This window comes from Eublepharis macularius, chromosome 11 (genome assembly GCF_028583425.1).
Source record: "Eublepharis macularius isolate TG4126 chromosome 11, MPM_Emac_v1.0, whole genome shotgun sequence".
In the NCBI taxonomy this organism is placed as follows: domain Eukaryota; kingdom Metazoa; phylum Chordata; class Lepidosauria; order Squamata; family Eublepharidae; genus Eublepharis; species Eublepharis macularius.
The window spans coordinates 65,228,287-65,516,644 of record NC_072800.1 but is presented as its reverse complement, the minus strand read 5'-3'; the positions used below and the strand labels follow the sequence as shown (position 1 = coordinate 65,516,644).

Sequence of the window (288,358 nt, the reverse complement as noted above, 5' to 3'; positions counted from 1 at the left end):
GCAGCAATAATTTTTTTCCTCTATAGAAAGCACTTGCAAACCTTTCTCGTTTCACACCACAAACTGGATAATTATATTGGCTACCCCTGCATCCATGCAATCCATGCACTCACCTGTATACTCACCTTGTGTTATTTTCATTTAGCCCACATTCCTTGAGCTAAGAAGATGTAGGGTCAGTGGGATATGCTCAAAATCCTACAGAAAGAGTCTGTTCACTCACCCCCAACCCTTTGTCTGGAGGATGTTTTTCCCTTTCATCTTAACTTTCTCAATTGATTCAGGCACTACGCATTCAGATGGTTTCCAAACCTTTCCTGTCAGCTATTTCAGGATTCTCCTCGTCCTATATAGTGAAATATTATGATTGTTGCAAAGCATTTTATAGCCCCAGCTTGATCAAATGGCTGATATATCATATACCTAATTCCCAAGTGGCAGATGCTTAAACCTGCCAATCATGGCCACTTAGGTACAAACTACATGCTTCTGCAACCTTGGAGAACCATCCAGGGTTGCAAAAAACCTTAAAAGTTACAAAACTACATTGGGGAGATTGACCCTCCCCCCTCAAGCACCCATGGTATGTACACATGCACCTCAGAGCAGTGACAAGCTGGGATAGTAAAGTAAGTGACTACCAGAGGGCTGCGTGGATGCCCTCAGGTTGCTCCTGCTGGCCCAGCCAGAAAAGAAGAAAGCGGGGTCCAGCCAGTGCTGTGCATAGGGAGCCCACACAGACAGGGCTGGGAAGCAACAAAAAGTACGTAACAGGGTAGAGGGAGGGAGAGCATCAGTGAAAGTCTGGGTGGCTGGGTTGGTGGCTCTCTGGAATCCCATCCATGATTTTCATGGGGCTCCTGCTTATATTTTTTCTAAAACCCTTCAATGATGCCAATATATGTTTGATATCATTGCCTGGCAGAACAAGATCAGATGCAATTCTGAAGTTTAGACTCCATGTGAGCCTCTATAGTGTAGCAAGTATTGGGTATATTAGTTAATGCAGAGTTGCACAGACAGGAAAGCATGGAGTCATATGTGGTGAAATACTCTTCTAACCAGTATATTGCATCAGATAAAACTTACTTTTATTGAAGTTCACATACACATTCACTTGCACTTTTGCAGAAAAAAATAGAAACTTAATCTAAATAACAGTATCCCTATTACAAGTGGCCAGCCAATCCAGCTACATTTGAATCAGAGTATGAGTGTGCCTCCTGCAAATTTGCACAGGAGAGCTCTGCAGAACCGTTTTGCTTCTTGCAAGACCAGCAAGAGAGAGAGAAGAAAAGAGCATTGAAAAGAAAGAGTCAGAAGCTTCCAGATCAGACAAAAAATAGGCACAAAACACAGTCTGCCTCTAATGTAAAGGGGACATATAGCATCCCTCCAATGCCCGGGCTTACTGGGTCACCTCTTTTCGGACAGCCAGGTTGACAAAGACCAGTGCACCCTCAAACTTTTGGGCCTCAACAGGGTTCAGTCCTGAGAGGAGAAGGGGTCAGATCACTTATACTCTTCTCTCTCTCTCTCCACTGCTTTCCTCTTCAGCCAGCTACAGACAAGAAGAGCTGGGACCAGTCCTCCTTGGCCTGAATCTCTAGCCTTTATGAAGCAGGTCTAATTGGCTAGGCCCATTCCTTCACCTGTCCTTACTTCCTGTGGAATTATCCTCACCCACAGGAAGTGAAGAAAGGGCATGACTGCTAGTTAGTGTTTGTTATGGCCATCTCTGCCTGTCTGTTCTGGTTCATTCCTACCCCCTTGGTAGTTTGCCCCGCCCAGCTAAGTTGGATTGATGCTGGACCACCGGGAGGGGCAAAAACATGGCATAGAGGTTTTAGGGGCCACTCAGATCACAGCTGGCCAATAGTGCCAGCAATGGGTGTCAGTTAGGGTTGCCAGCTTCCAGGTGGGGCCCTGAAATCTCCCAGAATTACAAATAATCTCCAGACAACAGCGATCAGCTCCCCTGGAGAAACTGGCTGCTCTGGAGGTGGAGTCCATGACATTATACCTCACTGAGGTCACTTTCCTTTTTTTAAAAAATATTTTTTAATTTTTTCTTTTTTTTCTTTTTTAATTATTTTTTTAATTTTTTTTAATTTTTTTTTATTTTTCAATATCTAACATACAAAACTACTACATACATACATACCCTACAAAACAGTAACTACAAAAGACTACAATAGCACAAGGGATGGGAAGGAAAGGAGAAAAAAGAGAAAGGGAAGGGGAGGGTGGGGAAAAAGGGGAAGGTAATCTACAAACACTAAACACTACGTTTCATGTTTTCCCTTCATACTGCCATTATTCAAAAGTTAAAGCTTTATATTATATTGATGGAGTGGTTGACCTTACTAAATGCAAATTACAATTTAAATTCAAATTAAATTTTTCTTCCCCTCCTGGGTCCCGGACGCAATTCTCTCTGAGCAGCTGCAGCCGCAGTGCTCATTTCTTCCCCCTCCCCCTCAGACTTCTCCTTTTCGTCTTGCTTGGTGCACTGAAATTCTGGATTTTTATCCTCAAAATCCCTTAGTTGATCTTCTGATAATAACTTGAAAGCTTGATCTTTGTGACTGAACCAGATTCCTTCCGGAAATAACCATTTGTACTTTATTCCACGTTCTCTCAGAAGAGCTGCGAACTTTTTATACTTAAAACGTCTTTTCCGAACTAGAAATGGGACGTCTTTCAATATCTTAACTTTATTACCCAAAAAGTCCAAATCCGCATTGTATGAATTATATAGGATAGTGTCCCAGATCCTCTTAGATGAAAAATCAATGATGATCTCGCGAGGCAACTGACACTTCATTGCATATTTTGAAGTAGCCCGACGGACTTCCAAAATGGCGCTTTTTACTTCTTCTTTAGTTGCCCTCGCGGGTGTCGCCAATAGTTCCGAGACCAGACCCCGTAAATCCTCATTTTCCTCCTCTTTCACATTCTGGAGACGCAAAATTGTCTGTGTTCGTTCCACTTGTAGCCCGATCAGCTGATTCTCCACCAGTTTGAGCTCTTTATTTGTAGCCTTCACGAGTGACGCACTTTCCCGAGCAGACTTCTCTGCCCCCCCCCGCTGCTTCCTTAATGGTTTTCACTTCGCTCTCAATTAAGCCCACCCTTTGATCTGTTTCATTCAGCTTGTCAACAAAGGGTTTTATAGCTTCACCAACCGCCCTCCGCACTACCTCCTCCAACGACTCTCCCTTTAGGGCAGCCGAAACTGACTTGCCCAGGGCAGGACTTTGTTTTTTTGTTGCCATTTTAGGGGGGGGGGAACCGCCAGCCGGATTCTGAAACTCAGCAAAGGGGAAGAACAAGCCTTCTTAGCTTCAGATCCCACCACTCCTTCACGTACGCTTGTAGTATCAGAAGGGATTCGCTTACTTGCAGGCTCTCGCCTAATTCTGCTCTTTGCCGTTTTCCATTGCCCGGCAGCACGTCCGCCGGCCTCCGTAGGGACAAACGGGCAATTAACCCCCCGCATTGATTCCGGGGGGCTCTTCCCGCAGCGTCCCGGACCCAGCCTCCCTCACTGGGAGTTTTGGGGGCTAATCTTCGCAGATCAGCCGCCCGGACAGGGTGCTCGGGCGCTTCCTCTCGAGCCCGCGAAGAGGAGCGTCCGACATGGCTGAGAAAACGAAATCGAATCACTGAGGTCACTTTCCTATTGAAACACCACCCTCTACAGGAATTTCCCGACCTGTATTAGTGTAGTTGCCAGCCCCACTATAGGCAGCCTTTCTGTCACATTTAGATGGGGCTGTGTCAGGTCTAGAACTGTGCCTGCCCATGTCTTCTGCCTGCCTTGTATTATTCTGCTGCCCTGGCCCTCTCTCGGAGCTGACGAGCTGGAGTGGAGCTATTCCATATACTGAATTCTCAGCAAGTTCAGGGATGTATGGACTGACCCTGGGCATCCCACCAACAGGTCTCTGAACTTACCTGTAGTGCTGTATGTGCATTTAATACTGCAATGCGTTACTATTATGGCAATGGATTAAAATTTCCACAAAATAATGGCATAAATCTGTCAAAACTGGGACAAATGCATTTTCCAATGCTGAGTTAGTCATTGAGGCCCAATACACCAATATGCAGAGCAATGTGTTCAGAATAAAATTTTAAAACCCATTGAAGTTCATCAGTCCACAGCCCAGTTTGCTCCTGCAGCCCCATTTCTCCCTCCCAATGTTCATTCACTGAAGACATCATCTACATCACTGAATATACAAACTTAGTGAAAGGACATTGGTCAGGGCATGTCACACGCATAATCCGAGACATGCTTAATTGCTTGAAAAATATGACAATGAGATATTTTTACAAGAAAGATTCAAAACAGGACATGAAAATTACCCCGCAACAGATGCCAGAATTGCAGCACAGATCAAGCAAACCTGGGTGGAATGTTGACTTCGGGAGTTTCATTGCCTCTTCTGACCTGGATTGGGCAGAAGGGACACCACCGGTAGCAGCCATTTGTGCTTGCAGAATACAAGCTTCATTTACTGGTATGGGGAAAGGCCATTTTCGGTATGGTTGCTAAAATAATGAATGGTCTCTCCCCCTCTCTCACTAGGTCCATTATCAAATATAGTCACTATTACCTGCAGAGTCTTCTGCCTTGGGCACCTTAAATGGCACCTTGTAATATCATAATAACTCCTGCAAATCAGGTGATACTGCGCATTCCGTCCCGGTGATGCTAGGATTTCATATTTTTCCAATGACAGCTATTGGGCTATGATTTTTCATGCCTTCTAACATCCCGAGATTGTAGATATTTTTATGTCAGTTCATTCTCTGACTTCTTATCTCTCTCTCAGGTTGTATTTCCTTACCATTATCCCATGTCCTGCTCCCTTCTTGTCTTTCTCTCTTTCTCCCTTGCTATCCCTTTTGCCTAGAACAGCCTAGCAGAACATCTGTGTAATACCACTGCCCTTACATCAGGGTTGCCAACTCTGGGCTGAGCAATTCCTGAAGATTTAATGATGGAGCCTGAGGAAGGGAGAGTTTGTGGAGGGGAGGGACCTCTGTGGGTATTATGCCATATAATGTCCACCCTCCCAAGCAGCCATTCTCTCCAGAGGAACTAATCTCTTTCATCTGGAGACCAACTGGAATTCCTGGAGATCTCCAGACCACATCCAGATACCGGAACTCTCCATTTCATCCTTCAAAACTCTTCAGAAACCCACCTTTTCCATGAAGTGTTAGGTGTGGTCTAAACAAAACATGTTGATCTTACAAATGATAATATTGATGGTATCGTGCAAAGGATTAAAAAAATTCACTGTGATGCATTTCCCTCCCTCCCACCTTATAGAGTCTGAAAGTTCAATATCCCATGAAACGTTGCTAATTTTCTAAGGAAAAAGATCAAGATGGGTAGCCATATTAGTCTGTCTGTAGCAGTGGAAAACAACAAGAGTCCAGTAGCACCTATAAGACGAACAAAATTAGTGGTAAGTATGAACTTTCGTGAGCCACATCTCACTTCTTCAGAGACAGCTAGAATGTGAGTCCATCTGTCCTTATATCTTGGAGAGTGGAGTGATTATAGAAGTTGACATTCAGTTGCTGACCTAAAAGAAGCAGTTCTCCTGCAGAGGAATTTTAAAGGGAGATTTGAAAGAGAGACAGCTGAATTGCAATTGATAATGAAACTCAAGAAGACTATGCATCCACCTGGACTGAATCAAGACAAAGGCTTCCTGTTGTATTACCAATGCTAATTTCTCCACACCCACTACCCCTCTGCATACCCCACCCTATTCAATCATGGCTATCATTCGTCTTCTGTACTCTTTTCCATTTCTAAGGAATGTTATAGAAGCTATATCCAAAGCCAGTACTATGAAGGAGAATCATGGTGGGTACACAAAAGTTTCCAGATGTTTTGGAAACAGAACACAATTGCCTATAGATACATGATGTCACTCAAAGCCTTGTCCCACATTATTATGATGAAACTATGCAAAATGCCACAGGTTAAAAATATCATACTAAATCATCACAGAATTTCTGAGGTGGCAAGCTGAGTTACCAGCATGCTAAATGCATGTGGTATCCTTTACAAATACATTACTTGAAAACAGAAAACTGCCTGTGGTAAATGCATTGTTTAGACCAGGCCAGAGCCCTATTCCTCTGCTTGACCTAAGTAAATGTAACTGAAATGAATGTCTATTCTTCTCCTGTTTATCCAGTGTTGCTAGGTTCCTATACCCTCCTGGGAGGGCGGGGCTAATACTTACCTGCACGATGATCCTTGCACATGTGCAAAGCATACACTCTGTACTGGAGCCAACATAATGATGTCGCTTCTGGAAGTTACGTCATTGTGCCATCTGTTGGAGTGTCCCCGTGCTTTGCGTGAGGCCAGAGTAATGACATCACTTCTGGAAGTGCCAGGAAAGCGCATGCTGCACTTGTGCCCAGGGTGCCTGTCAGTGGCGGGTGATCACCAGGTGGCTTGAAGCCTCCTAACAGTCACCAGGAACCAGCGGGCGAGCGGGCGAGCGGCCAGGAGGTTGGCCACCACCGGCAGGCCCCTAGGATCCCTATGTTTATCCTCACTTACTATGTTATCACAGAGACCTGTCTTCTTCTGCTTTTTTTAAAGTTATATATTTTTTATTTTAAAAGAGAAAGCAAAATAATAGTATAAAGGAGATATAGAAAGGGACAAAAGGGATTGTATAGCATATTGTATAAATCAGAAATAATTATATGTAACAATATAAAAAACAGGAAATATGTCTCCCCAATATCCCCTTCATTAAAGTTTTCAGGTAAGACACTATCTAAATACAATGGTACTTACTTATGTTAGGGTATATTTATGTTCAACATTTTAAATTTTGAGTTTCATAGCTAATCTGTTTTACAACTGCATTATTGGTTTCAACATTACAACATATTCAATATTACATACTTTCACCAGTTCTACATAACTACTATAACTTTTAACAAATAGATAATATATCAAAATACAAAAAGGTCAATTATACATCTCATAATATGACTCTAAATTTGTCTCCTGCTTTCATAATACACATTCTATCTCTCCTCAAACTTCGTGATAGACCTATTTCGCAAATAGGTTGTAATTGTGATAGATCTATTTTGCTACCGCTGCATATTCAGCAAATTTATTTTCCCATTCATCTAAACTTGGACAAATATCTGATTTCCATTTTACTGTGTAAATGATTCTAGCCACTGTCACCATATTTTCAAATATCTCTGCCAAAACTTCTGGTAGTTTATTAGGCAATATTCCTAATAACATATTCTTGGCTTCCATAGGAAAATTAAATTTTAAGATATTCTTCATTTTTCCACGTCTTTCCTTTTGCTTTTGCTTTTGCTTTTTCACAAGTCCACCACATACGGCAAAAGGTTGCTGCTATATCTTGACATTTCCAACATTTTCCTTTGTAGTTTTCACCTACTTTCTCAATATCATTTGGAGTGATATACCATCTTAAAAACATTTTGTACCAATTTTCTCTTAATGCCTGGCTGTAAACTTAATTCCTTTTTCCCATAAGCTTTCCCATTGGTGCATATATATTTGCTCTCTAAAGTTCTGCATCCATTTAATCATACATTTTTTCACTTGTTCTTCTGTTTCTAACTGAAGTAATAGCTTATATATCCATTGTAGTAAATGATCTTTTTGTTTTGTAATCAGCTGTTCAAACTCAGTCATCTCCCTTAAAGCTCCACCTTCCGGTTCAAGGTGTTAACCTTGGTGTTTAAAGCCCTTCATGGACTGGGACCTGCATACCTGCGGGATTGCCTCTTCTATTACATCCCCTGCAGGGTGTTGCGCTCTGCAGACAAGCAACTCCTGGTGGTCCCCGGCCTGAAGGACATCCATCTGGCCTCAACCAGGGCCAGGGCTTTTTCTGCCCTGGCCCCAGCCTGGTGGAACGCTCTCCCGTTGGAGATCTGTTACAGTTTCGCAGGGCCTGTAAAACGGAGATGTTCTGCCGGGTCTTTGGCTGAGTGCCAGCAGGTGTCCTCCTTCTTCCATCTAAGACCACCACTTCTTCTGGGGTTGCCCTCGGCTATCTGCTATGCCTGTATACGGACTCCCAATATTTGTTTAAATAGTCTGCTCCTGGACGATTTTAATAACTTTTTAAAAATTATTATTGATTTTATGTTTTTGTGACTTTTAATGTATTTTTGAATGTTGTTAGCCACCCTGAGCCCATCTGTGGGGAGGGCGGGGTATAAATCAAATCAAATCAAATCAAATCAAATCAAATCAAATCAAATAAATAAATAAATAAATAAATAAATAAATAAATAAATAAATAAATAAATAAATAATCTTCTTTAATCTTGAAATTGATTGGTAATATGGTACAGGGAACTGTCTTCTTCTTTTTTTAATAAAGAAATTTATTGGGTAGGTTAACATACATTTCATAGATTACATATTACATCCATTTCTTTTTCAACTAGTACTTATTGTCTTACTTTTATCAATTCAAATACACATTTCCCACCCTCCCTCCCCCTTTTACCCTAGACCCCCAACAGCACTAAAACCTTTTTAAGTCGTATCATTTCCTTTTATTTTAATATTTGTCCCAATTTTCAAAGGTAAAGTTCTTACATAGTTTTTAGTTCTATTATCATATACGTATTAATAACTATCTATAGACCATAGTTGTCCTTTTACATCCCACTTATTCTCCAAATAGTCTTTAAATTTTTCCCAGTCCTTTAAAAATTCATTTGAGCATTGTTCTTTTACTTTTCTTGTCAATTTGTCCATCTCCACCATGTACAACAGTTTTTGTATCCAATCCTCAATTTCTGGTATCTCCTCTTGCTTCCAGTATTGTGCATATAATAATCTTGCTGCCACCAACATGTAATACAATAATGTCCTGTACAGAACATTGACTTTTTCCATATTAAGCCCTAACAGAAACATTTCAGGGCATTTTGACAGATTACCTTTCATAATTATCAACATTTCCGCATATATCTTAGACCAAAATTGCTTAGCTTTATCACAAGTCCACCACATATGATAGAAAGAGCCTTCATGTTGTTTACCTTTCCAACATTTGTTTGACATAACGTTACTCATATTTACTAATTTTTTCGGTGTTAAATACCATCTATACATCATCTTATATCCATTCTCTTTTAAATTAACACATGGAGATATTTTCATAGTATTTTTCCACAAGTATTCCCATGCCTCCATTGTAATCTCTTTATTAAAATTTAATGCCCATTTCACCATTTGTCTTAACCATTTCATCTTCTGTGTACCATTTCAGTAACAATTTGTAAAGCTTAGAAATTATTTTTGTTCCCTCTCCAAGTAAAAGTTCTTCTAACTCTGAATTTCTAGTTCTGAAACCTACTTTTCTTTTTTTTTTTTTTGAAAAATTTTTATTGGGTTAGAATCCATTATTTTCACATTTACATTCAATTTTCCCCAATTTTTTCATCTCTAACCCCCTCCCTTTCCCCCCCCTTTTTGTTGACTTCCAACAGCTTTCCAACCCTTTGTCCCCTTTCCCTTACTTTTATTAGCTTCCTCTATCTAAAACAAATATATATTCTCCATTATTCTAAGCAGTACATCCTTAACTATTTTTAACATTATATGCCCAAACTGTAAGCCTTTGTTTCCATCTTAGATAAACAATTTATCCCAATTTTTCAATTTCAGGTATTTCTATATATCATAAACCATATAGATCATACATTCGTTTATATCAAACAATTTGACTTATTCTCTATATATATTACTCATTCTATCTTTTTATAATAGTTCTATATATCTCTCCTCACGTAGTCAATCAATTTGACCCATCTATATCTTCAGACATTCAGTTTGGTACAAAACTTGTCAGAAAAAAAAGAAAATATTGTTAGTTAATCGCTCCTTATATTTAGTCCTTATAATTAATTATTTTCTCTATGTTCTGTTTGTTAACCTATATATATCTATATATATGTCAATCTATTAATCTGACTGCTTATTAATTCACATTTATCTCTTCTCCCCCCGGTAAAGTCTCCCCCCTCTACTTCAATACTTCAGTAGTTCTCAAACTGCCACAGTTTTCCTCCCACCTCCCATTTCTTCTCCAGGTATTGTTTCAGCTTCTCCCAGTCTGTGTTGAACTGCCCTGAGTCCAGATCTCTCAATTTTCTTGTCATCTTGTCCATTTCAGCCATATACAGCAATTTGTAAGTCCAATCTTCAATAGTTGGCACTTCTTGTACTTTCCATTTTTGCGCATACAAAAGTCTAGCTGCTGCTGTCATATAAAATATCAACGTCCTGTGTTAGGCTGGAATTCCCTCCATTCCCAAGTTCAGTAGCAGGAGTTCTGGGTTCTTATTAATTTGAAATTGTAAAATTTCACTCATTTCTCTTATTATTTCACCCCAGTACTGCCTGGCTACCTCACACGACCACCACATATGATAGAGGGAGCCCTCATGCTTCTTACATTTCCAGCATTTATTAGAAGTATTCAAATTCCCTAGCGCAATCTTCTTTGGTGTCATGTACCAACGATAGATCATTTTATAAATGTTCTCTTTGATATTAATACATGTCGTTGTCTTCATTGTAGTTTTCCACAAGTATTCCCATGCCTCCATTGTTATTTCTTTATTAAAGTTTATAGCCCATTTCACCATTTGTGTTTTAACTATCTCATCCTCGGTATACCACTTCAACAGTACTTGGTATACCTTGGATATTCTTTTCTTATCTTCTTTAAGAAGGGTCTGCTCTAGTTCCGAATTCTCTATTCGTATACCTCCCTTTACAGAGTCCGAATTATATAAGTCTCTGATCTGTCTATACTGGAACCAATCGTAGTTAGGTGATAGTTCCTCTTGTGTCTTTATTCTAAGTTTGGATGCTTCAGTTTTAGTTATTTCTTTATACGTTAAACATTGTTGTTCATTATCAACAGCTCTCGGGTCTATCACCTCATATGGAACCACCCACAAAGGGGTTCCTTCTTGTAGATAAATTCTGTACTTCTTCCAGATTATGTATAAACTTCTCCGAACAAAGTGATGCAGGAACATCGAGTTGACCTTTACTTTGTCATGCCATAAATATGCGTGCCATCCAAATATTTTTTTATATCCCTCTAGGGCTAATAGTTTCTTGTTCTTTAATGTCATCCATTCTTTCAACCAAGCTAGGCAGATTGCATCATGATAAAGTCTCAGATTGGGCAGTTGCATTCCGCCTCTTTCCTTTGCATCTTGTAAAACTTTCACTTTCACTCGAGGCTTCTTGCCTGCCCAAACAAAATCTGATATTTTCCTCTGCCATTTTTCAAATTGTTTGGAGTCCCTGATGATTGGTATTGTCTGTAGCAAAAACATTACTCTTGGTAACACATTCATCTTAACTGCTGCAATCCTGCCCAACCATGACAAATTCAATCTATTCCATTTAATCAAGTCTCTCTCTATCTGAGTCCATAGTTTTTCATAATTGTTTTTGAATAGATCTATGTTCTTTGCAGTTAATTCGACTCCCAAATATTTCACTTTACTTGTTACTTCACAATCCGTTGTTTCCATTAACAATTGTTGTTTCTGCTTAGTCATATTTTTGCATAATATCTTTGACTTCTTTTTGTTAATGAAGAAACCTGCCAAGTCTCCAAACTCCTTGATCTTATCTATCACTCTTGGCATGTTCTCCAATGGGTCCTCTACAATTAACATTATGTCATCCGCAAATGCTCTGACCTTGTATGAATAGTCCTTTATTTTTATTCCACGAATTTCATCATCTTGACGTATTTGTATCATCAGAATCTCCAATACTAAAATGAACAACAATGGAGATAACGGGCAACCTTGTCTTGTTCCTTTACTTATCGTCAATTTCTTGGTCAATTCATCATTCACCACAATTGCTGCAGTCTGGTCTCTATAAATTTCCTTAATTGCTCTGATGAATCTTTCTCCCAATTGTAGCTTTTCCATAGTGGCAAACATAAAGTCCCAGTTTAAATTGTCAAACGCTTTTTCAGCGTCAACAAAGAAGAAACCAACCTCTTTGTCACAACGCTTGTCATAATATTCAATAGCATTGATCACTGTCCTTAAGTTGTCTCTTATTTGTCTGTCTGGCAAAAAGCCTGCTTGTTCCTCCTCTATGACTTCCGAGAGCCACCCCTTCAATCTCTCCGCCAATATCTTCGCAAAAATTTTATAGTCATTGTTGAGTAGCGATATAGGTCTATAATTTTTCACATTAGTCAGGTCTTGGCCCTCTTTTGGGATCAATGATATATTCGCTTCACTCCAAGTTTCTGGAATCCTTTGATCCCTTAAAACCCCATTCATCACCTCTTTTAGGAATGGTGCCAGTTCATTAGCCATTGTCTTATAGAATTTAGCCGTAAGTCCATCTGGCCTTGGCGCCTTTCCTAGATTTGCAGATTGTATTGCCTTACTTATTTCCTCGTCAGTTACTTCACTATTCAACTTATTTCTCCAAGCTTCCGAGATTTCTGGAAGTTTGGTTTTCTCCAAATATGACGCTATTGATTCTTTGTTTACTTCTTTTTTATTATACAGCTTAGCGTAAAATTTATAAAAGGCTCTACTAATGGTAGCCTGCTCCAAATACGTTTTGTTATCTTCGCAAATTTTATTTATTATCTTCTTTTCCCTTTTCTTCTTCAATTGCCATGCCAGGTACTTCCCAGGTTTATTAGCACCCTCAAACGCTTTTTGATTCAGTCTTTTGAGATTCCACTCCAATTCTTTATTGCTCATTGCTGTTAGCTGTTCTTGAAGTATTTTAATTTCCTGGTATACCTTCTTTTTCCCTGGTCTCTTTTTTAGCTGTATTTCTTTGGTTTTTATTTTCTCCTCAATCTCTTGTCTTTTCTCCTCTTTCTTCTTTCTTGCTCTACCATTTAAGTCCATTAGTATACCCCTTACAACCGCCTTGTAAGCATCCCAAACTTTATTGGTTGGTACTTCTTTATTCACGTTATATTGTATAAAAAACTTTGTCTCTCTTCTCAGTATTTCCATATTCTCTCTTTCCTGTAACAAGTCCTCATTTATTCTCCATGCTTTCCTTTTTCTCTTTTTTCCAAATTTCCACATAATTGGGTTGTGATCTGAGCCTACCATAGGCATTATTTCTACCTCCTTAGTCCATAATGCTAAGTCTTTTGAGGCCCAGATCATATCAATTCTTGATAATGTAGAATGCCTTGCAGAATAAAAAGTAAACTGTCTGCTTTTAGGATATTCTCTCCTCAATACATCTTCAAGAGTCTCTTGTTGAATCAACTCAAAAAAAAGCTTTGGTAATAGTCCTCTTTTCTTTTGTGCCGTTGTAGTCTTTTTGTCTAGTTCCAAGTCTGTCACTCCATTGAAGTCTCCAGCAAGAATTATCTGGTCGTATACAAGATCGTCTAAATGCTTCCTTAAATCCTCAAAGAAGCTTTCTTTTGCACCGTTAGGTGCATAAAGTCCGACTACCAACACTCTCTTTAAATTCCAAATACATTCCACTGCTACAAATCTAGCTTCCACATCTCTCATAACAAATTTTGGCTGTAGCTCCTCTTTTATGTACAACACCACTCCTCTTTTTTTCTTGTTGGAGGCCGCTACATATTCTTTGCCCAATTTTCCAGATTTTAAATATTTTACATCCTGCTTTCTGATATGGGTCTCTTGCAAACAAACAATGTCACATTTTTGTTTTAGTAGCCAGTGAAAAGTATTTTTCCTCTTATTCGGTGAGTTTAGTCCATTTACATTCCAAGATAATACTTTACACTCCATACTCATGATCTTGTTGGTAAGTCTTTTTCATTGTCCTTAATAAATCGCTCCATCTCTCGCTCAGATCTGATGCGTTTTTTGGCCCCTCCAAACTCAAAGGACACTCCTTCCGGTAACTCCCATCTGTACCTGATTTTCATGTCCTTCAAAATCTGAATTAGCACTTTATATTTTTTCCGGTCCAGTAACACTGATTTGGGCAGTTCCTTCATTATAATAATCGTCTCGCCATCAATCTCCAATGGATCTTGAAACTGTTTTGTCACAATCCTCTCTTTCATATTTCGTGTTGTAAACTGCACAATCACATCTCTTGGTAGTTTCCTCTGGGTTGCTATTCTCGAATTCACACGGTATGCCACATCTAGGATAGCCACAACTTCCTCCTCCTCCTTCCCCAGGTACTCAGCCAACACCTCAGTCATCTGTTCTTGCGCTGACTTTCCTTCCACTTCTGGCAAGCCACGAAAACGTAGCTGCTTCTCCATATGTTTAGTTTCTGCAATTGACATTCTCCCCTTCACCAATCTCATCTCTGTTTGTTGCGTGTCTGCTAAATTCTCCATCGCGTCTTCTACTGTTTTAACTCTCTGCTGCGTTCCTTGTAATTCACTTCGTATTGTTTCCATACCTTTTTTCACTTCTGACAGCTCCGATTTTACTGTCTGTGTAACCTCTTTAACCTCTTTTATCAGCTCCAATTTCGTGTCCTTAAGTTCTTTAATCATATCTAAAAGTTTTTTGTCCAGGTTTTTATCCAGGTTTTCTATTGCCGATTGCCACTCTTTTTTTGACATCGTGGGGCTTGCTTTAGCTCGCTCCCACGAATCCGCTCTCTTCCTTAACTCCGTGGCGTAAAATTTAACGTTTTTCTATTTTAAATGTCCCGGTCTTCTTATAGAAATTAAATTTTAAAGAGTCCAAAATGTCGGGCGTCTTTTCTCTATGGTTTCTCTATGATTTTGTAATCCAAGATGGCCTACTTCCTCTTCCGCTGAAGCCGCGACCCTTCCCCTTTCAAAAATGGCGATTCCCTACTTCCTGCCCTCCAGCAAGGGCCGCTTCTCTCCAGCCACTCTATTGTTATTACGCACTTCCTGTCTCCCGTCTTCCCACAGCAGATCTCGCGATGGTGTCTTTTTCTCACAGCTCCAAAGCCACAGGTATTCAAAACAATAGTCCCATTTCTTTAATAACTTCTTTAAACTTAGTCTCTTTTTAAATTCGATTCCTGCCGAGTCTTCCCCTCCTTTTCACTAGTCTGTTGCAGTTTAAAAATCTACTTTTTTTCCTCTCTGTTTTTATCAATCTGTCCCGTCTCAGAAGATAATGATCTTTACCTTCTCTTCACTTTTCTCGGGTTGTAATCGCTGTTTCGATTTTAAGTTCTCCTCTCAGCTTCTTCCCCCAATCGATGCTTGGGTATGTAGGTCTTATGCCAGCCGAATTGGCCCCAAAACTGCCGCAGAGATTATAGCCGACCCGTCGCAAGGTGGGACCTCAAGGATCGGGGGGAGACTCGTTGTGTAGAGCCCCCCCTCGTCCGAGATCTAGCTCACCCTAGGGTCTTGAGCGTTCTTTGCCTGCTCCCCGCCTGAGAGCAGTCGGCCGCGGGCTATTTTCACCCCGCCGGCCGGTTAAAACGGCAGTCCGGTCAGCTCCGCAAGTGGAGCTGCGTTAGACCTCCATGGATCCCAAACAGGAAGTCTGAAACCTACTTTTCTTTTATCTACTTCAAATAAGTCTTTAATTTGTCAGTATTGTAACCATCCATATTTAAAAGGTAAGTTTTCTTCTTTCTTCATTTTTACAATGTCTCTTTCTATCAACAATAATTCCTTATATGTTATCCAGTCTTCTCCTTGATAGTCTCTATGTGGTTTTATCACTTCTGTCGGCACAATCCACATAGGCCTTTTCTCCTCTATACATTTTTTGTATTTTTGCCAAACCAAAAAAATATTTCTCCTTACAAAGTGGTGTTGAAACAGGGAACTGTCTTCTTGAACTCTGTACAGCACCATGAAAACCAGTGGCACTAAATTAATAAATAATTAATAATATCCCTCTCTATCCCCAATGTCCAAAGTATTAAAGTTCTTTGCTTTTCTTATTGCCTCAGTAGTTTTTCCAGTGCAAATAGGCAAGATCTGTTTCTCATGAGCACCTGGATAAAAAAAATAAATCTGTTTTTATTATGTTGATTCTGTGAGGTTTCTTGCAAAGAAATACTACTAACTCTGATGGATTCTAGAACTCCATCTAGTGGTGTTCTTGCTGATATGACAAAGCTGTGGAAAATATCAACGGCTGTTAATAACAGGTCTTCATTTGTGTTGGGGTTGTTTTCAATGACTGGGTTCAACCTTGGTGCAAAGTAAGACTATATGAAATGCCTTTAAGCCAGTGCAGAGTACATAACCCTCATCACTGAATAGATTAGGGAGAACAGCTTCCAAACCAGAGAGTGTTGATCGATACAAACTTAAACCCTGGCATTTCTTTTTGGAGAAATGAAGCACCCTTGATAATCTACTTGAAGCGAACTGGCCTTCAGATTGCCATACTTAGAGCCCAGTTCAGCCACTGAGAGGTCCCCTGGGAGTGGAGTCCACTGCCTACCTGTCTGTTGTGATGCTGCTGCAGTCCTTGGCCCCTTAGGTCAGCTCCGTCCAGACACTGGCTGCCTGGTCAGCCCCCACTCCAAGGAACCTTCACCCAGTCAATGGATTCCCCGAGTGGCCTCAGAACCTGGGGATGCCCACCGTGTCTAACTTGGCCCTAAGTCACCCCATTGACATGACCCACTCAAGCATTGTTCCATATGCATCAGTATGTCATTTTAAGGCATTGGAAACATCCACTATATCAATGAAGGCGTGTTCTTACCAGTTCAACTAGAGGACAGCTGGGCTTTTTTCTCCTGTTGAAGTTACCTCCTAAGTATATTTCTTTGAGGAAAGCATATAAAGATGAGTGGGAAAGCACCCCACAGTTGGACAATTTGTATAATTGTTTCAGTCTTTGCAGAAAATACGTAAGGTGGTGTCAGAGTGCTTCCAGGGTGGCTTTTCATACTATTTTCACAGCAGCTGTACAAAACCCACTGTTATAACTCCCATGTCTGGAAAAATCCTGAGAGGGAGATGCAAAAAAAAAAGCCAGGAGCTCATGCGAATGAAGCCTGTATGCCCCTCTGCATCACGGCTACAACATAGCGATCGCCTTAACTTGCTCAGTTTCCTGGGACGGAATAGCCCTTTGCAGGCATTCATTCAATGTATGAAGGGAGGAGCAGGATGGTGCACGTCTGCTCTCCCAACCTCTTCACAGAGCTCGCTTGCATACTGGTGTATGTGCAAAGGAGATTCTCTCCGCCCTAGTGATGTGAAGTGAGCCCTCCACATGTGTACTCTGTGCAGACCTTTACATCAACAAACGTAGACTGGAGCAAGGAGAACATGCGTGATCTTGCCCACCCCTTCCGGGCACTTAAATAACATTTGCAAGGCACTTGGGTATTTTCAGATTCAGTTATGTTCCCTGTATAGTGGCATAGCTTTAAAAGAGTTTCAGATCGGTGGTCCTGTGGTCTGCAATAGAACAGCACGATTTGAGTCCAGTGGCACCTTAGAGACTAACAAGATGTTCACAGTATAAGCTTTTGAAAGTTCATTCACAGAACAATGGATTTTCCCACCCCAACCCCTCCAGGGGCTGAATAGAGACAAAGGATTCTTATCTCACTACAGATGTTAATTTCTGCTCTAATCAAGCTGCTTTGTACCTTTACAGCCTGACTTCCTTCTTTACTTCACCCCTCTCATCTCCTGACTGGGATATAAAGGTTCAGATATCTCCAGTATATCTTGTATCTGAAGAAGGCAGCGTTGACCCTTGAAAACTTATACCATGAAAATCTTGTTGGTCTCTAAGATGCCACTGGACTCAAGTACAGCTTTAAGAGAGTTCAGAATCACTTTAATGCAGTTACCAAAGACTTTGGAACCAGGACATTATATAAGAGAATAGAAGAAACCCTATAATATTAATAGAGCTAGTTAATGGTTATATACTACTTGTACCTCCCTACATTTAGCATCACTTACTGCTAAACAACACACTCAGTCCTTTGTTCCTTACCTACAGATTCTCCCAAGACCTCATTTGAGTGGCAGATACTCTGTCACAGAGTATTGCAACAATCCATGTTACAACGCATGTGATCACAAAGTGTTCATTGATTATTAAACCCTTTAATACATTCAGTGACCCTGAGTGAACCAAGACAAAAGCTGTAGCTCGTATATGCCTTAATGAGAGCGACGAGGCAAAAGAATTGCACATCATACCTAGTATGTCTTGTGTTTATCTGCTAGAATTCAGACAAACTCTTCAGAGGATAGTTGCCTGTCAGAGCTGATTTTGAATGACAAAGTCTTCACATAACCTTCAAACAAAGCTGGAGTTCAGGTGGATCAAAGCCATTCATGTGAGTCCCAGAGAACCAATAAATGTCTTCTATTTATCTTTCACTTCACAGCCATTCAGAACTACAGCCTACACACACATGCGCGCACCCACACACGTACATCTATAAAACTGAAACTAATAACGGCGTCTTACTTACATGCATATTTTGTGTTTAAATATGTTTGATGCATATCATTAGCGTATGAAAAGAAACTTAAAATCTTCGGACCCAGACCTCTGAACTGAGATTGAATATTCTATTGTTATCTTCTTAAATTAGATTGTTAAAATCTAGATTATGCAGTACTTCTTGATTTATAGTTCAAAATGAAGGGAGCCAGTGCAGCGTAATGGTTTAAGTGTTGGACTAGGATCTGGGGGATCCAGGTTTGAATCCCTCCCTTGCTATGGAAACTCACTGGATGATCTTGAGCCAGTCACACTCTTTCAGTCTAACCTACCTCACAGGGTTGTTGGAGGAGATAAGAATAGGGTTGCCAGGTCCCTCTGTCCTCTCGGCGGGAGGTGGGGGACCCGGCACCTACCTACTCTGCTGTTCTTCACACATGCACTCCTGGGCATCACTTCCAGGAAGTGACATCATTGCTTGGGCCTTGACCTCCCTGGGAGCACTCCATGGGGAACTGAATAGGGCCTGAATTGGCCCAGATCAGACCACTGTGGAGTGAGAGAGTGCTCCCCTGCTCTGCATCAGCCCAATCTGGCCCAATTTGGGCCTGATCCGGGCAGATTCCAGGCCGATTCCAGGCCAGATCTGGTTGGATCGGTCTGCAGGAGTGTGCCAAACCTCCCAGGAGCACACCCCTGGGAGGCCTGTACCTCCCCCACCAGCCAGGTAAGAGGGGGCAGGGGGTGGAGGGTGGAAATGGGGGGAATCCCCTGCCCCCAGTGGGGGACTGGCAACCCTAGACAAGAATGATATAAATTGCTTTGGGTTCCTGTTGGGGAGAAAGGCAGGGTAGAAATTAAGTACATTTTAAAATAAAATGGGTTATACATTATTCTATTTCCTTGTCTATTTACCAAGAATTGCAATATAAAAGTTTGCCAGAAATGCACACTTTTTTAAATGAACTCATGGCCTGTGCTTAGGTAACACTTTTGCATAAGTCACAAATTGGAGGTTCTGCCCCACTTAAAGCTGAAGATTTGGGGTCCTTAGTTTTATGGGTTTTTTTTAATGAGAGAAAAAATAATACTTAAAGAATTTTTTTCCAAGAACAAAAGAAGAGAATGTGTTATGAAACAGATAATCTATACAAACAATGTGATCCTTTCATTGAATAATAAAATGGCCGCTCCCCAAGCTGATCATAAAAGCAACAAAATCAGGTCACCACCAGCGTGGCAGAGTCATTACATACTCAGGAGAATTTGGGTGAGATTGAATATGCTTGAGGAGGCAAATAATGTTGAAAGTGGATGAAAATCAGTTAAAGGTGTGAAGAGAAAGAAGTATATGAGGAGCTTGGCCTGCTTAATTGCTTGAGAATGTATAGCATCCCAGACGGAGAAATTTGTGTGGTTGGGTTTAGGGTGTATGTATGTTTCCAAATCATTTATCTACATGCCCACTCCACACCTATGATTCCTAGAGGGTCTTCAGTTTAACAACAAATTATGTCTGACACATGGAAGAAAGGGGAAATAAAGGTAAGAATATACTAGAAGTCTGAAAGCTGGAAAAACGCAAAGGGAAACCATTTTGCTTTGAATTATGGCCCTATAGGAGCTCTATTACACCCAGAAAGCCCTTATACAACTAAGTTTCTCCATTCACTTCAGGAAAAACAGACAGATCTGTACATATAAATGGCCTGCTTTGTGTCAATGAAGTGAACCGGAACTTGTGTATGTGTATGTGTGTGCACAAGTACGTGCACTTGCTTTCCTTCTTGCTTTCTTGCTTACTTGCTTGTATAAGCTCCACAAACCCATCAAAGCCTCTGGTAGTAGTCTTGGAATTCATGCAAATGTTATTCAGTAAGCACATATAATTAGTTCAAGATCTCTCAAGTCCTCCATTTTTTTATTACTGGACTAGTTATCCCTACATTCGGAAAATGAAATCCAAAGTTAAATTAATAGCAAACAGATGTATAGGTAGAAATTGAAGACAACAGGCAATTATATGGAAGTCGCTAATTAGCTTTTATATATAGCCAAGAGACACCTAGCTTACCCTAGAAGAAAGTGCTTCACTAAAGTGGATTAATATTAATTGCAAACTAAGTGACATTTCTTCTGTACTTTCCATATACCTCTTGTAGAGTACAGAAACAGAATAAGTAGGCATTGAAGCTCTTTCCAGATAATCAGTTCTAAGGGGGAATGAAAGCCAGTGTGGTACATGAAATTCACTAAGGGTCTCACCACACGAGACAAAATACACTCAAATTACACGGGTAATTCAAGTGTATTTTGTAATTCAAATGTATTTGATTGTAATTCGAGAGTAATTCAAGTGTATTTTGTCTTGTGTGGTTTGACTAAGTGTATTTTGTAATTCAAATGTATTTGATTGTAATTCGAGTGTAATTCAAGTGTATTTTGTCTCATGTGGTTTGACTCTAAGAGCCAAGCTACAAGTGACGGATTACACTTGCCTGGCAAGTGAACAGAGTCACGTGTATTCCTCCCTGTTCACTTGCCATTCACTTGCGCTCCACTGGATCAAGTGGAGCGCAAGTGAATGGCAAGTGAACAGGGAGGAATACACGTGACTCTGTTCACTTGCCAGACAAGTGTAATTCGTCACTTGTAGCTTGGCTCTAAGTTAGTCACTTTCTTGCAACCTAACCTACTTCATAGGTTTGTTATGAGGAGAGGACAGAAGACCCATATACTTCCTCTGGAGGAAAAGTGGGATAAAAATGTTGCAGTAATGAGGGAACAGAACATATGTATAGGTTCGAGTGAAAGCAGGATCACGGCGGCACCAGATTCTGCCCCTGGGATAGACTATGTGAAAAGACCGTTTGTGCCAAGCAGGGTCCCCAGTGGGCTGTGTTCTCGGCCCTTTCATCATTTTAGTGAGCACACCCAGGATGGGTCTAGGGTCTGCTGCTACATCCCCCTACCCCATACTGCCTATCTCAAAAGGGCTTTGGTCTTCAGTTAAGGACATAGCACAGACTGGACATAAGGTAAACATCCTGAGACCCACACAACAGAGAAATGTCAGCAAATCTCAACCGTTTTTCAAAAGCATTATTAAATCTATAGCAAACCAAACTATATCAGATTTCAGAAAATGAGACCTTGCATACTTACGTTGGCAAAGAAGATCTAAAACAAATTCAGCATCAGAAATTGAAAGCCAGAAACAGCACTACGATATAGTTCTCCACATCCCAAACAGCAGGTCGAATACTTTCATTTACTACCCTTGCCGTAGAATCTGAAGCCTCATCCATGAGGTCTATGAAAGTAAAAATATCTCCCGGGTCAGATCTCTGGGGCGTTTTCCATTGTAGTGTGTGAAAATAACTGCATTTACCATTCCATTGCTGTGTGACACTTAGGTAGATTCAACATTGGCTGACAAATCATATTAATCAAAGGACTTTGGAATGCTTAGTCATTTTGAAATGGGGCAGCTGCTGAGTTTTATGCTGTGATGTTAAAGCCAGAAATGACTTCTATGGACAGGGTTACTGCAGATGGTTAGAAATGATGCTTGAAAGAGTTTAAATGGGACTAGATAACATTAGTTCTTTCTACACCACCATCTTGTTTTAAATGTGCTGTTTTTTAATGAATATGAATTTTTAACTGTATTTTAATTGTATTTGAATATGTTGTTATCCGCCCTGAGCCCGCTTGCAGGGAGGGCGGAATACAAATTTGAAACAAACAAACAAACAAACAAACAAACAAACAAACAAACAAACAAACAAACAAACAAACAAACAAACAAACAAACAAACAAACAAACAAACACGTTTGGATAGCAATGCAACAAGAAATCAAGTTATAGCACAACAGTCACATGGCACAACCGCGATGGCTCGGTGGTAGAGCATCTGCTTGGTGCTCAGAAGGCCCCTGACATCTGCAAATAAAAGAATCAGGTAGTAGATGATGTGAAAAACCCCTGCTTAGGACTTTGGAGAGCTGCTGCCGGTCTGGGTAGACAATTCTGGCCTTGGTGGACTGGTGGTCGGATTTAGCAGGGGGCAGCTTCATGTGTTTGTGTAACGAGAGGAAGCTTATTTTGCCCTCGCTGCAGTATCTCCCCACCCCCAAAACACAGACACAGCATTTTACTCTTCTTTCCCCATAGGAATGAATGGCATTTGTTTTTATAAAATAAAGGCAAAGGCACACTGTTGAGGAACCTGCTCCTGCTGAAACTTCTGGTCTCAGAGGTAGATTTTTTTGCCCTCTCTCAACTGTGTCCCAGGCTTGAATCCGTTTGCGTTGTCCAATGATATTCACCAGAAGCCACCGAGAACAATATTAGTCTACATTTCCAAAGTACGATCTCTTCATGTACCTATCTGTGTACCACGTTGCGATTCCTGGTGTGCTGCTAGAATGCAATGCAGCCTTCTGCTTTTGTGAGGAAGGGAACGTGAGGCCCAGAATGTTGTGCTGGTCAGAGTGGCTGACCAGGACTTGAGACACACATTCCAATCCCTATTCCATCACAAAGATCATCAGCAATCCAGTCCTAAGAATATTTCCATGGGGATAAGCCCCACTGAATGACCTGAGTAGATCTGCTTAGGATTGCTCTCTGAGTGATGCTGAGCCGGACCATCTCTCTCAGTCTAACCTAACCTACTTCATGAGGTTTTTGTGAGGATAAAATGGGGGCTATCTGTGCCATCCAGAGCTCCTTGGAAGAAGGGTGGAATAAAGGGTGGTAGATGGCATGGGGGCAAGCCATGGCATCCCTGAGTCTTGAACTGGAACAAAGAAATTAGTTTCCATCTAATTCCCTGTCTCAAGCTCTTGGTTCCCTCTTTGCTCCTTTCGCGTTAGCCTACCTCTAATATTTAATCTCTAGGCTCCCAGCCCTGCCCATTTCCTGCCTTCTTTACCTGACTCTTGAATAAACCTTTATCTTCTTGCAAGGCTTCATTCATAGGTAGGCTACCATTCAGTGCTGTGCCCAAGAATACAACCTGTGTGTAAGAAATGAATGCCTCTCTCTTCCACATCTGCATTGCTGCCCTGCCCCCACCAGATGATCTTTCCCATCCTCTTCACCTCCCCTGGAGGCTTTGAAAAGTGTTTTCCCCTGAACTCCCACAATTTTCAAGAGTGTGAGGAATGGTGAGAACTGGAGATAAAGTACATAGATAACACAATCAATGCCAAATATGCTCAGGCACCTACAATCTCTGCTTCTATCAATATCCATTTCAAGTTTGCCTCCTTGCAGTAATTCCGTCCTTTAATATTCTGAAGAAAACTGCAGTTCCATTAAGAAGCTTCTCATCCCTCCCCCCTCCATTTCTTCTGGCAACTCCACATTGCTGGACTGAACAGCTGAGAAACTCTTCCGCAAGGATTTCACAATCACAGATTAATGGAAAACCAAAATGGGATAATACAGATATGCTGGGACAAAACATTCTTAGAAATGTTGATGGGATTAAATTTCTAGAACTGTGAGAATCGATCTATCAGAATGATACCCTGGAATTCAATTTTGTAAATATTATTTAAGATATTCTCCATATAAAAAGAGTGAGGGGGAGCAAGCAGAATTGCTTGCATTAAACCATGCCCAAGTGCCTGAACCAAGTGCCTGAACCAGACATCAGACTTCTGGACCCATCACGTGGTTGCAAAGAAATTTGGAGGCAACTAAAGAGGAATCTTCCTCCTTATCTAGACCAAATGAGGACAAAGGGGAGAATTGCCCAGAGTACAAAGGATGACCTGTAAGATTAAAAAGAAGTCTCTCCATTGGAATTTTATCATCACTTGTATGTGACAAAGCACCAAAAGACAGGTTTCTGGCAGGAGCAATATATTTTCTTCAGGGCAGTAAAATCATCAGCAAGATGTCTGTATGTGTGTGGTGCTGCTTGAATATGAAAGCAATTTTCTGAAGCCGGGTGACTTAATTCTGCTGTTTTCGTCCCGAACGAATATTCTGGATCCCCATTTTCACTGACTGATAGTAATGAGCATGGGCTTGGGAAATGGATGAGCAGGCTCCCTGAATGATTGCCGGACCTAGCTCCGATACCATTGATAGCAATATTTGCATCTATCTAAAAAGAGATTAAATGTTAACAGGGCCTTCAGTACATTTGTCTGCCTGGCATCTTGTGACTGGTTTTCCTATTAAATTAAAGAAGGGGAAAGGGCAGAAAGGGAAAGGGAATGGGGGGGGAAGCAGAGGGGAGCAAAAAGGCACACAGCGTACATACAGAACGAAACTCTTCAACACTGCAGCTTCAGTGGCTACTCAATGTGGAGCAATACCAGAAAGAGGAGAATGTGTAGGTATCTAGATCATCAAATGGTGTGCATTTAATAAAAGGCAGGGCTAATACTCAGAAATACCAGGTGGGTAATTATGTCAATCTGTTAACAAACAGTCCTACAGAACCTTTAAGACTAAAATATATTACTGATTGATGAAAATGTTGCACAGTAATCTCTAGGATGGACTTCTGCTGTTCATATATAACCCATTTCAGTCTCACTGAGATTGTATTGAAATCTCTAGAGTTTCTCAAGGGTGACCAAGTTTGATTACTGAAGTTTGAGCATCCTGTTTTTGGCATGATGACAAAATCCACAGATGTTGGGCTGTGTGTACATTTGTTAAGACCAGTCAAAATCTTTTGCAGTGTGAGTCTGTGAAGCAACAAGAGTGTGATTCAGTGGCAGAGGACAAAATTTGCATACAGGAGGTCTCAGTCTGTGGCATCTCCAGTTAGAAGGATCAGGTAGCAGTGGCCAAAATATGTCATACTGCAAATCACTATGTTTCATAGTATTTCTGTAATATATAAGAGGATAATTACAGAGTAGAGGTTTGATCCTGAATCCATTGGTCCATCCAAAGTCTTTGACAAACATTTGTTAACTCTAATAGGGTACAACTAACCGGGATGGCCCAAACTAGCTCAGTCCTATTAGATCTTGACTGCTAAGCAGGATCAATCCTGATTATTTCTTGGATGGGAGCAAAAGAAGTCCAGGGCTGTTACGCAGAGGCAGGCAATAGCAAACCATCTCTGAATGTCTCTTTTCTTAAAAACCCTACAGGGTCACCGTAAATCACCTGGGAATTGATGGAACTTTCCACTACCAATATGGATAAAATTATAATACCTGTATTTGTCATGTTAATTGTTTTTCAAAATTATTATTCTGATCCCTTTAAGCAAACTATTTTATATATTTATTTGCTTTATTTGTATCCTGCCTTACTCCTCGATAGGGGCCCAAAGCAGCAACCATCATTCTCTTTTCTTCCATTTTATCCTCACAACAACCCTGTCAGGTAGATTATACTAAGAAGGTGTGACTGGCCCATGGTTATTCAGTGAGCTTCCATGGCAGAGTGGGGATTTCAGCCTGGGTCTCCCAGAACCATACTTGTAAGAATAATTACAGACTTGAAGAAAACATCCACGACCCTTATGGTACTTCTCAGTTCTTGGAACAAGGCTTAAGAAATGCAACATAATTTGTTACCAAATCCTCCTTCTCCAGTCTCCCACTATCATTGTCTTTTGAAAATATTCCAAAGCAAGTAATCTTATTCCCAATTTATAAATGGGAGCAGAGGCAATGAGACTAAGGCCAAATAGTGATTTACAGTGAGGCCTTATATCCAGACTGCAATCAGTGTCTGGACACTACTGGCTCCAAACACAATTGGCATCAAGAACACAGCCTCTGCAGATTGAGATAAATGAATGGCAACTTGCCACCTTCTGAGCTCATAGGAAGAACTCCTGATTGAAACAGAGCAGTCAGAAAGAGAGCACACCACCTGGGGAGTGTTCTTTCTCTCCTAATAGTATGGCTTCCTTCCTACAGATCAGAAATTGGGAGGGGGGGTCAACAATAGGATGCTATGTTATAGTAAAGCAAAAAAAAAGTGTAATCTGTGATAAGTTTGTGGCTTAGTTTGTGGCTTACCCTGGTTATCTTCAGCTACTGTTGTCCTTTATACATATTTCACTTTCTCACACTGAGTTCGATGGTAAAGTTATATATTTAGAGAGAGCCCAAAACACATTACTGGATCATCCAGTCTGGTTTCATTAGAACTAGGAGTTTGAGGATGAAAGTCCAGAAAGATCAGACTATAAACAAGAAAAATAAGCCCATTATTCACCAAGATATTGGCATTCTGTCTCTCCTTTCTACTACTCCAAGCATTGCACATGAAAATTACAGAAGTGAAAATATACTGCCATATAAGATCTATGAACAATTTGTCCCTCCTGTCATTGTCAGAAAAACCTCACTAGAGAGCACAAAGAGGCTTTCTAAAATGATCTTCACTAAGATACCAAGTAAAGCAAGTGTTATTCCATCTCACAACAATTTTCTGTATTATAAATTCTTAAATGTTGACTGTTTTCAAAATTGTGCACCTAACGTCATCCACATACTTGTTTCATTCATCAACTTTTGTTGGGTTTCTTTTGACATAGTGCTTCTCCTATTGTCTGGCCATATACTTTATTTCTAACTCACTGTAGAACTGGCCAGATCTTTAGAATCCATAAATGACTTTGGCTATTCACCTTGTTCACCTTTGGCTATTCACCTTGTAAATACCAGCTGTTTTCTGGTTTTGTTCAGTATGGCTTTAAATGGAACTTCTAGGCCATGTAGCCCCTTCCTGAGCTGCTTCCTGAGCCACCCAAAACCTATATAACTGCAACTGAAAGTTTAAAATGTCCAGGAATCTTGGACATTCACCACCCAGAGAATTGTTTCTGAGGTAGCTATCGCTGTAGCAACCATGCAAATTCTGTGACACACTTGAGGACAAAACAGTGCAAAGAGCCACTTTTGTCTGGTGTGTTGAATCCATTAGAAAGAAGGTTTGGGCAACAGAATTTTCCAGGGGACAAAGTATGCTGCATGGCCAAGGGAAAGGACTATATGTGTATATTATTCAGGAACAGAAACAAGTTTATGGTCATTTACCTGGGCTTTTGTTATGAGCGATTCTGGTCATTTATGGGTTGGCCACACTGGAAGATAATTACTGCATCTTTTGACTAGGAGTAAAGTTCAGTTTTGGATACTATGTATATTTGGTGTTTGTTGGGCAGCCTCAGGGATCATTTCGTAGAAAAAGAGCTGGAGGAACTCATTAGCACAACTCATTAACATAACTCATTAGTATATGCCACGCCCCTTGCCATCGCTGGAAGTGGTTCATTAACATAACCGATTTGCATATACCACCCCCCTTGACATCACCTATCCTGGCTGTTTTGGACCCAATCCTGGCCATTCAGCGCCGAAATTGGGCCCAAAATGGCAAAAAGGGGCTGAAAATGGCCAAAAAGGGGCCCAAAATGGTCAGGCTCAGGCTGCTGCTGAGTGGAAGAGTGATACACCACCCATCAGAGGCCAGATCCAGGCTGTTTCAGCCCCAATCCAGGCTGAAACAAGCCCAAAATGGCCGAGAGTCAGGTGGGTGGGGCCACCTGACATGTAACCTCTTTGGGGAACTGCATTCCTGCGTGTTCCCCCTCGAAATGAGCCCTGGGCAGGCTTATTCCAATTACCTCTTATATAAAATAACTCTTCTTCCCTGTTCTTAACAAAGAAACCTCTTTAATCTACAACAATTACTCATAGGACACTTGCCACTGGCAACCCTTTCTTCCCATGATAATTCAGAGTGGTGGCAGTAGAAAAATAAACAACAACAAAAAATCACCTTTGGGCCAGTGGCTTGACATTACTTCCAGGGAAACCTTGGAAGTGATGTCTGTCCTTTTGAGGAATCTACTATAGAGTTCCCAGTGATTCTTAGACAGGTGTGATGCCACTTCCAAGTTTCCCCCGAAAACAATGTATCTCCATTGCTGAGACTTGCTCCCATGTCCCCCCACCTCAGATTGGTAACCCTATCAATTAGGCAGAAAAACTGGAAGTTTATTGAGTGGGAACTAAGCTTAGGGTTTGGGTCAACTTTGAGGCACTGACCCTACCTTGAATTTTTTTTTACACAGCTCAGAGAGTAATCTGTTTTGGGGCAAACACAGCTGCAATTTGCTAGTCAATAAACACATGGCTGAAAAGTTTTGTTGTTGCTCAAGAGCAGCTAGAAGCAAAGTCCATATGATTAGCTGAAAGCAACTGGGAGTTCACATCTTCTGATTTTGGGGAGCAGGAGGGCTGGACCTGGCATACCAAGTCTGTAATCACATAAATTGATGTGTATCTTTTTACTTCATCAGATCAGCTCTAATCTGAAATAGCTGAAGATCTGATCCTCAAATGACTTATGTTCCATGCAGTTGGGCTGTGCCACAGACCATCAGCTCTCTCGAATATTCTCATTAATACTCTGAAAAATGCCTAGGTTAAGGCTGCTAGCTCCAGTAGAGGTAGCCAGGGCTGGCACCAGGATTTCTGGTTCCTGAGGCGGGGGGCAGCTTCAAGTCTGCTCCTGCCCCCTCATGTACATACACATGCAAAGCGTGTGCATCCACCCGGACTGTGGGGCAGTGGGCAGCTGGGCACAAGGGCTGCCTGCTCAGACTGCCCTGCACTGCTGCTGGTGGCGTCCACTCCCAGCCAGGCACGGTGGGTGGCTGGGGAGGCACATATGCATCCTCCCAGCCCTCCTGCTTCGTTGCTCCACACGCCACCCCAAGCGCCTGCCATTCCTGGCCCACGGCTGCTGCTCCCAGTCCAGCAGCAGTGTGGGAGGGCTGGGAGGCTGCAGTAGCTGTAGGCCAGGCATGGCAGGTGGCCATGGTCACGTGCGCGTGGCTTCCCATCCCTCCTGCTCAGCTGCCAGTGCACTGCTGCCACCAGCTCTGCAGTGTGCACCCTCGCCCCTGGCACCCCCTCCTGCACCTCAGCACTGGAGGCAGTTGCCGGCCTTGCCTCAATGGAGGCGCCGGCCCTGGAGGTGGCTAGGGAAAGAATTGGAGAGGAAGGAAAGCACTTAGGAAGACAGGCCAGGAAAAGTAAAAGAAAGCTTCACTTTAAAAACATATTTTGTCTCTGTTTTGAAATGACATCTACTTGCAGCATCTGAGAAACTGTTTTCTGTCTGTTGTAACCTCAAATGACACAGGCCCCTAAACTGGCCATTTTTAAATGGCAGTTTTGGCAAATTACAGGACGTGTATTATTTCAGATGCTGGAGGGATACTTGAGTTCCAAAGTTGCATCTTAACCTTTCAATCTGCTTCTTTAATACCCATGTCAAGGCTCTTGCTGAGAAAGAAGCTTAGTGTCACTGTCTTCAATCAGTGTCCTTTCATTCCCTTTCATTAAGAACCATGTTTTCCTGACAAAGGATAACAAATGGACACCGTTGGTCCCTAATGTGCTTTTTGACTACAGAGCCTGTTCCATGCCTCTGCAAAGCAATTGCAATTATTTGTCATTTTAATATGACTTGGCAAGGAGATCCAAAAACACGGGGCCATTATTCATCAAAATGTATATTTTTTTCTCCTTGCATTAATATTAGAATATCTGTATTATTACCCTGACATTGTATGAGCTAGATATAATGACATCATACAACACACACACAGATTAAATTATGTTCAGCCACAATCATACTACAAGGCAAAAGCAATTCAAAGAACGTTACCATTTCTTTTCGGAATGCTGCAATTTATTATCATTAGTGCCAGCATACCTTTTATACTTTCCTACTAATGGAAGCTGTATTTTCCCACCATTAATTAAGAATAGTAAAGTTGTTACACAGTCACTGTCATATAATGCATGTAATACAATTTTCTGACATTTTATGCTTCTGTCATATAAAGCTTATATTGCAATGTTTTTTGAAAGCTCATCTTTATCCTTTGAGTGGGCACTTCAACATTTCACATGCTTGCTACTCATCTGGTGTCTTTGAAAGATATTTATCAATAGTATGGCAAGTGAATGCTATTTCGGTTCAGGAGCAATATACTAAGCACTCTGTTTTAATGGTGAGGTCTGAGGGTATTTTACCTGTTGGTTACTGCCTCTGAGAACTTAACTCAGAGCAGAACCTGTTTAGTATCTTGTCAAATGGAAGAAGAATACTACGTGATGTCCAGGAAGTAACGTCATCATGTGGGCCACATGGTGTGCCTGGGAGCCTTCCCGCGCTCTGCAGTGGGCCCTGGAGTGCTCCTGTGCTCTGCAACGGGCTGATTTTGGAACAGGAGCATCGCCAGGGCGGCACAGTGGGCCCTGGAGTTCTCCTGTGCTGCTGTGCAGAGGGCTGATTTTGGCCCATTTCAAGCCAAATTGCCCAAATCAAGCCTGTTTCAGGCTGAAATTGGCCAACTGCAGTGCGCTCCTGCACACTGTGCAGCCCAGGAGCATGCCCCAAGAGGCATGTTTCCCTGTCTTTCCTCCCACCTGTCAGGTATGCAGGGGTGGTGGATGGAGGGTGGGAGCAGGAGATTTCCCGCCCCCAGCAGGGGACTGCCAACCCTAATAAAACCCCTAATCAAAAGCCTGGGTTAGAAGATGGTTTTAGCCTAGTGCTTAAAAGAAAATAAAGTAGGCACCAAGTGAGCTTCAATGGGGAGGGTGTTCCAAAGACAAAGTGCCACCACAGAAAATCCTCTTTCTGTAGTCACCACCCACTTCAACTATCTGTAGGCAGAGGCACAGAGAGAAAGGCTTGAAAGGCAAATCTTAATTGGCAGGCTGGATAGTAGGGCTGGATAGTATGGCCTTTAAGTAGGGCTGCCAATCGGCCGCCAGGGGCAGGGGAACCTCCTCCCCCCGACCCCACTTATCTGGCCAGTGGGTGGGTGCACTCCCCATGGCACCCCCCCAGCGGCGTGGCACAGCGCGCCCACAGGTCCTGCAACGGGCCCATTGCAGGCTGAATCAGGCCCATGGGGGGTGATTCAGCCCTTCAGTGAGCAAGGGAGCGCACGCCGGGCCACCTTTTGACCACGAGATGATGCCACTTCACGGAAGTGACATCATCACGCATGCCGGGAGCACACGCGTGCGCATAGTGCATCCACAAGAAGGGACACCAATCACTACGGAAGGTGAGTGCCAGGTTTCTAGTCCCCCGCTGGGGGACTAAAGAAACCTGGCAACCCTACCTTTAAGGTAGGAGTCAGCACTTAGAATTGTGTCCAGGAACAGATGGGGAACTAGTACAAATCTTTCAGCACAGAGAAACTATCTCTGTAACCAATCCCTGACAATAGCCTAGGGAAAACCATAGAGTTTCTGGCAATTCCTAGAGAGGAGTGACATCACTCTCACTGCCACCCTACCTGGTCTCCTATTGTTTGCCATGATGCGCCTGACAATCCTAGTTACAGTAAGCCCTCTTTTCTTATCCCACAAGTGGAATCATTGATTTTTGTTTATAGCAGTGTTTTTTTTAAAAAAAAAGAACTCACAACAATAAATAGTGTAGTAGGCTGTTTTTATGTAATTTCCCCTCCTAAGAGACTGGCAGAATCTACCACTCAAGAAACCCCAACCTTCAACACACACACCAGCTATCAATGATTGTATGGAGAACTGTTTCATATACACCTCTCCAAATTTTTTTCCACTAGATTTGACCTCTGAAAGCCTCAAGACAGACAGAAATGTTTATGTTTTGGGTTTGGTACCAAGTAACATGGGCTAATCAAGTCCAGTGATACTTCTCTTTGGAGTCTCATGATGAAGACGGTTGCCCGCTGGGAGTTAAAACTAAATCAAAGATATTTCCCACAGGATCTCTGATTGTGTGGCAAAGACCAGCTCAAGAGCAAACTTTATAATAGTTTAGTTGATCAGTGTTCTCTCAAATCACTGTGAGATCAACTCGGTCAGATTTTACTGTACAGAGCATAGCATGATATTGCCTCTGTGAGGGTTTGTTCTCATGCTACATTTCTCTTCTGGTAATTTCCCTGTGGTTTCTCACGTCCTGACTCCTGACCCTGAGAGCTGAGGTAGATGAAATAATTGTTTTGCAGGAATGTTCATAGGAAGGGGCGGGGGAGGATTCCCAAACAAATTATTTGGATTTTCAAAACACTACCCTCCACTCCACAAATTTCTGACTTGCTTTCTGATTTAGGTTGTTTTTAAGTTAAAAAAATATTAAATTTGGTAGGATACATTATCATCTCAAAATTCATCAGTAATACTAAATTACTGCTTACTAATCAGTTGTTATTTCTTAATAATAGTTATTTTCAGCCATAGTTCACAAAATCAATTTCTGAAAGGTATCCTAAACAGTGAATTTTAGTTGCATTTATATGTCAAAAAAGGCAGGATATGCATCTTTTAAATAAATAACTTTTAAACAAATGTTTTAGTATCTAAATAGTGATATAAAATTTTGTTTCAGCAGTCATATATGAAAATATTAACCCTGAGCCAGAGATAGGTAGATGCAGTTGCAAAACTTCCCCGTGCTGTGGAACTTGCATATTAGATTGAACCGATCTTCCAGTCACATGATTGATAATATATTGGGGAGCACAGGCAAGGGTTTGAATTCTGTCCTTCCTACCTCTAAAGAGACAATTGATACTATCCAATGCTTTTTCTCTTTTATAAAATAAGGAGGTGCCAATGCACATGTTCACCGCCACCAAACCTGCCGGCTGAAAGAGATGCCAGTACTGCCGAAAGACGTGCCAGTACTGCATGCATGTGGGTACCACCAGAGAAAAAGCCCTGATGCTATCACAGAAGGCAGTGCTAATCACCTGCATCTTGTTAATGTGAGACACATTAACGAGAGCCATCCATGCAGCTCCAGGGTGATTAAACATTAAGAATGAAATGTGCCTCATCCTTTTATGTGCATGGAAATCTGCATGCTTTCACATACACCACCATTTCCTGTTTGAAATGGTTATGTGCAGGGAAAAAATGAGTGAAATCAAGTAGGTGTATTGATGACCCAAGATGACTTTGTTAACTCTTAAATCACTTGGTCTGGGCTGGATACTCAGCAGCTGCTCATGTTTCCCTAAGCAGTCACTGAATATAAATTTAAAACTTTGGAAAAGTTTAAGAATTTCAACTTTTAAATGCTAGGGGAAAAATTAGTTTTGTTTTTAGATTCAAGTTTGATAGATAGTTTATCATAAAGCCTTTTAATTAATTTTAGGGAAAGAATGTTAACTATCAATCTGTGTAAAATCAAACTGTGTAAAATTAAAACATTAAAAAGAATTTTCATGTGTTATTGATTGTTCACTAGGAAGCATTTCCACTCAAGTGTAAAATTGATCCTAACTGATAGGAGTTTCAATGTTGCAAGTGCTCGTAGCAAAATCAGCAAAAATAATATCTTGTTTTCAACACATCATTTGGCACTAAAGACAGCTGCAAGGGCTTAATCTAGATTAGTGCAGTCAAGAGAGAGGTTTAATCCTTCTCCTTGAACCATTACTTTACTTTAAGCCCTCTACAGGAAAAAGACATTACCTAATTATGCCTGTCTTTTTTAACTTCTGGATCTTATCGCACTGTGATATATGCTGGTATAATATGTGTTTGCAGACTCACATATATTACAGTAATCTTGAGGAATATATCTTAAAACGTAACATGTAAGGTCACTCAGAAGTGCCCTAAATCCAAGATTTTAACACCTTTTGCTCTCTTAATATTCAGCATTGCTTTAAGAAACATTGTGCTATACAAAAGGGCAAAGTCTTCCTTTACAAAGAAATTGCCATTTCTTTCTACAATGAATCATAAAACCAACAGAGGGCCTCCTTTCAATCCTCATGAGTATACTTTGGTCGTCCTTGGAAAAATATATCGAATGCACCTTTCAAAATGATTTATTATGTGTTATTGTTACAGTGTTCAATATTGTTCAATACTGAACTACTGTACTGATTACCACTCTCCACTCTGCTTTAGTTCTATCATGTGTTTTTATTTACCTCCTGAGGCAAAAACATTTTAATTGGTTTAGTAGAGCTTGAACTCTCTTTTATCAATGACAGGTTTCATCAGAATGGAACCAAACCAGAAAATATCCACCGATCGTTTTGCTACCCTTTCCCCTAAACAGTGGGAAATTCCTGTTCAGGGTCTATTTCCTTTGGAGAAAAGAAAGCATTAGAGACTTATGTGTCTCTTTGTGAAAATATGTTGGTAGGTCAAGAAAGACTGAAAAGCAGCAGGAAAACACATTAAGGGCTAGCCCAAGTACCTAAAGCCAGTACAGCTTAGCTAGATGAGATGGCCAGAGACATTTTAAGCTTTCAGTTGCAGTTATACAGAGCCCTGATTCAGTCCAGGGTTAGGACATGGGCAGATTTCACTCAGTTTTTGTAAATATACAAATATATCCCTTTAGGACTATTTGTCCCACATGGAGAGTGTAGGTACCACAGATGCTTCACTGAACCCACCAGTAAGTTCTTTCCAGACTGTTCATAAAACAGGAGTTCAGTGGCACCTTAAAGACTTACAAAATTTATTCTAGCATAAGACTTCATCAGCCAAAGCTCATTTCACCAAATGATGGAATTTTCACCCACAGATAGATACTTTTATATTACAAGCTGCAGACAGTGCACACATGGCCAGGGATGGGGGCTTGTGCCTTTCTGATGGTTTCTTGTTGGTTGAGTGGCCAACAGTTATAGCCCCAAGCAGCCACAACCACCTGCTTTCTGCTTCAGTGAAGGAAGAGAAGAAAATGGGGTGGTGGAGGAGGACTAGGTGGTGGTGATGGTAATGCTTAGTGGTGCTTGGAGGGTATTTTGCTCAGGATCATGCCGGGAGAACTTACTTTGTGTGCACGCTCCAAATCACTTCTGTGTCATGCCAGGAAGGATGTCATTGCTACTGTGTCCCAGTGTGACACAGAAGCACTCCAGGGGGATTTCAACCTGTTTCAATGCCTTTCCCCTGCTGGCCAGGTGAGCAGTGGGGGGTGGGGTGGGTCAGAGGCTGGGAGTGGGGGATCCCTTCCCCTCTTGGAGGAGATCCCTAAGAGGAGGACCAAGTCAGGAGGGAGTGAAATAGATGGGAATGAGGTCAGGAAGGGTGTAAGAAATCCCACCAACCCAGGCTAAGGAGGAGACGCTCCTTGCGACTCAGGCTGACCATGTGGGAGGAGGGGAGATGAAAAAGGTGATACAAACTCCTCCCCTTAGTCTGAGACATTGGGGGGGGGCTCATGGGGCAGACTAGCAGGCACAATGGGCCACTAAGAGGCAGGTGTTCTTCTATACTCCCTTTCACCAGCAGCAACTCTACAAAAGTATTCTCTGGGGATAGATTCCCACACACAGACCCTCATAGACAACTGGAAGATACTGTCCATTTCCTAGATAACAATTACAGTGACATTTATTAATATTTTATATTTTAATGATCCTTTTTATTTATAGGAGAAAAAAAAGAAAATCTGATAAGCATGGAAGACAAATGTCTTTATTCCAAACGACAGAACCAATGCATTTCAGGTAGAGATGTATGAATACGATTTTCACTTTTTTAAAAAGACATTTGAGAATTTGTTATGAGAATTTTCATTTCGCCCATTTCCAGTGCTGGTGTTCCCAATTCATTTGCTTCTTTTATACCATATAAACATTACAAAATTTCATTTATACAACAAGAGGGGTGGGGGAGAAGTGTACATTGCTTCATGGGCGAAATATTGACATGAGGAAATAGCATAGGACATAAAAATTAAGATCCACAAATTTGATCTGTATAAGAGAGGAACAAAATGGAAATATAAAAATTGTGACACCTGGTTAAGCTACACCACATTTGCTGTTCACATTTTATTTGTTATTTTCATATGAAGATGAGGTAGCTTAATAAGGTATCACTATTTATGTATATTGTTTTGTGACCATCTCCTGAAGAAGAACTAATCACTCCAAGATGTTTTCTGGACCTGTTAGATTCTGGAAGGGGGAGGGTCTCCTGTTTTGTTGCACTGCCCCTGTGGGGTGTCTTTTGGACCTTAGGAGGTTTTATACCCTGCACAGAACAGCAGTGGGATCTCCTGGCAACCGGTTGTTCAGCAGTTGGGTGGGTTTGTTTTGTGTTTTGATGCATTTCTTTTACTTCTAAAAATCTGAATTTTATTATTGCACACAATTAAAAACTGCAGAAATAAATGATGAAATAAAGCTGTTTCAAATTGGCTTCCATTCAAGAAACATTATATTCTCTGCTTTTCATGCCAACAATTTTTTTGAACTAGCTACCCTTCTTTTCTGTACTGAATAAATGAAAACTATTCTAGCAAACTCAAGATTTGTATTCTAGGCAGATTCTCTGAATCACTACATAAGTAATGGCATTGTTTTGATTTTATATACAATAAAGAGAGATTAACGGAGATTTAAAACATTTTATGCCCCGCTTTGGGCTTTGTATGTTTTTGGTATCTGCTAAAATGTATGAAGTTGTTGAGTTATTTCTTCAACTACTTTTCCCCCTCCCATTTTCGCTTTTGTTTATTGCCAACAATAAATTCCTATTCTTTCCTTGGTTTATAGGGTAAAAATTGCACATAATGCCCTATCTAATGGATGTAAAGTTGGAAGTTGATGGAGTAGTTTGCTCATGATTTATGTCTTTGCACTGCACTGTTTGTTTTTCAGTCCCTTAGTGAGACTATAATATTTTATAACTAACATTTACATCTGAATAAAATTAAATAGGGAAATATGACATTGGCAAGGGAAAAAGTTATCCTACTAAAAAACCTGGAAACTTCCAATGTTTTCATCCCATTTTGGAAAGGTTACCTTACCATCCTGTCAAAAATCTATATGTAGCTTGGAATATTCAGATTGATTGACATGATCAAACCTAGATGTCCATCCTATCTTAACTGATCAGAAGGGGTGAGTATTATTTTTGCTGATTTTGTTGAGAGAACTTGCACTGGAACTCCCTATTAGTTAGGATCAATTTTACATTTGAGTGGAAATGATGTCATTCCTAGTATGACAACGAAGTGGAGCACGCATGCACTTTGCCCATGCACATGTTGAGTACACGCCCAGCACCCCCCCCCCCCCAAGATACCACCTGTCCCCTGGTTTGGAGCCCGGGAACCTGGCAACTCTAACAAAATAAGTTCATCCAGTAAATCAATCATCATCAAGTAATAAATAACATTAAACATCTATAAAACAAGAAAAAAACAACAAAGCAATTTACAAAAAGTCCCTCCTAAAAAGTTCAGTTTTATGAAGTCTATACAAGGACAGAAATGAGGAGCTTCCTTTGGTAAATTGTTCTGTCTTGTAGGAGCTACAAAGGTCTGAGCATGGCTGTAGCAGATTGCACTTGTCTAAAAGACAGGGACTTTAAGAGACCCTGCTCAGATTAACAGAGGTGACACAGTGGAGCTTAATGGGGGAATTGTATAATACAAAGTAGGAGCAACTTGTATATAAACCTAAATATCTGTACAGGCTTCTTCTTCTTATGTATCAAACAAAGAGGCTCTCTGTGGGAGAAGATGTTCCTATACTTCTAGAAAAAAATCCCTCACTCTCTCTATATAAAATTTTTAAATTTGTTAAGGAACTTTTTAGAACATTTTTATACACAGTGTAGAAAGTGCTGTGTGCTTTGAATAAATAGGACAAAATACAGTTAATAAATAATATCTATACAATAAATATCTACAGCCATCAAACCACTCTTCAGTAAATCAATTGCATAATAGCCAAATATAAACCAGTACAATCCGTGTAAATTTAAATCTTCCTCTATGCCAGTGGAACACCACAGCAAACCTGGTCTAGCATCCTGTTATGTGACATGCCAGCGCAGCATATCCTAATTCCTTATCTGTTGGCATTTTAGGGCTTAATCACACACATGTCATGAGCCATTAAGCGAAACCTCTGATTCTCATGGTAACGCTACAAAAAAAAAATAAGCAAAAAGTGGTATGCCACAGGAATCAAACCTTGGATGGAAGTTTGTGCTGGAAAAGGCCAGAAGCTTTGCTTGTAAAAATTGTAGATTGGTAGTTTACAGGGAAGAAGCATTAAAGTTATTTAGGATACGTTAATGCCGTTTCCCTTGTTTCTAATTCTGGTAAGGTTCAGAACACCTGAATACTCAAAGCTGCCTATACTGAGTCAGACCATTGATCTATCAAAGTCAGTGACCACTCTGGCTGGCAGGCAGCTGCTCTCCAGGGTCTCAGGGGAAGGACTACCCACAGCATGTACCTCCAGATCTTTTTAATTCTAGGTGCTAAGAACTGAGCCTGGGACCTTCTTAATGCAGAACAGATGCTCCACCACTGAACCACAGCCACAGCCCTTCCCCAATGAACCACCGAGAACCTTGTGGCACTGCAGAAAAATCAGACCACATAGAGTTTGAAACACAGTTAAAAAACCAGTTTGCAATTCAGCACCATGCTCTCAATTGTATACTAAAGTTGAATAATATTATGCTCGTGTACACCTTAAGGCAAGATAACAGTATAAGCTGCGATACTCTTCACTGGCATTGAGCGGAAACTCTTGCTATTCAATAGTACGCATTTCATTCCAACTATTTCCCATCACCCAATGGACTATCTGAATGTCAGACTTTTTTCATCCATTCTCCAAAGAATACCCAGGACATCTCAAGACAAGCTCAGCCATAATGCAACTGTACCCCCTATTCACTCTTGTCCTTTCGCATCATGGTAATAAGAGATTTGCAGAGCTCTTCTGCACTTAGGGGGCATATAGATACTTTTCCTATACACCTCAGTTCTCATTTGCTGGCACATTTCTTGCTGGTGCGTATGTGGGGGGGACTCCAGGATGAAATTTCTTCTGGCTGCCCTCAGTACAATCTCTTTTTTAAAATAAAATTTTGTCTTAAACACTTTAAAGATCAGCAAGCACTTTAGTCTCTAAAACTCGTAAAGGAAAATAGTGTATTTCGAGTTTTTAAAAGGGACACAGAATTTTAAGTTTCATCCCCTATGGTTTTGCAAATTAAAGCCTGAAATGATTTACAAATGTCATTTGAGCTATGAATTTGGTAGCATTGTGGATGACAGATTTTGTACACAGTATTTATTGCATGTATTTATTAATTGATTGATGTATTTACTGCACAATTTCGCTCTTGGCACTTTACATAGCATTAAATACTAAAAGTTGTTTATGATACAGTATTGATTCCCCGGTTGTGTGTTAGCAAGTTGTTTCTCTTTACCGGTGGAACTCCCTGGTTACTTCAGCCTCCAGGTAGTGGCTGGAGATCTCCCGGAATTACAACTGGTCTCCAGGCCACAGAGTCCAGCTCACCTGGAGAAAATGGCTATTTTGGGGGGTGGACTGTATGGAATTATGCCATGCCAAGGTCCTTTCCCTCCCCAAATCCCACTTTCACCAGGTTTCTCCAGGTTTCACCCCCCAGATCTCCAGGAATTTCCCAACTTGCAGCTGGCAACCCTAGCTGAGACTCGAGTAATTTTTCATAGGATTGCACTTTTGGGAGCCCAATAAAACAACATAATATGCATAGATTCTCACCTAACTCAAAGATGTGCATATTTTTCCAACAATCAATTGGTACAATAGAAGAAATCACAACAGTTCTGTATTTCTGTTTCTGAAGGCCAAGCCCACCCATGATGGTGGGATCTACTGTAGAAGTCTCTTATTCAAAATCCAGAGGAATTGGCAGTGTTAGTTTGTGGTAGCAAAATAGCAAAGAGTCCAGTAGCACCTTTAAGTCTAACCAACTTTATTGTAGCATAAGCTTTGGAGAGCCATAGCTCTCTTCGTCAGCTCTCTTTGTCTCTTATTCAAAATGAATCTCTTAGTTTTAGAGAAGGTAAAATAGAGCTTTCAAAAGTTCACAAAAGGGCCATAGCTCAGTGGTAGAATACATAAAGTCTGAAGGCTCAGTTGCCAACAGCTGAAGTAGAGTAGCAGAGCTGGGACCAACTTCTGACTGATGGCCCAGCTAGGCAAGAAAGCAGGAGATCTATAACTGGGTAGCTACATGTTTTCCCCTGGAGACTAAATAGCAACTTTGGGGAATTGTTTAGACTGGGGAAATGGTTTGACTGAAAGGGTTAAGCCCCTCCTCACCAATGCCATAACCCTAAATACATTTGAGTCTCTCATGGCTGTTTTTTTAAATGTTTTTTTTTTAATTTTTAAAAAAGAGAAAAAGGTGTTATCAGTCTTTGTGAGATCAAAATAACTACCCATGCCTAAATGATTTGGAAAGTTCAGTAATTTTTTTTACTTAGCAACAAAACATGGTGTTTCACAATTTAATCTGATTTTTGATGTCATTGAGATACTGCAATAAAGAAAAACAGCATTTAAAAAAGTTAAGAACTGAGACAATCCACCTCATTTCTCCCCTCTACTGTAAATTGAAGATGAGAATTTCAATTTTTGATTGACAGGAATTTCTTCTTCTGCCTTACAGTTTCTTTATTTAACATATTTATTCACTGCTTTCTTCCTCAAAGGGTAGCAAATCAGCTTACAACGTTAATACAACAGAAAAGGGCACGCCATTTAAACAGAAAGTATTAACTAACTATTAAGCTGAGCCACCCTTGAATCCAGAGGTCCAGTTCATCCTAGGGTATGAGCCAAAGGTTAAACGTCCTTTGTCCTCTGGCTGCACCCAGATTTATATCTGGAGGAAGAAAGAACATAAAAAGAAAACATATCTTACATGTTGCAGCTGGCACAATGCTATTGCTCTCACTCTGCCCTCCCTGCTCCATTTCTCCCTAGTGCTGAATATCGGAAAGGTTGACATTCAGTAGCTTGTTGTCAGACTCTCTTTGCAATATGGTGCAGTCAGAATTGCTGTGAAAAGTCATAGCTGAGATATTTAACTTTGTTTGTACATTTCAAACCAGGTCCTCAGCCCACATAAATTAGTGTCTCTCACCGATACTTAAATTCTTGTCTATAGATGGTTTTAGCGCACACTTTTGCAGACAACTTAACAAATTAAAGGGCCCTGTTGCTCAGTGAATGTTAAGAGCTACAGTGCCCTCTGCTGGGCAGAAACATCTGACTGAATGGTTCATAAAGGACAGCTTATTTCTGAATTACACTTTAAAATAATAGGACTGTACCTAAAGATGCTTACAAATCTACTTTGCACACTGTCACATGCACAGAATCCAGGACAGGGTCTATGTTTTTCTGTCCACGGAGGCCCAGTCTCTGCAGGATCAGTTATCTTTTCACCAGGCCCGTAAGACTAAGATGTCCCACCAGGCTTATGGTGGTTAAGACGGGCAGATCACCCAACTAGCCTCCTGATGGGGGGGGGATGTGGGGATATGTGCCCCCCACCCCGTATTAACTAGTTCTTGGCCACCCTGCCTTGCAGACCCTGATGATGTCTGAGATCTGAGATGTGGGACGCAATGTGTGCTGCTCTGAAATGTTTATTACAGTATGTATATGATGTTACTAGTGTTTTATTGTATGTTTTATTATATGTATTTATTATGTTGTTTAGCCACTCTGAGCCTGCTTGTGGGGAAAGCAGACTATAAATCAAATCAAGCAATCAAGCAATCAAAAGGATGTCACACATACAAACCCCTTCCCATGTTACATAGTCAGACTCGAGTGATTTGGCGGGGGCAGCAGCATTTATAAACATCATTTCATTCATTTTATAGATACACCTGGCCAAAGTATTCCCATAGAATACTTTGTCCAAAAAGAGAGACACTTATCTGCAAGGGTCATTTTGTAGAAAAAGAGCTGGAGGACCTTATTAGCATAACTAATTAGCATATGCCACACCCCTTGACATCACCAGAAGTGTGTCATTAGCATAACTGATTTGCATGTGCCACTCCCCATGACATCACCTATCCTGGCTGTTTTGGACCCAATCCTGACCATTCAGGGCCGAAATTGGGCCCAAAATGGCAAAAAGAACCTGAAAATGGCTGGAAAAGGGCCCAAAATGGTCAGGACTGGGCTGCTGATGAGCGGGAGATTGATCCACCACTTGTCAGAGGCCCAATCCAGGCTGTTGTGGCCCCAATCCAGGCCGAAATGGGCCCAAAATGGCTGAGAGTCAGGTGGGCAGAGCCACCTGACATGTGACCTCTATGGGGAACTGCCAGAACTGCGTTCCTGCGCGTTCCCCCTCAAAATGAGCCCTGCTTATCTGGTTTTGAATCTGTTACCCACCTTGGGTCCCAGTTGTCTGGGAGAAAGACAGTCTTCTGAATGCTTTAAACAAACTAAAAAATACTGGCAGTTCATTTTGTGTATGGCGATGAAGATTCCTAGGGCATGGTCTAAAGGTAAAGGAAGAAGCTGCGTTCCTGACGATAAGTAGAATCTGGATCTGGTTGTGTGTGTGTGTGTTATATGTGCCGTCAAGTCGTCTCCGACCTATGGTGACCCTATGAATGAAAGACCACCAAAACATCCTATCATTAACAGACTGGCTCAGATCCTGCAAACTGGAGGACGTCGCTTCTTTTATTGAGTCAAGCCATCTTGTTTTAGGTCTTCCTCTTTTCCTGCGGCCTTCTACTTTTCCTAGCATTATTGACTTTTCCAGAGAATCTTGTCTTCTCATGATGTTAGACCTCCTGAAAGCCCCATGCATGTCATACAAGTTCTGTGGGAGACTGGTGAAACGTTAAGGAAACCAGTAAACGCACTAAAGTTCAAGGCTGTGTTGAATCAGCTACAAAATACCCTTTCCAAGGACAAATATACAAGCCAAAACATATTCTACAAATCACAGATACTGCTTCATTGAAAGAATATGACCAGAAGGACTATTGTCCCCTCTTTTATCATAAGTTTTTGAGCAACTAACATCAGCACCTGGGTCACCTGGGCATTCTTCTCATTCACACACTGTTTCCTCCATATAAATCTGAGTAGGAGCATGAGGTTATCTTGAGCAGGAACTTCTGGGGCATGTCTGAACCAGCCTCTGAGTCCCTGCAAGCAGACAAGTGTTGGATACTGAGTCACACAGGGAGCATCTAGTGCTAATGCTGTCTACAGCAACATTGTACACAGCCACTAAAGGCAGTAAGCGACTTAATGCTTTGACAGAGCTTACCTAGGACAAGCCCTGTTTGATTGCTATACTCATAGTGAGGCTTTAATAGGCATAGGCCTTGGCATTGGGATTGCTCTGTACTTTCTAGCAATGCTTATGAAGCATTTCTTGAGTAAATCTAAACCTCCAGCAAAGGAACTACAAAATACCAAATAAGCACCCCGCCCAAGTGAGTATTGACTCTTACTTCTTGGCAATTCATTCGTTCATAGCTTTCAAAGTGTTTCATATTGATTATTTATTACGTATTGATTAACATATAGAAGTATTTGTTCCAAACAGGCCCCGGAATTTTAACACAGTCATGGCAGCCGATGAAGCAGCTTCCCTTCCTCTGAAATCAATAGCAACATTCCCATTGATTATTATAGATCAGAATTGTACACAATAATTCTTGACATACTTAGCGACTGGAAACTCTTGTCATTTTTAACACTTCCTCAGCACTGTAAAAAAACCACAAATTTCTACCCCAAGCCTCATTCCTATGTATCTTTGCATAAAAAATGTCTCCTGCATTTTTTAAAAATTGTTTCTGGGGGCAGAAAACATTATGGTTGACAATTCCTAAACTCACAGAGCTTGAAGACACTCTTTCATATGAAGTGGAAAATAATTGCATTAATAACAATAATAAAAACTGTATGTGTTATGTCGATCCAAGGTCTTTTTCTACCCCAAGAATGTCTCTGAGATGTTCTTCAGATTATCAGGAGAGGCTGACAGCCCTTAAAACACAAAAATGCTTCCTTGGAGCAGTGATTTTGGGGGAGGGGGGAGCTCACGGGGTATTTTTTACCCTGCATTGAATGGGCTGAGATAAAGAAAAACACCCCCAAAGTCAAAATTAGTATATTTCTGGGAGTGTTTTGTATTGACCTGGCGAAAGATTTATGCAATCTGAAGAGAAATCAGTGCTGAGGCCCAGATTATACTCCTAGATAAGAAAAAATGTTATAAAAGAATTATACCACAGAAAAAGAAAGAACATGCTAGGAAGTCATTGAAGGCTCTTATTAAGGCAGTGAGACAAAGAAACTCTACTCTTTTTTGGAGGCTTACCATGACAGAAAACCTAAATTCTCCTCACTTTTAGATTTGCATATTTCTCCTGACAGATGGCCCTCTTTTTTTCAGAGGTTGTACAAATATCACAACCAGAATACTGTTCCTGAGAATCATTTCCTACACGGCCCCTGGTTACTCCACGGGAAATAAAAGCACATATTGAGAGACTGAAAAATGGGAAGACTTCAGGGTCAGATGGCATCCCACCTGAAGCTCTAAAAGAAAATTTGGATTGATTGGCCCAATTTGGAGCTGTGCTCCATGTACATTGATAATTCTGGTCACATTACAAAGCAATGGAGAACCGCAATCATAGTTCCTATCTATAAAAAGGGACAAAAAATTATGATCCTATTAATTATAGACCCATCAGCTTTTTAAACATTATCAGCAAATTATATACAAGGAACTTATTAGATAAGCTAGAGATATGGTTGAAGCAAAAAGAGCTTATACCAAAAGAACAAGCTGGCTTTAGAGCAGAAAGGTCAATGAAAGAGCATTGTTTGATTTTTCCGACACTTAATTGAAAAATACTCTGCTAGAGGCTGTACCTCCTTATATGCTGGCTTTATCGATTTAAAGGCGGCTTTTGACTCTATATCGAGACAAAGATTATGGGAAACATTAGAGAGTAGTACTAAGAGACAAAAGGCAGCTTTTTCTTATCTGTGCTCTACATAACGATTCCACCCTAAGGGTGAGATACTGTGCTTTAGGACTCCTTACAGAACCTATTAAAACAGACAGGGTTGTCTTTTAGCACCTATTTTATTTAATCTTTACTTGAGTAATGTGGTTAACCATATGACAAATACTGACTTTCATCCTCCCAAACTTGGCTTGCACATATCGATTTTATTATATGTAAACGATGTGCTCATTTTATCAAGGGTGCCACCGGGTCTCCCAAGGGCACTTAACAGTTTTGCCACTTATTGTGAAAAAACCCACCTTACCATTAAATATGATAAGACCAAAGTTATGGTATTTGGTAGGTGCCCAAAAAAGAGAATATGGTTGATGAAAGGAACTAGAATCAAGGAAGTTAATAGATTTATCTACTTTAGGGTGGCATTTTAGGAGACCAGATTTAATGCTGCACATTGTAACCTGAGAGCAGAGACCACCCAGAGAATTATGCATGCAATACTGAGATGTTTCCATTCCAAGGGGGGTCTTTATGTACCTGCCACATTGAAACTTTTTCAGGCCAAAGTAATAGACCAACTCCTGTATGTCACTTTTATTGGTTTCTCAGCAACAAGTTTGAAATCTTTAGAAAAGACACAATCTAAATTTCTACTTGCCATTTTACAGGTCCCCCCAAATGTCTCTAACTCCCTTCTTCATTTAGAAATGGGATTAATGGGGACTGGGGCAAGGATTTTGTTGGCATCTACTTTTAAATGGTTTAACATTCACATGAATCCAAAAGGCCTTCTTCCCCTTGTAATGCAAGACTCTTACCAACCAAGATGGCTACATTTGGTTGAGGAAGGCCTTGAAAGAATGGGCCTTTCATCTGGCGCTGTTTTGTCACAGACCATTGAGTGGGCAAAATTTACACTTAAGCAAAGGATTTGTGACATCAAATGTCAACAAGATCTAATGAAGTTTCCTGGGTTCAGGGCCCCTGAGGAGACGAGATACAGAATGAAAATGGCCTAATATCTTAAAACTTTAGATTTTCCCCCTCACAGGAGGGCTTTTACACTGGCCAGATGCGATGCCATACCGTCAATGATTTTGGAAGGGAGATACAAAAAAGATTGCATACTCTGAGAGGATTTGCTTCTGCCCTCTAGCCGAAGTGGAAACCATTGGACATGTTCTTTTACGCTGTCCCCTCTATTAAGAAATTCAAGTTAAGACAATTCTTTCCCATATGGATAGATCTGTTATAGAGATGGACAGAGTTTGCCTAGATAAACTATTAACAGATGAAATTTCAGCTATTACCAAGGTAACATATGAATTCTGTGCTCAGAATTAAACTAAACTGTGCAATAAATTTCAGTCCTGTTCACTTGAGCCCTGATTTAGATCATATTGTTGTTTTTAGGTCTCCAAATTTTAAAATGGCTATCCAGGATGCTATTTTATATTTTATACTCTATGATGCAATTTTAACTAGGTATCCTGATGTCTGTATATTTTTAACCAAAGTTTCTTTTAACCTGTATATTATAAACCAGATAAAGTTTTGTTTTATAAGCTTGAATCTGGTCATGGACCATAATAAAGTTACTACTACTAGATATCAGACCTGAAAGAAATGGTAAGTGGCAAGTGACTATACACTTGGGACATTGAGAGTAATCTACTCAGAAGTAAGTCCCATTTTATTCAGTGGAAAGGAAAGAGGTTTTAGGATTGCAGCCATTATTTAGTAATATGCAGGTGACAATGAGTGAAATCTAAGCAGACTTATTCCAGTCTAAGTCCATTGATTTCAGTGGGCTTAGACTGGAGTAACTCTACTTAGGATTTCACTGAATGTCCTAAGATGAAAAGTAGTAAGCCCAGTTCTCTTCACATTCTGCCAATAAAGTTGCAGCTGGGATGGGAATTTAACATAGACCATAGAGCCAAGGATGATGTAGATATATGTTCTACTACTTTCCATAGTATATCACTCTACATTTTTGAAGCAACTAGGTTATTTTTCTATGCCTAATTCACTATTCTTTATTACATCTTCTTAATAATGAAGGGTTGGGTCATTTAAATATATGTTTTCTCTCGTGTTCTAAGCATGGAATTTAAGTCCATTTAGAGTATGTTCCACGCCTTACAAATACATAGTTTTTATGTGGTTACACTGCTGTTAGGGAATAGTCTGAGGAAAATTTCATCGTCAAAGAGCAAGTGATGTAGGGTTGGATCCAGAAGTAGCTTTCTGATAACGGAAGAGGTAGTGGTTTTTGCCAACTTCCCCCTCCCACTGCATACCTCCAACTTATCTCTTGTCCCCCTGAAACAGCATTTGGGGAGTTTTTCTGGCTGCAGCAGGACTAGGATGCCAAATTCTATTCAGACTGGTAGAAGTTCTCCAGGATCTCAGGGAAAGGCCTTTCACATCACCTGCTCCCCCATCCTCTTAACTGAAGATGCTAGGGAGTGAACCTGCTTCATTCTGCATGAAAAGCAGAAGTTCTACCACTGTCCCATGACCATTTGCAGTCAACAACAGTCCTCACCTGAGGTGCACCTGAAGTCCATCATAGCACCTCAGGACATCAACTCCTTCTTGCTGTACATAACGCTGCCAACCTCCAGTGGGGTCTGGATAAAGTTGCCACCCCCATTAGGGGTTGGGGATCTCCTGTACCCATCTGCCACTCCTCACTAAACCCCACCTGGCGGGCAGGAGGGGGGATATGTAGAAAGGCTGGCAGGAGCACGTGGCAAGATGGCATACACTAAATGGAGCTTCCAATAGTGTCACTTCCTGTTCAAACTGGAAGCAAAGAGGTCTCTGCAGGGCTGATTCTTTTGGAATTGTCCCTACACATAGGGACAAAAAAATTTGTCTTTTATCTTATGTTCATAGCATGAAAGAGAAGGAGCAGCATCTTCCCACCAGCCCAGCACTCCCCTACCCTGTAAGGTAGGGGAATCTGGCAGTCCTGGGCCTAGAAATCTCCTGGAATTATGACTGATCTCCATATTACAGAGATCAGTTTCCCTGGAGAAAATGGCTGCTTTGGTGGGTGGACTGTATGGCATTATTCCTTCCTGAGGTCACTCCCTTCCTCAAACCCCATACTTCCCAGGCTCCACCTCTAAGCCTCCCAGTATTTCCCAGCCTGATGTTGGCAACCAGGCATTAGAGGGGTTCAGAAAGAGACTATATAGGAAAATGGCAATGCTCGTTTACTCAAAAACAGCTTTCCTGAATATCTTGTTTTTTCAAAGTATATAACTGGACTTTGGTAACCCAAGGGTTAATTCCCTGCTCTGCAGAAAATATACCAGACTGCTGGGAGTGGGGTTAAAACATTAAATTTGGTTCCTACTAGAAGACTATGGGCCAAGCTACACGTGACGAATGACACTTGAACGGCAAGTGGATTGAGTGGAGCGCAAGTGAACAGAGAGAAATACACTTGCTGTTCAAGTGTCATTCGTCACTTGTAGCTTCGCCCTGTGTCTGGTCTCTGTTACAAATACTCAGCTAGACCCAGCTTACAACATTTGTTTGTTTGTTTAATACAATTTATATCCCATCTTTCTGCCCTCATAGGAGCCATCAAGGCAGCTAGCATGGTCACACTTTACATGCCTGCAACCTGCATAAAAACAGTGGTATCCTGTATTAAACTTAGGCTGTTCTGTTCTGCAACCTGTGTACTCAACGAACTTGAAGAGGTCCTGGCAGGCATTAATGAAGTAAACTTAGCGAAGGCGATCACACAAAGTTGTCCAATTTCATTTGTTTTTGTTTTCATTGTTGGTGTTCAGTTCAACCTACTAAACTATTGGGTAATTGTTCCATTTGGCACATATTTCCTGGACTAGTCTCTTGCTCCCAGATTAATTATTTTTATTTCTCTATACTGAATTCCACTTGTTATATACAAGGTATCTACATGTGGGAAAAAACTCTTGACTTTCTTTCTCTCTCTCTCTCTCTCTCTCTCTCTGTCTCACACACACACACACATTATTGGCTCAGCATTCAGATTTAATATTGCCTGAATCTTTTATAGTTGTCATTGCTTCAAATCCATTTGCACTCCATTAATATCTAGAGCTGTTCAACCTTGAAGTTGCCTTAGAGTTTAATCGAGTCGTCAGAGGCCACACACACGAGCAATGAGGCAGTGTTCTTCTGACACAGTACATGGAGAAGCAGCAATGTTATAACTAAAATTGCTGAACACTGATGATTGTGGGACTCTGACTCTATTTGTTACATGGAGTTTGCCACGCAAGAACTTTACCACTGCTTTTGTGGGCACTCATGCCCTGCACAGCCACAAAGCAAAACCCTTTCCTGCTTATGTACCCAACTTGCTGGCAGATTGCGCAGATACAGAAAATGTGTGCCTCATCAATAAGGTCAGTCAAGTCCTTTTTGTAACCCTCTACAGTAGCAGGAGAGCAGCCACAAGCACATTGGCTTCATCCCACCTTTATCTACAACGGCTTGCCTATGAACATGGAATCTATGTGCATAGGGAGAGACACCAATAGGCCCCCTCCTCATGGCTGGGAACATTCGGGGGGGAATCCTTAATGTGGACTGAGGACAATGCTGCATTTTAATATTTAATAATCTACACCCGCCAATTTTAATGGTTTTTTATACAATGTTTTAATGTTTTTATAATGTTTTTACTGTTTTTAATTTGTTGTCAAACCGCCCTGAGCCCGTCTGACGGGGAGGGCGGTCTAAAAATGTAATTAAATAAATAAATATGTGCATACACTTCCTCCATGCGTAGACTGGACATGTAGAGAAATGGAGCTAGCTATCACTGCAAGTAGGAAAATAGTAGAGTCCAGTGGTACCTTTAAGATTGACCAACTTTATTGTAGCATAAGATTTTGAGAACCACAGTTCTCTTTGTCAGATGCTGATGAAGAGAGCTGTGGTTCTCGAAAGCTTATGCTACAATAAAGTTGGTTAGTCTTAAATGTGCCACTGGACTCTTTACTATTTTGCGACTACAGACTAACACGGCTAACTCCTCTAGATCTATGAGCAGAACCACAAGTGACAAAAGGCACAGATTGGACACTTGTCTGCTTCCCTCAAGTTTTGATGGGAAATGTAGGCAGCTTGGCGGAATGTTGGACAAGTGACAGTTGAAAAGTCCATTGGACAGCAGTCAGAGAGCGAAGCTGCGAGACCAGGATGCCTACATTTCCCATCAAAACTTGAGGGAAGCAGACAAGTGTCCAATCTGTGCCTTTTGTCACTTGTGGTTCTGCTCTCTGTAGGTGGAGATGGTGCTAGTGCTCTCGTGTCCATTCCCCCTCTATGCACATTAATTTCAACATGTGTGTAATGTCACAGAGAGCTTCTGACTCCAAGATGTCTAGGGGGAGAGCTGGATGCCCATCTGAGTCCTTCCTTCCTTCTTATTGCACCTTTTGTCAATGTCATTTTCCCCAGCTGGCACAGAGTACAAAGGCATATAAAAAGGATTTCTGTTTTAACAACACACTGTAATACAGCACGTTAAGATTTTATGTCTCCAAAACTTCACTACAGAGCTGCTTTGCAGATGGGATCTTCACAAATGATATCAGTTGTTTAATCAGGGGGATGGGTTCTGAAAATAGAAGTCAGGAACACCACCTGCCAGGAACTTGAACTCTGCATCCAGGCTATCAGCCAAGAGATTAGTCCTCCCAAGACTTGTGGTCAAGAACAGAAATGAACTCAGTCCGTTAAGTGTACTGATAAAGCAGGACAATAAGAACTCCAGACAGGTAGGAGCTCAAAAGGTTCCTGCCCCCAGCCACTTTTCTGTTGATTCCACCACTCGCTATCCAGTTGGAGCACCGAGTCCCATGAGAGTTAGGGACTCTTGTTGTACGGGGCTTAAAGACGGCTGGGAAACTAGGAGTGAAGGAATGTGTGATGCTCTAGTTGGGGTGAGGAGGCGCCTCCTCAGGATACAGTGATGCCTCCCTCCATTAACGTTCCACACCCTGGGAAACTCCTACAGGATGACTCAGCCCAAACCCACTTTCCTGAGTAGATATAAATTACCTGCCAACACCTTTTCCACACTGTGACACTGAGAGATCTCTGTCTTTTGGTGCTACACCTCTGAAGATGCCAGCCACAGCTGCTGGTGAAACGTCAGAAACTACAATGCCAAGACCACAGCTATACAGCCCAGAAAATCCACAACAACCATTGAAACATAATATTGTTGGTACAGCTCTACTCTAGGCGCTGGATCTAACCCAATTGTCTCCCATTTAAAGGGGGTGGTGCCCCAGCATCAGTTCAGATTTTGAAAACCTGATAATTATTTGCAAAAAACAATGAAAGTGATACATTATTGCCCTGGATTAAGACCGACAAGTAGGATCTATGGTACCACAGATATTACATAAGATCATTAGCTGCACTCTATAAGGCTGGGCGACGTCAGACAGCAGCTGCAGAATTCCTACAAGTCTTTTAAATCTTATTTTTATAGGTAACCAATGTTTGGCACCTTAAGCCCTCTGTTTTCTAGAGCATCTCAGATTTTGTTAGGTGTTAGGTGGAAGCTATAGAGGGGGGTGGAACTTCCAAACAGCAGAAGTTCTAAATGCCCCACCCACCCTGCCAAGCCACTCCCACTGGTGGGTCAAGAAGAGGCGGACCCTGCTACACTGAAGGTGAGTCACAATGCAATCCACAGGAAATATTCTGTGTATCTAAGGTGTGATGTTATTATACAGGTTTACAAAGCACATGTAACTAAACAATAGCACGGACACATGATATTCTCATGGATCAACAATATCACAGGAAACTGTTGTTAACCCACAGGCAGAGCAGGTATCTCAAGGAAGTAATTAGTTTATTTTTTTTTATTCTATCCTTCCTGAAGCTCAAGATAACATACGACTACTACTACTACTACTACTACTACTACTACTACTACTACTACTACTACTACTACTACTACTATTATTATTATTATTATTATATTTCTAGCCTGCCCTCCCTGCAAGTGGGCTTTGTGCTTACAACAATAATAAAAATACAAGGAATAAAACAATAAAATCAGAAGTCTTAAACGAGCATAACTTTTAGTAATTGAAAATCTCAACAGATATAAATTCCGACATCCCAAGGTGGGGCCTCCTTCACTCTTCCCTGCTCTCTAGACATAAAAAGGGGGAGGTGCGAGTTGATATCACTCTGTAACATGGCGTTACACCTTTTCAAGTGCTGAAACAACTGCAGAGGGGGCAAGAGCATCTCAGGCTACTACATATTTTTAAATCACGTTAAAATGGTGGAGGTGTCCCCATGGCAACACATCTAGTTTGACCATGAGTGAGAGTCGTTGGCCCAAGTCAGTCAGCAATTTTCATGGTAGAGTGGAGATCTGAACTTGGATTTCCCTGGTGCTAGTTTGGTACTCTAGCCACTATATCATGCTGGCTTTTTGTACAGCCCATTAGAAGTTGCCCAGGGACTTGGAAATGAAATGCTCAGCTACATAGAGACTTGCCCAAGCCAACAAATTGGGTTGGATCCAATAAGCTTTTCTGCTGGTGAAAATAGAAGGAGGGGGGTCCCCTTTGACCACCAAAGACGACTGCACTGGGATCATAGAACCTGCATTGACAACAGTCATGTGGGATGAGGGCTGTAGAAAGGAAGGGAATTAAATGAGATTTTGAAAAAAACTGACAGGAAAATGTTCTGTCATTTTATAGTGGCTTAATGTGTGGAAATGGACAGCTGAAACTTTTCATGGAGGTAACGAATATCACTTGATAAATAATATCCTATTAAGTCTCTGTTAGAGGAACAGTCCTTTTTTTCCCCTTCAGACTGAGGGCACCTCTAGAAGTAGATCTGACTAAAAGCCAACTGAGATTTGTTGCTATCAATTTCTTTATTACATTTTTAATCCAACCCATTTGGTCAGGATAGCACACCTGATTCTCTCTTTCCCATTGTAGCCTCACAACTGTCCTGTGAGTCAGGATAAACTAAGAGAAAGAGAGGAGTGGCAGCCAAGGTCATCCAGAGATTTCCATTGCAGGAAGGAGAGCTATACTCAGGTCTCCCTAGTTTTGGTCCAGCGCCGTAACTACTACGTCATGCTCGATCTCAGTCTTAGTCTCTCTCTTTCCAAACACACTCTACGAATGTTTCATATACGTAACACAGAAATAAAAATTTGAGCAAACGAGAAATTTTAAGCCATTCTAGATGTAAACTTCTGCTGACTCCCCCTCCTTTACATGGTTGTAATTCAGTTAACCTCTGCTGTTCATTTTTAAAAGTCTTAGTCAGATTGTGTGCATTTGCTAGGAACCCTGGCGTAAGCAAATTCAGAGCAGCATTTAATGCATTTCCTCTATAAAATATTGATAGAGTCAATAGAAAATGGCAGCTAATGGACCCAAACCAGATACAAAGGAAGTGAGTACGATACTCACTAAATAGCTCTTTGCATAAAAGTGGACAAATTACGAGGATAATGGAAGTGCAGCACTGGCATCTGGTGTTAAATAAGCAGTACTGCTTTTAAAACCAAAAGGCCTTTTAAAAACAGTATCATAGCAGCGGCCGATTCTCAACCACATTAGCTGCCGGTGAGTTTCTGAGTCCTATTCAAAGAAGTGATTATGGCCTTTAAAGTCATTTGTGGCCTAAGACTCATTCATCTAAAGGACCATCTCCTCCCCGTATGTCCCTGTATGTCAACTACAGTCCTCAGACTGCTAACTACAAGCTCTTTCACCACTTATAGTAGATTTTTTCCTTTGGTGTACCTACTTGGTATAACAGGTTCCCTGAGGAGATGAGAGGGGTGCTATTGTTAGAAATTGCCAGGAGATGCTTCAGGATCATTTTATTTTCCAGGATTTCTAATGGTGGTATAACAGACATCTTTTGGGGGAGCGAAGATTATCTGGAAATAATATGGCTGGTACTACATTGTTGGAAGGTACCTTTAGGAAAGGTGGGATATAAATATTTTAATAAATAATTAAGGTGCACCACTTCTTTCAGTAATGAATGCTGTCCTGAGCAGAATGAGGCACTTCTAAACCCCTTGATTCAATTGACTTAAAAGGGTCCTCTTCTTAGGATGATACTGGCATGGTGCAGCTAGAGCTCAGCGACAGTGAGGACTCCTCAGAGGAGGGGCCCTGTGTAGCCAGCCCAGAGTCAACGGGAACTCCAAGTGATTAAAGCAGCCTTCAAAGCTTGGCACCACCACCTGGAGGGGGCTCGACACCCAGGACAGGTGCAAACGGATCACCACAACCTGGAATACCTACAAATGGCACCCTGACTGAAGCAAAGGCAGATCCTGTGGTCCCTTTTCTTTTCCACATTTCATTTCACAGTGGCATATATCCCTAGCTCCCAGAACAAGGGGGCAGATGTCCTATTCAGAAAGTCAGAATTCTCTGCTTCCCCAGCCTCGGATCACGCCACAATCCTGCCATCAGAAGTTTTCGCCATATAGCACCTCAGATGTTATATGAATCACAAATAGGATGACAGGATGGACTTGCTGCCCTTGGCTGAATTCTTGTATAACAATGCAATGTATGCTTCCGTGTACACCCTTTATGGCCAGCCATGGATACCATTCATGGTTCCTGCCTCAGGTCCTGCCAGCTTCAGTGGTCCCTGCTGCCAATGACTTTGTAGGTGAGATCCAGACCCTCCACACCATCCTCTGGGAACAACTGCGACAGGCAAAGCAAGCGTATAAAGCAGGCGCAGACCGGAGACGTTGGGCCGGTGAGGACCTTAAAGTTGGAGACACAGTGTGGCTTTCCACACAGTACCTCCAGACTCAGCGTCCCTCCCAGAAGTTAGATGCTCGGTTCATCGGACATTTCCCAGTCACAGAGCAAGTAAAACCTGTGGCTGGTTAGCCCTCCTACCCACCCTCTGAATGCATCCAGTTTTTCATCATTCTCTCCTGGCTCCCGCAGCGCTTCTGGATCCACTTCGACCTCCAACCCAGGCTTCTCCACTCATTTTGGAGGATGGGCATGAAGAGTACAAAGTGACCTAGATCCTGGACTCCCAGAAATGACATGAGCATCTCTAGTACCTGGTTGACTGGAAAGGTTACAGGATGGAAGATTGGACTTGGGAACCTACAGACAATGTCCAAGCACCCGTTTTGGTGTGATGATTCCACACAACGTAGCCTTGAAAATCTGGGCCAGTCCTGCCTCAGGAGGGGGACCATGGGGATGGTGCTGTCATGGTGCAGCGATATGGAGGGTTCCTGAGGAGGGGACCTGAGTAGCCAGCCCAGAGTTGACAAGAGCCAACCAGCAGGAAAATGAGGCATACATACACTATGGGGAGTTCAGTGGTTCCCAAAGTGGGCAGTACCAACCTCCCTGGGGGGGGGGGGTAAGTGGAACTACCTAGGGGGGCGGTAAAAGGCAAGGGGGTAGCAGGGACACTGGATGTGGGCCCCTCCAGGTGCACTGGTTGCTTATTTGTGATCAACCAGGCTACAGCCTAGAGTGAAACACCTTCCTCATTGAAGTTTCTGCCTCTGCATGGTGCTGAAATCATTTGGAAACTATCAGAATTTTTAGTAAACATGCCACTAGAGCCTAGTTCAGACTAGTTGAGTAAACTAAAAAGCTGTAATTGGATTTTGAATAAATGTGCAGTTAATTGTTACTGCTTTGGATTTTGTTTTAATGCGTCTTGTAAACCACTATTCTGAATAATGCTTTATATAGGGCACTGAAGATGAGTTTATGGAACGGGGGGGGGACCTGAAAAGGTATGGGAACCGCTGCTCTATCCAGAACAAATGGAACAGCAGCATGATATGCCAATGAGGAGAGATATCAGAGGGTTTTGGACTCTAACGCTGAGGTCTATGTTCTTTTCTCCATGTTTAAGATTGTAGATGCCTCAGAAGTGATAGAAGTAATAGAAACTAATATTTTAATCAAAAGTGGAAGCAACAGAATGATAGAACGAATCAAAGGGGCGCGTAAAAGGGGATGTAGTAAAACGAATGACAGGATTGCCCATTGAAAATAATGAAAGAGGCTTGAATGCCCATTGGAAATAATGGGAACCTGGAATGCCCATTGACTTGCATGGGCTCCATTGAAACACGTTAGAGCAAATGACAGAAGGGCCCTTCTGTCACACCCAGGGGCTGTCATTCCAGTTAGGGGCCTGTCAATCCTGTCCCAGAACAGTCTATCTGGGCCCAGAGACTTTCCTTCAAAATCCATTCCACGTTTTCGTTGCACCTCTTTTTTTGCTCTAATGTGTTTCAATGGAGCCCATGCAAGTCAATGGGCATTCCAGGTTCCCATTATTTCCAATGGGCATTCAAGCCTCTCCCATTATTTTCAGTGGGCAATCCTTTTATTCGTTTTAGTACATCCCACGTAAAAGTAAGCTATTGCAGGCATCAGTAGCAGAGAACTGAAGTTTAGGGCAGTGAGAACTTTGACTTCCTTTAACAGCTGCATAAAATTGATCTTATGTTCTGGGCCACCACCGTGAGGCATTATTTTATGAAGAACGCAACTGCAAATATTACAACCCAGGCTATTTCATGTCCTATTTTATTTATTTTTTTGCCTTTTTACTTTGGTGCCTATGCGCTTTCATCAGGCATGCAGGCAAGTCCCATCGAAACCGGAAGAGACGGCTGTACACGCATTTTGATCCCACCTCTTTGATTCCACGTTCTTCAACCGTTTACAACTTGTAACAACTAGCCTTTCTCCGGCCTCCCCCTTCCTCCCCCGATTGGTTCAGTGGCGTGCTTGTCAAGCCCTGGCGGTGGCCCAATCAGAATCAGCCCAGCCCTGTTGTTGGTAGGTGTGTCGGCTCTAAACCGGTCCCTCTCCCCACCACTCCCAGTCGAGAGAGGCCGGGTGGAGTAGTGTTAGAGCTGCCTCTGATTCGACCAGAGCCTTGCCTGTTAGCTGGCTAGTCCAATCAGGGCCTTCCGTAGTGTCCCTCCTCCGCCATTCACTCTTACTACAGAGACTGAGGGAAGGGAGAGGAAGGCCGGCGAGGGAGCGCACGGTTGTGTCAGTGGCGAATCATGTAAATAAACAGGCGTAGCAGCCCCGGCAGTGCATGAAAGAATGGCAGGGTAGCCGGGGCAGGGGCTGACGGGGGCCCTTCGGGCTTCACCTGACGCCCCTCCGCTTCTGTTCCCCCTCAGGCTCAGAGCTTGCCGCTGGAGCTGCCTTCGCCGCCGCCGCCTGAGTCCACCTCGCCCTGCTTCGCTGGTCTTCGCCTCCTGCCCATGTTCAGGGAACGCGGGCTGGCAGCCGACCCTCCTCAGCCGCCTCCTTTCCTTGCCGCCGCCCCTGGGAGCTGACTGGCCTGAGAGCCGCCCCTGCTGCCGCTCCTTTTGCCTCCACCATGGCTGAGCTGGGGCAGGAGGTCGTCCACTTAGTGTGGGGCAAGAAGTCCGGCGCGCACAGCCTGGCAGACACCATCTTCTGCCGCTGGGCACAAGGTATCCGGCCCCTCTCCTCCTCCTCTTTGGCCACCCGTCACAGCCTTTTCCCTCGCCTCAGGACCCCCCCCACCCCGTCTCTGCTTCTCTAATCTCCCTCCCCAGCCAGTTTTCCAAAAAAGCTTTTAGTACAATGTTTCCCTTGGGCCCCCAAGTTCTTAAAACGTTCCTTCGTGTATATGGTTTATGTAAAGGGCGAGGCAGTACTGCAGTTTATTTATTTGAAGACTTGAAGCCGAATCAAACCTATCTATCAAGGAAAGTATCGTCTGCTCTGGCTGGCAGCTGCTGTCCAGGGTTTCAGAAATCTTTCATGTCACTTGCTACCTGAAGTTGGTCTGCAGTTGAAGAGGAAGATCTGGGTCCAATAGCACTTTAAAGACCAACTAGATCTCCAAAAGCAGAAATTAGATCTCCAAGAGCAGAAATTAGCATCTGTAGTGAGATAATAATCCTAAATCTCTGTTAATCCCTGGTGAGGGGGAGGGGAATCCCTTATACTGAATTTGTGAATAAACTCTATTTCTGCAATCTCAGATTTCCAAGGCATGAGCTTTTGAGAATCAAAGCTCCATTTTATTTTACCTGGAGATGTTGAGGACTGAACCTGGGACCTTCTGTATCCCAGGACCAGGTGTCCTACCACTGAGTCATAGCCCATCCCCTGTTATATTTTTATCCTGCCCTTCCAACAAAGCACTCTTGGTGGTGTATGCAATTCTCCTCTTTCTTCCATTTTATCCTTACAACAATCCTGGGAGGTAAGTTAGACTGAGAGAGACAGGCCCAAGGTCACCCAGCAGGCTTTCATTGCAGAACAGGGATTTGAAATGGGGTCTGCAAGGTCCTAATTTAGGATTCTAGCCTCTATACCACACTAGCTCTATACCAAAGATACAGATGCTTAAACACACAAACATAAGTGAAGATACAACTCCATTTTACACTGAGTCATATTTAAACCAGTGTTACTTACTCTGGCATACAGTGGCTTGCCAGCATCTTGAGTAGAGGTCTTTCACATAGCCCACTACCTGATGCTTTAAATATAGATGCTAAGGCTTTGATCTGGGATCTTTTGCAAGCAAAGCAGATATTCCGTAACTGTGCCACAACTGTTTCCTTCTTGTGGTGTCTTTTTACACCATGTAGATAGCTCATATTTTGGTTTGCAATAAACACTTTTATTATTATGAAATAATTTCTGTTCCTGCTTATAATGGCCCTTGAAGAATAAGAGATTCCCCCCACCTCCATTTCTGCACTGCAGGTTAAGATTAAATGTATCATCTCCTTCACATGCTGTCTGTGCTTGGGAACTCACTGTTTCTCTGTCGAGGGAAGTGTGTACCCAGTTTATAGTAGTGATAAATGTTAAAAGATTATTCTGTCTACCCCCATCCCCCCAGTTGGGAAAGCCTTTTACAGCATATAGTTATGAAGCTCATCTTTGGTTTGCAAGAGTCAGGCACTCTGTAACATGTATTTTTCTCCTTTAGATGGAGCTCTGATGTATTTGTCTCTGGTCCCATGATAAATTGAGTCATTCCTACCAAAGATGTTTTATTGTTTTTGAAAGTAATGATGATTATTATAATTTTACTCATTAATATTATTTATAATGATAGTTTGCTGTAGTTGCTATTTGTAATAAAGCTATTCACAATTGTTTATAAGACTCCTTTATGATGAATGTTTCAATTGTTACTTGCTCCTGCTGGGTTGTAACAATTCCTGCTGGGTTGTTACAATTCTTTGCTACATGTTATACTGTTTCTCTGCTTTGACAGGACTGGGGAAGTCCCCAGTACCTAGTTACGCAGGCAATTAGGAAATTGCTGCATATTTTTTCCATTTCTTAGAAACCAGCCTCACTAAGAACTTTGTCAGGCTTGGGATCTGGATATACTTTAGTGTTATTTCAGACAGAAAGTATGCTGGGGAAAAACTATAATATTAATAGCTTGTTTATGAATAATAAATGTAGAAACTACAAGCTGAGATGGTTTTTCTGATCTAATAGTTTATATGCTATGTTCTTGGAAGAAGGAAATTGTGCTAATGTCCTTAGTACTGATTCCCAAAACATAAAACGCAAGAAGCCAGTGATGTACTTGATGTTATAAAATTCAAATCCCTATCAATTGAGTGATGTCTCTGTTGAGGACAGAAAAAGTGACACACACACACATGTGAAATTTTGTGTTGGTCCATGTGACAAATACTGTGGTTTGTCTTTAGTGTTTCACTCAGTTCTGATCATGCCCTTAGGAGTTGTTCATAGGCATCTTGTGGATAGAAAGTGCTACTCTTCTGTATTTGCCTTGTCCCAACATACCTACGGGACCGCCTCCCTCCCTATGTCCCTCCACAGCAGCTTCACTCATCCAAACAGGGTCTCTTGCAGGAGCCAGCCTGCACATGGGCAAAATCAACTACAGCCCATACACGGGCATTCTCTGTGGTTGCCCCTACCCTATGGAACAGCCTGCCTGAGGAGGTCAGGAGAGCTCCCATGCTCTTGGCTTTCCACAAACAATGCAAAACTGAATTATTCAAAAAGGCTTTTTTACTCAGATAGGAGGTTGGTTTTGTAGGGAGGGGTCTCGGATGTTTTGCCAATGAGTTGGGAACCATGGGCTCCACCATTATGTTGCTTTACACATTACCTGTTTTGAATATGTACTCGTATATACTGCTTGTGCTTCATGTTGTCTAATGTCTATCCTAGAATGGATTATGTTCTGTTTCAGCAATCCTTCAACCCAGTATTGGATCCTTGCTAATGCTATGTCTCTGTAAACTTGTATTCATATACCCTATGACACTGTTTTATGGCAATGTCCTTGACACTATCTGGAAATGCCTACCCTTGTCCTTGCTACTGATCGTACTGATCTCACGCTATGTAATCTGCCTTCAGTCTCAGTGAGAAAGGTGGACTATAAATGACATAAATAAATAAGTAAAATTTTTAAAAAATCTATATTTACTAAGCCAAAGGTAAGGTTAAGATAGCCTAACCATAAATGCATCAGTGCTCCAGGCTCAGTCCAGTGACATCTGAACATAGAAATGATTTTAAACACTTTACAAGAGCAACTGCTTAAAATCACCAAACATACCTAGATAACTCTCTGGCAGTTCTACAGGAGAATCGCCACTAATGTTGTTGTTGCTGTTCTGACCGATCTTCAGCCATTCCATCTCTTTTACCTACAGAAAGCTGTCATACATGGCAGCTACCATTAGCAAAATAACTGTTCTGCAATGGAAAGGTTAGTAAAGAAAGGGCCCAAGAATAAAGTCAACCGCTGGCCAGTCAAGAATACTGCCTTGTCAAGCTAGAGACACCGATTCACTTCCTTGGTCTGAGTGGGTGCTGCAGCTTTGTCCCGTTAGTGCAAGCCCACTCATGGTTGATGTATTTCAGCAAATGCAAAAGACGCACTTGTAGTTTTGATCAATTACAAACCTATTTGGAAAATGTTCATATTCCACATGCATAGTAACTGTGGGGAAACTGAGGACATGTGTGTTATATGCGTAGTCTTCATTTCTGTCTATGTGAACCTAGCTTCTATGCTTTTGCATCTTTGCTCCCCTTTGTGAGGTTTGTCTCCACCATTGTTACTACTGTTGTCATTGTGTTGTTTTCTCCTTAACTTCCTCTGCGTTATACAGGTATGAATGTTATGATGGCATATGCTTCAATTTTGTCATTAGATGTTCTTTAGTTACATCATCATTGATCAGCAGTGTCTTTTACAGTACTACTTTGTTTGTACTCTCTGTGCTTCTCCTGTGAGTTCTGTTTGTTCTGTCTCTCTTTTAGGGAACCTCTAACTGTGTTGTGGACTGTCTGTAAGGAAAGAATAGGCTGTGTGTCCAGAATACTTTGTTTTGTGGACCTGAATAGGGTGGTATATGTCTCTTGTACACTGGGGTTATGCTGATTTCTATGAGAGGGCATCATAGAGGGCATACAGGGGTAGTTTTTTCATATTTAGGTGTGCATTCGGTTATATACTATGTGCGCGCATTCATGCTGAGGGCAGCCTTTTGGTATATGGTAAGATTGCTGTCTTGGATCTGTACAAAAACACTTAATTTCTGCCTTGTCTAAGCCAGATGGCCTTGAGAGTGGAAAGAACCGTGGCCTTGATGGTATTTGAAATGGTCTCAAATAATAGCAAATAAATGAAAGACAAAAAAGATGAGACAGTGATGGTTTGTTTTACTTTCACTTTGGCTGACAAGATTCCACACAATTTATTTCAAAGTACTGACTATATACAAGTATTTTGCTTGCAAATGGAAGTAGACGTGTTTCTAATTTAAAACTCTTAGGAATATATTGCATATCATGTAGGTAAATTATGTAACCTCAATAGGATCAGTATTGCAACTTATTTGCTTAGTGTTAGACGGGACAGTGACTAGTCTATGGAAGATGATAGTAGTGAGGCTGAGACATGTATACTGTTAATTGAAGGGGAAATATTTTATGGAAAAGGAGATTGACAAACTCAGTCAAATGCCACCCTGGTTTCCTAAGTGTTCTAAATTAAAACCACATCTGCTTCCACTTGCAACCAAACTACTTCTCAATATAGTCAGTACTTTGAATTACAACTTAGGGTTAATGTTGTGTGTTGTAGACAGTGATGTGGGTGTTCCAGGAAAAAAAATGATGCCCAGAATAATGTGTGATCTGCGCTAACATGTTTATTTTGTCTTATGCTTAATAAACAAAATTTCAAGAGTGCACCATGGAATTAGGAAAAATTACTTGAATGGAAAAATACTCGATTTGGTGGGGGGAAAAAAACCAAATCAAACATGGCTTCAAATGTTGTAAAAAGCTCAGTATATCATATACTTCTCTTCTATTAAGAGAAAAAAACCCATAAGCTGTCACAGTAATTTTTGGAGACCCAAAGAACTGTACATAATATGCTGTAGACGTGGTTATTTGCTAATGTATGACCTCAGTTTCACTGTTACTGTTGCATTACTTGTATGCTCCAATCTGATATGGAATTAATATCCCTTCCACCATGTGAGAGGAAGCAGGTAAACGAGAACTTTAGCTTTGATTTTTGACTTGCAGAGATGAATTCAGGCTTGGTTTTTATAAGCCTTATTATATGTATTTGTGGTTTATCCTTTCCTCTGTTTACAAATCAACAATATATATATATATATATATATATATATATATATATATATATATATATATATATATATATATATATATATATATATATATATATATATATATATTATATTTCATGCTTCCTAGGAACAAACACCTAAAAAAAATATTATTTGCAGCTTTGAAACTGCCAAGCTTGTCTAATAGTGTATTGGCAGTGACTTCCATTTGCTGTTAATTTTATGAAACAATAAATGGAAATGGAAGATTTTCTTTGGAAAATAAATCAAGATGGGTAGCCACGTTAGCCTGTCTGTAGCAGTAGAAAAGAGCAAGAGCTCAGTAGCACCTATAAGACTAACAAAATTTGTGGTAGGGTATGAGCTTTTGTGAGTCACAGCTCACTTCTTCAGATACAGCTAGAATGTGAGTCCATCTGTTCTTATATCTTGGAGAGTGGAGTGATTTTAGATGCTGAATGACAATAGCCAGTGAATGACAATGGCAGATATGATTGGATAGGGTGGGGGTATTCAGAGGAGTAGTGGGGGTGGAGAAATCAACATTGGTAAAGAGACAGGAAGCCCAGGTCTCCATTCAATCCAGGTGGATGCTTTGTCTTGAGCTTTATTATCAGTTGCTATTTAGCCAGTCTAAGGATAGCTGGTGTTTTTCACATGAGGTGAAATAGTGGGAGGCAAAATTGATTTGTTACATATATGTGCCATGTACAATTTTAAGTATACTGTTCTTGTTCTTTTATTAGTGGAATGTTTACTCTTCACTTCTTAACCTTACACTTCAGTGTCTCATTGTTCTTTCATTTTTGGTTTCAAACTCAGATTTCTCTGTTTTGAGGCAACTCCAGTGAAATAGGAACTCTTAAAATCTGTGCTTCTTCTTCCTTAATACAACAGATAACTGAAATATCGATCACAGTCTTGGCCCTATTTAATATTTGTGTCATTTGCTGCCTCTTCTGTATTGCTGTTTGAGAGCTGTTGCTGTTGAGCTTGTTACAACTTTGAATCAGGATTGTGACCCATAATTAAGAAAGAAAATCTTTCCTTATACTGGTAAAAAATGCATGGAGTCATTCAAGAACATACATCAGTCTTTCTTAAGCATTTATAATATTAGTTTGTCCTGAGCCTTTAGAATAGTGCCAGTGTTTGTTTTCTGCTTCCATGCAGCAGTCTCCTAAAGATTTTTTATATTTTATAAAACAGCTTCACACATAAGAGACTGAAATGGCGCATGAACTTTGTGTCAGTTTTGCTCTAGGTTGGTTTCATGGCCCTGTTAAGTTAAGCAAATGTGACACTTGAGTACACTCTGCTCACTCTGGTCCCCCCCTTGTGTCAAAACAGTCTTCTGTTCTGAACTGCAAATGACCTATGAAATACAGAGTTAAGCACAAAAATGTAGAACAGAGCTGGTTACAGTTGAGAGGAACGCTTCACAGGAGAGTTTAGGGTATCAATGTAAAGATGTCACTTTTTCAGCCCACTCGAGAATCTGCCTTTTGTTGCCTAAAAACACTTCATGTACACTTTTGCCATTGATTGCATCTTTCATTTTCTCATACTTGTCTCTTAAATCTAGTCCATGTAATCTAGTGATAGTGACTGTTGCAACATCAGACCATAAGGACTTGTGGGTAGGATGACTTTAAGAAGAAAGGTGGGATGTCAGCTTTAAAAATAAAAGATTTGCCTCTGGATTTGTTACTTGCATGGCATAAAGTTTGGGTAAGGCCAAAGGGCCTTTCAAGGCAGATTCTAGGGAGTTGTGTTTGTTCAGGAAGACTTGAGAAACTAATAAAACTTACAGAAAGATTCCAGAATAGTGGTGTAGAAAATGGGAAAGACATTTTGGTTGTGCAGCTGCATGGAGTGTTTGCCATTGGGCTTACATACTACCAAAAGGAGTGGTACTGAAATGAAACCTGTCATTCTCCAGCCTCTTGTCATTGTGCTGTTACTACTTAACAGAAGGTAGGTGCAGAAAGATGGACTCTCTGGAGGCAAAAATTAGCTACTGTCAACCTGGAAAAGGGTCTGGAGTGGCTTCCTGAGAGCATCAGTGCTATGCAGTGACACTGTAAAAAGAACTAAATTGAGTGCTGAGGGTTATTGGTTAGAGAGGGAATAGTGAAAAGAGTACACTGCAATGTTATCTGATTATGAGGGGGCTTTTGATGGTAATAGGTTCTTGGACTCAACTAATCGTTTTGCTTCCCATTCCTAGGGTTTGTGTTCAGTGAGTCAGAATCTACTGCATTAGAACAATTTGAAGGAGGCCCTTGTGCTGTTATAGCACCTGTTCAGGTAATGGCTGTTTCCCCCCTCACTTTTATGCTATTATGATTTGTCAAGTTTTACTTTGTGAGGTGCCTCAAACATGTTCTCTGGAGAAGCACATAAATTTTCTAAATAAATGAATGCAACTACACCTTGTAGAAACTATGTATATCTTTTGATTGCATGTGTTTGCCTTTACTTCTTGGCTTACTTGATAACCTAAAGTGCACGAGGCAGAGGGATGGTTGGGTGGAATTATATTCATCATATTTATACTGAGTAGCCCTGTATAAACAGTTCTAGCTTCAAAGCTGCCAATGCTAATATTTCTGAGCTATGGCAGCCTGAAATGTTCATTTAATACCATATGCATAATTTCTCAGAATCACTTGTAGATATAGACTATCTATTCTACAGCACTGAAATCATGGTAGAAGTAGTGAGTATTTAAAACCCTTGGGCAAGATACAGGTATGCAATCCACAGTTAGCTGCCAGTTGCTTCATATGTTGGAAATGTGGTCTACAAGCATGTGTCATTCTTATATGTACTATTGTAGTGCCAGTTACAGTCGAGCATGTTATAAGCTATTCAGCAATTGATAGGAAGGGCAAAAAATACCATTTAATTTTCAGTAATTGGGTTTTGTTTTTAAAAAGTGTTGGGGGGAAAGTGTTTTTTAAAAATGAAGGAATTTTTTTCCTGATTTTTCATATGGTTTTTTTAATATAAGGCATTCCTTCTAAAGAAGCTTTTTACTTGTGAAAAATCTACCTGGAGACAATGTCAAGGTAAGCCTGTTTCCCCAAGAAAACTTCATTATGGTGCTTGTCAGCAAATTTTGCTATGCAGAGCTACAGCTCACTCTTCCTACTGAGTAATTCTGTATAATGCTTTTTTAAAAGTAATTAAATAATGTATTTTTATACTACTTGCAGCATTTGCTAATGACTTCACAAATGGAGGATATGAAATCTAGCACTAAAAGTCTTATACTAAGCAATAACGTGACATGAATTAAGCAGTTTGCAGAAGTGTTATTTGTACGGGTTGTTCTGCTTGGACAATTTCTCCCCGCTCATGGAACTGATGAGAGCGAGTGTGCTATAGTGGCTAGAGTTTCGGACTAGGATAAATGAGTGTTTCTTGTCCTGGGACTTGATAAAGTAGGGTGGGGCTCATGGAACCCTATAGTCTATATGGATAAGAGGGAAGAAATTGAAGTAACCTTGCCTACCACCTTTGCGAGTCCAGAGCTTCAGCAGAAACGATCCACATGTGTATAGTTCTCCCTTGAAAGGCAGAAGAAAAGAGACACCCAGGTATCAACCAAAGCTGCCAGATTCTAAACCGAAGTAATTCATATGTAACAAACATAAGCTGTAAATATGCTACTGTATAGACTTTAAATATTCTGTTTTCAACAGCATATTTAACATGGGCTGTAGTAAGCTTCAAGTGACGCATTCTGAACATCATTCTACTGAAGCCGATAGGAATGTTCTTGACTTACAGCCAAAAACATCTTTGCAGCTATTTTGTGTATTTCCCATTTCCCACCCATATATTTTGTGTCATGCACCTTTTGATGCTCATGCAGATAATTCTTTCCTCGTTTCCTTGCCACAAGAAACTGGAGGGGCCAGTAGGTATGAAGGCAGAGCAAGAGAAACCTGAGTGAAGGAAGGAGAAGGCTGACTTATCTACCTTCTTCTTAGTACATGTACCTTGCTTTCTCATTGCCCTAGAAATGTCTGTCTCAAAGTAGGCAACTTGGATTGAAAGGTGGCCTCTCAAGTAGTTAGATTGGGGCAAAGGACACCACTTTTTGACCTGTGTTCTAAGCTGCCTCAGACCTTCCAGGGAGTTCCACTGGAGAACTTTGGGTTGGATGGAATAATAGTGCATATTACTAGATGATTTCCCTACCTATCCTGTCAAAACTGTTGTTCTGACTTTTGAACATTTCAGAAGAAGAGCAGAAGACTCTCCTCTGCCATACACTGTGTGATATTTTGGAACTGGCTTGCTCTGATCATTCAGAATCATACTGTTTGGCAACATGGCATAGAGGAAAAACTGCTGAAGAAACTGCTAGTATTTCTGAGAGTCCAGCTGAAACAAGCCGACAAGAGGAGCAGCCCTGTAAGCTATCTTTTCTAACATGATTCCAAGAAGCACTTTACATTTTTGCAAAGTGCTTGTTGAAAAACATTACTTTTTCTTGTATGTTGGGCAGTCTTCTGTCTCATTGGTTTGTTGTACTTCAAAAATTAAGCTCCACTTTAGTATAGTTACTGCTCATTTTATTTGAATGGCTCATATTGAATGCTCTCTGGCTTAGTATTACATCCCATTTTATGAAACTGGGCATGTCATGACTCCCTTTCTATCATGTGTTTAGATTTGGTGCCTTAAACCATCTTGTTATTTCACCCTCTGGGTAGGAAATGCTGCTATCAGCAATACAGTTCCTATCTGGTTAACTAATTTTTTCCTGAATATTATGCCCAAGCATTAGGCTCCTTCATGGGACTATGTGGCTGTGAGGATGAAACCGGTATACAGAAATCACATGTAACTCTGGAGTGAAAAGAAAACCCTTTATTAGTATATGAAGTATTTTGATTTCAAGTTGTTGGATAGTTTTTCTTCAGAAAATAAAACTGGATATGTTATTCTTCTGACTTAGATGTCACAATCCTCTCTCTCTCTCCTTTCACTCAGATTTCTGTTATTCATTTCAGTCTCCCATGATACTCTGGCTATATCAAGATCTGACTCTCTCTAGTCCTCAATATGCCCTCTCTGAGTATTTATTTTCCTCCTAGAATCCTAATGTCTTTCACAGCGCTATTTTGGATTCCAATTGGAAGGCACTGTTAACTCCTGACTAGAGATGGGTATGAAACGAACCACGGAACAAAACTCTGTACGGAATGGCTGGTTTGTCTGCATCGAAACAAGCGTTCTGTGAGAACACGTTTTTACGGAACAAACAAATTTTTCCAGCTGTTCTGTGGCCTGTTCAGAGTTTCACAGACTCCGCACCAGCTGAAACCGGCGCAGGGTCTGTGAAACTGACAGCTCCTGCACAGGAGAAAGGGGCTGTCAGTTTCACAGACCCCGTGCTGAGTTCAGCTGATGGGCTGAAACCAGCATGGGGTCTGTGAAACTGACAGCCTCTTTTCCTGCTGCCCAGGCTGTCAGTTTCACAGACCCCATGTTGGAACCGATGCAGGGTCTATAAAACTGGCAGTCTGGGAAGCAGGTGAAAGGGGCTGTCAGTTTCACAGACCCCGCACCGGCTCCAGCATAGGGTCTGTGAAACTGACAGCCCCTTTCTCCTGTCGCTCTGACAGCAGGAGAAAGAGGCTGTCAGTTTCACAGATCCCGTGCTGGAACTGGTGTGGAGTCTGTGAAACTGAGAGCCCTTTCTCCTGCTGCCTGGGCTGTCAGTTTTACAGACCCCGCATCGGTTCCAGCGCAGGGTCTGTGAAACTGACAGCCTGGGCAGCAAGAAAAGAGGCTTTCAGTTTCACAGACCCCGTGGCTGGACCCACTTTTAAAATAATTAACAATATGTAAAATATAAGAACTGGAAGAAACTGTAGTTGGGATGCATCATTTTAGCAGAGATACTCTAACACATGAAATGTCTGAGATGTCACAGCAGCCCTTTGTGCTCTATCTAAAAATGATGTGCTTTTAAAATTGAATTTAATCAATTTAATTGTTGGTTAACTATATGTCCATAAAATCTTTTCCACTGGAAAACGTATTAAAGATGTATTTTATTGACGGAGGCCAGATGGGGACAGCTTGCAGGCAACATGTAGCTGTTGAGGTGTTTTTACTGACTTTGTATATGTCTGTATGATTAATATAAGGATATTTTCCTTAACATTTCTTTTAAACTTCACCTGCAGCCCAGCCCATTCTGCAGTGTGATATCAGATCATGCTGAATCGTCAGGGACTAATTTGTTCCAAGGAAAGATAACGTGAAAAGCTATTTTCAATGTGATTAGTATTAACATGTTGGATGCTCTTGTCAAAACAGTATCTTCTCAATAAGCAAACACAACTTTTATTTCTGTAGCCTGAATAATTAAACCCTTCTCCTGCTCAAATAGAATATCAGTGCAGATAATATTCTTACCCTTGACTTGCAGTTGCTTGTGGTGAGTGTGTACTAGAAAATCTGATTTCATCGATTTATTTTCCAAGTATCATTATTGGTAACTTTTGGTAAAAGGTCTAACAGAGCCATTTAACCAGCTATTGCACATTTTTGGTATCATCTTGTATAGATGTGCATAGCAGTTCAGTCTCTGTTTTCCCTGATCCTTACTCATCTATTCTAGCATAGTTGCAGGATTTAAATGATAGCAATAATGTGAAAGGAGTAGTGATTTATGTAAAGGAGGCTGTAGAATCAAAATTAATTTTCCAGGATCAAGATGGAAGATATGTGGCCGTGGAAATAAATATAAATGCGAAAAAAAATATTGGTAATAGCTCTCTATGTGCCAAATGGAGCAAAAGACCAATTTTTTAAAGACTTATTGAATAAATTAGATCAGGATGTATTTGATCAGATGATATTGGTTGGAGATTTCAATGGTGTGGTGGACTTGCAATTAGATAAGAAATCAAAAACAACCGTTAAAAAATCAGGGAAGCTACCAAAACCTTTTTTTGAACTAGTTCAACAAGAACATTTGGAGGACGTATGGAGAAAAGAAAATCCAAAAAGTACTGAATGTACATACTACTACGCAAGGCACTTAACATTTTCACGTATTGATATGATTTGGGCAACAAAAGATTTGACTCTATTGACAAAAAAAGTGGAAATTTTACCGAAGGTGAGTGCAGACCACAATCCAATGTTATGGAAATGGACAATGGGTCGAAGAAAATTTAGATGGAGAATAAATGGGAATTTATTACAAAATCAGGAAAATTTGAAGTATTTGAAAGAAGAAACTAAGCAATTTTTTGTAACAAATAACAACAATGAAGTCTCAACACAGATGGTATGGGATACCTATAAGGCTGTAATGAGAGGAAATTTAACCCTACTTAACAGTAAGGATAAGAAAAGAAAGCAGGAGAAATTGCAAGAAATTCAAGAAAAAATATATAAAAAAGAACAACAATTGAAGAAAAGACCAGGAAAAAAGTCGATTATACAGGAAATTAAAATATTGCAGGATGTGGGAGAACTTCTTAACATCCCAGTTACAAATCCATTATGTGGATCAAAGTTCCATTAATTTTTGATGCAGCTTAATTCCATATGATACCTTTAAGGCTGAGACTAAAGGCCCTGAAAAGGATTGTAGGAAGGCCATGTAAGTTATTTATTATAACCCTCAGCCCTAAACACATTGCACAGGTGTCTGTGAGCCTCCCAAACTACTGAAAAAGGAAATACATAATTAACTCAAAGGTAATATGGAGGGGGGGCAGGTTTACTCTTTGAATTCCAGACTGCTTATGTTCTTGTTCAGCACATGTTTCTAATATCTTAGATGTACCTGGTAACTCATCGTACATGTGCAGCTGCTCATATGCATGAGTACTTGGGAGTAGGTCCTCTGAACTGAGTGGATCCTGTTTCTGAGCATGAATAGCTAGTGTTGCGATCTTAAGAGTACAAGATTCATCACAGGTTAAACATTAATATAGTATAAAGGATCTAGATAACAAGGATTATCGAAGGACCAACACCAATTCAAAGTCTTACAAAACTGGAAAGAACTGTACTTCTAATATCTTTTAATGTTATAAGTATATATGCAGCTGTCATTTCATATGAAGTGACCAGATTGATTATGGAGTATATGTATCCTTTGGTAAAATAATTCTTAATGGTGAGTTCCTATTTACATGGAATGACCCTGTAAAAAAGCAACATAGAAGTTATGTCCAAGTACATAAAATGGGATGCAGTGGAACTTCACTAGGCAATTTTTTGGGGTATTAAGTAAGGATAAGCAACTGTACTGATTGGAGCTATTAATAGGAAAATGGCGGCATCAGACAAGGGGCATGTCATCCATATGCATTTTGTCATTTGGGCAGTTTGACTTTAATGCAAAGATTTTGTTCTCGTCCATTAACACATACTAACCTGGAAAACCCTGCAGCTTATTGTACAATTACTAGGAAGCAAGGCCTGTATGTTGAAAAGCAGATGTTGTGCATAATGAGTAAAGCAAGGGATTAAATGGGGTGCTAGTGTCCCAAGTGCCCTATGCAGTATTCCAGCTGTGCCTAGACTTCAGTTTCCCCCTTCTGCTATTATTGGTCCTTTGTGTACTTCCAAAAGTGATAGTGGGGCAGCTCTGAGCAGAACTCACAAGGTGCAACCACTACCACCCATCATATAGATGCATCGCTCTGGGTTATGGCTGGAGTCTTCTGTAGTTGATATTTTATAAGTGATAAGATGCTACTTTATATTTTGTGTCACTTTGGGAATGGGAAAAAGGACATAAGTATCAAAACTGTTAAACTGAGAGTGAGGGATTTAGACGTTTAAAATAAATGCAAAAGGTATAGGGTGTAGAAATAGCTTTCTCCTTTTACATAGAGCAAATATGGAACTGAGGTCCTTAATCTAGTACTAACTGCAGCTCTAAAATGTTTTTGTAATGTATGTTGGCAGTTGGAGAAATGCCAAAGTTGAGACTTCAATCAGTCATCATTTTTGTCCATATCTGAATTGATACTACATTTTTCTCCTTGATATTTTTGTCAAATGCCGAATTTGGCTGCTGTAGCTTAATTTATACCCCTCCTTTTTCACAAGCAGCCTTCTTCTTTCAATAGTGTTTGTTCCTATGGCCATAATTGACCACTAACATATTGTTTTTGCCATTCCACTTGGTTTAGCAGTGTCATCATGATATTGGCAACAATAACTGACCCACACATTGCCAATGTGAAATCTACTTGTTTCATCTGCTTCATATTTGTTTTCACCATCCAATGATAAGAGTGCATGTTTGCAGTTTCAGAGATTTTTATATCATTGTTCTCTCGTGCTATTTTCTTAATTTTTAATTCATTTTTGATGCAGTGGGCATTAATCAAATGCAGAAACACCCTTTATTAAGGTTTACAGTTCATACCAGTTTACTTTTCCAAAATAAATGTCTGTTGTACTAAACTTTCATTTAGCAGTTCTTGTGCCTTCAGCCTCCTAAAATGTGATTTTAATGGGCATACTTTTTCTTAGTACAATTTTAAGTTTTCTCTCTAAAGATTTAACCAAATTAAACTAGTTTCTGAGGGGATGCTTTTCTCTCTGTGTAATCTGAAGTGTACAAAATTGCAGCTACGATTTTTCCTCACTAAAGTTAATTGTGGCACTGATTTCTTAGATATTTACTTTTGGGGCCTAAATCACTTTTATAGAAGGCCAGCAAGCTTAAAGTGGGTATCTTCACTTATCGTTGTTAAGCTGAGTAATCAACAAGTAGTTATGCATTTCCATTTTGCTTATTCCCTGAAGAACAGTAGCTACTCTCCGGATTTTACATGAAGAAAAAACTCATTTTTACTCAAAGTGTGAGGAAAGGGTGATATAATGTCTGTTGAACCTGGGAACTAAATGCTGTATTTTCCCCCCGCCTCTTGGTTTACTTAATGGTCTTAAGGGGGATCATTAAAAATTCCAGAAGGGAAGAAAAAGGGTTGTCTAAACAACAATTTTTTCTGATTCATTATATTGTATTCATTGTATTCATATACTGTTAGAAAATACAGCTTTCTAACATTGGTTCTGCTCATACCCTGGTCCCTATAACCATGCTCACTTGTCTTGTAGAAAATCTGATTAGCACAATTATGTGTTTGGTATGCTTATGCTTGGTGACTTTTTTTATAGCGACTTATATATGGCTAAAAATACCCTGAAAGTTCTCAAGGCTATTGAACTGTAGAGGTTTACTAGTCTTGGCAATATTCTGGTACTGTGTGATTGCATATGCATACAGATCACTGTATGGTGGAGTCCTAAATGAGTTGCATTAACCCAGTGTCTGCCACATACCTTTGCAAAGGGAGCTTGCCCAAAAGAGGGGTAGGATGGGGAGGAGTTAATACATGCGAGGCTTGAAAGTATTCTAGCTTGCTATGTGTTTCTTGTGTCACTTTTTGCCGTGTGTAGTGCTGAAAAGTGTCTCTTGTATATAGCTGCCTTGGCTGTCGAAGAGCTTGGCTTTGAGCGATTTCATGCATTAATTCAGTAAGTAACATGTTGGAACACTAAAAATACACTATGCACAACAAACAGCTTCTTGAAGGTATAAGCCTAATGCAGTTAATCTTAAACTTCATGTTTAACTCAAGTTAAAAATTTACCTTTAATTAGACTCTAGCAAGCCACTGCTTTAAAGCTGAAAAAGTGACAACTAGAGGTGAGCATGGTCCAGAAAATGGACCAAAATTTTTCATGGTCTGACCCAGTCCGTGGTTCACAAACACACAGTTCATGGGACTCAACTTTTTCATGAATTTTGGTCTATTTGGGCTGGTCCGTTGGTCTGTGTGTCCAGACATCCTGGCGCCGATCTATCAATTCCCTAGGCAATGGAGAGGACGTCCATAGACCTTTTGCAGACCTTAAAAACTTAACAGGCGGCTCTGCCTGCCAAGCAGAGAGCTCCCATTCTGCTCTATGTGAGCAAGGAGGAAGAATGAATTCCCTAGGCAACGAAAGGGTAGACATTCTGCAGCCATGGTAACACCAATCTTAGTCCTCCAAACGCTTGATGGAGGCTGTGAACTGGGGAGGCCTGGCCGGACTCCCCAGGAAGAGTCAACCTCCCGCTCAGAGGAGCAAAACTTTTGCAGGTGCTGAATGGAGTGAGAGGGAGCTGGGGAGGACTTCTCACTAATGCCAGCTTAGTGTATGGGCTTCTGCCACACAGAATTTGCAGTGGGCCTTGATAGGCAGCTCTGCCTGCCAAGCAGACAGCTCCCATTCTGCTCTATGCAAGCAAGAAGAAAGAATGAATGCTCTAGGCAATGGAGGGGTGGACGTAATGCAGCCATGGCAACACCAATCTTAGCCCTCAAAACCTTGATAGGTAGCTCTACCTGCCAAGCAGAGAGCTCCCATTCTGCAAGGGAGGGGTGGATGTTCTGTAGCCAATCTTAGCCCTCACATCCTTGATAGGCAGCTCTGCCTGCCAACCAGAGAGGTCCCGTTCTTCTCTATGCAAGCAAGGAGCAAGAATTAATTTTCTAGGCCACGGCTGGGAAGGTGTCCATGTGGTAAGTGAGGGGGCTCTTTCCCCACCCTTTTCTGTTTGATTTTGCCTCATTGCAACTTTTTGGTGCTGCTACCCAATGCAAGTCAATTGGCATTTGTGACTCCGGTATTTACTGGAAGTTTCCTGGGGGCAGCTGCTTTGGGAGTCTGTCACTAGGACATCCAAAATGCAATGTTGACCAAGCTTGGAGGGTGGCTGGAGGAGAGGCTGCTGAAGATTCTCTGAGTTTGGGCTCTCTGGGTGTGAAGGAGGTGGAGCCAAGGCTGCCGGAAGTGATGGACCATGGACCAATGAACTGGTCCATGAACAGGGCTGGTCCATGAAAAGTTCATGGTCCGTGAAAATCGATGGACCATGGGCCAGTCTTCCATGGGGTTTTCCTGGTCTGTGCCCACCTATAGTGACAACTTAACTTAACTTGATATTTGTAGAGATCATAATATGCCCCGTCCCCCATAGTTCCAGCCCTAGTTACCTGGTTTATCGCCGAGTTATGAATGTGGTCCAGAATAGAATATTAATCATTGGACCACATATTTAAGGGAAAATACATTATTTGGTCAAGCCAGGTGCTCATTCAGTCATGAGTAAGGGTGTGTGCTTCGGGTTTCTGATCTGGGTTTTTAACCCTAACCAGGCCAGATTTGGAAAGATTCCGGATTCGGCTCCAACATTGCTGAGCCAATTCAAGAATACCAAAGCAAAGCTTCCTGAAGTGATTCGTCCCACTTCGGGAAGCTTCAAGAAAAGAGCAGCACTTTTCTTGTTGCATGCAAGTGGCAAGAAAAGTGTTGCTTTCAAATCTCTACAGAGCGTACCAAAACGTTTAAACATCTGGATCCTGAAGCGGCTTGCTGCCCCAGAATTCAGGTTATCCCGAAGCAGGAAACGCAAATATTTTTTAAGTGCACACCTCTAGTCATGAGCAACATCTGATTGTGCATGAGAACATTTCCACACCTGTATCTGACTTCATGATGCACAAAATCCATCTTCTAATCATGTCTATACTGCAAGAGGTTTCTGGATGAAGCCTTATAGCACCATCCACTCAGTTGTTAGAAGCAGCAGCGGGGAGGGCACCTGAGCACTCATTGTCAGTTAGATAATGCGGCAACAACATGTGCCTGTCCTTCAGTGCTTGCTGTTCTGATCTGGGCCAAAATTCTGTATTCCTTTTATTTAATTTTAGGAGGTAGAAGTAAGCATGCTCATTCCCAAGAGGAGATGCTCACTTGGTCTTTTACCAGTGAACATAAAATTTAGATGCCATTGAGAAATGTTGGTCATCTAAATAAGAACTACCAGTTTTCATTATGAACACCATGTAAAAACTTCGCAGGTGAGGCATCTCAGTATTTAAATTCTTACACACATTGGTACATTGATAACATTAGTATTGTGTATATGCTGTAACCATTGTTTTTCTCCAATAGGTAACGGCTAATGATTGTGTTGCAAGTATTAATTGCAGATATTCCTGCATGCCCTCATTTTGGTTTTAGTCAGTTATTAGATATTTAGTTTATGGGAGTTTGACAGTAACTACAGTCTAACCTACTCTTCTTTTTAATCTTCAGCAAGCAGTCATTCACAAGTTTTCCTGACTTCAAAGATGCTGTTTGGAATCATTATTCAGTCTGGACAAACAAATTTGGAGTATTGCTTTTTCTATATTCTGTGATACTGACTAAGGTTTGTTAAAATCAGATGCATGTTTGTTATCAAGAAATGTCTGGAAATGCAAAATGAAAGTTCCATCTACAAATCTTTATAATCTCCATGTTAATTTTATTTTATTAAGCCTTGAACATAAATACATTTTATTTAAAGTGGTTGTACTGGGTCTACTGATGACCTTTCCTCCTGAAATGATAAACTGCATCACAGAAGATGACAAATTCTCTGTTAAAGCTTATTTTGCTGTTGCCACTCTCTTTATATAGAATTTTGGAGTTTCCATCAACAGTTTCCCACAATGACTATGTAGGCACTGAGTCTACAGGATTATTTTATGTTGTGGGAAAAGATGCTGTCCTATTCTGCCCCATTATCCTCATAAGTGTACATTTACATCATGTATAATATGCAATAGCATGCTCATGGTGGGTAAGTGGAAGGAGTGAGTACTAGTCTATCTACACTGAATTACTGCATTCATCACTGTTTCCTCTAATTCTCAACTTTTGGCTTTAGTTTGACTTTACTACCAGTATTGCAATTGGATACCTTTATAGTACTCTGGCCTGGATAGCCCAGATGAGCCGGAGTTTGTCAGATCTCAGAAGCTATGCAGGGTCAGCCTTGGTTAGTTATTGGATGGGAGACTTACAATGAAAACCAGAGTTGCAGAGACAGGCAACAGCAAACTACCTCTGTTAGTCTCTTGCCAAGAAAACCCCGCCAGGGCTTGCCATAAGTCAGCTATGACTTGAGGGCACTCTATACCACCTTTATAGTATGAGCAAAAGTGCTACTAGCACTTTACACTAAAACAGTTTCTAGACTAATTGGACTGGATGCTGACTGTATTAATAAGGGGGAAGGGCTCTCATAATGAGAGCCTCTGTGATTATTTAATAGGTGGTGATGCAGATGTTAAAGTTAATGTGTTGGGTGAGGAGAGCAGGAGAGAAAGTCAAGAGATGGGTGCCTGGCTGGTAGTTAAGTACAGAAGGTATGGGGGAAAGAGCCACTAGGTTGGAGAGGCTATGGTGATGTCAGGTGGAACTAGGCAAACAAACAGCCGGGCAGCATCTAACTGTCTTAACTACTGCTTGCCCCCCCCTCCCACGTGCAATGCTTCTGTTGGCTTTGCTGGCCTGCTTCTCCCTTTCTTGTACTTGTTGATCATGGCAGCTCCTGTGGGAGCTGATAAGAGCTTCAAGCTGTGAGTGGGGAAGAAAGTGGTCTTCCTGTGGAAATGGGCTTATTCCCTATAAATATTTCAGTACAGCATTCCATGCTAAAGTTAGAAGCTTGCGCTCGTGCTCGCTCTCACTCTCCCCCACCAAGACAATTTCTAGCTTCCTTTTATATTGCTCTCCCCGTCTTCCCATGCAGCAGCAGATCTGCTGTCCCCCACACTCCTTCCTTGTTGTCATAGGTGTCTGTGATTGGAAAGTCTCTTCCGGTGTGTTGGCAAGTGGTTTTATACAACCTTGGCTACTAGGTAGACTTGGTTGTTGATGATTTATCTTGTTGAAACAATCAGAGTGGAAAGAAGCAAATAGTTAACATTTCCTTCCAATGCTAATCTTTGGCAGAAATTAAGTCATATCTGTTCCCTGTCTTGTATTTTGTGGGGAGCTATTTTTTTTAGCAGAATCTTATTGTCAAAACACAGTAAATATTTGTATTTTTTAGGGTATTGAAAACATAAAAAATGAAATTGAAGATTCAACTGAACCATTAATAGATCCTGTTTATGGTCATGGAAGGTAATTTTTGTGTGATCTTATATTTACTTTAAATGATAAATGTGCAGTACAATTGACATTTCAGAAATATAGAGTTTTAAAATAATTGACAGCAAAAAATATCAAGGATTTTCTCTCTCCCCGACCCCTTTCATTCTGGGATGTCTTGCCAAATCTCTCCACTACCTTGTACTCCTGTTCCATTATCTTTGCTATATCCTTTTAAACTAGGTAAACTGCACTGGCCATCTGAAGTACATCTATTAACACACTTAGTAATTGTAGTTCTACTCTGAGTTAAAGTTCATAAAAAGGTAGAAAATATAACTTATTTGCAAACCTAAAAACCTGCTTTCTTACAGCCAAAGCTTAATTAACCTGCTGTTGACCGGACATGCAGTTTCTAATGTTTGGGATGGAGACAGAGAATGCTCAGGAATGAGTAAGTTTACAATATTTATCTGGCTATTTGGTGGCAGAAATTATTGTTTTCTAAATAGTTGTCTCCCTTTTTGTAAATGATATACAGTTCTTATGCATTAAAATAATTAATAGTCTAGTAGGTTTAATTGTATATGGCCAAAGGCCATCACAATACTGAGTTAAGAAAAGTAAAAATAGAAATTTATCATACAAGCATAAAATACAGTTAAAGAATAAAATACATTAAAATAGTTGCATTATAGAATTTCCTTTTTCCTGGTACTTTCTTTTTCCTGGATATTGGATATCATCTTCTTGCATCATTATGCTTTGGCTATCATCCTTGTTGGCAGCAAAATTCTAAGGCTGCAAAAAATGTCATCGGTCATACATTGGCTCTCCCATCTAAGTTCTGCTTTACTGGCTAACAAATTATTAAATGTTTGTATTGTCGAAGGCTTTCACGGCCGGAGAACGATGGTTGTTGTGGGTTTTCCGGGCTGTATTGCCGTGGTCTTGGCATTGTAGTTCCTGACGTTTCGCCAGCAGCTGTGGCTGGCATCTTCAGAGGTGTAGCACCAAAAGACAGAGATCTCTCAGTGTCACAGTGTGGAAAAGATGTTGGCAGGTCATTTATATCTACTCAGGAGGGGTGGGGTTGAGCTGAGTCATCCTGTAAGAGTTTCACAGGGTGTGGAATGCTAATGGCGGGAGGCTTCACTGTATCCTGAGGAGGTTCTTTTGCATATGGATTGGTGCTTGATGTGCTAATCTTCTTTGCAGGGCTATTGTTGGGTGTAGAGTGTTTTGTTAGCCTGGGTTTTTTTCAGAACTGGAAACCATGCTCTGTTCATTCTTAAGGTTTCTTCTTTCCTGTTGATGTTTTGCTTATGCTTGTGAATTTCAATGGCTTCCCTGTGCAGTCTGACAAAGTAGTTGGAAGTGTTGTCCAGTATTTTGGTGTCCTGGAATAAGATACTGTGCCCTGTTTGAGTTAGGCTATGTTCAGCCACTGCTGATTTTTCCGGTTGTCCAAGTCTGCAGTGTCTTTCATGTTCTTTTATTCTTGTCTGGATGCTACGCTTTGTGGTCCCGATGTACACTTGTCCACAGCTGCAGGGTATACGGTATACTCCTGCAGAGGTGAGGGGGTCTCTACTGTCTTTTGCTGATCGTAGCATCTGTTGTATTTTCTGGGTGGGTCTGAATACTGCTTGAAGGTTATGCTTTTTCATAAGCTTTCCCATCTGATCAGTAATTCCTTTGATATATGGCAAAAACACTTTTCCTGTAGGAGACTGTTTTTCCTTGGTTGTTTGATTCATCCTGGGTTTGATTGCTCTTCAGATTTCATTTCTGGAGTAGCCATTTGCCTGAAGTGCGTGGTTTAGATGATTAATTTCCTCATTGAGAAAGTGCGGCTCACATATCCATCTTGCACAATCCACTAATGTTTTCATTATGCCTCTTTTCTGTCGGGGGTGGTGATTGGAGTTTTTGTGTAAGTACTGATCAGTGTGAGTTGGTTTCCTGTAGACCTTGTGACCTAACTGAAAGTTTGCTTTGCGGATGACCAAGGTATCCAGAAATGGGAGTTTTCCCTTGATTTCTTTCTTTCTTATTAAATGTTTGACAGAAGCATTTGCTTCAAGATTCTAAGGAGAGGCTCAGGCAACTGGGGTGGGTGATTTTAAGTCAGCATTGTCACCATCAGAGGGGGCCAGTTGAACAAAACTGTTCGAAGAGCTGTAGAACTATTGAATTTACACCACCATTCTTGTTCATTGATATCCAGGATACCTTTCCACTTTAAACTCTTGTATAGATTCAAAATCTAATCTATATTCACATCCTGTATACTTTGCTTTTAAGTCTCATGTTCATGATGCAGAGGAACATACAAGATACACTTAGCATGTACAAGAGTTTGATTCTTCTTGTTCTGGCCCTTCTTTCTCTTTATCCCACCAAGCTTACATCTAATGAAATACTGCTCTGGATGAAGGGTCCCCTCCAGAGCAATATTTCATTAGGTGTAAAGCACTGTTACTGAAAGTGGAAATAGTGTAGTTTTTTTTTAAGGGGGGGGACAGCAGGGGGGAGAACAGCAAACCACAAACAGTCAGGTCACCACCCCACATAAAACAAGAGTGTGCTTTCCCCATAAGCATATACATGTAAATAGTGAAGTAATTTGGTGGAACATGGAATTCTGGAAATTCTGGTTTATAAAAGGCATAGCCATTTCAGAGGTAGAGGACAACACAAGGAATCACGATGTTTGGTTACGGGTTTTGTCCATTGTATCTTACGTTATTTGATTTACCACAAGATGGCAGTAGGCCCTAAGGAAGAAAAATACTTGCAGCTGTAAGAATCAGAGAGTGAAAACCTACTAGTTTGGTGTAGTGGTTAAGAGCGTGGGACTCTAATCTGGAGAGCCAGGTTTGATTCCCCACTCCTCCACTTGAAGCCAGCTGGGTGACCTTGGGTCAGTCACAGCTCTCTCAGCCCCACCCACCTCACAGGGTGTTTTGTTGTGGGGATAATAATGACATACTTTGTAAACCGCTCTGAGTGGGCATTAAGTTGTCCTGAAGGGCGGTATATAAATTGAATGTTGTTGTTGTTGTTACTATTACTTTTACTATTTTATAAGTTTATGTGCCAGTTTCATATGGGGTAGGCTTGTAACATCTCACTTTGCCTCCCATTGACCAACATTTGAATCTTGTAATAAGCGATCTGATAGTAGTTCCATGCAATCAAGCCAGTGTGACCATGTGAATGAGTGAAACTTGGCAAAATCTGGCCCTAAGTGATCACAAACTATTTGCTAGACTAATACACATGGCACTATTTTTTTTTAATGTGCTGGTTCACTCAGAGCTTTTCAGAACATTACTGTATATAGCCATTTGCTTATGAATGAATTAAAGAGCAGAACGAACTGACTTGAAAATGTAACAGTATAGATTGTTTTGTCTTTCTGAGATTAACAGTGCAGGGGGTTGGGCTACAGCACAGAATAGATGGCGTTGCTTCTTCTGTTACAGATGTATCTTCATAAGGAAAGTGGCTGTAGAGCAGGCTACATATCACATGCAAATTTGTATAATTAAGTACCAAGGGCCATCTCATTTTTTTTCTTTTTCTTTTTGTAATGAAAAGAAGCTTCAGGAGAGGCCCGTGTAAGGTTGAATGAAAATTGCTTTAAACGTTTATTACTACAACATCCCCCTGACAGTTTATCTCTCTCTACCCTTGTGGGATTCCAAAGGCATGTTTACCCTCCTAAGGCATCATTTTTTTAAAATGGTTATTGGCTGTAAAATATAGCTTTTCCTTCCTAAAACACAGACAGAGATATTACGGATGTAAAACTGGGTCTCTGATTAACAAAACAATAGCAGGCCACTAATGAAGACTGATTTAAATGTAGTGGTGGCAGGAGAAAACTTTTCTATGCAACTTTACACAACCAGCATCTTGTGTAAAACTGGGTCACACTGTGTGTGCAAAGCGGCTGTGTGTGCTTAGTTAAGTCACCAGAGATGTGTATCCTGTGCTGCTGTACTGGCATGCTAAGTAAGCACAGACAACTGCTTTGTACAGATTGCTGTCCAGTTTGAACAACAGATTAGCAAGTGCAAAGTCGTATGAGTAAGTTTATAAGCACTTTAAAAAATTGGTTGTGAACATTCCCTCCCTTGAGTAAATTTTTCCCTCCGCACAAGCAGTTTGTCAGCAGTGACACTGAGCACAGTTTAAGCTAATTAGAGTTTCTTTTAAACCAGGATCTAAAACCACAGGTGGGTTTCAAATCCTGATAAAAGGGAAAACTTGGGATAGCCTGAACCACTTTTAATATTTGTGTCAACAAACTGCTTAACCTCAGTTAAGACTGACGAGGGTTTTTTCCCCCTTAGGAAAGGGAGGAGCTCCTTTGGCTTCCTTCCAACTTGTTCAGCACAGTTAGCATGATGTATGGCTGACTTAATGAATGTCTTACCCATTTTGATCATATTTGTAATGCCAGTGGTCCAACTACTACGTAACTTGCAAGTGAAATCAGCAGCCCAGTAGTGGGACGGAGATTATCAGAGATCATGAACTGATTTTCAATTCTGCTTAAACTTTGAACAGGAATAGCAGATTTCAACATAGTTTGTAAGATACAGGTATGAAAAAAATAAGTAGAAGATGTGTTTGGGAAAGCTGCTAGTTTTTAGGGCAATAATGAGAAGGATAACAGCAAAATAATTAAAGGAAGGACTAAGGGGCATGAATTTTGTACAAAGCCCTTATGAATGTCCTTCCTAGGTGTTGAAGCTATGTTTAAAAAAATCATATGCCCCTGAGGGCAACATGCTACCCCTGCTATTGTTGTGGTCTCAATTACCCAAGTATGTAGGGTTTTTTAAACTAACAATTCAGAATTCTGACTATATAAGCTTTAGTCTTCACCGTGGAAACTGTCAGTGCCAAGTCAGTGACATTCACCTAGAAATGCCTTTGGGTTCTTCTATAATTCCAGATGTTAATATGGTGCTCTTGTTACAAGTATCGGTGCCAACCTTCATCCTCCGCTCTGATGTATTCAACATTTGTGAGGAACATTAAATACCGATCTTTTGCAGAATGGAAAAATGCACAACTGCTCTGCTTGCAGACATTTTATAGAAGGGCTTGCATGGATGGAGTTAAATAGGCACGTTTTAGTGGCTATGGTTGCTCAAATTTTTTGGCATGGTCTCAAGTTCATAAGAATTAACTCTAGTCATGCTTGTCTAGTCTTTGTCAGATAGGACTCTCAGCAAGCCAGCTTCCTGCAGCCACCTGTCAAGGCCCCCTGTATCCACAAGTGGCCCGAGTGGGCTCAAAACCGGGGACTGAAATCTCATTACCCAGGGTAGCATGCCACCACTAGTCTCTTTTAATTAAACCCTCATCTGTGAAACCTAGTGACACGTTCCCTGCCCTACTGTGTATTAAACAGGAAGTGAACACCTGCAAGGTAGGACACCTGCAGATTGAGCTCACCAAAACTACTGTTTGGGTAACTGTGAACAAAATGGGCCGAAGTACTGGACTCAGATTGAAGCATACCACAGAGATATGAATAGAGTTTATTAAGAAGAGTGTAAAAGAATGCAAACGTAGAAGCATGCAAAGTAAATAACAAAAGTTAAGTAACTATCCTAAGACTTTGGTCCTCTGACACTGATGTTACCTTGTCAGACTGAAAGCACAAAGTCCAGGCAGGGCTCCAAAGTCGGGTTCAGATCTGACACCTTTTTGGTAGTCCAGTCCAGAGCAAGCAGAACTGGTAGCAACAGTTAGGTAGCTACATGAAGTAGGGTACGGACTAGAATGAAGACCTTCGCTTTATTGTCAAGCTAGCAATATGACCTGATCTTACTTAACCAATCAGTGCTCTGAGAATGATGCAGTGTAGCTGCAAGGCTCTGTTCTGGCTTGGCCTTGAAGCTATGATGTCATTTTGTACCTGCGTGGTCAAGTTCCACCTCTGAAAACTGCAAGTCATGCTGATCGCCCTGTTTCAGAGACAGCCTCTCTGCGCTCTACCAGACCAAGAAGCCGGAATGAAAGATTTTGACAGTCAAGAAACAGACCAGGCAAAGTCCATTTCTTGACACCATCAACAGATCGCCTTCACTTTATGTTCTGTGCAGAGGTCAAATTAGATTTTGGATGAAAAATGCCATTTTGGAAATGACTTTTAGTTCTTGACATTGTTTGTGTTTTTAAAAATTCAGCATTTTTTCTGTCACTTGCTTTAAGCTGTATGCTTTCTAGACCAAAGTGTCTTGGCTGTTTTGAAGGAAATAGACAGAGTTTGTTTGGACTGTTCTAATAAAGAGATTTTGTTTCTGTACAGAACTACTTGGAATACATAAGCAAGCAACTGTTGGGTTCTTGACACTTATGGAATCTCTAAGATACTGTAAGGTAAGCTTTTTAAATTGTCTGATGGAAAATAATGGATAATGTTAAAATTGAAGAGTTGTCACAAGTTGTACCATCCCTTTCCTTAGCCCAATCAATCCAATTTCTTGCTTTGATACAAGTTTTTTGTGCTCTGATCCATGAAAACTGTGAGGGGAGGGCTGGATATGGGATGTGTATGTGACCTTCTGATTGGCCCTTCAGAAGCACTGTGCTGATGGGAATCCTTTCCACGCAGACACTGCATCCACAATGGGTTGAAATGTGCCCTCTGCATTTGAAATAATGATCCTTTCAAGTTATGTGTTTTGTGAACAATTGCACTTTTGTGAACAATTGCACTTTTCCCACTTTTTAATCAAATGTATCACTTTACTTCCTCTATAAATAGAAGATCAAGGCAACCTGCACACAACTAAAATACTACATTGACAGATTTGTTGAAAGACTAGTTGTATTTGTCACTTCCTTCAAGCCAAATTAGTTCAAAGGAGATCTGATGTTACTTTGAAGCACACAGCAGTAGTGTCCACAGGGACTGTGGTATGGCCTGGAAAATGTCTTGCATTTTAATAATGGAGATGTCAGCCACTACATCCCATGATACTATACGGGGGCCATGTGCACAGTGATGTCATGTCTACTAGTGATGATAAGCATATGTTGGGGAGGATCCATTGCCACCTTGCAGGTTCAGGTTTAATGGTGGTCTGGGTTATTTTCAAGCTTCAGGAGTGCATGCCTTCTGCTGCCAGGTATGCTGGGATTCTCTGGTTCCATTGGGCTTTTTTTAGATATTTCTGGGAGACTTTGTGTCAATGGTTGCTGCTGTATGTTTGACTAAGGTTTTTTTAATCCAGGAGAAAGCATGAGATCTCTTCCTTCTTCCTCCCCCCACCCCGCCATAGGATACAATAGAGAGTTGCTGAGCGAACCTTGTTCAGGGGCTTGTAGAACTGGACCACTTGATGCAATCTTCTTAAAACTTGGGTGAGGGTCCTCAGAGGACTGCCAACCCACAATCTGCTGCAATTTTGATGTAGTTTGCTTGAAAAACGCTCCCTCACCTTCACCCCAAAAGATTCCCTCATAGGGAATAATAGAGATAAATATATTTGGATTCCTGGCGGGGAGAGGGAGCAGTTCTGAATACCGAATTGGTATTTTGGACCCAGATATCAGGAATACTGATATTAATGGCCTTCCTGATACCCAAATCTGAAAAAACATTAGGGTTATTTGGTTCACTTCCCTAGTGGGGGCCATAACACAGAATGCACATGTAGGAGCAGTTGTTGATTTTATCCATTTGCATGGAGGTAAACCCAGAAGGCCCTGCTAGGATGAGCAAAGCTGTTGGGATAGAGCATAGGAGGAGAGGCGGTCCTGCAGATTTAAGAGTCTGAGGACACGAAAGGCTTTGTGCCTGATAGCTAGTACATGGAATCGAACCCAGTAACAGCTGGGCAGCAACTGAAGTAACTGCAAATGGAAATGATATGCATGCACGACCTAGTTTTTGATGATAACAGAGGTGTGACATTCATCCCAAGAATCATGAAAAAGAAACATGTTAACTGCAGCGATGGTCAAAATCATAGAGAAAGCCTTGAAACCACTTGAGCCATGTCTGGGGAAACTGAGGGGGGCAGGACAAAGTAGCCAGGGGAACAGTGGGAGGGAGGCTCCGTGTCCTACATGAGTTTCTGTTTTCATACCTACGTTTTTCCTTTAGCCTTGGTAGAAAATTGCCTGCAACTATAATCCAAAACCAAGGAGATGCAGTCTAAGGAACACTTTCCTGGGAATAAGCTTCATTAAATAAAATGGAGCTTAGTTGCAAATAAACCTTATTGGGGTTGCTCCCTAAACCTTGAAATATAAAATACTCCTCTAATATACACCTCTAATACACTTCTATTTTTAAAATATCTCTCTCTTTATCTTTCTGGTTGTAATACTTTTTATTTTATTTTTATTCAAATCTGAGGTTACATGAGTGCAGAATACTTACAACTAGCTTATTTGGGGGCTCAGCATTACATTCCACTATGAAGTTGATGAATAGTTCTTACTTATCTTTTTAAGGTTGGTTCCTTTTTGAAGTCCCCCAAATTCCCTATTTGGATACTTGGCAGTGAAACCCATCTCACCGTCTTTTTTGCCAAGGTAGGATTCCTTTCTTTTTACTACATCACTTTAGGCCAAATAACTAACATTTAAGTCTGTAGTTTAAATCTTTCTAGGGCACTGGTACAAAATGGTGCTGAAGGTTATATAAAACTTTCTTGTACTGGTAGGAAACATTTTGATCTAAATGTGTTGCATTTCTAAAATAATGTTTTTAAAAACTCACTCAGTGTGATTGAGAACATGACAAGGCTCATCTCTGGAATCTCCTGGATTGCTGCTCTGTGGCTTATTTTGTTTGGAGAAAACCTTTACCATATATGGATATTTGTACAAAGCCCACATATCCAGCACTGCAATCTATAATTTCTCAACTGCGGAAGCAATGATTTGTTGTGCAACTAATCCCAGGGCTGCTAATAAACATGTTGAGGGTGGGGGATGAAGGAGAAATGCTACTTCTATTGTATTAATCTGGGAGAGCAGAGGGAGAATTTGCCTTCAGGTGCCCAGCATTTCTTCAAGCTTACCTGGACTTGAAGCAGCTTAGCTACTTCCAGTTCCCCATCGCACCTAAATGCCTGAATCTCAGAAGTCTGTAGTACTTGTAGTGCATGAACGTGTGTAGAAAAACATGGAAAACAAGGCACTATTAGTAAAAGCAAAAAGGAATTGGGTCCACATTGCCCTACTTTTCTCTTTGTAATACACCTGTAGTCTCAGTAAGAAAGGTGGCATATAGATGAAGGAAATAAAATCGACTTCTAGAAAGATACTTACAATTTTGTACTTTGGTTATTTTTCAACCCTGGATATTTGCCGATGTCCAAAATGGTGGCTTCGGGTCTTATGAAAAGTCTGACTCACTGTGGGGAGCACATGGAACGTTACTGCAATTAGCTCATGTTGTAGTTTGAAGACAAACTCTGAAAAACATTGGCATGCTTCAAATGGCTATTTAAATAAGATACATTTTGGTATTTCCTGTAAAGGGAACTGGGTCAGCAAGGCAAACCTACTTCTGCTTGACTGATTTCAGCCCACTCAAACTTTTGCTAAGTAACTTTGTCAGTGTGTAGGCTCTAACTACGGTAGTCTGAAAGGTCAGTGTTCATGGCTGAATGTAGACCATGAAAATGTAATTGTATATACCCCTAGGTGATCGATCAAATTATTTCCTTTGGGGCAAAAAAGGGGGTCTATCCATCTGTTTTTCTTCAAGGTTTTAGCAGTTAGCTCCACATGGAATAATAGCAAAACGTTTTGCATTTTGTGTAGACAAGGAAACTCAAGGGATTAAAAAAAAATATATTCAGAAAGTATGGGAAACCATACCAATTGTTTTAATATTATCTAAACTGCATTCTGATGGTATCTTTTTTAAAAAGTTAATCCATGTTGCAATTAATGATAGTAAAAATTCAGGATTTGGGTTGCATTTCTTGTGATGTTAATGGAAAAATCCAGTCTTTTGCTCTTCAAACAGTACAGAAACGCATGGCATATAGTTCTAAATAGTGAATACTATTTAAAATATAGGTTACTTGTACACTGAAGGCTGATGTATAACTAATGCTTAATTGGAGGGCATGTGATACAGCAACCTTGTTCAGGCTAAGTACTGTAGTAGCTGGGAGACTGTGTGCCACCTTAAGTTCCACGTTGGAAGAAATGCAGGATATAACAAGAAATAAATAAGATGTTATATAATCCTCACGGTACAATGCCACTTAACGATGGAGGTAGAGGTATTTTTCTCCACGTTCTAAAACTATTCTGTGACCAAGATCCAAAGAATTGAAAGTACTTCTGTATGCATAGTAGGATATTTTTGGGTTCTCCCTTCTCACAGTAGCCACAAATACCCTAAAAAGTTAGCATGAGGTTTGAGGTATCATCTGGTGCAGGACATGATGCACCAACAGAGGATGTGACTAGAAGCGAATACCAGAGGGGCTGTTTCAACATCTCACTAGAGTTTAAGCTGGCAAAAAGGTATTATTCTTTTTGGGCCCCTTTAGCCCAATATATTCCAGGTCCTGATCATAAATGCTTTCTAACTTGATCGTAAGCATCTTAACATATGACTAATAGAAATGTTGAACTTTTGCAGATAACAGTGTGGTTATACGGATGATAAAACTTTATAGAAATTTTTTTTATCCTGTTTACTCTCTGACCATCATGCAAACTGTAATGCATGTGACAGATGTTGAATCCCCACCTACAATGCAGAGAAACTTGTGTACAGCATCCAGTTTCATCCTTTACAACTGTAATTAATACCCTTGAAAATGGATTTCATACTGTTTCAAGAAGAAGCAGGAAATGAGTTTCACATTTGCTTCAGCTTCTTGTATTGAGATAGCAATTCTTACATTTACAGGACTGCTTTTGATGCACCCTTAAGGAAATGGATTCAGACAACACTCTGTGCTATTCACGCACAGCTGTTAGGGTTTGCCTTTAGAGAAGGAGAAACAAAATTTGCAAGTCAAACTCCGCATTTTGGAATAAAAGGAAATCTTAATAACAGTTTTTGTACAGTCACAGTACTAATGACTATCAGCAGCTTTGGGTATTGAGTTAAACTTAACCATCTTGAAAAAATTGTCCTCTTCATTAATATGTTACCATCTGTACAGTAGCATGTCACATTAGTTTATACTTTGTCTATAAAATAAACATTATCTACTGCTATACACTTACAGAATTTAATGTCAGACAAGTATGATATATAGATTATATGTGGTTTTCATAGGCTTCATTAAGATAGCATAACTAGACTAGAAATTGCAATGGCTCATAGAATCTGCATCTGACTTCCTGTGAAAAGCAGGCATTTACTCACAGTTCCTGCACAAAGATAATGTCCATGGGAGAAAACACAATTAGTTAACAACATGAATAACTAGTTTTCTGCCAGAATAAATCCCAGAACAAAGAACAATGTAAATATGTATTGTCGAAGGCTTTCACGGCCGGAGAACGATGGTTGTTGTGGGTTTTCCGGGCTGTATTGCCGTGGTCTTGGCATTGTAGTTCCTGATGTTTCGCCAGCAGCTGTGGCTGGCATCTTCAGAGGTGTAGCACCAAAAGACAGAGATCTCTCAGACAGAGCTCTCACTGATCTCTCTCACTGAGAGATCTCTGTCTTTTGGTGCTACACCTCTGAAGATGCCAGCCACAGCTGCTGGCGAAACGTCAGGAACTACAATGCCAAGACCACGGCAATACAGCCCGGAAAACCCACAACAACCAACAATGTAAATAGTTAATTGTAGGGATGTCAGCCCCCTCAGTGGGACAGGAGCTCCCTTGGCCCCACTCACCTGGCCGGCAGGGGGGGGGGAAGTGGGGGAGGCAGGCCACTGGAGCACATGGTGAAAGTGCATGCATGTGCTCTGGAAGCCCCAATGATGCCATGCAGTTGAAAACAAGAAACTGAGGGGTCTCGGCAAAAATGCTTTGTTTGGGACAAATTTTGCCACTGCTGAGACTGTTGCTTCTGCTTTTCAACTGAAAGTGATGTCTTCGGGGCCTCCTGAGCACGTGTGCAAGGAAGCCAGATTGAGCCCCTGCACCTGCAATGGAACCACCAGTCCCCCGCTTTGGAGGTAATGGGGGCTTAGTTGTGTTAAACTTAAGTGTCATCTGCATGTTCAGAGAGGGATCATGCCTTGGATGGTGAGAAATCAGATGATTCGGTAGAGGGGTGATTGTTTACATTAAACACATGATCATATATACAGCTGTTAACAAGCTGTGATGTATGCATTTCTCATATCTGGATATCAGTGAACTTGCCTTCTTTTCCTTTTTTTCTGCAAAGAACCTTGGTAAGAATCATAGAAATTTCAATTCATTCTTTAACTTAGGACTAATAGAAATGTCACGTATACCTACTTGCTTGTGCTTGCTCTGATCTATGCCAGTGTAACATGTACCTTTTAAATAATTTATGTAATCGTATCTAGGATTACGAGATTATTTTTAAAATAAAGCTTTTAACTAACACAGTGAGTGACTATGAGCTTGGTTTCATGTTGGTTTCATGTTGAACCTGAAAGGTTTCATGTTGAACCTGAAAAGAAAACTTCTGATCTAAGCTTGAAGTCAAAAGCATGGGTTCTGTGAAAAGTGGATGTTAGAGGATATTATTTGCCACACAATACTGTGATTTTCAGTGGTTAATTCATCCAAATTCAGTGGTTAATTCATCCAAATAAGCTTTTCATTTCCATTTGACTGTCTCCACTTTACATAAAAAAATTCATTTTCATACTACAAAATTCTAAGTATTTTGAGAGACTAAAGCCTTATCTTATGCAGTTCACTCATCCCAACAGAGAAAATATTTCATAGGAGTCTTTTAAACTAATACTTCCTTCCCGCCCCCTTGGAAGAACTGGAAGAAGCGTATGGGGGGAAACTGGTGAGGTTTTTACAAATCTCTCTCTTTTTTTTCTCCATATGAATGGGTTTAAAATGTAACATTTCTGAGAGTTAATTGGATTCCAGTAATGGGTCATGTGTTTGCCAAGAGAGCAGCAAGAGTGTAAATGTTAAATATATGCCATAATACAAAATCAGTTGATTGCTGTGTAGGCATCCTGTGTGTTAAATTGTGCTGCTGTCCTTTATATTCAGCACTACCTCAGGCATACAGAGAACAGCATGACCATTGGTAGGCAGAACTAAACATTAATGTACCTTTTTGGAAAAAAACAAATTTGTGTTTGGCAGAAGAGCAACAGTTCTTTAAAAAAACCATGCTGTGATTTCTTGAAAGAACTGTGTGTCTTGTGTAGCTTCCCTATTTAAAGTGCTTTGAGGAGCATTAATGACAATGATGTGAACAGACACACAAATGGAAGCCATAGTTACATTGGACAGTGATTTGTAACATGAAGTACAATCTTTCAGTCGTGTGACAGCCATGATGTAACATGGGCTCAACAGGATTTAGGGAGGCTTTAATATGCTATCTATCTTCACATTTAATGCTGCTCAGGCACAAATATGTTGCTGTCATGTTTTTTCTACCCCTCTCCAATTAATCTTTGTTAAGCAAGGATTTAGGATGTAGTTGGAAGGGCCAGAAGCACAGTCCTGGAGTGCAGGCTGTGTGTGCTGAGAGTCCCCATGGCCTCTGTTTTAAAAAGAGATCTCTAATATCAGAGCTGAGAGACTTTCGAGACTTCCAGTTGTGTTAGGCAGTATTAAACTAGTGGACCAATGGATTCTGATTACAGAAGCTTCATATGTTCAAATACTTTATGTCACATCAGTTATTAAGCATACAGATCAAGCTGTCCAGAAGGGCTGACAATGCTTTTATTTAGTGGCCAGAATTTCAGAAAGATCTAAGACTTTGTAACTTCTTAGGGATCCAAAATGACTTATTGAGGCTTATGAAGCCAGGGACTGCTTATTGCCACAGCCCAGAGAGTTGGTCAGGAGGGTGTGCTTTATTTAAAAACAAACAGTCTTCTTGGGTTTACGGAGCTAATTTAATAGTTCTTCAGTTCCTAACTTTGCCCTACAGATTTCTGTTTAGTGGGCTCTTAAAATTGAAGTCCCTGCAACTATGTTTCCCAAAATAGTAATAATAAATGTGTATAAATTAAAAGGGTGTGTGTTCTAAATTTCAGCATATGGATCGGGTTTTTTTTTCCAGCTTTATACCAAGTTTAGTTCCTAGGAATGGGGAACGTTTCCTAGGTGGTTTCTTATAAATAAAAATATTTATAAAATTAGGCTTTTGTGGAAAAGAAATTCATGCTCATTCTCACTTGTGTGATGAAGGCAAGTGCCCATATTTCTGTTTCACATTTAAAGAACCAGAGGATTTAGAAAGTGAAATTGTTTACTGATTGTATTAAAGCCCCCATCAAGTTTATTAGCATTGGAGATATGTAGAGATTTTATGTGCGGGTTTTTATTTTTGCAAATTAAAATAGCCAAGAATCCTGCCTTAAAATGTAACAGCTGTGTGCGTGTGCCGGCATGGATAAACATGAGATCTTAAAATAAACTTGTATTATCAAGAGAACAGTATTTAAAATACAGGAAAATAGTTTTTGGTACGAGTAAAACAAGGTCCAAAGGGTGAAACAGGATCATGTTGCCTTTGGGACACAGCATACTTAAAAATAATGATTGGTAAAGTACTAATTGGGTTTGCTTCTATGGAATATCAGGTTTAGGGGGATGTTTTAGATAACAGTTCACCAGGCCTCGTTGCATATATTTGGCAAAAATCATGGAAGTCTGGAAGATAAAGTGCCTTTTTAAGAAGTTGGCACCTTTTTAAATAAGCATTGCTGCCCAAAGTGAATGATTTTTGCAACTTGTAAAAAGTAACAAATTCAGAGCTGTCCATTGTAGTTTAGATTTTGGGATGGAGATAGTCTTTGACACAGTTAACATTGTTGAATGAGAAAGAGGGGCCTGGGCTGCTGAAACAGGCCTAGCCATTTACTGCCTCATCCTGACCTGATAACTGCAGGACTGGCAGGCAGTGCTAAAGAGGGGGTTGGCGGAGAGGGAACAGAGGTAATTGCTACACTGTATGTACATGATCTTGGAGATAGTCAGCATCTGCCCTGTTGTCTTAAATGTGTGAACACTGCAGTTGGTAGCATACCACAAATATTAATAGACCAGGGCTAAACCATATGAGAAACGAGTGATCAGCAGTGAGAATGTATCTGACTCTTTTAACATCTCTTAATTTCTATTTCCCTGCATTCTATCCCCATCCTGCCCCATGGTATTAGCCCTAGTAGAAGACGGGCAACCTCCCATTCACAAGTAAAGTATGGAGGAGAGTTGTTTTTTACACCTTATTAACTCACCTCCCCTTCATTGCATGGTCCATTTCTGTTGAAAAATAGACCCTAAACAATGAGAGGGGCCTCATATACACAAATAGTTCCTGTTATGTATTTAGGGCCACCACAGCCTGCTATCTTGAGATGCCTCATATGTGTGTGTGCTGTATAAGCAAGAATATTGAAATGGGGACCATTGAAATGGCCTATGAAATGGGGACCATTGATAGAGAGGATCCATTGGGTAATGGAGTACAGTCTGTTTCAACCCAATTGGACAGTATTACACTGGAAGTTGATGGCCCATGTTTGGGAAAGGCTGCTGCTGCTCAGAAAAGACTGTTCAGAGTTCCTCCTGATAACTTGTCTGGGTAACTGCCTGGTAAGTGTTCTTTATCTGAAAGCTTCAAATAGGAAGCTGCCACTCTTCATTATCAGAAAGCTTAGGAGTAGAGAGGGGCATGAACCGGAAAAAAACGAACCGTGCAGTTCATGGTTGTTGCATTTCACAAACCACGAACTTTCATGAACCTCCCCCGGTTCACAACCTGGTTTGTTTGGTTCATGAAAATGTCACTTCCGGGCCAGCAGAAAGCCACTTCCGGGCCAGCAGAAGGTCTGCAGGAAGTCCATCCCCTGTTTCCTAGGAAACTGATTGATCAGTGCCAGGCTGTCTGCAGTGACAAATCAAAAAATGAACCAAACAAACCAGCCTAAAGTTTGTGGCGGTTCGTCAGAAATGGGCTCTGACGAACTGCCAGTTCGCGAACCACGGACCGGCCTGGTTCGTCATAAACTTTGATTCGTATTTCGGTTCATGCCCATCTCTATTTAGGACTTTCAGATATTTTTACTCTGAATTATTTAATCTCACTTTTTTTTCCTTAAAGGATTTGGCTCTTGTTGCTCCTGAAGCCCCTTCAGAACAAGCCAGGAGAGTCTTTCAGACATATGACCCTGAAGGTAAGATATGCAGTGCAAGCCTAAGCATATTTAATTGTGGAATCTCACCTTCTCTTAAAGGAAAGGGCCAACCTGAAACCAAGCATGTGCTCTCACTGGTTTCATATTTAAAGTTTATACATACAGTTTTCAGCTTCTAGGAAACAGTAACTGTCAGTTTAACTGGGAGTAATTTCATAGGTTATTTTATCATGTTGGTAGAAAAATAATCATTGCTTCCCTGCCCAAGAATGACCATGCTAATCAGCCCATACTAGAATTGTTACAGGGAGGTGAATTTCTTTTTCTAAAATCTTCTTTTTCAGATATAGTAATTCCTCGAATTCTCTTAGATTTCTCATTAGTTTATCAGGGACAAATTCAGCAGAGGAATAAAGAGAATTCTACTTAACAACCCTAGCCCATACCAACATTTATAAGTAAAATTCTTATTTGTATGTGCCAATTAAGAGTATGTTGTTTTTTTTCTCCAGATAATGGCTTTATACCAGATACACTTCTAGAAGATGTAATGAAGGCTTTAGACCTTGTGTCAGATACTGAATAGTAAGCATAAATGATCTTTAATCTTTACAGAGCTCAACTTTGATATCATTTTGCAGGATTAGGGTTTTTTTTGTGGTTCATACAGTATGAGTCAGCTGTAAAACAAAGAATGATGCTTGTGGATGAGTTTCAGCTTCTGTTTTTGAAGATTGTTCTATGAAGTGTGTGTGTGTGTGTGTGTGTGAGAGAGAGAGAGAGAGAGAGAGAGAAGAGAATCATTGGATATTGCCTGTTCGGTATAGTGTGTCCCATTTCTCATTTTAGAATATGCAATGTAAGTAGACTAGATCTATTGCAAAATATTCTGTGCATATAAAAAGTATTTGGTTCAGGCCAATGACTGCTTGTCTGTAGTAATATAAAAGTGTGAAGATAAGTGTATAACTTGTTTTTAATAAGCAGACTTCATGGGTTGCATCCAACTAAGCACTAACACAGTTCATGTGGATTTGCCCTACTATCTTCTTCCTCAGGTCATGGATATCCAGGTATCCTCTATTATTCCTCCTACTTAAGTGGCTATCCTCCAGTGGACTCCTTAAACTGGAGGAAGGCTGGAACTTGAGCTAAAATGAAAGATGGGGTATAATAAACAAATGAATACATTCTGCCCTATAGAGTGCTAGGATCAGGATGGGATCTATCCTATCATTTTCTGGGAGTCTCTGCTGTGAGAAGGGAAACAGGAAAATCTGCTGCCTATAGATTGTGCTGCTGATTGGTTGAATATAACCCCATATCAATAACAAAGTTATATTAATAATAGTATTTATTCCAGCAACATAACATACAGTTCCAACTATAGCTTGCATACATAATGTAAAAGTACATTGTGTCCTTTAAGCAGCATCAATGCAGATGCACTATATGGGTCAAGCCAGTATGTTTCACAGTCCAATCTTCTGCAGAATTGCTGTGTTCTAATCCCATTGAAATCAATGGCCTTAGACCAGAGTAACTATTCATAAGATTGCATTGTAAATCTGCTGTACTTGGGCTATGGTTAATTCTGTTCATCTGTTGCTTGTCAAATAAGTAACACAAGAGTTGGTCTTTGCAGTATAGTTTGAGAGATGAATTGTTAATGCTCAGAACTGTCTGCTGTATCCACTAATAGTGCAATCCTAAGGAGAGTTACTCCAGTCTAAGCCCATTGATTTCAATGGGCTTAGACTGGTGTAACTTTCCTTAGGATTGCACTGTAAGTCTTCTGGAGTATAAATCCAGGAATTAAGACAGTGTGGTTTTTCTGAAAGCTTTACCTAATAAGGCATAGTGTCTCAATTATTGCTACCACGTAAATTTTAAATAAGATTACTTTGGTTTAAAAATAACTAGATTTTGGCAACAAGATGCCATTCCTTTGCAGTTGCCATTAAGATTCTAAATACAACAGCTTCATTGTTTTTGGCAGTAAAAAGTGTTTCAGAACCACAGCACTTAGTCATGCAAGAGTACAAATGCACCATACTGATGTTTTTTTTGTTTTTCTTATCTTAGTGTCAATCTCATGAAGACAAAATTAGATCCAGAGGGACTAGGAATTATATTACTAGGCCCATTTCTTCAAGAATTTTTCCCTGAACAGGTAATGCTTGCACTTCTCACAGTGGTGCACTTGGTAAACATGTATAGGTCAGTGATGTGTATAACACTTTTTAAGCATCAGATGTAAATATTATCCCTTTTTTGGCCCCTATTTATTTATTGACAGCCACTACAAATATACATACATTTATATTTGTAGTAATTTATAAGCATTCGATGTTTGTATAGTTGCTCAAGAACCACTCACTGCATCTGAATTTAAAGTGGTAGGAACACCACCAGGACACTGGTGCTAACTACAGCTCCCCCCTTCCATCCCAAGTAGGGAAGAGGCTCCTTAGTACTGGGACAAGTGCAAGAGTGGAGTTGCTCGGGCAGTTTTCAGCACTTAACTGGCCCAACCTGGTCATTTGAGGCTTAATTTTTGAAAAACAGATTGGATAGCTTGAGTCTGATTCTAACTGAAAGTTAACCAATGAAGGGGCTGCAGGATTTGAGTCAGTGGCACATTAGAGACCAATGAGATTTTCAGAGTGTAGGATTTCAAGTGTCAGAGCTTATATCTGAAAAAGGGAACTCTGACTCTTGAAAGATTACACTCTGAAAATCTTGTTGGTCTCTAAGGTGCCACTGGACTCAAATCTTGCTATTCTACTACAGACCAACACAGCTGCTCATCTAAATGAAGGGGCTATCATATTTTTTTATCTCACCCATCCATCAGTCAGCTCAGATATATTGATACATGGTTTTATCTTTGCAACAGTTTGATATGGTTGGTTAATCTAAGAGTGAGTGACAAGCCAAAGGTCATAAAGCAAACTTTGTGTTAAGTGGGGATTTGAACCCAGATTCCTTGGTCCTGGTCTAACCGATACACCCTACTGGCTCTTACAGTCAGTATACTTTCCTTTTGTTCCTAATTTTAGGGGCCTAAAAGAACTTCCTGATACCACTTATTTCCTGACCTGCAAGTGTTCTTCCCATATGTAACAACAAAATATAATTTCTGACTAAAGAAAGGGAAGAAATCTGCTCCACGATACGAACCTGTGATTTGAAACTGACAATCTTGTGTTTGTATTTAGGACTCCAAGGTTCAAGAATCATTCCCTGTATATCACTACAATGGACTGAAGCAATCCAATTATAATGAAAAGGTATGGCTGCTTGAGACAAAAAAAGACAGAGCTGTACCAAATTTGAATTGGTACTTCAATTAGAATTGCAGTTGAATGTAATAACAAATTCTCAAATGAAGCAAGCTGTGTTCATGTTACTTCCAAGATGCCAGCTCTCCATCTGATAAACAATCATTATTTTGCTGATTTCTACAAAAGAACAAATAACAAATTAGGAAGGAAACACACAAATTATCACTGAAGATAAACGTATCTATTTAGTCATAAGAAAAAACAAACCTGTTAAGACTTTTATGAGATCCTTAGAGCTCCAAATATCATCAGGGAAGCACATTTAAGTGTGTGTAAATATGTTGCCACACAAAGATTGACAAATTCTGTTCCCGCATATGCAAGAGAAGCTTTTATGCTCGACATTGTAGGGATTCCTCTAGCAAAAGCACTGCATTAATAGGTTTTAATATTGCACCTACTGCTATCTGTGTTATGAATGAGATGTCCCATGTGTAGATTCACTGATAACCATGGAGACAGCAGGGCTAATTTCCTGCAGACAGGGGGAACTCCTGAGGTAAACAGGAAAACTTCCTCTGTTTTATCCTCACAACAACCTTGTGAGGTAGACTATGTTGCTAGTTTGAGGGTCATGATATGTGGGAGATGCATGACTGGCCCAGGGCTTTCTTTAACATTTAAAATACAGCTAGTACAGTATTAGTACTAGTTAAAAAGAATTTCTCTGTGCTGTTTCCCAGTAGAAATCCCCCTGCGCACCCAGATTCTGGGGAAGGATACAATATACTTCCTTATCACAGTTAGTAGCCTCTGTGGGGAAGTTACCAGGTAGATAGTCTGGGGAAAGATTAACTTCCACCCATCATCATGATTGCAGTCCAAATCTGAACCTTTCACAGCTGCATTTTCACAGTTTAAAAACATGAGATTAAAAACTGGAGGTCCAGTCATAAATAGTGTATAATGTAAACTAAGGACTCACCTGGTATCAGAATAGACTTTACATCAATTATTTGTATTTTTTTCAAATCTCTCTAAAATGGTCAACTAAGCTAGATCTTTTTCATTCTGGCAGGTCATGTATGTTGAAGGCACAGCCGTGATTATGGGCTTTGAAGACCCAATGCTACAGACTGATGATACTCCAATCAAGCGCTGTTTGCAGACCAAATGGCCATACATTGAACTCCTTTGGACCACAGATCGATCCCCTTCATTAAATTGATGCTGAAAGAAGATTTTGAACTATTATCCAATGTGTGGGGGGAAGCATTGAGTAAGCAGCTACCTATATTTAAAAACAAAAGCCTATACTTCAGCTGTGTGGCTATACACTGGTATCACTGAGAAACTGTACATAAAACACTTTTTCAGTGTTAATTTAGAATATTTTTTTTAAAACGGGATTGGTATGTATTACATCAGCTAGTTCTTTTTTTACCCATTCTAGTACAGTTAAAATGCAGATTCTCACTCAGAAGCCTCTTGTGTTCAACCTAAAAACCTGAAGAATTGTCTAGCACTGCAGCATCTGCACATTAAATGAAATTTGTCTTAAATGCCATAGTATTCATCTGTTTACACATCTGGCCACATATTTTATTTCAATTGTCCTGCCTTAGGGCACTGCTCACAAGGACATTCCCTTGCACTAGCCGCAATGAAAAGGAGCTTGCACAGGAAGCAGTGTCCTTGTGAACTTCCCATTCAGTTTGCTGGAGATTGTGCCAGGGAACGTTCAGGTGGGTTTTGTGCCCTGTGCACTTTCAGGACTAGATTGGCATTTGCACTGAATAAGTTTAACAAGTTAAACTTCTGCTGGTTTTTTCCTCCCTTCTAGAAATCAACATAGCTTTGCATAAATGGGGCAAAAAATTATGAATGGCTGTATAAATGATGAATGCTATTTATTGGCAGTTTTATTTTCCCACCAGGCTTACTTATTGAAAGTAAAAGCCAGGATTTAAAAAGGATATTAATATTTGAAGTTGTATAAAGGAAATGTAAAAAACTTTAATAGCAGAGAGAATTTGTGCTATGATTTTTTGAAGTTGTCCATATTATTAATGCCAAATACCTCCTCTTAATATGTCCTAACAGAAACATAAGCCAGCACTATTGAATGTGTTACATGCATGAAAACATCAGTTATTAAAGTAGTATAGTCTTATTTATTATCTATCAAGACCTACATAAATAAAAAATATACCTGAATAATAACTTAGTGGTTTCTGCCTCTGCTTGTCTGCTTGGGTCACTCCTTGTTTTTTCAGGTGTCATCAAGGAAATATTCAGGTATTGAGTAAGATCTAAAAATAAATTGTTTTGATGAAAGTTTTCTGCATGGCACAATCATCTAGAGCTGAATAAGCCCAATTGCCAAGAGCTTCCTGGTTAAAAAACATTTAGAACAAGCCTTCTTAGAAAGATGAGAGGGTGTGCGGTGTCACCTTTAACAGGTATTACATAATGCTGTTATCCTCCCCTTCCCCAGTGCTGCAAATCCAAGCCTCTCAGTCTGCTTTGACTTTTATTTATTAAAACATCTATATTCCATCTTTCTCAGGGAATTCAATGGAAGGGCCTATACTGTCTGTAGTCAAGAGTTTGCTGATTCTGGATTATATTGATTTTGATTCTTGAATTTAAAATTCTCTTCCTGTGAAAAAGGAAATGTGGGCAAAAGTGTGTGTGTTTTTAGTTTTCCTTTTTATAATTGTGGTACAAATTTCTTGGAAACAGTAGTGTTCCTGTGATAGACATGATTTGTTGGACAACTCCTCTACACAGTCTTCACTCTAAAGATCAGTAGTTGTAAAAACAGTAGTTTTATCAAGAACAAAATGTGCTGCAGTCCTGAGTGAATCTTCTAAAAAACACATTTCAGTAATGATGCAAAATTGTTTACATGACTTTAACAAGGGACTGATTGAGAGGGGGGCGGTTACTAGTAAATATTTCTATGCACACAGGTAGTTCCAGAAGAATGCATAATTGTCTTTGGGATTGTTCTATCTGCTGCAAAATATGGACTTCCAGTGAATTTCTCTGGAGAGGTTTGTTGGAAGGAGGGAAGAAGAGATCATCAGCATAAAATTGTCATTGAAAACTACATCCCTGTACAAATGTAGCTTTTGTACAGGAGCCCTAAATATATCTGGACAGCTTAGCATGTGCTTTAATGGGGCGGGGAGGGGAGCAGTATTAAAAGAACTTTCTGTTCCAATTAAATCTGCTGAGTCTGCCGTTTCATCTCCACCCTAAACTTGTGATGTTGCTGGCTGTACTGGGCTTCTTTTTATAAAATGATTCAAGTCTCTGAATTTTGCTGTGGCAATTTCTGATCTTATGGCTAAGTTACCATAATTAAAATTCGAACAAAACATTGATGTTTTTGTTTTGATGAATTATTTTTTAAAAAACTTAAAATATTAAAATTTTCACATCAAATAGTCCTTTCCCTACTCTTGGTATCAAAGGACAGATCATAAAGTTTTGCAGCACTTCCCAAATGTGTTTGAAATTTAAATTTCCAGGGGGAAAAGATGCTGCTAAACTGGTTCATAGCATGGCTATTCTGTCTTATAATGAATTGGTATGTAGGTGGATTGGGCAGGATGGTTTTATGCTTCACAATAAAATGCAGAAATGATTGTATAAAGTGAAGCGCTTGCTTGGGCCAGTAGCATTTGGAACAATCTCATCTGGAGGCAGAAAGATTGAAGAGTGAGTAAAAGAGAATTTTAAGTTGGAGTAAATTCAAAGTAGGTTCTATGTAGTATGTTTACACATAGGCAATGACATTTAAGACCACTGAAATAGTTCGTATTTAATCATTGCTTTCATCTATTTTAAATATTGGCCTTAATTTGTTTTTATATTTGCTTATGAAAATATGCCCCCTCTAGGGGTGGGGGTTACCTCACACCACCAGATTGGGGGAGGGGAATCCACCCAATAATACCACTCAAGGGGGGGGGGAATCTCACAATATTGAAAGCTATTGCAAATACAATAGTCATACAGCTCCTCCTAAACATCTGCAGAAGAAATTGTCCCTTTGGTAGCCCATTCCATTAGGCATGTGCAACCATAGAATAAGACTTGGCTCGGGCATAGAAGAGTGTACAGCCCTGGGACTATTGAAAAGAAAATGACCTGCTGAGAGTGACTAGTGTGAATACTTTGCGAATAATGCAAATTTGAATGTAGACAAAGGCTGTGCCTTTGTCACTCTTACTGGATCTATCAGCAGCCTTTGATCTGGTGAATCATGCCATATTATTGAGGATGGAGAAGAAGAATTTGGAAGTAAGGGTCCAGATGAGATACAGTGGTTTAAGAGCCCAATGGGTTATACTGGACCCAGAATTACTACTGGAGAAGCAAGCAAATGCAACTTCAAAACAAAACTTTACTTTCACTTAGCCCAGCAGTGGCCCCTTTACTGTTTGTTGGCCAACGTGGCCATGTGGATCCATGCCATGGTTACCTCAAGGCTAGACTGCTCTACCTGGGACTCCTTGAAGTGATAGAGAATGCCACAGCTCAATTATTACTGGATACCAGGCAGAATAGGTATTTCACACCCATCCTGCAGTTGCTCCAGTGGCTACCAATCAGTTACCAGGCTCAATTCAAGGTTATCCTCTAAAAAAACCTTCATAGCTAATGGCCCACATACCTGAGGGATTGCCACTCCTTTTATGTGTGCCATTGCAGCTTCAGTCATGAATAAATCCTTATACAAGTTCTCCCTTGCAAATTGGTAAGATTGGCGACTGCCTGCTCTTGTACATTGTCATGGCTCCTACCGTGGGGAACCTCCTGACCTGAGGAGGGAAGGAAGGCTCCAACATTCTGCAAAATGTGCAAAACAGAAATGTTCAGAAGGGCATTCTTATAATAAAATTGATTAACAGTGGGATAGAATGGTCCAGAGGGACAGCTTCATGTGGGAGTGGGTTCTGCACACCTGTATGCATTCTACACTGCAGTTTGTTGTTCACATTATTTAAATTTGTATTCCTAGTCCTACTACATTATTCATATGATGTCCTATACCGTGTGATTAATTATTAGATTTTCCCCTCTCTCTTTACTTTGTAATCTCCACTGAGTGAGAAAGGCAGTGAGAAAGGAAACTAGTCCATTACTTTTCTTTACTTCATACCACAGAAGTCTACCAACTGAATATTTCTGTTCCTCGTCTTCCTGTTCACTTCAGCCTATGATCTTAAAGAAGAAGCCAGAGATCAGTGAGAATCGGCGTGGTGTAGCAATTCAAGTGTAAGACTTGGATCAGAGACACCCAGATCTGAATCCCCTCTCTGCCATGGAAGCTCAGTGGGCGACCTTCAGCCATACACACATTCAGCCTCACCTACCTCATAGGGTTGTTGCAAGGGTAAAATGGAGACAAGTAGAACAATGTAACCTTCTGGCTAGGGATCACAGACCCCTGGTGGGGGCGGGGGATATCCCGCCCCCGCTCCCCACACCCCACCCCCACTTACCTGACCAGCAGGTAACGAGCCCGATCCACGGCAGATCAGCCCATTTTCAGCAGCTGCAGAGTGCAGGAGCGCTTCTGTGCTCCGCAGCACCTAAAATGGGCCCATTCTGCCACGGATCGGGCCCGGTTTTGAGGTGCTGCAGAGCACAGGAACACTCCTGCGCTCTGCAGCGCCCAAAACAGGCCCATTCTGCCACGGATCAGGCCCATTTTGAGGTGCTGTGGAGCGCAGGAACACTGGGCCCTATCTGTGTCAGAACGGCCCATTTCGGGCGCATTCTGCAGTGCCCGGTCCCGCAATGATGTCACCCCGAAGTGACATCATCATGCCTGTGGGGGCACGCGCACCCCCCTCACCCAAAAGGTAAGTGCAAGGCCCCTGTCCCCCCCACCGGGAGATTGAGGGGGCCTGGCAACCCTACCAGAGCCAGTTTGGTGTAGTGGTTAAGAGCACGGGACTCTAATCTGGAGAGCTGGGTTTGATTCCCCACTCCACCACGAAGCCAGCTGGGTGACCTTGGGTGAGTCACAGTTCTCTGGAGCTCTCTCAGCCCCACCCACCTCACAGGGTGATTGTTGTGGGGTAATAATAACACTTTGTAAACTGCTCTGAGTGGGCATTAAGTTGTCCTGAAGGGTGGCATATAAATCGAATGTTATTATTATTATTACTTTGGGCCCTCACAGGGGAGAAAAGCAGGGTATGTGAAGTAAATAAAAACAATGAATCAATTGGTAGGACACGTAATTTGCAATCTTCAGTTAAAGAATCTCAGATGACAGGGAAATCCTGTAGCCTGAAATTATGGGGAAGTGAGAGTTGATAGCTCTAGGCTAGCTCTGTCTACATTATCATAAGCTCTGATTGCTTTGGTTGTGGTTCTAGTTTTCTAGGTGTAATCCACCTGCTGGCTCTCTAACCCACTGGCCCATGTTTTACTCAAAACCCAGTAGCACCTTAAAGACTAACAAGATTCATTTGGGCATGAGATTTCATGAGAGATCCTCAAATCCTCAAATACACAGCAAAGTAATCTCCCTACAACTGAAGAGTCTGTTACCGGAAATTATACATTATGTGCACTCAGGGCCGGATCTACGGTTGCCGGCGCCAAGGGCAACTGAAGACTGGCCACTCACAAGTGCGCGCAGTGCACGCACGCTCCCAGCACTGCGTGATGACATCACTTCTGTGACATCTGTTTGTTTGTTTGATTGATCGATTTATAGCCCTCCCTCCCCACGAGCGGACTCAGGGTGGGTTACAGCAGCATAATATTACAAAAATAAACATTTAGCTAACATTAAAACCATGGTCGTCAGTATGTATGTACAATCAAACATTACAATAGCATCAAGATGGCATCGCCTTCCACTCTTTCCCAGTCAGAGTGTAAACAGGTGGGGGGAGGAGGGTACAAGCTAATATTGCCACAGTATAACTGCACATATGAGGGGGCAGTTACTTATTGAAGCCTAATAAAGCTGCAAGTACCTTGGCTTCTAACCCAAGTGGCCAGCTTCTTCAGAATTGCACCTGACAAAAGTGGCCTCTTGCTCATAAGAAATTAAAAATAGGGGCAAGGCTTTGGCAGTGAAGAAGATGGAAACCTGAGAAGAAAGCTCCAACCCTCCTTAATCCCTGAACCTCATTAATTAATGAACTAACAACTTTTCACTTGCCAATAATATGGGCAAACAAGCATCTGACAAACCTAAATCGAATTCTAAACAAATACAGAACTTCTTTTTGCTGTCACAGACATCCAAAAAAAAAGAAAAAGATGGGAAAGAGGAAGAAGGCATTAAAATGGTGACTGAGGAAAATGAGGTAGGTCTGAAGACTACTCCAACACAGCATTATTAACAAATATGGCACAAAGAATTCCAGAAAACTTGTCTGCCCTTATTAAACCATTAATCGATCAATTTGCTGACTTTAAAATCTCCCTGAATACTGTCACTCCGAAAGCAGACTGTGCATTAGAATTAGGAATAACCTTACAAGAAGAGCTACACACAGTTCAAAAAGAAAATGACCGCCTTCAAGACAGAGTAATGAATTTAGAATCATCGGCATGGCAGACCCATTTAAAATTTAGGAGCTTTGATGAACAACTGGCTGCCAATGTAGACTTACCAATCTTCCTTGCAAATTGGCTGGCACAAGAGCTACACTTAGAGATAGAGTGTCCCCCTTAATAACTAAAGCTTTTCATCTGGGACCCATAAATCAGCCAAAGTTTAGGGGTCCCAGAGACATTTTAACAACCTTCCTTGACATGAGATCTCGAAAGAAAATATTAAAATGGCCAGGTCCTGAGGCTCATTTTACTTTAAAGGCAAACAGATCTTGATATTTCCTGACCTTCTCCCCACAGGTCTTATACAGGTGGCAAGAGTTAAAAACAGTTACGGAGGCACTAAGACAAGCACATATAGAATATAAGTGGATAAACCTAACAAAACTGCAAGTAAGATACTTGGACAAATTCTACTATGTGATAGATCAAGGCATGAGTCTTGCATTACTGCAAAATATTCGTGTCAACTTACCCACAAATCTCAACAAAACTTCTCAGAAAAGAAAGATGATGCAACCTTCAGCCCCTCCAAAGGGTAGTAAAATACCAGTCCATCATGCCTGACTGCTCCATTACTTCATAACATGGTAAAACACTCCTTATTGCTGACTTCTAGTTGTTTTTAAGTTTCCACTAAAGTAGTTATGGTCAGGGCTTTTTTTCTGGGAAAAGAGGTGGTGGAACTCAGTGGTGGAACTTAAGACCGCACAATGATGTCACTTTGGGTCAGCTGGAACAAGAGGGGAGTTTTTAAAAGTTTAAATTGCCCCCTGCAAAAATGGTCAAATGGTCGGTGGCCCCGCCCCCTGATCTCCAGACAGAGGGGAGTTTAGATTGCCCTCCACACCACTGAGATCAGGGGGTGGGGCCACCGGCCATATGACCATTTTTAAGAGGTGCCAGAACTCCGTTCCACCACGTTCCCACTGAAAAAAAGCCCTGGTCATGGTCAAGATTAGTATCATTTATTTTACCTTGCTGTTTGAGGTTTGGGGAGGGGAGGGGGGAGAGTTTATCTAGTTCTGCTTCCCTGTTTATTTATAGTTCTTTCGTATTGGAGTTAACTCTGGTAACCTGGGTAGAGTCTGTTTCTCCTGAGGTTGTAGAGGGCTGTTTTAGTTGTTTGCATCTTTAATCTGTCTGGACTCTCTATTACCTCATTGGTTTACTGTACATCAAATCAAGCAATAAACAAAGTATTTATGTTTAACACAATGGGAGGTGGGGGTGAGATTGAATAAGGTTCAGTGTTATAACTTTAAGTATTATGTTTACTGTTTCAAAAAAGAGAAGTCCTCAGAGGAAAGGTAGAACACTTGAGAGGTGTTCTGCTACTTCTATAAAATTAATTTTGTGTAAGTTCTGTTTATATTTATCCAGTCTTATATATAGCAATAATTATTTAATCAGTAGTAGTATTCTTTATTACAGCACTTAGCCAGTACATTTACCATAAAATTTAAGTGCACATTTTACAACCATTTAAAACATGAAGCATATAAGTATATACAATTTAAAAACATAATTTCCTAATATCTATCTATTTAATCATATTTATCTTGCTGTAGTTAAATTACTAACCTTAGCAATAAAAGGAAATCAGATATTACACTTATTGATCAATTTTGCTATTTAGCTTTCTAGGGGAGAAGGGTTGATTGTCGTACAAAAATCAGAGTGGGTAGATCTATTCCACATCAGAAATGTATTCCAAGTTAAATATAACCTTTTTTAATGTACGGGGTCTTAGCAGCATAATTAAAAGGAAATGAATGCTATCAAACTTATCCAAATTGTGATCAGACGTCATATTACTCCAGGAAACCCACTTGAGATCCTCTGATCAATCTATTTTGAAAGTCAACTGGATACAATATCAATACCATGCAAAAGGTATGTCAAAGGCACACAGTGTAGCAGTTTTAATTTCCAAGAATGTCCGCTTCCAACACAGAGCTACGTTAACAGATCCACACGGTTGTTTAATCTTTGTGAAAGGTCTCCTTGATGAACTAATTACCACATTAGCTTTGGTTTATGCTCCAAACAACAATCAAATGAAATTCTTAGAGGAAACTCTATCCACATTAAGAAATGTTCAGGAAGAGGAAGTGATCATTGGAGGTGATCTTAATTATATTGTAAATCATGAGTTAGATTGCACATATCTAAATAAATGCAAAACTAAGAGGAAGATAAACACACATTTAGTTGATATCTGGTGTCTAATGCACAATTCCAACAGAGACTTTACATATTATTCATCGCGACACAATGTGTACACCAGAATTGATTTTTTCTCATATCTGAATCCCTGATTAGCAAGGTGGTAAACTCTGAAATTGGCAACATCATATGGTCTGATCATGCCTGTGTAAATTTCCTATTGTCAATGGACTCCAGATCTACAGCTGACAGACACTGGTCGCTGAACAAATCTCTCATATATAATGAAGAATATGCTAAAGAAATCGAACTTCGTATTCAGCAATATTTGAAAGACAATGGCTCCCATGTGACCTCCCCATCCATGACAAGGGATGCACTGAAGGCAGTTCTCAGAGGCCATTTAGTCTTGATGTCGTCATACTTGAAAAAGCATAGAAACGCTTACAAATCAGAATTATTGGGAAAAATTAACCATCTAGAGAGATTACACAAGGAAAGAGGAAGGAAAAAAATCTATAGTAAACTTCTAAGTACCAACCAACAAGAGGCATGCTAGGGAGATATAACTGTAACAGAAATATAGGTTTCTCCCTGCTACAATCAAAATATTGAACCTGTAAATGCAGCAATTATAAACATTTTTTTTACTATAAAGTGCTGGCAGTGAACAAAGTGCAAAGTGTTCCCAATAAATACATTCAATTCAGTAAATACATCAGTACAAACAGTCAATACATAAATACTCCAATCAGTCAATAAATAATCCAATCAATAAATAACAACCAGATAAATCTGTCATAAATGGCCAACAGGCTCACAATAAATCATATATATTCTGTCTTGAATCTCTTATAGTTCACAAGGCTGTCCTTTATACATGTGAGAGTCAGTTCTCTATTTATTATTAAGTATCCAGTGTCCACAATAAACTCCCCGCCCCAGTGTCTGCTGGCAACAAGCCCAAAATTCAGAGGAGTGGTCATGCCTTCTCCATGGGGAGCTGCTTGCGGCTTGCCCGACAAATCATTAGCCATATTTGTTTTGCGATGATAGCTTTCTCAGGGGCAACAATATCGAAATCAAATAGAAATGATTCTGTTGGAAGCAACCCTGTCCATAATTTTAACGAAATTTATCAAGCATATGTGCTATACTTACTTCTAATTAGAAAACGTCACTTACACACAAAGTATCTGGTCTGCTCTGGGCGGATGCAATGTCTGTAAATGGTGGGCATTCTGCCTGCTCTTCTAATGCCTATCACATTTAAAGGAGCCACGTCCTGTCAGTTCATCAAGACCAAATCTCTTAAAGGAAACACGACAAATCAAGATCCATATTCAGTCCCCTAGGTGCTAACGACCCTAAATTAAAGATCCAAAAGGTCTCATGCTGGAGCAATTTTTTCATAGAGATCCTCCCTTCCTTGTCATGGACTACTTCCAGCACTGTAAATCTTATATCCTGCTCATTATGCTGTAATTGTTGAAAGTGAGCAGTAAGCGGATTGTCCATGGCCTTTCTCCTAATCTTAGACGGGTGCTCTTGGATCCGGATCCAAATGGCTCTACTGGTACTTCCTATGTAGATTTTCTTGCATGGGCATTTAATAAGATATATCACTCCATGGGTGTTACATGTGGAGAAAACTTTAAGTTCTATGTCCCTATTAGGCTGTTGAAAGGATAATGAATTGCCCTGGATCACTAAGGGACACACGCTACAGTGTCCGCAGCTGAAATGTCCTCTGGGACTCTCTCATCTTTTCTCAGGATCTTCCATGTCAACACTGACCAACATGTCCCTAAGGCTATTAGTTTTTTGAAGCCTATCATAGGTGTCATAGAACATCCCGGGAGATGTTGTGCTAAGTGCCAGTGATTCTTAATAATTTGACTGATCTCAGTAGCCCATGGTATAAAGTTTAGGGACCAATGGATCCTCTGTACAGGAGTCTTAGATTTCATAGTCAGTACGAAATTGCGGATGATATACTTCTTTACATCACAAAACCGGAACAATCTCTTCCTCATCTGCAAAAAAACATCACAGCTTTTAGTCAGATCTCAGGTTTGAAAATCAATCAATCCAAATCCTGTCTTTTACCTGTCAATTTATCTTATATTTCTGAAGTGCATTTACATCAACTATATGACTTTCAATGGATAAACACACATCTCTCCTATCTTGGGATACACATTCCTCCAAATCTTAACCACCTGCTAAAAATTAACCATTTTGGGAAATTCCAAGAGATAAAATCAGATCTTGGTCAGACAAGTTCCATCTGATCAAATCTTTTGTTCTTCCTAAAATATTGTTCCTATTCCGAGCTATTCCTATTGCCATACCCCCCAAAACACTGAAACAGTGGCAATCTACAATTAATAAATTCCTGTGGCATCATAAAAGACTGAGAATTGGCTTCAATACGCTAGGTAGTTTCCTATGCACACTGTTGGTGGAGCTGTACATATATCAAAGCATTCTGGAATGAGGTTCTTTCACAAATAACTCAAATAATAGGACATACAATTCCATTGCTTCCTAAGCTTATTTTTCTAAATCACTGGCGATATCTCTATACCAAAAATTATATGTGAATTAATCATCAGCCTCTTAGTGGCAGCAAAAACAGCAATTGCTCTAAAATGGAAGTCACAATCTGCTCCGACGATATCCAAATGGTATTTGAAAATATGGGATCATCTGATAATGGAAAAGATTTCAGAGGGTCTTCTCCAATCTGAAATTTACCCTGAAACAACTGGGTTCGTTGAAATGGCTCCCATTTACCGCCTATGGCCGAGAGGAAGAGGAGCGTGAAGGGACGCGCGGCAAAATAACAGCACACACACACCGGCTGGGAGAAAAATGGCCACAACTTTATTAACATAACAACAGCAACAGTATTGGCGCAGCATGTGGATCGGATCCTCTGGACTGCATCGGCTGACCCGCCTGCCAGCCGATGACCCCCCGCCCCCCCAGGTGCCGGCTGAGGGGGGGGAACCAAGAAGTGGCATTGTAAAGGGGGGAGGTCACCTGGTGTACACCCTTGGTGATCCCCCTGCCACCTGGGAGGGAGAATGCCCCGGCAGCCCCCGAGCTGGGCGTGCCTTCATAACTCCCTCCCAAGATTCCTTATGGAAATCCCCTGCCTGGGGAGCCTGCGACCGAGGGCCCGGCTCCCCAACAAATGGGATCCGATCCAATGCCCAACCGCCTAATAGTTGTGACGAATACTAACAAAAGGAACAGGGAGAGGAGGGTGGGAGCTCGCACACCGCCGACGAAGTGGGCAGGGCGGGTCCAGCAGCCAGCTAAATACCTGGCCGCCAGACCTTAGAGGAGACTGCTGCCGGGGCCCCGGGGCCCACCCTGCCCACCGTCGGCTCGACTCCGGGCCGCCGCGATTGGCTGGCCCGAAGTTTAAACTGATTGGTTGCTGGCTCGCCCGGGGCATGCCGGGCGAGCCAGCGAGCACGGCAGCCGACGCAACCCCTGCTCCTCCACCCACCAGCGGCAACGGGTGGCGCCAGGTAAGTCTGGGGCCCCCATTTCTTGAGCAAATTACCAAAGAGGATATTCTACCCTCAAACCCAGACTATCTGAAACTTTTATATCCATACAATTTAGCTATCTTAACTGTATAAGATTTCTAAGGTTACTCTCTGTTGTGTGCAATGTTCAGCCATGGAGTACATACTGACATCATTAGTAGAACGTTACTGCTCATCTCTCTCATTTGTAGCTTGTTGTATTAGCTTAAACTTATTATGTTTAATTGGCTCTGATAATATGACTTGATATCTGTAATTCATTCTCAGTTATATTGTAACTCATATGAAACATCAATATGATGTGTTGTAAATCTTGGAATCAAAAATAAAATTTGAGGAGGAAAAAAAAGAAATTACAATAGATTTGTTAGTCTTCAAGATGCCCCATGACTCTCTGTTATTTCTTCAAGAATGAAGTCATCCTTTGTTCTGGTTAACTGCATTATCTTCAGCTTGTCCCAGGGCTGCTGGTCTAGTGACCTGTATCTGTAAAGGCTGTTGTGATCTAGACATCTGGGAATTCCTGCTCACGGGCACACTTGGAGAAGCAAAGACCCAGCAGGTCCAGTGTTGATGTTTGGAACCTTCTTTAATTCCCATCAGGGACTCTGCTTCTGAATGGAGGTAATCAAGTGTTGCTAAACTGTTTTCCAAGGAAGCTGGACTTTCTGTAAGAAGGGCAAAGTGAGGGCACTTCAAGCCATCATTAGACACCAAGAGGAAAGAGGCCTTGAGGGCAAGAGATGATGCCTTGTTTGTGTTTTCAGATAGCCCTGTTTTTTATTTAAACTTTGAAGGGAAGAGGTCCAGAGACAGTGCTGAATTTTTGGTTTGGCTCTGTTTATGTGTTCTTCTGGGTGGGCAAGAACCCTATAAAATAAACACAGGTTTCCTGCCCCCCCCCAACAAAGAGCTTTGTTTGGGTTGGTCAGAGTTTCCTTTGGTGGGTTTTTCCCCCAGCTTTGAAGGTCATGGCCTTGTTGTGATATACTTCCTTAGAGAGATAATGGCTTTTGTTGGGGCAGTTGTGTGTGTGTGTAGGGGGGTAGATGACATGACTTTTCCTGTTCCACTTCAGGCTACCCAATAGATTGGATGAGTAAAAGTTCAAGGCCAGCTGCCTCTCCTGATTTAACTCCTGTGGGCTTAATTTTCCAAAGAAAATAAAGGAAGGCAATGGGGTCGATTTCCTTCTGTTTATGCGGTAGAACTGCTATTTTTTATTCCCAGTTTTTTCTTCCACCTGGAGACATTCCAAAAGAAAAAAAAAACCTTCACGGTTTGTTTCACTGATAGACCTCAGCCCATCAAGAAGGCATGGGAAACAAAAAAAATCATTCTGTGAAACTTGCTTCCCATGATACTTGCTTCCCAATCCAAAGCAGACAGCCCAACTATAATTTTCAGGTAGAACATTTCTGCGCACCTGAATGTAGCACATCCTGCATCTGATGAAGTTGTCTCTGGCTTACAAGAGTGTATGCCACAATACATTTGGCAGTTTTTGTTAACATGAAGAAAAGATTGTCATTTAAAGCTGCAAGATAAGATGCTGTTACATCAAAAGGTGCTTTGTACGGGCTTGAGTCTAGTTCAAGATCTCTTTAAAGCTTCTTTAGAAACTGCTGCATTAATAGAATGGACCACATGACAGAACCCTTTGCATGTCACAAGAGATAGGAGCTGGGTGTTCTCAGTTTATATGCATGTAGTGACAAACTGCTCCTTGTGGATTATTTTTGGCATGGCACACATAACTTGAGATTGTACTGTTCTAGGCAACTGCTCAGTTTACCAACATGCTTGAGCTGGCCCTGTGTGAAAAGTCAAAACGGCACTCTTGGTCTTTGATATTAGAATCTTTGATGTCCACAGGAAAACCCTTCACACATTGTCTCTCTCATCTTTCGTCCTGCAGGATGTGGATTTTGGTGCCTCCAGTTTTCTCATCTGCAAGCCAAAAACCAAGACTGGCAGAATTTGTTTATGTAGGATTCATAGGAAGAATCCAGCTTGGGGACAGCCCAGCCTTCTTGGCTTCAGAAAAGTTCACATGCCTTCCAAACCATACCTTTCTGTGAATGCTACAGACTAGGGCCAACCAATGAACACTCAGTCAGTGCATATCCATCACGCTGACTAGATCCTCAGAGCTCCATCTGGGTTTAGTCTGGTCATACCACTAACCAAGTTCAAAAATCTATTTATTTATTTATTCATGTCATTTATAGTCCACCTTTCTCACTGAGACTCAAGACAGATTACACAGTGTGAGATTAGTACAGTTAGCATCAAGGACATTTTCATAAACAATGCCATAGGGTAAATAAATACAAGTTTACAAAGACATAGCATTAGCAAGGATCCAATACAGAGCTGAAGAAATGCTGAAACAGAACATAAGCAATTCTAGGTGACTTTAGAAAACATGAAGCACAGGCAGCTTGTAGCAGCACATATTTAAAGCAACAGTACATAAGGCAACATAGTGGTGAAGTCTACGGTCCTTAACTCATTAGCGAATCATCTGAGACAGCCCTCCTACCTGGGTAAGAAGCCTTTTTGAAATAATTCAGTTTTGCATCATTTGCAGAGAGCCAGGACAGTGGGAGCTCCCCTGACCTCCTCACGTAGGTCATTCCACAGGGTAGGGGCCACCACCGAGACAGCCCGCATACGGACTGCTGTTGATTTTGCCCATGTGCAGGGTGGCACCTTCAGGAGACTCTGTTCAGATGCTGTGGAGGGACATACTTATTTTCATATGAATTAGGGAAACTGCAACGGCTAAGCTTCCCAGCTCGGGAAGTTCATTGAACAGATATGTTCATTGCTTCCTAAAAGAGCTGCCTAATAGCTATCATTATGTATATCACTTAACACTGCAACTGATAGAAAAGATACCTCAAAAGTCAAATACAGTGCGGCAGTGCGAGTGGTGATGACAGCCTAGGTCAGTACACTTAACCTTTGGAATAAATTCACTCTTTAGTTGCAGTAGCTGGACTTGTCCAAGAAATCCTGCTTGCCACACACAGATACGCTGCTAGAACAGGCATCAGAAAAAGGAATCAGGCGTCTTTTAAGTGATTATATCCAGGATGTTCTCAAATTACTCCTCCATATTTCTTCCTCCTCCACTTTTACTTCCCCTGTCAAATTTCAGGACAAGCTGTCTTAGAGGATAAATATTTGGATGCGTGGGAGAAGGATGAGTAAGGTGTCATTCCTTTGATAATTTGTTTCATTGTAGAACTGCTGTAGGAGGGTCTTTCTATTCACTTAATTTCTCCCCCAACTTTCTCCCTAATGGAGGGACCCAGAACAGTTTATAATCCTCATCCTCTCCTCCATTTTGCCCTCACAACAACCCACTGAGGTTGCCCAGCAAAGCTTCTCTTGCAGGGTGTGGATTCAAACCCAGGTCTCCCAGATCCTTGTCTGACAGTCTAACCACTACAACAAACTGGCCACTACACCAAACCTTTGTGATAGTGAAAAGTTGAAATCCAAGCAGATGCTACTTATTTTCAGGATGTGTGCAAACTGCCTCCAAGGAAGCCACGTCCATATATTACTTTCTATGATACAGATTTATTGAGGTAATGTTAAGGAAGTCCTTAAGAAGGTATCTTTCCCTACCACATCGGCCGCTGAAACTGAATTCTGCAGCTGAATGATTTCAGCCTTATCTAGCTAGGATGAGGACATACTGCATATGCTTCTGAAGGTTTGGGATCACAGGAATGCTATACAGGGAGACAGACATGCGGGGTGCTTCATCAAAGACCAGATTTGCACTCTGACAATCCTTGTGGAACATGGATTAAGATTCTGTTACCCTTCTTTAACAAACAACTGATCAGTGCTATCAAACTGAGGACTCCAACCACCAGTTAATGAATGCATTCATGAATCCAATCCAAGAAGAATTACTGAAGAGCCACAGTAATGGGTATTAAATGAAGGCATTTACACTATGGATAACATGAATTTTTAACTTGCCGAGATCTACCAGCGAGGCAATCCATGCACAAAAGCTGTTTTATGTATTGGTCCTACTTGCTGGAGTGGGAGCAACATGAGGTACAGGTCCATGAGTTAAGATGAACAAGGAACATACACAGAACTTGAAGGTGTCAGAGGTTTAAAAACACCCAACAAACTGTACCACAAGAAGCTATAGTCTGTAGCAGCCAAAAGGCTCTTGGTTTAGGTGGGCATATAAGCCTGTGTTACATTATTGAGATTCAACACTGGATTCTGCTGCACAGCTTTCTGCAAGGGGTTAGTTGCTACATATACTTTAGTTTGAACTTATTTCTGACATTTAAAAAAATGCAAACCTTCCATACTAGAAATAGTTAGCAGTCATACCTCTTCTCACTGAAAGGTCAGTTTATGGATATGGAATATCCTAACCCTTTTTCTCATGTCCCTTAAACACAGCACACTGCCTGGCCAGGCAGAACAGATGCCAACCCTGGTTGGAGTTGGAAAATTACCAGAAGGAGTGTTAAGATTAGCTAACTGCTCCTCTATGCCCTGGAGAAGCACTTAAGTAAAACAAAGAGGTCTTCCAGGAGTTCCTGCTTGATCTCATCAACACCCTTCTGTACCTCACTCATCTTCCCAATCAGGGGGACCTGATAAGCCCTTCCCGTCTGGCAATTGTGGGACACCAAGCACCCTTCTTACCTATAGTTCTTCCCAGATATGCACAATCAAGCCCTTCCCATTTTATTGTTTCACCTCCAGATAAGTCATTAATTTATTGTTTCAGGAGCAGAAGATGTAATTCTGCCCCAAGGATACATTTTACACTATAACTAGGCTGCCTCCAGCAGTATGCTGTGTGTGCTCCTTGGATCCATATGCACATCCTCAGACACATCTGAGCCTTCTTCTTGCCGCAAAGCACTAGTCATTCACGCTGCTGCCTCTACAGATGTCCCCTCTCTCCTAGACTGGTAAAATATCATCCTTCCTTGAATCTCTCTCTCTCTCTCCTCCTCCCTGATTTTCTAGTTAGCTCTGTGTGTATGCTATGCTATTTTATGTATGCTTGCTTCTTATTCCTCTGTTAATAAAGAAACCTTTCCTGTTAAACATCTGCTGGTTCATTTGAGAGTATTCTAAGGGAACGATCCTGGTATACCCCCTCTCACCACATCTCCTGGAGTGCTAATTCTTCTAACTCACAAGAAGACAGAGACACCCCTCCCCCAATTAGAGTAACAAAAATCTCCAGTAGACTTTGATGTGAATTATTCTGGACCACTGTCTGAGTTAGCATCAGAATTCTCCCCAACCTTCCTCTCAAACAAAAACACACACAATGTCTCTAAGATGCATCATCCTTCAGCAGCTTGGAACAATTTGATTCAGACAACAACAAAAAGACTTGCCTCATTCTTTATACCCAAACATGGACATTTTCAGAAATGGCAATGCAACCATTTTCTGCTCTTCCTGCATTTGATTGATGTGCACAAATCCCTAGAAAAGTCTAGGTACTCTTTTACAGGGGCAAACATTCATGTGCATTGTGGCCATGCAGAGAGTTTTGAGCCTGATACTAGCGAACTCAAAGTGTGATACAAATTTGGGTGGTTCTGGCAGATAAACAGTGCTTGGTTCAGAGGGGGCAGAACATGTGGATATTTGTTGAGGTCCCAAGACTAGGAAAAACTCTATTGCTATGGTCACTTTGCAAGGAGCACCTAAGAAGATCAAGGATCTGCAAATCAATTCTTGGTTCATATGCCCAGTCCCTTGTCCTTTAAGGGACCCCTTAATCCCAGGGCTAGTGGCATCGTAGGAACTTCTACAATATGTAGGAATGTGCACACACACAACTTATTTACTGTGCGCCAGAGACTTGCAAAATGGTAGTTCCCATCGTCATTGCAGTTTTTCTTAGCTAAAAAGCAGAAATAAAACATTCCTTGACAGTTACTTTCACAAGCCTGCTCTAACGGGGGCATGCTTCCACTTCTGTTCCATGGGAAGCATGGCGTAAAGGAACTCTGCACAGGGGATGTCTCATTGAGCCACTAGGCTGTCTTCACACTGGATACACTACTGCGTTGCCAGATCCCACCCATTCATGATAAGCTGAAGCCCTTCTGCTGCGTTTTACCTTTGCCATTCAGCAGCCTGCTAGCCTCAGCCCTCCTCAGGGAGGATACTACTGCTGCAAGAAGGCCAGGGTTGGCATGGGAGTCTTGCAAGGTAGGATTGGAGGAAAATGGGCATTGGACAGCACATCTGTCACAGGAGCAGTGTGCATGACATGACAGAGAAAGGCAATGGTAGCTAGCTAATCTTCTCCACAAATACTTTTTAAAAGTCAAATCCAAAGAATGCAGCAGTATGAGATAGTGTTGGCTCCAGAGTACATTGCAAGAACAGTGCCAGTGTAAACAGTTATACCCTTCTAAGCTCATTGACTTAACTGGACTTAGAAGGCTATCACTCTGCATAGAACAGAACTATATGTATGCAGACTCCTAGTATAGTGGTTAAGTGGTTGTGATACAAATATCAGCACTCTGCTGGTTTGAATCCCACTATTGCCATGAGCTCAGTAAGTGGCTCTGGATAAGCCCCTCCTCTCAGCCCCAGCTGTATTGTGGGGATAATAATAACACTGAGTTTGTTCTCTGCTCTGAGTGCGGCACTGATCTGTCTAGAAGAGCTGTATGTAAATGCAGTTGTGATTCTGGTGTGGCTTTGCCTTTCATCTTCACAGCTATAGAAGAGGCATAGCATAGCACTGGAAAGACAGCTCCTGTAGGATTGCCTCTGCCCCACTGCCAGGCCCAACAACCCAACTCCTGTTCATACTACAACTCTCCCACCCTCACCTGCAGTGCCCTTTGTGGCGTCCATGCCACAGGTTGGCCTCCTCTGTTGGAGAAAGCTCCATGCAGCTCAGAAACACTCAGCCTCTCAACTTTTTGTTAAAGAATGGGCAAAAACTTTTTAAAAAGCTTGTGTGCAGAGCACTGTTGGCAAGCGGGGTTGGGAGCTTGCATTATTTGGTAGTAGCAATGGTACAGACTTTAGCCAATTGGTACTTGGCAAGCCCGATCTTGTCTGATCTCGGAACCAAACCTAGCTTGGTTAGTAATTGGATGAGAGACCTCCAGTGGAGACCAGGGCCATTTCCACACGGCTCCCCGCTGCTTGTAACAACCCAGAATATCGCAAAAAACCCGTGGAAGATCGCGTTTTCTCGTGCGAGATTTACGCAACGTCATGTGACGTCGCGCAAATTTCGCACGAGAAAACGCGCTCTTCTGTGATTTTTTCACGATATTCTGGGTTGTTACGAACAGCAGGGAGCCGTGTGGAAACGGCCCAGGTTTGCAAGTAGGGTTGCCACCCTCCTGGTGGTGGCTGGAGCTCCTCCGTAATTACAACTGATCTTCAGGGCACAGAAATCAATTTGCCTGAGAAAATGGCTGTTTTGGAGAGTGAACATTATACCCTGCTGCGGTTTCTCCCTTCCCCAAATCCTGTCCTCTCCAGGTTCCACCCCCCAAATCTCCAGGAATTTCCCAACCTGGACCTGGCAACCCTCCTTGCAAGACAGGCAACAGCAAAACATCTCTGTTTGTCTCTTGCCCTGAAAACCCCATCAGGGTAGCCATAAGTCAGCTATGATTTGAGGGCACTTTCCACCACCCCAGCGTTCTGCTATGGCAAACCACACTCGCGACTGCAATAGATTGCGCATTTCCCCACGGCACTTGGCAGAGTTTTCCCCTTTGGATGCTGGGCCAGGTCAGAGTGTTTGCTTGTTGCCAGTCTGAAGCGGCCCCTTAAGCACCTCACGGCCTCAGCTTCCGCGAGGCAGGCACCGCTTCTCCCCTCCGGCTTCTCTCGCGCCCCTGCTCAGCCTAGGCGGGTCAGGCGCGGCGGCGGCCGCATTTCAACCTGGCCCCGGGCGGCTCCGCGCCCCCCTCTCTTTCTCCCTCGGCGGGCACAGCAGCAGGGGGCGCCGTCGAGGCGGGCTGGCGCGCGAAGCCGGCCGGCGGCTGCGAGCGGAGGCGAATGGCTTTGCGCCTCCCTCGCCATGCCAGCTCGTGGCGGGCGGCGCGCGCAGAGCGAGACGCGGGGGCGGCGGAGGCGGCCCGAGCGCGCCCTGCGAGGCTCCCGGCGGCGGCTGCAGCTGCTCCTTTCAACTCCGGCTTCGCGCTCGCCCCGCCGCTTGGGAGGCACCGCGGCAGCCGCTGCCAGGAGGATGTGGAGGCGGCGGCGGAGGTTGCTGCTCTTGCCGCTGCCGCCCTCGTCGCCTTGGAGCAGGCGCTGCGCGCTGGCGCTGCTGCTGCTGCTGCTGCCGCTGCCCGGGATGCTGCGCGCCTTCAACCTGGACCCCGAGAAGTTCGCCGTCTACAGCGGCCCCGACGGCAGCTACTTTGGCTACGCGCTGGATTTCTACAGCCCTGCGCCGCACGCGTAAGTAGCGCCGGGGTAGGAACGGCGCGCCAAACCGCTCCGGAGGGGAAGGGGACTCTTGGCGCAGAGATGGAAGCGGCTGCGCAACAGAGGAGCCTGCGCTTACATCCTCTTGGTTCGCTTGAGCTGCGTGGGGCTTACTCCCAAGTAAACGCACAGACGTTTCCAGCCTTAATACTGCAGATGGGGGAATGCCAAGCTTAGCTCAAATCTTCGACTCCTGACAAGTAAGGGGACTCCCAGGTTGCAGCTCTTAAACCTGCGTTGCAGCTGGGTAGACTCCTTGGAGCGCGATGGATCCTGTTTCAGCACCCGCGCCTAGTCCGCGCAGCTCCAGCAGCGCTGTGAGGGAGAGAGGTTGTATGTGCCAACGGAGTCAACGGAACTGCACAAGTCTCTCGAGTGGGAACTTCTGTGAAATGGCGTCAGGAACAGTAGATGAAGGTAGCCGTAGAGCAGCAGGAGCTGAGTCCAGTGGCACCTTAGAGACCGACAAGATTTTCAGGGCCTAAGCTTTCCCTGGAGCTTTGACTCTTGAAAGCGTATACCCTGAAAATCTTGTTGGTCTCTAAGGTGCCACTGGACTCAAATTCTGCAGGCTCTCGACACCAGCTTTAAGTTGATAATGGCCACTTTGAAATCACAGTCTTATATTTAGTAGAGCATCTGGGAAGTCAGTCCAAGGGAATTAATGCCTGACTCTGCATATTATTATGTTACGATGTTATCGTATAGTTGAGCAGGAGAGGTGGCACAAAATTTTTCCAAATAAATAGTGTATTCTTTCCTCTCAAGTCAAAGAACATTAGATTTCTGCTGATTCAGTCCTGCTGAAGTCAACAAGAGTCATAGTGCAATCTGAAGCACGTATATTCAGAAAAAAGTGAATCACATTGAGTTCAAGGGACGTTTTCATGAGTGTGTTTAGGAGTACAGCCTCTGTAGCTTTCCAGTCAATTACTAGGTTGTAAAAATCCCTGATTTAAGGTACTGAACTCTGTCGTGGCTTATTAAATAGCAGTGGAGTTTAGAGAAACTGCACCACTGGAAGTGGCCTGCACACTAGGGATGTGGATGAGATTGAGGAAATTGCTCTGATTAAAGCCAGTGCATGGGGCTAGTGGTGTTTGGTGCGCAAATGCATATCATAGGGGCTCTGTTGCATACTTGGTAATGCAATGTGTGAACTGAATTCATTGAAAATAATGGTATTTGAGGTGCAGTGATGCAAAAGCCCAGCCAGTAACATTAGATCTGTGATGTCCCATTCACACAAGCACAGAGTCACTTAGATTTTGCAGAGGGCAAATGATGAATGTGTGTGTTGAATAGGAGAGAATGCAGACTGGAGGAAAATATACTAATCACAGTGTTCAGGAAATGTATCATGAGGCGTTGGGGTGAGACTGAGTATTTGCTTGTGATATAAGGTGGTACAGAATGAATAGATGAGCTGTGGGAAATTGTGATGTGTGGATGGACAACTTCGGGTCAGGTCTTGGGCTTTTGGTCATTTCCAGATCTCTGGTTCTAGGGCTTTGGATGGATGCTGTGTTACTGAGCTGCATCCCTATGCCTTGGGCTGCTTCCATGTGGACATTTTGCTCAGGTTTGGCTTCCCAGTCAGAGGGAGTGTGGGTTTTTTGGAGCATCCACATGACATTGTTCTCTCATCATCCACTTTCCACATGTTCCTCTGCTTTGTTGTGAACTTCTGCAAATCTGGTTTGATATGATCTCTTTGAAAAGATCACAGTCAGAGTGTGTTTGTATGCTCTGTGGATTGGAAGGTGCACATTTTTTAAAGTCCCATCCATATCAGCACTTAGCCCCCGCCCTTCCACAGCCTTCATTTCGCCCTGTAATCCTTTTGTTAAATGCTGTAGCATTATAATATTATAACAACTACTAATAGTTCCTCTGAGTTCTTCTCAGCTTTAATTATTAAGAAAGTAAGTCTCTATTCCTTTTGGTTGTGGAGATATAAGTAGAGCATATCTCTGCACCTTAGGTAAAAGAATAAAGAAACGTTTTGATACAGCACAAAAGAGAGAGGTTCCGAGATTACACAACACTGTACTCAAAAAACCCTCAAGAACCTGCTTATCACACTACCAGGTGTGTTACATATTGCTAATGTAACACACCTGGTAGTGTGATAATCAGGTTCTTGAGGGTTTTTTGAGTACAGTAAAGAAACGTTTTGGCCTGGCACTCAAAGACAGTAGGCACCAGGCAGGCCTCATGGGGAAAAACTTTCCACAGGCAAGATGCCTCTGCTGAAAAAGCCTTGTCTCTGGTTGCCACCTGGCTCACCTCTGATGGTGGAGGCACAGAGAGCAGAGGTTGTGAAGACAATCTTAGTTGGCAGACGGGACAATACAGAAGGAAGCAGTCCTTCAAATACCCTAGCTACAAGGCTTTTAGGGCGTGTTACAACTAGCACTTTGAATTGTGCCTATAAACAAATGGGCAGCTGGTCCAGAAGTTTCAGCACTGCAATGATACAATCTTTGCATCCCACCCGTGACAGTCGTCTGGCTGTTGCAGTTTGGACCAGCTGAAGTTTTTGGACAGTTTCCAAAGGCACCCCCATGTAGAGTCATCTAGTTTGGATGTAATTAGAGCATGGCTACACTGTGGCCTGGTCAAGCGCCTCAAGGAACGGCTGCAGCCGATCTGTCAGACGAAGCTGCCAAAAGGCACAAGGTTCTCTGAATCCCCAGCTTTCTTTTTTTCTTTTCTTTTTAAAAGTAAGTCTGTAACTCCTTTCATTTGCATTGGCAATGAACCCTGCCAAGAGAACTGTTGCTGGGTGGAAGAAGCCTTATGGAACTGGTACTGATTGTCAAGTAGAGTACCCAAAAAGCTTACCAAATTGGACGAGAAGAGCAAAGCAAATTGTCTGCCATCTTGTTCATATGACATCCAAAGTGAATGGGGGCAAGAGCTTTGCCGGCTCCTGTTTGCATATATAATACAGTGATCCAGTATGTTAGAGCAAGATTTGGGTCCAGTAGCACCTTAGAGCCAAAACACACGTTAAGAAAAACCTAGGTTCAGCACGTGTTCTCTTACCTCAAGGTTTGCCGGGATCTGTAGGAGTCCTGGAAGCTTAAAGTAGGCGTCCTGGAAGCTTAAAGATCTGTAGGGGTCCTGGAAGCTTAAAGTCCTGGAAGCTTAAAGGATCTGTAAGCGTCCTGGAAGCTTAAAGGCGTCCTGGAAGCTTAAAGCTTAAAATACAGGCGCCTGTATTTCCCTTTCCCTTTTTGCTGCTCTGTAAATGCTAAACTTTAAGCTTCCAGGACGCCTACAGATCCCAGCAAACCTTGAGGTAAGAGAACACGTGCTGAACCTAGGTTTTTCTTAACGTGTGTTTTGGCTCTTAGAGAACAATTAGATTTCTAGGGTATGAGCTTTCGAGAATCAAAGCCTTTGTGGATGAGAACAATAAGTCTGGTCTTCAGGAGGTGCTCTGGAAAGTTCACTAGCAGGGCATAACCCCTGTGTAATCGTTCTCAGTGTCTTGTAATAAGGGACATACAGCCTCTGGACATCCAAGTTCTGCCTTTAGCTAGTGTGGCAAGCAGTGGGCCTAGTAAAACCTGTCAGTGCGACTGACTGTTACCATGTTTGGTGACAACAAACAATGCAATTTAATAAAGAGTTGTGTAGAGTGGTGGCAGTCACTGTATTATCCTGCTCTGATGGTCAAAACTACTTGAATTTAAGAATAATATTACTTAGCATTGTTATTGTGTTATGAAGGTCAATCCTATTCAAGTGTACTTAGAAGTCAGGCTTCCTTATGTGCGTGGGATTGCACATAACATGCTTCAACTGCATAATATTGCATCCAATATACCTATTTTGCCATCCACATGGAAGCTACTTTGTATTAAGGAACTTACAACAACCAGTGTTTGGGCTGCAGAAACTTTATGCACACATCAGTTATCAGTAGTATATAGTAGTATGTTTTCAGTTATGTACATTGACATTCTTACATTGGCTTATTCTTAATATTATGCTCTGAATTTTGATATAATTGTTAAAAGGTCCAGACCCCCTGGGCTAGATGTGTATCACTGTCACACATAGATTTCAAGGAAACAATGCTATTTGTTTTTAAATCAAAACACATCTTGGCAGTAAGAGAGGCATGTTCTTGGCTATTCTTTTTTCTACTTGACTACCGGACTATTTTTCAGTTGCCGTGACCTGGATAGCCCAGGGAAGCCTGATCTCAGATCCTGGAAGCTAACCAAGGTTGGCCTTTGTTAGTAATTAGACGGGAGACTCCCAAAGGGTTGCAGAGTCAGGCTGTGGCAAAGCCTCTTGCCTTGAAAACCCCAGTGGGGGAGGGGGGTGTCCCCATAAGTGAGCTGTGACTTGATAGCACGTCCCACCACCATTCTTCAATTGCATTTGTCTCCAACCAGCCAACATTAATCTGAGGACTGTGTTGGTAAAAAGTAACATATCAATCAACATTAAAATGTGCAGTAGACAGGGCTGGGTGTTCAAATCATTGTTTCCCAGGAACCCAACTTCCTTGCCCAGGCCTGACTTTGCCTTTGCTCTTCTGTAAATAAACAAATTCCAAGGGAAAGTGTTGTATAAATAAATAATCCCCTCCAGCTCTCCTCTGCAGTTGATCTTTCTGTTGACCTCTTAACTAACACCGTTCTGGCTGCATAGGGGCCACATGTTCTTACTTGACCTTGATGATGTAGAAAAGAATTCATCAGTCTAAAAAAGTGTTCTTCTTGTCCTTTTTTTGCTTTGCACAATTGTAATGTTTTTATAGTTACTGATCTGTCACTCTCCATAAAGTCATCTGTCAATAAAACAACCCCGTCTGTGGAATTTCCAGTCCGTCCTTGTTGCTCATGAGCTTTTTCATGTCTGTCTTGCAGAGTCAGTGTCTTGGTTGGAGCTCCCAAAGCCAACACTACACAGCCGGACATTGTGGAGGGAGGTGCTGTCTATTATTGCCCTTGGCCGGCTGCTGAGTGCAAACTGATCCCTTTTGATAATACAAGTAAGTAAATGGGCTCTGCACCGTGGTGTGCATGGGAATGCTCAGTTGAACACAGTTGCATTAAGGAGGCTGCAGCCCCCTCCCCTTCTGGTCAGCAGATTGGATACTCTCTTCAATTATTTTAGTTCCTCTGATCTAACTCTCTGCCTCTCCCAGAGGAAATGCCGTTCTTGGATGTTTCTGTATATGTGCTTGTGGAGAAGTATTTCATGGTCCCCCAAGATCTAACTATGGCATGAACTTCAGGGCTACTGCTTTCCTTCTCCTCCTTAACTATTTTTTCCCCTTGATGCATTTCTACAATGTGATTTACACTGGAGTCCTTGTCAACTTCAAGTTTTACAAAGCATGTTCCTAGTTTAGCATCCTCCTTTCAAGTGCATAGTCAATGTTTAGCACCTTTCTCTCCCAGAGGTTTTCTGGCCAGTTGGATGAAGCAAAGAAGTACCTTGTGCTGCAAGCTTATTTATTTCCTTAAAAAGGGGAGGGGGGTTCTTTCAAAATAACAGAGGCTGGATGGAAAACGATTGAGGCATAATGTGGATGGCTTGCATCCCCTTCAGATCCCCTCCCCCTCTGACAGATGGTTTTTATTTAATTAAAGGGGAAACATATTTTGGACAGTTCAGGCTGTTTATGTTTTCTGTTGTTTTCCTTTATGGCCCTTGAAAATCATTTAGTGCTAGTGTTTTCTGAAACGTTGAAATGGAAAGGTTTTAATTTAAACTTCTAATCTTTAGAAGCAATGTTTATGAATCATCAAGTTTGGTTTAAAGTTTGTGCTTTCATGAATGTACCAAACCTATTTTTGCAAACACAGATCTCAAAGCTTCTCTGAATGAGCCCATGCAAGATTAGTAAGGTGATACCTTTGACTGTAGCAGTGTCTCCTTGGGGTTGTTTCCTTCAGGCATGAAATAAGGAAGCTGGAACTGAAAATCAGTTTGCCTTTAGACTAATAAGCAATTCTTGATGGGCACAAAGTAGACTCTGGTTATATATGTCGTATATCTGGTAGCAAGCCATCGGCATATGAAATGGTCGGGATGGAGACGTTAAATCTCGAGGATTTACTGTCTCTTGCAGTGCCTAGTTGGGAGACAGTGATCTTCGCTCTCCAGTAACTTTAAGAATTCTCATTCACTAATATGGTTTCCATTTTTCCCCTTTTAAATACATTGCTAAAGATTCCTTTGAGGCCGCAGGGACAGAATACTCCAAATGGGAAACATGTACTTGTTTTTCAGCGTCAGTTAATTTGTGATCTATGGGATGCATTCAACTCTGTCTCATAAGAGAAATGAACATACTGGATGAGGAAGGCTTCATGCTGTGACTGAAACACATATATTCTGTATTATTTTCCTGCAAAGAAGGAAGTGTTGATTGTTGTGATAGTGACCTGTCCATGGGTGGTCTAGTGGCATGGCAGGAGGAATCTCAGAGGCCCTTTTGTCTAATTTCTTCAGCATAAGACAATCTCACTAGTAACTGTAATCAACAAAGAATTCCATATGTGACTCTGTTGATGTGCTACTAGTTCACAGAGATAATTGGGTTGGATCCTGTTGTACAGATCAGCACAGACGAGGAGGTGACTTTCACCAATTCTCCCCTCATGGCAGCCCAGCTCCTCCTCATGCTGTTCTTAGGGATCTCCCACCCCCCACCCCCCCAGGAACAGAGCATTTTGGGATGCAGCAGGAAGGGGGAGGTGAGAACATTGCATTCCGTAAACGGAAATCCTACTACGTGTTTTAAATTTCTACAGGAACCTCTTGAAGGTTACTTTTAAATCCTCAAGGCATCTTTAAAGAAAAGGGAAGGATAGTAGAAGACCCATACCCTATTTGCAGGATAGGAATGACTGCAGGATGAATGGGTTTCCATTGGGGAGAAAAGCCAGCTATAAATATCTAAATAAAACATCAGAAGTATTGTGTATAGTCTTCTTTCCCTGTCATATTTGCTTGGATTTTCAGATGCAAGCATGCCTTATGCTCATGTCATCAAAAAGGAATGTGAGAAGTTGCCTGTTATGAAAACCAATCAAGACAACATAGTGAGCATCTACTAAAGAGAACAGACATTTTTGTTTGCTAGCTAGAGTCACATGGGGACACATTTGGTGGCCCTTAGCAGAACCTATTCAGGGATGCCTGACATTGCAGCTGTGCTTATTTTCTCCCACCCCAAACAAGATTTCCCAGTTACTGAAGAACAGAACACAAAAATGGAATTCAAGTGGCTTTAATTAAAGAACGGGACTGGTTCAAATATTGCTGTGTTTTTATAGATGACTTGGGATTTGCCAGCATCAAAGTTCTGAACATAATCTCCAAAAGCATCATACAAAAGGGTGAAAAATGCTGAGCAGAGTATTCCAAGTCTGAACATCCAGAAGCTCCGTCTTAAGCATAAATTTAAGTTCAAATTCGGTAGTCATAGTTGAACCATAAAAGGTGACCAGTGATTAATTATAATCTTTATATAAGTACAGACTATAAACCACAGCTGTGGGCAAGCAGATAACATATCAGACTGAGAGCCAAGCTACAAGTGACGCCTGACACAGGTTGGACACTTGTCAGCTTCCCTCAAGTTTTGATGGGAAATGTAGGCGTCCTGGTTTTACAGATTGGCTCTCCATTACAGCTGCAAGACCAGGATGCCTACATTTCCCATCAAAACTTGAGGGAAGCTGACAAGAGTCCAACCTGTGTCAGGCATCACTCGTAGCTTTGCTCTGAGAATCACACTCCTGCATCTGTCCCACATTCTAGTCTGTTCCTAAATGGTGAACTCAGGGATCCTGTGACAGGTTTTCATGCTGTAGAGGGACTTCCTCTTTTCTCCCCATCCACTTGAGTAAGCTGGCTTATAGAATGCTTCATGGGACTTGTAATCTTTCAGTGAGGGGAGACTGTACGGCACGCTTGGATGACTTTCTCACTCCCATTGCCAACAATAACCATCGGGAGCTCAATGGAGCAGCAGACAGAATGAGAACACTTCCTACAAGTGGCCTTTGTGGAACAGCAATAGCAGCAATACTTTTGACTTGCACAAATTGGAAACGGTTATGATATACCAGTGTGTTGATGTAGCTGAACATCGCCACCCAAGCTTTGCAGCCTGTGGTCAATTCAAACCACAGCATGGTCTCTCTTGCAGAGGCACTGCAGATGGATGCTATTACCAAGTGAGCTGCCACTTATATAGTCTTAAACACATCAGGTTTTTTTCTTCCAGCCATTTTTTTAAAAAAAACAGTGGCAGCCAGTTCATTAAATGACATGTAAATTAGCAATGTCTGCTGTTTGCATTTCTCAGAAGGACATTATGAAATGTAGGATTGAATCTCAAGGATGGTCATCATTTATATATTCACATTATTACTACTATCCTCTGTCCATCCACTGGCTACAACTTCCGAGATAATTTCTTGTAGAAACAGAGGAGGGTAGCCTGAGAAGAAATTACTTAGTACAAGTTGAAAGTTGTGCTTCTGGTGCTAGAAGTGAATTTGTGGTATAACAGCAGAACAAGCAGGCTTCAAGCCTTTTTGCAGGGCAAATTGTGGCATGGTAAATATGGGGGCAGTGGTGGAGAGTGGAGACCTTTCCCTTTTTAAACATCTTAACAGGCAATAACTAAATCATGTAACAAACTGTATAGAATTCTGAGGGCACTTCCCATTAAAAGCTAGCTTGTCAAGAACTGCAGTTAACTGCTTGCTGTCTCAATGGCAGCCATTCACAGTGCAAGCCTAAGCAGCATTACACCATTCCAAAGTTCATTTAGGTCAATGGGCTTAGAAGAATGTATCTCTGCTTAGGATAGTGCTGTTAAATGCCTTGTACTATGGCTTGTAGCCGATATTTATTTTTCTTCTTCAATTACCACCACTTGTTTGTGGCCATCCGACATGCCAGATGCCTGCCCCAGAAATCTAAATACTGAGAACAATTGTAGAATACTGGCTAAGAAACGGAGTCTGTAGGTTAGGAGGTTCCCTAGTTCGAATCATGCTTCTGTCATGAACTCACTATTGCAAGAGCTCACTTTCAGCCTTGGTGCCCTCACCCCATCTGCAAAATCTGGATAATAATACTAATCTACCGTATAGGGAGGTTGTAAAGGTTACAAGGAGATAATGTATGAAAAGTGCATTGAACACTTGAATGTGGTGTATAAATCTAAAATGCTGGGTTTTAAAAAAAATTACTTCATAATTGTACAAAGATTTTGACATGAATCAGATGCATGTAGGCCAAAATCTTTGTACAATTGAGAGCTAATTAGGAAAAAGATTTATACAGCATTTTGAGCATTCAGTGCCCTTCACACACATTATCTCCATAACACATACAAACGAAACATGATGGAATTGTAAGAGGTATGAATCAATAAGCTCAAAATCATAAAATGAGAAATGGAACATTTAAGCATTATAATCCTGGTTGTGAAGGAAGCAAAGTGGACCGGACAAGGACAGAAAATTACCAAGTATTTTACTCTGGAAATGACAAACAGGTTGAGATATACAGGTGATGCCTCATTACGAGCAGAAAATAGTAAAGACTTGAAACGACCATTGAGGAAGGTTAAAGGAGAAAGTGCCAAAGCAGGATTACAGCTGAACATTAAGGAGACAAAAACTACTGAAACTACTGAGGAATTACACAACTTTAAGGTTGACAAGAAATTGAAATTACTGAAAAGTTTCTATTCCTTGATTCAATCATCAACCAAAAGGAAGTCTACAGTCGAGAGATCAGAAGGAGACTCTGTACACTGTTGTATGTGTATATTGTTTCTAACAGACAACTAAACCTGTATGTCCTGCTGACTTTAGTGGAATCAAAAAGGAGTGAACCAAAGATGTATCTGGGCAACTGCCTTGGAGTTTCCTATTTGCCACTGTTTAAAGAGAAGATAAAGGAAGAGGAAGGGAAGAAATTGGCCAGGGAATACTGATTCAGAGTTCATTCTGGGTTAAAATTGTTTCTGTAGATTAATTCATACTTTACAGAGGTACCAGTTAAGTACTGCTGATCTCTTGGTGAACACTGAAGGGGAGATGGTGTCTGGGGAGGATGTCTTTCAGGGAGCTGTGGTGAGGTGTGGCTCCACAGCTCATATCTCATATGAGTTTACAGACACGAATCTCTCTTTCAAATATAAAAGCTAGTCACCAAGCTGACCACCAAGCTGGCCATGCAGTTGACAAGCAATAAACTCTTCTAGTATAATACAGTAGGAAATGGCCCTGTGTTGTAAATATGGCCTTTGTGCTTTTTGGAGCCCTGTCCCTAACTATAATCTGTTTCAGAAAGTGTTTAGGATCATACTGTAGTTCTTCAGATGGACCAGAAGAGGTAGTTATAGAGCAGCATTAAAGACACCTTCCTTTTATTGACTCTATAAATATTGAATTTAAGGTATTAAATTCTAGCTTTTTGTTCAGTTTTCTATCTGATTCCCTACTCTAAATACTCTAAATACTCTAGCTACTCTATTTTAAAAATACATGCTTATTTTCTGGAGAATAACTATGTATGTAGGTATGTATTTTTACAAAGAAGTTTAGTTCTAAAGCCCACTATTCCTGGAATGAGACTTTGCTAATCATAAAAGATGAGGTGTGCTTTTGGTCCCTGCGGGAGTGCTCTGTCTTCTCTCAGGCAGCCAGATTGTGGTTTTCAACCAAAGTATGAATCTTCTCCTCAAGAAGAAAGATGGAAAATCTTTGGCAAAATGTGCAGCTGAGATAAAACATGAGGCAATGTAGCCAGAAGCAGAGCTGATTGTAACAGACCCCAGGTATTCTTTTAGCAGAGGATATTTTGTGAGACTCCAGGGATTTAATTACATGAAGAAAATATTAACCATGAAGACAGCGAACCCTGAGGGAAATTATTACAAAATAGGATTTAGGTGTCAAAGGAAAATACTGACAAATGGATAGCTCGTCCTGTTGCTTTTGCACACCAGAGATTCAAGAGCAGCCAGATTACCTTCTAATGATTTAGAGGCAGAGTTCTGATTTATGCCGGGTACATGGTTCCCTTTATCAACTGTGACTTTTAAGGAGTGAACAGATGCAGCTTAGTTCACCTAGGTCCAAGGCTGCAGTCTTAATCATATTTTGTTTTTCTTCCTCCCTAAGCAGTGGACTGGTTATGCAGGCAAATAGAGGCTTAAGAACTCACAAGCAGATATTCCAATGCAGCGGGATTTTTTGAACCACGCTGGTTTTGCCTTTACTTGGGCAAAGCTGCTTCTGACTTCAAGGAAAGTGCCTTGCACCAGAACTATTAATAAAATTGAATAAGAAGTTCCTATTTGGATGAGTTCAAGTGATTTCTCAAGATGCAGTGTTTTCTATTTGAGTGATTATTTCATTGTGTCCCTTTCAAAAGGAAGAGAGATGTATGCATGCAAGTAGTCCTCTAAGCTGGATTTTATTATTTGTGGTGCACTTCTCTAGACACCCTAGAGAAATTAGTTACTGTCTTGTCCTAGATTCCAATGGCCACTTCAATGAAGATACATGGAAATCACTTGCATGTAGGAAAATTCGTGAAAGCCACACGAAGGTGGTTTATATGTTACGATTGCCCATGCTAAGGTTTTGCTGCATGTTCATGGAAGTCTCAGCCAACCGCATATGAAGTGGCCATAAGACTTGAATGTTATTTGGTTAAGCCCTGCTTTAAAGAACAAATAAAACGTATATTTGTTTAGATACTGAAAGAGAGTTGGCTTGTGTGAAAAAGAATTTGGGGTAGTACCAATCAATTAAGTTACAGGAAAAATAATAGCTGGCAGCAATAATCTTTACAACCATTATTCAGAGAAAGAGAGAGAAAGAGCGTGCACATTTATTATTCTGAAAATTCAGTTTTGAAACACTTTTTAAAAAGACTCATCAGTTAACTTAAATAGAACATGTCAGAAAGCTAGAAGTTTGGTTTTATTATTTGTGGTGCTTGGTCTTTCTTCATTGCAAATATGAATTCTAAAGGAGTTTTGATCTCAGTTATACTTTTTCTGGAGCAGTACTTTTGTGGTTGTTCTCATAACAGTTCAGGTGACATCAAAACAGTCACATGGTCATGTACCCCAATAGTAGTTCCTCCAAATCCTCAGATAGGACTGAATTAGACATGGGTACTAACAGGAAAAAAAACCCCCGAACATGGTGTTTGTTGTTTGTTGCCATCCATGAACAATGAACATTGACAAACATGACCTGTTCACGAACATGTTCGTTGTTCGTGGGGACCAGCAGGCTCTCCTCCAGCCATCAAGATCCCTACCACACCACTCCCAGAAACCCTACCTGAGCAGGCAGCAGGAAATGCACCAAAATAAATAATAGCTTGGTCCCAGAGCCTGGCAGCAGCCATGGAACCTGAAGGGGTAGATCCCTACTGCACCACTCCCAGAAACCTTACCTGAGCAGGCAGCTGGAAAGGTACCAGTAATAAATAATAGCTTGACCCAGAGCCTGGCAGCCTGGAACCTGAAGAGGTAGATCCCTATCCCACCACACACAAAGAAAATTCAAGCTCCAATGCACTCTCCCTGTCTCTCTCTCAAAATGCCAACAGCAGCTGTCTCTCCCTCACTGTCTTCAAAACCAGAGCTGGGAGTCCCCCTCCCCCCTGCTCTTTGTTCCCTTGTAACAAATTTGGAGCTCCACACTTGAAAGGAAGACCTGCATATCAAGCTAAATTGGGCTTATATTGGGGTTTCCAGGGCAACAGCAGGAGTTCAGACAGAGTTCAGGCAGTCCCTGCCTCTGGTTGCCAAGGGAATTGATTGCAGGTGCCAGATTGTCTGGCTTGATGAGAAGAGACGTGCAATGACCACCTGTTTGTTTAGAATGGGGCCTCACAAACAGCTTATTTGTGAACAGCGGATTGGGATGTTCATGGCTTTTTAAAGTTCGTATTGCTGTTCGTGCCCATCTCTAGACTGAATCCACGAAATTATCATTTTATTTATTTTGAGGGACATGTAGAGAATAGGTCCTATTATGTTCCAGAGAGAGAAGAAGTGTGAGCAGGTTCAAATATTATTACTTCCATGTGGAGACTGCTGAAAGCCACTCCTATGTGAAGCACCAAAATGTTTGTGCTGTACAAATTATATGGAACTTCTTGCCATCACTCTTAGTGGCATATGGCATGGACTTGGTAAAAATTCCACGTAATTAGATTGACTTGTGCAATAAACCTGTGGTGCTTTCATGGGGAAGAGTTTTTTCATGATGTCCGCACGAAACATCACGCACAGGATGGGAGTGTTTAAATGGTCCTCTAAAGACAGTCCTGTAGCAGGGGTAAGCAGTATCTCTAAGAGAGCAAACAAACGTGAGTAGGAGAAGGGAAAGTGGAAGAAGAGGAGAGATTTGACAGAGTAGGAGAGAGGAAAGAAATTGTCTTAACTTGCAGGTTATTTCAGTGCTGCATTTTGTAGCAGGAATCATCTGGAAGTACTTACCTGAAGTGATACTTCAGATATATAAAGAAACTTCCATGGCCAAAAACTCTGTTAAGCGCAGAGTTAACGTATCAGTTTAAGATAAATGAGGCCAGCCTGGTAGCTTGAGTTCTGCAATAACAGAAGAAGGAGAGAACTCTACAAAAGCAAGAAGACACTTACCTAACAGAAGTGTGATAAACAACAGGCAATACAACAGGCAATATGATGTGGTCATAACTGGCTAGGTAGAGAGTTAATGGAGGGAAGAAATTGTATACTTTTACTAAGTCATTGATGAACCTTTCACATGGTGTCTAGTTAATGAAGAGCATGATGGATTTGGCTTGCAGATACTTCTTTTCCTTCCAACACAACATGTGCTGCGAGTGAAATAAAGGGTTGACACTCAGTGATGCAAGATATATTTTGATTTGTATGATAGCAAATAGGGGTGTGACCCCCTACTCAAATCTGTAAATCCTTTTTTTTACTGAATCTGAAAAAAAAATCAGAATCCCCTTGCTTTAATTTGCCATTGAATTGGACCCCAGGATCTAATTATCCTGAAACATGGGGGGGGGGGGTTTAGAGGATATTCAGGAGTAAGACCCCTGAAAGTTTTCTTAAAAATGCCACCCCCAGGCCCTGGATAGCCCCCATATATTTTCCTCCTTAGGGAATAATGGAGAATGGCCAGTGGCACCTTCTTTGGAAGCCCGTAAAATTGGTCCCGGGTCCAATCTTCATGAAACCTGGGTGGTCTTTAGAGGAATGATGGGAGTAGTTTTCCTCCAAATTTGGTGAAGTTTGGTTGGAAAATGACCCCCCCCCACACACACACACCTCACCAGATAGTACCTAGATTGATTTTCTCATAGGAAACAATGGCCAAATTTTACAAAATTAATTTGGCAATTAAAACATTGGGCAGGAAGAAGGAATTACTGAGGGAGCACTAAACAAAACTTTTAAAAGTCTTCACCCACTGGTGGAAGATGTCAACAGAAGGGGCCAAACCAATCTTCCTGGACAGAGAGTTCCAGTGTGATGGTGCCATGACCAAGAAGGCCCTCACTCGGGTTGTCACCCTCCTAATCTCAAAAGTCAGGGACCTTGGAAGATGACTGTAATGGTTGGGGACGTTCATAAGGGAGCAGGTGGTCCTTCAGGTATGTTAGTCCCACACCATATAGGGCTTTAAAGGTCAGCAGTAGCACCTTGAATTGTGCCCAGAAACAGATTATGAGCCATTATTGATGGGTTAAGACTGGAGTAATATGGCCCCTATGACTCACTACAGAGAATATCCTGGCAGCAGCATTCTGCACCAGCTGAAGTTTCTGAACACTTCTCAAGGGCAGCCGCAGATAGAACACTTTGCAGTAATCTAATCTAGATGTAACCAGGGTCTGTGCCACAGTGGCCTGATCTTTTCTGCCCAGGGAAGACCACAGCTGACTAACTAGTAAAAGGTAGTCCTGGCCACAGCTGCCACCAGCTTATCCAGTAGTAGGCTTGGATCCAAAAGAACCCAGCTTTTTGATCCAGCTGTGGGCTAAATAACCATACCTTCAGGGAAGAGGCATACTGACTCAACAGCAGTGACTGATGAGCAGCAGCTGTCCACACTCTAGCTAAGAAACTCAGGGAGCACCCTGCTTCTAGCCAGTCTCTGCTCTCACTAGCCCAGGTATGAGCTGCGGTCTAAATAACTATATCTGAGCCAATACACTGAATTGAACCTGGGAACTAATTAGTAGTGGTAACAAATAGGGGTGTACAGGAGAGGGTTGATTCAGGTTTCCCGCTTCAGGTTTACCCAAAGCGTGAAAAAATTTCAGAAATACCTTAATTCCGAAGCTGCAAGCTGCTTTGGAATTAAGGTACTTTACTCGCTTTGGTATGCTCCATAAATATTCGGAGCATACTGAAGCGAGGGGGGCAACTCCTCCACCCCTACCCCCCGTGGCAACCCTTCCACCCCCCACCCCCCTGGGGAACCCCTCCACCTCCCATCCACTTACCTTACCTGGTGGGAGGGTCAGCTGTGCTGTGGGCCGCTGCTGCCACCACGGCAGCAGCACGAGGCTTCAATGGCCTGGAGGCTCCAGGCCGTTGCAGCAGCCTTGTGCTGCCGCAGCAGCGGCAGCGGCACGAGACTGCTGCGACAGCCTGGAGCCTTCAGGCCATTGCAGCCTTGTGCTGCCACTGCCTAAGCCTCCGGGGCATTGGGGAAGGCTGGAGCTGCCTCCTCCGGGGGTGGGGGTGAGATGATGTGGGGGTGGGACGATGTTTAAAGGGCCCCGATGCTGCTTGCAAGCAGCGGCGGGGCCCTTTAAACTCAGCCCTGAAGCTTTCCGAAAGCTTCAGAAAGCTTTGATTCAGGATTTCCGAATTGGGGCCAGTGATTCAGATATCCAGCATCTTTTCGGATCTGATTCGGGTAGTTTACCTGAATCGGAAACCCGAAGCACACAGCCCTAGTAACAAATGGAGCAACTGCAGAACAGGTGTATATGCTTACTTCATTATAAGAAGTCAAGCAGAAGGTGCAGATAAAGTTCCTTTGCCTTTATACAGTTTTAGAATATCATACACAATTGATCTTTGCCATTTTTCTATGTCAGTTTTGTTGCTTGCATTATCATGCTTGCAGATATTTCATAAAATTGTTGGTCCTGTTTTTTTTAAAAACTGTTGGTCCGGTTCATGAATTCAAAAGCGTGATGTTGTTGTTGTTTTGTTTATAGTCCACCTTTCTCACTGAGAGCCAAGGCAGATTACAAGGGCATATAATGTAATCAGTAGCTAGAACATTCACAGAGCAAAAATACAACATGATCAATAGATAAAATAGGGTATGGTAGCTGCAAATTTGAAAAACCAGCAGAAAGCCAAACACATAGATGAAACCTTTCTGCATTTAAAGCATAAGTAATTAACATGACATCTTTAGCAACATCAAACTAACCAGTAGGAGCAAATCTACATCAGCAGAGAGTGCCCAATAGCCTATTTTATACTCCCTATCCCTTACCAAGGCATTTATTTGAACTATTTCTTATGGCAAAGCCCTATAATCTGTGAAGAAAGCCCTCCTCAATAATTTAGTTTTGCATAGTTTTCTGAAAGCTAGGAGAGTGGGAGCTTTCCTGACCTCCTCAGGCAGGCCATTCCACAAGGTGGGGGCTATCGCAGAGAAAGCATGTGTGCGGCAGTTGTTGATTTATCCCAACTGCAGAGTGGTGTCTGCAGAAGGCCCTGTTCAGATAGCAAGGCTGCCATGGTGGAACATAGGGGGAAAGGTGGTCGCACATGTATGAGGAGCCGAGGCTATGAAGAGCTTCATGATGCGAACAATGTCTGTTCCTAGAATACAACAGAATTGTACCTGGTAGCTCTGCCTCAGTTGTATATCATAGAGCAACAGCAAGCAAGAATTGCCAACTCTGGGAGGTGAAATTCCTGGCGATTTGGATGTGCAGCCTGGCAAGGTTATGGTTTGGGGAGGGATGGGACCTCAGCAGGGCATAATGCCGTAGAATCCACTCTCCAAGGTGTCCATTTTCTCCAGGGAAACTGGTCTCTGTGGTCGGGAGATGAGATGTAATTCCAGGAGATCTCCAGGCCCCACCTGGATGTTGTAAATAGACATGGGCACGACCCCCAAAAATTTAACGAACCTGTGGTTCGTGGTTCGGTGCCACTGACGAACCTGAACAAATGAACCGTAATGAACATTTCCCATTACTGAACCAGTTTGTGGGGCTCAGAACGGCCCCTGTTGCACTTAGAGAGCCCATATTCACAGGGAGTGTTTAGCAGGCTCTCCTCCAGCCAGCAACCAAGTTTGGTCAAGATTGCAATAGGGATCTTGGAGTTATACTCTCTCCAATCCGAGGCCCCCAGGAAACTCCCACTCGATACAATTAGAGCCACCAGTTGACGTTGGCCCAGTGTACAAGGGGTTGGCTGTCAGAACTGCCTATCAGGGTTTGCAGGGATGAGATTGGAGTGCCCATGGCTACAGAACACCCCCCTTCCCCCTCCCTTCCCCAGGGGGTCTTCTCCCATGTAACCAATTGTAACCAATTTGCAGCTCCATGGTTGGAAGGAAGACCTTCCGATCAAGGTAAGCTGGGCTTCGATTCGGGTTTCCCGGGTGACAGAAGGAGTGCAGACAGAGTTCAGGCATTCCCCCAGCTCCGTTTCCAAGGGAATTGATTGATGGTGCCTGACTGTCTGGCTTCACGAACCACAGGCGAACGCAATGAACCAGGCTTCCAATGAACGCTGGTTCGTTGGCCATGGACCCTCACGAACCGCCGGATCGCGAACAGATGATCAGGCGGTTCATGGGTTTTTTTGGTTCGTAATGTGGTTTGTGCCCATGTCTAGTCGTGAACCCTACAGCAAGCTCAACACACATGCAGTCTTTGTGCTGGCATCCCTTTATGTACAAAGCCTACTCACATATATTGCTTTACATGAATATACATGTAAAGCTTGCTGCAGCTGTATGGACTAATTTTTGGCGATGGGACTGGTATTTGCAGTCCCATCCAGATATGTATGTATGTGTGTACATTTGAACACTATATTGAATTTGTCATTTTCGGAGGGATTATGAAATCTCAACCACCATCTTGGATACATTCTTGGAAGAACTAATGCCATGAAATTGCTTTGGGTTATAGAAGCATCCTTTGGGGCGGTGGGGGGTGGGATGGGGTACGGAGAAGACTACAAATTATAGCTTTTTAGCTTCTGGTTATGATTTTTATCTTTCAAGTTCTCCAATGCATAAACCTTTAAAAAAAGACTCCCTAAAAAGGTTAAAAGAAATAGTCTCGGAATTTATTCCTTAAAAGGTTTGTTCCTTTCAAGCCAAGGCCATGTCTGTGTTTCAAGTTTTGAAAGTTTTGTTTTCAATCAAGACAGCATAGTTGAACCAGTCTTGTTTTCAGATATGGCAGATTTTTTTAAAAAAAACTTTCCTTTAAAGTATGTAACTGCTTATTTTCTTTGGGAGTCAAAAGGTATTTTACTTTTCTGGGTTTTAGATTAGGGCAGAGTCTGACTGAGGTGTGGAGAGAGCTGCAGCCAGACAGAAAATCTCCCCCAATTTTTCTGGACTGAACAACATTCTACTTGATACTGGCCAATAGCTGGAATATTTTGTGATTATTTGAATTTGTGGCACTGGACATGGGGATGACGGGGGGAACTATGGATTGATGGGTAATCTGGAACAGCAAAAATCTAAATTCAGGGAGCTTAGAATGTTTAAAATTGTTTCTGAATTAAATAATAGTTTGAAAAAATTTGCCAGTTGCCTGTCAGTTCTTTCATGGTTAAAGCAAATCATGGAATGGAGAGGGATACTAATACAGAGCTAGAAGGTATGCAAATATGTGGCACTGTAGCTAGAAGAATGGCAAAGTTACACTGTACTGGGGCTTACTAGTAACTACTGTTGGAGATATGCACCTGGGAAAAAGTGGTATTTTTTTAAATTTTGGGAAGGGCATAAATAATAGTATTCATTGGTGATCTGGTCTCCCAGTACCATTTCAGCAATCTGGTTCAGGTCTTTCCAGGATTCCAGAATTATTGGGGTTCAGTTATTCCCTATGGGGGGAATTTGGGTGACAACTGGAATTGCTGTTTTTCAATCAAATGCCACCAAAATTGCAGATGAAGTAGTTCTGCATGTTCACTACAGAACTCCCAGGTTTCAAATGAACTGGACCAAGGGACCCAGTTTTATGGACCACTGAACAAAGAGCCGTTAGCCATCCTGGTTGTGGAGGAAAAAAGGGCCCTGCCCCCATGAAAGAGGGAAGGAAGGAGAATGAGCTAGCCAGGGCTATGCATCTGCCTTGTGCTGCCTGGGAGCCACTGCCTGAGAAATTTGGAAACTCAATGAAAATGCTGAATGGAAACAACTGTTCAGATTTTTGCCTAAGAATCCCAGATTAGTGGTACTTACCCGAAATAGCAATTTTCATGTATGTTTTTGGCTCAGGAATTCTGGAATGCACACCCCTAACTACTGTATAAATATGTTTTTTTGTTTTTGTAAATACAAATAATATGATTTGACATTGAAAAAATACTTTAAATCCCTTCTTTGACGTGTGTTTTTTTATATTTACTTAGCTTGAATAACAAGGTTAGGTTCTGGGGAATTTTTTTTTTATAAGAACCAGAAACAAAAGTAGGAGTGTGCAGATATGACAGGGGAAAGGTCTATATAAGTTTGTTTGTGGGTATAAATAGAGAAGTTCATTAGGAGTGACTGGTAAGGGAGGAACATAGCTTAGGAACATATGGGAAATCAGTTTACTTCAGAGGACTGAGGGGTGAAAGGAAGAGATGTCTGTTTTTTATTAAAACCTGAGGTACATTATAATTGGGCTGACTTTTTTCCCAGATGGCTTTTCTTATACTGACATCTGTGACATGTATATAAAGCAGTGTTAAAGAGTTGTCTCTTGTGGCAGTGTGTGCACATATAATTCTGCTCAGAGCCTAAGACTCAGGCTGTCCTTCATGCTGGTTGTGGAGTTATGGATCATGAGAAACTGCATTTGCTGACCAAAAAAAGTGACCACTAAGAAGTTTTTTTAAAAAAAAATTCTGTGGATATGTTGTTATTTTATTTTATGACTAGCTTGATGCCCGTGCTTCTCTACGGTATTTAACTATTTTAAATCCAGTTATAATACTTATGGGTATGTAACATTTTTTGGTTTGGGGGGGGGGGGTTGAATTGGTTTTGTAGTATAATAGCACAATACCCAAGCTTCTCAAAGGTGTTTGAATAAAGCGAAGCGTGTTGATGCCGAAAATGAAGTGAATTTCGAAATGTAATTTTAAAAGGAAAAGATTGTAGTGCAATAAATAAAGTGAAAAATAAGCACAACCTTTTTTTTTCTACTGAAGGACTTCTTTGTAGACCTCATTGGTGGTTTTCCCCTCATGTGCTAGGATCACCAGGCTGTTGGGTGAGCTCACTCTGGAGCAGGCCACATAGAAATGCTCATGTGAGAAGCAGTCCTCCCTCAAGTCAATTTTTGCCACCTTCAGTGTCTGCCCCTGGGACTTGTTCATCATCATAGCAAAGCAGGCCTCGAGGGGGAACTGCAGTCTCTTGAATTTGAAGAGGTTCTCTGATGGTATGAGTGGTATACGTGGTATAAACACCGACTCCCCCCCGCCCCGAGCACTGCCGGTGAACAATGTGGCCTCGATGATGTTCCTGTGGAGGCTTTCACTCATAGTCTGGTGCCATTGCAGAGGCTGGGTGGGTTGAGGTTCTGGAGCAGCATTACTGGAGCCCCCACTTGGAGGAGAAGCTTGTAGGCTGGGAAGCCAGGAGGGGTGAGCATACTGAGGAACTCCACAGGATAGTGGTCTGCATCATCCATTTGCACCACTGAGTTCACAGATCTGTACTCCATTTTGAGTGAGTTAAGTTGTGTTTCATTAATGATGGCAGCCTTGTCGATCTGGTGGGTCAGAATGGCACGCTTGCACACCCAGTCCATGGACTTCTCCGTGATAGTGACGATATCAGGGTATATGGTGGCTGCTAGGTCTGCTAGGGTTGTCACTACTGTACCCAGGCCTGCAGGGATGGTCATCTTCCCTTTGGACTCAGGATACGCTCCGTCTCTTATTTTTAGTAGGAGTTCAGAGAATTTCCCAGCAGACACCTCACTTCTCAAGTGGATCTTCATGTTCTTTCTTAGTGAGAGTTTCCTGATGAGGGGCTACAGATACGACACCTTGACACACACGGTAACCTTGTCAGCTTGATTTCCCCTTGGGACTATAGGCAAAGTCTGCCAGAAGTCTCCATTCAGCAGCACTGTGACTCCCCCCATCGCTCTTTCATTGCCCCTGACATCTTTGAGGGTTATGCTCAGTGCCTCAAAACACCCCTTAAACACCATGGTGCTCTCATCCCAAACAATGAGCTTATAGTTCCACAGCACTTGAGACATGCTTGGGCATGTTGCTTTGTTTTGAGATGCTGAACAGGGGTGTTTCTGCATGGATGAGGTTAAGAGGTAGCTTGAAGGTAGTGAAGGATCATATACCATGCCTGAGTGAGCCTCGACCTTCCATGGAAGTGAGCATCTCTCTACTTATCTTCCAGGATTGCTTTGCTCATAGAGAGACTCTGCTGCTCTGTGCACCTTGGGGTGATCTTGCTGGTACTTGGCCACTTGGCTGCTTGGTGCACTGCAGGAGCAGGACGTGCATATTTCCTTGCCACATCTCTAAGTTGCTTACTCTTTTAAGTGTCGGTGTATCTTGCACAACATCTTCCAGAAGGCTTCTTGGTGGCAGTAAGAGGTGATGGCTGCAAGAGGTGTGAAGTGGAGTTGGACTGAGGGAGGGGTGGTGTGGTGGGCACTTCAGCAGGTTCATGTGAGAGGTTTGTATTGAAATGGCCCCTAGAAAGGTTGTGTACCATCTCACCATAAACATTTAAAAACTCAGCTGCCATCCTGACTTTTATATAAAATCTCTATTCAGGAGTCTTGTACTGTCTTTCTTCAACTGTCTGCAGTTTCCTTTGCCTGATTTTTACCTCAGAACACAGAGTTCCACAGCTGACTCATCAGCCTGCCACCCACACAGGAAAGCCAGGCCCCACAGGGAGATTGGCAACCCTAGAGGGGCAGACTGGGAGGTGTATTTTTAGCTCAGGACACATTCAGTGCATGTGTCCTGCATACTGTTTAGAATGTTGGGATGATGACCAATCAAGGCCGCATATGCAAATAACCTCAGGGAGGCTGAGTTAACAGTCGGTGGGTGGGGGGATAGCACCCTGCCAGCCACACAGGGAAACTGTATCCCTATGGGGAAACACATTTTACCCTCTTAGGGGGCAAATTTCTTAAAATCGCTTCTTAATGAGCCTCTACATCACAAAAGGAACGTTCTCCCCAAATTTCACGTTTCTAGGCCCAGGGGCTTGGGCTGGACGTTGATGAGTCAGTCAAGACGCTTGAAAAGACTTTGCAAAATAGGTAGGCTGTTAGACTAAATTGCTTTCTCGTTAATTTCCTGATTTTTTAAATTATCACCAAAATATATGTGATCAGAGGTTGTATTGTTTGTTTGTTAGGAAATTTCTCTAGGGGGCATGCCCAATATAGCTTATAAAATACAATATCATAAAATCATAAAATATCGTAAAAATTATTAAAACTCTATTCAAAACCACAGCAGAGCATAATACAACATAAAACATGGAACAGTTTAAAATGTGTCTTAAACATTTCTCAGGATAAAAACAGCCTGAGAGCTAAGCTACAAGAGATGGATTACATGAAGAGCACATAAAGGGACTGGCAATGTTAGCAGGGAAGCTGAGTTTTAAAAGAGATTGGCTTTGTCAATTTCCCCTCTCTACAGAGCCAGGGAGATGGCTGCTTAAAAGAGGAAGTGAAACTGACAGAGCCTTTAGGCGGCAAAGAGGAAACTAACAAACCCTCTAAGCAGCAATCTCCCTGGCTCTGTAGAGAGGGGAAATTGCATACAGGGCACCACTACTGGAAAAGCCTGTCTCTGTTTGCCACTTGCCTCACTTCTGAAGGTGGGGGTACACAGAGCAGGGTTATGAGGAGTATATTAGCCTGTGGGCTGGTCAGAATGGGAGGAGATAGTCCTTCAAGTATCCTGGTCCCATTTAGGGCTCCAAAGGTAAGAACCAGCACTCTGAATTGTGCCCAGAAGTAATTAGGCAGCCAGTGTAGCTCTTTCAACACTGGAGCAATATGATCCCTGTATCCTACCTGACAAGTAGTGTAACTGCTGCATTTTGAACCAACTAAAGTTTCCAGACTGTCTTCAAAGGCAGTCCCACCTAGAATAGTCTAACTGGGATGTAGTAAAAGAGCATGGGGTGTTCTTTTCAAGGAAGGGCTGACAGAAGGCCCTATTTGCTATGAATAAGACCTGAACCTCTGGGCATTTTGTTTAACTCTGGATTTTTTAATTATCTAACCATGTGCTTAAAATAGCGTGGAACTATTAATAATTTTATTAGTTACTATATTCTGACATGATCTCAAATACATTATTTGTAAATAAATCTTCCTTTCATATCTTGAGTGTTTGAGCTAAGTTAAGGGGTTTGTATGCATATATAATAACCCTGATATAATTTAAAGCTTCATATGTATTGAAGTGCACTTACAGAGCTTTCTTGTCCCTTTCAATGTGGAAGATTGTTCATGGAGGTTAATCGGAAAGTTTATGTGCAGTGGTACTCCATGAACATATTGGAATCCATCTGATCACCAGGGACGGATTGATCATAATGTTGGTATCATTCAGGGAACACAGTACTGGACTTGGAAGATTTAGGTTTCAATTACTGCCCAGCTCTGGCCTTTTTGCTGACTTGGTGAGGTAACAGCCTTAGGTTGCAACCAGTAGAATGAGGAAAGCACTATGTGGTACTCTAATGCCTTAAACTTAAACACACTTGCTTGGAAGTAAACCTCAATCCTTTCATAAAAAGAAGGTGTTTATAGAATATATATCTGACTAACTGAACTCAGATGATCCTAAATAATTGTCTTTCCCTTTTTGTCCTCCTGTGATTATCTTTCAGTTAGTTTGTTTAAGTTCAAAATTGCTAGCATTCTTACTTTTTTTGTTTTTCCAGACAACAGGAAAATCAAAAGCAATGGCACACGGGAGCCCATTGAATTTAAATCGAATCAGTGGTTTGGAGCAACAGTGAGAGCTCATAAAGGAAAAGTTGTGGTAAGTTTTCGCAGTTTGGGTATTCATTTTGCTTAAATATTTCTTACGTGTATTTCTATACATACGTGTCTGTGAATGTTTCTCACATTAAGTGGAACAACTGAGAGGGAGCCTCTCGTGTACTTGGACTGCTTATGGTCATTCTTGCCCAGTGTGGTGGCCAATCCATCCCCCTTTTCACATCTACCAGTCTCCTTTGTCCTGTGGTGGTCTGGCAGAGAATGCCAGCAATAGCCACTTCCTCCCTCAGAACCTTTGGGGAGAGAAAAGAGGGGAAGGAGCAGAGGATGAAAGAGCCATTTAAGTACTGCTGGATACAGAGAGGGTGTAAAGGTTCCTTAGGCAGATGAGGGATCTTGTTCTGTCTCTGGTCACCGCAGATGGAAGTGGGCTGTTTAGTGTTTGTTTGTTCTCATATGTACGTCTTTTAGGGTTATTTGTAAGCTGCAGGACAGATAGAAATCTGAGGTTTAAAAAGGCTGTCATATAGGCCATTTTCACACGCCCGTGAATGCCTCCGGAAAATCGCGCAAAACTCATGGCATGACAGCATCTTCCTAGTGTGATTTCCCGTTTAATGGTGTGATGATGTCAGAAATTGCGCCATTAAACAGGAAATCGCACTATAAAAACGCTGTCGTGCCGTGAGTTTTGCACGATTTTCCGGAGGTTTTAGCCATGTGAAAACAGCCATAATCTAAAAAAAAAACGCTGTGGAAGAGAGTAACTAGGGAGGGAACACTGTAAGCAGTAGTTCTCGGTTTATCCCAGAATAAACAATACTACCTTTATGAAGATAGGGACACTGGGCTGAGGGGGGGGGGGTTTCCCACCAAAATATTTTAGTGCTCACTCCTGTCATCCCAACTCATCATATCCAGCACCCACCCCTTTATTGAAAGGAATCATACAAATATCTGGGTGGGAGAATTAGCAAAGTTGAACAGTCAATATAATATCAGGCATCCACAGTCCAGCAACTGCTACGTTGCGGGCTTTTTCTGTGATAGTTCCAGTCTTCTAGAATGGCCTACTAGAGAGGGTGTGGACAACACCTTCGCTTACCACTTTTAGCAAATTAAGTTAAACATTTTTATTTCAGAGGGCACTTGCTGGAGGGTAAATTGTTCTGGCAGTTTTGGCTGTGCTTTTAACCTGTGCTGTTGTTTTATCTTGTTAATGAACTGTTATATTGTTTTTGTATCCTTGAAGTTTGTTGTTGTGTTGTTATCTTTCTTGAGTCTAAGAAGATAGGAGGGATATAAATATTTTAAATAAGTAAAATCACCTAGTGCTAGAAACATATATTTTGAGCCAGTCATTCCAAACTCTGTGCAACTTACTAAAGAAGGGGTGCATGGTGTTAAAAGTAGGGGTGTACCCCCCAAAATAATCAGTAAATCTGAACTGGGAATACCGAACCATAGAAAAAATTGAACTGATTCTCTAGTTCAGTAATTTAGGAGAAATTCGGTAAAATTTGGCCATTGTTTCCTATGGGAAACTCAATCCAGGGTCTATTCGGTGAAAAGAAAATCAAGAAAATTTCACCAAATAATGCAGGGGATCTACTCCTGGCTGTCCCCAAGTTTCAGGAAGACTGGACCCCAGGGACCAATTCCATGCATGTCCAAAGAAGATGCCCCCAGCAACTACATTGTTTCCTGTGGAAAAAAAGTGAAAGCTGACTCCCTCTGCAGAAACACACTGGGGCAAGGCTGCTATGGCCAAGGCACACTCCCAAATGTAAGCTGAGCTCATCCGAGAGAAAGCCCAATAGAAGCAAACTGAAGCAGAACCAATGAAACAAGGGACCAACATCACACCAGAGAATCACACCCATTCCATCCAAACCGTACTGAAGCAAGGGACACTGTTGTAACTTAGCCCAACAGAACCAGTGTCATTCACAGCAGCCAGGCACTGGATTCAGCCAGTGAGGGAACACCATAGAACAGAACTAAGAGTCAAACTACAAGAGATGTGGCGAGTCTACGCAAGTTTACCTGGGAAGTGTAGTCGGAGACTCCTTCCCCTCTCTGTGGAAATGGATGGTGGAGTAGCAGCTGCAGCAGTGGTGGCGGCGGTGGCCTCAGCAGCTCCTTTTGCTGCTGTTTGCCACCTGCCAGCTTCAGGCTCTTCTCACTGGCTGAAGAGCCGGAGGAAGCCAGCAGCAGCAGCCATTGCAAATCATTCTTCCAGGCACAAGCCTGTTGGATGCGAGGGCCTCCAAAGACCTTCGGGGGAAGGCAACTACTGCTCTCTCCCAGGGCACCCTGTGTCTGGTGGACTTCCTGCCCCTGGAGAGCTGCTCCAGAGACAGCTGCCATGTTGGCAAAGCTCCAGCTGCAGTGACAGCAGAGGGATCTGCTGCTGCTGCTGCTGCTGCTCTGACATGCCCTTCTCCTGCCCCTGAGCTCCTAGAGGAAAACCGGGGAAGAGCATGTCAGAGCAGCAGCAGCAGCAGCCACTCCACCATTCATTCTCACAGAGAAGGGAAGGAATCTCTGACTACACTTCCCAGGTAAACTTGTGCAGAACTGCCATGTGTACTCCATCTCTTGTAGTTTGGCTCTAAGAGTACCCAGCTACAAGAACAAAGGATTCTCTTGTTTCAGGTTCCCTGCAAATTTAGTGAAGTTTGGTTGAAAAATGACCTCCCCCCCCCCACCTCTCTCTGCAAAAAAGGCAGGAACTCCCGTTTCTTTTAAGGGAAACAGCAAAGGAATAGCCACACCTTGTTTACCAAATTTTACCAAATTAATTCAGTAAAACTGAGTTTGGTATTCCAAACTTGATTCATTATTTTGAGCTGGAATACCTGGATTTTACCAAATCAGCAAAAATTCTGTTTTTAATTCCAAATACTGAACTGACCCACGCACCCCTAGTTAAAAAGATCAGGTGCAAGACGATGTGAAAGATTTCTGTGTGAGATCTTGGAAAGTTGCTTCCATTCAATCTACAGAATGCTGACCTTGATAGGCCAATGTTCTGATGGGGTTTAAGGTAGCTTCATGTGTTTAAGGGGGATTTCCATTTCTGGATTCAAGCCTGGGGTTGGGAAACAAATGGCATTGGTCACTCTGGCAGATGATCTTTTCTGTTTTTATGATTTTTGTTTTTCCACTAGTCTGGAACATTTTAAATCCTGGATATTAAGAAATATCTTTTCATGTGTTTAAAATTTTGTAAGCCGCCTCGAGCAGATTCCTGTAGAAGAAGCATTAAAATGTTCTAAATAAATAAATTATTTTTTTATTTTTTTATTACCTACATTAACTAACAATACAGAGGGAAAGAAGGAGGGCAGGGGAAGGAAAGAAAAAACAACAACAACATATAACAACACTACACTACAAATAATGCTTTCCCTTCATACTGCCATTATTAAAAAATTAAAACTTTGTAAGATATTGATGGAGTGGTTGACCTTGCAAAATACAGATTACAATCCAAATTAAGTCTTCCTCCCCCCGCCTGGGCCTCGGACGCAGTTCTCTCTGAGCAACTGCAACCGCAGTGCTCCTAAATAAATAAATTAGATCAATCTGAAGCAAGAACCTTTCAGTGGCAAATGATTATGGGAGTGGCATTATTTTATGCCGGAGAGTATCATTGGAGCTCAGTGTCGTCTTATTCTAAACATGCAGAATGGAGTTGATCCTGGCATCCTGGGAGAAGGGGGGGAAAAGACAAATCAAAATGGAGGCTGGTCAGCAGAAATATGATTTTTATGTTCTACTTCATGCAGTTGTTGTGATAATAAAATGGAGGAGGGAAGATTCCCATATGTTATCCTGAGATCTTTAAAGAAGGAGTTAAACAAAAATGGACTGAATAAATAAATGCACATGGTGTTTTTTTTAAAAGCACTGATCGAAACCCATAGGTAAGATTCCATAATGACCTACGTATGTTCCCTTGAGCAGTTTTGTCGACAGCTATGGTAACGTGTTCTACACACACAGGCATTTTACATTAGCAGTTAATGCACTACAATTTAATAAAAAGCTGTATAAAAATGACAAAACATCTTGCAGTGTGAACTTTGAGTTGGTCATGCTTAATTTTCCAAGCCATTATGAAGCAACAAGTGTTTTCTTGGGATTTGTTTTTAAATGGTTTAAATTATTACTTAATGGGAGTAAAGAAAAATGCTTTGCTTTAAATATTCACTCATGTGGTTAACCCCAGAAAAAGAGTTTGACATAAAACAGGTGATGAATAAAACATCAGCCTCTCCTGTTACAAGGCTAGCATGTATGCTGAATTCCCAGCCAGAATCCTTCTGTGTTCTCATATTCCAGGCTTGGCCCTCTTCCTATGGTGAATGTACTCTTTATTGCAAAGTTGATTTCCATAGTGTAAATAATTGTCAAAACTAAATCTTACATATGCATATCACCTGACAACCCTCTGTGGTTGTCATGCATGAAGTTCAAACTTGGCACTTTTCACCCTACTACATATACGATCAAACACTCACAATTTCATTTACCTTCAGGAGAGTGAGAAAGGCTGTCAAAGGAACATCCTATCATATTCTTGAAATGCAATCTCCTCATTTGGGGGTAATATGTCCACTGTATCATGGTCTCACCAACAAGAATTAACCCTAGTCTGTAGTTGGAAGTCACATGATGCAGCAACCTTGCTGAAGCTAAGCATATCTAGATCTGATCAGTACTCGTATAGGAAAAATGTGGGAATCCTACGTATATCGGCTTAGAATAAAAAAAGAATATCTTATCCCACTCTCTCTCCAATGAGCTTGAGACTGCTTAAATGGTCCCATGTTATCTTCGCAATAGTTCAGTCAGTTATTTTATTCTGAGACATAGTGACTGGCCCAAGGTTAGCTTCCTGGAAGAGTGGGGATTTAAACCTAGGTCTTCCTAGTCCTAGTATAACCACTATACCGTGTTGGCTCCCTTTACTGATATATGGCACTCCTCTCTATTATTATATCTTCACAATATCTTTATGAAGTAGGTTAGCCTGAGAGAAGGAGACTGACTGAAAGTCACCCAGGGCATGTTATGGCTGAGTAATGATTTGAACCTCGATCTCTGCAACTCTAGTCCAACACCTTTAAGTATTACACCACACTACCTTTCAAAGTAGCAATAACTATACTGACGAGTTACCTTTCACTTCGTGTAGTCTGAGGATGTGGGAGGGATTCTTGGAATTTGAGACCTACCACCTACTTATATGAACCTTTCTCCTTCTGGCTGCTTAAATTTGCTGGAGGAGGCAGGTGGATTGGGTCTAGGAGACATAGTAAATATCTCCCTGAGAGAGGGGGTGATTGCTCCTGCCACAAAGTAGGAAGTGGTGTGTCTGCTCCTGAAGAAACCTACTCTGGACCTAGGAGAGTTGAATACCGCCCAGTCTCAAATGTACCATTCTTGAGCAAGGTGATTGAATGAGTAGTTGCTGGCCAGCTCCAGGTATTCCTGAATGAAGCAATTTTACGTGGGTGGCCATGTTGGTCTGCATTCTAAGAGCAAGATCTGGGTCCAGTAGTGCCTTAAAGACCAACTAGATTTCCAAGGTACAAGCTTTCAAAAGATAAGCCCAAACAAAACAACAGAACACCACTGGCAGTCACATACAGTTCCCAGTTCAACCAGTTCAATGCATCATAATGACCTGCAACTTATGCTGGACAAGGTGTCGGGAGGCCAACCTTTCTCACCCACAGACAGCCCCTCATCTTTAAACAATGTTTCAGTCATAACAATGCACTTCACAGCAGGGACATGAACTCTGGGAGCCTGCAATAAACCAAGATGCCAACTCTGTCCCCATATTAATTCCAGCAACACAGCCTCTAGAACTAACAACACCAGCTTATACCATCTCAGGCTCAGTCACTTGTTCATCTTCCAACATTATATATTCCATCAAGTATCAACATAGTCCTTCAAACAAGTCAGTTTTTTTGCAAAAGATGAATGGACATAAATTTGATATAAAAGATCACAACATTTGATAACCAGTGGGAGAACATTTTAATCTTCCAGGACATTCCATCGCTGATTTAACAGTAGGAGTTCTCGAGCAGAGAAACTTCAAAGGAAAATTACAACGTGAGATTGCTGAAATGAAGTTTATTTGCAAATCTAGAACAATGGGTCCTCCAAGGCTGAATTGAGACAAAAGATTTTTCTCACATTACAGATGATAATTATTGGCACTTCACACCCTGCTCTATCAAGCTAATTACAACAGCTTCCTGACACTCTAATTTACTATATCCCTCCCACCCACTACCTGGATTATAAGGGCTCTGTCCTTTTCCCACTCCTTGTATCTGACAAAGGGAGCTTTGTCTCTAGAAAGCTCATACTTTGGAAATCTAGTTGGTCTTTAAGTTGCTATTGAACCTGGATCATGCTGAATGAAGCAGATTGTTTGGATCCATGCCAATCTGGTTTCATGCCTGGTTATGACACTGAAAAAGCCTTGGTCACCCTGGTGGATGACATGCTCCATGAGATGGACAGGGGAATGCCACCCTGTTAATTAATCAGAGCTGCTGTAGCACAGTAGTTAAGTGGTTAAGCTGGGAATCAGCACTTTACCGGTTCGAATCCCACTACTTCCATGAGCTCAGTAGGTAGCCTTAGGTAAGCCACTCCTCTCAGCACCAGCTCCTCAGCTGTGTTGTGGGGATAATAATAATACTAACTTATTCACCGCTCTGGGTGAGGCACTAATCTGTCGTAGTTTAAATGTAGTTGTTGTTACTACTATTACTATTACTATTACTATTACTATTACTATTACTATTACTATTACTATTACTATTACTATTACTATTACTATTACTATTACTATTACTATTAATTCTCCTGGACCTCTTGGCAGCTTTTGGTACCATTGATCATAGTATCCTAATGGGATTAGGCTGCACTGTTCTGCAGTGGTTCCTATTCAAGGGTAGATTTTAGAGTGTGATGCTGGGGGACTGCTGCTCTGCCTCTTGTCCACTGACCAATGGGGTGTCTCAAAATTCTATCTTGTCCTCCATGCTTTTCAACATCTATGTAAAGCCTCTGGAAGAGGTCATCCAGAGATCTGGGCTGAGTTGCCACTTGCCACCAATTTGCAGATGACACTCAGCTCTATTTCGTACTATCAACAGATCCCCTGGAGGTAGTTTTGGAGTGGTTGAGGGTTTACAAATTGAAACTTAATTGTGACGAAATGGAGGAGCTTTTGGTGGGAGGAAGATCTGACTCAGGAAATGGGTTATCTTCTGTTCCAAGTGGGGTTATGCTTCCCCTAAAGAAGCAGATTCCTAACTTGGGGGTGCTGCCGGACCCAGGCCTCCTGTTGGATAAACAGGTTCCAGTGGTTGCCAGCAGTGCTTTTCACCAGCTTTGGCCCTTCCTGGTTGGGAAAGATCTTGCCACTGCAGTACATGCTCATGTAACATCTAGATTTGATTACAGCAATGCACTCTATGTGGATCTGCCCTTGAAGACTGTCCTGAAGCTATAGTTTGTACAGAATGCTGTGGTCAGAAATTCTGACTGGAATGAGTCGTAGGAACCATATCACTCCAGTCTTGTTCTGTCTACACTGGCTCCCAGTTTACTTCTAGGCCTAATTCAAGGTGCTGGTATTAACCTTTAAAGCTCTATATGACTTGGGGCCAGCATATGTTATGAACCTACCAGGTCACGCTGATCATCTTTGGAGGCCCTTCTTCAGGTGCCCCCCACCATCTAAGGCTTAGATGGTGGCAACCTGAGAAAGGGCCTTCTTGGTCATGGTGCCAAAACTTTGCAACTTCCTTCCCAGGAAGATTCATCTGTCCCCCTCAATTGACAGCAGATGGAGATCTTGTTTCGTTTGGCATATTTTTATACTATTTTAAATGTTTTAAATTTAAATTTTTAAAAATGTTTTAATTTTTTCAGTGTTTCAACGTTTGCCACTTTAGGGAGACTATTTGGGTAGAAAGGTGGCATACAAATGTTTTAAGTAAGTAAGTAAGTAAGTAAGTAAGTAAGTAAGTAAGTAAGTAAATAAATAAATAAATAAATAAATAAAATGGTTTACTTTCTGGGAAGTATTCGCAAGAGAACAAGATGCTAAATTTTCAAATTCTCCAAACATTCAGACACTATGTGGAGAATGAGAACAGGCACAATTATACTGGCACCAGTTCCCATCTATGCATGATGGGCCAGTTTGTGAGGATGCTACCTATGTGCGGATGTAGCATGCATGTAGAGGCTCCCTCCCTTGTAACCTTCCAAACATTCTGATCAAGGGGAGAAAGTCTTGAGAGAGTGTACCCTTCCTTTGCATGAAAGCTCCCTGATTGCAAGCCAGCAATTGCAGGGCATAGGGCCAGCATGCCCATAGCTTCTTTTCATGTTTTGACTGCATGGAGGGGTTATGTGTAGGGATTAAAGGGTAGTAAAGTGTAAGTGTCTTTGGATGGACGCTTATGGGAGTGTTCTTGCATCATGTTAAATAATTTAAACGTCAACTATCATTTAGAAAAACAAAATGATTAAAATTTCCCATAGGAAGATTCTGTAAAGGAGATCAGTAGTGGCTTGGCTAAGCTGAGCCCAGAAACTCCCTGGTTCAGATATCACTTCTTCCGCAAATACACTAAATGGTCTTAGGCAAGTGGCTATGCTACTACACTCAGTCTCCCATCTTCTCTTTGGGGATACTAATATTGACCAACCTTGTAGACTTCTACGCATTTCCAAAATAAAGCATGGGTAGCATTGTGAACCATAGAAAACATTATACAAATGCCAGGTATTAGTAAGGCTGAAGTGGGATAGTAGAGATGCTTCAAGAACCATGTTGGTGCTGTATATCTTTTCTGTTTTTTAAAACTGGAGCAGTCATTATCTCTAGAAATAAACCTGTCAAGCTTGAGTTAAGGCCTCTGTTTGAAGGGTGCCTCCTAAAGGAAGTCAAGTAGTGGAAGCTGGCTACTGTGATCACATAGCTGACAATGGTAATCAATTTTTGGTCTCATTTAGAAGCTTGAAAGCATTATTTTCCAAATCTATTGATCAGTGGTTTGTGCTAGTTGTCAGACTTTTCTGCTAGGAAGAGGCCAGCACTTCTGCATTAGCATTTGATTGTGTAGGTGATGCGTAGGAAACAAAACAGCACGATACATTGAATGGATTCCTGCACATTCTTCCATCTACCCAGCACATGTGTAATTGTACATCAAGGTAATCCAGTCTTATCACAACTGTACATTGCCTGTGACATTGGTGTTGCTTTTCATTCAACCAGAAAAAGCACAGAAGCTCTAGTTCTTCATACTCTACCTTCAACAACCGCCATTACTAGTAAACCCCAGCCTTTATTCTCTTTGTTGTGTACTGGGCAGAGTTGGCCGAGCAAGGCCTCTAAAGTAGTTACTGTATTGATTGTAATGCACTATACTGTGTTGAGCTTAAGGTTCAGTCAAGGCTCCCAATGCCTGCATTCTCATTGGTCCATAATCCCTGCAATATCACTGGTTACTTTCTCAAGGCAGCAGCCAATCGGTCCTCTATAATAAAGACCAATCAGTGGCCTGCCTACTTCATACATTGTATATAGTTTATGCAAATGATGGTATTGTAAAGTATGTGTTCTCATTGGCTATCAGTTATTCTTGGGGTGGAGCTGCTGTATATATATTGAGGGCTTCTGTTCAGTCTGTCGGTGTGTTGTGTTCCTGCTAAATAAAGAGCTGGTGAATTACCTCATGTCTGAACCCACTATTTAACACTCTTCTTCACTCATCCTCTTCCAGCCTGATGCAAGACCGGGGAGCTACTCTGTAATATCTGTTCATCATTCTGACTCATTCCAAGTTTGATTGACAGATAGCAGAACTTTGGCCCATAGGCCACCAGGTAGACTACAGTGTTGTCCAGGCTTACTACAAGTGACTGCTTATCCCAGACACTTGACGCCCTCACCAGTAGCAATGAGGGAAAGTGGAGGGTGGGGTTAGCCAACCACTGCTGAACCAACAGAAAGGGGGAACAGGAAGGGCATCCCATTACAGAGTTCTCCACCCCTGAGAAGGTGGCCTCCGAATCCCAGGAATCCCAGGGGTGAGACAAAGTTGACCAACCAACTGACCAACTCCTGGAGACAGGGAATTGCCAAGGAAGATGAGGCGGAAGAGGGTGACCTTAACCTCCTCCCCTCCGTTTACTTTTGAGGTCTGCAAGAGACCTTCGGGGAAGCATTGGAGCATGCCCTGCCCAGCGGGAGCCCCAGCACAGTGCCCCATGTCAAGATGCTTGAACATGGCATTCAATTCAAACAAAAACATTGAGCCAATCCAGTGAAGGTCTGACTTGCATGTAAATAGACAGATCGAGCACAGTGAGTCCAACTGGCAATCGTGTTTGAAGTTTGCAACACCCATGGTTATTTCCTGATTGTCTGAATCTGTCCTAAGATGGCATTCCTGAGCCAGCCTACATGGAAGGTTGTATGAATGTATGCATGTGATCCTGCCTTTTGCTGATTTCATTGGCTCATGTAACCCGCTCGTTAGTGCAGCTGTGCTCTCTGGAGGTCTTTTCCTGCCATGTTGCCTCACATCCTTTTAACTGGTGTTAGTGGGGACTAGGTTTTATGCGTGTACTGGAGGTTCCATTGATACCAATGGGACTTGGTTCTCACTACATCTGTTGAGCACAGAGATAAAAGTGAGTTTGTACAAATACTTCTGGTACAGCAAAAATGAGTTGTTATGGCATATCTGATGCTTACTGGGAAAAACCCTAACTAAACACAGGTGAACTTTAAAGGCTTTTGCTGTGCAAATTGTGTTTTGATAGGCTTGTGCTCCCTTGTATCACTGGAGGACCCTGAAGCCTATACCTGAAAAGGATCCAGTTGGCACCTGCTATGTAGCAATTCAAAATTTCAGTGCCTATGCCGAATATTCTCCTTGTCGCAATAGTAAGTTTTTCTCAGTATGTTCCACATCATCCTAATACGTTCTTCACACTTTCAGGTGTAGTTTTGGCTTAATGACTGTTATGGGCTGACATCTGCATAGAGGATTTCAGTTAAAAAGAGTCATCCTCAGTGTGTGTATGTGTTTCCACTTGGATGCATTTGTATTTAATTAAAAGAGCAAAGATGAGGTGGGTGCTATTACGCTGACATGCGAAGACAGAATTGGCTTAATTTAAAAGGGTTTCAGATATAGCAAACAGATCCTGATAAGCAGAAGCCAACTTTTAAAAGCAGCTGATTATTCCAAATGGAAACTTCTCTTTATAGAATTGGCAGCCTACAGGTTCAACCTGTACGGAGATAAATATACTATTTTGGGAGCATATAAGCCATATGTTATGATACAGTATAGGATAGGGAAGTTTTATATAATGCAAAATTGTACAAATCTCCATACAGCTTCTGTATGTCCCTAGTGATTAAATACATAAAAGTATTGGTCACAGCTTAAGGCCAGTTGTTCAGGCAGGGAAGTTCAAAGGCTACACTGGACTGTAGAAAAGATCCATGAAACCTAAAGTTGTTAGGGTAAGATGCACTTCATGTTGCAGATTTACCTTTGACCTTGCCAAACCAGTTTCCAAATTTGAACTGGTGCTGAGATCAGATTTCCTTAGCAAAATTCACAGACCAGTTTTGATGTCAGCATCTAATGGTCAAATTTTACTTTGGAACTGGAACGTGGCTCAGAAAGAATTTCAGCACTAAAACAACAACCTATTAGACCTGCAGCCTGTTAGCTCTTTCTTCTGAGAAAGTTTTATCCATTTGATGTGGTAAAATCTGAGTCATTTTACGTTATGAAATTAATTCAGTGTTCAGTTTTTGATACCTACAGACAATCCGGATCCTGAGGGACAAGGTTTCTGCCAAGCAGGATTCAGCTTAGATTTTTACAAGGTGAGAGTCAACGATGTTTGACTTGGCCCTGGTTCCACTAGCTTCTTTCATCTTTACTCTGAAAGGCATATGTCTCACCTCCAATCCATCATTCCTGACTGATCTTTTTATAAAAACATTTCTTATGCCATGTTCAGTGTCTGAAACCTGTTAGCTTCATTTACAATGTTTTTAAAATGGTAGTTATCTCTATTTCTTATATTAATCATAAATTGGGATGGGCCTCCAGCTGGTTCTGTGCACCTAAGCAGGCTTACATTTAATTAAGGAACTGATTAAAAGACAAAAGATTAAATCTGTAATTGGTTTCTAATAAAAAAAAATACTAATATCTAATGTTTTTACAGTAATGTTTTTACAGTCAAGACCCTAGTTAACCAAATGAATTTTAAGGTGGTTTGGCAACAAAGTTTATGAAGGATGTCTTAGTGGAACTTGCACAAGCCTTTCTTTTTCAATGTTTGTTCTTCTGATATAAAATAAATACAGTGTGGGGTCATTGGGGTGGGTTGGGGTAGTGGTTAAAAGCGGCAGGACTCTAATCTGGAGAACCGGGTTTGATTACTCACTCCTCCACTTGAAGCCAGCTGGGTGACCTTGGGTCAGTCACAGCTTCTAGGAACTCTCTCAGCCCCACTGACCTCACAGGATGTTTGTTGTTGTGGGGATAATAATGACATACTTTGTAAATTGCTCTGTGTGGGTTTTAAGTAATCCTGAAGGGTGGTATATAAATCAAATGTTGTTGTTGTTGTAGTTATAATATATGGCTTCCACCACTGGCTGGTGTAAGGAATGACCTTCCACTCAATAATGGTTATCATTCATGGCAGTGAAGGAGGGATATGTATGTGTATGTTTAACACACCATCATAGTTAGATTGACCTTTGGAAGCTTCAGAAAACTCAAAAGTTTTGTTAGATGAATGCACCACTCCAGTAGGTTTGGTTGGTATTCTGTAAAATTTAATTTAACCCCCACTTAAAAGCCTAAATGATATTATGTTTGGTGCCAGGAGAGCCTCAAGAGTGAGGGTTTTCAAAAGGTGAGCCGCCACCATTGAAAAAAACCCTGTCTCTGGTTCCTAGTACTTCACCTTTACAGGTGGGGGCATGGATCAGGTCTTGAAAGTAGGATCTTAACTAGCTGGCTGTACAGTATCAGAGGAAGCAGTCCTTCAAGTACCCTGCCCTCAAGCTGTTTAGGACCTTAAAAATAAGAACCAGCACTTTAAGTTGTGCTCAGTGTCACTTGGACATCCAGTATAGATCTTTTAGCACTGGGGTGATACGATCCCTGTATCTGGCTCCCAGTAGTAACCTAGCAACCATATTTTGAGCCAATTGTAGTTTTGGAACAAGAATAAACATTTGGTTCCTGTTTTATCTGAGGAAAAATACAAATGTCTGTGTATTCGACTTCTTTTCCCTGTAAAAAGCCCTTTTGTGATTTGGAAGAGCATATGCTGCAACAAACACATGAACAAAATTTTTTATGAAGGCTGAATTAAGTTGATGAAACATTATTTCATATGGTTTAACACACGTGTTAAGTAGCAAACAAGTATGGTTTCCTCTGATAAGGAAAGCCTGTGGTCTTTGATCATTTTCTCCGGTTACAGATTTCCTCACATCAGCTGCAAATACTTTAGAGCTGACAGAGATATAAAGGGATATCCCTGTAAACCAAAGAACGCAAGAGAAGGGTCAGTTCAGCCCATATTTTAATCCATAACCATGACAATATATATGAAACCATCTGATGTTGAGTTAGACTATTGGTCTGTCTTTCACAATATTCTCTGCTTGGAATGGCAGTAGTTCTCCATTTCTCAAGACAGGGAAAGGTCTTCCCCAACACCTGCTATTTGTTCTTTAACTGGAGGTGCCAGAGATTGAGCCTGGGGCATTTGCATGAAGAGCATGTGTTCTCCTGTTGAACTATGTTTTTTTGTACCTGCTACTGCCAAATGATGTATTAAACCCCACTTAGAATTTTCACAGGCAAAAGGAGGGGGTGATTTTTGACAATCGGGTGTCCGACTCCTGATTCTATCAAGCAGTTGTTGGGGGTTCCCATCCAGTAGAAATAGCATTGTAGGGGCATTTGGGGATGCTTTGGCAGGGGAGAATGGGGGAAATTGCCCCTCTCGTATCCACAGAAATTCTAGATGGGATCCAAGCTGATGCCCACCGGTAGGAAAATAGGACTCCTTCTCTCAGTTGCTCATGTGGCATATTCAGTCCCTATGTCCCACCACAAGCCCCTACTGAATAGAAATTATAATTATCTATCTTACTGAGTAGATGTAAAAAAGAGAGATTCTAAAGCACTTCAAAGCAGTATATAGTGTTTGAGATGCCATCATTACTTTTACCTTTAAGCTGTTTCTTGCTATTATACCAAGAATGGCATGCCTCTTTCTGTAAAGTCTGTGAAGCTTAGCTTCTCATGAGTATCTTAAATAAGTAGACTGCAACTCAGTGCTAAAGTTTAAGAAAAATGCCTTGACCTCAGTTGGAAATTTTTCAGTGAAAACATGAAGCGAATATCCGTGAGCATCACTGTCTCAAACTGTAGCTAACATCCTTTATTTCCCAACCAGACTGGCTCTTGGATGCTATTTTATTAATGATAATTATTTGAATCAGTTTCAAATGTTTACATTTGGTATCTTAGGCATATTATTAATCATAAATTAATGTTGCCTCTTGTCTGTCATGGATATAGAATGGAGACCTCATAGTGGGAGGACCTGGCAGCTTTTACTGGCAAGGTATGTTCACCTACATTCACAGAGCAAGAGAAGGAATGACAAGCTAAAGTAATGCCTGGATATGTGTGTGTGTGTGTTTTAATTTTTAAAAAATCACTCAGAGTCGTAGTCTACCCTTATTCACATGACTGCCAACTGGTAATATCTGTCATTCAGCCCTGTTTGGTTTATAAAGTCATATTCTGAATTATACAGTATGGGCAATATGTCTGATGCTTTCCTCACATGTAGCATTTTACCCTTTAATGAAAAATCAGAAGTCAATGGGCAAACTTTATTTTCATCTGTCATCTCTGAGGTAGCATAGTTTGCAGGACTTTTTCATTTATGTTTGTTACTGGTTGAGTTTGCAGCGCTCAAGGCGGATTCATAATTGCCTTTCCATGCTCCTGTAATCCATGCGTACCACTTTGGGTTTACCATATCCTGCATAGCAAATTAAGCTAAAATAGCTGATGTGTTGTTTGGAGCAGGACTTGCCAGGCTTTACACAGAGCTTTATTTTTGAAGATACAATGATTATACGCTTACCTAGTGTTTGAGAAATGCTGTCTCAGCAAGCCTTGCCATAAATGTGTGTGATTGTACAACTATGCAACAGACAAATGGAAATGGTACTTGATATCCCAAGGTAACAAGCGGCTTACCTGCCTAGTGTACATCACTTGTTGGTATTAAGAGACATGGGCAAAGATGGAAGGAGAACAGATGGCAATAAATAGATGAATTTGACTGGCTCTACCTGCATTTAAAGATTGTATATTTTTATTGCACTCTTCAACCAGTTTTGATGTATGGTTTGCTTTTGTAACATTGTAATTATAATGGAGAAACGTTTACTTATCTCAAAGATGGAATATATATTGCATTTAGTTTTGCTATCAGTTTTGTAGATTTTAGGAGTTTTTTAATGCAGCCATAGGGGCTACATTTTCAAAGGAAGAGAGAAGTTATTTAACTCTTTTTAGGGATAGTTTCCAGGAGATAATTACTGCAATTGCCAGCTGAATGATGCAGCTGTTGCAGGAACGAAGTGTCTTTATGACATGACTGTACAACAACACATTCTTGATATAAATGGGTGTTACTGGGCTGATTGGCAGTTTTTAGCATTTGGGGGGTTAGACAGCAGAAATCAATTGGTAGACCTAACACTGTTGATATATGCTTATAAAGGACTGATGGGTTAGATCCATATTGTGATAATGATGCAGATTTCCTTTTTGTGGTTAGAACAGAATTGTATGTTATAAATGCTGTCTTTTAAAAACAATACATAGAAATATCCTGGTAACAATACATTTAAGTACTGCATTGCAATACTGGCCACTGTTTAACTGATAGACTGCCTTCTTCATCACTGTGGCATATTTGGAAATGTAATCTTAATTCTTTAATGAATTCTGTAAGTAGTTCGTCCTGTCATTTTATCTTTAATCTATTTTGAATTGCAGGTCAAATTATCACCAGCAGCATAGCAGATATTATCACAGACTATTCATTCAAGAACATTTTGAGGAAATTGTCTCGAGAAAAACAAACTGGAGTCGCACCATCAATATATGATGACAATTACCTGGGTAAATTGCAGAACAGTTTTATTGAACTTGGCATTAATTTGTCTGGAAAGGTGGCATAAAAGCATTTGCTGTTTCCAAGCAAGTGAGTCACAATAAGTGTAACAAACATTCTGTGCATGATGCCAGAGCCAGTTTGGTGTAGTGGTTAAGAACGGCAGGACTCTAATCTGGAGAACCGGGTTTGATTCCCTGCTCCTCCACTTGAAGCCAGCTGGGTGACCTTGGGTCAGTCACAGGGTGATTGTTATGAGGATAATAATAGTACACTTTGTAAACCGCTGAGTTGGGATTAAGTTGTCCTGAAGGGTGGTATATAAATCAAATGTTATTATTAAATGTGTGTGTTGATGTTAGTTGAAGCCCTAGCGCTCTTAATTGGATGAGTCTTTTAATGAAATTGGGGGTTTGCCTTTGCATCTAGTGACTCCAAATGTTACACATCTCAGTTGCCCTTAACTACTGCTGGAATCGGGGTTATAAATATGTGTTTCCTGCTTGACAACAATCCCAAATATTGAAACCTTGATTGCACAGATCTTTGGTTCAGTTTACTTTTTGAAGACCTTGTGCATTATTACCCACTTTACATCCTTCAGGTATTGTTAAATATGCATCCAGAACAAAGTCATCTGGCCTTGTTCAAAAGATGCCTTTACAATTGTCCAGCATACTATAAATTTTGCTTTAGAACGTGTACAAATGTTACAAGACAATGTGTTCATACCTTGAATACAGGCAATGTTTACACTGTGAAATAAGGGACCATATAACTTCTCTTTCAGTGTGTTACATGGACAGGTCAGACTGTGAATCCCACTAGTGGCAAAATAAATATTACATCCAGCTGAATTATAAAGTATTAATGCTCTAGCAGCTCATCTTGAGATATAATTACAGCCGTAGCTTTTCCTAGCCATTTCAGTCCATAGATTTATTGTGCATCTGAGACATACAATGAAGTTAGTCATAAAAGTTTGACAAATTGTTTTCCTTTTCCTGGCCTTAGGTACTCTAGTTTATAAACTTTTTTTAATGGAGATTATTGAAACAGAGGGACAATCTGGTTGACCTTCCATGAGTGTCTCCCTTTAGGTATAAGTGGTTTGTCAGGTTTCATGCTTGTAGTTTTGTTTTTAAACAGGATACTCTGTGACTGCTGGTGAATTTACTGGAGATTTTCAGCAAGGTAAGAAGCTCTGATCTTTCTGTATAACTACGTGTTTCTGTAGTTTAGTTATCGTACACAGTTTATTTTTCTTTATAAAAAGAAAAAGAAATCACCTGGCTTAGATTGGGACAACTCTGCATAGGACTGCACTATTACAGTGCATTGTTAAATATTTAGGTTGTAGGTCTTGCATACATGTATTACCAGTTTGCACAATGTAGCCATATGAATAGTCCTGATGAGCTTGCTCAAGGGAAGAATGTAATATGTGAGCCTAGTAATCACAGATGTGGCTTTCATCAGCCCCCATGTTTATGGCAATGCTTCCCGCCACAGCATTCAGATAAACTGTTGCCAGCGACATCCAAGATTGTGCTGTCTATCATATTTTTTATTCTGCCATGCCCCTCTTCCATTTTACCTTCACAACAATCTTGAGAGAGAGAGAGATTGGCCAAGATTACCTAGTGACTTTCAAGGCTGATTGGGATCTGAGCCTGTGGTTTCCTAGTTCTGCTCTGACATACTAAGTATTATATCACACTGTCTCACCAAGACCTAATATCTTTGGGAATGGGTGTTAAATCTGAATGATTTAGTCATGCTTTTGAAAACCATCAGGTGGGCAAATCCCTTTTAAGGGCTTGAGACATACAGTTTGATCATAGATGAGTATTTGCCTGTTTAGCTCTAATAATATACTGTTGCACCTGATTGTGGTTTTATCTATAGTACAATATGACTTAGATGCCATTGTGTCAAAAAAAAAACCCTCTAAACAACCTTTCAGTGAAGATCACAGTCCACTCATTACATTTGTCCACTTGAGCACACATTTCCAAAAGGAAAGGGCTGCTCAAAGGGATAGAACATTTATTGTCAAACCACCCCTTACGCAGATCAGAGAGCCATTAGAATCAGTGGAGCAATGGAACTGATAAAGTTTAATGTGCATTCTGCAGTTATCTCTGTGTCTAAATGCTCCTGAACGTGGTATTGGTTTTTATATATATATGGTCCCTGATTTAGAATCCTGTATGCAGTGCACACACGGAACTTCTCCTTGAGTGAGTTTCTGTATTTTTTGTACATCATCATATATTTGTTTCCATGAGTGTATATTCATATATGAATCAATGGATCAAGTTAATGGATGAAATGTTTTCTCTGTCAAGCTCTGTATGTTCCAAGACAGTGAAAATCTGAATTCCAGTTGCTGACAAAATGGGACACATTGGCCTGCTTTCAAGACTTCTTAGGGCACTTGGTTGGTCACATGATGTTGGAACAGATGAATCGATGGTCTGAGTCAGCAGAGCTACTCTTAGGTTTTCTTGTGCAGGTCTCTGGATCACACTTTGGAGTTTATGAGTGTAGAATCAAGTGTGTGGAATCAGTTTTCTTTCCTTTTGATGGATAATATTGCTGCATACCCTAAAATGTCAATTCCTTATCAGTACTGAATAGAAGCAGTGGCTGGTCCACATCTAGTGCTTTAGAAATCGTTCAGAAGCCATTGTTAGCTTGAGTAAAATTGATCTGCAGATCTATAAGCCTCTGCATTCTACCAATATCAGCACAGAGCCAATGTGGTAGGATGCCAGATCTGGGAATCTCCAGATCAAATCCCCACTCTGCCATGGAAGGTTGCTGAGTGACCCTAGATAAGTCACACACTCTCAGCCTAACCTACCTCACAGGGTTGATGCCTAGCTGCCTAGGGAGGTGGTGAGCTCCCCCTCACTGGCAGTTTTCAAGAAGAGGCTGGATGAATACTTGTCAGAGATGCTTTAGGCTGATCCTGCACTGGGCAGGGGGTTGGACTAGATGGTCTGTATGGCCCCTTCCAACTCTATGATTCTATGATTCTATTCTATGATAAAATGGAGGAGAGGTGAAAAATGTAAGTCTCTTTGGGTCCCCATTGGGAAGAAAGGTGGAATATAAACAAAGTAAAATAAAAAATAAATACATATGTTAGTTGGCTTTACAATATCATAGTTGACTAATGAATGCAATCTGGGGGTGTTAACAGATCAGAATTTTCTGTGGGAGGGGACAGCAGGCAAGAGTTTCATTGTGCCTCCAGACCCTGCTGAGAATACCATCTTCAAGCAGTATTCTGTATTGCGTTTTAAAGCAGTGTTAGACATCAAACATTGCCGGTCCCTCTTGGGCCCCCCCCCTTTTTTTTTTTGCAGAAAAGGATAAAATTCAGTAAGCAAACTGGCATCCCCTCAAACTATGGAGGTTACCCACAAGCAGTTTCTGAGCAATTGCTGTGTGAGCAGATATCCCATTAAATTAACTTTCAGACTATTAATTTTATTTTAGAGCTGGTTGCCGGAATCCCAAGAGGTGCGCAGAACTTTGGATATGTACGTAATCTACCAATTGTTCCCCCCAATATCAATTCAAATTGCACAAGGTTTATTTGTATTTCCCAAGGACAAAATTCAGTATTTGTGTGTGTGAGTGCGTGTGAATAACTAATTCCTGATGTTTACGTATTTTAAAAAATCCATTATTCATAGAATTTGATTGAACATCCTACTTTAGGCTGAAATCTTGCACACAGGCTGCCTAAATTCCACTGAGGTCAATCTGGTAGTTAAGTGGTTTAATAGTGCACAGGTTTGTAGCTCTAGATAACAATCAAATGAATTTTTTTTGCAAAGATATTATCTCTACAGATTAATTATTTGATTGGACTCTTTAAAGTACAGCAAAGACCTTGTACATGTCCAGAGAGCAGCTTTATCCAGCACCTTCCCATGCAATTCCACAGGGCTTTAGGAGACAAAAAATAATGCTGCCTGAAGAGCTAATTCTGCAGATCAGTAGACTGTAGCTGTCCAGAAATTGTGCCCCTCCACTCAACTCTCGTTGAGGAGGGGAGGGATGTCCAGGTTTGGTGCTATATCCTAAGAAGGAATCCAAGCAAAGTAGAAAGAATAAAATCCCCAGGGTGCAAGTGTAGGATAGAAGCACAACATAATATGTTATTTTGGCTTTGACGAATAGTTGAGCTGCATTTTCTCAAATTGAAATAAGGAACAGAGACTTGGGTCTGTGAAGAGCACAGAATTGTAAGATACAGTCAAGCCTGAGAGAATCCAGGAAAGATGGACAGAAGACCCATTAAACATATCTCACATATGGAAATGATAAGGACATAGGCATAATTAATCTAGGGTAAGGAAGATTCAGGAGTATGTGGTCAAAAAAAATTCCAGTATTTGAAAGGCTTATATAAGGAAGACAGTGGAGAGTTATTCCCTGATGCAGGGCAAGACGGTGGGGCAATGACCTTCCCACTTACTAATAAGAAAGAAACATACATTAATGGAGCTGCATCTCTCATAGTTTGTGATGGTTGCCCCGTATGTACGTGGGCTGTATATCATATTCAGTAGTTTTTGGACAGGATATGAGAAAAGATTTCCTATTGGATGAGAAAATGTTGTTTAATTAAATTTGAATACCTTTAATGATTTTAAAGACCATATAAGGAAGACATTTTTGATATCATTTAAATATATCATATACTACTTCATTGCCACAGCCTGATCTAAATGATTTGTAAGAATGAGGAACTGGTGAAAGAGTAGAAATTACATTTTTTTTAATGTTTTCTGGAACGTAACATTTTAATGATCTGATTGGATCCTTTATATTTTTCTGTTTTCAGGTTTCAATTATTAATTCCACAGACTTAACCTTCCTTCAGAATTTCACTGGAGAACAGGTAAAGGGATCAGTGATATAACTCTACATAACAGCATTTCTAGTGCAGGACTGTGGGCCAAACTAGATGTGACAGTGTCTTTGTGGTTGTCACAAGGACCCAATTGCCATATTAAAGCAATTTCAAAATGCTGTGACAGTCTGCAGCATGGTAGGCTAAAGCACTCTTGCTTCTCCCCCTGCACCTTGTCAAGTGCCAAAACATCTGTACCTCTACACCCCGCTGCTGTTTCAGCATTTGAAAAGTCGTGCGGGAAAACAAAAGCACTCTGCTGCAGGCCTGTTCAGAATCAGGCACACATGGCATTTTAAAATCACTTTAAAATGGCGTTGACAACCTCATGGTGGACACAAGGACACTGTCGCATCTAGTTCAGCCCTATAACACCACCCAGTGAAATATTGCCCAATATATATTTTAAGATGGAAGATTTAATAAATAATTTGGGATGCAACAGAAATTTGCCAGCTTCAAATGAGTTTTTTAAATGATACATGATATAAAAGTAAGAATGCTCTTTATTCACAGATGGCATCTTACTTTGGATACACAGTCGCAGTCTCGGATGTTAACAACGATGGGTAAGTTGCAATGATAACATATTCATAACATGATAACATGGCTCCATTTTATACTCTCCCACTTTTTGATTTAGATTGATACAGGCCATGTAATTCTAAATTGCCCCCTGGAAGTCTGTGGGAGTGCTTACGACTAAGTGGTTTGAGAGAAATTACTGCTTAACTACGCATGTCGTTTATGTTTTAGTTAGAACAAGGCTCCTAAATTTGGCATTCCACATGCATTGCAATTGCATGAGTTTCAGGTCATCCATTGGCTAATGTGTATGTTACCTTTGATGACAAACAATGCTCTCTTCCCGAGTACCCCTGCACCATTTTGAGAAGTTTCTTTAAAATTGATTTTATATTTATTCTGATGTACTGGCTAAGTGCTGTAATAAAGAATCTGATCTGATCTGATCTTTATTCTGTTAAAATTCTTTTCTGCTTGTTTCCTGCTGAAGTATTCCAGTGGAAGTGCTCATACCGAAGCTTAAATTTTGTTGAAGAGCAGGATTTGTTGTGTCATCTAGGGTTGTCGGTTCCCTGCTAGGGTGGGGGATCCCCTGCTTCCACCCTCCACCCCACCCGCACTTTCCTGGCCAGTGGGGAAAAGGTGGAGGAATGCACCTCCCGGGGCATGCTCCTGCGCTCCGCAGTGGGCCAATTTGGGCCCCAAATGGGCTGAATTGGGCCCATTTGGGGCCTAAATTGGCCCACTGTGAAGCACAGGAGGTCTCTGAGGCCCTCCCGGCATCGCTCCCATGCACTGCAGTGGGCTGAATCGGGCCCATTGGGGGCCGAAATCAGCTCACCGTGAAACCTGGGAGCACTCCAGAGCCCATAACACTGCCTTGGCAGTGCTCCCATGCTCCGCAGCAGGCCGATTTAGATTTTTTTAAAGGTCAGCCTTGCCTATCTTTGTAAATCTTCAGTACTGCTTGCCTAGATTTCTCAATAATAATCTTTATATAGATTATCATTTTGTCCTGTTACATGTATACCCAAATATTTTACTGGCCTTTCTGATGACAGCGCATTCTGTTGTTTTTCCTATCTCTGCTTTTTCTGCTTTGGTTGCTGCTAATAACATTATCTTGGTCTTCTTTTTATTCAGTTTATATCCAGAATGAATTCCAAATCTAATTGTTCCATTATATATTTCAAAGAAATGTTTGGTTTTATCACTGATATAATAGCATCATCTGCATAGCTTTTCATCTTGTATTCTTCTTTATCTTCTTTTTTTCTGGCAATTCTGGTATATTGTCTAATTTTTATAGCAAATATTTCCATTGCCAAAATAAATAATAGTGGTGATACTGGACAACACTGTCAAGTTCCTTTTACTATTTCAATTTTCCCTATTAAAGAGCCATTTGCTAAGAGTCTAGCTTGCTAGTCTGTATAAATACTTTGCATCCAATTTAAAAATTCGGTTCCACGGTTCATATTTTGAAGTACTTTCATTAAAAATAGCAAAGATATGTTATCAAAAGCTTCCTCTGCAACCAAAAACATAAATGTCATTTTTTCTCTTTTTCTCCTTGAAAACTCAATTGAATGCAACAAATATCTGATATCTTTCAAATGTCTCTTTGGAACAAATCCTGTTTGATCTTCATGAATTCAGTCTACAATACGTTTTCTTCATCTCTCAGCCATTATTGTTGTAAAAATTTTATAATCCACATTTAATAGTAAGATTGATTTATATTATTGTAGTAATAATGAATCATTCTGTTCCTTGTGTATTACAGTTATATTTGTTTCTTGCCAAGTTGGTAGTATATGCTTTCTCTCTTGTATTTCATTCATTACACTTTGCAAAGGTATGACTAATATATCTTCAAAGCATTTATAATATGTTGCCATCGATCCGTCTGGACCAAGGATATTATCTTTTTAAAGTTTTTTTATAGCATGATTAATTCTTGTATCGTTTCCACTTGATTCAAAATTCTTCTGTGCTTGGATGTAAAATTTTAAATTGGTACCTCAGATAAATATTTCTCCATTTCTTCTTCATCTATGCATTCTTTATAAAGATTTGAGAAGAAATTTTCTGGAGAGAGAAGAGGATAGGATCAAGAGACATGAACCATGGTTTTTCTAGACAATAATCAGATACATGGAGAAAATACTTTCTTAATGACCTTCCTCCCATCCCTTTCCTCATGATCTAAAGGGAGATGGGCTCTGGATGGGTCTTTGGTTGTTGGGCTAATGGTGCACATATCTATTATATTCTGCAGCACCATTTAAACAGAAACCAGTGGTCAAAACAATCCATGCCAGTTGGAGAGCAATTTATGCACATCATTCATCGAGTGGGGGAGAATTACTTACATTAGGCTAAAATCATGCGTCCAATAAAAATACATTAGCAATCTTTTATTTGTACCATATCAAAGTTTCACATGCATAGACTCTAACCTCTCGACAATCTCCTGCACTCCTGCTGTTTTTTGCCCAGCAGCATACAAAAGGATTGTATAAAATTTCAGCAGGTGGTCAGCTAGTGCTTTTGAATGCTATGTTATTAAAAAGGAAGTAGTAGTGCCCCTCCTGTTTAAATGCACAGCTCAAGCAAACAAATAGCTCAGTTTATGAGTACCGACAGCATGGCATAACCGTGAAAACAGTACAAGAGTACAACAGTGGATCGAGCAGTTCTGTGTACATGGAATGGACCATTGCATTATTCTCCTGCCTTTTAGCTTGAGTTTGGCTCAGGAATCAAACTATTTATAACTGAAGACAAGCAGAAATGTTTCTTGGTTTAAAAATGTCTACAGCAAACAGATGTTTTAAAACATACAACTCCCCACGCACTGTTTGAACAATGAAGGAGACTGGGGGTGGGGGGGGGTCACAAGTAGAAGCAAAATTGACATCATTGTTTTTCTTATCCAAATTGAGAAATGGAAAACAATGTATAGCAAAGATAATAAGCAAAAGTACCTTGATCTTACGAGTCACTGATCTGAGGCAGGAACTCATAAAATCAGACTTGAGAATCCCTTGCCAAAAGGAATTTGGGATAGTCTCTTCTCAGGTGACAGAGCTGGGAGTGCCCTGTACTTGTGCCACAGTGGCCTTCACAACAGCAGCACCCCGCAATTTGTGGAATTACTTTATGTGAAATACTACCAGTTTTCAGTATAAAAGTGGAACATAAAAACTCAGCAACACTTGATAGTTTATGATTCCTTTGAGTATCCTATAAAAGGACTCATTAAGAAGCCACCATAAGGAGGACCCTATAGTAGAATTCATAGAATAATAGATTTAGGAAGGACTCAAAGAACCATCTATTTTTGATTTAAGGCCACACTTCATGTAATGAAACCACATATACAGCTGGAGCATTTTGTTCAGTTTTTCCAGCTGCAGCTCCCACAGTTGAAAGGGCAAGATTTCTCTAAGGCATCTCTTTTAGGTTGCAGAGAGCTTTTGTGATGAAAGCTAGAGAGAGAGCCCTGGCTGAACACACTGTTCGCTTTCCAGCATGAATGTTCCCATGGCAGTAGTTATATGACCACCATTAATTCTTGCAGTCTGTGTGTGAGTTTGAAAGTATTGTATAACTAGTTCTGATGTGGGCCACAGAATGTGGATTGATAGATCTGTGAAATGGAGCAATATGTTAATTTTAAAAGGCATCCTGTAACAGAGCTTCTGTCTGAAATGTTGAAGAGTTTACTATTAGAGTTATGCATAATCTCAGTCCCTAACATTTAATAGTTGGCTCTGCCTCCTGGAGCAGCCATTTTGTGGTTGCACCCACCACCCTGTGAGAGAATTCCAATAATGCTTGCTCTTAAGCTCAAAACGGTTGGGGGACCCCTGCTCTAACTTTTGGGCTCTTATGCTGGTTTTCCTCTTGCAGATTTGATGACATCCTGGTTGGTGCCCCTCTCTTTATGGAACGTGAATTTGAGAGCAACCCTAAGGAAGTTGGGCAAGTTTATTTATATGTGCAAGAAAGTGCCTTGTACTTCAAAGAAGCACAGACACTGTCCGGCATAGATGTGTTTGGAAGATTTGGCAATTCCATTGCACATCTTGGAGATCTGAATCAGGATGGCTACAATGGTAATTCATCATGTCTCTTCTAAAAAATCAGGCAGGTTGCTTAGAGATAGTTGAATGTGGAAGTGGCTCACATCACACGGCAGTTTTCTTTGCAGTGGCCAAGGGTTACATCCTTGTATCATGTGACTTCACAGTTCACTTACCATAAGGGCCATCAACTCATTTTGAAAGCCCATTCTCACAAACATTTTATTTTTGTTTTGGTGAAGTCATCATGAATGGTTTTAAAAAGCTGATTTTATTTAGTGAATGGATCTTGTGAATGTTGTGGTTTGTTTCAAGGTTATGAGTTACCTGTCCTGGAAAACTTAAAAGTGCATTAATTTCTGCTTGTCTAAGGGTCCCACTACATATTTGTCAATGCACTTGAGCAGGAGAATACTAATGCTGTCACATCATGCATTGGTTTATCTAAGCATTAGTTGAGATGTAGGCAAGAGATGTGTATGTGTTTTAAAGTTTACATCCCACCTTATTGTCTTGCTCTTAAGGTGACTTACAGTAATACACAAGAAAAAAATGGATCAGCACCAGCCACCTATTTTAAATAATGTAAATGAAGTCTTAACATTTATTCCCAGAAGAAATATATCATCAGCCTTATAACTTTGCCCCCCCCCCCCGCCCGCTTCTTTTGCAGACATTGCAGTAGGTGCACCATTTGCAGGAAAAGACAGCAGGGGAAAGGTGCTCATTTATAATGGAGCCAGGAATGGGTTAAATCCTAACCCTTCCCAGATTCTCAGTGGTATGTGGGCCTCCCAACCCATGCCTGCAGGATTTGGTTTTACACTCAGAGGGGACTCTGACATAGACAAGAATGATTACCCAGGTAAGATTCTTCCACAAGTGAGAGGATTTCACCCCCTTTTCCTATGGAAAATGCCTCATTCTCAGATTGTTCATCTTGAAAGGTCGCAGTCAAAAAATAGAAGAGGCATAGATTTTGTGTGTAGTTCTAGCTTTGTTTCTCTGAGAATCTGAAGCAGGACAAAATAAATACCTCCTTTCCTGTGAAGAGAAAGCATCAGAAATGGAAGATGGGGTTAACACAGAATACATGGATTTTTTTTAAAATGAGGATTAACCTTTCTATTCTCTGTCAAAAATATGAATTAAAAATTGCTTATCTGCCCTGTTGTTTGGATTGCTTCTGATAATGTCTTATCATTTGTGATCCTGCTGCTGTGTTTTATTTTATTATTATTTATTTAGGAAATTTTTAGGCCACCTTCCAGAGTCCTGTTCAAGGCATCTTACAATTAAAATAATAAATTATCAGTTTGAAAAATAGACCATTAAAACAAGCCATACAAGGAGCTGGTACCCTTGAAGTTAGCAGTTGTTGTACTTAAATGGTTGTTTAAATTGGGTTGTGTGAATGTGAATGTATAGTGATTCTGTTGTATCCCACTAAAATTTCCACCCTTGCAAGGTGGGGTGATTTTCACCAATCCCCCCCTCCTGTAGCTGGCCTCCCATTCCTTCTCCCAAGCTATTCCTGGGGTTTCCTGGCTCCCAGGAGCAGCATTTTAGGGGTCATTTGGCTTGCATGGGAAAGGGGGATATGGGGAAGTGTTTCTGCAGATTGGATATCTTTCCATCTGTGGAAGTTGTAGGTGGGATCCAAGCCAACATGTTTTAATGAACTTGCTACAAGGCAGCATAGCTTAATGGTTAAGATGATGAACTATGAGCTTGAAATCATAGCTCATATCTCAACTGAGCTATGAGTTGCTCTGGGCAAATATTTGTCCTACATGCTTTCTCCCTCCCTCATACCAACCAGAAGCAATAATAATGTGTCTCTACTGTCTACCTTGCATTATTGTTACAAGTGAGGTGTGAAGTTCTTAGACCACCTAAAAATGTGCTATTTAAATATTAAGTGATATTCGTATTAGACAACAAATATATTTTCTTTTTTAGTCCTAGATATTCCTCTATGCTTGCCTGCCCCGATTGTTCTTCTAATTAGTTTAGTTTTGAATGTTTTTCCCTTAATGATTAATATTTTACTGATGTCATCTGGTATTTATCAACACTGCTTCACTATTGCGGCTTGCACTGTTTATTTCTGAAGTGGAGCTTATCCAGTTTGGGGCAGCGTTCCAACACCATCTGTAGTCTAAATGCACAACATCATTTTAATTTGATTCTCTCCATTTTCCCTCTCCTCTGGGATCAAGCACAGAGCAGACCACAACATTTCTCTTTGTCAGGATTTGAGAAGGCTCTCGGCGTTCATAACATAACCCACACAGTAGAACTCCTGTAGTCCAAGCCTTAGATTGTTTTGCTGGCATAAGCCTTACTGGAGTTAATGGGACCATGCTGGATGAACATTCTGGAGTATTTTTGCCACTGTGCTCTATTAACCTACTGTACTAATGTTTTTGGATAGTTTATGCCTTGTGACTGTTTCAGTGATCCCCCCCCCTCATCCCCGTCCCATAGCTTGCCTTATTCCAGCTGGCCAGGGTTGTAGGTTTATGTTCTCATCTGCATTGTTCTTTGCAAAAAGAGGATGAAAATAGAAGGATTAAAATGTGCAGTGTTGTCTTTTATTCCCTTCTGGTTCTTTTTATGCAACAAAGACTGCTATCTTAAGCATGCACACTTAGTTATGTTCCAGTGAGATGAATGGAACGGTTCCAAGCAGCTCTGTTAAGGACTGGGGTTTATCTAGAACTCGTCATACTTTAGAGTTCCGAAGTTCTTATGGAACTCTGGATTGAAAAAGCTCCTATCCAGCTTTTAAAATGAACAAAGGAATCCTTTTTGATAAGGATGGTGGTGTATAATCTCTACAGCATTATCTCTACAACAGTATCATATCTGGAGAAAACTGCAGGCAGAATTTTATGTATGTTTTTTGGGTTGGATATTTTTTAAAAAAGATTCTGACTATTAGCAGAAGGAAACTTTACTAACTTGAATGCCTATGATTGATTAAAGACAAAATTATTTACTGATAACCATTAGAGACAAGGATTAATGAGGAACTGGAATGGGTTATGGGGCCAATCTCTCACTGGAACTAGACTGGGGCTCCATTTTCCAGAACCCACAACAGATCAATGAATTCATTACCACTATGTTGCTGTGTATTTCATACGCAAACATACACACTCATCATTTTTGTTAGAATATTTGTGGTAAAACTGGCCAGGTCCCTAGAGAAGTGATATAATTTTTTAAAAATAAATATATTATTAGTTACACAGTTGTTGATTTAAAAAGGATCACATAAATGCTTAGTTTTGTATTTCTTTTGTTTAGAAGATAAACTTGTACAGGGTCATTTTCTAATCAAGTTCTCCTTTGTGATTTTAACCATTTATTAACTTTGTTCTGATGGGTTTTCTTTCTCTTCTCATCTATATAGAGCTAGTTGGTTTAAAAATACCATTTCATTTTAGTCTTAATATTTCATTTTATGATATCTTCAAGTACTGAAATGAACTTTTGGTTGTATGGAATTGTGCCAGGTAGTACCTTAAATTCCCTTTCAGTCTTACAGTTCTAAATTAATAGTTAAATTGGAAAAGAAAATAATCTGCCAATAGGTTCTACTTAAAAACTTGCAGTTAGTTTGGAATAGGCCTATTTAAGCCAACAAAAACAAAAAAAAATGTGATTTGAGGACAGGAACTTTACAATATTTTGAAACTGAATCTTTCAAGTTGTGATTGAATTTGGAGAACCTAAATGGATATATTTGTCAGAATTAACAGATACACTCATACATAGTAGGGAATTTGTTTTCCTGTGGTTAAGAATTTAGCATCAAAGTCTACCTTGAAAATTATCCTGGGGCAGAGTCCAAGGTCAGATATTCTGATTACAATATGCATTCAGTGTTGGGTTTTCCTAAACATCATTTTAAAAATTGCAGAGGCATTTAACCTTCCAAATCAGCATTCAGGACTTGACTTGACTCTTTATCAGATTCTCAGTGAAGTTTTCAAATAAGAAACTTAACATAAATTATTAATCTTCACAGTGTTGATTTTTTGGCATTGTATGTATGGGGACGCTAAGGAGTTGGAAGAAAATGATCAACTAAATTCTACAGAGTAATTTAATCCAATTACTTTTGACACTCCCGTCCATGTCCTGTTTGAGTTGCTGAGTGCTTGTGTGAGGAAGGCTGATGGTTGCAGGGACTAGAAAAAAGCAATTCTTTTTGGAAGAGCACTGTGCAGGAAAAGAGGGAAGGATTTGGCAGGACAGGTCATTACGCCTTTCAAATACATTTTTATGCTAGATTATTAAATGTAGAGGACACAGTCCATCCACAGACATGAGAGGGGATCTCCAGAGGGCTGGAGATCCCCATGATGGTTTTCATATTCATTCATTGGTCAACCACCAGAGCTTTAGTCAGCTGTTCATCTGAGCAGATCAATTGTAGACAGTGAGGTTTCCCAGGGAAAGGCCCACCAATCTAAAATTGTGGAATTTCTCCATTTGCATGGAGCACCCAAGAAGGTCAGAGGAAATGTAAGAGAATTCTCTGTCTTCAAGTTATGTTTCTTCCAGTTTAAGGGATCTCACTAGTGGTGTTTTTTTCAGGTCCCCTTCCCTACAAATCCTGGAGGTGGCACTGCCTCTCAATCGACCTACTACACCTTTATGCCACAATTTATACTTACATTTTTGGACCTAACTTGACTTGTAGATTGTTAGTTATAACTCGGGGAAACATCTGAAATTTAAAAAAAAAAACAATGAAACAATGCATAATGAACATGTGGACCGCATTACCATGGAATTTGGTGACGGCCACAAACTTAGATGGCTTTAAAAGGGGATTAAATAAATTTGTGGAGGACAGGTCCATTAATGGTTAATAAGCCATGATGACTGAATTGTACCTTCATGTTTCAGAGATGGTAAACCTCTGGATGCTAGTGCTTTAACTGTGGTGATCTTGCCGTGAGCCTCTTGGGACATTTGGCTGGCGATTGAAAAGAACAGGTTGTTGGACGAGATAAAGCATCGGTGTGACCCAAGAGGGCTCCTCTATTTATATTCTTGTATGGAAAGAAGAAAAAAATCTTTCTTTAAAAAACCCTCAATACTCTTCTGAATATACAATTCATCAACAATTCCATCTGCTAAGTGCATCAAGATCTACAGCAGGAAGAAACCCCTTAGGTGTCTTAGTAGAAGGGATTTTGCAGGATTTAAAGTTTGGGGAGAGTTGTAAGCCCATAGCAGACTGTTCTGCACCCACAGAGTTTTACACTGAATGATTTATTTATAGAAAATTAAGATAAGTGTAAAGAAGGAAGAGTAGGAATAGAAAAGGAAAATTAAGCCTAGAAGGGCTTTCCTAAGTGCTGCAGTTTATAAAATAAATGGATGAGGGCCAGGGTACACAACCTAGCTTAATGCTGAGTTGTTTGCAAATCTCTTATTGTTCTGATTTATAGAAACTCAGAATTGCTCCATATTTCCGCTATACATTTCTGTATTTTGGGAAGATGCTATGACCATGATTAGTAGTAGTAGTAGAATGTAGTTACACTGTCTTATGCTGTGTAGACAGGTGGGGGAAGTAGGATTACTAAGGGACATAGTGTTATGGATAAGCCAGTATAGTGTTGTGTAGAGAATGCTGGACTGAAATGACCCCACCTGACCTTAGACCAGTCATTCTTTCTCCATTTAACCTTTCTTATAGAGTAGCTGTGAGGATAAAATGAAGAGGAGGGGGAATAACTTATCCTGCCCTGAGCGCCTTGGATCTAGGGTGGGTTTAAAAACATGATGATAACTAGACACTATAAAAAGTGTCATTTGGCTTGAGCTAGAAGCCTGGCTAACCAATATGGCTAAGATTTAGCTGTGGTACAAAATGAAGTTAATTGAAGGAGGGGCTTGTGAAGTGCAAAATGTTCCAAAGCTCCTCCAAATGTACCTTTTATTAGTTTTATTTTATTCTATGGTTATTAGCCTGTCAACCACCATCTTATTTCTCTCTGTTGTTTATGTTTTGCTCCATTGTGTGCTTCCTGTACAGTGCTGAAACTGAGGATAGCACAGAACTATAGGCTGGAGAATATGCCTGCTATCTAGGCAATACAGAAATATGAAAGCCATTTTCCTATTTTCAGTGCTGTTCAGAAGCTTGATACTGAAAGACAAGGACTGTTTCCCAAGTGCTAAAGCAACCAAATTACTCTTCACTGTGCTGTACTTCAATACCAAACCAGAGGACATGGAGCTGTCCTCCTGTCCTGTCCTGTAGCTATAGATGGGCACGAACCAGGAAAATGGTGGCTCGTTACAGTTTATGGTTCGTCACATTTCACGAACCACAAGCCAGCATGAAATTGCCTGGTTTGCAAACCGGTTTGTTTGGTTCATGAAAACGTCACTTCTAGAGCAACAGAAGGTCTGCAGAAAGACCATCCTTCCCTAGGAAACTGACTGATTGGTGCCAGGCTGTCTGCAGTGACGAACCAAAAAATGAACCAAATGAACGGGGCTAAAAATCATAGAGGTAGAGACTCGTCATGGGTCATCAGAAATGCCCTCTGACAAACTGCCAGTTCATGAACCAAAAAATGGTCCAGTTTGTGATGAACATCACTTCGTATTTCACTTCATGCCCATCTCTACCTTTAGCCTTTCAGTACATCATAGCAAGAAAAGTAGCATTTTTGGTAAAACATGTTACAGATTGGGGAGCTGCAGTGAGGTGAGAGAAGTGGGTCACAAATCACCTCTTTGCAAGCACAGATCTGCTTATGAAGGAGAGAGGGCAATTTTGTTCCCTTTGCCATTCTCATGCTAGGCCTTTTCCCTGACCCAGCATATAGTCCCCACAGCCCCAGGGACTGACTTTCAGAAGGGACTACTGAGGAGAGGTGAATGCAGCAAAAATCTTTTATCTACTCTAGCACCTTCCAACCTCCATTATGTGCTCATTGTACCTCCTCGTCTTTTGATCTTGGTCAGCAAACAAAGACCACAGAGGATATTAGAAGTTTACCCTATTATCTGCTTTTTTGCAGATAATAATAATAATAACATTTGATTTATATACCACCCTTCAGGAAAATTTACCACCCACTCAGAGCAGTTTACAAAGTATGTTATTCTTCTCCTCACAACAACAATCACCCTGTGAGGTAGGTGAGGCTGAGAGAGCTCAGAGAGAGAGAGCTGTGACTGACCCAAGGTCACCCAGCTGGTTTCAAGTGGAGGAGTGAGGAATCAAACCCAGTTCTCCAGATTAGAGTCCTGCTGCTCTTAACCACTACACCAAACTGAGGAGGTCTTGGGTCTTGTTAGTTGTGGTGGGGTGGGAGGTTGGAAGCTGTCCATGGTTATTTAATTACTTAATAAACATTCCATCATATGGGCATCAGTGGGCATTATTCATTATTTATACATAGAGTAGGTGACTTACTCCCTTTAGGAGGCAGTTGTAAGTGCATTCAGTTCATTTTGGGAATCTTAAATCTCAAGCACTGTGGAGTTTCTTACAGCAATATCTTAGTAATGATTTATAGACAACTATTTCCTTAAATCAAAGTTTCAGAGATTCTTAAATCCTGAGGGTTTTTTTTTTTTTTAGTAAAAGCTGAGTATATGAAATGGTATATTTCAGTCTTTTAGTTCATGAATGTTTTTTCTTCAGGTTTCATTTGGAAAGAATTCAATCCCTTTAGTTTTATTACTTCTTGTTGCTCTGAATACTTTCTCAAGCATTTTGCTTTCAGGTAGCGTCTGTAGCTTTTTTGAGCAAGAGGAATACAATGAATAAAGTGTTTCTCTGTTTTTAGAATAAGAGGGCTGCCAGATATCAGATAATGTAGACAGTTCAAACACTTGATTTTGATTATTTTCTTTCACAGAATACAAAATGTTTATAAACTTTCGTTCATGATTTTGGCACTGTGAAAGTTAAAGCTGTCCCAAAGCTGAAAAGAAAACTTTCTGTTGATTTCTGTGGAAGTTAAAACTGGACCCTAAATGACTTTAAATGGAAATTAAGCATAATGGCAACTGATAAAATATCTGATAAACCAAGTCAGTTTAAATCCAAGGATCTAATTGATTTCAATATTTTTTTATTTATGTATATATTTTAAGTAATTATATTTTGCCTTTCCACAATGCATAAGGCAGCTTACAAAATATAAACATAAATGGTTAAAGACATAATTGAAACATATAAATCAAATTAAAACTGCAACCCCAGGAACAAATCTCACTCCCCCATCAATCAGCCAATGATTCATTCCACTTTACACCTTTTACAGAAGACTTGTTTCAAAATGTAGGTGCAGCCACTGAAAATGAGTTGTAGAGCACAGGTTGTAGAGCAGACCTCAAAATACAAAAGTGAGGTGCCTCATGACCTTAGTTGATCATGTGAGGAAGGGCTAGATATGTGGGCTCCAAGCCATCATATGGATATGCAAAGTTTCAAGGCAATCTTTATATGAAGAAATTTAAGTGCAGGGGAATTTAAACGGTAAGATTATGAAGGACTTGTAATTAGATATGGGCACGAACAGCAATAGGAACAAAAAAAAAGCCACAAACAGCCCAATCTGCTGTTCACGAACAAACTGTTCGTGAGGCCTCATTCTAAATGAACAGATGGTCATTGCAAGCCTAATTTGTTGCTGTTTGTTGCTGTTCGTCAAGCCAGACAGTCTGGCACCTGCAATCAATTCCCTTGGCAACTTAGGCAGGGATTGTCTGAACTCTGTCTGAACTCCCGCTGTTGCCCTGGAAACCCCAATCTAAGCCCAATTTAGTCTGATAGGCAGGTCTTCCTTTCAAGTGTGGAGCTCCAAATTTGTTACAAGGAAGCAAAGAGCAGGGGGGAGAGGGGCTCCCAGCTCTGGCATAGTTTGCAGACAGTGGAGAGGGAGAGAGTTGCTGTTGGTATTTTGATAGAGAAAGTGCATTGGAGCTTAAATTTTCTTTGTGTGTGGTGGAATAGGGATCTACCCCTTCAAGTTCCAGGGCTGCTGCCAGGCTCTGGGCCAAGCTATTATTTATTATTGGCACCTTTCCTGCTGCCTGCTCAGGTAAGGTTTCTGGGAGTGGTGCAGTAGGGATGACTTGGATGATGGCTGGAGGAGAGCCTGCTGGCCCCCACGAACATGTTTGTGAACAGGGCCATGTTCGTGGTTGTTCATGAGTCCCTGTTCATGGATGGCAATGAACAACGAACATCATGTTTGTTTTTTTTCTGTTCGTGCCCATCTCTACTTGTAATATGTTCCCTGCTGGATCAGACCAATAGTCTATCTAGTCCAGAATCGTATTTCCTCAGTGGCCAACCAGATGTTCAGAAGGTCAGTTGTATGGACATAGAATCCAAAGCTGCTTCATATTGATACCCACAGTAAATGGCATTCAGAGGTATTCTGCATCTGAACACGGAGATTGCATTTAACCATCATAGATAATGGCCACTAATGAATAGAAGCTAAGATTTTGCAGGGGCTAGTAGAAAAGAGCTCAAAAGATACTGGAGTAAATCATGGATGTAAAATGAATACGACATAAGAGGTGTGCCTGGGGAAACTAATGGAATCTGGCCGACACAGCAACTTTTTTAAAGTGAAAGACTACCTGAGCACTGGAGAGACTATCAAATGTATGTTTGAAGATGAGCCTTAATATGGTAATATGTGGAGGTGTACCGAACGGTGAAAAATAAATTAATTTTAAAATTAGAAAGAACATTTCCTGAATGTGAACTTTCATATGCATGTAGGAATTTCATTTTCACTGTAAATAGTTCATTCTTGATAAATGTTTACATGATTTTGTTTGTGTTTTGAGTATCCCTTTCTAAATTTTACAGATTTAATTGTTGGAGCATTTGGAGCTGGAAAAGTAGTTGTCTACAGGTACGCACCAATTCTTTTGTTCAGTCTTTATCTTGGCGTAAATAAACTCTCTGTGTTGTCGTTTTTTAAAAAAATAGTTCTTAGCCTAACCAAATATTCTTTATGGAAAATCAGATTAAGCACTTCAGAGTGATTATAGTTATGTGATGTAAAACTGTGTTCGAAAAATGACCACGACATTTTCTGTTGCAGACTGGCAGAGAAAGTTCAATCCTTTTTTTGTAGTGGTTGTTTGCTTACCGATCTGTAGGAGAGACCGCCTGATAAGTTTCCGGGAAGAGTTACAGAACAGCAGCTCTGTTTTGTCAATGATGTATTCCTAGCGTACTGTCTATGCAGCTGCAGTAGTCTCTGAATATCTGCCTATTGCCTTCTTTTTCTGTGTGAATTTATTCTGAAGAGTTCTGAATTAAAGGTATCCAGTTATTTGCCACCAGTACATTAGAGCTTCTCAAAGTACATTTCAGCCAAGTTTCTGTGGTGTCTGTTTCCAGCTGCTTTTTCTATTACAGTATTTTTTTGACCTTTGGGACACTTTGGCTGAATATCTATCGGCTCCATTGTCTCATACAGTGGTTTTAAGAATTGCTTCTCTTCTCAGATCATTTTAAAACACAAATATGGAATGTGGCAAAACTGAAACAAAATAACCTCCTTTCCCCCCTCTGGAGGAACAAGAGACAATAAAGTAATGATACCTGTAGCCTGCAATTTTTGCTGAAATTGCAACATTGTGGTGATGGACCGGCCTTACCTTTATAGGGATATTACAGCCCCTAAGAGCAGCTTAGTACTGCCTAGAAACTTGCCATTCATTCTCTGCCCAGATTACTGCACAATATAGTGGACAGCATTGTTTTTCCAACTTAGGTGATGGTGATGAGGAATGGGAGGAAATTTTCATGACCAGAGGAATTTTGATATAATCTGTAAAGACAGGAGTACTTTCATGGGGTCTCTAGACAATAGACAAAAACTTTTAGAAAGTTCCATAGATTTGGAAAGTTTCATACCTTTCCCAGCCACAGCATTTTCCCATAGCAAGATGGAAGATGCTCAGGTTTCTTAGTGTTAGTATGAAAATTCATGGCATTTATGGATTTAACATTAGAAGTCTGTGAGTTTTATGCCAAGGTATGAGAAGTGTGGTTTGCAGCAAACCTTTGTGGCCTTGCTCCATTTCTGCATGTGACTTTAACTCCCCCAGATGTATGACCCTCAGGCCCAGAAAGTTCTGTATGATGAATCCACTGATTTTCCTTTGTTCCCTGTTTGCCTGTATAGAACTATCTCCTGAAATAAAATGTGTTCCTCAACTCTCTCTTCAAAACTCACTTGTTCTATGAAACTTTGGCCCAGTCCCTTAATTCTCTATCCTTTACTGAAACCGCTCATTCTTCACTCTTTCCCCCCTCACTTTTACTTCTCTTCCTCTCCTTTTTTTATCTGTTTTCTCTCAAAAGGACCTTTTGTTTTATATTCTATAAGGCACCTTGCACATTGATGGTGTTATAGTTGTTATGAGTAATAAATAATAACAAGCAGCTTGTGGTAAGGTCGGTAGTTGGCTTAGATGCCAGCTTTTTCTGGTATATACGCTTTATAACAAAGTAATTATTTCTTTGACCAGAAAATAATTACTATGAGCTATAAATTAAAAGGCAGTTGGGAGGTACTGCTAAAAGTTCTCTGCTACAAAAATGAAATCATTGACAGAAAAAAGTAGGCCCTTCATAGTAGGAGGACTTTCCTTGATGAAACCTATTTCCCAGGAAACTGCCCTCCGTCGGAGCCTCCAGTCTTTCACAAGGCTATGCAAGCTCTTTGTATGTTTGCACCTGAAGAAACTTCGAATTTAAACAACTCTGAATTTTTGTGGAGGATTACTTCAAGTTCTCTACTTAGCTGTTCTATAGGGTTTAAAATGGCCATGGGCCATGGGCCTTCTTGGAAAGCAGTGTATTCTGTAATAGTGATGACGAAAATAATAACTAAAATAATAACTTATACGCATTTGTGGACCTCTATTTGCAGATCTTCATAGTTGAACACTATTAACAGATATTGGGATGCATTTTCACTTGTACTGTGTAATCCACCTTCGCTCTCAGTGAGAAAGGTGGAATAATAATAATAACAACAATAACAGCAATCAAGGGTATGTCCATTCACATCAGGGAAGAGCAATTTCCAACAATTTCCCCTTTCTTCTGCAAATACCTATGTCTCGTTCCATATTCTTCCCAATGCTTCCTTGATTCTCAGCAAGAAGGGAAAGGTGGAAAAATCTGTTTTACAAACAGAGCTTCGCTGTTGATCCTTCAGTTCCAACCCATAGCATGAACTTGGATTCTTTGTACAAATGCAGGAAATGTGAGTGAGACATTAATATCTAAAGTGGGACTCTTACATCTTTCCTGAGAAAAGACGCTTGTGTTCTTTATGTGAATACAGTGCCTGTATCTGCCTGTGGGAGTTTGAATGTTTAAGATGTGCATGAATACAGGAAATGTGATTCATTAATACAAGAAATGCAATTCACAGTTTCTGTATTCCCACAATCCATTAACACCTAAAACTTCTCTTCTGTTGCTATGTTGGAAACCTTGTTTTTCTCCCACTGCAGAGCAAGACCAGTTGTGACAGTGGACGCTCAGCTCTTGCTGTCCCCAGTGATTGTAAATCCAGAAAATAAAACTTGTCAGCTTTCCAGCTCTATGACTTTAGTGGCTTGGTAAGTGGGTGAGAACAATGCATAGCACTGTGCACATAAGGTTGGATCCCACTGAAATATCTGTACGCATATGACATGGGGCAATTATACTCTCTCCCTAATCTCAGAGGTATTTTGGACTGCTTTGGGAGGGGAGAAGTGGAAAGATGCACTTCCATCTACAAAATTTAGAAGGGATCCAACCTACAGGATTCCTGCACATGAATCTTGTCCCTTTCACTTCATCTGGAAAGGCAATATATTTGTGTGCACAAAATTACCTGCTCCAGTGAAGTGAATGGGAATGAGATTACGAGTGAGAATTGCTACAGCAAAATGTTGCATCGGTTGTTTACCATCTGGTTTTCAGGTCCTTAATGTTGTTCTCTCTTTGGACAGGCTTCTCTGCAGGGCTGATCTCTTGCCCTATGGTCTGGAACATCCATAGCTGCTGTGGATAGAATAACCACTATTCAATATATTATATGTTGTTGAAAAATCATCCTGTCTGCAGGAGCATTCAATCATAGTGAGAGGAGCAATGAACTTTACTAGGGTCCAGGGGTGCCCTAGAGCTTGGCCTGGCTGCAATCTTATTGCCACGATGTAGTCTGTCATTCAGAAATAAAGTAGGGCATTTTTGTTTCATAAGGTTGCATGGAATTAGACTGTCACCCGCAGCCTTGATAAAGAATGTTATTCTGGATTATGCATAATTTCATAGTGTATATTTTGCCTGGCCTACCTCAGTATATTGGGTTTACATTGACTCTTTTATGTTGCTGCTTTATGTTGTATGTGGGATCTTTATATGTTCCTGTTTTTAAACAGTTCAATTATACTTTATATATACTTTAAATAAGTAAAGTTTGAAGAAATGTGGATATGGGTTTATATGTGAACAATACAGAGCCATGTTGTACATCTGTGCATGAGGTCCCTAAGAAACCACACACCCCAGTGCCTCAGAGTTTTCAGTGGTCAACAAACACTGGTCAGATGTATGCAAATGTACAGAAAATGTATTGCCTATAGATCTTTCTAGAGTGCTCTCTAGCTTTCTTGTACATTTAAAGACTCGAAATGGATTAGACTGCAATTGAAGTCATCTGGAAATCTGGCGAGGATCAAGAAATGGATCCTCCTTAAACATTGCACTGAAGTCATTGTTCTAATTTCTGGTTTATTCCGGGAGTTTGGACCCAGAGGAGAAGAACTGCTTGAATGTGAATTTTCTCACAGATACATAAAGTGTGCATGTTATATAGGTGTCACAGCAGATAGATTAGTTACATTTCTGTCCATTACATTATAAAATATGCTTCCCTGAAGATTTTGTTCCTGCTATAAAAAATTTAATTCAGTCTCCCAAAATGATTGAAGAGCAGCTGTTGGTTTTTCATGCCGTAATTTTTCTCTGTAGTTGTTATAACCTTGTGTTGTACATATGCAAACAATTATTAGGGAAACTCCAACAGACAAATATTTCCTCTGCCCTGTGGGATATATTTCTGTATCTCTTAGCCAGCTGCGCAACTAGTGCAAAATGCCTGTTGATTGACATTTCAAAATAAAATGAATGAAGGGAGATCATCTTAAGCAGAAAGAGTTGAGGCAGTGTAAAGATTTAGATTACTGTACACTATGAAGCATTAGGAAAATATTGTTTTAACCATGTGGGAAACTATTGTTATTCCTCAGACAGAAAAGTTCTGTAACACTTCCTTTAAATCTAAGCTCACGTTAGCATTTTAACAGGTAAAATTAAAAACACAGTAATGGGTGGGTGCCTTTTTTCCTTACAAATTACAATTTGCAAAGATGTTGCTCCCAGTCTCTATAACATCAATTAGTTCGCCACCCCCCCCCCATGAGTTTTAGTGAGGTTTTAATGAGGGAAGGGGCAATTTGAGTGCCGCGGAATTTTGTAAATTGACTTTGGTTTTATTGTGCTACCTTTTTTATATCATGATGAAATCCGCTCTGACTGTGCTTCGCAGGGAGAGCGGAATATAAATATAATAAATAATAGTAATTATTATTATAACTCCACAACGAATGTCTATAATTCCTAAACATTTCCATGCCGTTTTAGCACCTCAGCCTGTTCAGATATAACTGGGGAGAAATTTCCACACTATGATGATCATTTCTAAGACTATCAGTGCAGTCTAAACAGAATTACGCTCTTCTAAATTCCTTGATGTCAGTAGGCTTAGAAGAGTAACACTGCTTAGAATTGCCTGTAGTGGTGGGAAAACATCTCAGACAAAGAATATAGGAAAGTCTAGATCTATCCACAGCGCAGATTCAGAATGTTTGATACCTCAAAACTTTTACTAGGGTAAGACTTCTGTCTAATAATTCGGCCCAGCCAGCCAGCAGCATAGCTGCTTAAGGCCAGGGGGCGCCTTTTGCAGCCCCAGAGTAAGAAGAGCTGACAGACAGCTCATCATATGGTCATCAAGGAGTGGGCGGGGCTAAGTGCCTTATAAGGTATCCCCGCCTCTGCTCCCCAACAGTTGCCTTGAGCTTGGGCTGGGAGAGGTGTTGTTTCGCTCCCCTCTCAAGCTAGGCAGCTGCAGTGTGGGAGCCAGCCCAAGACATCGGTAAAGAGGGCGTGGCGCTGCTGGGTGCTTCTGAAAGTGGCAAAGCACTTCTGCAGGTGGTGTGGCTCTTCCAGGCTTAGAACAGAGTGCCTGAAAGAAGTGAAGGGGTGGGTACAAGCAAGCAGCTTTGCCACCTCTTGAGGAGGTGCCACGGCTCCTGCTGTGCCTGAGTGGTGCCAGGCCATTGCTTTTTGTGGGAGTGGTGGGACTCCTTCCCATTGCGTTTGTGGGTTTGGTGGCAACAATCTGAGTGGCGCGGCTTCTTCTCACTGTGCCTATAATCGCTCCATGGCAGCAGCAAATGGCTTTGTGGGCCTCTTGTGAGGCGCCACAGCTCCTTTCTGCTGCAACTTGGCGATCAGGCCAGGCTCTTTTGACTGGTGGAAGGGTGGCTGGCAGTGGTGGGTGCCTATGTGGGCCTTTCCCACCTTATTCATGAGGGGATCTTGTGTCCCAGGCTTTAAGGTGGTTTAGGGCAGTTCCCCCCCTTTTATTTCCTGTTTAAGGGGGCTTACTGCATTGGCTGCCTCACTACATTAAAGAGTGGGGCCTTATTTCCCAGATTCATCCTTCAGGTTGTAGAGCCCTCCCTTCTTTTTCCTTTAGATTAACAAGGGCCTTTTGTTTTGAGCCCATGGCCTGTGCCAGGGTGCACTGGATCACCAAGGCTTCTCTGTCTGTGGTGCAGGAAGTTTTAATTTTGTTTTGGGCCCAATGCTTTCCTGCCTGGTGTGCAAGAAGCTTGGGCCCAGATTGAAGTTTAATCCGAAGAACGGTACACTCCTCCTATCTGGGATGGTTGTCCTCTTCCACCGAGCATGCAGCTTCAGGAGGGATGGACATGGAGCAGTGAGGGAGGAAGGGGACACCCACCTAGCCAGCCAGATCAGCCGAATCAACCCTGGCAATCAGTGGGGTGACAGATGTCGCAGCCAGATCCCCCGCACATCCAAGTTTAATCCATGTCTCCCCACCTGTGGTGTATAATGATCTTGGAATTAAGATGAATGCCTATGCAATGGCCATAGAGCTATTTCATAGCGATTAGGCTTAGAGGGTGGGCTAGGGATTTATTTGCCCCCACCTGCAAATATGGGCCCATATTCAGGGTGACCCCAGGGCCTGACCTGTACTGCTATTTAGGCCCTTGCCACGTAGATATGTTCAATGTTATTGCCAAATAAATATAGTCTATTCGTTCCTTACACTTGCATCTGTCTCTTCTTTGTTTGGGGTGGCAAATACTATCTTATCAGGATTTGTGAGATTTACAAATAAGACACTTTGCAGCAAATGTTTTCAACTCCAAAATTATATAATAAAATGCATTCTGGGAAATGTTTTTTTTTCATTATTTTGCAAGATTTTTAAAAAAATTTTTACAAAATGTACCCAAGTTGTGCTCAGATTATTATTTGGAAAGGATCCCAAAGTGGCCTGCTTCCCTGATGCTCCTGTCCCTGCTTCTGAGGCCATCAGCCATCTGGACTATATTTGTGCACAATCTACCATGCCTAGGCTCAAAGGCCACAAGTGGGGTCCCCATCCAGTGTCAGGTTACACATGAGTTGTGGATTGTCCTCAGTTTCTGTGAGCAGTCAGTGCATGATTTGAACTGTGACTGTGGCATGTATAAAGAAGGAATTTAAGCCCTGTGTTGTGTTCCCAAGCAGTAATAGGCCTGGGGGTTATTTGGCCTGTGAGGGAAACTCACACATATGCCTCCCTAAGGATAGTTGGCTGGGCAGCCATGTTGGTCTGCAGTAGAACAGCAGGTTTTGAATCCTGTGGCACCTTAGAGACCACTGAAAAACTTGTCGGTCTCTAAGGTGCCACTGGACTCAGATCCTGCTGTTTCACATACACACTTGTGGGTTTCCCCACCAGTCCAAATATTTTCCCCTGTGGACAGTTTCAAGCCAGGAAAATAGTATGGGAGAGAAGGCTTCTCTACAGTTGCAATCTGCATGGGCAACTGCACAAGGGGGGACTGAGGAAAACCCACAACTCAAGTCGCAAGTAATTTTTATGTAGTAAACATCATGGGGACACCAGATCCAAGCTTTGCTCTTCATAGATTGGCTCTCAGTGAATATGCAATAGATTTACTCTATTCAAACATATGGATAGCCTTGTCTCAGTATCTTTTATACTGAGTATCTTTTTTAACCTGTTAGTATTGGAGGCAGAGAAGGTACTTCCAGTGGATAGGAAAGTGAGAGAAATCTCGCTTTCATTACTCATAAACAACCCTTGTGAGTTTAGAGGGGAAGGGAGCTTAATCCAGGTCTGTTTAAACTCAGATTTAGGGACATGCCATCTTGTTAACTAGGGTAGTACAAGAGGCAGAAATTAGGTTTTAGAATGAAAATTCCTAGGAGTACTTTGGTGAATAAGGAAGTAGGGGAATGTTATTTTACAATAACATACAATTACCATTACTATACACATCAGATATGAAAAACACATATACCATAGTTCAAATTTGACTTTTCAATTTAAAAATACACAGAACTCCAAAAAAGGATTAGGTCCTCCACAACTGTGTATTTTTAATGAAGGGGGGAAAACATGAAATGCACAGATAGATTTTGTCATTTGCATTTTATGCTTAGATATAAAAGCACAGAACATTTTGTGGCCCTAATTTGGATCTAGAAATACCTGGTTTTGCTATGGCTTCATATAAGTTTTCAAGCGGTAACTTGTAATGTGTCTCCTGGGGAGAATTGCAGGCACTAAATGAATTAGAGTCTCAGACCATAGCCATGTTTTAATAATTAATATTTACTGATGCTCAAAAGCTTTCAGCATCAGCAAATATTTTCACAGTCTTAAGTATTGTATTAGGGATGTGCACCTGAAAAATATTTGGGTTTTCTGCTTCGGGTTTACCTGAAGCAGGAAAAATTTTCAGTAAAAACCCCAAAATCCAAAGCAGCATGCCACTTTGGATTCAGGTTTCTAAGTCGCTTCTGTATGCTCCGTAAAGATTTGGAGCATACTGAAGTGACGGGGGAGGGGGAGGCCCACCCCACCCTTAAACTCCCACCCACCTCCACCCCACTTACCTGGTCAGGCTCCAGCCGCCAACGCCCACCTGGCCAGTGGAGAAGGCCTCCCCTGCCACCACCGTGCAGCCACGGCCAGCATGGCTGGCCATCAGAGAGGGCCTTCCCTGTTGCCGTTGCCATGCAGCGGTGGCCGGTGCAGCTGGCTGGCAGAGAGGGCCTTCCCTGCCACTGTCGCCAAGCAGCCATGGCCAGCGCGGCTAGCCAGCAGAGAGGGCCCTCCTTGCCACCGTCACCACCAGCCATGGCCGGCGCAGCTGGCCAGCAGAAAGGGCCGCCGCTGCTGCCAGAGGCCAGCAGGGAGGTGGGAGGGCCGCCTCCTCCAGCCAGTGCCAGGAAAGTGGGGGTGGGGAGGTAAGGGTAGGGAATGGAAAAGTTTAAAGGGCCCTGCTGCTTGCAAAAGGGCCCTTTAAACTTAACCCCTGACCCCCCCCCCCAAAGCTTCCCGAAGCGTTATGAATGCTTCGAGAATCTTTGATTCAGTATTTCCTAATCAGGGCCAGCATGCTTTCAGAATCGGGCTGGATTCGGGTACCTGAATCGGATACCCAAAGCACACACCCCTATATTGTATATGTAAAATAATATAACAAAATGTAATACTTCAAAATTTAGTAAGCAGAGGGGAAAACTTACAAACATATTACAATCTCTCTCTAAATATGTGTGAAAATTCACTTGGTGGTTTTAAAGACTGTAGAATTGTTTTGATCTGACACTTTTACCACTTTATAAGCTCTGTTATGACTGTATCTCTCTGACTGACTATTGTGCAGCTGTTTTAGCAGTCACATATCGTAAGGCTGAAGCATAGACCTTTTGCCACTACAATCATGTAAACTTTGCACGTAAGATTATTATTGCCGACATGGCCTCACATATGCGGGATGGTGGTCCTACTTCCTTGTTTCATATCTGCTGCTGTTTCCTTCCGTTAATTGTTCTAAAGAGACTTATTAATTAATAACTATGCAAAGTGACAATTACGAATAGATCTGTATATACAAAGTTAGAATTTGTCTTCACAGCCATAAACTAATCTCCATGATCATAATAAACTCTCCACAATTCATTCCTCCCTAGTTGCTGTGACTTCTATGCCAGCTTCTTAAAGTATAGCCTGTTGGTTCCAGCTTTTCTGTCCTTTCTTTAGCAGAGGGACAGATAAAGAAGATGATGCATTAATTTGCATTAATTTATTTATATCCTTATTTCCTCCTTAGTTGGGAATTCAAAATAGCTTAGAACAGCATTCATAAAGAGAGGATAGAAAGGGTGGATTTAAGTATGTGAGCCAAAGACTTCTGAGATAAATTATGTTCTAAGGAAATATTTGCATGAAGAGAGAGAAATGGCACAGCCTAGGAGTTCTGAGGAAAAGGGGAAACATGGGGAAAGAGGGAAGGAGGTTGGGGGTGACCTGGGGTAAAAGGAAGGACAAAACAGTAGTGACTAAAATATAGAGGGAATAGTAGATTGGTCTAGGTATCTGAGGAAGGGCATAATATGACCAGAAGCTGTGGTGAGGCTTCTTCTGAAAAAGCCATCTTTGAACCCCACCAAGCAGTTCAATTACTACCCAGTCTTGAACCTCCGGTTTCTGGGCAAGGTGATTGAGCAGGCAGTGGTGGAACAGCTACAGGTTTTCCTGAAGGGATTCCTCTATCCTGGACCCATTCCAGTCTGGCTTCCATTTGGGCCATGGGATGGAGACAGTGCTGGTCGCCCTCTCATACGAACTTTGTAGGCACCTGGATTGGGGCGGGGCGGCACTGTTGATCTTGCTGGATCTTTCAGCAGCATTTAACACAGTTGACTATGAACTGTTGACCTGCTGCCTTGCAGATGTGGGAATCCAAGGGACTGCCTTGCAGTGGCTGGTCTCCTTTCTCCACGATCGGGGACAGAGGGTGGCACTTGGGGAGAAATTGTCCACACGCCAATCATTGCTGTGCGGCATCCCATAAGGGACGATACTCTCCCCACTATTATTCAATCTTTACATATGTTCCCTTGCCCAGTCGGTGCAAAGTTTTGGACTGGGTTGTCTCCGATATGCAGATGACACCCAGTTGTATCTGTTGATGGATGGATGGCCTAACTCTGTCCTGGATGTCCTCGTGAGAGCTTTGGAGGCTGTGTCTGGATGGGTGAAGCAAAGTCATCTCAAGTTGAATCCGGCAAAGATGGAGGTCCTGTACTTGGGCCGTGGGCTGCTAGATTTGAGAATTCGGCTCCCAACTATTGATGGGGCACCGCTTGTGCCCATTCCATTGGCCAAGAGTCTTGGAGTGAAACTGGACTCCTCCTTATCAATGGAGGCCAGGTCACAGCAGTTGCCCAGTCTGTGTTTTTTCGTCTTCAACAGGCCAGGCAGTTTGTCAGTTCATGACCTAAGTACAGTGGGCCATGCAATGGCCACCTCCAGATTAGATTGCTGTAACTTGCTCTATGCAGGGCTTCCCTTGAGTCTGACCTGGAAGTTACAGCTGATCCAGAACACTGCTGCATGGGTTCTGATGGGTGTGCCATACAGGGCACATATCACATCGATCTTGAAGCAGCTGCACTGGTTCTCCATGGAGTTCTGGATCAGGTTCAAGGTTTTGGTTTTAACCTTTAAAGCTCTAAATGGACTGGAGTCAGCATACCTGAGGGACCACCTCTCCCCATATGTACCCCAGAGAACACTAAGATTTGCGAATAAAAATCTACTGGTGGTCTGTAGCCCCAGGGAGGCTTGACTGGCCCTGACCAGGGCCAGGGCCTTTTCGGTCCTGGCCCCAACTTGGTGGAACTCTGTATCGGAGGAGACCCAGGCCTACCAAGACCTTATATCCTTTCTGCGGGCCTGTAAGACAGAGATGTTTCACCAGGTATATGGTTGACGCCAGTCTTAGATTATTAGAAATGCCTTCCAACTGGTCTCCTGTCAGGGGGCGGGGCTATAAAACCATCTGCTCCCCCATACGCGATGTCACAGTATGATATCAACTGCATCCCTCACTCTTTTTTGTTATAGTGTGGTATGGAAAGAATGGAGGAGGTCAGCATCTGAGACTTTGTGTATATATTGCTGTTCTGATTTTAAATATATTTAAAGGCTTTATTGTATTATTTATATTATTGTAACTCGCCCTGATCCTGCTCTCGGGGAGGACAGGCTAAAAATCAAAAAGTAAATAAGTGAGAGGTGAGTGGTTTTGATAGCAATGACTGATTTTGACAACAGAGATGAAAAGGCTGTGGAGAGATAATGGAAAGCCAGAGAGAAGCCCAAGGATGTTTTGAGAATTGTTTTATGCTATTTTTATGCTCTAGTTGGATTTTTAATGCCAGGTTTTTGTTATTTTTTAACAATGTTATGTTTTTAGTTATGTTTTATTTTGTAAGTCGCCTTAGTTCACTGAAGAGGTGGCACAGAAATTCTCTAAATAAATAAATATAAAGCAACAGGATTTCTAGTAGCCAAAATGTACTGCAGTTCCATGGACAAGAGGAATATCTTTCAGACTATGGGGGCATCTTGTCTATTATTCTGTTCCCAACATTAACCTACCCAATAAATCAGGAAGCAGTGGCATTCCCAGCATCTGTTCCTTGGAGCGATGCTGTCCCTGAATATGGAAGTTCTAGTTACAACTAGTATAGTTAGTAGTTATCAACAGACCTGTCCTCCATTAATTTGTCATCTGCTTCTCTCATCTGATGAAGAGACCTGTGGTTCTCGAAAGCTGATGCCTCAATAAAATTGGTTACTCTTAAAGGTGCTACTGGACTTTTTTCTCCTTTTAATCTATCTGTGGGAGTGGCTTTGTCTGAGGCAGCTCTCTTGACCCTTGAATCCCATTGGGCCTACCTGGGCATATCCATATAGTAAAGGAAGATGTTATGTTGTGTTCCCTGCAAACATAATGGTCATAATCTGTAGGCAGTGACATTCTCTGCAGGGAACATGTTGAGTCTGGGAACCTGTGGAAGACAGAGAACTGAAGTCACCGAGCTAGAAAGCAGTGAAGGCATCGCTAATTCCAGGGGTCTTTTTATTTGCGAGAATAGCGTGTTCAAAATGGGCATCTGTTATAAATTACCTCAGAATATACTGCAGTGTTGTCTTAAGCACTACTCTTCTCAAGACAGTTTCTTCAACTTCCTCATGCCCTAGCATAGTTGAATGAATGTAGCCGGTATTTGCCCCATAAAGACTTTGATCATTTTAAGTCACTGCATTATATGCATACCATGTACATATTTCTTCCCTTATTTCCTATGCCATACTGCTTCATAAACGAAGATCTGTTCAATTATTCATCTCTTAGCAATTTCAAAGGAAATGGAAATGGGACTGAATCTGTGATTTCTCGGAGGGCCTGAAATAAACCTTCATAACAGCCTTTGGAGTCTACGGGAAAGCCGTGCTTAATGATAAGTGGCAAATTGTTTGCCCTAAAGGAAGATGTTGAATAAGGTCATGCACGATATATGAATCCCAGATGTGGCACATTTTCATTAGGATTGTCAGAGGAAGCTGAGACTCAATTCTAATAAGATTAGAGGTTATTCCAGAGGTGATGTTGCTGGTTTTGAACTTAAGAGTGTTTGTAGATATCTGTTTAGTAACATGGGATTGAAGAGAAATGACTAATGCAAGAATTTTGGATATTATCCAAGAATCTGTCTACTATACATTTTGCAGTTTTGTAAAAATAATAACAACAACAGTGAGGAGAGTATCTAGTGAACTTGAGCTCTTTACATGAATTATAACTATTCTAACAATTATATTTCAAGTCAAGTAAATCTTTATTGCAGTTCACAAGCCATACAGAAGCAGAACAGTCTTAATTAATTATCTAAAATCATAATTATAAATACCAAATTGGATTTCCTCTCCAGTTGTTTGTGTTTGGGCTCTTTCATTGCTGCCTTAAGGATATTTAGTTTTATATCTTTCACCTTTCAACTGTGAGCGTGTAGCTTTGCCTGTCATCATAAGCAAGTCATCAGTGATAGATTTCCAGTTACTCTGATTACCAGGAAATTATACTTCTTTAACAGGATAAACTTTGTTCTGATAGTTTAACCATCCATCTGTGGTTATTTATGAACGCCTCTGAGTGTAGGCTGATTAAAAATTTATATTTTTATAATGTAAGGGGGAAATACTGCTACCCAAGAGCTTTTGAATTTGTCATTTTTACATCTTCTATGTAAAAAAAGTTACTTGTTTAGTAATGCTTAATGTCTTGACAGAAAAAAATGTCTGTATTACATATAACTGTGGCTTAAATTCTGTTCACCTCCAACTGAATGTAAGGTACAGACATACTTAAGTTAACTAGATGTATGCTAGTTGTATAGAATGAAAAGCAGTTTGTTCAAGGATAGAAGAACTTCACTAAGTGTGTCTAGTGAACATGGAAGTAGACAGTTGTTTCTTTGACTCATGTCCAAGATTCACACATACAACACTTCCATAGTCTTCTGTGGCCAAGGAAAGGGAGACACATGTTACAATCCTTTCTTTATGGCAGTTGTCTGACAGAACAAACTCCCAGTTTCTTCAGCCATGATGATTAATTAGAAGAGGAATTACTAGGATACTCCCCCTGGTTTTAATATCCAGCTCCAGCAATAGTAGTAAGAAAACAACAGTCAAATCTTTGAATATTGGAAGTTCTTTGCTTAAAGACTTGAAGGCTTCTCTAGGTGTGTGTTATGTACCATCAAGTCACCTCTGACCTATGGCAATCCTATGAATGAGAGACCTCTAGATTAATGTTCTATCATTACCATACTTGCTCAGATCCTGCAAATTGGAGGACATGGCTTCTTTTATTGAGTTAAGCCATCTCATTTTGGGTCTTCCTCTTTTCCTCCTGCCTTCCACTTTTCCTAGCATTATTGACTTTTCCAGAGACTATTGTCTTCTCATGATGTGACCAAAGTACGATAGCCTTAGTTCTGTCATTTTATCTTCTAGGGAGAATTCAGGCTTGATTTGCTCTAGTGCCCACTTATTTGTCTTTTTGGCCATCCATGGTATCCACAAAAGTCTCCTCCAGCATCACATTTCAAATGAATCAATTTTCTTCCTGTCAGCTTTCTTCACCATCTAACTTTCACATCCATACATAGTAATAGGGAATACCATAGTTTGGATTGTTTTGATCTTGGTTCCCAGAGAGACATGTTTTTTTAAGGATCTTTTCTAGCTCCCTCACAGCTGCTCTTCTGAGTCTCAATCTTCTGATTTCTTCATTGTAGTCTCCCTTTTGATTGATAATTGAGCCGAATAGAAAATCATGAACAATTTCAATTTCCTCATTGTCAACGTTAAAATTGTGTAATTCCTCAGTGGTCATTTTGTTTTCTTGATGTTCTGCTGTAATCCTGCTTTGGTGCTTTCCCCTTTAACCTTCATTAGTAGTTGTTTCAAGTCTTCACTATTTTCTTCCAGTAACATGGTGTTTATCTGCATAACTCGAATTGTTAATGATCCTTCCATCAATTTTCACTCCAGCTTTTTCTAGATCTAATCCAGCTTTCCTTATGATATACTCTGCATAGAGGTTGAACAGGTAGGGAGATAATATGCATCCTTGTCTGACACCTTTGGCAATTGGAAACCATTCTGTTTCCCCATATTCTGTCTCCAGGTACTGCTGCCATTAAAATATCTTTGTTTTAGTGAGACTGGTATTTTTGGTGAAGGTGTTGAGAATGCTAGTTTAGAGAATACCTTAGATTCCAGGACTTCCTAAAGAGAGGAGTGATATTTATACCAGTGGTATAGATTAGAGATGATTTGAAATTTCTCATCCCCCCCACTCCCGTTGTAACCCGAAAATCCCAATTTCAGATTTGTTTTGTCATTGTGCAAGTCCTGAAGAATGGTGTGTGTGTGGGGGGGGGGGGGGTGAGTTGGAGATCTGAAGCAGGAGAGGAGATCACTGAAAATCACCCTCCCCGCTCAATTACCAGAAATCCTCTGTGGATCCAAGCCACTTACGTACACATTTTCAGTGTTATTTGTGTGTCAATAAATCACTCATGTACATTATTAATATATGTTACATATATTGTATATAACTACATAGAAACCATATATTACAGCCATGCAGCATGCATACAGAAAAGAAATGAACATTTGCACAACCCTACTGTAAATATGCCATGGGCTTTCGCAAAGCAACCCTCTATGGTACGTGATAGAATTTCAAAAAATCCCTATATACTGTTTCATTATATGAAATATTTTCTCTGTTTTTTTCCCCCTCTGTAGTTTCACTGTAACAGTCTGTATGGCTTTTGAAGGTCAAGGAATTTCAGATAAAATAGGTAAGACTCATTTTTATGACCGCATGACTTTATTTCTCACTGAATGCTGTTGGGATAACAGCAGCAGCAATAACAACAGTGTACTTATATACCACTCTTCTAGACAGATTAGTGCCTCAGGCAGAGCGGTAAAGTCAGTGTTACTATTATCTGCACAGTGTAGTTGAGGCTTACCACCCAAGGCCACCTGCTAAGCTTATGGCAGTAATGGGATTCAAACCAGCAGAGTGCTGACTTGGAGCCCAGCCACTTGACCACTATGCTACAGCAGTTGTCAATATGCATCTTGAAGACCTTCACTCTTTTAAGAATACAACTGAAGTAACCGGAACTCTCTTTGTACATGGAGTCCCTGTGCCTGAAAAGAGCTGCTAGATCAAGTTGAACAAACTTGAAGATGTATAATTGGGAACAGGATGGATCAACTGATTGTTTTGTAATATATGCCTGTCTTTCTCCTCAGCATCTTGGGACCCAAGGATAACGGCACTTATTCATAACTCATTTTAGCTGCCAACTGTATGCATGCTTACTAAGTTTCACTGTTTGCAGTACAGCTTACTCTCAAATATGTTTGCATAGGAATTGTAGCCTTTTTCTTGTTGGTCCAAGTGTTTATAACAGTTTTACATATTCTGCCTACCTCTTCTGCTTTTGCTTAAATTATAGACATAGAAACTATTTTAGTTTTACATGTGTTTCTTCCCACTATTTTGATCTGCTGAACATTGCATTTTGCTTCTATTTTGTAGCTCTGAAAGCTGAATTGCAGTTAGATTCGTTAAAACCAAAAGTAGCTGTGAAACGGACTCTCTTCTTGGACTACCATCAGTCACAACATGTCTTTCTGTTTATGATGGATAGGCAAAAGCAGCTCACTTGCAAGGACTTCATGGTTTATCTCAGAGTAAGTTTTTTATTCTTGAAGTAAAGAACATTTTGGGGGGTGCTGTATCAAAATGAACTTTGTTTGTAGACTGACCAAACAAGAGCAGTAAACGAAATTAATAAAAGTAATTGATTTTTGTATTTTAAAAAGGGTATATTCCTTGCCTCATGTTGCATAGATAATGCTTATGATACATCTTTGGAACTGACTATAAATGACAGTGCTAACAGGTAGTATTAAATAGGTATTTACAATAACCTTTCCGTGGATGACTTATGTTCTCACCTTGATTTTTAGTTAGCTAAACATGCCTTCTTGTACATAAAAAGAAAGAAAATCTGGAATGGAGTCATTTATTACGTACCTGTAGACACAACAAGGCCGGATCGAGGGGGGAGGGGGTAGTCTGCCTCCGGCACTGCCAGGGAGGGGGCACTGGGAGCAGCTGCCAGCTGCCGGGAGCACACGGGCAACAGCGCAGGCAGCCTCCCAGCCCCCCACGCTGCCTTTCGCCTGCCCCGCAGGACAGGGGGCAGCCAGCTTGCCGCGCACCTCCTGTCCTGCAGGGCAGGCAAAAGGCAGCATGGGAGGCTGCAAGGCCGCCCACGCCATTTGCCTGCCCTGCAGGACAGGGGGTGGCCAGCTGCCCCCTGTCCTGTGGGTAGGCGAATGGTGCAGGCGGCTTCCCAGCTCCACACGCTGCCTCCGCCGGTGCACCATGCGGGCGGCACACTCCACCCTGCATGATGACATCACAGAAGTGACATCATCACGTAGTGCCGGGAGCACGCGCGTGAGAGGGTTTGGACTAGGGTTGCCCTGGCTACTGGCAACCCTAGATCCGGCCCTCAGACACAAGAGTTGTATTTGTGAACTAGAATAGCACATATGGCTTTAAAACAGAGCTGAAAGCACCCAGACGACATTGCTTGGGGCTCGCTTCAAAATTCGAGATCCTGTTTATATTTCGGGAACTTTGATTTCTTTCCCATTTCCTGCACTTTCTGTTAGCTACCTCACCTACCCACGTAACTGTAGTGACAGCTGGGGGCAGAATGGCTCTTAATATCATGGGATGGGAGGATGGCTCAAATAAGTTGCATAAAGAGGATCTGCCTAAACTTTACCACAATCTGGTTCAGAGTGCTTCTACGTGCTTTGTCAGACTAGCTGAGGAGTTGCACAGTTCTCAAAAATCAGTCTGTTGGGAGGAAGGTTGCACAGTAGTGTGATTATTGTCCCAAACTCAGAAGAAAAAGAAGCAGTTAGTCAATCTGTGTGTGTGTGAGAGAGAGAGAAATTAATGAAAGGATTTGAGTCCAGTGACACCTTAGAGACCAATAAGGTTTTCAGGGTATAATTTTTTGAGAGTCAAAGCTCCTTTCTTCAGATACTGAGGTTCTCCTACAAGAAATGTTCATGTTTAGGTGCAAAAATGAAAACTTAAATGGGCTCACCACAACTTTTTCTGCAAGAGGAAGAATCAGGTGTGTTATGGGGCACAATCTGTATTCACAATGTGCAGTGGAGAAACCTAGCAACGCCTCATGTAATCTGAGTGTTCACTTTACAGCCTGCCCAGAATACACTATAATAAGCAAGGGTTGCAGACACAGAATTTCCTTGGCAGATGAGGAAGGTGATTATTGACAGTATTAAGTGGGAAAGAGCTCAAAATTCACAAGAAGGCACATCCACCCATAGAAAAGGAGAGAGGGTTCTGGCATTTTTTCCATTTACACTGCAGACCCCCCATTTCACCCTGCTTTGTTCCAAGGGTCTACTAATTCCAGGGGACATGATTTGGGAGGACACAGCAGGGTGAAGTGGGCAGAAGAGACAGGAAATTTCCCCTTCTTCTAGGGCAGCTTTGCTGTGCTAGATATGATCCACCCCAGTGTAAATATGGTACAAATGCTTGTGCCTAAAACATCTTATTGTATGAACAATTTTTGCAAAGACGTTGGAAGAGCCATGGCACTTTATTGTAGGCATCTTTCAAAGTTTCATTTGAATTGCCTAATATTTATAGATGATTTTACTTCATCTCTCATCTTCACAATGTTAGAGTGGCAGTTCATGGTCACCACTTGCTTAAATTGGTGACAAAAAAGTAGCTTTTGCATAGAAAACCATGGCATGTATCCAGCCATCCAATGACTTTGCAAAGCAGGACTTTCCTTCTCCCCTTTCTTGCTAAGCATTGAGCTCCTCTGACATTTTGTTCAGGAGTGTCTGTGGATTCCCCAAAACAGCATAGGGGGCAAAGTGGGAGTCTGTTGTAGGAGAGTGGAATCAGTAGAAATTGCTCCCCCCCCCTTCCACAAACAGAAATGCTATGAACTATGTGGCTGGGTGCACACTGATGTTACCCATTCTTCATCCGCATTTAGTATTATTTTGACATGTCAGGCAGAGCTGCTGTGATGGCCATCTGCTGATGTGGAAAGTATTGGGAAGTACTTTTTGGATCTATACAAGGCAACAGATGAGTGTTTTTCAAAGCTAATGCATGCAACTCCTTGGTTATGGAACAAATCAACACTATTGCCTCCACAGATCCACATGTGTGCACCTTCTGTGTCTGCCAGGCAGTGAAGAATTTGTGGCAATTGGTCTCTTTAGAGATACAACCTCATGATAGTCTTCTGCTTTGAAATAATTCTGAGCCTGCACCACTTAGCAAGCTACTTCCGTGTGTGGATCTGTGGAGGCAATGTGTTCTGGAAACTCAAGTAGAGGTGAGTAACATTCTTTGTCCTGTTTGGAGACTTAAATGTTTTATTATAGAAATAAGGACCAAAATCAGTACATTAATGAAGCATAGAGATGGGCACGAACCGGAAAAACTGAACCGTGCAGTTCGTGGCTTGTCGCATTTCATGAACCACGAACCTTCACAAACCTGCGCCAGTTCATGAACCGGTTCATTTGGTTCATGAAAACGTCACATCCAGGTCAGCAAATCGTCACTTCCGGGCCAGCAGAAGGCCACTTCCAGGCCAGCAGATGGTCTGCAGGAAGTCCATCCCCTGTTGCCTAGGAAACTGTGATTGGTGCCAGGCTGTCTGCAGTGATGAACCAAAAAACGAACCAAACGAACCAGCCTAAAGTTCATGGTGGTTCATCAGAAATGGGCTTTGATGAACCACCAGTTTACGAACCTTGAACTGGCCTGGTTCGTCATGAACTTTGGTTTGTATTTCGGTTCGTGCCCATCTCTAATGAAGTGTAGTCCCTATATTTTGAAGTTTCCCTCTAATTTATTTCACACAGGATGAAACAGAGTTTCGAGATAAATTGTCTCCAATTGGCATTAGCTTGAATTACAGCTTGGATGAATCCACTTTTTCCGATGGTTTCTCCATGAATCCAGTATTGAACTATTACCAGGAAAGCATCGTTGGAGAGAAAGTATGGGTCTTGCCTATCTATCTATCTATATATATATATTGTAAACAACTGATGATGTTTATTATGCTGTGTGGCATCTTTTATAAGGTGGTTTTTTATAGTTTCAGCATTCTTTCAATATGAGCAACAAGAGTTTAATTTGTTCATTATGGGAAGTTAATCGAACCAGATCTATCTGAATATTTTGGATCTCTTCCAGGGTGCCTTTTGTAAATGTTCTCGTTGTCTGAATCCAGCTAGCTGTAACAGCATGTAAAACATGTTCCTTCATGGAATGAAGGAAATATGTACTCACTTTTTTTTTAATATGCAGAATTTACATAGATCTGCAGTCACCAATCTTCTTTGCACTGGAATAAGGATTTGGAAGTATTAAGTCTTTGGGGGGAGGTATTTCTAATGCCTGTCAACAAACAAACAAAAAGGAAAGGAAAGGAAATGATTGGAATTCCTTTCAAACAGAGTACTAACATGAGTGATGCATGTTTTGGACAATGCAGGCTTACATTCTTGTGGATTGTGGAGAGGACAACTTATGCATTTCTGACTTGAAACTTTCCGCTGTGCCGTAAGTTGAACAAATAAACTTGTGTATTACAGTTAATGGGATAAAGGTGTTCATTAAAAACTGCTCAGAGGGAAAAAAAAGACTGCCCCATGATAGGAAGGAGATCTTAACTATCACATGCTGAGATGGGATTTTAAGTTTCTGGTCCACCTTTTACGACCTTGGAGAATATATCACTTCAAAGGTTTGTTACATTTGTTGTTGTAGGTTTTTTTACTTCTGCATATCTCCACTTAGTCTACTTCATTTATCTCAGGAAAAATAAATAAATAAAGATTTAGATAGTGTTCCCCTGCTTGAACAAAAACATGTGTAAATTATTTTTCCTCTGGGTTCTCTTTTGGCATCAGTGCCAAGGGGATATTATTAGTTAGGCATTTTGCAGTTGAGGGATAAAAATGCATTCTTGGGCCACATCCCTGGAACAATGTAAGTCTCATACCACAAATCATGTTTCCAGAGGTCTTCTGAGATATTTCATAGCAGAAAGGGTTCCCCTGCCATACTTGTAAGCTCTGGGGAGCCTTGTAAGCATCAAGTGGAGTTGTTCAACTTCTGCTCCATCCATCCCTGCATCCTTGCAGCAAAATTAAGGAGAGAATGATGGTTTCATTGGTAAAAGTGTATCTTCTGTTGCTTTACCTGAGCATGTTCCATAAACATTTGTCCACTCTAGACATGGACAGGATCAGACTCGTGAGTTATCTCTGCCATACCTCTAGAATGTTAACAGGCACCACAAATTGGAATTATTCCCGCCTGTCTTTCACTGGCCTGTCATCAAACATAGAACAGTCACTAATCTGAGTTGGTAACATGTTGAGGTTTCCTTTTCAGAGTGCCCCCAAAGGAAAGGGTAGTGGTGGTAATGCTAGTGGTAGTGATTAAGCATCAAAGCTATGGATTGGATGTATGACTCCCTGCTACCAAGTCATCTTCCGGTAAGGATAGACTTTTCAAATAGAAATTCTCTGTTGGAAAAAACTGTTTTTCCACTGGAGGGAAACATGGTGGGAGGAAATCATAGGATCTAAAAACTTAGCAGAAAGGAGTTACAGGACCCACTCTATAAATGCTATATGGACACAGCAACAAAGGAATAGTAGGAGTGTCAGTTCCATGGCAGAGTACATGTATTCCTAGCACAATAGCCAATGAAAAGACAGACTTGGGATGATCTCTCCCAGAAAGCAGGATAGTCTGGGTCACCTGCACTCGATTAGGTAGGTCATCAGTATAAACTGGAAATTATTCACAGAGACATATTCTACTACAAGCTGAAGCCAGTGTGTGTGAACGTTTTTTTCCGGATTTAGATGTACTGAGGAGAGCTTGTGAACAATTCAGTAGAAATCCATATAATGCCTTAATGTAGGCTACCTGTTTTTCAGAAATACGCTGAATCATGATCTCAATCCATTTTGAAAGGCCGGTTTAAGGAGTGGCACATTTTTTCAGAGGCAGACGTGGTTTAGGTCATAACAGCCAACTCATGAATTATATTTTTCAGGTGCAGGATTCATTCTGGTGTGAGCAAAGGTGGTTAAATGCATAGATTTTGTGGCACAGAAATGATTTCTCACATTCGTGGAATGTGATAGGCATTTCAGATCACCATTTGCTCAGAAATAAATTTGCTCATAAATTTTCAGAATGATATTCACTGAAAATATGTATTCTTTTGATAGAGATAGAGATCGGATCATAATTGGGGAAGAAAACTGTGTCATGCTTTTGGTAAATACAAGAAATGATGGTGAAGGAGCTTATGAAGCTGAGCTGCATATAAAGATACCTCCAGAGGCAGATTACACTGGTGTTGAACGTAACAACAAGGTAATGATAATCAGACTAGCACTGGCTCATGGGTACATGCTGGATACATACTTGCTGCACTGTAGAAACATGCAGCTACTGTGTGTCCACAGAATTGCAGCATGAGCTTGCGGTGCTGGTAGGGGTTCTGCCTTCCCCACCCCGTTCAGTGGCCTCAGTGACGAAGACTGGGATATTCCCTGCAACTCATCTCACACGCTGCTGCCTGTAGCAGGCCAGGCATTCATGGGTTACCATCGCTTTTTTTCCTGACAGAGACTCTGTGATCTCATTTGTATAAGGGAGGAATGACCTCGTGACCATACTAGGCTTTGTAGGAGATATTAGTGGCTTTATTCAAAGTGAAGTAGTAGGTGATGTGAATTTTCAAATAATGCATTGTTTACTCAAATACATGGCATTTTCGGAAGACTTATTTACGCTATTTATAGTTTGCCTTTCTCACTGAAATTCAAGGTTGTTTAAACCAATTAATAGAATGAGACTGCTAGGATTAGGATGAGATGTTTTATAGGATTAGGATCACAGAAATCTAAAACAAAGCATATTAAACATGACACACAATGCCAAAAATTTTATTACATAAGTAGAAAACAAATATCTGAATTATGAGATATAGCAAAAGTTTATACAAATGGTGTTCAGCAAGCCATGGGAGCTTGAACTGAATTTGGACTTAGATGATTTTATTTGAAAGGTTTTGGACGCAAAAGGAGGGGGATGTTTTTGGAGGAGCCAAGATGAAAGACTATCCCCGAAATGCACAGACAGTTCATGTGTTCACTGCTGGGCAAGAAGAGTATATCAACTCATTTAACTACAAAGCTCGCAAGCTGATACAGCATGAACTTTATTTTGGATGGTTCAAAGCATGACACCCAAAAAAGGAACCAAGGTGTGCCAAGTTAATTTCCTTTCTTGAAGCAAATATTTTTGTTATGTTGAAAATAACCTCCTGCTTCTCTTCTAAAAGACTATTTTGGTGGTATAAAACTTGACAAAGGGGAAAAAACTCAGCTGACAAGAAAGGAATTGATGCTATCTGGTGGGTGCACCAACATCTTTTAACAATATCCTGACTCCCTTCTTAATATTTACATTTTGGTGTTCTCTCTCTCTCACTCTCTCTAATTTTGTAGATTGCACTATGAAGCTTTATCATACTATTAGATGATAGTTTGTTGGGAGAGTTAAAGTATGTTTCCTGGAGGAAGAGTAACTTACAGGCAAGATTCTTGAGGAAGAGAAGGAGCCACCAAAGTATAGTAGTTAGGAGTGTCAGACTAGGACAAAGGAGACTGAATATGTATAGATAGATCATTGTATGATGGCACTAGCACACACGAGTATGAAGGACAGTTAAAAAGCAATCTAGGAGAGTCAGAAATTGATCATGCTTCTATTATAGTTATAAATTTAGAAAGGATGCAGAGCTCCTATGTCTGAAATGTAAAAATCAACAAATTTGTCCCCACGGATTTACATCTCCAGGGCCATTGGTCTTGTTATTCCCGGTGAAAACAGGAAGTTAATTTGGAAGTATATAAAAATGCTATTTTGTTGCACTAATCCATACCCTTTATTCTTGAACTCAAAAGCTAGAGGCACAATCTGGACTCCAGATTGGCCAGCCTTTAAAGTTCTATGGCATCAGCATTATACCCTTGTTAACCCTACACTTATTTGATTTTGCTTTGTGCTGTTTCTGTTTATTTGTAATGAGCTTGAAGATATGATCAATCAACTTTGGTAGAACCTTTGATTTTAACATTACAAGTGAATGTGCCTGCATTTTCCAAGATGCACCCAAACAGCTCACCAAAGGATTGACTCCCTGCTCACAATCAGAAAACATGACATAAGCTACTGGACTCTTTTTGATTTTGCTACTACAGACTAACATGGCTAACTCCTCTGTATCTTAGCTACATACATGACACATACATGAGTCATATAAACTGCAGCACAAAGCAGACATGGTAGAGAGCAATGAGGGCCATGGAAGCCTCAAGCCATAGCAGCTGATTGACAAATTCAGATGGGACAATGGAAGGAAAGCAGTGAGGTAATTTTGTTGGTCATTATTCCCTTGGACTGGTGGGAGTCAACATAAGTGTTACAGATATTGTGATTCGATGACCTAAATTATTAGGGAATGATTTAGTGCGTTTGCAATAATTGCAACAACTGAGATATGTCCTGTACAATTTTTTATTTCGCAAAGAGTTACACTTTTTTAGCTCATTATGGAAACAGATATATAGCTAGTAGCTGGAACAGAAACAATTCAGTTATAACCCTCTCCATCAATAGGAAAAAGATGCTGATTCCCATACTCTAAATGCAATTACTCAGAAACAAGAGTCACAAATCCCAATAGTTGTTACTTTCATGTAAGTTTGCATTCAGGATCTGGGTGTTTAGAATGTTTGCAGTCAGCAGACAGTTTGTTAATATTCAGACCCCAGGAGAAATAGTTGTACTATGGCCAGTAAATCATCGTTGTGAAGGCAGCTTTGCCAGTTTTAAAGCCTGCAGCTTTATTAATCCAAGAACTTGAGTAGGTTGTCCATTTTCATCCACATTCCAGCCGTTTCCACTTGGAACGAAATCCAAGTTGTGCAAGTGCTAATTGATTGGGCTTTGCTACTGTTAAGAACTCTAAAATACGCCATGTGTTACAATAAAAAAAGAATTGTTCCTCTGGTCTAATAAGCCACTATAGTGAAAACATACACAGGTGTCAATGGTTTTACATATGTGATTAAAGCAGCTGCCAATTTTTTTTCCTTTGCAAAGTCCTTATACAGATAGCAACTTTTGCTTTCTTATTATCCTTTGGGATGCAAATTTAAAACAGGATTTCTTAGTGAGAACAGAGATTCTATAACTTTAGCACAGTGGTTTTCAGACTGCATTCTTAGGCACCCTGATGTTCCCTGGCAAGTTAATAGATATTCTTCAATGAGAAGAACAGTAATCATAAACAAAGCTTTCCTAAAAGCCAATACCTACCACAAGTCATTGTACAGCTACAGGGAAGTGTTATAGATAATGCAGTCACACCACGGTAACAGCAATGCCCAGCACTTCTTGCCAGTGACTCTATAAACTGAATATGTCCTCCAGGTTTCCCTGCCAGGTGTTCTGTAGCAGATGTGCAGGGGCTCTTTGGCAAAAACTAAATACAGAATGGTAATAGAGCATTTTTTTTAAATTAAGGCAGTGTTTGGGGACACTGGTACCCTGACTGGCTAAAAGAAGAGGAAGTCTTAAGTCCACTTCACACAATACAAAAAGATATCAATTGACATGTCTTCAGAGGTTCACTAAAGGAAAACGGTGTGGAGAAACTCCACACTCCTCTCCTGTATCTCTGAGACAATCAATTAACAATTGACAAAAGTGTACCCACATGGTGTCAAGAACATTGCTAACTCTACTTAGGATGGCACTGTGCAAGTCTCAGCTGAAATGGCACATTACATTCTGAGGTTCTTTTCTAATCTGGCTTCCCAGTTCAAGAACAACTAGCTTTTCTTATGGAAATAATGCAACCTGTCACTTTGTACTTAGTATTCTAGAACCATTTTCAGTCAAAACATTGGTATAGAGTTCCTGTCTCATGCTAATTTCTCCACACCCACTAATCCTCTGCATATCCCACCCAATTCAATCACGCCTGCTATTGTCATTCACTGGCTATTATCATTCAACTTCTGCAATCACTCCACTCTCCAAGATACAAGGACAGATGGGCTTACATTCTAGCTGTATCTGAAGAAGTGAGCTGTGGTGTCCCTGGCAGATCCCCAACTTCTCCACAGTTAACACATAGGTGTTCCAGTTGAAGTAACGTTATTAGAGATCCATTCAGTTCAAGGTGCTCAGACAGTGGAATTGGCAGAAGTGACGTATGTGGGGCTAGCAGTGTTAGTTATAGGGGATATTCCCGCCTTTGGGGAGAGAGGACTGTTAACAGGGGGGATTGGAGTGAGACGTTGTTTTAGTCTAGACAGTGAGAAAGATGAACTTATCTTTGGTTCTCAAGAAGGATACATTTTGAGCCAGTTTCAGCTGGCAGTCAAGGACACTGGCTCAACGGAGCAAGAAAGAGAAAGTAAACATTTGCGAGATAACCTACTGCCATTGCAGCAATAAAGAACTTCCCATACTCTCAGAGATCAGAGGCAGAGCCCATATACATTCATGGCAGATATGCAGGAGGCATATATGACGTGGCTCATGAAAGTTCATACCTGTCCGGAGCAGGCCCCGCCTGCCCTGGACTGGGCCCGGCCGACCTTCCCCCAACCCCCCCGATGCCCCGATATGGCCCGCAGCCCCCCCCCCAGCCCCCAACACTCACGGAGGGGTCGGGCTGCTCCCGAGCGCTGGAGGCGTGGCCGGGTGCTCCAGCGGGCTGCGCCGAGGCGACGGGGCCTTCGGGTGAGGCGACAAAGGCGCAGGGGAGCCTGCCGCTGCTGCCGCCGAGGCTGCTGGAGCTGCCAGGGCCAGAGTGGCCGCCCGGCGCGCAGTTGATGCCGGAACCGCAGGTGGAGAGCAGCGCGGCGGGGAAGATGCCGGCGGCGGCCCGGGGTTGGCTGTGGCCCGCGGCCGGGCGAGGGAGGGCCCGGGAGCAGCAGCAGAAGGGCGGGCCCGAGAACAGGCCAGCCCGGCCGCTGAGTGGCTGGACGGTTCCTGGGAGGGCTCACCTGTGTGAGCCATGGGCGGAGGCTGACCTGCACCTGCAGGGGATTGGTCCCAAGTGGGGGAGGGGAGAGCGGGTGGCAGAAGAGACAGGAGAGGGGGGAGAGGGGAGAGACGGGCACGAGCACCAATGGGGTCAGGGAGGTCAGGAGCCAGAGCAGAGGGGGGGTGGGACCACGCACGGGGATTGGTGACGGGTGCAGGGGCGGGGAGGAGAGCTGCTATAAAGGGGGAGGCTCCCAATGATGCTGGGGAGGAGAAGTTGGCTGAGAGCAAGCACGGCGAGAGAGAGAGAGAAAGAGTGGCTCACAGACCAGCAGGGAGGAGACAGGGTTTGGTGTTGCAACCACTGTCCCTGCCTAGTCTGAGGCAGAGGGAGCTCACCACCTCCCCCTGGTGGCGACTGGGAGGATGGCAGAGAAAGGGGAAGGCGCGGCCGGTGGGGCGGGGCCTCACAATACCCTTCCACTAATTTTGTTACTCTTATAGGTGCTACTAGACTCTTGCTCTTTTCTACTAGTATAGTGTTGTATACAATAATAACTCTAACCACATAATTTTTAAGAAGCTCTCTTGTATACATCACTCATATGGTTTTATTTCTTTTCTGATGATGCCAAAAGAGGAAAAACAATTAACAATGTTTTTGTTTTGTTTTTAGTCCATGTTATTTAACTCCTACTGTCTTGAAACTTCCTGTTCTTTCCCCCTCTGTTTTTTTTATTTGTACAGATGATCTAAGTAGAGAAAGGATGCCAGAGATAACACACAGAAAAGATCATCACTATCCATTCTTATGAAAGAAAAATAAGAGTATTGCCAAAGAACCAGAAATAGCTTGAGATATGTAGAGGCTAAAACACAGGGCTAAAAGTTGGGATGCAGCACTAGTATAACTCTTCACTTACCACAGCCTTTTGGCTTGATGCATTCATATTAGCAATACGCTGCAGGTTCTCTGGTAAATGCAGCTCAACGTACAAGTGTAGCAGTAGTTTATGTTAATGTTATAGTTTATCTATACTCAATTTTGTTTTGCTGAGATGCTTGAGGAAAACAACAGTGTTTAAAATATGTTATAATAGGTAGTAAATTCTTCCAAGTGTTGGGGGTACATAGAGAGAGAACATTGCAATAAGTGGTTTGGTAGCGTCACCACTGGTCTATAAAAAAGGTGTAAGCACCGAGTCATTACTGACCCATGGAGGGACGTTGCATCACGAGTCGACGTTTTCTTGGCAGACTTTTTACAGGGTGGTTTGCCATTGCCTTCCCCAGTCATCTACACTTTACCCCTAGGAAACTGGGTACTCATTTTACCGGCCTTGGAAGGATGGAAGGCTGAGTCAACCTTGAGCTGGCTACTTGAACCTGGCTTCCGCCAGAATCAAACTCAGGTCATGAGCAGAGCTTGAACTGCAATACTGCAGCTTACCACTCTGCACCACAGAGCAAGTGCTGGTAGGGAGGGGAGAACTACAGACTTTATAGTTTTCAGAGTGCTTCAGACTGCATTGACAAATGCTAGCTGTAAAGGATTCCTGTTGGTTAGCCACCATGGTATCTTCCCACACTTGCTGTCCTCCAACCCCAGGAGTATTTTGCAACTGTTTCTTAGTTGCTTTTCAATTTTGGGGGGTAAAGTAAGGGATGAAGCAGTGAATTTACGGCAGTTGAGTTTTACAAGCTCTCTACCGTGACCTTACTGGTTCCTTGGGACTCGAGAATTCGGGCCCCCAAGGTCCCCCCCCCTGGAGAGGGGAGGCAGGCTGGAACAAGGTGAAAGAGCTCAAGGGGTCTGGCAACCCCTGGGAAGCCCCGACACCGGTTCTGAAAGCAAGGACCTACTGTGACTGTTCTTAATATCCTTTGTCTGTTTTTACTGAAAGGTAGCATTTTTCTGTTCTGTCATTCAGATAGTTTTAAATGTTGCAACCTCATTCTGGTATCACCAAAATCTGCCTCATATAATTTCAAAGTCTCTTTTTCTATGCACAGGCCCATATGCATGCCCATCTACATAGTATATGCTAGGTGTTGATTCCATTGGTAAACAGGCTGCGTATGTATGAGCTAGCACACAGTAAGAATTCTTCATTTATGGAACACAAGAAGGAAATTTAGCAGCATCCATATAATGTGGGGAAAGACCATTTAGAGTGGCAGCACAAACATTACTGCTGAAATAGATACGGAGCTCGAATATCAGCCAGTGTGAGAGCCAGCATGACGCAGTGGCTACTGGTTAGAGTGTCTGACTAGGATCTGGAAAGCCCAGGTTTGAATCCTTATTTTGCCATGGCAGCTTGCTGGGTGACCTTCAGCCATTTGCACTCTCTCAGCCTAACAGGGTTGTTGTAAAGATGAAATGGAGGAGAAGAGAACGATGTAAGCCACTTTGGATCCCTATTAGGGAGAAGGGCAGGGTATAAATAAAGTAAATAAATAAATATCAATTTTAAAAGCAAAATAAATTAGTCCTGTTCACCTTGGCAAAGGCCTTGGGTGTTGCAAGGAAATGACGAGCTACCACAGGCATGAACGAAGACTCCCTCTGGGCCCTCTTCGTACTATTTCACACTTTCCTCCTCTTGTCACTGTGCAGGCAATGTGCTTGCTCTTATGCAAGAGAGCATAATGAGGCAGATGGTAGCTCAAGTCCTTCTCTTCCTCTCCCCCTCAATAAAGGATCCACTAGTGGCCCTTTTCCCAGCTTCCAGGGTGATCAAGGGCCTTGGAATTTGGTCCATCTACCTTCTCACACAACTGCCCTGGGATATTGCAGACATTATATTGCTCTTTGTTTCAACTCTGATCTTACAGAAGTAGAAGGACAAAGATGATAGGCTGATATTTGTAACCAGAGACATTCCTCCCTTTGTACCTGCAGTGAAGAAGCAGAAAGAATTAAACACAAAAATATTCTTTCACATATACTTACAGATATTACACACATTTCTTTCTTGTTCTCTTCAAAGTCCCAAACCCCTCTTCTTTGGTTAGGAGTGAAATACCGGACCTTTGTGCAGGTGTTTGAAATCAACAGCAATCGTAGCTTCTTAAAGGCATTCATTTTGCCAACAGGATACATTCTGGATTGACCTTTGACCTCCATGTTGGTGTTCTTTTGTTACAGTCCTTACGTGTGCTGAGCTGCGATTACAAGATGGAAAATGAAACTAGAATGGTGATTTGTGACCTTGGGAACCCCATGGCAGCTGGAACAAATGTAAGACAAAACCACATTTACTGATTCTGATCAAATTAAATTGTTTGGGGAGTTAATGGGAAACTACCTCAATTAGGGAGGATTTGTGTCAGTAAATGCTAGCTAAAACAATTCTTTGAGGCGGAAATTGTTGGTAAAGTAGAAAGCTTTACACTGTGTAAGAAAAGATAATCCTCTGAACTTATTTATGACCTTGGCAGCAATCCAGATGATGTTAACCCATTAAATTTCTATTGAAATTAGTTGGATTTGACAAGTGTGTATTTGCCCACTGGTTTTCATTGAGATTTAAACTTGCTAAAAGTACTCTTGCTGGTGCCCTGATGAACTGCTTCTGGATGCAGCTACCTTTGTGCAGAAAAGGAGTGGTGGTAGAAAGTGCTGTCAAGTCTCAGCTGACTTATGGCGACCCCCTGTTGGGGTTTTCGAGGCAGGAGACAAACGGGTGGTTTGCCATTGCCTGCCTCTGCACAACAACCCTGGACTTCCTTGGTGGCCTCCCATCCAAGTAATAACCAGGGCCAACCCTGCTTACCTTCAGAGATCTGATAAGATCAGGCTATCTTGGGCCATCCATGTCAGAGCTAGGAAAGGAGTACCTCTGTTGAAAAATCCAAACATAAAGACCAGTTTCATTAGAGCCATTTATGATATTTGTTTTTCATTTATCTTATAAAGGACAGAAGCATGGATATATGCCACTTGTTTATTTCAGTATATTATATCTCTTGAGTAGATATAAATGACCTGCCAACATCTTTTCCACATTGTGACACTGAGAGATCTCTGTCTTTTGGTGCTACACCTCTGAAGATGCCAGCCACAGCTGCTGGCGAAACGTCAGGAACTACAATGCCAAGACCATGGCAATACAGCCCGGAAAACCCACAACAACCATCGTTCTCCGGCCGTGAAAGCCTTCGACAATACATATTTCAGTATTGCTTACACAAAGGATCACAGTCTGAAGTAGAGATGGGCACGAACTGCAAGACAATCTAAAGTTCATCACGAACTGGGCTGGTTTGAGCTTCGCGAACCAGCGGTTTGTGGAAGCCCATTTTTCACGAACTTCCGCAAACTGGTCTGCCAGTTCGTTTGGTTTGTGTAAAAGCCCAATAACCCTTTCAGTGCCACTGCAAAGCGGGGCATTTAAACCCCTGATCAGCTAGCAGCTGATCCAAGCCAGTGCTGGGAATTAAGTGCCCCTTCTGTGGTGCTTTGCAGCAACAGGGAAAGGAGCATTCCATGCACTCGGGATCTCCCCAACAAGCAGCTGATCCAGGGGAGAATGCTTCTTTACCTGCTGCTGCAAAGCAGCTCAGAAAGGGGCATTTAAACCCCAGACAAGCAGCTAATCCAAGCCAGTGGGAGGTGAAATGCCCCTTTCCCTGCTGCTACAAAGCAGCACAGAAAGGGGCATTTAAACCCCCGGATCAGCTGCTTGTTGGGAATCTCCCTGACAAGCAGCTGATCCAAGCTGGTGGGGTGTGTGTGTGAAATGCCCCTTTCCGTGCCACTTCACAGCAGCACAGAAAGGGGTATTTAAACCCCACGAATCACAAACCGGTTCGCAAACTGGGACAAGTTCATGAAAGTCCATAGTTCGTGAAACGGCATGAACTACGAACCACATGGTTCGGTTTTTTCCCAGTTCATGCCCACCTCTAGTCTGAAGCTACACTCTTTCAAGTGATGTTAATCATTTGTCTTGAAATTTCAAACTTTTTTTAAAAAATCAAAGTTTTCTCTTAAGGGGTTCGTACTCTAGCTTAACAAAGTACATGACACTTTGGAATACTAGCCCATCTTCTGCCCATGTGATTGAAGTTACTACCATTAGTAATTATTCTGGGCCCAGTACCATGCAATCTAATGGAGGCCCCATACCATCACAATTTTGAAGATCTACAAGACTGTGCTTATAGTAACATTGTGCTGTTTCATATTTCAAAAATCTACAGAGCAATCCTAAGCAAAGTTACTGCAGTCTAAGCTCATTGAAATCAATGGTCTTAGACCAGAGTAACTCTGTTTAGGATTGCACTGCTAGTTTCCATAAATGTGGAACATGTGGAAATCACCAACACCTAATTGGTCTTTGGCTTTCCTTTATGATAGACTTTAAAATGTCATAAGATACATAGACAGAGGTGTCCCATCCAAGCAAAATTCATTGTGTATTAAATAATTGTGTATTATGCCTTTGAGATAAAAATCTCTTCCTCTGTTTTCTGAGAGCTGTTTATTAGACCGAGTAAAACCCTTGACTGGAGTAAGCAGGCACCATTCCATTGACCTCTGTGGAGTTTTATTGTTGGCATATGTGAACCTCATTTGCCTGTTATTACTAGCAGTGTCAAGGACTAAAAGCCACCATTAAAACCCATTGCCACACAGAGGCACCATCTGCTGTTCATTAGGATCTTGCAGCAGGAGTGCAGTTTTATGCTTTAAGTAAAGGTGAAACTAACTGATAGGGGGAGGGGAAGACTCTTGTAGAACTTGAGAACAACTGCGGTATGTGTGTAGTCCATTAGCGTGCATGGAACCAGATTTCCAGAGGTCATGCTGCTAGTTATATGTTGTGGATCTCTGTTCTTGTTGTTGTTATACCTGTTATTGTTAAGAGACACATTTGGATTGTTTTTATCATCGTCACTATATCTAACAAGAGGTGGCCTCATGAATAATTTGCAGGAGTGGGAATATTCTGCTCTTCCTCCATGCTGACTCTTGCTTCTTCCAGCCTTCCTACTCTTCCTCCCTTCTTTGGGAAGGGGCTGTGGCTCAAAGGCAAACCCTTACTTTATTTTTACCTTTTCAGATTTCTCTGCAGAAAAATCTCCCTTATGTTTATATGGCTCCATTGTGTATATTTTTTTTAAAATATGCACTCAGAATTAGATAAGAGGATAGTAAATGCTTGGCCCAGTGCCCATCCATGAAGGAGCTGAGAATGTATAGGTGGATTCAGGTTTGGATTTCCAAGGTTCATTTGGAAGGCACTCTCCCAGGTTCAGCCGCTTCCCACTCCACCCATAGTGAGGACTCCATATCTTGACCATTGACAGAGCCTTTATTGCCCTACCAAGAGACTGGATTCCTAATTCTGAAGTAAACACCACTGACTTTTCCTGTTGCCATCCATTAAAATTCAAAACACATGTACATGCTTGTAATGAATCATTCGCCTGTTTGCCTGTGGAAAATAATCATTGACTCCAGGCAGTCAATTTCATTTTAATTATTTAGATATTTATACCCTGCTTTATCCCCAATATGACTTACAACATAATTCACCCCTCCTTTTATTGGGTCTCCTTCTCAGATGATATGGAACCATGTGTGTATGTATGTCTTCTAATCTTAAGGAGGTAGTGTGTTGATTTTTCTATCTTACTGGGCACACAGCAAGAGCTACTGGCTCTGTACACTTAAAAGGACCACAGAGCAAAGGTGTGCAGGGTCATTGTAAAGAATTATTTGCAACACTGTGCATGCGTTTATCCAACATTTCAAAATGGCTGCTATAGAGCTGCACTCAAGGGTTGGTTCAGGCCACCTAAGGCCTTTACCCTTAAGCCTGACCCTCTTCTAATAACTATCCACTGTTAATAACCAAACTCTGATTTCTAGTTTTCTGCAGGTATCAAATTTACGGTTCAGCATTTTGAAAATGCTGAATTGAGCATCAACTTCGAACTACAAATAAGAAGGTAAGACCTTTTTTTACTAAGATTATGATAACCTAGTTCTCTCTACCAAGGTGTGATTCATTAGTGAATAGGTTTATTTTGACCTAGTTCATGCATTTACTTCCTGCCCCACTTACTACTTTTCCATAATATTAGAATGCCTGGACTGGACCTAAGAAACAGCCAGTTATGCAAAATAAATATGTATATGTTCTGATAACGTAGCCTTCTGTGACACAATTTCTGGGGTTTTGCCAAGGAATACATTTAAACCCTTATCATAGTTAGTGAGTTTTGCAGCTTTTTCTGAGCACATGTCCAATAAGAGTATCCATAACAAAAAAGACTGCAAACTTACCTTTAAAAAAATGAAAGCTGGGGATTCAGAGGAACTTGTAGATCATTATATCCCTATAATGATATGCCAATTGCTGATTTTTAAAAAAAGTTCTCCAGAGAAAAGTGGTGCCAACATGGGCTGGATCTGCAAAAATGTGTACCTTTCCATCCACAAGGCATAGAAACATGCTTTGACTGAAATCATTTGAAAAAAGATTGTACTAACCCAGGTTTGGGAAAGATCACAGCAAAACGTGGAAAGTGGGCAATAGGGGAATGACATCATGTGGAGGTTTCCCCTCCCAACAAAAAGCTAACCCCTCTTTGGCTTGGAGCAAACTTGCATGCAAACGCAGCCTTTGATGTGACATCTGAAGGCAAAATAACAAATTGAGGTTCATTCTTTTGCCTACAAAGGATTCTAAAACATAGTCACCAAAAACTGTGGTCTTTTAGAAACTAGGAAATGTTCAGTTTCTGCTCTGCAGATGAAGGTATCAAGGAGGGAGAAAGCATCTCTAAACACAGACTGTTATTCTTTGTAGAAAATACCTTTTTGTTGGCAGATGAGAGATAAAAATGGACTTTCTCAGACTGATCTACATTAGCTTCAAGGGATAGGAAAAGCTCAGAGGAGCATTTGCTGTCCCTGAGAAATCTGCATCATATTCTTCCCATTTAAAACATTAGGGAATTTTCAAAGCAAAGCCAACTCTGTGTGTGTGTCTGTTTCCTGTTAATGAAATTTTAATTTGTCATGAGGAGCCATCTTGTATCAAACCCTCTTAGTCAAGTATCCTGTTTCCCACAATAGCAAGATGAGATGCCCGGGAAGATCCACAAGCAAGACATGAAGGCATAAGGCATGTTGTTTTTGCCTCCTGAGCAAAACTTATTATGAGGCATACTGGCTCTGAATAAGGATGTTCCATGTAGTTATAACAGTAAACAACTTCGTAAATGATATAGTCCTGGAGAATAGCAGGTTTTAGTTGAACTATTTTCAGGTTTATGTATTTGAAGTTTAATTAATCTTTACACAAATCTCTTTTAGTTCCAACAAAGTTAACTCCAACAGTAACTCGATTGACCTTCAGATTGATATAAGTGCAGTGGCTCGAGTACAGATCAGAGGGTAAGTTCGTTATATTCAGCCTACACTTGAAACTAACATAAATGTTTGTTTAATTTAGTTTACAGTAATCTAGGCCTCAGTGTTGATTAGGCCACAGAAGGGCTTTTTAGTTCAGAAACTCCAATGGTTTCATGTGGCACTGGAAAAATTCTTCAGAACAAAAGCTCTTAAGCAAAAGATAATGTTCTGATACTACCAATACTATTCTATTGATTTAACTGTAGGAAATAAAGTTTTTGCTACTAACAAAAACGTCTTTTAAGATCTCTTTGTCTTTATATCCCAGGCAGAGGTAGGTACTATATTCTAACTTCATTTTAATTTCAAAACCAGTGTTAAAAGAGAAGATTATACTGTGGTTGTTGTGGATTTTCTGGGCTGTATCACTGTGGTTTTGGTGTTCCTGATGTTTCACCAGCAGCTGTGACTGGCATCTTCAGAGGTGTAGCACCGAAAGACAGAGATCTCTCAGTGTCAAACCTGTGACACAGTGACACTGTTGACACTGAGGGCCAAACTACAAGTGACGAATGACACAGGTTGGACACTTGTCAGCTTCCCTCAAGTTTTAATGGGAAATGTAGGCAGCTTGGCGGAATGTTGGACAAGTGACAGTTGAAAAGTTCATTGGACAGCAGTTGGAGAGCCAAGCTGCAAGACAAGTATGCCTACATTTCTCATCAAAACTTGAGGTAAGCTGACAGGTGTCCAACCTGTGTCATTTGTCACTTGTAGCTTGGCCCTGAGAGATCTCTGTCTTTTGGTGCTACACTTCTGAAGATGCCAGTCACAGCTGCTGGTGAATCGTCAGGAACTACAATGCCAAGACCACGGCGATACAGCCCGGAAAATCCACAACAACCATCGTTCTCCGGCCGTGAAAGCCTTCAACAATATATAGAAGATTATACTCTACATTACTGAACTAGCAAATGTGGTAAACAATCTGTTCAGCCACAGTATATATTTTCTCATTCTGTTAACTGCACTAACCTATTTGCACTAAGGCTCTATTTTTCACAGGCTGTTCCAGTGTGCTAGCTACTGCTTATGGTGACTTCATGCTGCCAGTACCAAATGTAGGAGTGGTCATACGATGATGCACTCAGAACAGTGTGTGTGCATTGTATCTTAGGTCATCACTGGCAGCAGAGCTCTCTGACTGTTTCTGGCATGCATACCACCCACCATCTCACAGGGAGTGCGAGCAGGAGGTTTCATGCTTGAGCTGGTTGTGAAAATAGACTCTTCTCAATACATGACTGCCTTTCCTTCACTCGGAGCATCAGATATCTCAATATACCAGCCTTCTGCTGCACTTGCTTTGGACCTGGTATAGTTTATCAGAGAGTCTCTCTTCACCTTGTCCTTCACCCAGTTTGCTGTGCCATATCCTGAAAAGGGTTCATGTTCACCCTAACAGCATGTGGTTTAGGTTTTCCATGGATGTAGGCAGTGGTAGTTTGGCTGCACATTCAACATCTGGTCTCCACCTTTATATTTACAGAGTGGGCTTACTTTAGGTATGATCAGACAACACTTTCTTGACATGTGCAAATGTGGTTATGCAAACCATCCTAGTCATCTTCTGCTTTTGGTTAGATTAAAAAGGTTTTTTTCCAGATGCATTTGGATCTAAGCAGTGGGAAACGTGTCATAGTGGTGAACAGAACTCAAGATGAAGTGTTATTTCTGTGATTTCATCAGTGGTTACATTCTCTCTTCATAGTAAGAATCATATTGATGGCAGTTTTGTAGAAAGAACCTGTATGTTCATAGCCTCCCTTGGTTCCACACATTTGGAAAACTCAGTGTTTAATGTTTGTAAGGCATGTGATGGGGGAAGCCAAATTCATATCAAACTTCTTCACAAGAATATCCTCAAGCGGAAGCATATCATGAGATGCTCATAGGAAGGTTTAAATGGTTGTGTAGAGGTCTCTTTGTCCTATACCTAATCTTGTGCTGTATGATAGATTGCACAATCAGAGATGGTGAGGTGTAGTTGTTAAAAAATTGGACTAACAAGATCTGGGTTCAAAATCCAACTCAGCCAGGAAGATAACTACTCGTAACTTGAGTTAGTTACTTTTTCTCACCTCAATCTGCCTCATAGGTCTGTTGTGAGAATAAAATCGAGGAAGAGGACCATGCATGCTTCTCTGAGCACCTTGGGGGAAGGGTAGGATACAAATAGAATGGGCAGGTAATAGCTCCATACCACGCTAATTAATAGTGATGTTTCTGGCACAGCATGTCAGCTCAATTTTCTTAAAATTAAAAAAACCAAAAGTAATTAAAAAGTAAACAGAGAATTGAGCAAATGTCTACCTAATTCAAATTCCAGTATATATAGGCAACAGTAGCATCAAATTGTCTTTAGAGTTTAGATAATAGTCTTAGTCCAGGAAGCTCCTTTAGGTTGTCCATAGGCTCAGAGGGATTATCGGGGAGCAGTGTTCCCACACTGTATCGCAAATTGCTCTTGAAACGGCTCCAAGTTTCCAGCCTGGTTTCCATTGCAGCATGAGGAGCACTCTTCAAGGTAATATGTCCCAAAGGTCTACCAGGCACATGGAAATAATTGTCAGGGTATCTGGATAGTGGCCAAGGTTCTAAATTTATTAATAAAGTATCTGCAATCTTAAGTATACTTTACAAAATCTAGAGGTTATATATTCCTACAAGTTCATCTTTAGCTAACTGTCTAAATTTAAACATCTGTTGCTAAGAAAAATGCAGCTCATGGAATACGATGAACAATACCAGATTTTAAAATCCTCCTCTATAGACATAGCTAGCCTTAGCAGAAATTTTGCAGCTCCTAAAAGTACATCCTGTCTAGGCTTTGTTAACATCATATGAAATCAATCCGTTTCCTAATCTCCAAAGGAAAATTAAAATGGATACTCTCATTTGAAAGAGAAGTTGTTTGTGAAATAATACAGATTTGGTCAAACACCTCATCCAACATGCCTTTCTTTCCTTTGATTAGTGCAAAATATTCCCTTTAAAGATTAAATATTTATTATTGGGCCTCATTGCTCTTTATAAGTGAATACACGTGGGTATATTTTAGCTCAGCTATCTGATCATTTGCATTGATATTTACAATTGGCAAGAATGTAAATTTCTGTTGTTGCTAACTGAACCGTGCCCCCTCTCAACACAGTACAGAAATTTTCGTGGCATCTTGTGACTAGGTTCATGCACAAGTGCCTCTTTCCTAAAGACTGAGAGGACCCTCTCATGAAGTTGGAGCACAAAAATCTTCTATTGAGGCTGTACCTTATCTAGCACCTGGCAAGCTGTCGGTCCATTTTTGTGAGAGTGCAAGGAAACATGAGGCAATTAATTAATAATGATTCAGCGGTACTATTTTCTCCTTGAAACACAGATATTGCTTTGCCCAGGCTGAAGTTCGGAGTGGTATTACAGCCCAACAGATAGGAAAGAGGATGGCAGGGGAGGCATTGGGGCAGAAGTATGCTTGATCCAGTCCACACCCAGTAGCAGAAGAGCCAAAGCTTGGGGCTGCCTTGCACTTTACAAAGCAAATGTGTTTTGTCAGGGAATAGCAGCGTTTTCGCACAACAAGCAGATAAAATGTCAACGACATAACTAGTTACATGAGAGAGGCTTTTCGGTGAAAGTACACTGATGTTTATGGACCTACACCTGTTATTTGAGTTTTGCATATGTGTTATGGGGCATTTTAGTATACCTGTGGTAAGTGAACTGGCCCTGGATAAACTCTGAAGAATCAATTTATTTCTAATCATCTGTGTCATCCTTTTCTGTTGCATTGGGTACCCACCTTTTTTTTACATCTCTAATTTTTGTATCTATGGATCTTTACAACTTCATAGGTTGTTGCTTTACTGATTCTAAATGAAATGAAACTATTTCCTTACCCAACTGTTTTAACATAAGGTATTCAGATCCAAATAATGCTAACCGTTTCTTGTTTGCAATACAATCTCCCTGGTTACAATAACTTTATGTGCATACCAAAAATTGTTAAAATAGCTCTTTAGGCACAGTTATTAAAATACATTTTTGATGTTATGCTTCAAATTAATATGCAATAGGTTTCTAGAAATTGTTTTGTTGAATTTGCTCTTGGCCCAAATCGAAGAGGGAGAATATTTTAAAAGTGAAACCCCTTCTGCAGTAGTGGCAGTTTTGAAATCAGCACAGATTTTTTTACCTTTGATCTCTTGAGAATAAGAATGCTGTTACATTTTATGCTTGTCTAGGATGGTTTTAATAAAGATTGAGATTGAGAAATCAGTGCAGAAGAGTTCTTACAGCAAATCTGCTATAGTTCTTAACTGCTGTAGTACTTGGATCCTGCTTAACTCCTAATTACGGTTAATAAATTCTGAAATGTAGCTCTGGATGGGCACAGTTCCTAGATATACTGGTCATAACTAATCAAAATGGACCTTTAAAAGAATAGAGGTAATCTTTAGCTTTCATTACTCTAGGACTCTGCAGAAATAATTATGCTGTGCAGCAATGAAATCAGAACACCACTACTGTGACATTAGCTCCAGTTCATTATTTGTACCTTGATAATTGGTAGAGGAGTTTATTGGCTCCATTTCTTGTTTGTTTAGTGGATACTGCCCATATAAATCAATAGAAAATGGTAAAATTGACAACTAAATCACAGCCAGTTTGTAAAGTAACCATAGTTGATTTCTGCACTTACCTTTTTTTTCCTGTTTGAAGAGTTACCTGTGCATCTATTTAGAACACGCTCGTAGAAGGTTTCCTGGCTCTTGCAGTCAGTTTCCAAAGGGATTTTTCCCCATTTCCTATGCACAATATATTAATTTTCATTGGTTTAATTGATCATCTATCTGATGCGGCTTCATTTTTTAACAATTTTTTAGAGTTTCTCATCCACCACAAATTGTTTTGCCAATTCATAACTGGGAACCAAAGGAAGAGCCTACCAAGGAAGATGACATTGGTCCTTTGGTGGAGCATATATATGAGGTAAAAATCTGCAGATAAAACAATGACATCCCAAGGCATTTATAGACTACAGTTTAACAGGAGCGTGATGAATTCCTTAATTCTGGCACCTGGACTTTAATGCGGGGTTCTGGCTCATGGGCAAAGAGCAGTAAGATTGCCTTTTCAAACATAATTATTGAGGAAAGTTCTGTATGTGTGTGTGTGAGAGAGAGAGAGTTGACTATAACAGTTCAGTCAGAGCTAATTGGGCAGAAAGCAGCCTACAAATCTTGTAAATAAGTGAAATAAATAATTCAAACTTCAGTGAAAGAGAGAAAGATTGTGAGATTGAATTGGGAATGCTGAAATTGCCAGAACCATGTTGTACAAACGTGGTATAACAAATTAACCACAACAAATGCTGTTAACATCCACTCTGTCCGCCATCTTTCAAAGCAGGCCCTTGAACTTTGTACTCACTCTTCTAAAACCTTTGTCTCCAGCCCCTGAAATTTGAAAAGCAACTCCATACTAGGGTGCCTTCCATACCCATTTTAGAGGCAACAATCATGCTCCTCTCTGCACTCCCATTGCCTCTGTTTTCTTACATTGCTCCCTCCCCAATTTCAAGCTCTGAAAAAACCAGCAACTGAAGTCAGATTTGAGGGGAAATGATTGACTGTAGCCATTCATGACTCTTCTTGCTATACAAACCCCCAGATTAGTTTTGAGCATGATGTTATTGGTTCCCAACCAAACATTTCCGTGAGCAGGGTAGAATTATTATGAAGAATCAGGAAGCCTGACACATCGTCATGTTTAGTTAGGAATTAGAAGCATTGCTAGAACTTTATTGAGCCTGTGACCTCCTTGGCTGATTCACTGGAATGTATGTCGTTTAAAATGCAAAGCCAGTCTCATACCAGGTAGTGAAGGACTTGCAGTGACTTCTGTTTTAATGTATCTGTTTTCACCATAAAATAGCCCAAGATCCTGCTGATATTTCTGGGGTTGTGCATACATATACAACAAAACATATTTATTTTATGCTTGCCGCATGAGGCAGAGGTTTTTCTAGGATTTTTTTTTAACGATCACAGTTTGGAGAGAAAGCTTTGGGGGGAAGGTGATCCAAGGTTCATACCATTAATGGACTAGACCTTGCCAAAAGCAAGGAGGAAAACAATGGACCATTTAGATTGCTGGTTGAATGGATGACGAAGTCATATATTAGTTTCAGGTTGGTAGCCATGTTGGTCTGCAGTAGAAGAGCCAAGATTCAATTCCAGGAGCACGTTAAAGACCAACAAGATTTCCAAGGCATATGCATTTGAGAGTCAAGCTCCTTTGCTTGTCTCTCAAAAGCTTATACCTTGGAGGTCTTGTTGGTCTTTAAGGTGCTACTGGAGTCAAATAATAGCAATACTTACGGTCCCTGTCAGCTGCAGCATGGTTGGCTGCAGAAGATGCTTAAGTTCAAGGGGCTGGATTAGCTTCTGATGTATCACCACTGAACGTGATGTTGGGCTACCAAACAGTCCCTTGCATGTGATCCCAGTACTCACAGAACACCACGAAACCAAAACATTTGGAACATTGGCATCACAAGACTGATAGTCAAATCAGAATTCCAATCAGATTTAAAGTAATTATTTATTTTATTCAGATATTAATTGCCATTATTCTCTGCAGTGGGAACACAAAGTGACTTACATCATTATTCTCCTCTCCCCCATTTTATCCTCACAAAAACAACCCCATGAGGTAAGGTAGGCTGAGAGAGAGTGACTGACCCAAGGTCACCCGGCAAGCTGCTATGGCGGAGTAGAGATTCAGCACTAATCACTACACCATGCTAGCTCTTAACACTATTCCATGGATTGGATCCAGACTAAATTTTCCATTAACAAGTCTGTAGCGGGAAAGGGAGAGGCAAAAAAGTTCCATTCTGTTGATGGAACAGTCTTCTTTTAATGCAGTTTCCGATAGGTAGCCGTGATGGTCTGTAGTAGAACAGCAGGATTTGAGTCCAGTAGCACCTTAGAGACCAACAAGATTTTTCAGGTTATAAGCTTTTAAGAGTCAAACATCCCCAAAGCTTATACCCTGAAAAATCTTTTGGTCTCTAAGGTGCTACTGGACTCAAATCCTGCTGTTTGTCCATTAATGGAAACTTAACTTTGGGTCCAATCCTACATCTTTGTTGTGGGCTGGGCAGTAAAACTGCCAGATGTTATTAGCAATCAAAGCATGGAAGAACATACCTCTTCCACATGCCAGCTAACTCATCTGAGTCACTCACTTTGTTCTTTTATTACTCTGTTCCTCACAAGTTAAAACAAAAAAAAGAGAAACAGAGTGATTTGTTCTTGCAAAGCTGTTCCTTATCTATATTAAAAAAAATCCCGAGGAGCTGTACTTCAGTAGTGGCACCTCACCTTTGGAATGTGTTTCCCCATGAGACTCATTTGGCACCTACCCTACTTTCTTTTAGGCACCAGGTTAAAACATTCCTTTTTACCTGGGCTTTTAACTAATGTTTTGTGGTCCACTTCTGACTAAGATCTGAGTGGCTAGAGTGATGGACTAGGATCTGGGCAACCTAGGTTCAGTTCCCTGCTCTCCCATAGAAGCTCGCTGGGTGACCTTGGGCTAATCACAAAAACTCAGCCTAACCAGCCTCACAGGGTTTATTATGGGGAAAAAAACGGAGGTGAGGAGAAGTCTCTTTGGGTCACCATTGGGGGTAAAGGTGGGATATAAATGAAGTAAAAATAAATAAAAATATAAAAATAATCATCTACGTCAAAGTGTATTTTATGCTCTTATGCCCTGGCTAGTTTTAATAGTATTGGTTTGTTTTTAATGGTTTTGTTTTATTGTTTTAGTTGTAAGCTGCCTTGATAAGGTCTCTGGAGAGAAAGCATATATACATTTTCTAAATAAATAAATATACTGATTTAAAAAATTGTATTAGCAAAACATCACATTTTACACCATACTGCACTTAAGGTGGGGAATTATCTGATACTTATTGGCCAAGGTGATGTGAAGACTCGAAGTGTTCAATTATTTGTGAAGCAAAGAAATTTGCAGATTGTTTTTTCTGAGAAAAAACGTAGTTTATCATTTTGGCTGGGGTTAAAATCTGTGCAGAGAAAGCTGATCATGGGGAAGAGGCCCCAGAAGGTTCAAGGCTAAAAAGCAGAGACCTGAGGGGGAAGCAATGGGTGGTAGAAAGGTGGAATTGGAGAAGTCAAGGAGAAAGTAGAACTGGGCTAAAAGTACATGTAAGCCTAGTGACAAGCAAGTCTGTCTGTGCACTATCAATGTAAAGTAAGAGGGAACACAAAGAATCCGAAAGGGAATTCTGCCAGCAGCCCCTGCTAGGGGAATTCTTCCAGTTGTACCTTTTCTCATTGCAGCATTGTGACCTGGCAATGAGTGCTAATAGGAGTGGGATTTTATATATATTTTATATTTTGATTTAGGATATTCAACTGCAAGTTTCTACTTAAATCTACTCTATAACCCTATAGTTGCACAACGCTGGGCCTAGTGCCGTCAATGATACACTCTTGTATGTGGAATGGCCAGTCCTGAACAGAGAGGAATTCCTTCTTTACATCCTGCACATTCAGACACATGGACCGTTGCAGTGTCAGACAAGCTCTGCTATCAACAGTTTAGAAATAAAGGTATGATCCTTATCAGAAACGCATCTTAAAATGCTGCTTGCTATATCTCCCTATGATGTTACTTCTAGAAGTAGTTTCAGGCAATTTTCATCAAAGAGCCACAACATGTGAGACCTGCTTGACAGGGTACCTTGTTTATGGCAAGTTGCTTACAATGTAGTTCCAGTGATTTATCAATGCTAGCAAAACCCCTTGTTTTTCCTGCTTGTGTGATTGCACATAATGAAATGCTGAAACTGCATGGAAAGCTGCTTTACATACACTGCCTGCCATGGGGGACAACTTCCACAAGGTTGTGTTTCAGCTCATGCAGCTGCTTGAATAAGGGCAACATTTCAACAGATCAACAGGAGCAGATTTTTTATAAGATGAATGGCATTCTCTCATATAAGATGAACGGCATTCTCTCTTTACTATCAGTTGTATTCTTGTGGGACCCCTCAATTGTAGTGATTTTTTTTTAGTTTTAATATATAATATTTATTGTTGTTTTTAATGCTGTAAACTGCTTCAGGTCTCATTCAAGGTAGAGGGGGTATAAAAGTAAAAAAGTACATACAAAATAAATAAATATGCAAAGTCCTACTTCTTCAGGAAACTCTCCAAGAAAAATCTCTCATCTTCCTTTCCTCTGTCAAAACAAAGGGCTCTTGTTTGTTGAACTGAACAACACCTGAAGTAAGTTCACTCAGCCTCCTGAGGATTCTGTAGGTGTGGTGGAGGGAGGGAGCATGCAGTGTCTCACCCTCCTCCCTCACTTGTATGGGGCATCTTGTACCCTGGATATACTATACACAGATCCAGTCCTTTGGCTTAAAAACGGAGGGAGAAATCGTAGCACCAATGCCTTAAGGCACTTAGATCTACGTGAAGAGTACCTGGATCACATGTTATATGTATGTGTGCCCTGTTACGTAGGGATAATCCTTGGAAGTTTGAATGTGTGAACTTGATGCTATGCAGTGACTCTAGAAAGTTCCCTGTGGATTTTTTTTTGTTCACATCCACATCTAGAAGGTCTTAGAACTACGGCTGTCTTTATACCAAAACCAAAACTGTACCCAGGTAATGCTCACGGAAGCATTTACATTTATCTGAATAACCATCTTGTAATTCCAACAGTTCCTGATTAAACATAAGTTCTGTGGGTCAGAGAGAAAGCTGATCCAGAAATAAATTTTTAACTTGCATGAGAGGGAGTTGTATTGTCCTTGGAGGAGGAAGCTCACAGTCTGGAAATGCTCTTGGAGGATTCATTGACCATGCGAAAGAAGTAGTCATGAGTGTTTTTCTACGTTAGTTGGTTCACCAGCTGTGGCCTCTGTGGAAAAGGCAGATGTGGCCAAAGTCACAAATGTCAGTAATATCCAGGTTGGACTATTGCCATGTGCTGTATGAAGCGCTGCCTTTGAAGATGGCTAATAAGCTTCAACTAGTTCAGAACACAAAATGTCAAATTGTTTGTTTTGTTTCAGCATTGCATTAATTATGTATCAGGTTTTGCTTGTTTTCATTTTCTGTAATCTGTACTCGTATTGTCTATCCGAATGTCCCAACCACTGATCATGTGATTTACCCTGTGTTATCTGCCTTGAGTCTCAACAAGAAAGGAGGACTATAAATAACAATAACGCAGTGGCCAAGGTACTAGCTGCAACAAGTCCTGTCTTGTGCCAATTACATTGGCTGCCAGTGTGCATCTGAGCCTAATATAAGGAGCTGGCAGTGACCTTTAAGGCAGTGGTACTCACTCCATGGTTTACGGAGAGCCACATTGACAGTTCCCATCAACGAAAAGAGCCATCTAACTACTGCATGCTATCTGCCCTACCCTAAGCATACATACCACAATATGACAGTATTAATATTAACTATATAATTTTAACCCTTTAAATTATCAGAGGACCTTTTAGCATTGTAGGTTTTTCTCTCCCTGCCACTGTAGAACCTTCTCACCAGCCACCACTGCAGAACCTTGTATATTTGAAGGGATGGGAATGTGCAGGTCAGACTTATGACTAGAGATGGGCATGAATCGCATTATGAGCATCAAAAACCCACGAAAATGGCGATTGCGACCCGGCAGATCGTGATAGTCCACGGCCAACGATCCAGCGGTCGGGAGAGGCCTGGATCATGGCGTTCGGGCTCTGTTTGGGAATCCAGACACTCAGGCACCAGCAATCTATTCCCCTGGCAACGGAGCCAGGGGAATGCCTGAGCTCTGCCTGCCCTCCTTCTGTCGCCCTGGACACCCAAATGGAAGCCCAGCTTTCCTTGATCAGCAGGCTTCCTTCCAACCACGGAGCTGCAAAGCAGTTACAAGTTGGGAGAAGACACCCAGGGGAGGGAGGGGGAAGGGGGTGTTCTGTAGCCATGGGCACTCCAATCTCATCCCTGCAAACCCTGATAGGCAGCTCTGATGGCCAAACACAGACCTCCTGTGTTGCTGAATGGGACCCATGCTTATAAATAGCCATGGGCTGGGAACAGCAGCGCGCCCCGCTGCGTTTTCCACGATCCAGGTTCGGTTCGGGGATGGGAGATGGTCGTTGGTGTTCGGGAATTCGGGATCGTGGTCCGCACCAAACCACGATCCGCTGGTTCGATAAATTTTTTTGGTTCGTGCCCATGTCTACTTATGACACAAAGCTTTGTGCAAAGCATATGTTTAAAATTTCCTTCAAATTGAACTCCAGTGCTGCTGGAAAAGGGGTGGTTAGGACCTGTCTCCATCCTAAGCATGTGAGGAATTTTGTTTCATGGGTTAACAATAAGATAGTGCTAGGCCTTGTTTCACCACCTCATTCAGCTGTATATGTTGATCCAGCCCAGGGGTGGACTGACCATATAATTTCCTGGTGGACCTTGGCCACTGGTGGCCAGGAGCAAGCATAACCAAACTCTGCAATTCTGCCAGAACCTCAAGGGCCATGGCTCAGACCTTTCATCAGCATTGGTTATTGGTGCCAGTTCACCAAGTGTCTTTTACCACATTGCTGCCAGTTTTCAGGGAGTAGCAATGGGTGCACTAATACCCATTGCTTTGTGCCACTGTGCTGTCTTGTAGCACCACAGGGACCTCTCAGCGTAGCTTGCTCCAGGGCCATTTTTACTTCCCAGTCTGCTCTTGATTGAGACTCACACATAGAATGTCAGCATCTCTACAACCATCACATACAAATTGTGATATGTTTTAAAAATAAAACCACCCCACTGTGCTCTTTTCCTAGGTAGCTGCTGTGGTGCGATAGTGGTTTTACTCTCTCTTCTCTACAGCATCCTTGCTTTCTTACTGTCATCCAGCCAGATGCTGGGATGAAAACACAGAGGGCACAAAGAAGGGGTCAGTGTTGGAGAAGACAGGCCCTTTCCTCCCATCCCTGGCACAATGCCTGCACCTTGGGGATGCTCGCAGCTTACCTGTCCTCCAGTCCTTTAGGAGGTAGCTATTTCATGTGGGCACACCTACCTTGCCCACTCTCCTAAAATATGGGGCAGGTACTACATCGGGGAGCAGTGCTCAGAAAAGTTACCAATAGCATGTCAATGAGCCACATGTGGCTTCTGAGCCACTGTGTGTGTATCTCTTGCTTTTAGGCCTTAACTGTATTTTTTCATGTATTTACTTCCATTATACACTATAGACTTCTTGATGGGGGCTCAAGGCAGCTTGTATTTTTCTCTCCTCCTCTATTTTATTCTCAGAACAACCCTGTTCTGAGAATGACACTGAGATATCCCAGTATCATCTAGTCAGTTTTCATAGCAGAGTCAGGATTTGAACTTGGGTTTCCCAGGTACTAGTCCAACATTCTAAATGGTTTGGATCCAAGGTACCTGGTGGATCATCTCCTCACATAGCAGTTCCATGCTATGAGCTTGGTTAATGAAGCCTTATTACAGGAACCCTCACTGGAGAAGTCTGATTGGTGAGATTCCTAGCATAAGAACGTAATTGGTACTTGTCTCTGCCCCTTGGAACTCACTTTCCCCCTCACTGCAGATGGTTTCTTCTTTAGAAGCCTTTCTGTATCAACTTTTAAAAGTTTTTATTCTGGGAAGATTTTTAACCTGTGAAATCAGTGTTTGCAAGTTTTTTAACTGTTTTGTATAGCTTTCAGTACTGTAAGCTGCCTGGAATATTTGTTTATAAGTAAAAAGCTGGGGTATATAGTAAATACTCTAATAAATGAATAAACAATGCTGGGCAGTACACCAAGAGACATTCAATCCAGCCCTGTTGAAAAGAACGATTACCTCGACTGGAGCCAATTGAGATGAATGTTTTTCTTCTGTATAAGAATACCTGTGGAAGAATGCATACAGAAAATGCTTGGAATGAAAAACCCACATGGAATTTTCAGGAAGGATCCATGACCAAGAGCTGGCATGAATTTGGTATTCTAATAAGGTTTTCCATATGTATTCCTCCCTGGAGGAAAAGAAAGCCTGTAAATTGCGATCAACCATAATCACAGAGTACTAAATTCATCACATTGGAACCATTTCACTGATCAGTGCTCATCTGCTCTCATCTTTAAAACCTCCTGTAAAAATGACTGTTTGACCCTCTTGGGCAGCCTTTTCTGTTGTTCAACCCATTCTTACATGTTCAGTCTAACTCATAGCACTCATTGTAGTAACTCATTGTTTCTTATCCTTACCCCTTTCTTGTAAACAAAAAAAAAGTAAATCATTTTTCTGTTTTGTTTTACAAAAGCCAAGAGCCAAACTACACTGGAGTTTTGTAATTGGGATGCCAGACCTGTTATATTAACCTTAAAATCAAGCACAGAGGTGCTGACATGGAGAGGCAGGAGCTGGCTCTTTCCCTCTCCTGTACCCATATTGTACCTCTCTTTTTCCCAGCTGGCACATAGAACAGCCTGGGGAACATTTTCAAAACTACACAGGTGTAAGAGTTACAATAACACTCTTTCCCCGGTGGCAAAGCCTGAGTCCATATGTACCCCATGGTGGTTGTTGCAGACCAGATAACATATCTGAAGTTCCAATGACAAATATAGAATATTGTATATAATTTGCTATTTTCTTTTTGTCTTTCCTATCCCCTGCACTATATTTCTAAATGTTGTTGTTTTTAACTTTATTTTTTAACTCTTTATTTTTTAAAATCTTATCAACCCTGCTTGAATATACAGATTTATTCCCTTTGTGAGATTCTAAATTAGAAAGTTATGTTTTTCAACTTCTTCTGAAATCGACATGCTTGCTGAAGATATAGAAAAGGAAATAATATGAATCCAAGTTCCTTCTTTTATGATTAATGTAAAAACTGTATCAACAAAACCAGACATCGGTTCTAAGATTTCTCCAAAAAAATGTTTTATTTACAGCTATTTATCCAGAGTTGTTTTTCCAGATACAGAAAATCATAGTTGAAATAATTAGTCTTCCAGAAAGCCACAAATAGTGATCATACCAAAAGTATTTACCAGTGCCAATAAAACTATTGACTACTAACCACAAGGTTTCTGGACCCATGCTAAGTGCCTGCTTGTACAATGATGAACAGAATCTAGTCCCAAGAGTGTAACTAATACAAAATGCAGTTGCAAAAGCCATTCAAATGATAGAAAAAGTCAAGTTTTTTCTGTTTCACAACATCCTGCAGGGTAGTACCTAATCTTCCTGGTTGCTGAAGACGGCCAGATAGCTATTCTCAAGAGAGAGCCAATAAATGGGTGAGGGGGAGACAATGCCCGTTATCTCAATATATCTGTTAGAGCAATTGAAAAGTCTATGCAATTTACCTCTCTCCTTCTCCTTGCAGTTTGCTGTGCCACAGGACACACCGGAACTTGCTGCATTTTTGCGCAACTCCTCTATTCCTCACTATGTTGGGCGGAGGGAAGTCAAAGCGATAGAGCATCAAACAAACTCTGCAAAAATTCTGGTGAGATGCCTGAATATTATAGAGCCATTGAGGAAAGTCTTCTGTGTCTATAATGCTTAGCTCTCCGGGTCTCCTACCCACAGTTCTGGCCTTCACACTGGAAAGGTCATAACTCTCACTTCACCTCTTCATGCCTAATCTCTGATATCAGAAGCTTACAGCCCAAGGGGTCCCATGTGGCCGCCCGAGTGCTGAAAAAGGGGTCAGGGTCTGGAAAGGTGGAAGACCATTGCTGTAGAGCACAAGAGCTGAGTGATGAAGATTAGTATTACTCCACCCTGACATTGAAGATACAAACTGCTCACATGCAGTTCACAATAGTCTCATGGAGACATCCGTTGAACATATAGAATGGGTCACAATCATGTTGGAAAGCCTTACATTCTCTGTATATCTGATCTTCATGCATGGTCAGTATCTAGGCTTACAAATTGCCTGCTGATGATAGGCAGGAGGTGGCAAACCCTCTGGCAATCACCCGCCACCAGCAGGCAACCCGGGAATGCGCACACTGAGTGTGCTCCCAGTGGGGCTCAACAATGTCACTTCCTGAAGTGACATCACCGCACTGGCTGTGAGCATGCTCTTATGCTTTGTTGGGGCCAGAATTAGCCTCATGCAAAGCGCAAGAACACACCTGTGGCTGGCATGATAACATCACTTCCCGGAGTCTTGTCATTACTTCTTGGAGAGGCATGATGACCTCTCCGGGAAGTAATGACAAGAAGAAAATCCCAGCTCCCCCACCTCCTGCCAGGAGAGTATAGGGACCTGGGGACCCTATCAGTATCCTATACATGTAAGGGAGAATTGCTTGAGCAAAATGTGATTCACTAATCATGCAATTTCTCTTTAAGCTACCATGCGCAGTTACCAATCAATGCTGGGCATAAGGAGGTGACAGATTCCCTCCTCCCTATGTAGAGAACAGCTGCACAGAGCTTGTGTGTGCTGGTGCATTAACTTTGATTATGGTTGACTCAAACCTAGATACCATTTGGAAAGGAACTGGCACAATCATTGTTGTGTTCCTGTACACTAGGAAGTTCCCAGTTTAATTGTCATGTCAGTCAGGAGGAGGAATATTGGTCATTACTAAAAAAAGTCTCTTTGTGGCATTTAGCACGCTGAAATACAAACACAGCTGCACATCTTCCTCCCCCCCTTTAAATCAAAGAACAACTGCTTTTACTTCAAAGGAGAAAAGGCTCTGAAGTTATTCAAAGATTTTATTTTGTTTCTAAAAGCATCAAATTTGATTTAAAATATAGTAATACACAATAATGTTCTTCCATGTCATCTTGGGCTGCTTCCACAAAGAGATTTTGCTCTGGTTTCAAGTCTAAACTGGGGGAGCTTTTTTTTTTTTTTTTTAAAGAACTCACATGCCCACATCATCTACTTTCTCCACTTTTACTGTAATCTTTCCAAAATCTAGATTGGTATAGTCTCTTCGTGAAAATCACAATTGAAACACTTTTGCATGCTGTATGGATGATACAGTGTGCATTTTCCCATCTATACCAGCACCATTTTCCTTTTCCCAGCCCCTACAGCCACCATTCTCTCCACCCTTGCAACTGGAGGGCTTTAAAAATGGTAATTAACATATCAGTACAGCATTAAGATGTAGCAATATGTCAGTTAATTGCGTGGATGCTGTCATATCCCCCTTTGGCAGTGAGTTCCCAGATTAGAGTTCCCACTCAGGCACTTGTCCTCAGGTCCATTCAGCAGAGACAAGCTGGCTCAGAACATCAGCCATTTATTTGCAAGAAGACAACTCCAACAACCGACAACTTCAGCTAACATACAAAACTAGAAACTGAAACAAGAGCTCCACCCTATAGGACCAAACTAAATCACACAGATATTAGGGGAGGAGCAGACTGTTCTATTACATACATACATACATGCAATTTATATATCACACATCCTCCAAGGAGCCATTATCCAGACTAAGGAAGCTTCCTCCTACTTGGGGCTTTTCTGTTGGAGGAAGAGCCAGTTCAGTTGGAGGAAGGCGTCCTTGGCTGGAAAAGGGCTTCAAACTTTGCTCCATTGAGTGATTGGAAAAGGGTAGGATTCACTCTACTGGGTTTTTTTTAAGAGCTCAGTGGCACAGGAAATAGTCATATGTGAATGAAACAAGGAAAGTATACAAGGAAAACTACTAAAAGGACACCCGGTTGGCACTGCAAATGCATTCACAGTGGCAGTGGAAGGAACAAAGAAAATTATTGCTATGTGGACACAGCCGTGATTCTTGACTCCTATCAACAAGGTTGATCTAACATCAATTCTAAATTCCAGGAAGGACCACCTGTGAAGATGCTACCATCCAGCCATAAAAACTCTCAATCCATACCAGATTGCTGTTTATCTGCTATCTTTCTCAAGGACTCGTCTTTCATGTTGCCAGTTCAAACTGTGCAACTGCAAATGGTTAGCCCAAATAGTAACACTGTGTGAGATCTGCATTTTATATGGTAGAATAAACAAGAACCAGAGCTTTATTCAGTAGTTTCATCCAACTTTATTGTGCTTGAGTTTAGTCTGGCAATTTTTGCTATGGTGTCTTTCTCTAACGATATTTTTGATGAGGATGAACAGCCAAGATGATTGAAACGGGGTGGGGAAGGTAACAAGCACATCTTTTGTTTTGCCTGCTGCTGTTTTCATATTTCAGCCTCCCTCCCTAGTCATTTCAGTGCTTATACTGAGGATCTGATGAGGGATTGCTTCATTCTCTTGATTTGAGGAATGCTCTATATGCGCAATTCCATTGTGTACATGAAACATTCCTCATCATGAGATTAAGGAACATCATGCCTTCCACGGAGCCTTGTGTGCACATCACAGTCCATGGATCACAGCCCGTGGCTAGAATTTAAAGGAGCTACTTCTGGCAAGTCCTGGTGAGATTTTGCCTTTTTTATCCTTGGAACAGGCAGCTCTAAACTATGTGTTGGAGTGCACAGAAGTAGCTGAACGGTTCTTAGGTTTTGGTTAAGAACTAGTATGGACAAAAAATCCATTAGGCTGCAAGTTACATACATCTGATAAAAATGAGTTTCGGCATAGGCCTCTGATTATGTGACTTCCAATCTGGGATGATTATAAATTAAAAATAAAACATGCCATCCTTCTCCTACAAGACAGAAAAGTAAACAAGTCTGGCCAGATTAAAGACTTGTTCAAATAAGAAAAGCTAAACAAATGCATCCTCTAAAATGCATCCTTGCAATAAGTGCTGTGTAATCAGGTTTCCGTCGAGGAAGTAGATGAAAGCAGAGCAGACGTAATCTTTAATTCAGTTTTAATGGAGGAACATTCTATGGTGCATTGTATAATTTTGTGTACAAATGCACTGCTATTTACAGGTATAAAATTATATGCATTTAATTATTTTCTTGATACCAAATTATAGAGAGGGTATAATTTGACAAAAATTAACATTAGATCATGAAGTGCTGTGTTAAAGGGGGTGATGGGGAGTATGAATGAAGAAATCTTACTGCTTCGTATTTATTCTCTAGTGTGTATGGTAACCCTGCTTCTCAAAACAGTAAGAAGTTGTAGGGTCAGTGCTACCTGGGTTTGATTTTCTTTGGATAAGAGAGCACTCAGATTTAGGATGTCTGCAATATTTTCATCATTTGCAAAAATGCAAATAGAACCGAGGCAGAAGTACAGAATCACTCCTAGAAAGTAACCAACCTGCAATCCCAGACAGGTCCCTGGAGACACACTGAGCCACAAGGTGATGCACCTTCACTATTTCAGAGCTCTTATGCTCTCTCTCTCTCTCTCTCTCTCTCTCTCTCTCTCTCTCTCTCTCTCTCTCTCTCTCTCTCTCTCTCTCTCTCTCTCTCTGCCTTCCTTGGTCTGTCTTTCCCAAACGGTTAATTTCTTTTTTTCACACACCCATACTGACTCCTGTCTTCAGTAGGGGCTATCACCTCCAGGCTTTGATAGATCAGTCATTCAAACCCACAGAAGGATCCCCAACCTATCTTTTAACATTAGATCCTGTGAATGAAACATTAGTCAACCAGTGTTCTATTCATCTAATAAAGGAATAGTCAGTCAGCAATCTTAACATGATACATAAAATATTATATTTACATAATTTTACTTATTTTACATCTATTTTACATCTATTTACATATTTTATTTACATAAAATATTATATTTACAAATCGGGGGTGGGGATTATTGTTCTCCAACAAGGAAACCCAGATGTTATTGTCAGGCTATATTCCTGTTTAATGTGGTAATGTGCTGTGTAATTCTAATCCTGATTTCAGTGGATTTAAAAGTATGTAACTCTGCTTAGGATGGCACTGTGAATGCGCATTTCCTTTTTTAGAAAATAAATTCCAAACCTTTTCTTCTTTAAAAATTAGAGTCAATCATGCTGGGATTCTATATTCCATTATGAAGACTGCTTACATAAGTGCTCTTATTTTGCTTCCAAGGGATTATTGGAATGTTATATTGTTTTTCATACAGAACTGTACAAATGTGGAGTGCCTGATAATCACCTGTTCAGTAGGACTCTTAGAAAGAGGGAAAAGTGCTGCACTGAAAATACGGTCTCGGTTATGGGCCTCAACATTTCTGAAGGTAAGGAAATGCATGCGTAAAATGATATTGGAAAGGAAGTGTATGTGTGAGTCCATTAAGTGAGTTATGTGTGAAATGTGTGAGTTATTAAGTGAAATGTGAATCTTGCTTCTGTAATACATGATCTTACTGAAATCCTGCTCCCAAGCCCATCCAAGCCTGATTCAGGTAAATGAAGATGGAACAGAACTTCCAAAGACCAAGGTTTCGTCCCCCAGGTAGTCTGTGCTAGAATGCTGGAGTACACTGAAAAGTTCAGATCTCCAGTTCTGATCATTAGACATGAAAATGTTCCCTTTTCAGACTTTAGTAGTAATCAGCGTCTCAGGCCACTAGGGATGCTGCAAATTTCGTAGCGAACCTCTTCAGCATTCCAACACACTGTCTATCATGAACAAGCTGTTTGATGATATGTTCATTTTATATTGAATAACTCATAGTTGCTAGACAAGTTTGCGGCTACTGTGTTGCTCAGAAGCAGTTGGTTCTCTGCTTGGGCTTTCCATGTCATAGCCTTGATGCGCTAGGATACAGGGAACTTTCAGGAGAAAATGAGAAGTGACTTACAGCTGCAGGAGGGCTTCTGATCCACTATCACACACGCTACACAGTGAAGCTGTCCAGCTTTGGTATTTCCCAGCCAGGCTGGGACCCTGCAGTTTTTCCTTGTGCGCAGTCGCCTTCTGATGCACCTTCTCAGAAATACACTTACTGTCCCTGCAAGACAGGATTGAGGAGATGAGAAGAGATCTGCCTCTTTTCTCGACACTTGCAATGCAGAGAAGTGGGGTGAGAAGTGGATTACTTCTCTGCTCCCCTTCCCTCCTTCCCCAGCTTGGAGGAAAGGAAATAGAAGTCATGTGCTTATCTCCCTCCTTGGAAAGGGGAGATGGAAAATGGATAGCTTTTCTCCAGCCAGTATCTTATCTCCTTGCTTACAAATAGGGGGGTAGGAAACAGATCACTCCTTCCCCCATAGCATGGAGTGGAGGAAAGAGAAGCAATCAGCTTTTTATCTTCCATGTTGTGGGGAGGGGCTGATAACTTTACTTCCCTTGCCTCCAAGCTGGGAGGGAGAAAAGAGATTGGTTTCTTATCTTCCTGTTTGCGAAGGGGGAGATGAAGTCAATCACCCCCCCACACACACACACACACACCATCTTGGAGGGAAAGGAAGAAAAGCAGTCTGCCTCTCACTTCCCAACTTTGAACAGGGAGGTGAGAAGTGATTTCTGTTTCCCTCTCAAGATGTGGGATGGAAACAGAAATGATCTGCTTCTCTTCTCCCCCATTCAAAGGGGGAGATGAGAAGACAATTGTTTCTTCTCCCTCCTGACCTTGGGGTGAGAAGATGACAAGCTGATTGTTAACAACCCCCACTCCCTGCCACTGGAGGTGACTCTTGTGCCCCTGCGAAACAACAACTCAGGGAGACGCTGATGGACTCGCTGAGCTTCAGCTTCTTTTCTCCCCACAAGTTTCTCCCTGGGTTCCTGCTGGACTGGGACACAGAAGTTTTCATATCTAACTGGCATGACCAAATTAATAGTCCTTTGTACAATTGGCCCCCTGGCTGCTACTGACAATCAGACATTGATCTGAACCAAGAGGTGTTTGAGCGTCCCTCAGAGCCATGTGTGTACCATATTTAAGCTTTTGAGTACCCTTTTCGAGTCCCCCATTCTAAAAGAAAGATGTACCAACAGCTGAGTTTCATGCTTCTCTAGTAATCAGATCACAAGCTATGTCTGTATCAAGTTTCTGCATGGTGTTGAAGTGGCTGTATTATTTTGGGATACACTTTGTATTCCTTCTTTTTGAGAAAGATATGCAGTGACTCAGCTTGACAGGAGTCTCAGAACACATATGGACCCACTGGAAGAATGGGGTCCCCTGGGCCATTGAGACCAGATAGCCAGTGGCCAGAGGACCTTGAGTAAGCCTCTGAATACTGATGCTTGGAGGCAACGTCAAAGAAGGCCTCAGCCTCTATGCCCTGTTGAGTAACTGGTTGGCCACTGTGCAAAACAGGATGCCGGTCTGATTCAGCAGAGCTCTTTTTAAGTTCTTGTTAACGGAACCAGGATTGCTGGGGTCACCCCAGGAGTAGGCTTGGCTGCAGACTGCCAACATTATCAACACTGCAACAGGCCCTGAACCTGAAGAGATCTCAACCCACACAAAGCCACACGCATGAGAAGAGAGTGAAGAAGACTTGGAAATGGAGTGAAAAAGAGGCAAGAGAAGTGAGGAGCAAGGCTAGAGTTTTTAAAAAGACTGACTGGGAGCAGAGGAGGATTGTGACAGAGCAAGCGAAGTGGACAGTGGCAGAAGAGAAGGAATAAAGAAAGAAAAGGTGAGCTGGAAGAAGGCCAGAGAGAAGGCAGAAGAGACTGAGAAGGGAGGGAAAACACATAGAGAAGCCATGAGGTTGCAGATCTACAGCCCCATCCAACAGGAAAAGCCCGTGGGGGTATCACCTTCAGGTCCATAAAAAGCCAGGAGAGGAGATGAAGTTAACCTTGCCAATAGATTAGCAATGGTCGTGGTGCCTAGGGGTTTGATTCAAGGAACAATGGAAGGCTTTAACATCCTCTTCCCACCCAAGACTTACCTACAATGTACAAATGCCCCATTTTTAGATTTTTCTAGTATGAGCCTGTGTTCTTGCATCCTGTCGACTGAAACCATCTTGCATCTACAACACCGGCCTTTTATGTGCATGTCCACAGCACCATGTTGGCTCTGAGAAGTAATGCAGTGACTGTCTGCTACTATAGTGGTGCTGGGACAAATCGTGTCCTGTGGTTGGCCCTCCAAAACAAATGGTTGGATAGAAAGGATGCTGGACTAGGTTGCCAGCAGGGCTCTTCTCATATTCTTCCAGTACATCATTGCTCTTGAGTTACGTGGCCCTCGTTTGTACTGCAGTAGACCATGTACTTCATGGATCACATGTTTTTGTCTTTTTACACAAACAAATTTATTAGGATGGTATGAAAATAATTTTTCCCAAAAAAACCACCAAACCACCCTGCCCTAATGCATTATGTAGTCCAATGTGACATAGTACAAAATAATGGAACAGTTTCTCCTCCCAGATATGAAAGTGTAATCCTGATGAGTATTTAATCCATTGTGATTTATTTTAGAAATACAGAACATATGTTTCCCTTCAAAGAATGAATAAATCACACACTTTTTTTTGCATTTGTATGCATTACTTTCTAGCTTTATGTAATGTTAAAACGATGTATTCTGACCATTCTATCTCATAGCAAATTGTGGTCTGTCGCCTAAAAATCTACCACTTTATCACAGACTGCAGTTATATGGTGATTTAACATGTTTGGGTAAACAAACAGCCTGGAGACTTCTAGCAAACCAACAAAGATAACAAAAACTGCTAAACCAAAGCCAAGAAGGGACACAATCACTTTTGGCTTTACTTCAAAGGGTGAATGCAAATGTGAACATATGTTAAGTTTTGTATTCAGACTGGCTGAACAAGAAAGTCATTAAATGCCTAATTCATACAAAGGAGAAGTAGCCTCATTTGGTTAGGCTACATTGTGTTTTCCGGTGCTGTACAGCTTACAGTATGTTTCTGTTAGGTTTCTATCTTTGTAATTTATGACATATTTGATACGCTTTTGGGAAAAAAACCTAGGGCCAAACTATACATCACACAAAGCCACGCATAATGCCCTGAAAAACAGTAGTTCCAGATCTGCGCTTACTCTTACAGATGCACATCTGGAATCCCATGGGGGGAAGGAGTTTGTGGAGGGTTTGGAGTGGAGAAGTTGCAGACAAGGGGAGGGGATGTATGTCCCCCCCCCCACAGTGCTTCACTCAAAATCACAGCCTCCCAAAGATAATTTTATGTCCCTTCAAAAAATGTCTGGCAAGCTTCTTTTAGTTATTTTTTTAAAAGCATTTGCATTCTGCGTTTCCACCTGATTGGGGCCCTCAAAGCAGTGAACAATTTAACATCTACTTTCAGAACAGTTTCATATATATATATATAGTTCCATCTAGCTCCCTTGATCACTGTCATCCATCAGTGGGTGAATATTTTTGTTTCATTTGGGTTCTCTTACTGGTCCTTCTCCTGGTTTAATTGCTAGTTTCATATATATATATATATATATATATATATATATATGAAACTAGCAATTAAACCAGGAGAAGGACCAGTAAGAGAACCCAAATGAAACAAAAATATTCACCCACTGATGGATGACAGTGATCAAGGGAGCTAGATGGAACTTCCTGAGGAGCAAATTCCATATTTTTTATCATTGTTCCTAGCCTGTGGGACTATTTGCCATCCCACTTTAAAAACAGATAAGCATTGTAGCAGCAACAATGTTAACTGCGTTTAGGATTTCCTCTTAAGCAGGACTTGCTTATCAGCTTCAAACCCTAGTTTCAACTTCCAGCTAAAAATTAATTATTTCAAAATATTTGAATGCCTACTTTTCTCCTGACCAACACATGGCCCTAGGTAGTTAAGTTAACAACAATATAAAATACAATAAAGTTGTGTACAATCAAGACTTAAAAACAATTTTAAAATAAATATAAAATGCCTTAAAACTACATTAGTGTCCCATTCTAAAAACATCTTATACATAAATAGAAAGACAATCTCTTTTGCCCAGATTCAGACTGCTTCAAAATCTCTCTGGGTAGTTGCATCATACAGCTTTGCCAGGAGGGCAGAAGCTTACCATAATGTCATCTGAGAGACTTGAGCCGCAAGCATGAGGCAGCCACTAAAAAAGCTGAATAATTCCTGCAGTATAATACCCAACAACGTGGGGATCCAACCATTGTTAAGAATATATCTTACCACCCTTGAACTATGACAGCTGGATTTCAATTAATGGACTAGGTGATAGGCATCATGTTTGGATGCACATGCTCTGCTTTGTAAATAGTCATACATCTGTGATTAAACACATCATCCTTTGATGCCCTTCTGGGTTCTTTCTTTAATCATCCGAACTAAAAACTGCAAGGATAAGAATACAGTTCATTCTCAGGAGTTGTTTGTTTACTGTTGGTTGGTTGGTTGGTTGGTTGGTTGGTTTTGTTGTGCTAACAGCTGCTTATGCTAAAATTTAATAAAAGTGATAATACAATACTATCAGGAATCTTAAAACAATGAAACAGCAAAAAGGCAGGAAAAAATCAAGCACATCTAATAGCAACAAGTAACAACAATAATAACAATAATAAACAACAATAATTAAAAAGCAGAAGCAATTAAATAACTTTTTTAAAAAGCTGAGCAGATCATGCCATAATAAAATAAAACATGCTACCTGGCAGCTAAAACAGTGTGTTAAAATGTTTTTAAAAATAGCAGAGTAAGATCAGTGAAGGTCAGATACTCACTAACAATATCTTGGGCAAATAAAAGTAATCTTGCCTGGCACAAAAGGGATAGGAGGCTATCCATTAGGGAACCCTTTATTTATTCATTTGTTTGTACCCTGCTTTTCTCCCCAGTTAGGACTCAAAACAACTTACAACATCATTCTCCCCTGGTTTTATCTCACAACAACCCTCTGAGATAGATTATGGAGAGGACCAGGGCTCATTTTGAGGGGGAACGTGCAGGAACACAGTTCCAGCAGTTCCCCAAAGAGGTCCCATGTCAGGTGGCACCACCCACCTGACTCTTGGCCATTTTGGGCCCGTTTCAGTCTGGATTGGGGCCAAAATGGCCCAGATTGGGCCTCTGATGGGTGGTGGATCACTCTCCCACTCAGCAGCAGTCTAATCCTGACCATTTTGGGGGCCCTTTTGAACATTTTCAGTCCCTTTTTGCCATTTTGGGCCCAATTTTGGCCCTGAATGGCCAGGATTGGGTCCAAAACAGCCAGGATAGGTGATGCCAGGGGGTGTGGCACATGCAAATCAGGTATGCTAATGACACACTCCTGGTGATGTCAAGGGGCGTGGCATATGGTAATGAGTTATGCTAATGAGTTCTTCCAACTCTTTTTCTACGAAATGAGAGAGGACATTCCATAAACAAGGCACCACCACTGAAAAGGCCCTCTCTCTGTTTGCCACCATCACTCCCATCTCCACAGATAGGGGCACCCAGAACAAGACAGGGAATCCTGATCTTAATTGGTGGGCAGATTGATAAAGAAAAGGCAGTTCTTAAGTAATTTAATTCCTCTCCTTTTGCTTTTGTCATTGTAGAAGGCTTCTGAGAAACATGGTCCCAAACATACACTGGTCAGCAAAGGCTAGAAAGCCTTACACCTGCATTCTATGTTTAAGAGATTTCCCTTCCCTTTTTTACTTCTGCTGTCAACACTTTCAAAGTTGTGCATCCTTGGCTGCACAATTTAAAAGGAACGGTAAAGGAAGATTTTTGTTTTCATTTTGTAGTTTGGTTTTATTTCCCTCTTGCCTGAATATTTACTTAAATGCTTCCAAGCATCTCCTTCAAACACATGATGCATATTGTGACAAATTCATTCTTATGATACGGTCCAGTGGGGACCCCGTCTCTACCACGTTGACTTGTCTTCAGGAAGTAGGTTCTACTTCCCATAACTAACATATGTGCTCAGCAGTCTCAAATTAGTCTTAAATACATTTCTAAAAAATCATCTTGCTAAATTATTGTATGTCTTCCATTACCTGACTTTGTATAGGGGCATTTTGTTGGCAGTTGTTCAGTTCATAGTACTTGGGATCTCATGCAGAAAAGGAGTAATAATGAATTCCCAAAGTGTGCGTTTAAATGGTAACAGGGCATTGCTCATTCTCCTCCATCCAAATGTGCCAGACATTGGAGGAAATGAGGTGGAACCCCCTTGTTTTAATGAAGCAGGACGAACATTATTACAATAACACCATATTTTGTGTGCGCTTCAATTGTCAACGTTCACTCTTACCACAAAACCCTCCGTTTGAATAAGGGGATTTTGTCATTTTCTCCCCTTAGAAGAGGGCTTGTGATACCATGCTTAAAAAGGAAAGCTATCCCTCAAATGTATCTCTGAAGTAGCAAGATGAAGTGAAGTGGTATTAGGCCATCTGGAGTGGTAGTCAACACATGTTCAAAGGCTGCAACATCATGCTGATTTGAGGGGAAACATCAACCTTGCTAGATTCAGCTAACAGTTCCAACTGGCTTAAACTACATCATCTTCCTTCTCCACATTCTCATCTGCAAGCCAGATGCAGGGTTTTTTTTTGTCCTTGCATGCCTTACTTGGCCTCCATCTTGTATCTTTTGGAATGGCTTATTGACTTCTGCTGTTGTGCCTCATTGGGACCAAAGCAGGCACCATCATTCATCAACATGCTTACTGAGAATTCATTTACATTGTTTTTTACTACCTAGGTGGGCCAGGTGGCTGATGTTCTTTCCAAATTACCTCTGCCTGTGTCTGGATAACATGCAGACAGATACTGTACTCAAGTATTCATTAAATGCTTAAATATTTTCAACCCAGGTGCCATGTGTTTCACATTTGTTGAAACAAAGGCTCTCCCCCCACCCCATTCTGATAGTTGGACGTATAGGGAGTGTGTTTGAGGGTGAGTGGGTGAGGTGGCAGTTGTACTAATAAAGATATCAGTGTGGTCTCTATATTCCTTAATGTCTGGAATAGGGGTATGCAACACCCCCCCCCAAAGCCCTTGGAAAATCCAGATCCAGGTTTTAGGGATCTCAAGGAAATCTGGGAAAGATTCTCTGATCTGTTTAGGACAGATAAAAGAATCCTGCATTTATTTGGCCGTTATTCCCTAATGGGGAAACTACCTGGGAGCTCTCTGAGGGGAAGGGGGATGATTTTTCAAGCAAAGTCCACTAGATTTGCGGGGAAACTACTACTGACTACTCTCTAAAGACTCCACAAGTTTCAGGAAGATTGAACCCCGGGGTCCAGTTCTGTGGGCCCCTGAGAAAAGTGTCCTCAGCCTCTCTTCATTAATCCCTATGGGGGAAACTATTTGGGGGCTATCTGGAGGAGAAAGGGGATCATTTTTCAAGCAAAGTCCTCTAGATTTGCAGGGAACCTACTAATAACTGTTCTCTGACTTTTCTCCAATGACTGTTCTCTAACATCCTGTTTGAAGAAGATTGGTCCCCAGGGTCCAGTTCTGTGGGCCCCTGAAGAAGGTGCCCCCAGCCATTCTCCATTGTTGTCCAATGAAAACATTTCCAAGCAGGGTCTCAGGCAGAAGCACACAGGAGCGAGGCTGCCAGTGGCCAAAGGCGCATTCCCGAATGCAATAGGAAGTCCAACAGAACAAAAGTGAATCATGGGGACTAACATCAAACCAGAGAATCATGTTAAAACAGAGAATTCCACTCAAACCAAACAGGAGCAAGGGGAAACTTAGCTCAACTGAATGAGTGTCACTCACAGAAGCCAGGCAGACAAGAATAACTCCTGCACGGATTGGACACTCACTGCCCCCTCCCTGCTTCACCCCCTCCCTTTTGCCTCTGCCTCACTCTCCCTTCCCCCTCCCTCTCTCCTCTTGGGAAAAAAATGGGAGAAGCCCAGGAAGGAGCCACCAAGAGGCTGAAGCCACATTTCTCAGATTTACCAAGATTTACCCAGGAGTATGGATCTGGGCTCCTTGGTCAGATTCCAGATTCTCTGATTTGATTTGGGAAAGCCAGATTTAGCTGGATCAGCAAAAACCCAGCTTTTTTCCAGAATCCCAGACCCAGATTGCACACCCTAGTCATCCAAGGGCTTCAGTGCTGAACAGGGGGATGTATGCAATATTGTGCTTTCATTATATGATTTCTGCCCATTCCATAAAAAATTGTTCCATGGATACCAGATTGCTTTTTTAATAAGCACTTATTTAGGCATGAGAGACTTAGATCTTCTTCTGGGTGGAGAAAATATTACACTAGGATAATGAACTGAGAATTCAAGACTGGGATGAGAGAACTGAGGAAGCATAAAGTTAGATCCAGCCAACTTTTTTACTCAATCTCACCCAGTTCCCTACAGTTCCCATCCCATATGGCTTTTTAAATAACAACAACAACAACATACTATTTATATACCACCCTTCAGGGCAACTTAATACCCACTCAGAGCAGTTTACAAAGTGTGTTGTTATTGTCGAAGGCTTTCACGGCCGGAGAACGATGGTTGTTGTGGGTTTTCCAGGCTGTATTGCCGTGGTCTTGGCATTGTAGTTCCTGACGTTTCGCCAGCAGCTGTGGCTGGCATCTTCAGAGGTGTAGCACCAAAAGACAGTCTGAGAGATCTCTGTCTTTTGGTGCTACACCTCTGAAGATGCCAGCCACAGCTGCTGGCGAAACGTCAGGAACTACAATGCCAAGACCACGGCAATACAGCCCGGAAAACCCACAACAACCATGTGTTGTTATTATCCCCACAACAAACACCCTGTGAGGTAGGTGGGGCTGAGAGAGGTCCAGAGAGCTGTAACTGACCCAAGGTCACCCAGCTGGCTTCAAGTAGAGGGTTTAGTATTCTCAGCTTAGCTTTTTCGGGTAGTCAAAGAGAACTTCTTCTTCCTTTTTAGCCAGCAAAAACCCTGGTTGGGGGCAAACCATAAATAACTACCTGTATTCCAGAGATATCTGGATGATTTCATTTTAGGTTGTAGCTGACCAGACACATTATACAACCCCCATAGACCAATTGCTGTGAAGATATTGAAAAGATGCATTCTATAGTGTTTTCTCCCTACTATTTCTATTAAGTGATAGAAATTGAATTTCAGAGTACTTCCTGGAGCTTAAGAAGCAGCTGTGAGGATTCAGTGATCCAAAGCATAGATCAAGATTTTTAAAAAACCCAAACCCTAGCAGGCTATAATCCCCAAGAAATAAGCTGCAACAGGCTTGTTACTAGAAACAGAACATACACAATGGTGAAAAGTAGTTTTTATGGCTGATTTATTTACTGGGGGAAAAGTTAATACCCTTTACTGTTCATCCACCAGCCAGATTGCATGGGTTATCACTCCAGTTTTTGATAATGTCGAATTAATGAGGATGATGGAATATGCTTTACATTAACAATCTCTCTGTATATTATAGTCTATTTAGCATTCAACTTCAATGTGTGTATATAAAGCATCTTTGGTGGAGCGCTAAATAGAAGCCATGGGATGATCACTGTCTGGGGGTGGGGCAGATGGAGGCATTTACAACATTATAGCCCAGGAGCTGTTTGCCCTGGCCCCTTCTTTCAAATGAGGCACATGACAGCATTGGTTGGAGCTGTAAAGGTGATGGCCAGTAGGGAGATGCACTGAAGGGCTATATGAGCAAGCTACACCTCTTCCTTGCAGGCTTTGACAGCCTGGAACCCACTGTGAAGATTATTCCATTAAATAAGATGTAGTCAAATGTATATTGAAGTGCATGTATGTCATCACAGCCTGCATGCTTGTCAGTTCTAGGGACGGCAGTCCATGGCAGATAGACCCCCCAAACCTCTCACAGAAAGCACTCCAGTGCATTGGTTGAAAGGCTTTTATTTAGAGATCATTAAGTTCAAGGGTACATCCATAGATGGGAAAGTTGGCAGGAATGATTATTCATGCAAAGGCACTATTGATATAGGGAGCACTATTCCCCCCTCCCTTGGAGCAGTTTACATTTAGGCACGAAAACCTAAGAAGTTACATGAGATTACAAAAGCTTAGTCTGGACAGAAACAGGCAGAAGATTACAAAGAAATCAAAGTCTCTCTCCCCTGTGAAACGGTTACATTTCTGGTTGCAGCTGCAAGGTCAGTGAAGTATATTTTCAGACGTAACAGGCTGGTTACTTGTTCTGTGAAATCAGCATTAGCAAGGCACTTTCGGTTTTAGGTAGGCCAATCGGCTTGACTATGTGACTCAGGGCTCATTTCGAGGGGGAATGCACAGGAACGCAGTTTCAGCAGTTCCCCAAAGAGGTCACAAGTCAGGAGGCCCTGCCCAACTGACTCTTGGCCATTTTGGGCCCGTTTCGGCCTGGATTGGGGCTGAAACAGCCTGGATTGGGCCTCTGATGGGTGGTGGATCACTCCCACTCATCAGCAGCCCGATCCTGACCATTTTGGGCCCCTTTTCAGCCATTTTCAGCTCCTTTTTGCCATTTTGGGCCCAATTTCGGCCCTGAATGGCCAGGATTGGGTCCAAAACAGCCAGAATAGGTGATATTGGGGGTGTGGCATATGCAAATCAGTTCTACTAATGACACTTCCACTGATGGCAAGAGGGGTGGCATATGCTAATGAGTTAGGCTAATGAGTTCCTCCAGCTCTTTTTCTATGACCCCTGATGTGAAATGACCCCTGATGTGACTACATTACAAAGTACAACAATATGAGCATGGCATAAGATCAATACATTAGAACAGAGAGATCAATACAGTAGATCATAGAATATATAAATGGCATGGGTGTGTGCATGCATGACAATGCTCCTGCATGCATCCACTGCCAACTGGATTTTTTGTAGATTGATTCCATCCTTTCATATTCCTGTTTTCATTTTCTGTAGCAAATTATCATAAAAGCGGAAATAATGCCGTACTGTAGAAGTGACTTATGAATGCACAGGCCATGAGTAGTTCAAGCTATTGCATGCAGCAGTTCACACAACAAATATTACCAATTGTGAAAATATTTGCTGGTATTTGGCTATGTCTAAAGTTATCTAAAGGAATGAGAAAATCCTAGATGGGAATGTTTTATCTACCTGTCTATTTGGGGGGGGGGCTTCCAACATGGGATCTAAGGCAACTTAAAAAATCTTTTATTAAAAAAATGCATTAAAATTCTTTAAAACATCAATACTAGATGTAAGATCAGCTGGACAGGAATCCTGTAGAAGGAACACAGTATCCTGTTCTTGCTGTTCAGGATGAATAATCTGTATGCATATGGTGGAACAGGTTCTCGCCCACTGGCCCACCCTTGCATACATATATTTGCAGGGAGACCTAGACTGCTTTTTAAAGTGTTCCCAGTCGCATGTACAGAGCTTACATATGAATACTTGAATGTGTAGAATCCTCTGCAGATATTCACCTGTGAGTGTGTGTGGATGTCTGGTGCAGAATCATTGGGTGTGGTCTCACTCTGCTCTATGTAGATAATCTTGTACCTGGTTTAAATGCAGCTGAACAGGGCAATAGCATATCTGTGTGCAAAGCTCATGATAAATTGTGTTTTCCCTCTCTTCCTTGTCCTGAATCCCAGCAATGTATTAGCCCTCCTTTTGAGGCATTGTGGTTGTCACCTAGGGGCTATGTCGGTCTGCGTTACGGCTAAATGATCACACCAGACACTTGCGTGGGTTAGAAATGGCCACAACTTTATTGATTACAGCTATATGGAGCATTGGCCTGGCATCTGGGCTGGATCCCCGTTGGCATCGTAGGCCTTCCTGCCGACCGATGCATCCCCCGCCAGCCTCCCGCTGGCCCATCGGCTCATTCTGCTCCGTCGCCGGCTCCGCCTGGCGACCCTTGCTTCCAGCTCCGTCGGGGTGAGCAGTCCCGCAGGCCAGCTCACCCTGATGGGATCCGGCCCAATGCCTCGAAAACCGCCACTGGAGGCTGGCCGAAGGCCCGCCTCCCGCCAACGCTCCAGCTGCTGTAACCACAAAGGTGGAGCCACCCCCAATCCCCGAGGGGGGCCCCGACTTAGATGCCCAGAGGGAGGCGAAAAACCCCAAGTGGCCTCGGCCAATCTGGCCCCTTGCGGGAAAAAATTCCTCCCCGGCCCCCGAAGGCGACCGGCCAAGTGGCCCTGGGGATCTCCGCCGGGGCCCTCCGGGGGGCCCACTCTCACCCCCCCGCCTGAGCTGCTCTCGCTGTTCCTCCAGTCATTCAGCTCCGTGATGCCTCTCTCCGGTCGGGGTGGGTGCTGCGCCTGTAACTGAATCACACAAGGTTAGTACGATCTTTCCTGACATAGCCCAAATAGGCTCTGGAAGTCCACCTGCCCACACGCTTTATCCTTTCAGCGGACAGGCCCACTTCTGCTGCTGTGGTGGCTGCTCCGATGCGAAACGAGTGGGACCCGTATGCCTCTGGTGGGAAGCCTGCCGCCTGTAGGCTGGTCCGCATGACTGCTGTGAACTGGTACCTGGTAAGTGGCCTGCCGTCAGCGTGCACTAGGAGCTGACCCGGGGTGGCCGGGCGCCTGTCCAGGTATGCCCTGACCGCCTGCACTGGGCACGGGGCCCCCCGCCCCACGGCGTGGAGCTGCACGATCGCTCCACGTCCCAGCTGATCGGTCTTGGACTGCCGGACCCTGATCTTAAGTGTGCCCCCCTTGATTGATACGTCTACTCGCGCCAAGGCCCTGTTGGACTGATCCCTGGAAGAGGCCGCCGCCAGCTCGCTGACGCGAAAGGCCCCATAGAACGCTAGGCTGAAGGCTGCCTCGAACAACGTGGCTTCGAAGGGTGAGTGGCATACCCCTTTCAGGTGTTGCAACAGGCCCTGCAGGACTCCCGCTGTGATGGGACGCCGGGTGTCCCTGCGGGGCGGCCCCCGTCGGGCCCAACCCGCCACGGCCCTCCGAGCCAGAAAGCTACCTGTCGGGTCTGCCCTCCCAGACGCCTTGCAAAAGAATGAAATGGCTGCCACGTGCATCTTGATGGTCTTGGGTGCGTACCCCGCTTCGTCCATCCGAGCCAGGTATTCCAACAGGGCCTCCTCCGGCACGTCGCGTCCTGGCTGGCCTAGCCTCTCTGAGAGGAACGTTGTAAATGCTGCGACTGCGGTCCCATAGGCCCGCCTAGTCGTAGGCGCCAAAGACTCAAGAACTCCCTGTACTATCCGGTGCTCCCAAGCTCCCACAGCTCTTCCGGGAAGGGGTCTGGCTGTTGCTTTGCGTCTGGTGCCATCTCTCGAAACCTGTCCTCCTGAAAGCGAGAAAGGGCGTCTGCTATGTTGTTGTCCACTCCGGGAATGTGGCGAGCCCCAAACACAATGTTATTCTGCAGGCACCGGAGAACCATCCTGCGCACCAAGCGCATGACGCGCTCTGAGCGTGATGTCTGCCTGTTCACCACCCGCACCACTGCTTGGTTGTCGCACCAGAAGAGAACCTTCTTGTTGCTAAACTGGTCGGACCAGAGTTCTATGGCTGTCAGGATGGGAAAGAGCTCGAGGAACGTGAGGTCTCTGAGGATGTCCCGCCCCAGCCAAGCCGTGGGCCACCTCTGCGCGCACCACTGGCCCGCCCAGTACACCCCGAAGCCCACGCCTCCTGCCGCGTCGGAGTGCACCTGCAGTGCCGCCCCCAGATCGAGGGGCTCCCGCCACCAGGACACTCCGTTGAAGTCCCTCAGGAAGATGTCCCAGACGTGCAGGTCAGCTTTCAGCTGTTTCGTTATTCTGATGTGGTGCTGTGGCGCGGTGATTCCCGCTGTTGCTCTGGCCAGGCGTGCGCAGAATGGCCTCCCCGGCGCCACTACCCTGCAAGCAAAGTTAAGGCTCCCCAGGAGTGACTGCACCTCTCGCAGTGTTTTCTTCTTGGCTTTGAGCGCCGAGCCAACCTTTTCCTGCAGGCCTTTCAACTTCTCCGGGGGCAGCCTGCAGGTGCCCCGCAATGAATCTATCTCTATCCCCAGGAACGACAAGCAAGTAGTGGGGCCTTCCGTCTTCTCTTGGGCCAGCGGCACGCCTAGCTCCCAGGCCAATCCTTGGAACAGCTCTAAGAGCCTCTGGCACTCCCCTCCCTCCGCCGGCCCCGACATGATAAAGTCATCGAGGTAATGAGAAATGAATGGGGAGCGTGCCCGATCCTTCAGTGCCCATTCGAGGAATGTGCTGAAAGTCTCGAAGGCCGCGCAAGCCACCGCACAGCCCATTGGCATGGCTTTGTCCATGTACCATTGTTCCCGGAATTTGAACCCCAGGAGGCACCAGTCCTCTGGGTGGACTGGCAATAGCCGGAAGGCGGATTGTATATCACACTTGGCCATCAGGGCACCCCGGCCGCAGGCCCGTACTAGGTTCACCGCTTGGTCAAATGATGCATAACGCACGGTGCAGAGCTCTGATGGTATTGCTTCGTTCACTGATGCTCCTTTCGGGTAGGACAGGTGGTGAATCAGTCGGAATTCTCCCGGTGTCTTTTTGGGGACTACACCCAGCGGGGACACTCTCAGGTTGTGTACCGGGGGTGCATCGAAGGGGCCAGCCACCCTTCCAGCCTGCACCTCCTTTTCGATCTTAGCCGCCACCACGTCCGGCATGTCCCTCGCTGACTTGAGGTTGGGCGCATCTGTGGCGACCCGAGGGCCCGTGTATGGAATCCTGAAGCCCTCGGTAAAGCCTTTCCAGAGCAATGTGGCGGCCGCCCGATTGGAGTAGCGCTGCAGCCAAGGCTGCAGTGCCGCTGGGGAGACTGGCGTTCGGGCGAGAGCACGCCAGTCCCCCGCGCCGCCAGTCTCATTTTTTTCCTGGGCCCGCGGTGACACTCTGGCCCCCCGCTGCCGGTGCTCTTGCCCCATCCTCCCCCCTGACTCCGCTTCCGACTGTGCCTCCCCGAAAGGGCCGCTGCGCTCCGGAGCCCTTGTGGCAGTCCCGCCGAGGGTGACGGCCTAGGCAGTCCTCGCATACGTGGTCGAAGCGGCACCGAGCCTTGCGGCAGCCCCCCGCATTGAACTCCCAGCAGGGGCGCTTGCCGGCGTGGCGCCTGTATCCTGAAGCTTCGGCCTTGGCACGTTCCCCCATGCCCTTGCTGTTGACTGCCCGCAGCCAGCCATATATTTGCAGGGAGACCTAGACTGCTTTTTAAAGTGTTCCCAGTCGCATGTACAGAGCTTACATATGAATACTTGAATGTGTAGAATCCTCTGCAGATATTCACCTGTGAGTGTGTGTGGATGTCTGGTGCAGAATCATTGGGTGTGGTCTCACTCTGCTCTATGTAGATAATCTTGTACCTGGTTTAAATGCAGCTGAACAGGGCAATAGCATATCTGTGTGCAAAGCTCATGATAAATTGTGTTTTCCCTCTCTTCCTTGTCCTGAATCCCAGCAATGTATTAGCCCTCCTTTTGAGGCATTGTGGTTGTCATTGTCAATGTTTTTGTTTTAAGAGTGTAAGTCAATTATAAATCTAAGGTTCAATAAAAAAATATCAATGTGAAAACAAACTACTTAAAATGTTAAAGGAAATAGTGGCGGCATGACTGCAAAAGTGTAAATTATGAAAGATGACTGCTTTCCTTTGTCTTTTGGACAAAGGAAATTGTTTGCTTGGTTGGTTGGTTGGTTGGTTGGTTGGTTGGTTGGTTGGTTGGTTTCAATTTCTATTCGTCCTTCCCTGCACCAGGAGGCTCAGGGCAGATTACATTCATAGATTTTAAAATTTACATTTCACAATTTAAAATTACAATAAATACAATATAAATATTTTAAAAACATAAGCAGCACAAAAGCAGTTTAACTCAGTCCAACACCCAAACCGTCATTGAAAATACAATAAGAAGATTTTGGGGGGGGGGTGGATGCTCTGATAGGGAGAGCTCAGCCCCGTTGTATTCAATTCGGCTGGTGGGGGCCCTGCCCAGCATCAACCATACACCTGCTGGAATAGTTCTATCTTACAGGCCCAGCGGAAGGATAACAAATCCTGCCGGGCCCTGGTCTCATTAGACAGAGCGTTCCAGGTTGGAGCCAGGACCAAAAAGGCCCTGGCTCTAGTCAATGCTAGGCAGGCCTCCCTAGGGCCAGGGACCATTAATGGCTGTTTTTCTCCAGATTGAAGCATCCTCTGGGGCACATATGAGGAGAGGCGGTCCCCAGAACGTCTAATATACTGAGATTTCAGCAGCAGCACGAATCTGCAAAACATAAATACCAACAGATAGTATCAAATTGATAAAGGGAATGGTAAAGGGAAGAAAGTCAAGTGTCTTTTGTTAAAAAGCAAGTTTTCCAAGCTGGAGTAATGTAACAAGTAGCAAAGACCAGTGCTGGGAACCATTTTATTATTTTTGCTAATGACCCCAAAGTAGGGAAGTTGGATCATACTGATGACATTTGCTGATAACTCCATGTAGGGAAACAGTATTATTAATACAAATGACACTCACAAAATTATACAGGATGAATTGGATGGCCTGTGAACTCAAGTAACAAACATTATGGCCATCCTCTTGGGGACTAGCAATAAATATTTTTGCTTTCATTTCGGAATTTATCAGTTGGAAACTAGAGAAAGAATAAGAGCTGAAGAAAGCCTATAACAAAATTACAAGTGTTCTTCCAACAAGCTACAGCCTGGCAATTTGGTGCACACAGAGTCCAAGACACCCAAATTACCCTAAAAATCTTCAAACTGAGCTTTGTTAATGGATTGAGTCTAGTTAATATAGACGTATGAAAAAGGATACATTTATAATCTTTACCTGTGGAGGACCAGATTTGCAAGCCCCGTTTCCTTTGGATTCCTGGGAGGTCGGAAAACCTCACAACTGTTACAGTTCTCCCCCTTTTCCCCTCACTCTTGAAAGATGCCCCCAAAAAACTGGGTAGTAACTGCCACCACCAGCAAATGAAATAAAGTTACCCACAGGTAATATTTGCACATACAGCACTCTATACCTGCATTGCTGTTTCAATGCTTTGTCTAGTTGCCACATCCCCTTCTTTGTACCTACAAGCTAGAGCGGGGACAGTCGATCACATTTTCACAATTTTGAGCTATCTTGCTCAAAGGATGGCAATTTTACCCATTGCACCTCATCCTTACCACAATTCAGTTTGCAAGACCGAATAGTCATAGTGTTTACAGAAGTCACACTTAGAACATTTAAAAAGTTAAGAAAATTTAATAAAAATAAAAAGAGTATACATGATCTGTTCAAGCATCAGGCCAAGCAAGGAAAAGATGAAAACATGCAGACCTCTCACCCTACTCTCAGAATATATTCTAAACAATGTTTAATCAGGCCCGGCTAGTATTACGTGAAGTTGTGGTAGTTCAAGTTCAGCATTACCTTCGTTCTCAGTCCTGGGACTTCTCCCCATTGTCCCTCACTATGTGGGCAAGATGGAGTCCTTATGTAAAGACTTAATCCTGTAGGTCTTGAGTCTTTCTTGTCATAACTCATAAGAGAAGAGACCATATTTCTCTTTGTCCAAAGAATTTATAAGCTCCCCTTGGAGAGTCCATCCCCCATGGGGCCCTTCTAATCTCCCTGCCTCAAGAGAAAATGAAACTTTTTAGCCACTTGGTTGTCCGTGTCTCTGTGCCTTTTGGGTGTGCCATTCCAGCAAACTGTGAGATGGTGAACCATTGTCTTACTTCGGCCAGAGCCATTAGCTTATGTAAGTCCTAAAGTACTCTGGGCTTGGGGCTTGATGGATTATTCCTCACCCCCTTTCTGCCAGCCCTGAGTTTACAGCTGAGTTCCAACTCGTAAACAGAGTATAGTCTCAATGGTTGAAATGGTTGAAAGAAGTCCAAATTGGTCCTTGACTCCTTTTCAAGAAGCAAATTTCCAAACGTGACCATGACAGGTAATCCAGTGCATTTTTTCCCATTTCCAAATTCTTTTTCAAAATAGTCACATAATAGTGGGATTGTCTGAAATATCACATCCTCAACCTCTCACCCAAAAGGTACATATATTTTTCATACACTATTTTATTTGGATAATTTTGATTGATGTCTTAGTTTTCACAGCTTGTTGCTTTGTTGTGTCCCCTGGTAGAGGCATCCTCTGATCCCACCCTCCACCCCTCGCCACTACTCACCTGGCCAGCAGGGGGGAAAGGTAGAGGAACAGGCCTCCTGGGTGCACTCCTGGTACGGTGCAATAACATCACTCCCAGGAGCGCTCCAGCAATTTTCACTGGGCTGTTTGGGTCCCAAATCGGCCCAGTGCAAAGCACAGGAGCACTCCCAGGGCCTGTCTGATGGCATCACTCTTGAGAGGAAATCTATAAGGTAAGTGCTGGGCCCCCCCTCTTATTGGGAGGGTAAGGGGACCTGGTAGCCATATAACATCCCCTAGTTGAGGTGCTTTAAAATGCTTTCTGTGGTAGCAGCTCTAAGAAGTTCTTCTGCAGCATTTCAATGTGCATTTTTCTCCTGTAGTATATTTGGGTGGTAGAATAGTAGTTGTTCTCCCTGAATTTCGGATCTTCATCTGTGCCAAATCCATGCAGAATCCACATTATAAAATGACCCACAACTCGGTGAGCCAAATATTCATGAGTTCATTTTTCTTTGTCAAAAATTGCATCTCGGAAGGGAGAACCTTTCACTGAACACCTAAACGAATCACTCAAAAAAAAAAGAAAAAAAGACAGCATTCCACTGCTTTTCATCCAAGTCCTGATCACTAATCACAGTGTTCAGGACTTGGAAGAAAAGTAAATGAAATGTTGAAGGGCAATCAAAAACACACTGAAAAATGGAGATGTTTTTCAACAATAATGATTGTGAAAAAGAAATCAAAGGCTTGTTTTGGCTCAGCTCTCTCTACAGTTCATTGCTGGCACATGTCATGGGGACCATAGAGGATCTTTCAGTACAGCAAGGGATTTGATATCATGGCCAGGAGTCTTCCAGCCCTCTGATTCTGCTCAGTGTCAAATTACTAAATAGAATTCATATTTCCCTTTCATTTGCAGACTATCTGTATTGTGAACCAAACTACATCTCACACACAGATCCACGTAACAGTACCCAAATGGCCCATTTATTTATTTGGAAAATGTAAGTGCTGTCTCTCCAGAGACCTACTTTAGTCAGCTTCCAAAGTAAAACTGTACAATCAAATTACAAAAAAAAATTGGAATTTTAAAATTGGAAAAGCTGTTGATAGAGGTGAATGAGTATTCAGTGACAGAGCCACTAGAATATCAAATGTTTCTGTGTAACTAGTACTTGGGTGCTGAAACAAACCCTTATCTACACTTACTCCAAATGTTAATATAAACATTAGTATAAGCTAAGAGAGGGGAGACTGGCTGCTAATGTTTTTCCTCCTGATCTCACAAAACTCTGTTCTTAACATACTAACGGAAATTCAGTTAAACCATCAACTGCCTGGTTGTAAAGTGTCCAGGCCACTCGAGTTCAGAGGTAGCTGAAAACAGTAGTGGGTGCAAGCTAGATGAGATGGAAGCACCATCTTGGCCTGGAAGACATGAGTTCATCCAGATGCGAGAGTGAGATCCAAATCACATGTGAAGTTTGAGGTCAAGTTCCATAATCAGATTTTCCCAACATCATTTTAGCTCTGAAAAGCAGCTGTGGGGTGTTTGTTGTTAGGCCCTAATACTGGGCAAGAAGGGTTAACTCCAGAGTTTCCGGGAAACTCTATTTTCCTGGAGAACCTCCTCCCCCCTGCTTCCAGATAGAAAACAGGGTGTCCGTTGTCCCTATGGGGGCTAACTGCAGACCAAACGAAGAGTCTGTTTTGATAGATAAAACAGATCAGCGGAGAAGATTAACCATCACTACATTGTCCCAAGCCATTACCCACCTCCACTTTAATATACCATATACTTTGGCCCTGAAACAAAACCCATCACTCTCACCACCCTTTTACTCTTAAGGTCCCCCCACAGCTGAACTATAATGCCTTGTTCAGTGACAAACTGTATTCAAGGAACGACTCCCTCTTCCTGTTCCAGGAGTTTTAGAGATGGTTCTTCCTTGAATCTAGGCTGGGCAGCTAGACTGTGGCCATTTCCACACATGTTGAATAATGCACTTTCAATGCACTTTCGCAATCCTTTGGAAGTGGATTTTTTGTTCCACACATGGAAAATCAGTTTCAAATGTTCACTAAAGAGTATTGAAAGTGGATTATCCAACGTGTGTGGAAGCAGCCTTTCTCTGGATCCAGAGTCTTGGATTCTAAAATAATTTTTGAATGAAGAGTGTCTTACTGGTAGGAGTCAAGAACAAGAATCAAAGCCAAGCAGCAAAGCTTATTTGGGAGGAAGCCATCTTTATTTTTCCCCATTCTGGATTAATTTGTTTGTTGTCCCTGGATCCAAAGAATCAATAACATATTTTAAACCATTGGATTTATTATGCAGACATTTGCATTCAAGGAGAAGGGAGCTGGTCAGATGACTTCCTGTTTCTAAAAAGAAAACACAATCTCAGCTTTGAGGAACAACAGTACATTTTTCAAAATTACATGTGCTTTCAAATGAGTGAGTATTTGAATAAGCTCCGCCCTCAAGTGTAAAGGCCAGGGATTAGTATACTCATAAATCCTCTTCATTGATGAGAGATAAAATAGCTTGAATTGGCCTCTTCTGGGCAGCAGCTGCAAGAGGGGGAAAGTATCACTAAAATAACGGGGGAGCACGGCTGATGCTGCAGGAAATTCCAAAGAACATAAACATTTTGCACTTGTGAGAAGATAATGCTGGTCTAGTTGAAAATATATTTTAAAGGAGCCCCAGAAAAATGATTTTTTTAAAAACGAACAGAGGGCACAGAAAGGTGATCGCCCTTAGAAACGACAAGGAATTTCCCAGGTGCAGGATAGAAAAAGGACAGTGGAGTTTCAGAATTGGAGATCTCCCAAAATGAAAACCAAGAACAGGACAAAAGATAAAATGCACTGGTTCTCTATTATACTGTTATTGTTTAATGCTCTAGACAGTAGGGAGTACTGTGTTTCTTTTTGCATGGAAGGACAATTTCAGAAAGGTAGAAAAGTCTCTCTTCTTCATTCCTAGTTTCTTAGGTTTTAGGGCTGGTGGTGGGATTGGCATTGTCAGGCAGATGCTGGATCCCCATGATGTTGCTTCCTGCTCTCTCTTTCTAGGCAGCAGCAGCAGAACTGCCCACCTTCACAGGGATTGGGCTCTCCTTCCACTCTTTTTTCCTTGTGTGTGTGTGTTCCTGTGTATGTGTGTGTTTGTACATACATAAAGGCAAAAAGAGGTGGTGTGCTCAGTGCCCCTCCACATGCCTGCTTGAACTCCCTAGAGTTCATTATAGGGCTATAGTGATTTTCGTTGTAATGAAAGCAAGCTTTGTGTTTGGATTCAGTCAAAAACTGTATTTGGATCACATTGTTATTAGGGTAATTCAGACTCTGTGCCAGTTCATTCCTTGGCCACTCAACAAGTCTGAAAACAGCTGGTGCCAAATGAGGAGCAGCTTTTGAGAATGAGACTCTTACTCTTTATAAATAAGCAACAAGGTTCACGTAATATGTTTTCTTCAGTTTTTGTATCTGTCTCACAAATCTAAAAGAATCTGGGGACATAATAGTTATATGCAGGGGTCATTTCGTAGAAAATGAGCTGGAGGAACTCATTAGCACAACTCATTAGCATAACTCATTAGCATACACCACGCCCCTTGACAGCACCAGGAACGTGGCATTAGCATAACTGATTTGCATATGCCACTCCCCCTGACATCACCCATCCTGGCAGTTTTGAACCCAATCCTGGCCATTCAGGACTGAAATTGGGCCCAAAATGGGAAAAAAGGGGCTGAAAATGGCCAAAAAGTGGTCCCAAATGGTCAGGATCGGGCCGCTGCCGAACAGGAGAGTGATCCACCACCTCTCAGAGGCCCGATCCGGGCTGTTTCGGCCCCAATCCTGGTCGAAACGGGCCCAAAATGGCTGAGAGTCAGGTGGGCGGGGCCACCAGACATGTGACCTTTTTGGGAAACTGCCGGAACTGCGTTCCTGTGCATTCCCCCTCGAAATGAGCCCTGGTTATATGTCCGTTGGGGGGGAAAGTCTTGTTTCAGAAAATGTTGAAAGGACTGGATTTTTGTTAACATCATGAGGAAATGAATTAGGAGATCACAAACAGTAAAGTAAGAGATAAGACTATGGTTTCCAGAGGCTGGGCCCTCACTCTACTAGAAATTCATGAACAACTTGATGGTGGGGTGATGAAGATGGCAACCAGTTGTCGGGAATCTGAATTGGACTGGTCTTTTTTAGTGGCACAAACCTGACTGTAAGTCTCTGTGTATAAGTGAGAACATTGAGTCTGGAAGCAGATATACTTTGTATGAGATGCTAAAATTTGTATCTAAGCCATGTAGGACGCCTGGAGTATCTGACCATTGGCAGCTGGTGAGCCCCAGACACATTTAGAGAGAGGTTGGTGAACTTTGATACCTGAATTACCCTCTGAAATTGTTGACTTTTAGGTCTTATTACTTAGGATCTGCATGACATTAACTAGATGAATCTGCTTTCCAGTTTTATACCCTGCTAATCTGCTTATCAACAGCGCTGCTGAACTATCAAATTTCCCTACTCATTTTGAGAGATAAAAAATCTTTGATCAGGTTCATTGCGGGTACCTCTGGTGTCACCATAAGTATGAGAATCACCTTTTTTCAGCATACATTGAAGCCTGTATAGAGTGTGTGTGTGCATGCGTGCATGCTCACACATGCACACATGATTTTTAAAAGATGTCTCTTTTATAGGATGCAAAATATTTTAGGCATATTTGGTATATGGACATATACATGCAATTTCCTGAGCACAAGAAGTGCTTCTAAGAGGGGGAATCAAACTGTTACTTTGACTCATTAAACCAGTGTGTTTTTTTTTTAAAAATCTGTTTGTAAAGAGGCTCTTAATTGTATTTTCCAGAGAAAAAATCACCACTACTCTCTTTCTGTCAATGTGTCATTCGAAGTAAAGAAAATGCCATACAAAGTTCAGCCTGCAGGACTCCTTGAAGAAAGTATAGCGGTAAGGAACACAGAAAATAACAAGCTGATGCAAAACACGTGCATTGTTTTTGCCTGTCTTGATTACTGCTGGATAAGATATTTATAGATGGGAAGTCTGAGATAAGTGTTTCCTGTGTTTCTAGTGCAAATTCATCCTCTGAAAACTATTTAAAAGATATTTATGTGGGAGAAGTTAAAATAAACCTAATGGTTGTATATCTTTTGTAATGATGCTCAGGTGCTCATAAATGGAAAAAGACAATTCCAGCTATAACTCTGTTTATACTGTTGGGAAGCTGATATGATTATTTTCAGAGTTGGGATTTCTAACTTCCATTCTTTTGCTTGGAAGCAGAACGTCTATGACTGTGTACTGCGGTTTATGGCAAGAGTAGCCCCTTTGCAATGCAGGGTTACTTCAAAGAAACAGTTTTGAGACTGCAGTTCTAGACTTCTGTGATTTGATTATTTGGTATTTATTTTAAAGATAATTTCCATGATAGAAATCCCTTTCCTTGTTCCTGCTAGGAGGAAGGGGACTTGGAAGTTCAGTTCTTCCGGTCTTCATAGCTTCTGGCTTGCAACCTTTCTAGGGGATGAGCTTTCCTTCTCCTGAGCTTTCTTTGAGCTTTCTGTGCCAGATTCATCTAAGCCCATTCCTAAACCAAGCCAATTAGCTTAAAACCAGCTACATCTGTGATGCTGACACAATAAAACCTGGCTATGGCAGTTGAGGGTAGGATCTTGCCAAACCAGTATCCCTCCCCACCGCCAAATAATCCCTTGATATGAGCAAATATCCTGAAGGGAAGCCATTGTTCAAGATAGTGGACCTTGATTAATTTTGTATTATTATTTTGATTGTTATTTTAAATTCATTCTTGGTTACATACCAATACACTGGACATAAGAGGTTGAAGCCCAAGTATGGAAAATTGTTGTTTTTTTCAGTCACACTTCATAATAGATTTTGCTTGCTGCTTTCTATGCCAAAAAACCGTCTGGTTGTTTTCTGACTTGCAGAAAAATAGACTCTGCTTATGTTGCCCTGCAAGATCACCAGATATGTATATTACAGCTTGTAGATTTCTAAAGAAGCCTGTAAATAACCATGGTTATATTTCTAAGCAACTCCCTCATTTCTAGCAAGGGATGTTGCTGTCAGGAGGATCAGCTTTTGATATGCTTGTTTTGTTTTGTTAAAAATGGTGTTTCTCAAACAATGGATGTTAGGAGCAGCCAAAGGTCAGGTAGTATATTTCCTGACCACATCGTGGCAACCATAGAAGTCCCAACGAATTAATTTCTGTTGTATACATTTATTCTTGAGAGGGTCATTTCACCATCTTAGATTTAATGTGGACAACCGTTCGTCTGAAACAGCCTATAGAAAAACCTCTAAAATTGCCACCATTTTCAGTTCCTTTGGCGGCAAAATCTTGAGGGGAAAAACACAAAGGCCTGTCTAGCTTTCATAGACAATTTGGCTAGGATACCTAGAGACAGAGCCAAAATGAAGCAGGTTGAGTTTTGAGTGAGTGAAGCTGAAGGCATGATGGGAGCCAGAGAGAGGAGGGCTTGTAGTAGCTCTACTTCTTGATGGCGCAAGGTACCACTGGTTACCACATAAGAGAAAACACATGAGGAATATTCCAGCATTGCCCCTCATGAGAAGAAGAGTTCTTAAAGTCACTGTAGGCTCTCGCTTATGTCACTTCAAAAACAAACATATGAATTGACGCTATAATACCTCCAGATGCTATAACTAATTTTACTTCAAGTCTTTAAAACCATTTTTTCCAAACTGCATCTTGTGATAAAGAAATATAATTGCACACACTGTGTTTTCCTTCATATAACCAGACTAAATAACTTCATGAAAAAAGTATTAGAAGATGAGGAATAGACTCGGGCGATAAACAGGCTTTATGTCTATCTCATGGCTAGCTTCTTTCTTTGATGCCCACTATGTAGAAATGATTTACCTGTAGTCTGGAAAATAGGTTTTGATCCTTAATATTCATTGTTCATCCACAGAGGTTCAAAGATACCACAGTAAAAGATAAATTCTTGTTCTTTCTATTTTCTTGCTGCATGTGTTTCATAACAGAAACACATGTTACTCAAAATGGCTGCTAAGGGCAGTCTCCATCTGTGCTGGAGTGCATTGCCACAGGTGATAGCCTGCTGTTCTGAACAAGTCTCAGATGATATACCAAATGATCAGATAAGCATTTTTACAGTATTATTTGAGAATGAAGCACATTATTCTGTGGAGTTGATTTATTGCCAGATGCCTGAAACGTCAACTGAAAATGCTTGGAAAATGATAGTGCTTTTATGTCCTCTCAGATCTGACCACTGCAGTGGAGCCTTGCCAGCTCAACAGTCTGATGTGTTGTAGGCACAAAATTCTTTTGAAGTCTTTGCTAACAATACTTTTTATTTTCACTTCTCCTGAAATCAATCAGTGGGGGTTGCGGACAATGCCTTGAAGGGTTTATTTGAAATGTTAAAAGTTTAAGCAGATAATTTGGAAAACTTTTTTTTAAGTAATCCAAGTTCAGAGAGTGCCTCTGCAAGGTTGTTGTCCTGAAACATATGAACAAGAAATGCCAGTGTTTCAGCCAGCCAATTTTCTTATCTTGGGACATTCACGAGGCACTGTTACTCTGTAGAACAATCAGTTCCATCCACTAGAGAAAACAATCCTGCTATTGTTTGTATGAACCTTTGATGAATGAGAGATGATGAGCCAAGAGGCAAGAACCCCCATCTTGTCAGGTGTTGTTGACTTTCCTTCAAATCATCCTTCTAAGATGTAATTGTGTTAAAATGGACATGAATTCCAAAGCCTTAAATTATCCCACAGCAGGAGCTTAAGAAGAGCTGTGCTGTATCAAATTATTAAAGATCCACAAAAGCATTTATCCCACAATGGCTTACAGCCTGGCATGAAGCTTACAGGCTGACATGAAAATCTCTGCCCTGTTCAGGTACTCATAGAGGTTCCATTTATCTATCATAAAATAAGAGGAAATGTGAAGAGGCCATGTACCTGTGTAGTCTGTACTATCTAGCATATAGCTTTCTCCAAATGTATACCCTCTGGTTATTATTCTGAAGGAATGTACTGCTGTGCTTGTATCTAATTATTTAATTAAATTATTTCTTTACCATCTCAGCTAAATATCTTTGAGGCAATGTACAAAATAAAAGCAATCAATGAGAATATTTACGGTAAAATATTCAGCCAGAAACAACAGCAATTAAAATTCTTTAACAGACAGCTTAGTTTAGCAGTGGGTGGGGGGTCTCAAATAATTTTTTAAAACTTTTTAAAACTTCAAAATGTATAACAGCATGTTAATAACCAAATGATATGGAACAGAAGAATGGTTCAAAGCAAAAAATTATGCAGAAGGCCAACAAGAAAAACGAACTGCTCACCAGATGCCCAAGATAATAAAAATTTTTATCTGATACCTAAAACTTAACAAAGAAGGTATCCAGTGGTTAGTAGTGGGGAGGGAATTCTACAGAGCTCTAATGACAGTGGCATTGCAGGAATAACCTACTCCTTTCAAAATGATCTCAGTGAATGAGGTCACATCCAAAAGGGCCTCTAAAACAGATCTTAATGTTCAGATTAGGGTTGTCAACTCTAGGCTGGGAAATCCCTGCAGATTTGGGAGTGGGGTTTGGGGAGGTTAGGGTTTGTGGAGGGGAGGGTCCTCTACAAGTTACAATGCCATAGAGTCCACCCTAGGTGTTATGTATTGCTTGAGTAGAACGAAGGCTCCTGAGGCCTACAAAGCTATTGGTGTTTGGGTGCCAGCGCGGCCAATCAGAACTATTGCTTTGTAGTCTGATCTCTGTGCTCAAAAGTAGATACTTGTATATAGTTCATGCAAACGAAGGATTCTAGCTGCTTACATTATATTGGTTGTTGTAAAAGTGGAAGTGGTTTCTATAAGTATAAATTGGTTACTGTTGAGCCTGAGTCTTCAGTCTGTCTGCTTCCAGTCTCCAATAAAGATGTTTATTATAATAAATCCCCCTCTCCTCCTCCGCCCCCTCCACCGGCAGGGTTGGAAAGGCATGGGAAAGGGGCTCCTCCTGAGCACACCCTTGGGGCGGTGTGACAAGGTCAGTTCCCAAGAGTGATGTCATCATGCAGGCGCGGGAGAGCTCCCGAACTTTGCAGGGAACAGATTTGGGCCCCAGACAGGCCAAATTGGGCCTGTTTGGGGCCCAAATCAGCCCCCTGTGCAGCTCACCCATGCTCCCACACCTGTGCAATGATGTCACTTCCTGGAAGGTAAGTACACACACACACCAGGAGGGTACGGGGACCGGGCAACGCTAGTCCACCCTCCAAAGCAGCCATTTTCTCCAGGGGGATTGATCTCTGTTGTTTGGAGTTTGGAATTCCAGGAGATCTCCAGGCCCCACCAGGAGGCTGGAAGCCCTGGGTCAGATTCATACGGCAAGTGCATATTTTATGAGTTATGAGCGGTTTACGTCTGAATCTTGATCCAAGAAGCCCCAGAATTAATCATGGTTTCCAGTATCATCAGAGAACTTTTAAGAAATTATTATTTGTGGATGCAAGATGGTGTTACATTGCTATCAGAATTCTAGTTCTTCTGAGGAAGATAAGGGGTAAGCATTAAATTATCACTGATTTTAGCAGGAATTTAAATACACTATTTTCTCTCAGTTGTGCCCATTGTATGTTATTCTTCAACAAATATAAAGAAGAAAAATGTATTTGCATGTGTAATTGGCGTTACATGTAGTCTAGTGAAGCCACACAGGCTGGCTATCATGATAACGTGCCCCTTCTCTCTTACTCATCTGCCCACCTGCTCCTTATTCCAGGGCAACATACACTACCATTGTCATAGAGAGTGGACGCTGGAAGTTTAAATATGCTGTATTTGTAGTGGAGCTTCTACAGAATTCATGTCCAGGCATATTTATTTTAAGTGTGCTTTGTGTTCCATAAGAGATATTTATACAAAGGAGTCATCATATGCAAACATCCATGTCAATATTAATTATGAGTCTGGGCTCCTGGGAGCTTTTAAATACTACTTTGGGCCCTTTTTCAAAACATAAAAATGGTAAATGTTTGTTTGAGAGTAATATGGAAGACTATTAAAGAGTAATTTATGATATTTCAACCACCGTAAAGCAAGAGTGACTAAAGATCAGAGGAAGGGTAGATTAAATGTCAGCAACACATGCACAAATAGCATTACAAGAACAGCTCATTTGTTGTAAATTAAAAGCTACTCTAGACATACATTTAAATTGGAAAATGATAATTCTGTTGCCATTTACAAATGGATGAGTGGAGAAGATTTTAAAGAGCATCATATGCCCAAGTAATGGTCACAAAACTAGGCCCATTTGGAGTAGCGTCGTAGCTCATTCCAGTGGTCACTTCCTATAGCACTCAAACAATATGAAAATGTGATTAGGGATGGGAAGGGACTGACTATGCGATTACTTTGAGAACTGCTGTCTGCTGTAGCATAGTGATTAAGCAGTTGGGCTGGGACACAGCAGTTTTCTCATTCAAATCCCACTATTGGCCATGAGCTCAGCAGGTGGCCTTGGGTAAGCCACCCCTCTCAGCCCCAGCTACCCAGCTGCATTGTGGGGATATAACAATATTGACTTTGTTCAGCACTCTGAGTGGGCACTAATCTGTCTAGAATAGTGGTATATGGGCACTAATGTTGTTAAAGTTGCCATTCCAATCAGCCCTGGTGTCAGGGTTACTGGCGCCTGAGGCTGTCCTTGCGTGTGCGCGCAGCGTGTGCGTGCCCCCAGACTGCATGATGATGTCATCACGTGATGACATCATGGCAGTGCTGCCGGGGCCATTGGCCAGCAGGTGATGGGGTGGTGCAAGGAGGCCGCCCGCACTCTGCATGCCACCCCAGCCACCTGCCATCCCTGGCCTGCAGCTGCTGCACCCACCCAGGGGTGTGTGGCAGCGGCAATGCGGGGCTGGCCGGCAGCCCCTCCAGAGCTCCCTCCAGCCTCGCAGCACTTGTGGCCCCCGCCTCACTGCCTCAACGGTGGCACCAGCCCTGATTCCAATGAACATACTACTGCTCTGAGGGAGATTTAATGATGGAGAATGGGGAGGTAACCGTGTTATTAGTGCTGATCATGTGATCTTAACATTCTTAATGTTTCCAGAGCCATGGGGTTTCTGGGAAACATTTATAGAGTAATATCAGTCAATTTACCCAAGTATTAGACAAAGAGAGCCCAAGTTTTCTTTTATCATAGAAAAGTTATATAGCAGAATTGAATTTATTCTGAGGTTTTTTAAATAATGCAGAATTATAGAGAAAAGTCCTACCTTTACATTGGTAAAGTGTAGGCCTGTAACATCTCTTCTTTCAGTTGTCACCAAATTCTACAATCAATTTTTCAGCCACTTGCTCTAATCCCTTACAGTAGGATAAGGCTTTGGAAAATAGATTCTCCCCCATCCTTCAGCAACTAATCCTTGATTTAAGGATTCCATTGATCTAACATATTTTTCTAGCTACTGCAGTTCCCCAGTAGGCCCTGTTGGTCCACTACTGTTTGTCTATTTGTCCATCGAGGTTCTTTCTTACCTTGATATTGGAATATGCAGACTGTATTCTCTATTCAGCGTAAGGAGCTCTTTCAACACTGGCTACACAAGGAAGCCAAAACGTCAGAAGTTCTCTGCCAAAAACACACAAGATGTGTATAAAAACTCTGTAGCCACATAACAGGCCACCTTAGATAAAACAAGATGAGAGGTGAAGGATGATTTTCCTTGCTAGTTTTTGGAAATTCTTCTTTTGTTTTAATTAAAGAACTGGCAATAAAAAAGACAAACTATTAACTGGCTCTAGGCTCTCAACACAGTATTAAAGTTAAAACCATATGGGGAAAATACAGGAGCCTTCCAAGTTGAAGAACACACACCTACATGGAGTCGTAAATAAAAACCTGGTTGGGTTAACATCTGGTCTGCTTTTATTAGTAGGCTTGCAAAACAAAACAAATCAAAAAAGACAAAGGGCAGGCCCCTCCAGACTCTCGCCCTCCTCTTGGCTTATCTGTATGCCTGTAATGGCCAGGTGCTTCCAAGGTCTCCATCCATAAAGGCTTCTCTATACATTAAATGCCAAGAGACCTCAACCACATTTTTGCAGAGTGGCTTGTGATGATCAGAGGTAAGCAACATCCTCCTTTACCCTAAGAGGAAAAGAGCAGCAGCAGCAATGATGGGGAAGAAAGGGGCAGGAGGTGATGCCAACACAAGCAGCTCTAACATGCAGCACTAAGTACTTTTATCCACAGTAAAGGAAGCACTTTGGATGTCAGTGGTCCACAGTTCAATTTCAAGTTAAAGGAATTCAGGTGTTAGGGAAAGATACAAAAGCTTTGTCAGTATTGTGAGACTGAGTCTATGGCTCAGTGGGAGATCATAAGCTTTGCATGCAGAAGGTTCCAGATGCAATTCCTGGCTTTTCCCATGAAAAAGATAGCAGGTGTTAGGAAAGACCTTACTCTGCATAAGACCCTGGAGATCTCTCAGCAGAGCAAACAAAATTGAGCTAGATAGATTGACAAGGCAGCTTCATTTTGTAATGTGTATTGTTGCTTTCCTTTTAAAATGATATTTCTAGTCCTTGTGGTAGTGGGGGAAAGCTAGAATAACTGTACATAGAATACTTGTTTCAGGTGGGTAGCCATGTTGGTCTGTAGTAGGAGAGCAAGATTCAGGTCCAGTAGCACCTTAAAGACCAACCAGATTTCCAGGGTATGAGCTTTCAAGAGTCAGAGCTCCCTTCATCAGAAAAATTGTTGAACATCATGGAGCCCAAGATATATTTCTTAGGGAGCCTTGTGTTCTGATCTACTAGGTAACACTCAAGGTAGCTGATTGAAAGAATGCTTGGCCCAGGTTCAAATCCTTGTTCATCCATGAAGATCATTGAACGGGTAGCTATTGATGTATCACCATCTCTCAGCCTCATCTGTCTCATACAGCTGTTGCTGAGAATAGCATCACGTTCTGTATGTTGGAACTAAAAGTTCTAAGGAAAATTTTATTATTTAAAATAATTCTACTGTCGCAGGTGGTATATCCAGTGATTGTGGCATGTAACACCCTTTAATTGTTCTTTGCAGCTTTGCACACCTATCATTTCACTCTTTAAACACTGCACCATCCACCATTTCTTTCAAACTTTTTCCATCCATGGTATTCTCAAGGCTATGTTGTACAGTATTGTTTTAAGGCATGCACCATGGCCTGGCTCGCATTGTATCGATATTGATATCAGGCTTTATTATTTGGAAGGTTTCAGATCTTGTAGTGTGAAATACTAGACTTCCACATTACACTAGAAAAAATGGATACAAGTAAAATTATTTATACATTCCTATTCAAGAAAAGCTGTTTTGCCTAGAAATGTTTGGCAATGAAAACCCTTTCCGGTGTGTAGCTCCGGATACGTCTACCTTGTCCTATCTCTTTTGGGATTCAACATTTGCTATAATTACCATTTTATTTACTTGTGAACTCTTGAGTGATGATTGCTTCCTTCCGTAGATGTCAGTGGGTTCCATTGATTCCTGTGAAAGAAAATAAAGGAAACACAGCTGCTGCCACAGTAGAGGTGAAAGTAGAACCACCCTCTGCTCAAGATAAGTTGACCCCCGCATTGGGGAAAGGGGCAGCTCCTTCTTCAGCCATTTTTTGTTTGCAGTATGTGCCATGAATCGATGGAAGCTATTGACTTTTGTGAGGGGAGAAATTACTTAATAGTTATTTTTAAGACTGCTGCCAGCATGCCTGGAGCTGGGCAAATATAAAGATTGGTTGCAGTTTTTGAACTGTCACAAAGAAGAGAAAGAACTCTTGGATTCTCTTTTCTGGTTCAGGAAGCCTCAGAGGTTGTAATATCTCCAGTATCCACATCCTGGAATTTTCTGCACTAGTTCATTCTCTCCTGAACTGAGTGATTGCTACAAAAAGAGCTCCTGACCTTTTCCTTATTCATCCTGCCCTTATATTTCATGCCAGCTACAGCCTTGTTTGAAGAGACAAGAAACCATTCAAAAACATTTTTAGCTACTTAAAATGAACCTCTTCTACTGTGATTGTTGGGCCTGCTGACCTAGGAAGTCCTTACAGTGCTCAGAAAAGCAGTTTGGTGTAGTGGTTAAGAGCGCAGGACTCTAATCTGGGGAACTGGGTTTGATTCCCCACTCCTCTACTTGAAGACAGCTGGGTGACCTTGGGTCAGTCACAGCTCTTCCAGAGCTCTCTCAGCCCCACCCACCTCACAGGATGTTTTGTTGTGGGGATAATAATAGCATACTTTGTAAACTGCTCTGAGTGGGTGTTAAGTTATCCTGTAGGGCAGTATATAAATCGATTGTTGTTGTTGTTTGTGTTGTGCAATTCCCAACTGTATGCCATATATTTGGTGTATTGAGGAGAGGAGAGTCCTTGGGAGCTGAACTGTCATCTCTGAGAAGTACTAACTAGTAAAAAAAAATGGGATGTATTTCATTTTTAGATTTAAATTTTGCTTATTTATTTTGCTTCCTTAAATTAAAAACTGATATGTGAATCCGTTTGGAATGTAACAGGCCCAGCAAGTCCTATTGGATACAGCTATCAAATCGCTATTGGTAATGTGACTTTGTATTTGACATTTAAAATCACAAGATACTAACTAGGCTCACAAGAGCTAGTCATGGGGTTAAACTAGCCTGACTTCCTTCGACTGAAGCATGGAACACCTCAGCTGGGTGGAACTCCTCACCCATTGTACTTAGTATGTTGTTTTATCAAAACTGAGTTCACCATGGAGCTCTTCTCCTAGGCTGTGTGTTATGGTAGATGGCTAGTGTGTTGTGGTAGAACCAAAGAGACGCAGATTCAAATCCCTGCCCTGAACTGAAGGTCACTGTGTAACCTTAAACCAGTTGCTTTTTCTCAGCCTGACCTATCATACATTCTTGGAGGTGGTGGAGTTGAAGAGGCATTAAGCAGCACAGGATTAACAACAGGGCCAGTCCTAAATAATTGGAATGTTATAGAATAACCAGACAGTGTTGTAGGTAGAAGCAAGACAGCATTTTAATAATTTTTACTCAAAGGATGAGATGCCTTTTTTGCTGCAAGCTATAAAAATTAAATAGGAAACTATCCTTTTCCTGCAGATATGACATATGTGCCTGTTCTGGAGGTGCTATTCTAGTGAAATTCAAGGATGGCGCTGCTGACTCAGAGAAGTTCATGCAAATGAGCAGGAATCATGGGATGATGCAGAGATAGGATTAGCCAGCTAGAGATTGAGGGAGAGGTTAGGACTTCAGCTGTATCCAGATGATGCAAAACCTGACCCCTGGTTGTTGGCCAGTAGCAGCGGTAAGCAGAGCAAGGCTTATGTCTACACACCCCTCTTCCCATGCCTTCCACTGCTGCTGCCCCATACTCCATCACATCTAGGCAAAAAGACATACACAATGGTGATTTCTCTTCATTTTTCCTTCTCTAACAAGCTGCACTGTTATGTTTCAGCATGGCCCGGCAGCAGGGAAATGGGGGAAAGCCCTGTAAAGAGCTACTGGGGGAATGGGACATGGTGCACAGCAGTGAAGTGCCCTGTGCCATTTTGAAGATGAAACTCAGCTCCACTTGGTAATGGTAGCTACAGGTGGAACAGCCAGAGAGATCTCCTGTTAAACCAGAGAAAAACAGGTTGTTGGGGGAGGGGTGCTGAATGCAAAGAGAAAGTCCTAGGAATTCCATGAGTTATAATTGAAATGAGCACAATGTCGTGTGGACATTCCTAAGAAATCTGGGAGATTCATGTATTCCATGCAGGAAAAATCTCTGTGGAAGCAGCTGTAGACAAGAATCAGGGAATGGCATGCAGTTAGGAAATGTATCTTGGCCTGGAATCCTGGTGATGTGCTTTATCACTTTGTACTTAATTCAGAGCTGATTCAGATAGCAAGTATTATACGCAGGTGCGAGGCTCACGAATACTTCTGGATATCCTTTAGTGTAATCCCTAGAATGCTGGCAGTGCAGATCTCCCTTGTGGTGAAGTACATTTCAGATCACTGATCTGACAGGAAAGACCCATGAGCCAATATTGTTAACAAAGTTACATTTACAATATCCACTTTTACCATGTAATGTATGAATGAGCCTTTAGAGTTCAAATTGTAGTTAACATACCATTAATCTAAATGGGCAATACTGGAGTCACCAGTATCATAAACCTCAGATAAATGAAAGTCGGGTATTTATTACGTAAAGCTACAATAAGAGAGTTCCAAAATGTTGGAAAATGTACTGGGCTGGAAAAAATATTTAATTTTCCTCTGCTGGAAAAGATATAATTTTCCTCTAGAGACCCTACAAAGCCAAAGCTTAAGTGTTTTTCAAAAACTTGGTATGATCTATTTATTTGAGAAGGCTTTTGTGGTCAGGGTTAAGCCAGAATGCAGAAGATGGTGTTAATACATTTTATATTTCTGATGCATTTTAAGCTATTTTTATATCTGATATGTTCTAAAATACTGTTACATGCCATCTTACTAGAACACTAGCCTCTAAAAATGACATAGAATGTTTTTTTAAATAAGAATTCAAATCTAATAACTTTTAAGTGTTATTCCTGTAACAGAAAGATGATGAGTTATGCCTTGCTCAGGGGCTTTTTGCCGAAATGCTATAAAGGTATATAGCTGTGTCAGCAGAAGTCTAGGACCGCAATGCCTAATGACAGCTGGAAGTGAAGTTGAGCCTTGCTTATGCCATTATCCAGAGTGGTCCAGTTTATTTGGCTTATGGTATAATGTAAGCCTAAACCAGTTTAAGTTTCATGTCTTTCCCCATAGAAATCCTAGATACTGTGGCTTTGACATACAAGTAGAGAAAGGGGATCCAAAATATGCATGTTTCAAAACAGTCACTAACGTTTAAAGTGATGGTTTTAAACATGTATCCACAATTCAGAAGTGGCAGAAGGCAGAGGTATTTTGCACATATTTACTCAAGCACAGAGTGTGAGAAATAGTGCTAACTAGTGCTAAATAGTGGTGACGCTTGATTAGAGATCCCTGGTCTTCTCACAAATGTCAGTTGTCAATTCACATGTGGGGAACCCATGAGACTCAAGGAGTGTTCCAGTGTTTTCACATACAACAATCCTTCTGACTCTTGCATTCTTTACATGGATATTTTCAAACAAAAGTCCAGCGGCACCTTAAAGACTAACAAAATTTATTCTGGCATCAGCTTTTGTGAGTCAGGTCAGTTAGCTGAACATGTTGACATCTGCAAAGGGTAGGTGATATTAAGCAATTAGCACCATGGTGAGTGAGAAATCAAACTCCATGTTTAAATGGATAAGGATAATAATAATGACTCCTAATTTTGCACGCTCCTTTTGCAGTCTCCCTTAGAACTTCTTCTCTAGGAGAATGGTGATTTTTTGAACAGCAACAGAAAGCCCTGAAAGACTGAAATGTTCACTCTCAGTTTTTTAAATATCAGATTAGTGTCTGTTAATTCTTTTGTACTATGGCCTGACCTCTTCCTCCATTGTAAAAAGAAGTGCTGACACACACTGGCATATATTCCATGGAAGGAAGAAGCTGATGAGCCCAAGATGGTATAGCTGATATTATTAAGTCCTGTAACAATACTACCTGAATGTATGTTGGGACAAAGTTGGCGTCTTGGTTTGTTGCGGGAAGGTTAGGAGTTTATCTGTAAGTGAGGAAAGTCCTGCCACCCAAGGCAATGTGTGACAGAAATATCATTATCCAAGACGTGTTGCAGGTCGTATGTATTGGACTGGTTTGAGTTGAGAGTCGTAGGTGGCAACCAGGGTAAACTATTGTTTCCTACTTTGGGCCCATCTTTCCTAATTCTAGGTATTTTTTTTCAATTGCCCCTCATTTCATTTTTTTTCATCATTCTTTCATCTTTCATTTTCAGATAAGCACATCTGTTATTTGGGCCACTCCAAACATTTCCTTTATAATCCCTCTGTGGGTTATAATATTAGCCATACTCCTTGGATTGCTGGTTTTGGCTATGTTGACGTTAGCTTTGTGGAAGGTAAGTTGAATTAAAAAAAAAACTGGGAGGACCAAAACCAAAGTCTTCCCCACCCCTGAAAAAGGGAGAAAGTGAACTTGTGATCTTCTGATGGGCGTGTGATTTATTTTGGATAACTAAAATGTTTGTGTTTACCGGGGTTTTTAAAAAGGCAGCTTGTTTTCAAAATCTTGAATTATTAAAGGCTTGCTATAAGTGAACAATGAGAGCTTGGCTATGAAGTCCAAGACCTGTGGTCTTTTGTCCCAAGAGTTTGCACTTTCTGCAGCATACTACAAAGAAGTGTCTCTAGCATTGTTGCTCCCTTAAAACCTCAAGGAATTATCTTTTGTAACATGATCTTGTACCCCATTTGGAGGGGGAAATGTTATATTTTTAAGGCTGCAAGTGATTTTATTTTAATATCAGTAGGTTCTGTTTGATGTTTTTACTACATCGCTGAAGACTTGCAATCAATGAGTCAGTGGCAGTTTACAAGGCTTTGGTTCAGGATTTGGAAACAATTGACTTCAGATACCTAAAAACACACACAACACAGCAGATACTCAATTTAGTTGTCACAAGCAAACCAGAGATTGCTTATTGAGAATATTTTTATTCGTCTTTCCTCTTGCATTGGGGAGGTCAACATAAACACACAAATTTTAAACACAAATTTTAAAAACCCATACATACCATCTGGTCCCACAGTACAAACTTCAAGCAGGGAATGAGTGACAAGGATATCCCAAATAGGCAATGGTTCCTCCAGCATGACACAATATGGGGCCAAGGATGCTGAGTCCTTTGGCTTGTGCCAATGGCTTATGCCTGGGACCATAGCTGGACTTTAAATACTTACAGAATGCTCTCCCAGGTCTTATTTAGCTAGCATTAATGTTGCCAATTTTCTTCCTCTCCCATTTGTGATGGGAACAAACCTGGTCTAATGTCAAGCTACTTTCCTATCTACTCTCTTCACACACTGTGCCAAAGTAAAACATGGAAGTCTTCAGCCAATTCACAGGGATCATGCCCCTTAACAAACTGAGGTTTGTTTTTTCCTCCCCATTAATAGGAACTAAGTAGAACCTGTGGAAAATAGCCTCAGTTAAACCATTGCTCAGAGACCTTTATCATTGGACTGGACATTGTCCAGTCCATCTAGACCCAGTATTTTCCCACTTGTTTCAACATCATAAGTCTTCCAGTGGCTCTTAGCATTGCTGAAATTGAATAATACTTGAGATGTCTTATCAGATATTATACATTCATTTTCTGAACAATTAAAGCACCTTTACATTTTTAAAGTCATTTTGAAGTTCTCCTAATACAATTTTTTCTAATTCAGTTCTGATATTGTTTCCATAGTGTCTGACATAGTCTCCCCCTGAATATATTCTAGAATTCTGTTTATTTTATTAGCTTGACCCTAATGAAGGGTATTTTCCATAGAAAATGGACTTAAGATTATTGTCTGGAGGAGGCACTTCCTTAATAATAATAACAACAACATTTGATTTATATACTGTCCTTCAGGACAGCTTTACAAAGTATATTATTATTATCCCTACAGCAATAACCCTGTGAGGTGGGTGGGGCTGAGAGAGCCCCACCCACCTCACAGGGTGACCCAAGGTCACCCAGCTGGCTGCAAGTGGAGGAGTGGGGAATCAAACCCAGTTGTCCAGATTAGAATCCCGCTGCTCCTAACCACTACACTAAACTGGCTCTCATATTTTACTCATATGGATGGACAAATCCAGAAAGCAAACTTGACTGTGCAGAGTCATAAGATAAGATCACACAGGGTAGATTGATTCAATTGAAGCAATTTAAATCACTAATTTAAATCATTATTGAAATTGCCAAAAAAAGAGACCTAGTAAAATTATCGGTTCAAATCACATTTCTCATTTCTATATCATGCATTCAATAATGTTAGTACAAATGTTTGTACACTTGGTTGCTGTAACAATGAAAACAGAACAATCCAAAACCTCCTCTGATGTATATCCTGTAGTCATTTTGCACAGCAGTTGTTTATGCTTAGTTAAATTTAAGTGTGTCTGCTCTCTGTATACATGTAAGGATACTAAGAAACATCAGTTACTTACAGAAGATGTGCATCATGATCTGGTGAAGTTAGCTGTGCTTGACTTTTCCTTTCCGGAAGCAAAGCTTGTAATTTCAGGGCATGAACATCAAATGAGTGTTTAGTGAACAGAATCATAAATACTCATACTTTGCCATGATAACAAAATGGTTTATTCTATCATATTTATAATGGTTGAGCTTAGAAGTCAAATATTTTCCCTATAGCTTTTTCTTTTTATTAAAATGCATGTCTTAATTCAGTGTGATCTGAGGTTTTAAAAATATAGAATTTAACGTGTCCATTTCCATTACATTCAGATTTGATTTTAAAACTAGAATATTTTTAATTTTTATATATCAGATATTTTAAAAATAAAAAAACATGACTTAAATGTGGAAAATCTGAATTAAATGGGAAAAATCAAATTTAAAAATAACTGATTTCAAAGTAATTTTTTTTAAAAAACTTTGGATATTAAGAATATATAAATACTCAGGAATTCTCCTGTTGAGCTTTAATTCCTGAATAATTTATATCACAGTCTACATTTTTCTACACAGTACCTACATATCAGGCCTATATAAGTTCTGAAAGCAACCCACTATCCATGAGCTATGGCCTGCCAAGTGCTTGACAATCCTTCTGTTTTTGCAACCTCAGCCAGGCAGCAAAAATGGGAATTATTGAACCCTCTGGTATATTGCCGAGTATAGTGGCTGGACTGAATCAAGTCTAGCGGGTGATAAATTGACCATATAACTGTTTTGAGGAACAGAACATGCATGATTCCCAATGCTATTCAGCCTTCCAAAGAATACTCTCAAAGACTGCCATGCAGAAGTCTAAAGTTAATACACTGTGTTCCTTTATATCATCTTGGTTTGTACTGGAAAGATCCCCAAATAGTGGTGCAAACACTCAAAAACCAAATTCTCCAACAGGAAGATCAACCAAGTGAGAGACCATTATATTAAGGTTCTCATTATTCTATAATCCACCCGACATTTAAGTCTTACCACAATAGACTGGCTAATACAGAACAGGTCAGCTACAGTCTGAAAGGGTGAGTGCAGAAATAAGTCTTTGATTTTCAGATCTGCCCTACCACCATGAGAGGTTGCAGACTGGTATTTTGTTCTGTATGAACTCCAAACTTTTTACCAGTATTTCTTCCATTGTAGCACTTTCCTATCACAATCACATTTGTTTGATGTTACACCAAATCACAGCTCCACAGCATTTATTCCTCTATTTCCACTCCTTGTGGGAAATTGGGACTGTTTTGACTATAATCTCAGCAAGTAATTGTGACAAGACAGAATCAAACAAACAGCCAGTTTGCCAAAAGTAGCCAAGAAAGAAACCACTATTTGGTGGCTTCTCCAATTCAGTTACTACCTCAGTTGTCCATATGAATTCACTTTGATCGAGCAAACAAGCTACAGATTTCATAACATTTATTCTCAAACAATCTAATAGATCTCAATATCTATGATCCATATATACCAATCCTGATTTCTTGAGTGAGAATGTTGCTGTAGTAGTAGTAGTAGTAGTAGTAGTAGTAGTAGTAGTAGTATTAGTAGTAGTAGTAGTAGTAGTAGTAGTAGTAGTAGTAGTAGTAGTATGCTTTTTCACTGAGATCCACAGAAATCTCAGATTGTTTCTTAGGGTCAGTTTGAGCCATACATCTACCTGCAGGTTACTTGATTCTAGATGCTGCTATTAACTGTTTCAACATGGTATAATTCCACATGGGGCTGGGCCATCATGTTTGAAATCTGCTTACCATTTGGATGACCCCAACTGCATGAACCAGCAGCTGTTAGCAATGTGGTGCTTTTGGGAAATTTTCTTTGTGTTTGGGGCCAACCATATGGTAAGTGACTTTCAACGGCTATAGCCTATATACAGAGCTGCCAACTAGAAGCATTTTTGGGTATGGATTCTATATGGGTATTGGGGTATTTGAACCCAGCTTTATTATAAAATGCTGGCAGTGCCTGCTATTTTCCTCCACATTACTTTCGGCTCATATACCCAAACTCTACTAGGAGCAACTTTGAGAAACCATGTGATGGCAGTCGGATGTTGGCACCGGCCTTATGTTTGACTTGTTTGTTCCTTTTTTGTTTTAGTGTGGCTTCTTTGACAGAGCTAGGCCTCCTAGAGATGACATGGCAGACAGGGTTCAACTGACAAGTGACAAGACTACTGACACATAGAAGAGGAAATTTAATTGAGACAGAGAATCCTGATCAAGACCAGAGATTTCATCTACCAGCCGCCTTCCTTTGAACTCAAGACTGCCAAGATGTTGCAATCTGAACCATGCAATGTTCTACACATTCGCTATGCAATGACCGTAGAAGACAGAAAAGAGCATTTATCGTTGCCTCAAAAGCATACCCAGATGATGAGCAGAAAGTTTCTTTTTTAAAAATCACTCCGGACATTCAAAACTGCGATAGATTCCTTGCAACACATGTGGTGCATTAAAAGCACTCATAGTCCGGACCGTGCAGAGATGAAAGGCCTGTGTTGGCTTAGAAGACAGGCAGGACAAAATGTTCAAACTCTACTGTATAATGGCAGAATGATGTGGCACCTCCCTAAGGATAAGAACTTTTTAAAGAAACTCTGGCTCAGGGAGACAAGCAATACATTGGTACTGTGAAAGTACTTCTGAAAAGCAAACGCAGCCTTTAAAATTACTTCATAAGGCACAATTATTTATTTTTACACCTTTTATAGACTGGGCAACTTACTAGAATTTCTGAAATTTTATATTGATGTAATTTTATATTAATGTAACAGCTACATTATCTCACATGTAAACAGAGTGGGTGTAGCCTGCACATTCCATAGACTAGTTAAAAGTATTGTGGGCGGGAGCAGAATTATTTTATAGAGTGGAGAGTACAATAAGGAGTCATAAAATTGTACGCTCGGAAAAAGACCCTGAAGATTATCTAATTCAATTCTATTCCCTAAGGCACAAGGCACTAAACTTTTCATCTATTGAATCACATCCACACCATATTAAGAGATTCAGATTATCCGTTTTATCTTGATCATACAATAGGGAAAAGCAGGTGTCCCCTGCTGGAGAGAGATGCCTAATTCTAAAAAAAAGTCTTTTTAAAAAATATGTACTTTAGTAATACAATCCAGCTGTTTTTAACTAGTGAACTAAACCCCATGTTACAGAGAAAGGCAAAAAACAAAGAAGCTACTAGCTAACCAATGTTACATGGGAGAATATGTCTTACCTGACTTTAAATAAGGTCTGTGAAGCCCTTGCTGTAAGCACAAGCCAGCCACCAATCATTTGCAAGAGATGTTTGTTTCATTGACTAGCAGGAGTCCACCATACTCTTCCTCTGTTTCCAGTTGGTGACCTCTGATGATTCAGAGGTGGGGGGGTACTCCAAGGATTAAGGCAAAATTCCACTGCGACACATCTGGGTACCAGATTAAAAACTTAAAAACAGCCTTCCCAACTGTTTTAACATCACTAAGGCGTTCTGGTTTTTGGCTCCCATGGCTTTTCCAAGAGGCTGTTCCAGAATGTTACATAACTAATAACTAATAGAACTTCCTTTTGCTCTCCATCCTGAATTTATTAATGAACGCTTTAGAATCATTAGTTCTTGTATTCATACAGCCCAATCCAGCAATCTGTTCAGACTGTAAGAGTTCCAGTGTGTGCCTGGATCTACCCTCAACATTTAATTGCTTTTCCATTAATTTCAGTGGAGAGAGTCAATCTGTATGCATTTCTTTTCTTGCACCATTTTAGATAAATTAGGATCCAGAGTGTGCAAGAGGACTGTGTGCATGCCCCAAAACAAAGGATGTCCAAATCAGAACTATCAATTTTACCATAAATAATTCTGCCCTCAATCACGTTTGTTGAAATGTGTCTCTTTAATTGTAATGTGCAGGAGAACAATCTTTGGACCAAATCCAGCAAGATTTGCTAGATGTTCTACCAACACCAGCCACTGCAATAGTTACTGGTCCATAGGCTTTTAAAGGATTGGATCAAAGTACTTACAACTGCTGTGGTTTGCCTGACTTGGCAATGAATCCCATGTCGTGCAAACATCTGCATGAAGTTTTGGACCTTCTGTGCTCCTTTTGTCTATTTGTATCTAAAATTCAGACGATTGAAACGTTTGTACTACTCACTCTCTTCCTGTATCGGTAGGCAGATGATTGATTTTGTGTTTGACATCATGTCCTACATGCAATTGTTCTAGTATCCCTGAATTGTAGTCCTGCCACAAAGCAGAGCTGCTGTGTAATATCTGTTGTCAGAGGGATGGAAAGGGAAGAAAGACAGTGGCCTCTTGAGCCTCCAAACCATTCTGCCTCCAAAGATTGTTGAGGATTTCTGGCTTGTTGTTCTTCCAACTTCTTTTCCTCCAAGGAGCAGAAGGAATCACACCTGCTGGCCACCAGACAAAATACATTTGAAAGGACTCCGTATACAATTCTCCTCTCCATCCCCAGCCAAGTGTTTCTAAAACAGGTCCATAATAGAAGGTACAAAATTCCCACGTTTGATTATATTAACACACCCTAGACTAAAATTCACTTTGTGAATAATAATATAAAGAAATGAACTTCTTTTTGAAAGGTGTAAAAGCTGCCTGTATTTGTAACTAAGGTTATCACGTTTCACGTGAACAAATAATATGGAAGAATCTTGGCCTCTCCCAATGATTTTCAAACAGAAGAAGCTCCAATTTCTCAGAAGGTTCCTAAACTAGAAGAAAAATAAGGGGATAAAATTGGCTCATCACTGTTACTGTTGCATTGCAGTGTGAAGATGCTGCAGAGAAGTATTGTCTACATGAGGGACAACAGCAAGGTCCAACAGTGGACTAGGCTGAGCTTAATCTCCCAAACGTGCTGACTGTGTCTGTCTTCCCTTTCCACTACAACTTGCAAAACAGTTTCATGGCAGATGATTGTGTGTTTCTCAGCTGACAGGTCTGTGCTGAAACAGCCCCTTGAGGCCAAGAAGGTTGAAAACTTTTGCACTGACACTCTTATTTGCTCTGGCATAAGATGAACTGTGACCCAGAAAAGATCACCTCTTGAATAAATCTAGGAACAATACTTAGGCTAGAGACTGTTCATTGCCAAAATCCTCTTATTTTTCTGTATCCTTTATGGTAACTCTAATTATAAAGCAATTCTGCAAATTTCTGTTATCCGTGCATTTCCACCCATGAACATGAAGAGAAATGGCATTGCTTGTGTAAATACTGAATTGTTGCATTATAATAATAGTTTACACAGAAGGACTGCCCGGCTGACCATACATTTATCTGTGACTTGCCTCTTAGATGGATGAAATATCTTTAGGAAATAAGGAATTTTTTGTATGTGCAATATTTTATATTATCTATGTACCTGACGCATGTTTACACTGGCATTTTTGGTGGGTTTTTTTTAAAAAGTTGGATATATTGATTAACAAATAAAAAAAATTAACTTCCCTGCCTTAACTCCAGGCTTTATGAGCCTATGTTACTAAAAGTTTATATGTCCCTTCTGATGGAGCAAGATGAATCAATAGTGAATTGAGTCAGTCTGTTACTTTCTTAGAGGTGTTGAGTGTCCCAGTGCTTCCTCCTCTCTCAAGAATTGTTTGGTAGGTGTCCCCCTCCCAAAACGTTGCCCTGTTAATTTCAATAGAGGATGCAGATGAAGGGCTGCTGATCTGTTGAAATGGACAGAATCAACTACATGCGCAAGGGATACCATGTGTAGATAGAAGCATACCATGGGATTAGGATTGAAATGAATGTCAAATTTGATTTATTTCAATTGGTTATAGCCCCATCCGCTTATCTCTGCAAACTCAAGGCAGCTAATGTACAGCAGAAGTAGCAGAATCTGTATTACAAGTCCCCAACAAGTTATTAATAATAATAATAACAACAATAACTGCACTTACGTACAGATTTTCTAGACAGATTAGTGCCCCACTCAGAACGGTGAATAAAATCAGCATTATTATTATCCCCACAATAATGCTGAGGGAGCTGGGGCTGAGAGAAGTGGCTTACCCAAGGCCACCTGCTGAGCTCATGGCAGTAGTAGGATTCAAACCACTCTGGCAGGCCATTCCAGAGCAGTGGGCCTACCACATAGAATGCTGTGGCCTTATTGTTACCAAATGGATTGTCCTAAGTAAAAGTTTCACCAGGAGAAGGTTGGCCGAGTGATGTAATTGGTGCAAGAAGTAGGAGGACCTGAAAGTAAATAGACAATCAGTGCAGTTGATGTAGCCCTGGCATTACATGTTTGAAGCAGCTGATTCCAGACAGAAGTCTTGCTTGTTGCATTATGCTGCAACTGAAACTTCTGAGACCTCTTCTAAGGTAAGGCAGAGTCACACAGAGCTCAGTACACAGTCGAGTCTGGTGGTTACAATCGCCAGGATCAGCATAGCTAGATCAGCAGAATCTAACTAAAAGACTAGTTCACAAGCCAAGTGTGATTGAAAGTAGATGCTCCAAGTGACAAGCCACTATTCATTGATGTTTATTCATCATCAAGGCCAGGTCCAGGAGCGTGTCCAGGCTCTTAAACGGATATACCAGAGAAAGCTTAACCCCATCTAAGCTTAGTAGACCCACGCTAGCTAAGAACTCTGCCTTCCCAGCAGCATTACCTCCATCTTGTCTGGATTAAGCTTCAGTTTGTTCACCCTCTGGCCCTTGAACATAACCTCAAGAAAGACACGGTCCCAGGACCTTCACAGCTGCTTCTGATGGCAACGTATAAAGTTGGATGTCACCTGCATATTGGTGACTTCCGTGCTCCAGAGATTCCGTGGATCTCAGCCAATGGTCTGACATAAAAACTAAATAGCTTTGGGGATCAAATGTATCCTTGGGGTACCCCATACAAGTCTCAACTAGGTGAATATGTATCTCCTATGGAAACATTGCTTCCTGCCAGCAAGAAATGAACAAAACTGAGGTTTATCCTTTGCCCCAGAAACACTGATTGCAGGAGACCCACCAAAATTTCATAGTCAGCTGTATCAAATGCTGCTGATATCAATACACACATTTAATTTATTGAAGAACAAAAATGGGAAGTTACAAAAACTGAAACAACCAAACCAGTCATGAGCAACCTGGCTGGAGTCCATTTCTTGCAGCTGCACAATGTCACAGCAAAGCAAGTGAGAAGCGCATGAACTGACAATTGCTTACTTTGAGTAAAAGCTCTCCCCCCCACCCCCATCTCTGCTTTTTGACACATTAAAGTTCCTCACAGTAAAATCTGCAGATGTGTGCTGTCAGGGACCGTGGTTTTTCTGTAGTTTCCTTGAATTTGTGGATATTTGGAAATTAAAGGCCTGGTGATACTATGTACAGGTGTGAGTATGGCTAGGTCTTAATATGCATTCCTGCTAAACCATGAATATGTGTTGCAGTCAATAAGAAAGAGACCCTTTGCCCACACTTAATGGTGGGCAAGGGAAAGGGGGGAGGGTGTCCCATTTGGAATGTGGATATCCATGAGATGTTATTTTATTGGTTTTACTTATTGTATCTTATTTATGATTGTGACCTGCCCTGAGCCTGCTTGCGGGGAGGGTGGGCTAAAAATCCAATCAATCAATTAATTAATCTTTTTATAGTTTGACCCCCACCCCAATACCAAAAGCTTAGAGAATAAAAAAAAATACTAAAGAGTCAGTAGCGCCTTTAAGACTAACCAACTTTATTGTAGCATAAGCTTTTGAGAACCACAGCTCTCTTCGTCAGATGCATGAAAAAAAAGGAAATGTAAAGATCAAAGAAGAGGAGTAAGTGTCTCCCTGAGTAGAAGAACCACAGCAATGTGACAAATAGTTTGAAGTATCCTATAATCATTTGTCATAATGTTATGTAGGGATCCTAGCATTAGAAAAGATTTAATGTACCTGCATTATTGCTTTACTTTTCTTCTGTGTATGTTACCTTAGCTTGCTTATTTGGTCTGCTGATTATTGCTTAAATCATCTGTCCATGACAAGGGAGTAAACTTTAACTCTCTCTCCAGCAGATCATCCTCCCCAAAAGTATAATAGATGACATCCAGTCAGGGCCGGCGCGCCCATGGAGGCCAGGTAGGCGGTAGCCTCGGGTGCGCGGGCATTGGAGGGGCGCCAGAGGGGGTGTCGGGGGCAGAGGCACACACAACAAAGCTGGCATGACTGGGCTGCAGCTACTGCTGCAGCCAGCCAGCCAGCTCCGTGCTGCCGCTGCCGCCACCGCCACACACCCCAGCTGGGCGCAGCATCCGAGTGCCGCACCAGCAGCGGCTCGCGGCTTGTGTGCCCAGCTGGGGTGCGTGGCAGCGGCGGCGGCACGGAGCTGGCTGGCTGGCTGCAGCAGCAGCTGCAGCCAGCCATGCCAGCTTCTCTGCACGCTCCTCTGTCCCAGCCGGGCGCAGAAGCTGTGAGCCGTTGCTGGGGCGGCACGCGGAGCAGCCTCCGCACGCTGCCCGGCAGCAGCTTGCAGCTTCTGTCCTCGGCGCTCCGCGAGCTGCCCAGCCCCCCTGCAGCATGTGATGACGTCTGTGATGATGTCATCACGCAGTCCATGGCGTGCACGCGCGCAGAGCACACGCGCACACCGCCGCGGGCACCAGAACCTCTGGCACCGGCCCTGCATCCAGTGTGCATCCTGCTAAGTGTGTGGGGCCAGTTATTATTTAGGACAGGCCCATAGTTATCATGGTGGCCATGAAATCCTAAGCCACTCTGGATAACCTGGCCTCAGCATGGGTGTTAGTCACCCAGGACCACCAATTTGGGGGGTTCCGTCAATATGTTCGAGAAACCAGCTTAGCTAGTTTGGGGAAAGAGACGGTAGCAAAATTCCTACCCTGTCCTGGTCACCCACCTTCAGGAACACACAATCAAACCTCGAAGACTATTGGATGAGGGACCTTCATAGATGGATGAAATTGCAGACTACCACAACCTTAGCTCCCCATCCCCTGGCCTTACTTGCTGCTGTACCGAGAAACTTGGACGGCAGATCTCAATCAGATTTATACCCCCGCCTCAGCCAGCCAGGTCTGTAACAGATGCCAGATCAGCCTGCCCATCCAGGATCAAATCCTGAACAGCCATATTTTATTCATTTTCTGACCTGGCATTCAGTGGCAGAATCTTAAGGCCAAGGGTACAAGCTACAGTACAACCAGATCTCTTGATTGCTGGGAGGCAGACTTGCAGGAGGAGGGGCCAGCCAGTGGCCAGGCCTCCCCCTCCTGGAATGGCCAGTCTGCTTTCTACCACCATATCTCCATCTGCTCAGGACTAGGGGAAAGGTAGCCCCTTCCCCAGGACACACAAAATTGCTGAGTCCCTTATAGATGTATTCAAATTCAGTAATATTTCTTATATGCATTAAGCATATTAGATATTAGCATATCAGTTTTCTAATCATGAAAGGCAAAACCAAAGGCATACACAGAGCCTTCAGGTAGTACAGATAAACCTTGATCAGCTTTGTTCAAATTTGACTTTTCAGAAGAAGGAAATGAATAGCTTTCCATGATTTTGAAACCATCATAGCCTGGTTTGAAGAAGTGAGTCAGCTGTCAGGTTATAGCTTAAAATTACATAGTGCACTTGTGGCTACCAGTTGACTTGAAGAACAAGGATTAGCAAATACTTGTAATCAATATACTTTTAAGCACATCTTACATTGGTCAAGCTATCTCTAAAGATGACAGAAGCAACTATCCTTGACAGTCCTCTCAGTAGCAGCTTTCTAGGAAATGTCCCAGTTTCTCAAGCAGTAGTTTCACACATCTAGTCATGCTATTAACTTTGTCAATAGCAGCTAGAATAACCTTCCTTCAGCAAACTGATAGGATTTTGCCAACTGGATGTAACCTCCAACTTTAAAAGCAAACTTGGTCTGTAATGACAGACAATAGAACTTGTATACTTGAAATTCTCTTAAGTCTTTCAGTGAGCCAGACTAAAAGCTTCCCACCTTAAGTCAGCTGAAGACAGAAGGTCCCCAGTCTTTTAATAGCAGATATAATATAAATCCAAATCCACACTTTGGCACCATCCATAGCTCAAAACAGCATAGGATACTGCCTCAGGTGGACAAATAGGCAGCAGTACCAATCAGGTAAGACACACACAGCTGACACATGGGCTGATTCCAGATGGCCAGAAATTGCTGTTTTTCTGCGGAAATAATTGCTTACCGGCCACGCGTTCACTTTCGTCTCCATCCGCTTTGTCTCGCAGCATGCCATGCCGTCCCGCTTCCGGATGTTCACACGGCCAACTGAGGTACCCGGGATTGGTGGTTTCCTCCCCGTCACAGTTGACGTCGGGGGCCTTCATTGGTTCGCATTTTGTTTTTTTAAAAAAAAATTTAACGTGTTTTGCGCAAATGCGCAAATGTGCAGGTATGCGAATATGCAGCGTCGACATTTGTGCGCTTTTGTGCATTTGTGCACATTTGCGCAGTTTGATGTGTGCAAACGTGCAACTGCGCAAATGGCACCCGGTTTAAAAAAAAAAATTAAGGGAAAATTGTTGCCGGCCAGCCGGCAAAGGAAGGAGGGAAAGGGGAGGGCCTCTCTGCGGCGACGAAGCATCCAGAAGTGTGCAAACCCGCAATACCGCGTTCACACCGTCCACTTATAGAGCGCAACCGAGCGCCATGGACCGCAGGTAAGCCGGGATGGGAAATTGCGGGTTTTTATGAGTGAGGTCGCTGAAAAAGCAAAAGCACTCGCTCTATTTATGCCCATCTGGAATCGGCCATGGAGTCAGACCATGGTCTTCTTTGGCAGTAGTGCCCTGGGGCCTCAGGTGGAGGTCTTTCACATCACCTGATACCTGATCCTTTTTACTGGCGATACTGGGGAAAGGATCCAGACAGGATAACCCTTTCAGGGATGGGGGGAGGAGTCACAGCAAGATTTCTTCTTCTTATACAACACAAATTCACAACAAAAAGGGAATTTTAAGAAAGCTTTTTATGGCTGGTTATAATGCCAAGGTTCTCCACAGTGGGCATTTGTCCCAGCTATTTTTAAGCAAAGGCTTTTGTAACTTTTTTCACGTTACACCTGATCTATACCACTGTACTGTTTTTCAGCATTCAGAAGAACTGAGCCGGTGACTGATCTGTGTGCCTGATGAATAATCACACATGGGTTGGATGAACCACGGCAGCAGGGCAGCATCTCCCTACCCTCCTTCTCCCTGAAGCTGAAAATGGGTTGTCCACCCCCACCCCGATCTGAATACACATTCCCATCCAATTACCCCATATGGTACCAGTGCCACAAACCACTTGCCCCAGGTTGTATAAGCTGTTCAGTCATTTATTTTCTTATAACTGCCATTTTCAGTGACATCAGCACATCTGGGAACTGCTAAAAAAAATTCTTAAAAGTCAAAGATCAACAGGACAATGGAGACTCCTAAACAGACAATCATGCTAGGTACTTAACTGCTTGAAGCAAACTTTTTCTTTCCCGAAAAAAAGGAAAAGGTTGCTTGACACACTGCCTCGAGATATTGTTTATGAGCAAGTTCTTTATTTATGCTTGCTGGCAAACATCCATGTTGAAATGCAGTCTGAAGTTAGTGCCTCTTGACAATATAAAGTCTTGACTTTAGCTTATGCTGGCGCCATGATGTGACACAGCAGGAATGTTTTTAATATCTAAGGGCTGGTTCTTATTTTGACTGACTGCACATTGTATTGCAGAGACATCGCTGTGCACTGTTGCTGCCCCACTGTGTGGATAAAAAACCTGAAGTTTGACATTCAGTTCACCCTGTTGTATTCCATAGCCAAAAGTTTATCAATGGAGAACCTTTAGAAGCTTATAACTATTCTTTCTTTTTTCAGATGGGGATCTACCAATACAGAATTGTGATTTGGTTGGTCCCATGGTTTGTAGTATTTCATAATTGCTTTGATGTCGCTACTTCCAACCAAACTGAAATAATACCAAAACATTCTTTTTTTTTATTGTGAAAAAGTTAAAAGATAGAGCAAAAGAAGGAAAGTAAAACATAACAAAAACACAAATACAAAGAGCCGACAGTGGCCTATATCAATCTACAAAGTAAAAAAGCAGTAAAAAGCATAATAAGCATATTGTTAATCCATTACAGTTTTTTGCCTACAACACTTCCTCCTTTAGTATCAATCAGCTTGTAGTCTAATTAACATCTTATTTCTGTATCTCATCTTCTTCATATCCCAAATCCTCATTCTTAAGAAACAAAAACCATAAAGCATTAATTCATGTTTCTTCATCTCCCACAGATAGTCCATAAAGAGTTTCCAATTTGCCATGAGTATAGAGAGTGTTTTGTTAATACTGTAAGTTTGGCCATCTCAGCTAAGTCCATCATCTTGAAGTACTAAACCATTCTTGAATACTTGTGTATCTCATTGCTTTGAATCTGAGGGTCACTCTAAACATTACTTCCTTCATGAGTTCGCCACAGAGCCAACCTGGGCTCATGCAAACACACAGCAGTTCTGGAGAATGGCTTGTATAAATAACGAGCCCCCAAATGGGCTCACAAACCTGCCTGGGACGGGAGAGTTCCTGCCTTTCTCCCAAGCTTTTTCTCTCGTGCAAAATAAGTGCAGGGAAGGGGAGTTTTCCCATTTCAGCTGCTGCACATAATGGTATTGTGTGCACATACAGCAGCAGAAATGGGAAAACTCTCCCCCCCCCCGGCACTGATTTACTCAGGGGAAAATACTTGGGAGAAAGGCAGGAGCTTTCCCTTTCCTGGTGGCAGTTTCTGAGCCCATTTGGGCTCTCCTTTTTTATGCAAGCCATTCCTCAGAGCTGCTATGTATCTGGGGTGGGGGGTGGGGTAAGGGTGGGAAATGGGTAAGTTTAAAGGACCCTGCTGCTTGTGACAGGGCCCTTTAAACTTAATCCGCGGAGGCCCCGAAGCTTTCCAAATCATTACGAATGCTTCGGAAAGCTTTCTGGCCCTGATTTGGAAATCCCGAAGCTTTCCGGAATGGGCCCTACCCGAATCAGATTCCTGAAGCACACACCCCTACTTTTGAGAGCTGAGCAGATCTTTTCTCTCTCTGCTAATGTAACCTGCAGAAACTAGGGCTTTTCCACGCAGAGTTTTTCCCCATAAGTTCTGGTCCCATACTGCTTTGATTTATCCCCTAATTTCTGCACATATTTTTTGTGCCTTTACTTTTCATGTTGGGTTTCCCCCCCAGTTTTTTCCAGTTATTTTGAGGTCACTTTTATCCCAATCTTTTCCTGGAAGCTGATTTTGTGTCTGCAAAGGCAGGCAGGGTTTTTTCTTTCGGTTTTATTTGTCCCATCCATTCCCACCCATCTCCAACCCACTTTGTGATGATTAGACAATGTCAAACTGCTCCCTCTCCCTCCCTCTCCTTCCCCCTTGCCAGCCCTGAAGAGGAGTGGTTTTGTTTATCTTTTTGAAAAATTCAACCCTTTCATTGCAGCAACATAAACATGCCTGAGATTCTTTTTTTTAAAAAATCGGCAATTCAACAAAGCATGATGGGGGCATAAAGGGGATGATCCCACCACAGTCTGCAGAGCTGCAACTCAGACAATTCCCTTATGCTCTCTGTCATGCTTTATTAAATTGCTAAGGGGTTTTTTTTTAGTTCTTTAATGTAAGGGTTGTATTTTTAAAAAACATCATGTGTGTGTCAGGAAGAGAAGGAGACCAAAGGTAGAAGCCCTAAGCTGGGCATTTCCTCCTCTAAGCCAGCAACAGTTGCAGAGAAGGCATGGCACAAGAGGGTGGGGGAGCCAGTGCTGGCCTCCACCTGCTTGCTTTCAGTCAGATGGGATAGTAGGGGATGGGGGTGGAGCTGCTTGCCTTTTAGGCTTCCCCCATGCAAAGGCAGGCAGGGGTTTTTTTAGTGAAAGAGTCTCCTGCCTGAAGGGAGCAGCTCACATCAACCCTTCCAAATAGCCAGCTGCAGCCCCCCTGCCCAGGAATACTACTCCCCACAGCAGCCTTGTGTCAATGGAGCCCCCATGCTTTCTCTTCATCCCGAAGTATGTCTTCATTCTAGATCTTTTTTAAAAATTCAAACATTATATTGCTGTATCAATATAAGCATGGATGCAATATATCAGGGGAAGGTCTGTGTATCTGTGCCAGGAAGGGGAACAAAGTCCGAACAGACTCTCGTATCACAGACAAGATTTGTCCGAAACCAATGTACACTTAAAGAATCCACACCTTCATTCTTGTTATTTCGACTTCATTCTTTTATTTTCAGGGTAGGTACTCAACCCGCAACATTATTGTACAGTGAAATCAACCAACCGTGCAACCCCAAAGGGTGCTTCCGGCAGGAGACTGGCAACGGGTTCGCCGACCTTGGTTTTTCCCATTTCACCGAACCGCTTCTTCATGGCCTTTCTCACTTTCCTAAAGAACACAATTATAATGTAAATAAAATCATGATATCTCAAACCTTTGTCTGTGCTTGTTATCTCGTATAAATCACTAACAGGTTTACAACAATAATACATTTCTCATTGAACATTCACAACCATTTACATATATAATATAATATTATTTATACAAACTAAAAACTAAAAATGGATTGCAAATTCAGACATAAAGAAACTTACTTATTTTGGCTACTAATATTGCTGTACTCCAATTCCTTTTCGCCTTAGTCTGAAATGCATTTCGGACCACCCTTTATAACAAACGCTGAGTAATTGAGGAGCCCGATGTTCTCTTAAAGGGACCAAAGCACCTTATGTGCTCACAAAAACAGGAGAAGTCCATTTCTTGATTTAATCCGTTGGGGGCCATGGTGTTTCATCTAAAGATCCACTCCGTTTCCAACTGAAGAAGCATTTTCTGGGCATTAGGCATATTTTTATTCTCCATTACTTTCAACACAGAGAATCTAATCTCGCACTCACTGGAACGGTGCATTACAAAATGTTGTGTGAGTGGTGCCTCCAGGTTTTTGGTTCTAATTTTAGACAAATGTTCTTGTATCCTGAGTTTAACAGGACATGTTGTGGTGCCTATGTACAGAAAGTTACAAGGACACCTGATGACATAAATAACAAATGGAGTTGCACAAGTGGAAAAATCTTTTG

The 288,358-nt window shown here is 41.6% G+C and overlaps 2 protein-coding genes across 3 annotated transcripts; both read left to right on the top strand.

The window, feature by feature from the left end:
* Window positions 1–57,367: 57,367 nt before the first annotated feature.
* On the top strand, window positions 57,368–99,784 carry MINDY3 (MINDY lysine 48 deubiquitinase 3). Of its 2 annotated transcripts, XM_054990779.1 has the most exons (16): window positions 57,368–57,421; window positions 57,543–57,842; window positions 65,251–65,330; window positions 66,037–66,094; window positions 67,275–67,448; window positions 73,514–73,565; window positions 76,176–76,290; window positions 77,962–78,035; window positions 78,377–78,456; window positions 84,340–84,410; window positions 86,496–86,576; window positions 94,264–94,336; window positions 94,810–94,882; window positions 96,383–96,470; window positions 97,519–97,590; window positions 98,663–99,784. In XM_054990779.1, exons 2-16 carry the CDS (start codon window positions 57,746–57,748, stop codon window positions 98,810–98,812), a joined length of 1,338 nt encoding a protein of 445 aa, XP_054846754.1. In that variant the 5' UTR covers window positions 57,368–57,421; window positions 57,543–57,745; the 3' UTR covers window positions 98,813–99,784. The 2 variants fall into 2 exon arrangements, with proteins under 2 accessions (XP_054846754.1, XP_054846755.1); XM_054990780.1 differs by lacking the exon at window positions 57,368–57,421 and having other exon boundaries at window positions 57,486–57,842.
* Window positions 99,785–119,169: 19,385 nt separating this feature from the next.
* Window positions 119,170–278,317, top strand: ITGA8 (integrin subunit alpha 8). Its single transcript, XM_054991800.1, has 30 exons — window positions 119,170–119,384; window positions 124,304–124,428; window positions 143,621–143,721; window positions 154,569–154,692; window positions 155,591–155,652; window positions 158,384–158,429; window positions 159,884–160,009; window positions 161,151–161,195; window positions 163,512–163,555; window positions 164,869–164,925; window positions 165,454–165,506; window positions 169,381–169,586; window positions 170,227–170,418; window positions 179,434–179,479; window positions 182,106–182,213; window positions 195,158–195,213; window positions 195,966–196,120; window positions 199,379–199,516; window positions 200,017–200,084; window positions 201,773–201,920; window positions 209,767–209,859; window positions 213,499–213,578; window positions 214,951–215,031; window positions 219,933–220,038; window positions 223,539–223,697; window positions 229,495–229,617; window positions 234,133–234,246; window positions 257,863–257,964; window positions 270,988–271,110; window positions 275,326–278,317. The coding sequence occupies exons 1-30, from the start codon at window positions 119,170–119,172 to the stop codon at window positions 275,410–275,412; spliced, it is 3,183 nt and encodes a 1,060-aa protein (XP_054847775.1). The 3' UTR covers window positions 275,413–278,317.
* Window positions 278,318–288,358: the final 10,041 nt, after the last annotated feature.

Excerpts from the sequence above, each read along its gene's own strand:
- ITGA8 (XM_054991800.1), top strand. The coding sequence starts at position 119,170 with ATGTGGAGGCGGCGGCGGAGGTTGCTGCTCTTGCCGCTGCCGCCCTCG. Across the intron at positions 155,653-158,383 it reads TCAGCTTAGATTTTTACAAG|AATGGAGACCTCATAGTGGG; the intron begins GTGAGAGTCAAC and ends TCATGGATATAG. Across the intron at positions 220,039-223,538 it reads TGGTGGAGCATATATATGAG|TTGCACAACGCTGGGCCTAG; the intron begins GTAAAAATCTGC and ends ATAACCCTATAG.
- MINDY3 (XM_054990779.1), top strand. The coding sequence starts at position 57,746 with ATGGCTGAGCTGGGGCAGGAGGTCGTCCACTTAGTGTGGGGCAAGAAG. Across the intron at positions 73,566-76,175 it reads CGATTTCATGCATTAATTCA|CAAGCAGTCATTCACAAGTT; the intron begins GTAAGTAACATG and ends TTTAATCTTCAG. Across the intron at positions 84,411-86,495 it reads AATCTCTAAGATACTGTAAG|GTTGGTTCCTTTTTGAAGTC; the intron begins GTAAGCTTTTTA and ends TATCTTTTTAAG.